The sequence below is a fragment of the Ovis canadensis genome, chromosome 4 (genome assembly GCF_042477335.2).
Source record: "Ovis canadensis isolate MfBH-ARS-UI-01 breed Bighorn chromosome 4, ARS-UI_OviCan_v2, whole genome shotgun sequence".
NCBI lineage: Eukaryota > Metazoa > Chordata > Mammalia > Artiodactyla > Bovidae > Ovis > Ovis canadensis.
This window is the reverse complement of record NC_091248.1, coordinates 108196828-108484964: the sequence shown is the minus strand read 5'-3', so window position 1 is coordinate 108484964 and position 288137 is coordinate 108196828. Positions and strand designations below refer to the sequence as shown.

Here is a 288137-nt window from a genome sequence, read left to right as displayed (position 1 = left end):
GGCTCCTCCATCCGTGGGATTCTCCAGGCAAGAATACAGAGCGGGTTGCCATGCCCTCCTCCAGAGGATCTTCTCTACCCAAGGATTGAACCCTCATCTTTTACATCTCCTGCACTGGCAGGCAGGTTCTTTACCACTGGCGCCACCTGGGAAGCAAAGGAGCCGCCTGTGTCAGGCTTCAAAGCCAGTGACTTTCTGCCCTCTGGGAGATCTCAGGAGATAAAGTAAATGCCAAGGGAAACAGAAGGAGTCAGCCCCAAGAGGGGCTCATGGTCTTTCTCTAGTATCTTTCAGTTTTGCCTGCTGCCAGCCTGGCACTCCTCCCTGTAGATGTGAGCAAATGCGAAGTGAGGCTCATTAATTACCATTCCCCCACGCTCAGCAGCTCTGAGAGGGGGATTCTATCGGTCTGTCTCTCACGCATGAAGGCCACGTCCACGAGAGGCGGCCCAGTCTGCGGCAGGGGAATGTGCAGCTCTGAGACTTCTCAGCTACTCCGCGGGAGGCTCCTTTCGCTTGATTTCAGGTTCCAAATTAGCTGAATTTTTAGATGATGCAAATCCAATTCTTTCCCCGCAGGAGCTGGAGGAAATGACAAGTACTTGACAGAGGGCAAAGAGAGCATCAGCATATCATTAAAATCCAGTTGGGAGAGTGGGGGTTGGGGGAGGAAAGGCTTAAGGAGGACAGGTGAAGGTGGGAAGAATAATTACAATACTAATGCCATCAAACACTTTAATAAAGCATGCTGTGTGCAGACACTCTTCTAAGCACTTTATGTGTATTAATTCATTTAATTCTCATGACCATGCTATGGGGTTATTATGAGTTAGCTAAAGAGTACACAGTTTATAGGCCTCCCCAGGTGGAAAAGAACCCGTCCGCCAATGAAGGAGACATAAGAGATGTGGGTTCAGTCCTTGGGTCAGGAAGATCCCCTGGAGGAGGGCATGGCAACCTACTCCGGTATTCTTGCCTGGAAAATTCCATGGACAGAGGAGACTGGCAGGCTACAGTCCACAGGGTTGCACAGAGTTGGACACGACTGAAGTGACTCAGTATACATGCACAACAGTTTACAAAACATTGAATTATCCTATATGCCAATTTCCACCTAAGAAAGTGCGAGAGGGTGTGGAGAAAAGGGAACCCTCCTACACTGTTGGTGAGAATGCAAACTAGTACAGCCACTATGGAGAACAGTGTGGAGATTCCTTAAAAAATTGCAAATAGAACTACCTTATGACCCAGCAATCCCACTTCTGGGCATACACACCGAGGAAACCAGAATTGAAAGAGACACATGTACCCCAATGTTCATCGCAGCACTGTTTATAATAGCCAGGACATGGAAACAACCTAGATGTCCATCAGCAGATGAATGGATAAGAAAGCTGTGGTACATATACACAATGGAGTATTACTCAGCCGTTAAAAAGAATTCATTTGAATCAGTTCTGATGAGATGGATGAAACTGGAGCCGATTATACAGAGTGAAGTAAGCCAGAAAGAAAAACACCAATACAGTATACTAACACATATATATGGAATTTAGGAAGATGGCAATGATGACCCTGTATGCAAGACAGGGAAAGAGACACAGATGTGTATAATGGACTTTTGGACTCAGAGGGAGAGGGAGAGGGTGGGATGATTTGGGAGAATGACATTCTAACATGTATACTATCATGTGAATTGAATCGCCAGTCTATGTCTGACGCAGGATGCAGCATGCTTGGGGCTGGTGCATGGGGATGACCCAGAAAGATGTTCAGGGGAGGGAGGTGGGAGGGGGGTTCATGTTTGGGAATGCATGTAAGAATTAAAGATTTTAAAATTTAAAAAATAAAAAACTAAAAATTAAAAAAAAAAAAAGAAAGTGCGAGAGTTTTATCTATAATAGGTAAGTATTGATAGGGGGCTTTCCTAGTGGCTGAGATGGTAAAAGTGTTAGTCTGCAAAGCAGGAGACCTGGCTTCAATCCCTGGATCGGGAAGATCCCCTGGAGAAGGAAATGGCTACCCACTCCTGTATTCCTGCCTGGGGAATTCCACGGACAGAGGAGGCTGGTGGCTACAGTCCATAGGGTTGAAAAGAGTTGGACATGACTGAGAGACAACACGCACATATACAGCTATTGACAGAAACTGCCTAAAGGCCTGATAACAGGGAATATTAAAGCCATGGAATTTATGCAGACAGAAAGGATTAATAATAACATTACTTCCTAAGTGCTTGTGATACATACGTTACCTCCTTTCATCTTTAAACAACCCTTTAAGGGAGGTCCTTGTAGGAGTCCATTTTACAGGTATGCAGACAGGCTTGGAAGCCTTAGAAGGTTCACTGGAGAAGATTTGAAACTCAGCCCCATCTGACTTCAGGACTCAAGCTCTTACATATGACATTGTCCTGCCTCTGAAGACTGGAAGGTCGAAAGTGTTGCACAGAACTGCTATTCACCAGGATTACAATCACACAGAACCTGAGACTGTGGGGAAATGCCAGCAGTGATCACAGTATGTGGATTCAGTACGGCAGTCATTTGACTGAAATGAGCAGAAGTTGTGCTCTCTAAATACAGTTGTTAGAGGAATCCCTGAACACGGTATTCTCTTGTCTGCTCTCATGGTTAACAGTCCTCCTTATGTTGTCACCATGCTCTGTGCCACTTTGAGCATCTGGGCCTTCATGTCCTAGGTGCCAAAGCAAGAGAGGTGGCAGGATACAGGACTTTTCCTTTCCCGATCCCCTTGGGACCTCAGACCTGCACTGACAGCTCTATGCTGACGTCACCCCTGCTTGGAGCAGATGACTGTGGCCCAGGTGTCTCTGGGCCACACTTCAGTTGAGTCCCAAGCCTTCTGGGAGCCCAGGACTCCATTTACAAGCCTCCTCTCTGCCATGGGAACCCATGTCCTCATACATACCACCAGTGGCCCAGGGTGTCTCAGGGCTGAAAGCTGGCTCTTCCTTGACTTCCACAGAACAGACCACTCCCCCAGAGCTTCTGTTGGTGTAGCTGAATTTCCTGACAATTTCAGAGAGCAGACCAGAGAGGTTCACATTGAAACCACACGCTGTCATCACCTTTCTCCAAAGTCTTTGCCCTTTCTCACCTGTGCTGGCTTCTGGCCACCTCTCTGGCTCCTCTGCCTGTCTTCTGCCTGCCCCCTCCCTCATCTCTCCTTTCACTAGTGTTCTCCCTGTTCAGCCAGCTTCTCTGATAGCTCAGTTGGTAAAGAATCTGCCTGCAGTGCAGGAGACTCTGGTTCGATCCCTGGGTTCCTAGAGAAGGGAAAGGCTACCCACTCCAGTATTCTGGCCTGAAGAATTAGCAGAGTTGGACACGACTGAGCGACTTTCACTTTCACTTTCTCCCTGTTTAGGAGCAAATCCAGTAATTCCCCCGGCCTCTTGCAAACCACTTCCCCTCCTCTCCCTGCTAACTCCATTCCCACAAGTCACACCAGATCCTTGGGAGACTCAGCAAGGGTCTTTTCCTCAGAAGACACCTCCTTTCTGAAGAGGAGTTTTAATAACAACTATGACGAAAAAATGACGGGTTAAAAAACAAAATAACAACAATAACAACAACAAAAACTGTTACATTTGAGATCATCACAGTGCAGGAAATTTATTGGGATGTGGTCCTGGGAACAACCCCATGAGAAAAGCAAGATTGAACACTGGGAGAAGTTGAGCTTCAGTGCAGTTGCAGTAAGTCCTCTGCCAATCTTGAAGAAAGTTCTGGAACTGGAATATCCCTTTGGAGTTATGGCACTGAGACTAGGGGTCCAGGCCTTTGTGCTCCCATCTCCACATGCATGTTGGCAGTCAGTCACTGTGTCAGACAGTTCCCTCAGCGGAGGACTGGTCTAGATGGGGACACAGCAGACAAATTCCCAGTACCCCAGGGAAAGGAGCTCCCGGCTCTTGAAAGGACCATATGAACGGTGGACATTGCGGTAATAAAAATTTTTTTTAAGTAGAAAACAATCTAAATGCCTGTCTATTGGGAATTTGATAAATCAGTAATGGTACAGTCATACCAAAGAATACTATGCAGTTGTTAAAAACTCAGCCCATTTACTGACATGGAGTGGTAATCTAGATACGTTCTTAGGTGAAAAGGCAAGCTGCAAATTTATCTCATTACTCCATTTTTGTATTTAATTTTGTATTTAATATATTAATATATATTTAATATATTAAAATATAGACATACAATCTAAAAATATCCAGTCCAAACTTTTAATACAGACTGTCTCTGGAGAGGCAATTATACTAAAAAATTAATGTTTCTGGGGAAAAAAAAAGTCCTAGTCAAATGAAACCAGGTAGCCATTGATCAAATTTAAGCCAAGGAAGTGACTTTTCTTGCTGCCGACTTGAATTTCTCTCTCCATCCATTTTCTGTAAGAAACGGCCTTTCTCTCCACTTCCTGCCTTGAATTGCGCAGCAGCCTGAGCAGCTGTTGAACAGCTGTCACGTTCTGTTCCAACACAGAGGTGGCTGTGAGCACCTAATGGGAAGGTTGTCGGCTTGGTGTCCAGTGTGGGAGGGACCGGAAGAGCTGGGGTTGCCCAGATTCCGCGGATTCGTTGCCATGCAACAAGCTCCCAGGCGGCGGCTCCCTCTCAGAGTCCCTCGGAGGCAGGAATAGTGGCAGCTCTCTTCATCCCTCATCCCTGTCGTCATCGTCATCAAAAGAACAATGACCACTTAAGGAGAGTTCACCATGTGCCAAGTGACGTTCCAAACACTTCATACTCACCATCTCATTGCTTTCTCACAATAGTCTGGTGAAGTTATATACAATTATTCTGTTTTACAGACAAGGAACTTCTGTGTCTTCACATTTTTTGTGACTATCCTAAAAGCCATTGAACCGTACTTTTTTGGCATGTGGATGCTTCTTCAATACTTTTGTTTATTATTTATTTATTTAAATGAAAAAATACGGAGGTTTTATTAGATACTTTGCCCAGTCTAGGTATATGAGATCTAGTGATGACCAAAGGGTGCAGAAGTTTATCAAAGTTTATTTTTAAAAAAATATATATTTCTTTGGCTGAACCAGGTCTTAGTTGCCATGTGAGATCTAGTTCCTTTACCAGGGATAGAACCAGGGCCCTGTGCATTGGGAGTGCTGAGTCTTAGCCAGTGGACCACCGGGAAGTCCCTCAAAACTTTTTTTAAAAAGAGAGAACTACAGTATATAGGTTAGATAACGCCCAGGATCACAGAGTTACAAAGTGGCTGGATACAGTCAATAAGTAAGGAGTAGGCGGTGGAGGCTCACAGCGCCTGCTACACTAGAACCTCCTGCCAGCCTGCGCACATGCTGTGGTGCTCAGCGTCCCCGACAGCCTGAGTAGGGGCTCTGGGTTGGGCAAGCTCTCTGGGCAGTCCCAGCTGTGAGCAGCAGCCTCTGGACTCCTCAGAGAGGGGCCCTAGGGGTGTGGGGGTGGGGAGGGAGCTGTAAGAATGGGAGTGAGAAAAACGAGTGACATTTATCACAGGAAGCCCCCTGCCAAAAGTGCTTCCCTGGGTGGAGGGCTTCATCAGTAGCTGCTCTGATTGGGCCATACACGAGGCGGAGAAGGGGCTGGAGGAGGTGCGGCAGCAGGGGGTTTCTGTCGCAGGCGCCCTGGGAACCTGGCATCCCACAGAGTGAATAGAGGGGCTTCCGCAGCCCTAGGCTGGCTTGCCAGTCTCTGTCTTCATCCTTGCTGGAACCTGTCCTTCCGCGCCAGTGTGCACGCCCGGCTGTGGATCCATGCCGGCTATGTGGGTTTTACTCCAAGGACACATGCATGTGCTGCTAAGCAGACTGGCAGCATTGTCTTGAAACAGTGAGTGGGGAAAGTTTGATGGGTTTGAAATCCGTTGCCTTATCACAAGAAATTTCCATAAGAGCTGTTAAACTCTGTAAAGATAATTTTAAATTCTGTAGAACTTTGAAGGATGGTAAAAAGCCTTTCCATTTTTTTATCGCCTGCCTGGGCAAAATTTCTCACTGATGGTGATTGCTAAGGACTTGAATAAATCACCATTCAAAAATCTTCATTGGCAATTATTTATCGCTATTGCAAGCATATCAGAAAGGATAATGGAGGACTTCTCTGGAGGTCCAGTGGGCACAGGTTCAATCCTTGGTCAGAGGGATAAGATCCCGCATGCCACAGGGTGTAGCCAGAAATAGGGAAAAAAGAAAAGAATGTTTGAAAGAGTTATGTTCATGCTATATTTATCATCCTCACCGCAGAGCAGTGCGGTCCAATCAGGAAGCCACATGGGGCCACTGAGCACTTAATTGTGGCTGGCCCAAATGGAGATGTTCTGTAAGTGAAAAATAGACGCTGGATTCAAAGACCTAGTAAGAAAACAAGAATGTAAAATGCCTCATTCATAATTTTTATATTGATGACATGCTGAAATCATAACATTGTGGCCATAAGTTAAACTATGTCATAAATTTTTTAATGTTATGTTCATAGAAGCAAGCTCAAGTTTCTCAGTAAAATTTGAAAATATTTTATTTGGAAAATTTTATATGAATTCAGTATGTAAAATGTTCTCTAGTTACTTTATATTTATTTTTATAATTCTTTAATGTAAAAAAAACATAATTATTTTTTCCATCAAGCCTCGTACAGATGTCCTCAAATCCCCTCCAGTTTACTTGAACAACCCATAAAAACGTGAATGCTTCCTGTGAGGGCAATGACATGACATTATTTAAAAGAAGGCATTTTTGAGCATCTTTCAGGTTTGGAAAGGCATTTTTGAGCGTCTCATAACTCCTGGAGCCATGCTGGATTCTGTGGATACACAGAGCTGTACAGGTGGTATATTGTATTGTATTGGGTTGGACAAAAAGTTCCTTTGAGTGTTTCAACATCTTATGGAAAAACCTGAATGAACTTTTCGGCCAATCCAATATACAGAGTGACAGATACTCAGCTGTACCTATGGTGTATTGTATGCTGTGTGTGTGGCAAGTCATTTCAGTCGTGTCTGACTCTTTGCGACCGCATGGATTGTAGCCCACCAGGCTCTGCTGTCCGTGGGATTCTCCAGGAAAGATTCAAGGGAAATTTTTGTTGTTCCACTAAGGAAAGAACATCTGATAAGAAGCTCCCAGCAACTTGCTCTGTTGGCCACAGAATCCGTGGGCATCTTTGTGAGGCTTGGATCAGCCACAGGGCAGTGGGTCAGGAGGCCTCAGTTTGAATGGAGTGACAAGGAGAAGTGAGGCCTTTTGCATTTTTTGAGTCTTATGTTTAAGTGGAGCCTCTGGCCCAGCTCCATATTACATGTTTTCAGGACATGAGGGCTTCTCTCTTTCCTCCTGTAAACTCCAGAAGCCCTGGCTCAGCTGCCGAGCATCTGTGCGGGTTTCCTATAATTCACACGCCTGAGGCAAGGTGTGTCCAGAAGTCAGAGGCCAGGCTACCCTGGTGACTGTAAACTTGTTTAATTTTTGCATGTGTGGCTTTGGCAAACCATTTAGTCCTCATTATAGGCCAGCTGAATGCCAGGGCTGACTCTGTTTCCAGTTTTGCCCCCCTGGGTGGAATCCTGACTCCATAAAGGGGCTCCGAGGTGCAGGACACCCCTTGTGTACCCCTACTTGTGTAAGTGGAGATGTTAGCATTTTCTCAGCTCCTCTGAGGTGAAGCCCAGGAGACAGTCCATTTAGAAAATCATCAGGGAGCTCTGAATGTGATGGAAATCAGTGTTAGATCCTAGACTTTAGATTCACTTCCTGGAAATGCAGAGAAGCGATAAAGCGTGAGGTCAAATAAATAGTTCCTTCTCAAATTCTGTGTGGCCTTGGGACTGTTCTGTGATATAACCGTCATACTTTCCTCATCTTTGCCCCCGTATGCCTGTTACTTGTGCCTAAAACAATTGATATAGAAGTGTAGGTGGTACATATTACCATAAAAAATGTGTATATGTGTGGATGTACATTGAGGGGGAGGACTTAGTGATAAGTGTTGTATTGAGATGACAAGGGTCCTGGATGTTGTTTATTAAGTTATTTAATATTAAACAAACAGTTAAACTTTAAAAATCTGTCCAGTTAAAGGCAAAAACTAATAAAACCCTTCGAAGAAAACTAAAAGAATTTCAGCCAATTAAATGTCCAACAATAGGGGCGCAGTTAAGTAAACATAGTAATAATGAGTAACGGCTTACTGTACCCTTTACTCTGTGTTAGGAACTAGTCTACGTGTTTTATATGCATTATTTAGGGCTTCCCTGGTGGCTCAGATGGTAAAAGAATCCACCTGAAATGCAGGAGATCTGGGTTTGATCCCTGGGTTGGGAAGATCCCCTGGAAAAGGGAATGGCAGCCCACTCCAGTATTCTTGCCTGGAGAATCCCATGGACAGAGGGGCCTGGTGGGCTACAGTCCATCGGGTCACAAAGAGTTGGTCATGACGAAGAGACTCACATACACACATGTATTATTTACTTTTGCTTAACTGACTCGATGGACGTGAGTCTGAGTGAACTCCAGGAGTCGGTGATGGACAGGGAGACCTGGCGTGCTGCAATTCTTGGGGTTGCAGAGAGTCAGACACGACTGAGCAACTGAACTGAACTGAACTGAAGTGCTCAAAATATCCCAACAGAAGAGGACTATAATTATAGCCATTTTCATTTTCTAGACAAGAAAACTGGGGCATAGAGACATTCAGCCACTCACCAAAGATCACATATCTAGTTAACAGCAGAGGTGCGATCTGAACCCAAGACTGCTGGGTCCTATGACCAACTGTCAACCACTAGGTTACCAGACAACCTACTATCACACAACTATGGTAAGTTTCATAGTCAGGCACACTATATGTGGGGCTACTAACGGTTAGAAGCTTCTAAAAAGAAGGTGATTTTGTGGCATCTATCCAAATGTTAAGCTACACAAACAATTTGTCACACAATTACTACCATCCAAGAGAAACTGCCTAAAGACGGTTGTACAAGTGGTTGGAAACATTGTCAATGTCCATTAACAGGGAAGTAGCAAAATAAATTTTGCCACATTTATAGATGAACCATGTGGCAGCTTTCTTAAAATGCAGTGGATTTTCCTATGTTCTGATACGGAAATGTCTTGAAGACATGAAAAAGCCAGTTGTAGGAACGTTTTTAAAAAGCTGTTTTGCATGAATATATAGGAAGGTCTATAAGGATAAAAACTACACTGTTAGAAGTGGTTTACCTCTGAGGCATGCCAGGGAAAGGAGAAGTGAGGGAACAGTCTTCTTTTTCCTTTTTATATTTCCAAATTGTTTTAATTCTTCACAGTGAGTGTGCATTACTTTTGTAATTAAAAAAATAATATGGAAAATGTCAGTGTTCTCAACCATTTTTTAATGATATGGGAAAACATTGTAACAAGTGAAAAAAATTAGAGCATGAAATTATATATACTGTATGATCTCAGCTACAGAAAAATGCATTTAAAATCCAGGAAGGAAACATATCAAATTGTTAATAGAGACTGCCTCTGGGTGGCAGGATTAGAGGTGGTATATAATATATATATTTCTTTACCTTTCTATACTTTCTAAATATGCTCTAATATTTTTATTGAAAAAAAATTAAGCAGGTCTGCCAAAGGTACATGGCAGGTTGTAAAACACAAGCAGCTGCTACCCACGCTGGGTGGCGTGGTGATCTAAGATTGCCAGCCACCTAAGGAAAACTTCCTAATTGCAAGGGGACGGATAAGCAGAAAAGATGGTTTTTCTCCATTCTGCTTTTCCAATGAAATTTCAAGAGGGAGAAGGAGAAGGAGATACCCAAAGAACGTAGAGTCTCCCAGCAAAGAGGGTGAGCCTCAGAAATAGGGCCAGAATGAGCTTGTGAAGATGAGAGCACCAGATCCCCGAGGGAAGGTTTCTGATCCTGGAAGTCAGTGGCGGTCTCTCCCAGGCATTGGGAGACCACTGTGGCTTTCGTAGTGTCTGCATTCAATAGCTGAGTGGAGGGAAGGCAGGTGCCACAGCAGCTGAGGGAGCTTGTGCGGTTCCCAGAGACTGGCCTGGATGCTGCAGCGACACGGCGTGGAGGTGGGGTGGCAGTGGCTGCCGGGGAGAGCAGCTCTGCCATTTGACCCCTATGACCCAGTGGATCCCCTGCTTCTGGAAGTACAGCTCCTGAAACCCAGCGATCTAAGATTCTGGAGGAAAGGACCTGTCTTTCCACAAGTAATCTCTCTCCTTTTGGTAAAGAGCTCTTGGCTTACGTCCCCGTTCTAGGCCTGTTAGCACTGGATGCCTTTCCCGCTCTTCTTGCACTCCACACCACGCGTAAATCGGGAGGGCTGCCCCATGAAGCTGGTTCCAGGCTTCCTTTTATCAGCTGGATTCTGACTGCTCTTAGCCAGTGGAAGGCGGCAGTGTCATTAGATGGGAAGACAGAAAGCAGAGAGAAGCCGGGGTGTTTCTCCTCTCGCCCTCTACTGGTGATGTCTCTGCCAGCAAATGAGTTTCCTTCATGACAACAGCCAGATACTCTTGGTCTCCAGTGACCCCACTTCCTCTCTTTCCCCCTCAGCATAGGGGCAGAGGTGACTTCCTGTTGTGGCCTCTGGCTTGTTTGAATTCGCATCCCTTGTTTGTCTTCTCAATCCTTCTATCACACGTGTAATCAATTCCCTACTGTTAAATTCTCTCTATTGAAAGTACTTTAAAAGTGGTTTCTGTGGTCCTGCTTAGATCCTGAACTAATACCTTCTTGGTCTAGGTTTGTCCCTGTAAAGAGAATCCTGAGATGAGAAGATTGAAGAAGAGGTTTTATGTGCCATTGGCTTACGTGCTCTGATACCACATCCCTCAGGGGTGCCCGAAGCTTCTCAGCTTTCACTTTACATACATATAACCTGGGGAGCTTGTTAAATGTAGATTTGAAGTCAGTAGGAGTGAGGCAGGGTCTTTATAGGTTAGAATCTGTATTTTAACAAGCTCCCGAGTGATGCCAATGCAGTTGGTGCAGACCTGCCTGAGTAGCAAGACACTATATCAGTGTCCTGAACTATATCAGAGAGGGAAACACCAGCGTCCTTTCATAGCTCAGTGGCCTTCGTCCTCTGTGGCACTACCACTTGCTGAATCTGTGTCTCTTAGAGGCAACACAATTCCACATTTGAATGTACTGTTCTGACATCATTGAGTGAGGGATAGAAGGTGGAAGCCAGCTACCTGGTGGCAGGTTGACTACATTCATGTAGCTGCTAGTGTCTGACATCTTTATCATGACATCTAGAGTTGTTGTGTCTGACTATCTAGCCATGCCATGTGGCACAATCTTAGTTTCCCAACCAGGAATCTAACTTGTGCCCCTTGCAGCGGAAGCACACAGTCCTAATCACTGGACCACCAGGGAATTTCCAGCATTTGTCTATTTAAATATATTTTACTTTTTGTATAGTCAAAGTTCATATAGTCAAAGCTATGGCTTTTCCAGTAGTCATGTAGGATATAAGAGTTGGACCATAATAAAGGCTGATCACCAAAGAATTGATGCTTTCAAGTTGTGGTGCTGGAGAAGACTCTTGAGAGCCCCTTGGACTGCACGGAGGTTCAACCAGTCAATCCTAAAGGAAACCAACTGAATATTCATTGGAAGGACTGATGCTGAAGCTCCAGTATTTTGGCCACCTGATGCTAAGAGCTGACTCATTGGAAAAGACCCTGATGCTAGGGAAGATTGAAGGCAGGAGGAGAAGGGGATGATAGAAGATGAGATGGTTGGATGGCATCATCAACTAACAGACATGAGCTTGAGCAAACTCGGAGATAGTGAAGGACAGGGAAGCCTGGCATGCTGCAGTCCATGGGGTCATGAAGAGTCTGACATGACTTAGTGACTGAACAACAACAACTTTCTTTTTAACAAAATATAGCTTTATTTTCCCTTTATTGCACAGTTAGGAATAATATATATGTATATTCTTAAAAATTCTGGTTATAGTTAGGATATTTTACTTCCAGATTTCATTTTCAGGGTAGTAAAAGGAATGCTACAAAGTATATGCTTTACAAAGAGGCCTTGGGGTGGAAGAAGGTTGAGACCACTGGGTTAGAGGATCTATCCCAGGATGTAGTGGACGGTGGCACCACCCCAAAATCCTGGTCCAGAGGCAGAAGTGGGCACTGACAAGATTCTGGGTTGCTTTCCTTTCTGGGGGATGGGAGGAATGCACACACTCTTGATTAAACAAGGGGTAGTGTCACTGTGTCCGTGCAAAGCATTTTCACTCTTTGAAAATGAAGTGTAAGAATTGGGAGAATGAATTACCTTGCTGCCAAGCAGTCAGAGAAGTGGGTTCTAGTGGGCATATGCCATTCCTCTTGGGCTCCTGAAAACCTTTCCTCTGGGCTGGGCCGGCCATTCCTCATCCTCGGGGTTTCAGAGCCTGCCTGCCAGTGCAGATGCTGCAAGGCCAGATACTTGCTCTCCCGGGCCCCCTGTAGCTGGGTGTGGCCACATGGAACAGATGCACCTGCCCAGAAAAGAGAAGAAACTCGCGTTTTGCACATTCTGGGGCAGGCTCATCTGGCACCTCCCTGAGCATCTGGTCTGGCCACCTCCACCGCTCTGTGGGTGGCCCCAACTTTTCAGTCACTCCTTATGGCAAATGCATGTGTTATTTGCTTTCTCTAGTTGGTCAGTGCCTTCAGTCACATTTTTAATTCTTAATTTTTATCCTGGAAAGTAACGCTAGTTTCATTTTGGGGGAGTTTTGCCTATTCTGCCACGTTCTTCTTGTAGAGTGTGATGTGTGGGAGTAAACCGCCCATCAGTCTTGCACTGAAGAAGCGCAGAGAGGCTGCTGTGTCCAAGGCTTCTTCTCAACGCTGTTCATGTAAATATCACATGCATGGTCCTCAAGAGCCTCTAAGGTCACTGGGGCCTGAGTGTCCCAGGGTTAGAAAGCTGCTTGATCATTCTGCCAGGGCCTGGAGTGCTTAGAAGGCAGTGCGTAATGAGAGATGATTGGATCGCGTCACCAATGCAATGGAGATGAATTCGGGCAAACTCCAGGAGATGGTGGGGGACAGGGAAGCCTGGCGTGCTGCCATCTATGGGGTTGCGAAGAGTAGGACACGACTTGGTGACTGAAAAACAATGACAGCAAAACAGCCTCCCATATCCCTGGCCTCGTCCCTGCCCAGGCAACCCCTTCTCCTGCTGCCTCACACCGAGCCTGCCAAACACACAATGTCAACAGAACCAACTTCACACGGAGGGGTTTTCACACCCTGTGGCCAGAAAACCTTCTGGAGGCAAATGTGTGCCCTCCGACCTGCCCTAGAGCCTGGGGTAGATTCAGCAGGAGCTGGTGTGAGAAAAAAGGAAAATAGGAGAAATAAAGTCAAGGTTGGTCCTGATCGGAGCCCAGCCCGGCTTTTCTCTAAACCCCGACCTGGCCTGTGGGCTTCAGGGGGCGGGGAAGGCAGGAACCAGAGGAAGACCAGAGAGGAGAGGCTGAGGCTGGTCGTAGGAGGATGAATTTTCTCCCCTGAGTGGAGAGTGTCCATGAAGTGTCCCTCTTCTTCCCTCAATTTTAAAATGAACCCAGGATTTTGCTTTTACTCAGTTGTGGTGAGGCTGACAGATCAGGAGACGACCGCCATTGATAAAAGTTTGCTACCCACAGTTCCCAAGAAGAGAGGCACATCGCACTCACGGGCAAGCTGTTCACTGTTTCTAGAATGTTGTTAACCTTGGGAAGGGCAGTCCCCATCCCACCCCAGGTCTACAAGGCCCCAAGATGTCACAGCATTATAAAACACAGAACATAAACAGCAGAATGTCAGGGCCTTCCCTGGGGGTCCAGAGTCTAAGACACTGAGTTCCCAAAGCAGACAGCCTGCATTCGAATCCTAGTAAGGGACCTAGATCCCACAAGTCGCAATTAAGACCTGACAAAGCCAAATAAACAAATATTTTTTAAAAAGCAACGGCTTCCCTGGTGGCTGTGTGCCAGTGCAAGAGATATGCGTTCGGCTCCGGGTCTGGGAAGATCTCACATGTCTTGGAGCAACTAAGTCCATGCAACACAACTGTCAAGGCTGTGCTCCGGAGCCCGTGAACCGAGGGCAACGACTGAGCCCACACGCCACATCTACTGAAGACCCCGCACCCTGGAGCCCGTGTTCCATAACAAGAGAAACCACCGCAATGAGACGCCCACCCACCATAGCTAGAGAGTAGCCCAAGCAGCAATGAAGACCCAGCACAGCCAACACAAAATTACTTTCTTTTTTTAAAGCAGAACGTCAGAACATGCCAGAGCATCTGTGCGTCTTTGCAGGGACTGTACCCTTTCCAAGTTCCCCAGCCAATGAGATAGAGCACGCGAGCCAAGACGGGGATGTGAAAGTAGGGTGTGCCCAGCCAGGTCCTCACATTTAGCCTGAGCTGGGGGAGACCTGCCTTTCCCCCTGTTCTACAGGATGGAGTAGGGGATGGACTAGAGCTTTGGCATCAGACAGACCTGACTTGAGTTAGACCTGGTCCTTAGGTACTGCTGTGTGACCACGGGTAAATTACTTCCCCGCTCTGTGCCCAAGGTATCCTGTTAGAGAAGCTCCTCTGCTTTAGCTTCTGGCTCTGTGTGTTCCACCACCCAGAGACCTCTTCAGCAACAAAACGCAGCTTTCCTGGCTCCACCCAGACCTTCTTATGGCCGGTGCCTGGGCGACGCTCAACATGTGGTACGGAGATGACCAGACCAGAAGTGACTGTGCGAAGGAGACATTTCAGGGAACAGCAGGGAGACACTGAGGCAAAGCCATGTCACTCCAGCTGAGCGGGGACCTGGCCAGACTGGGTGAGCCTCATTGCTTAGGCTGTAAGGGGACTCTGAGGCCCCAGGGCACAGACTGTGAGACGCTCTGCCACAGACAGGAGGCCGGCGCCCCTCGGCTGGGTCCAGAGACTGAAGCCACATATGTTTGCTGAACACAGGACCAGGACCCATGTACAGCTCTGTTAGGCCCAGGATGAGAAATAAAGCCACATTCTCAGAGGAAAAGGGAAATATCACATTCTTCTCAAGTTCATGGTAGCACCTGTACATTCCAAACTGTGGAGAAAGGACCGTTTATTTATTTATTTAAGAATGGACATTTAAAAAAGTAAGCTGATTTTTCCCTGGTTATCTTTTATCAACAAATTCCAAGAAGGCTGAAACTCTAGAGTTCACCTCTAACAGTCCTTAATCCTGCCTGTTCCCCAACACAAGGATATCTTTGTGGGGTTTCTGATGAGAGAGCCGTGTTTCTCTGAGGTGGTTTCACAGAATCCTGAAGTCGACCCTCTCTCATCTCCCATCTCCCAGCTGTGATGGAGCAAACTCAGACTTGGGGCCCCAGGGAACCCCTGCTTTCTGAAACACCTGACTCATCCTACCCAGGCTTTCTTGAAGAAGGTGAAGTGAGATTGTACCCTCCCACACTCCTTTAAAAATGTATACTCTACATTCCAGTTGTCGTAGTAACATCTTCACGCTGCCCGGGGGCCTTTTATATATTTCAGTGCTGATGGACCATTAGTTACCATGAGAACAGGAATGATTTCAAACACAGCCAGTCTTGTGGTGCTTCTATTTGTGACTTGTAAAAGCAAAACCCACGTCCACAGGGACAGCTTCAGCAGAGCTCAGATAGTTGACCAATGGAAGGATGTGGTCCTCAGTCAGCGGATCCTAGAAACCACTAGAGGGTCACTTTATTTGTCCTCTGAATTGTATTTTAAAGAAAAGGTGTATTTTTTTTTTAATGCAGTTGCTCTATTCACTGTCACTCTTTGGTAAGTAGATTAGTTTCAAATGCATGTTCCAACCCTCAGCCTTGAAGACAAATTTGTCACTCCTGCCCCACAATTGTGCTCATGCCCCGAGCCACGCTTCACTCTACTCCTCCAGCCTGACCCAGAGACCCACGGGTGACCAGGCAGTGCTATTTCAGGGGCTAGTTCAGACCCAAGGTCTGTGCATTTATCCTTTCTTTCCTAGTTGAATGTTTGGAAAATGTAAGCCCTCTGAGTTCAAGGACATAACTCTTGAATCTTCAGAACTCTCTGCACAGTCCTATCTGTTAATTGACTTGACTTATAAGCTTTCCATTCTGATGGAATTAAGCTTCAGCTGAGAATTTTAAGTCATTTCAGAGGAACTGTGTGTGGGAACAAACCTGAAGGCAAACACCAGCCCCACAGTCTGAACAGCAGGCTGTGACACATTCTTTAATTAGTCCTATTCCCATAACTAACATATATTGCGTGCTTACCACATGCTGGGCACATGGCGAAACACGTGACATGTATTATTATCTCATTTAATCTTCATAATACACTATGACATACATTGTTTTTAAGGTTTTTAAAATAACATTTATTTCTTATAAGTTAACATGTGCATAATAGGAAACCAAAAAACACAAGAAGCAAAAACCAAAGTCATTCATAACCACAGGCAGTTTACCGTTTGTCCTTCTAGGTCTTTCGTGTATTGTCACAACTAAGACCCATTTTTATGTAAATTGTTTTTAATCTTTCATTTTATGAAAGAGAAAACAGAGCCACAGATATTAGACAATTTGACCCAAGTCACACACTAACTATCCAGTGGAGCTGGAATTTGATTTCAAGTGTCTTGCTCCACTACTCATGCACTTGCTCACCAAGCCAAGTAAACCTGCGCTACAAAGACATCCTCAGACCAAGGCCCGCTGTTCATCTGTGAAAACTCAGCAGCAGATGGCAGCATGGAGACCCTGCAGAAACTGGTCATTCCCTGTGTTGTGGCTTTTCTGCCTTACCACTTTGCCACTCCTGCCCTGGCAGAATTCATTGCTCCGTGTATCAGTTCCTGGTCCTCTGGGAAACAAGCTGGTCCCTAAAACACCAAGGGGCTCCATAAAAGGATTTCAGCTTTTGACCCAATACGCTCATTCATTGGAACCTAGTCTAAGAAAATTATTTAAAATGAACCTAGACACAAAAAGGCATTCATTCAGCATTATATATCATAGCAAAAGCTGGAAGCAACATCAGTGTCCCACTATACTGGATCTTCAGGTAAATTATAGTACATCAGTGAAACATAATATCACACAGCCATTAACAGACAGCTATGAAGATGAAACCACCAGTTAAAATTTTGTAATTTAACACATATACTAAGTTCAGCTGCTGAAAATTAACCTTCACCTAAGGCTATGGCAATGTTTTATCTTTTTTAAATGTTTATGGTTAGTGAAAAGCAGAATATAAAATGTTTTCAATATATTTAAAAATTAAAATATTTTAATATATTTAATAAAATATATTCTGTAATTAAAATTGTGTAAACAATGAATTGACTCTGCAAAGGGCCTGGAAAGATAGGGGAAAATATGCAAAAAGAATAGAGGTCAAGCCTGATTCATCTTGGTATCCCCAGTACCTAGCTGGTGCCTAATACATATGAGCTAATCAATAGTTTTGGTTGAATCTAAACTGCTATATCAGTATGGGAGAATCAGGTTACTAATTTTTCTTCCCTTGTAATTAATGTAATGCTGTTACAATAATGTTAATACAATTTTTAAAAGGCACTGTCCTTAGAGTCTTCTGGGTTGGAGGTTGAGCAGTGTATTAGCCTGCTTGGGGGCCATAAGAAAACAGTGCTTTGGGGACTTCCCTGGTGGTCCAGTGGTTAAGCCGCCTCCTTCTAACACAGGGGACATGAGTTTGATCCCTGGTCAGGGAGCTAAGATCCCACGTGCTGTGCAATGCAGCCAATAAATAAACAAATGGGTGGTTTAAATAACAGAAATTTATTTCTCCCAGTTCTGGAGGCTGGGAAGTCCAAGACAAAGGTGCCAGAAAGGGCAGTGGGCTCACTGGATTGTAGGATAGCTCTATTATTAATTTTTTGAGGAGTCTCCATACTGTTTTCTGGTGTCTCTGTGTTTGTTTGTTTGTTTGTTTTTTTTTTGGCCACCCCATGCAGCTTGTAGGCTCTTAGTTCCCTGACCAAGGATTTAGCCCTGGCCCTGGCAAAGTCCTAATCACTGGACTGCCAGGGAATTCCCTGGTGCCTCTTCTTATAAGGATACCAATCTTATTGTACCAGGACCTCACCTTCATGAACTCACTTAACCCTAATTACTTTGCAAAGTTCCCATATCCAAATACGTTGGGGGTTAGGGCTTCAACATATAAACTGGGGGGCAGGGGACACAGTCAGTCCGTAACAAGCAGTTAATGCCCAAAAGAGTTTTCTGTATCTGATAGCAGCTGGAGACCATTCTGGGCGAGGCTGACCCCAGCAGGGATGGTGGCAAGTCCCATGGAGAGACTGGACAGGCATTTTGGCATCTCTTGTTCATCCATGGAGCCTGCAAGGGACTGAGGTCAACATAGGGGCTCTTGGGAGACACCGGGACCCTCCAGTAGGACCAGTGAGTAGAGGGACCTGCGGAAGAGGCAAAGACCTGGGGCAGTGGGGAGGACAGCCAGACTTCTACCCCACCTGGTGGCTCTGTCGGGGCACTGTGGTAAGCCAGACTCGTTATCCAAGGAAAGGACTAGTCAATAAGCCACTTCATTTGGACCAGAGGCTGAAACCAGCCGGGGAACTTAAGCTGATCCATCAAACAAAGCTGGGCAAAGAGATTCTTCAGCCCACTACTGCCCCATGGTAACTCTTTCCCCTCCTTCCATTGTCTCTCCATTGATTCTCAAGGTCAATAAGCAGCCACACCCTCACACTCCACATCAGATCTGATTAGACAGTGACTTCCATCTATGCCATGTGGTGGTGGTACACAGATACACACACACACACACACACAGCCTGGCTGTACTGCAGCAACAGGCTGCCTTTGTCTCCTTGGTAGGTTCTTGGAGGTTGACTGCAGCAGTGCTGTTGAGCTCAACAGTCTTACAGAACAGAAGCCCACAGGCTGCTGAAGAGGTCAAGGTGGAGGGCACAGGGAGCCCGAGAAGAGATCAAGTGATTCTTGTCCGTTCAGTTCCCACAGTCAAAAGGTGGACCCAGACGGGTGGACGGTGCTGTTTCTAGCTCTCCTGCTGACCTTCCCTGGCAAGTACGATGGTGACTGGTGCCCCGGAAGCCAGAGACCAGGCAGCCCAAGAAGATGCAGTCTGAGGGCACCCCCTCTCCCGTGGAGGCAGTGGCCCTCAGCCTGCACTCTCCTTGCGCTGACACTGCAGCAAGCCTGGCCTCTCATTCACAGCGTCTCTGCCTCGCTTAGCATTACCTCACTTCACGGGCTAAGCAGGGAGAAAAAACACAGGGCTGAAATAACTGGAGGAGGCCGTCCACAGAGCAAGGGGAGGGAGGGGCTGCCGCAGGTGGTGTGGCTCGGGGCCTGGAGGGTGAGCCTGGGGGGAGGACAGAGAGGCACTGTTCTCTCTACAGCGCGGGGAAACACGTGCACTCGGCTGCCGGTGCAGGGGGCGGGAGCCAGGCCAGGGCACGGCCCTGGAGGGGATCATACCTGCTCCTGTCACCCCCAGCTGGAGACAGAAAGCCTTCTGTGGGAGGTCTGCCCTGCATATGCCTTCCCCTCCCACCTCTACCAGAGAGCTACAACAAAACAGGAAAATCCTTCATTTTCTTAAAAATCGTGGTAAAATACATGTATCATTTTAACTGCTGCTAAGTCTACACTTTAGTGGCATAAAATACACTCACGGGAATGCCCTGCCAGTCCAATGGTGAGAACTCCATGCTTCCACTACAGGGGGCACAGGTTCTATCTTTAATCAGTGAACTGAGACACCACGCAGTGTGGCCAAAATAAATTTACGAATAAATACACTCACAATGTTGTACAGCCACCACCACTATCCAATCTTTACCATCCCAAACAGAAACTCCATACCCCCGAGACAACAGCTTCCCATTCTGCCCTCCCCGCAGCCCCTGGTAACCACTACTCGACCTTCCATCAGTATTGTTGCTGTTGTTCAGTCGCTCAGACATGTTCGACTCTTTGTGACCCCATGGGCCACAGCACACCAGGCTTCCCTGTCCTTCACCATCTCCCGGAGATGCTTAAACTCATGTCCATTGAGTCGGTGATGCCATCCAACCATCCCATCCTCTGTCGTCCCCTTCTCCTCCTGCCTTCAGTCTTTCCCAGCATCAGGGTCTTTTCTAATGAGTCGGCTCTTCGAATCAGAGGACCATAGTATTGGCGCTTCAGCTTCAGCATCAGTCCTTCCAATGAATATTCAGGATTGATTTCCTTTAGATTGGCTTGATCTCCTTGCAGTCCAAGGGACTCTCAAGAGTCTTCTCCAGCACCACAATTCAAAACTATCAATTTTTTGGCACTCAGCTTTCTTTATGGTCCGACTCTCACATCCACACTTGACTACTAGAAAAACCATAGCTTTGACTAGATGGACCTTTGTTGGTAAAGTAGTGTCTTTGCTTTTTAATATACTGTCTATTTTGTCATAACTTTTCTTCTAAGGAACAAGTGTCTTTTAAGTTCATGGCTGCAGTCTGCAGTGATTTTGGAGCCCAAGAAAATAAAGTCTGTCACTGTCAGTATAAATTTACCTGTTCTAGATAACTCATGTAAGTGAATCTAGAATATCTGTCCTTTTGTCTCTGGCTTATTGCACTTTGTATAATGTCTTCAACGTTCATCCACATTGTAGCATGTATCAGAATTTCATTCCTTTTCCAGGCTAATATTCCATTGTAGGTATAGACCACTTTTTGTGATCCACTCATCTGTTGATGGACATTTAGATTCTTGCCATCTTTTGGTTATTGTGAATAATGCTATGAACACGGGTGTGCAAGTATCTGTCTGGCCCCCTGCTTTCAGTTCTTTTGGGTATATACCTAGAAGTGGAATTGCTGGATCATATGGGAATTCTATGTTTAACTTTTTGAGGAACTGCCAAACTTTCCCACAGTGACTAAACCATGCCTCAAGCTATTTAAATGGAGGATGAATCTATCCCCAGAGCCTCATGTCTAATGTCCTGGCCTGAAAGGATGATCCAATGTCCAGAAAGGCACAGTCTCACTGTGCTGGGAAATGTGGGTGCTCCACCTTAACAATGGGGACAACGGAGAACTGGTAACAACCAGGAGAGGGTGACCAGGAAAGGTCATGGCAAGTAAAAGTGGTTGACTCCCAAGTGGTTCGGACTCCCAAGTTGTCACCACCAAGGGCATGGGTTCAATCCCTGGTAAGGGAACTAGCTTCCATATGCCACAACTAAAAAAAAAGTTCTGCATGCCACAGCTAAAGATCCTGTCTGCTGCAACTAAGACCTGGTGCATCCTAATAAATAAATATTAAAAAAAAAACACCTGGGTGTATAGATGCAGCATCTTGAGGACACATTTCTTTAACCAGATACCCAGTACCACTTGTCTCTCAGCTTTATTTCCATTTTAATTGTTTTCTGAGTCCTTTCTATTTCTTACAAAAGTAATGCACTAATATAATGGTTACTAGTGCTAATAGTTACTAATAGTGCTGTCCAGCAAATATTTCTGGTTTTCCTCTGGGGCATGTTGGGTATTGTGGTGTCAGACTTTATTTTTTTGGGGGGCTCCAAAATCACTGCAGATGGTGATTGCAGCCATGAAATTAAAAGCCGCTTACTCCTTGGAAGGAAAGTTAGCATGTTGATAGCATGTTGCAAAGCAGAGACATTACTTTGCCAACAAAGGTCCGTCTAGTCAAGGCTATGGTTTGTCCAGTGGTCATGTATGGATGTGAGAGTTGGACTGTGAAGAAAGCTGAGCACCAAAGAATTGATGCTTTTGAACAGTGGTGTTGGAGAAGACTCTTGAGAGTCCCTTGGACTGCAGGAGATCCAACGAGTCCATTCTAAAGATCAGTCCTGGGTGTTCATTGGAAGGACTGATGCTGAAGCTGAAACTCCAATATTTTGACCACTTCATGAGAAGAGTTGACTCATTGGAAAAGACCCTGATGCTGGGAGGGATTAGAGGCAGGAGAAGAAGGGGATGACAGAGGATGAGATGGCTGGATGGCATCACTGATTCAATGAACATGAGTCTGAGTAGACTCTGGGAATTGGTGATGGACAGGGAGACCTGGCGTCCTGTGATTCATGGGGTTGCAAAGAGTCAGACACCACTGAGTGACTGAACTGAGCTGAACTGAGCTGAACTCCTTTAAAGGTAGGTGTGGCCGCTGTGACTTACCGTAACCAATAAAATGAGAGATGCAACCTGGGTCATTCAAGGCGGGAACTCTAAGGGCTGGTGTGCAATTTCCACTTCTTTCTTTCCTTCCTGATGCCTGGGGCAGCCTGTGACATCCCTCGTGGTGGCTGCTGAGTAAACCTGAGTCCCTGAGTGAGGAGGATGGGAATAGGCCCCAAGCTCACCCTCACTGGACACAGAGCCTGAAGGAGAAAGAAAACTTCCAGAGAGTCCTCCATGAACTGCAGCCTCAATAAGCAATAAACCATTGGTTGTTTAAAGCCACTGAGATCTGGAGTTAATTACCATAGCATAGGTGGCTTGTTAGCAAAATCCTGCAACGAGTATTTATGTGCCAAGGTGCTGTCAGTGCGGCTGGGACCAAGAAAGCCATTAATAAGCCACCAAGCCCCTCTTAACAGAGAGCCAACTCCTAACTACTAAATATTAACTATTCCACTGTAAGACATGTGGAGACCCACAGGGCCCTGAAGAGTGTGAACAGCAAATGACCTAGTTTGGTGCGGGTTCAGGGAGCCTTCTTTTGGGAGGCTAGAAGGAGGGGCTCTAGCGGCTAACTGAAGTCACCTGGGTGGAAGAGAGGGCAGTGGTCCAGGCAGAGGGAAATGTGGGAGCAAAATCCCTGAGGAAGAAGGGGGCTTGAGCAGCAGGGATGCTCAGAACAGGGCAGCGAAGTGCTGGGAGGCCAGAGGTAAGGACCCGACCACTCAGGAGCTTTGGGCCATGGTGGGAAGCTTGGTCTTATCCCAAGAGCGATGGGGTAGCTACAAGAATGTTCAAAGCAAAAGAATCGTGTGATAACTGTATTATTTATTTTTTTGGTAAATATTTCTTAAAAATTTTTTTTAATTGAAGGATAATTGCTTTACAGAATTTTGATTGCTGCTGTATTTTTAAAGAGCAGCAGCTAAAACAGTATTTGTGTGGGGTTAAGAAACGTCACGGAGAAGGCAATGGCATCCCACTCCAGTACTCTTGCCTGGAAAATCCCATGGGCGGAGGAGCCTGGTAGGTAGGCTGCAGTCCATGGGGTCGCGAAGAGTCGGACACGACTGAGAGACTTCACTTTCACTTTTCACTTTCATGCATTGGAGAAGGAAATGGCAACCCACTCCAGTATTCTTGCTTGGAGAATCCCAGGGACAGGGAAGCCTGGTAGTATCGGGTCGCATAGAGTCGGACACAACTGAAGCGACTTAGCAGCAGCAGCAGCAGCGGCAAGAAACGTCAGGTGGGGAGAAAATCGATCTCTGGTTGGCCCGGACCCTCAAGACCAAACACAGACGCAGCGTCTAACAGCACGCGGGCTCAGCCTCCGGCAGCCTCAGGCTACACTGAGCGATCCTGTTGCAAGCTGGCGGGGACTCGGGCGGTCGCGGCTCAGGGACACATGCTCCATCCTCCCGCCACCAGGGGGCGACGAGGAGACGCGGGCTACGGCCTGCGGAGCTGGCGCAGACTGGGACTCTGACACCTGCAGGTTTTGGTTTGTGCGCCCACGGAAGCGCCGGTCCCTCCCTTCTACATTTACCCTCATCTCCTGTTTCATAGAGGAGCCTGAGACCAAGAGGACCGCTTGTCCAGCAGATCACGGCCCCTGTTCCCGTTCCCCACCCTCCCTGACATCTCTGTCGCGTGCAGCCCCACAGACTCCCTTTTTTCCAGGTTTCCTCTTCTTCTCCGACTCCGTCTGTGACAGTTCCTCTTCTTACTTCTGCTCCTAAATCTAAGGAGGTTGTCCGCCAGGTTTCAACTTGCTGCCTCTTTCTCATCTCCGCACTATGCTGATAGGCGGTCGGTCCCAAGCCGTGTGCGCTTGCGCCGAAGCTGAGCCTGTCTAAACCTACACACCTGGCGAACAACTCTCTCCTGAGCCCTGGTCCCCAAATCCTGAGTACCTGCAGGGCATCTCCCTGAGTTCCCCGTGCCACCTCAGGGCCCTTAGGGAGAAGGTCTGATTCATCTGGTTCAGGTTTTACAGTTAGGTGGGAGGCAGAAGGTGGAAAGGAGGCGGAAGCGGTAGAGAGCATAGCCAGTGCGGGCGGCAAGGGAAGAATTAGCATAGAAACAGAGTCCACAGAACAAGAAGTGCAGCAGATGTGGAAGTACAGGTGGAGCTAGCGGAGCCAGGAAGGACTGTGACAAGGTCCTGACGGAAGAGTCTTGAGAAGGGAGAGGACAGAAACAGGGCACTCAGTTCAGTACAGTTCAGTCGTGTCCGACTCTTTGCGACCTCATGGACTGCAGCACGCCAGGCCTCCCTGTCCATCGCCAACTCACCCCCGGAGTTTACTCAAACTCATGTCCATTGAGTCCGTGATGCCACCCAACCATCTCATCCTCTGTTGCCCCTTCTTCCCCCGCCTTCAATCTTTCTCAGCATCAGGGTCTTTTCAAATGAGTCAGTTCTTCCCATCAGGTGGCCCAAGTATTGGAGTTCCAGCTTCAGCATCAGTCCTTCCAATGAACACCCAGGACTGATCTCCTTTAGGATGGACTGGTTGGATCTTCTTGCAGTCCAAGGGACTCTCAAGAGTCTTCTCCAACACCACAGTTCAAAAGCATCAATTCTTTGGCACTCAGGTTTCTTTACAGTCCAACTCTCACATCCATACATGACCACAGGAAAAACCATAGCCTTGACTAGATGGACCTTTGTTGGCAAAGTAATGTCTCTGCTTTTTAATATGCTGTCTAGGTTGGTCATAACTTCCCTTCCAAGGAGCAAGTGTCTTTTAATTTCATGGCTGCAATCACCATCTGCAGTGATTTTGGAGTCCCCCAAACTAAAGTCTGACACTGTTTCCACTGTTTCCCCATCTATTTGCCATGAAGTGATGGGACCAGATGCCATGATCATCATTTTCTGAATGTTGAGTTTTAAGCCAACTTTTTCACTCTCCTCTTTCACTTTCATCAAGAGGCTCTTTAGGTCTTCTTCACTTTCTGCCATAAGGGTGGTATCATTTGCATATCTGAGGTTACTGATATTTCTCCCAGCCATCTTGACTCCAACTTGTGCTTCATCCAGTCCAGCATTTCTCATGATGTACTCTGCATATCTTAGTGGTACAGAAAATGATGGTATGGTTTTCAGTCCTTGGAATTTTAGAATTAACAGAACAATGACATTTATCAAGCAATTTCGCTGGAGCAGCGGAGGCAGGAGTCTGACTGTAATAGGTTGAGAAGAGGACATTCCATGAAACAACTAGATCTAGATGCTTGCTCCTTGGAGGAAAATGACAAACCTAGACAGCATATTAAAAAGAGACGTCGCGAAAAGTCAGACACAACTGGATGACTTTACTTTTCACTTTACTGACAAAGGTCCATATAATCAAAGCTATGATTTTTCCATAGTTGAAGGAGATCAAACCAGTCAATCCTAAAGGAAATCAGTCCTGAATATTCATTGGAAGGACTGATGCTGAAACTGAAACTCCAATACTTTGGCCAGCTCATGCAAATAACTGACTCATTGGAAAAGACCCTGATCTTGGGTAAGATTGAAGGTGGGAGGAGAAGGGGACGACAGAGGATGAGATGGTTGGATGGCATTACGGACTCAATGGACATGAGTTTGAACAAGCTTCGGGAGTTGGTGATGGACAGGGAAGCCTGGAGTGCTGCAGTCCATAGGGTCGCAAAAAGTCTGACAGGACTGAGTGACTGAATTGAACTGACTGAGATAAAAAATGTCAACATCAAAGAGTTCCCTGGGTGGCCCTGTGATTAGGATTCTGGGCTTTCACTGCCACCGCCTGGGATTCAGTCTCAGGTTGTGGAATCAGATCCTGAAAGCCGGCGGCACTGTCCCCCACCTCCCCAAAAGAGTAAGTATCACAAATGATTCCCTGCCAAAAAAGGAGGAAACTGTTTTAGATTAACAGAGACCACAGAGACCTGGTAGCTAAACACCATGTGTGATCCTTGAGTAGATCACTGATCCAAAAAATCCAACTAACTGGGATAATTTGGCAAAACTGTTGACAATTAAAACATCCCTGGTGGTTCAGTGGTAAAGAATCTGCCTGCCAATGCAAGAGATGTTGGTTCCATCCCTGGGTCAGAAAGATCCCTGGAGAAGGAAATGGCAACCCACTCCAATATTCTTGCCTGGGAAATTCCATGGACAGAGGAGCCTGGCAGACTATAGTCCATGGGGTCACAAAAGAGTCAGACAGGACTTAGCAAGTAAGCAACAACAACTGGGATAGTTTAAAAAAGCAATACAGATTAATGTTGTTTTGATGTCAATTTCTTGACCATAAAAATCCTACTGTTGTTATAAATGAGAAAGTCCTGTTCTCAGGAGCTAAGTATTTAGGAATGAAGATTAATGATGTATGCAACTTACTTTATAATAGTTCAGGAAAGAAAAATGTGTATATATGTATATAGATGTGTATATATATACCCTTTTACATATTTTAACGTTTTGCTACATTTGCTCTCCATGTATGTAAGACCTACATAGATGTATGTATGTTACATATACATTATATGTATAATATGCATAGAATTTAAAAAATAAATTTATTTATGGTTGCACTGGGTCTTCAATGCTGCATGCTGGTTTTCTCTAGCTGCAGTGAGTGAGGGGCTACTTTTCGTTGTGGTGCACAGGCTTCTCATTGTGATGACTTCTCTTGTTTCAGAGCAGCGCTCAAGGGTACATGACTTAGTTGCCCCACTGCTTGTGGGATCTTCCTGGACCGGGGATCAAACTCATATTCCCTGCGTTGGTGGGCGGATTCTTCACCTCTGGACCACCGGGGAAATCCTGCATATGTTTTATACAGAGATTCACAATTTAATAGCTGCCACTTACTCTGATTGTCAGTATATAAGAAATATATATAGATATACATGTATGTATTTATTATATATATATATTACACGTGTATGTATACATACTTACTCTGATTATGTGTATTTAAGAAATATATGTAGATATACAAATGTTTACATATATATTTGTATTATATGTGTGTAGGTATGCAAATGTGACAAAATGCTAGGTCAATGGTTTCAACTTGGAATGACTTTGCCTCCCAGATATGATGATGTCTTCCTCAGCTGAATTGGTGCTACCAGCATCTGGTAGGTGGAGACCAGGGATTGAAAGGTTGTTGTTGGAGAAGAATTCAATCCGGGGCCAGAGACGAGGCTTGATCGCTCAGAGCTTTTGTGTAATAAAGTTTTATTAAAGTATAAAGGAGATAGAGAAAGCTTCTGACATAGGCATCAGAAGGGGGTAGAAAGAGTGCCCCCTTGCTAGTGGTAACAATGGAGTTATATACTCTCCAGTAAATCAAAAGAATGTCTGGAGGTTGTAAAGTCCTCATCAGACCTACTCCCATAATTTACACTTTAAGATAATTAGCCAGAAGGTTTAATCCAGAGACTGTCCTCAGGCAGAATACATTGTTGTTATATAATCCTAAGGAATGTAGAGAAGGAAAAAAGTTTGTCCTATCTTCCTCCTTGAGAATTCCAGATCCCTCTCTCCTTGGGGACCCCTAGACTTCTTATCAACCTGCCTAGGAAATGACTCTCTCAGGATGATGCTGAATATCCCACAGTGCACAGGACAGACTTTCATGACAACCAGCTATTTAGCCCCAAATGTGAATAGAGCCAAGCTGAGAACTGTGATTTAGGTAAAAGGCCTAGGTGTCATTGCACTTCCTCTTGCTCTCTTGGTAAGCTTGAAAAAAAAAAAAACAAAAAAACAACTCTTATTGTCCTTTTTGTACTGTGTGCAGTGGTTAGTTGCTCAGTCTTTCTGACCCCATGGACTATAGCCTGCCAGGCTCCTCTGTCCATGGGGATTCTCCAGGCAAGAATACTGGAGTGGGTTGCCATGCCCTCCTCCAGGGGATCTTCCCAACCCAAGGATCGAACCCAGGTCTCCTGCTTTGCAGGATTCTTTACTGTCTGAGCCACCAGGGATTTTTAAATTGTCATAAATTTTGCAAGGGGTACTTCCTTTCTAAAAAATGTCCTCTCCAGGGAATTCCCTGGTGATCCAGTGTTTAGGACTTTGAGCTTTCACTGTTGAGGGCCCTCAACAGTGGCAAAAATAAATATACATATCCTCTCTCCACATGCATTGCCACATCTCCCTTCCGCTTCCATGGACATTTCGCATGTTCTTGGAGTTTCTGGCCATGAGCCCTGCCTCTTCCCTCGCACTGGAACAGCGCTTCCTTCACAAAAGGCTCCAGTAGCCTCACAGCAAGGAGGCTTGCCTCCCACAGCCCACGTGTGGCCTGTGTGTGGACTTTCCCGTCACGGCTCCTTTCACAGGCTCCCCTTTGAATTCTCATCCATAGGAAGGATCAGGATCCTGGCTGAGTTGGGTTTAGGAGAAATAAAAACCGCAGGGTTCGAGGACCTATTTTATCATCAGAGGGACCCCAGGTGTCCTATAAAGGCTAGTCTCACCCTCTTCCTAATCAACTGCATAAACCAGACGATGAATGTGCTTTATCCAAGTGGAAATAGAAATGCACCTGCCACCACAATGGAACCTGGGCATCAGCCCCCTTCACCAGGCTGGGAGCACCTGAAGGGTAGGGACCCTGTCTTACCTTCCTAGCAGATACTCAAGAAATTGTCAAAATAAGATAATTTTATTGAAGAAAATTTTAGAGTGTTTCACCAAAAAATATTCTGTTTGAAGTAAAATGTGCCACAACTTTTATATGGCTTGCGTGTGGTAGTTCATGTTATACACCCACTATACCTCCGCCACAGCTATTCAATTCAAAACTCCTAAGGGCTTCTCAGAGCTCCAGCATTGCAATGAGCACAATACTAAATAGCCACTCTGCTAAAACCTGGGTGGAGACTCCAAGTACACAGCGCCCCATCCAATCAAGTCAGTACTTCCTCTGTTCAAATGCTTCTAGTCCCTTCTGCGTGCTTATCATTTAACCATCTCAAAAGAGGAAGGCATTGCCAGCTCCAGATGATCCACTCGGCCCACAGAAGTCTGTGACTGGCACGGCTGTCCTCTCTTCAGCAACGTTCTCCTGCTGTGGAGACCAGAAAGCAGCAACGCAGTTGCCACCTCCCTTATGTTCAGATAAACACAATGGCTCAGACACGAGCTCCTGAACCCCAAGAGAGGCAGAGCAGGGCCTCAGACATCCTACAAGGTCAGAGATCCGTCAGGTCTTTCAGCATCTGGTGAGGCAGCAAGAACTAGAGCCGGGCTTCTCCAAGGGTCCTGCAGCAGCACAACCTGGGAGTTTAGTGGAAACGCAAATTCTTGAACCCCACCCTTCCTGCTGGGTAGGGCCCAGCAACCTGAGCTTTTGGGAGTCTTCTGGTGACCATGGTGCACGCCCAGGTTTGAGAAGGACTGGACTAGAGCTGGTGTGTCCACAGAAACTGCTCGGATACAGCGCCGCAGTGTCAGCAGAGTGGGAAGGTTGCCCTATTTCTCAGGAACAGACAGGGTCCTTTCAGGTTAAGAGGAGCACCATCTTTCACCTGACCTGAGTCAGGGTCCCCTGACAGCCAGCCAAGGGCTCACACGAAGTCCACACAGACAACACAGCCAGACAAGTGTCACCCCCAGCTCACAGCTTCCGAGCAAAATCCCCCTTCTCTGTACAAAGATTCACATACTTGCCTTTTTTCTCTGATATTTACAAAATCTCTGATAGTTATGAGATTCAAAGATGGTGCTTACACTTAAAGGTGCCTTTCCTTTCATGTTACATATTTGGGGCTTTTAGGTCTTTGGGGGCCAAGCACAACCAATTGCGGTTTTCTCTAAGTGTATCCACACAGGCTGGGGAGATCCCAGAATATCAGGAGGAGGCAAAAGGCTCATTTCCAGTAGTGACCCCAAGAGTCAGGGTCAGCCAAAAAGAGAAAGGAGAGGGACGAGGGACGATTTACCTCCTTCTCCCTGTAAATCCCATGGAGAGAGGAGCTGGTAGGCTACAGTCCATGGGGTCAAAGAGTCGGAAATGACTTAGGGACTAAGCATGAGCACCCTGCACCTGGACCACTGACCCTGTCCTTCCTTTGAGTTATTGTCCTCGAGCCCTAGCAAGGTCAGAGCAGGGCTGACCACCCTGGTCTCCATCGGTGTCTGTGGCTAATTCAAGTCAGACAAGAGGCTGCTGAGGAGAAAATGCTAGTAACAAAATATTTATTACTTTTCTAGAAAAAGATGAGGAAAGGAAACTGTGGTCAACAGAGGGACCCATGAGCAAATGCAATGCTTTTTTCATGTCTACTTTAAAAAACAAAACCCCTCTGGGCAAAAGAAAACTCGTGAAAGCTAGAACTGACCTTGGACAGCGAGGTTCAATTCTAACCCAGATTTATACTAACTTTTAAAAGTTTTATCAATTCCACCACATTGCGTGGGAATTACCGCACACTTTCTCCCCCCCCCCACCCCCAACCCCTTAACTTCTGAAAAACCAAACTGGCTCACTCACTCATATCTGGGTTTAGCTGAGGAAGTAAGATGCGTTTATCATTACCACAGAAAAGCACACTCAGTCTGCATCTCAGATTGTCGTCAGTAAAGTCTATTTTGCTTGCAACGGTGGCATAATCCTGCTTTCTCTTCCCCGGGTTCTGTTCTTTGCAGGAGAGGGGGCTGGGAAATGCCCTCGCTTAAGTCTTGCCTTTCCCCTTCTTTGCCTTGGCAGCGCCTGGCCAGCGGAAGCCGCGCAGCTGCAGGCAGTCAGCCACGTTGTGCGCGACGTAGTAGAGGTTCAGCATGGCGGCGGGGCTGAGGATGTCCACTTCCGGCTTCTTCTGCTTCTTCCCACGCGGCTTGCCCCGGCTTTTCTTCTTCCCTTTAGCTGGCTTTCAAAGACAAGTATACACAACGAGGCAAAAGTTAGTTCTTATAACCTTGGAAATACGTTGAAAATATATAATTTTCAACATTTCCCACAGAACTTAAGGGGAAAAAAAGTTCGTACAGGGAAAAAAACCTGTGACAACAAAAAACGTTTATATAAAGCGGTAAGAGAAGTCATATGCAGTCCGATGCAGCGACTGCCTATCAAGCACCGTCTCCCAGAGACTGGGAGAGCAAGGCGGAGAAACTGAGGCACAAGACCTATACATTGCGGGCTGTGTCATTCCACGAGAGGGTGAAGTACAGGGAGATAAACCAGGGCGGGGGAGAGAATGCGAAGGGCCAGAGGGGAGTGCGTGTAGGGGGAGGGGAAGGCTGGCACAAAGAATTCTGTGTTCCAGGCTTCCCCAGCTCTCATGCGCCTGCCCAAAGATGCCCTCCTAAGAAGAGAAGCGGCGTTCTCTTTACTTTCTTTCCAAAACAAAACAAAAAAAACCTCCAAAAACACAAAAAACTAAACTAAAATAAAAGCCCCAACCTATAGCAATTAGTATGTGGGCCTTGTTTGCAATTTGATTAGAACAAGCCATAAAAAGGCATTTAAAACAAAAAAGCAATTGAGAAAATTTGACAATATCAAGTCATTATTCAGTTAGATCTGAGAGTGGCTTTGGGTCATAGAAGAAAATGTTCACACGTTTCAGACATGCATACTAAAATCTGTAGGCATGAAATAAAAGGAAGCCTGAGATTTTCTTTAAAATACTGCACCTTGCCCACCCTAGCCCGACCAATAAAACATAGATGAAGCCAAGGTGGCAAAATGCTCACAATTTCTGAATCTGAGATAACGACTATATAGTGATTCATTTTACTACTCTCTTTTTGTGCATGTTTCAGAACTTTGCTAATAATGATTAAATTAAAATGTATTGGCTAATTAGGATCAAATACATATTTTGGCATGTTATGTGATACTTTCAACCTCTTGAGCAGTCATGAGGATTAAGGGAGACATGAATCTCAGGCACATAGCACGTGTCTGACACTAAGCACTTAATAAAGGACGTTGCCATCACTTTTATCATCTCTAATCCTCATGAGTTTCAAGGGAGGGAGGTATATTCGCATCTTAAAAATGGAAAAGCAGAGGCTCGGCAAGGTCACAGTGCAAACTGGCGTTCACCAGGCTTGGGAGCAGTGCTCTTAGGCCACAATCACGCTGCCTGGTTAAGGCCCTGTGGGGTATCCAAAGGAATGGATACCATCCTAACCTGGGAACAAATGATTCCCGAAGTTTTGCTACAGCCACATGAGGCTGCAAGGAATTCTCTATTCCTATGACCCACCCATACAGAAAATAACAGATGGGAGTATACTACAAAAAAGGTGTCTCTTCTAGGCAAGGGAAAGGAGGAGTGTGTAAGTTATCAAGGATGCCTGCAAGGGCTAAATGTTTGTATAAAATAGACGTCCTCTTCATAGCACCTCACTTTAAAAATGTCCTCAGTTAAACAAAGAGAAACAGTCAATGTGTTAAAAATACTAAAGTACATTTTTGTTAAGTGAAATGGAGGATGTTCCTAGATACGAAACGCAGGAATGAAGACGAGACATTATGTTACAACACAGTGGCCTGGCTTCTGTGAGGAAATCCAAATGAAGAGAAACAATATGGTGCCCCATATGATAACTGCATCTCTGATAAAGCATCCTTGTAGGTGTTGGATGTGCACTGCCATAAGCTCTTAAGGATTCTGAGTCTTGGCTTCCTTTCTGATTTTATACTCTTTTGCATGTCAAACACACTTGACTTACCTGGAATAACTGCCAAAAAAAAAAAAAAAAGTGTGTGTTTTAATCTCTAAAATGGTTTGAGAACTAAGATTCATACAAGAGTTTGACATTTTTATTCAAGGTTCTCATTTTTTTGTAGAAATTGGCAAACATTCTAAAATTCATATGGAAATGCAAAGGATATAAGACAGAGGTTTGACATTTTTATTCAAAGTTCTCATCTCTTTGTGGAAGATTCTGAAGTTCATAGGGAAATGCTAAGGGCTTTGAAAAAGAAGAACAAAGTTCAAGGACTAATACTACCTTATTTCTAGAATTATAAAGCTATAGTAGTCAGATGGTATTGGTGTTAAGATAGACAAACAGATTAATAAAGCGCAAACTAGACCCACATGTATATTTGGATAACTGATTCAAATAACTGATTCAACTGATTTTCAACAGAAGTGCCAAAGCAGTTCAGTGGAACAAGGATAGGATAATCATTTCTATAAATGGTGCTGGAACAATGGATATCCATGTGCAAAACAATGAACTTCAATCCATATATGTTCCATATGCAAAAATTAACTCAGAATGGTTCACAGACCTACATGGCTCAAAGTTATAAAACTTACAGAAGAAAATACAGAGAAAAGCCTTTGTGACCTCGGATTAGGCAAAAATTTCCTAGATATGATATCCAATTTGATGTCTGTAAAAGAACAAATGGGTAAATTCACCATCAAAATGAAAACTTAAGCTCTTCAAAAGATTCTGAAAGGAGAATGAAAAGCAAAGCCACAGATTGGGAGGAAATATTTGCAAATCATATGTCTTGAATGTGGTGATGGCTTAATGTCTGTACACCTATGCCAAACTTATCAAACTGTATATTTTATATATGTACAATCTATTGTGTATCAACTCTAGCTCAATAAGTCTGTTAGAAAATTACTATAAAGGAATGAAATTTTTCAGTTCTGAGCTGGTTGGGTTGGTTGACTACAACCCCATGGCTCTTGGCTATTTCTGGTCTCAGAACACAGAGCTCTCGACTTAAAACTCTCCCAAATCCTTAATGAAGACCATTTCAGCTTCAAGCCACACTTGTCTTCCTTCTAGTACCCAAATGCGCCAAGCTCCTCTCTGCTCCCTCCTCTTCCTGCAGATCTCCACAGCGGGCCTAATTTGTTTCTTATATTTGTGCTAGCCTCTGCTCAAATATTACCTCTTGAGAAAAACCTCCCAGACACCATTCCTGTGTTTTTTCTACTACTAAGGTGACCATATAATTCAATGCCCAAACCAATACACTTCAACAAGCATTAACTGGGACTGTCCCAGGCAAAGAGGGAGGAAGTACAGATGGCCTCCCATTAACCCTCCCAGCACTGTCACCTCCTATCTCCTTGCCCCAAGCACTCTTTACTATTTAATAATACTTTTTGTTTATGTATTTATTGTATGTTTCCCTACCCAGACGTTTTATCTATGAGTTCACTTAATTCCCCAGGACCTAGAACAATGTCTGGAACATTGCAGGGATGAATAAAATATGCTGAGTGAATAAAATGCAACTCAGATGCAAGGCAAACAGCTGAGAAAAGAAGAGAAGGAAAGGCAAAGGAGAAAGGGACCAGTACAGCCAACTGAACGTAGAATTCCAGAGAACAGCAAGGAGAGATAAGAAGTTGTCTTAAATGAACAATGCAAAGGCACAGAGGAAAACAACAGAATGGGAAAGACTAGAGAGCTCTTCAAGCAAACTGAAGATACCAAGGGAGCATTTCATGCAAGGATGGCACAATAAAGGACGGAAATGGCAAGGACCTAACAGAAGCAGAAGAGATTAAGAAGAGGTGGCAAGAATCCAGAAGAGTGATACAAAAAAGTCTTAATGACCTGGATATACGTAATGGTGTGGTCACTCACCTAGAGCCAGACATCCTGGAGTGCGAAGTCAAGTGGGCCTTTGGGAGCATGAGTATGAATAAAGCTAGTGGAGGTGATGGGATTCCAGCTGAGTTTTTTCAAATCCTAAAAGAGGATGCTGTTCAAGTGCTGCACTCAATATGCCAACAAATTTGGAAGACTCATCAATGGCCACAGGACTGGAAAAGGTCAATTTTCATTCCAATCTTAAAGAAGGGCAATGCCAAAAAATGTTCAAATTACCGTACAATTGCACTCATTTTATATGCCAGCAAGGTAACGCTCAAAATCTTTCAAGCTAGGCTTCAACAGTAAATAAATCAAGAACTTCTAGATGTACAAGCTGGATTTAGAAAAGGCAGAGGTACCAGAGATCAGATAGCTAACATCTGCTGGATCATAGAAAAACCAGGGGAATTCCAGAAAAACATCTGCTTCATTGACTATGCTAAAGCCTTTGACTGTGTGGATCACAAGAAACTGTGGAAAGTTCTTAAAGAGACGGGAATACCAGATCACCTTACCTGCCTCCTGAAAAATCTGTATGCAGGTCAAGAAGCAATAATTAGAACCTTACATGGAACAAAAGACTGGTTCCAAATAGGGAAAGGAGTACATCAAGGCTGTATATTGTCACCCGGCTTACCGTATATGCAGAGAACATCATGTGAAATGCCAGGCTGGATGAAGCACAAGCTGGAATCAAGACTGCCAGGAGAAATATCAACAACCTCAGATATGCAGATATTACCACCGTAATGGCAGAAAGTGAAGAGGAACTAAAGAGCCTCTTAATGAGGATGAAAGAGAAGAGTGAAAAATCTGGCTTAAAATTCAACATTCAAAAGACTAAGATCATGGCATCCGGTCCCATCACTTCATAGCAAATAGATGGGAGAAAAGTGGAAACAGTGACAGACTTTATTTCCTCCAAAATCACTGTGGATGGTGACTACAGCCACGAAATTAAAAGACTCCTGCTCCTAGGAAGAAAAGCTATGATAAACCTAGACAGCATATTAAAAAGCAGTCACTTTTTAACTTGGTCAACAAAGGTCTGTATAGTCAAAGCTGATTTTTCCAGTATTCATGTAGGGTTAAAGAAGGCTGAGGGCTGAAGAATTTACGTTTTTGAACTGTGGTGCTGGAGAAGACTTTTGAGAGTCCCTTGGACAGCAAGAAGATCAAGCCAGTAAATCCTAAAAGAAATCAACCCTCAATATTCACTGGAAGGTATTGATGCTGAAGTGAAGCTCCAATACTCTGGCCATCTGATGTGAAGAGCCCACAAACCGGAAAATACCTTGATGCTGAGAAAGACTGAGGGCAGGAGAAGAACGGGGAGAAGGGGGCGACAGAGGATGAGACGGTTGGATGGCATCATGGACTCAATGGACATGAGTTTGAGCTAACTCCAGGAGATAGCCAAGGAGACGGAAGTCTGGTGTGCTGCAATCCATGGGGGTCGCAAGATTAGACACGGCTAAGGGACTGAACAATAACAACATCCACAGAAAGAATCCCACTTGGGACCCTAGACGGGGCAGCAGAAGCCAGGTGCCTGACTAGTCGCTCTTGGTATGTACTGGAGCCCTGGGCATTTTCTGGGTGTGAAAGTTGCTCCACAGAACCAAAGGACTTCAACCAACCAACTCACAGAAAGAGGGCCTGATTCTGTGGTTACAGTCCCCTTTGGCAGGCGCAGACCACCAAGAAAACCCCTCTCCCCCTTCATCTTTACCCAGAGCACTCAGATCACTGGGCTGGACAATGCCACCCCACGACCCTTGGAGATGAAGGCGCCAATCTCTTGGCGCCGGCAACAAAGCTTAGTAAAGCGTGCCTCTACGAGACAAACGGTACTAAACCAATTTAAAAAGTGCCTCGGAACCTCTTAGACGTAAGTAGCGTGTATTACCATGGTAATGCGTTCTCAGTTGAGCAGGTGAGTGTGGCAAGGGTTCCCAATCCTGAAAGAAAGACAGAGACCCGAGTTCTCCGCATCGCCTCGGGGCGGCGCCCCCGCGCCCATTCCTGCCGCTCACCGGGCTGCCGCCTCGGCACTCGCCAGCGAACCGCTGCCGGTCCCGGGACCTCGCCGCGTTTGTCTGGGACCGGCTCCCGCGGCGCGGCGCAAGGAGGCCGAGGCGCTCAGGGGAGCCCGGCGGGCCAAGGAGGCCGTCAGCCACCGAGCGGCCGCCACGCCGGACTGCGCACCCGCCGCACGGATGTTCCGGGATGCTCGTCTGCGGCGAGTGCGCCTCGCGGGCGCGGGAGAGCCGCGCGCACAAACGTCGGGAGGCGCGCGCAGCGGGGGCGGGGCCGCGCAGTGTTTACCTGTTGCCTGGACACCCGGGCCTGGCGCCCGGCCGTTGGCAGAGTCCGACCCGCCCACCCCGTCCGCGGAGCCCTCCCCCGCGTTCCTGACAGTCGCCGCCAGCCCTCCCGGGTGCGCCGCGTTGGCCGGACCACTGTCCCTCGCGCGACTCTGGCTAAGGTTGCGCGCTCGTGGAACCCAGGCTCGGCGCAGCGGCGGCTGGCTCCGGGCCACACCCGGCCGGGCGGGGCGGGGGTACCGTCTTGGCCTTGGAGTGGGCGGATTCAGCTGTGAGTGTGAGTTCTGCCACTCACTGACCTTGGAGAAGTTAGCCAAGACTCCAGTACTTTTTTGGAAAATGAGATAAAAGCCTTTGAGGGTTGAAGTGAAAACAACATGCGGAAATGTCTTAAAAGAGCCTGTAATAATAGAAACGTTACAAAATTTACAAAATTTCTCATGATTTATCTTGGCTGTGCTGTGCGCAGGCTTTCTCTAGCTGTGGCAAGTGGGGGCTTCTCTCTAGTTGCAGGGCACAGGCTTCCCGTTGCGGTGGCTTCTCTCGTTGCAGGGCACAGGCTCTAGGCGCTTGGGCTTCAGTAGTCGTGGCACACCGGCGTAATTGCCCCACTGAGAGGTGGAATCTTCCTGGACCAGGGATGGAATCCGTGTCCCCTGCATTGGCAGGCGGATTCTTAACCGTTGGAGGAGCAGGGAGGTCCTACAAAATGGTTTTTAAAAGAGCCTGGAAAAAGTTCTTATACTGGTTGTGGGATAAAGCAAGAAAGGACCCAGTAGCAGCAGTTCTGCTTCCAACCGTCAGCTCATCCTGACATCCCCCCTGCAAAGGGAGAATACGGTTTAGTACCAGGCACCTCATTCATTTTAATGAGTCATCTCCCTTCTTTTTATTCAAGTTCAGTTCAGTTCAGTTCAGTTCAGTCACTCAGTCGTGTCCGACTCTTTGCGACCCCATGAATCGCAGCACGCCAGGCCTCCTTGTCCATCACCAACTCCCAGAGTTCACTCAGACTCATGTCCATCGAGTCAGTGATGCCATCTAGCCATCTCATCCTCTGTCGTCCCCTTCTCCTCCTGCCACCAATCCCTCCCAGCATCAGAGTCTTTTCCAATGAGTCAACTCTTCACATGAGGTGGCCAAAGTACTGGAGTTTCAGCTTTAGCATCATTCCTTCCAAGGAAATCCCAGGGCTGATCTTCAGAATGGACTGGTTGGATCTCCTCGCAGTCCAAGGGACTCTCAAGAGTCTTCTCCAACACCATAGTTCAAAAGCATCAATTCTTCAGCGCTCAGCCTCCTTCACAGTCCAACCCTCACATCCATACATGACCACAGAAAAAACCATAGCCTTGACTAGACGGACCTTAGTCGGCAAAGTAATGTCTCTGCTTTTCAATATGCTGTCTAGGTTGGTCATAACTTTTCTTCCGAGGAGTAAGCGTCTTTTAATTTCATGGCTGCAGTCACCATCTGCAGTGATTTTGGAGCCCCAAAAAATAAAGTCTGACACTGTTTCCACTGTTCAGGCATCTATCATGTGCCTGACACTCAATTTTGGGCCCAGGAATTCAGCCGTAAATGCAACAAAGTTCTTTTTTTCTTTGGGCGGGGGGGAATCGTGGGGGGCTTGGCAGACATAAAAATGATAGGTGCAACAGGATGTATTACATTGAGTTTATTAAATTGATGTGATGATGGCTGACAATTCTTAGACTGGTGGATGGGGAAGGTCTCTCTGAGGTTTAGCTGAAATTTGGAGGATGAGTCAGCTATGTCAAGGTCAGGGGAAAGGACATTGCAGGCCCAGGGCAGGAGGAGGAGACTGGACCCAGAAGCAGGGGCAGGGTCCTGAAAGGCTCTGTAACCAAGGTCAGTTGTGTTTTTGTTTTCCTTCATATGTTTGATGAACTGGCTTCCAAAGCGGGGGTATTTGTGTACCAAGTTCTCATATATTTCCTTTCTCTAATCCTTCATCAGCAAAGCAAACCAAAGTTCCAGCTGCTTTTAGAGAAGACCTGTGCTTTCTCCTCTGCTGGTCCCTCTGTTAATCCCTGGGTTGGGGCAGCTCATACTCTTTGCTTACAGTCAGTGGGGTCATCACAACTTTCTCAGGTTAATGTCTACCTGGCTTAGTTTCAGATCTGTTCTAGTCCTGCTTTTCCTGAGTTCCAGATTGGAGGTCTGAAAAAAAAAAACATATAAAGCACAAGAAAGCATGAAAGTGGACAGGTGGAACATAAAATGGATGGTCTAGTGACAACCGGTACAACTTCAAAGGCAGCACCATTTTCCACTGACCGAAAGAGTCATCAGTCTTTGCACTGGAGAAAGCCTTAGCACTGACCTGCAGGAGGTGAGGAGGGCTGCTGAGGTGTGGGGCTGAAAAGCAGACTTCCTTACAACAAAGAGCACAGGTTGCAGAGTCAAAGGAAACTGTCATCGACAACATAAGCATTTTTCTTAAATACCAGTCCACTCAAGAATCACTTAATGTTCAGGACTTAAGATCCATTTGTTCTACAAGAACTGAACAAATCTTCCTGTGTAAACTGGAAGATGATGTTAAATTTAGATAACTATTCAAACTCACATTAGAAAAGCACTAATTTTATCTGTTTATGAGTACACATCCTTATGTCTTCTTTATAAATAGTAACATTAACTGTGCTGTTCTTAAAAAAAATTGCCAGAAATAAAGTGTGCATTCTTAGAGTATTCAAACTTAGAATATTCTGTCACTATCTTTCTTAGAAGTTATATTTAAAAATTCCTATTTCTTCCTTTCTACTCTGGTGGTTTCTTCCTTCCGCCCTCCCTCCTTCCCTTCCTTCCTTTTCTTTTCATCTCATTAAGTTCAACAGTATAGCACTGCATTCACTTCATCCAATGTAGCCTGAGTTTTGAAGAGGAAGTTGTAGAAAAAATAAAATTCTTCATAGATAATCTCAAGCACTAGGGTCCCAACAGTGAGAACCTTGGAGTGCAGTAAGACCAGGTGGGGCAGACTGAGGAAATTATCTAGGGCAGGGGTTGGCAAACTCAGAAAGTAAATGTTTTAGGCTTTTCAGGCCTTGTATCCTCTTTTTCCAACTACTTAACTCTGCTGATGTGGAATGAAAGCATTTATAGACAACACATGAACAAATGAGCGTGACTGTGTTCCAATACAATTATTATGGAAACTAAAATTTAATGTCCCAGAATTTTCATGTGACATATTTTTCTTCTATGGATCCCTCCCCCCCAGCACCTAAGCATTTAAGAATGTAAAAACTATTCTTAGCTCACAGGTTGTATAAAACTGCTGGTGGGCCAAATCTGGGCTATAGTTTGCTAACCCCTGAGCTAGAGAATTTAAACTTAAATGCTATTCCTGGTGGAGGATTCTTTAATAGGGTGGGAATAACCAGCAGTTATTGAATACTCATGTTTAACAAGCATTATTTTAAGCACCACTATATTGATACATTTAATCCTTATAAAGGAAAGTTATAACCAACCTAGACAGCATATTAAAAAGCAAAGACATTACTTTGCTGACAAAGGTCCATTTAGTCAAGGCTATGGTTTTTCCAGTAGTCATGTATGGATGTGAGAGTTGGACTATAAAGAAAGCTGAGCACCAAAGAATTGATGCTTTTGAACTGTGGTGTTGGAGCAGACTCTTGAGAGTCCCTTGGACTGCAAGGAGATCCAACAAGTCCATCCTAAAGGAGATCAGTCCTGGGTGTTCATTGGAAGGGCTGATGTTGAAGCTGAAACTCCTGATGCAAAGAGCTGACTCACTTGCAAAGACTCTGATGCTGGGAAAGATTGAGGGCAGGAGGAGAAGGGGACGACAGAGGATGAGATGGTTGGATGGCATCACGGACTCAATGGACATGAGTTTGGGTGGGCTCCAGGAGGTGTTGGACAGGGAGGCCTGGCGTGCTGCAGTTCGTGAGGTCGCTAAGTGTCGAACATGACTGAGTGACAACTGAATCCTTGTAATTCTGGTGAAAGTGGGTAGTATTATTACCCCCATTTATAGATGGGGAATCGGAGGCATTGGAGAAGGAAATGGCAGTCCACTTCAGTATTCTTGCTTGGAGAACTCCGTGGACAGAGGAGCCTGGCACACTACTGTCCATGGGGTCACAAAGAGTCGGACATGACTGAGTGACTAACACTACTACTAATCTGAGGCATAGAGAGACGAAATAACTTGTCACTTACCACACAGCTCATGGAGGCAGAGCCTGGATATTCCAACTCACCAAGTTGGGTGCTGCACCGTCAATCTGAGCTCTTATGGTGTATGGCCTTTCTGGGTAAATTATCTCACATCTTGCAGCAAAGACATATTTTCACAGGCATCCACATGGAGGATCTTTGTCCTGCTAGCTCCATGAAGCATTTGAACAAAAAGTTACAGAATATTCAAAGTAATGTTTCCATTTGGAGGCAAGGGGACAGATGGTGCTGTCTTATTTAGTAAGAAAGTCACTGTCACCAAAGGTTTTTGGGCAGAGGTAGGATGACTTTTGTACTCTTGCAGTTCCTTTGAAAGGCTTTGGTTATTTTCTTTTACATAAAATAAAAAAAAAATTTAAATCTTGCTTATTGAAATTTAAGTCTGACTAACTACTAAAGGAGCAAACAGGCTACACATCCCCCACAGCCCACTTAGACACAATCTCATTCAGCTTACAGGAGCTGAGAGTCTGAATGGCCGAAACTGCTGGTAGGAAATTGTATTTCAGCTAGCTTTGGCCTATTGCTGTGAGAACTGAGTGAATCTCTTAACCTCATCCCCACCACAACATACACACATGCACACAGCCTGACCTTCCTGTCTATACCTTTTCTTCTAACATTTCTTTTTAAAGTTAACCTCTTTTCTTTTTGGCTGTACCACATATGGGATCTTAGGGACCAGAGGTTGAACCTGTGTTCCCTGTAATGCAAGCATGGAGTCTTAAGCACTGGCCCTAACATTTCTCAGCTGGAAAATGCCGGGAAGCAGAGTTAAGGAAGAATTATTTAATTATTTGATATATTAAATTTAACCATACAAGAGAATACTGATATAGAAAAATAGATCTCCAGGATAAATAAGAGAAAGAACAGTACCTTGTACTCCTATCTGTAAAAAAAAAAAAAAATGTCGATGACAAAGAGATGGATATGAAATTTTCTGAAAGAATAAAATATAGAAAAAAATACAGTGATTAATTCTGGGGAACTAGATGAGATCTGGGTTGGGAGATTACATTTTTCACTGTGTACTCTGAAAATTATTTGAATTTTTTACATGTACCTTCTTAATAAAAATACCAACACATAAATGTATTCTTCAGTTTTACACATGTTCCCTCATGTCATATCCTCTACCCAAGGCTAAAATTTTCTTTACTTGAATCTCTTTTGACACCATCAATAGCTGCAAGTAACTTCCCTGGATCTTGCATTATACCTCTAATACTGATAGAGTAAATGAACCAATATTGCTATTTGTTAGTGTCTGATGAGTTTCAGTGGGTTGAATGGTGACCCTCTAAAAGGTATGTCCATGTCTTCATTCCTGGAACCTGTGAATATGACAAAGATGTAAGTAAGGATATTTAGGTGGCTACAGAGCTCAGCTATAGCATCCAATGAGAGCAAAGTCATGAGTTTGATTGTTGTATAAACCAGTGTCATTTTTGTCCCCAAATCACAGATGCATTCTTTTTTTTTTTTTGGCTGTGCCATGTATCTTGTGGGATCTTAGTTCCCTGACCAGGGATTGAACCCAGGCCCTGGCAGTGAAAGCATCAGGTCTTAACCAGTGGACTGCCAGGGAATTTGTCACAAGGACATTCTTAATCTCAGCTATTTTCATTGTAAATATGGGTCATCTCAAGAAGGACTAAAGGAAAAAGAATTCTACTTGGAGGGAAAACAGAAAGCACAGAACACTGGTCTTTATATGACAACGATTAATACTTTTCAAGTGGAAGAGCTGGGGATCTATGGAGAAAGAAGGTCGAGAAAGCTACACTGAACATATCAGCAAAAAACACTGAAATAAGTGGTTTAAAATATTCACTGGAAAGCTGTGAATATTTCAAACCACTCATTACAGTGTTCCAGGGAACTCCCTAGAGAAGAATCTCTAGGGAGTTCACTGGTTGCCTAGTGGTTACAACTCCTGGCTTTCACATCCATGGCCTGGGTTCAGTCCCTGGTTGGGGAACTGAGATCCTGCAAGACAAACAGCGCAGTCATTAAAAAAAAAAAAAAAAAAAATCTCAGAAAGTCCCACCACCATTCTCAAGGGCAACCTGGGAAGCTGCTGTGACTCACTGTCTACCCGTATATCTGGTTGCAACTGCCTCCCTATAGGTAGTATGCTTCTCTGGTCCAATGTTAGGCTCATCCACGTCAATTGCTTTTTGCCAGTAGAGTATGAGCAATTTGGGCTTCTCTGGTGGTTCAGATAGTAAAGAATCTGCCTGCCATGCAGGAAACCCGGGTTTGATCCCTGGGTTGGATGACCCATATTTACAATGAAAATAGCTGAGATTAAGAATGTCCTTGTGACAAATTCCCTGGCAGTCCACTGGTTAAGACCTGATGCTTTCACTGCCAGGGCCTGGGTTCAATCCCTGGTCAGGGAACTAAGATCCCACAAGATACATGGCACAGCCAAAAAAAAAAAAAAGAATGCATCTGTGATTTGGGGACAAAAATGACACTGGTTTATACAACAATCAATGGGGGAGGAATGGCAACCCACTCCAGTATTCTTGCTTGGAGATTCCATGGACAGAGGAGACTGGTGAGCTACAGTCCATGGGGTTGCAGAGAATCAGACTCGACTGAACGACTAACACTTTCACTACGAGCAATTTGACCTGTGCCACACCCAAGCAGGAGCTTTAAATGTGCTTGCATGGTATGGTTCGGTCTTTTGCTCCTGCCCTTTACTATGAGAACAGCATGTTCCAGGTAGGGCCTATTCCATCAGCCTAGTGCCAGAGTAAGACAGCATCTGCAATAGAGCTAATCCAGAAATTTAACCTGAGTTGAGCAGAGTAGCAGCTACCGGCCAGAACCAATAACAAGAGAAAAAGGTTTGTCAGAAATCCCTGAGCTTTTGCAGTTGTTTATATTAGTCTACCCCCCTTGTGCCTGGAAAATCCCATGGATGGAGGAATCTGGTAGGCTGCAGTCCGTGGGGTTGCTAGGAGTCGAACACGACTGAGCGACTTCACTTTCACTTTTCACTTTCATGCACTGGAGAAGGAAATGGCAACCCACTCCAGTGTTCTTGCCTGGAGAATCCCAGGGATGGTGGGAGCCTGGTGGGCTGCCGTCTATGGGGTCACACAGAGTCGGACGTGACTGAAGTGACTTAGTAGTAGTAGTAGGCATCCCTTTAATTTTAACTTTCCTTTCTAGACCTAATGTCTTTGGACTGCGCAGGCACAGGAGGGCCTAGAGGAGCTATCCCACGTTGAAGGTCAGAAACGGCGGCAGTAAGGAGATACCCCTCGTCCAAGGTGAGGAGCAGCAGCTGTGCTTTGCTGGAGCAGCCGTGAAGCCCAAGGTAAGAGAAACCCAAGTAAGATGGTAGGTGTTGGAAGAGGGCATCAGAGGGCAGACACACTGAAACCATACTCACAGAAAACTAGTCAATCTAATCACACTAGGACCACAGCCTTGTCTAACTCAATGAAACCAAGCCATGCCTGGGGGGCAACCCAAGACGGGTGGGTCATGGTGGAGAGGTCTGACAGAGCGTGGTCCACTGGAGAAGGGAATGGCAAGCCATTTCAGTATTCTTGCCTTGAGAACCCCATGAACAGTATGAAAAGGCAAAATGATAGGATACCAAAAGAGGAACTTCCCAGGTCATTAGGTGCCCAATATGCTACTGGAGATCAGTGGAGAAATAACTCCAGAAAGAATGAAGGGATGGAGCCAAAGCAAAAACAATACCCAGTTGTGGAAGGAATGATGCTAAAGCTGAAACTCCAGTACTTTGGCCACCTCATGAGAAGGGTTGACTCATTGGAAAAGACTCTGATGCTGGGAGGGATTGGGGGCAGGAGGACAAGGGGACGACAGAGGATGAGATGGCATCACCAACTCGATGGATGTGAGTCTGAGTGAACTCCGGAAGATGGTGATGAACAGGGAGGCCTGGCGTGCTGCAATTCATGGGGTTGCAAAGAATCGGACATGACTGAGCGACTGAACTGAACTGAATGTCTTTAAGATTCTCTTGTGTTGAAGAAGTCAAAGACCAATTTCTAATTCCAGTTCAATTCTCTTTTTATTAAAGTGCTTCAGTAGATATATAGTGTTATGAACAATCAACACAAACTTCACTGAAACATTCACAAATAAAAATCTTCTACTTTATAAATCACTGAAATAATGTTCTTCCATGTTGTAACAGTAATCATCATTGATTGCTCTGAATTTATTCCTAACCACACACATGTATTCTCAAATTGGGAGATTCAAATCAATTACTGTAACGTATGGGACTGGCTTTCAGTACCTGAATGCTAATCCCAGAAAGTCAGTAGAAAAATGATGTGATTTGAAACTAATCACACATCCTTGGTGCCTCAGTTTTCCCATCTGCACTGAGAATTAATCTTCCCTTAGAGACAATTTATTTAAAGAGAGTATGAAATGTTAAAGTTTAGTATACATCTATGCCTTAGAAAGCATTCATGTGCTTATTTTAAAGAGTAACCTCTGTTCTTGATTAAATTAAATACTATATACTGTGTATTCAAAATAAATAGCTTGATAATTGCTCTTTCCTTAAAAGTTGTCTTTTCACTTAAATCACATTAAAATCATAAAACAGAGTTTAATAATGATATACTCAGTAAATTTTAATTGCAATGAGGACTGCTGTGCTACTCAGGCAAAATTTACAGACTATTGTAAGTTTCATCCATTACATACTTAACATTCTTCATGATCTCACCAGAAAAAAAAAACAAAAAGAAATCCTGCTACTCTACAGCATAAGGAGGTAAAATCCAAGCTATGATTAGAGTTTTGGTTTAGTTTTTTTGGAAATTATTAGCAACTCTAACATGACTTCAGGGAGAGACTGTGGTTGACAAAGGGTGGAGTAAATAAGCTGATTTTGACTAGACCTCCTGGCACCATAAAAGAGGCCTGGTGCTATCACAAAAAAGATTCAGTAGTGTCCTTGCTGCAGGGAGGCGGCATTTAAAGTAAAAAAGCTTGAAACTACAGATGCCATAACTTTGAGGACAGAAGAGAAATAAGATGATCCTGACTGAATCAGAAACTTTCCTAAAAACTGTTTCAGTTGGGAAGCATGTGATTCTGCTGTAAGAGAGAGAAGTTTAAAGAGGTTGGTACATGAACCCTTACACTTTCAAAGAAATGTGTAATATAGAAACAGAATTGCTAAATATCCACAGGACACTTTGAAAAGGGGGGTACAAAATCACTAATCAACATAGGAGAAAAAGAAAAATGGTAAGCTGTGATGCTCTTGGTGTTCTATTTCATTAAAAAATAAATCAATCATGAGCACTAATGGACATGTCATCTCAATAAATAAAACCTCCTGTAAATCGATCATGAGCACTAATGGACATGTCATCTCAATAAATAAAACCTCCTATAGTTAACTTATCATTTAAAAATGAACTGGGTGAAAAGGATAATTTTCTGCAATGTACTCAGTCATTTTAAGACTGAAGTGGTTTCAGAAACACATGAAACATCCTTGGAGGAGGCCTGACTGTTTCATATTGGTTTGTGGCAGATCACTCCATGCCGTACATAGAGTACACAAAGAAATTTCACTTTGAACATAGATCTCTTAAGGAATAAAGAAAAAACACTTTAAATGATATACTTTTCTCTAACATGCAGTATTTATGTAACAGTAAACCATCATCCTTCACAGAGAAGATGCAGGTGCTCTAAAAATCATCTTAGAGCGAATTTTAGAAAGAGGTGTCAAAATGTTAACTTTTAAAATACAGACTTAATTTTAATGTTAGGTTTGCAAACCCTCTGGTAATCCAGGGTGAGCAAGAAGAAAACGTCCTCTCTATTATGACCTGCAGTTCCTATTACCTATGATGAATGCTATAAGTCAAATGCCATAATAAACTTATTCCCACTCTTGGGGCCAGTAGAGGCTAGCCTGGTTCTAGGCAAGACTAAAGGAGGGAGCGGTCCCACATAAGAGCCTGGCCAGGACTGATCCAGTAGGAGATTTCAAGGGCACCCAAGTGACCTCAGGGCAAGGAAATCAGTTTTTTTTTTAAATCACCCAAGATCCCAGCCTTCTACTATCTCCAGGCCTAACTGTCCCCAGATCAGTCCTGAACCACGCTGGGTGTCCTAAGGCTAGGCCAGCTCTACCCTGAACAAGCACTCCCAGGGCTGGAAACAAAGGCTGAGTTGGCAGGGTTGGCAGAGCACCATTTATTGGAGCCAACCCCCACCTATCAGATGCTTGTTGATAAGAGCTCAGTCAGTGATTCTGGAGCAGCTCCTCCCAACAGATGGGCTGTGAAAACACCTCTCTCTCCAGCCAGAGCTCATAGGAATAGTGGAAATCCTCAGGCAGATCCAACCTCTGCCCCAGCACACTCTGCAAGCAGTTATCCACAGGTGAAAACTCAGAGTCCTGGGGTCTGTCATACCGGCGGCTGTTAAAAGCTTCAATGTTGGCCCTCAAGGTGCATTCTTCCGCTTGGAAGTCCCATGGCCTGGCATCAATGTCTGTGTTGGGAAGATTAGAAAGAAAAAGATGTATACAACTCAGGACACTCCTCATCTTAGCACAGAGCATGGTCTATGGGACACCAACAATGGAACAGCTGAGGTCTCTTTTTTGCAAAGAGCAATGTACAAAGTCAGTACATAACATGCTGCCGGTCAGGTTTAAAAAATACATGCCCATGTACATATGCTTATACATGTAGAGACTATTTTTGGAAGCATCTAGAAACTGGCTAACAGTGATAACCACTGAGAGGGAAATGAGGGCCCTGAGGGAAATAAACCTCTTTTTATTGTATTTCCTTTTCATTATTTCACTCTGTTACTAATTATATATGTTATATTTTCCCAAAATAGTAACTCAGTTCCCTCTATTGAACTTTCCTTGGGAATGGAAGTTACCCATTTGAAAGAAATCACATTTTTCAAGGAATGGTAAGAGGCAGGAAAGGGCACAAGGAGAATCAGCATGGACTAACTACTAAAGACTTTCCTGACTCCCTGGATCCACCTCCCCCTCACACTGCGCATGATAAATCCATATGCAGCTTATGTTAATATTATGAGGTGAAGTCTTCCAAGAAAGTTAAAACAGAAAACAATCTGCTTTGCTTCTCTTTACCCCATTTAGACACTTATTTTAGGGCCAGAGGTATGTATTTCCCAGATTTTTTAACGTCTCACACTCAACAGGTGCAGCTTGGGTTTGGGCTCATGATGGCAGCAGTGACAGATTGCCATTTGCAAGATAAAACATGCCCATGTTTTAAAAACCTAGAAGAACTTAGGCGTTAGGCTTCCCTGGGTAGAGTCTTCCTGCAATGCAATCCCTGGGTTGGGAAGATCTCTTGGAGAAGGAAATGGCAACCCACTCCAGTATTCCTGCCTGCAGGATCCCTATGGACAGCAGAACCTGGCAGGCTACAGTCCATGGGGTCTCAAAGAGTCAGACACGACTGAGCGACTTCACTTTTACTTTCTTTCACCTCACAAGAACTGGAACAGTTAACTGTGCTTTAGGTCTTAGAGAAGCTGCACACTGGCTTACTATCTACCAGTCACATGTTCCCTTAGTTCTCTGCACTCTATTCACTGCAGCCTCCTCTATATTCAAAAGAAAGGGAAGCTGCTCAGTCGTGTCCGACTCTTTGCGACCCCATGGACTGTAGCCTACCAGGGTCCTCCATCCATGGAATTTTCCAGGCAAGAATACTGGAGTGGGTTGCCATTTCCTTCTCCAGGGGATCTTCCTGACTCAGGGATCAAACCTGGTCTCCCACAATGCAGGCAGACGCTTTACCATCTAAGCCACTGGGAAGCCCCATCCTCTATCTTCAGGCAGGTGACAAATCCCAGCAAAGACAAATCATCAGTCATCTAACCAATAACTCTTAAACACAATTATGCAAATGATGGCCAAATCCCACTACAGCTCTTCAAAATAAATTCTTCCAACTCTGGTGAGCCTGTAATATCTTGGTAGGTCAATCAGAAATATAATGTCTCCTGACACAATATGTGATATGTGATACAATATGCAGTTCACAATAGTATAACACATTACCTAGACTAGCTAAAAAGATTTAAGTTGAATTAATCAAATCTTTAGATCTACCTTTTAGTCTACAGATAGTGCCAGAGACAGAGAAACAAGGTAAATGAAACCACAAAGAAGCAAGCAGACAAGTCCAGAAGGTGGATATTCTGTAGAAGAGCTGGTCTAGTTCTTCAATTTTGTCAGTGTTATGGAAATAAAAGAACCCTGCTAGATTCACAACAAATAAATGGACATAACAATCAGATGAAACTTGTGGTCCTGGGCTAGATTATGACTTGGAAAAAAAAAGGCTTTAAAGAACATTTTGGGGCAACTGGGAAATTCTGAACATGGACTTGATTATTAGATAAAATGAACATATATTGATATGGAAAGGTAGAAATAATGTTAACTAAAAAGAGAAGATTATAAAATAGCATATACAATTTGCTTTCATTTAAATAAAACCTATACATATATGTAGAAGAAAAAAATCTGTAAGAATATATTATAAGATTTCTATTTCATTCTTTGGGTGGTACAAATGTGGCATAAATATGATAATACATAAAGTGTTTGCTTCCTTGTATTTTCTAACTGCTTTGCAATAATTCAAGGTTATTTTAATTTTATGGCTTTCCTGGTGGCTCAGACATGCAACGCAGGAGACCCACATTCAATCCCTGGGTCAGGAAGAGCCCCGGGAGAAGAAAATGGCAATGCATTCCAGTATTCTTGCCTGGAGAATTCCATGGATAGAGGAACCTGGTGGGCTATAGTCCATGGAGTCGCAAAGAGTTTTTTAATCTTAAAAACCTCTCAGAGAAACCTGTCACTCAAAGGAACGTTTTGAAAAGGAGTAATTATCCCTCAAGTGACTTGTTTTATAATAATGAATTACCATAGCTTATATGGAATAGGGTACATGGCAGTGCCTTACTGTTTGTTATAGCAGCACCTGACTATAGTCACATATTTTCTCATCTAAAATATGTTAACAGTTCATACAAAAAGAGTAGAGAGGTCTAATTAGCTTTGTTTAAACCCCAGGCCACTCCCAGAGGCCAAAAGCTCTGAGAATACTCACCGTTCCCGTAAGCCCAGTCATCATTCATGCGGTGGCGTACTTTCTGATAAATGGCTGACATGGTTTTCATGTTGCTTTTCCTCCACTGGCGCCCCAGGTACTTGGTCTGTATTTTCAGCAGCTTCAGCACATAAAGTTGCAGCATGGCCTGTTTGACCTTGAGGGCCCGCTTTAAGATTGGAGCAGATTTAAATACTACCAGCATCTGTCCATTTAAAGAGGGGTAAGGATGAAGAAGATAGATAAGGATCTAATGTTTCCTGGAATTTCCAACTCACAGATAAATTAAGCTGAACCTGGCTAACCTCAGACTACCGTGGGGAGCTTTGGGAAATCTATAGTCCAGGCTCCATTTAGACTTACTCTTGAAGAAAAGAAAGGAAGCACTCAATTTACATTTCACAATTCAAAATATCTAATATTCAAAGGGTCAAAAAATTTTGTCAGCCACACATGCCATTTCTACAGTTACCAGTGTATCTTCTGGAGGTGATTGTATATATGGGTGCATTACTTATATTAACAAAAATGATAGCAAAGACATACCCTCTCACACTGTTCCATACCTTGATTTTTACTTAACAATATAACTTGAAAATTATTCCAAAGCAGTATAGAACTGTCTCATTCTTTTTAATGGTTGTATTTACATTCTCCTATAACGACGTACCATGAATTATTTAAACAGTTGGTATTAATGAACATTTATGTTGCTTCCAATCTTTGATGATTACAAATAATGCTGCAGTGAGTAATCTTAGATGTATCATGACTATAACGCGTGACTATAATCCAAAAAACAATGCTAACTTCCTTACCAGAGCTGCCCTGAGGGAGGGTCCATATTCGGTTCCCCGAAAAGAAATGGATTGGGAAATAATTACAAAATAAGTGCCTAGAATTAGGAGGTTCCAAGTCTTACGGAGCATTCAGTGTCTGTCTATAGAGCTCACAAAGCAGGAAATCCATATTTATTAAAAATTTAAAAAATCCAGTTAGTGGACACCATGATCTGAAGTCCTACTCACCATGGTTCTCGAATGCTTCCATTTGGTCAGTTTATTGAGCAGCCTCAGGAGATTGATGCAGGAAAAGAGGTTTCTCCAGCAGAATTGGTTGTTGTCTCCAGCTTCCTGTAATAAGGCATGTCCATCATTATCTCATGGGGCTTCCCTGGTGGCTCAGATGGTAAAGAATCTGCCTGCAATGCAGGAGATCCAGGTTCACTCCCTGGGTTGGGAAGATCCCCTCGAGAAGGGTATGGCAACCCACTCCAGTATTCTTGCCTGGAGAATTCATGGACAGACGAGCCTGGCAGGCTACAGTTCATGGGATTGCAAAGTCAAACACAACTGAACAACTAACACTGAGAAAGCATTATCTCAACCCTTTACGGATCATAGCCTTGTTGTGGTGAAGGGGCTTGCATAACTCAATGAAGCTATGAGCCATGCCCATGCAGGGCCACCCAAGACAAACGGGTCACATTGGAAAGTTCTGACAAAACGTGGTCCAATGGAGAAGGGAATGGCAAGCCACTCCAGTATTCTTGTGGTGAGAATCCCATGAACAGTATGAAAAGGCAAAAAGATATGAGACCTGGGAAGATGAGACCCCCAGGTTAGGTGTCCAACATGGTAAGGGGAAGAGCAGAGGGCAATTATTACTAATAGCTCCAGAAAGAATGAAGCATCTGGGCCAAAGTGGAAATGACCCTTAGTTGTGGATGTGTCTGGTGGCGAAAGAAAAGTCTGATGCTATAAAGAACAATATGCATAGGAACATGGAATGTTAGGTCCATGAATCAAGGTAAATTGGATATGGTCAAGCAGGAGACAGCGAGAGTGAACATTGACATTTTAGGAATCAGTGAACTAAAATGGACAGGAATGGACGAATTTAATTTGGATGACCACTACATCTACTACTGTGGGCGAGAATCCCTTAAAAGAAATAGAGTAGTCCTCATAGTCGACAAGAGAATCCAAAATGCAGTACTTGGGTGCAATCTCAAAAATGACAGAATGATCTTGGTTCGTTTCTAAGGTAAACCATTCAACATCACAGTAATCTAAATCTATGCCACAACCACTAATGCTGAAGAAACTGAAGTTGAATGGTTCTGTGAAGACCTACAAGACCTTCTAGAACTAATACCAAAAAAAGATGTCCTTTTCATCATAGGGGATTGGAATACAAAAGTAGGAAGTCAAGCAGTATCTGGACTAATAGGCAAGCTTTTGGCCTTGGAGTACAAAATGAAGCAGGGGAAAGGCTAACACAGTTTTGTCAAGAGAACACACTGGCCATAGCAAATATCCTCTTCCAACAACACAAGAGATGACTCTACACAGGGACATCACCAGATGGTCAACACAGAAATCAGGTTGATTATATTCTTCGCAGCTGAAGATGGAGAAGCTCTATACAGTGAGCAAAAACAAGACCCTGAGCTGACTGTGGCTCAGATCATCAGCTCCTTTCTGCAAAATTCAGGCTTAAATTGAAGAAAGTAGGGAAAAACCAATGGACCATTCAGGTATGATCTAAATCAAATCCCTTGTGATTATACAGTAGAGGTGATGAATAGATTTAGGGGTTGGATCTGGTAGAAAAAGTGCCTGAAGAACTATAGACAGAGGTTTGTAACATTGTACAGGAGGCAGTGACCAAAACTGTCTCAAAGAAAAAGAAATTCAAGAAGGCAAAGTGGTTGTCTGAGGAGGCTTTACAAATAGCTGAAGAAAGAAGAGAAGTGAAAAGCAAGGGAGAAAGGGAAAGATATACCTATCTGAATGCAGAGTTCCAGAGATTAGCAAGGAGAGATAAGAAGACCTTCTTAAATGACTAATGCAAAGACGTAGAGGAAAACAACAGAATGGGAAAGACTAGAGAGCTCTTCAAGAAAATTTGAGCTATCAAGGGAACATTTCATGTAAGGATGAGCACGATAAAAGGAAATAAATGGTAAGGACCTAACAGAAGCAAAAGGAATTAAGAAGAGGTGGTCAAAAAACACAGAAGAACTACACAAAAAAGGTCTTAATTACCTGGATAACCACAATGGTGTGCCTAGAGCCAGACATCCTGGAGTGTAAAGTCAAGTGGGCCTTAGGAAGCATTAGTACGAACAAAGTAAGTGGAAGTGACAGAATTCCACCTGAGCTATTTCAAATCCTAAAGATTTGCAGCACTGTTAAAGTGCTGCACTCAATATGTCAGCAAATTTGGAAAACTCATCAATGGTCACAAGACTGGAAAAGGTCAGTTTTCATTCCAATCCTAAAGAAGGGCAATGCCAAAAAATGTTCAAACTATCGTACAATTGCTTTCATTTTGAATGCTAGTAAGGTTATGCTCAAAATCCTTCAAGCTAGGCTTCAGCAGTATGTGAACCAGAACGTCTAGATGTACAAACTGGGTTTAGAAAAGGCAGAGATACCAGAGCTCAAACTGCGAACATCCACTGCAACATAGAAAAAGCAAGGGAATTCCAGAAAAACCTCTACTTCTGCTTCATTGACTATGCTAAATCCTTTGACTGTGTGGATCACAACAAATTGTGGAAAGTTCTTAAAAAGATGGGAATACCAAACCACCTTACCTGTCTTCTGAGAAACCTGTATGAAGATCAAGAAGGAACAGTTAGAAGCATACATGGAACAACTGACTAGTTGAAAACTGGGGAAAGAGTATGACAAGGCTGGATATTGTCATCTCTTTTATTTAATTTATATGAACAGTACATCATGTGAAATGCTGGGCTGGATGAATCATAGGCTGGAATCAAGACTGCCAGGATGAATCACAGGCTGGTATCATCAGATACACAGATGATACCACTCTAATGGCAGAAAGTGAAGAGGAACTAAAGTGCCTCTTGATGAGGGTGAAAGAGGAGGATGAAAAGCTGGCTTGAAACTCAATATTCAAAAAACTAAGATCATGGCATCCAGTCCCATCACTTCTTGACAAATAGAAGGGGGAAAAGTGGAAACAGTGTCAGACTTTATTTTCTTGGGCTCCAAAATCACTGTTGACAGTGACTGAGGCCATGAAATTGAAAGATGCTTGCTCCTTGGAATAAAAGCTATGACAAACTTAGCATATTAAAGAAGCAGAGATATCACTTTGCCAACAAAGATCCATATAGTTAAAGCTAAGGTTTTTCCCATAGTCATGTACAGATGTGAGGACTGGACCATTAAGAAGGCTGAGTGCCAAAAAACTGATGGTATTGAATTGTGGTGCCAGAGAAGACTCTTGAGAGTCCATTGGATGGCAAGGAGATCAAACCAGTCAATCCTAAAGGAAATCAACCACGAATATTCACTGGAAAGACTGATGTTGAAGCTGAAGCTCTAGACAGCCAACACTGGTAAGGATATTAGGCTCTCCTAAAAACAAATAATACTGAGGATCAAGAAGTTGCAGGGAAACTTTTCAGAAATATTGTTTAGAAATAATGTTCTCCCAGGATGTTCCCTGGTGGTCCAGTGGTTAGGACTTGGCATGTTTACTACAGGGGCCCAGGTTCGAGCTTGGGTCAGGGAACCAAGATCAGGCAAGCCACATGCAGCGGTCAAAATAATAATAACAAACAATCTCTTTCCTCTAGTAAATGTTCAATATTGTGTTTAGAACTGGTCCCATAAAAACCACCTGTTTTGTTCTAAAAGAAACTTCTGTGGGAGTTTTCACTCAGGTGCATTAGCTAATCTGGCTTGCCCAAAAACCAGATCAGGTTTTATAGATGTCACATCTTGTGTGGCTAACAGAGGAGACAGACTTTTATATGTTTATTTTTTAAAATAAGAAGCAGTGAAACAAAAAACATATGGGAGAGGTAAGTATATTTCCATGGTGAGCTTCCTTTATCCTGACTTCTAATATGCATAAAAGACTTGCATTCCTTATGGAGTACGGAAATAGCGGCCTGGTCTTGTAGAAGCAGCCCTGGAATAGGCACCAGGACACCTGGGTCATGGCTTTGACCCTGGCTGTATCATCTCAGGTAAGTAATTTCCCTATAAGAGGTTGAACTAAGATAACCTTTAAGATCATTTTAGCTCTGATCATTCAATAATTCTGTGGCTTATCTTCTCCAGCTGGCTTAAAAGTTTAAAAGTTTTGAGTGACAGAATGTTGATTGTAGCTGCCTTTTCCTGAGAGCTGAGTCTCAAGAGTCCTAAGAGCTGCCCTAGTTCCCCCTTGAAGGCAGTCTCACCTGCCCAGGGCCTTGCTCTCCTTTCGTTCTAATGATGCTTCCCTGATGTCTGTAAGTAGTCCCACTTCTGGCATCATGGAGCGGGCATCGAAAGCACACATACTGGTCAGTGGCTCACCCAGGCTTGTCTGTTTTGTCAGAGCCTTGCCCAAGCCTTCTCCCTTCTTCCAACCCAACAAATTATTTTTTCCAGAAAGCCTTTAGGTCTGTGAATACCTATTTGGATTTGCCAGTCTGTCTGTCCTTTTTTTTTTTTTTTTTTTTTAAGTTGTGTTATTCTATTTATTTTCTGGCTGCACAGATGCACAGAGTGGCATGTGGGGTCTTACTTTCCTGACCAAGGATCAAACCCACACCCCCTGCAGTGTAAGGGCAAAGTCTTAACCACTGGACCAGCAGGGAAATCTCTAGATTTGCTGGTCTTGAAGATTTTTTAATGTTCATTTAAGGCAGGTCACCTTTCTTTCTTTTTTTAAGAACTCAGCATATTAAGTAAGATGCAAACTTCTGTGGGGGGATATATTTTGTGAACAGCAGCACTTGGCTGGCTATATTCTCTCGTTCCTGGTACTTAACAGTATTCAAAGCAAGAACTTAACTCACTTCCAGCCAGCTAAAATTAAAAAAGAAAGTATTTGCCCATGTTCCACTCTCACAGATAAAATATTTGTTTGCATACACCGTTGGTCTAAAGATTCAGTTCAGCAATCACATCCTACCCTTTCAGAGCATTTCTAAGGCACAAGGGTTCTGTTCTCAAAGATCCATCCACAGCTCTGCTGAGTGAGCCAAGCCAAACAAAAACCCAGGCTTATGCCAATTAAGTGGATAATTAACTCATGAGGAAAGGAAGAACAGAGTGTTTCTTCCCTTCGTACTGAGATCAGATTGGTAAGAATCTGAGCACTGAAAGAGACTTGACTGTTCTAGTCCGATTCTGTTATCCATAAAAGCAAAACCTGGGACTCAGAAAGAGGAAGGTGGTTTGGCTAAGGTCACATGGTAAGCACCCCAAGCAGGGCTTAAACCTAGATTTCCAGTACTCACTGAATTCTAACACTCTTTAGTTACTGTTCATCTTCTGATCGCACTTAAGGAATTCCAGACATAATTACTAAAAGAAAGTATGGTTTGACCTCTTACTTTCTCAGATTCCCTCAGACCTAGTGGTAGAGAAGCTCTTTCTTATGTCCTACTGTAATTCTTACTTCAAGTAAGCAAAACCAACAACAACAAAACATTGAGGTTTCCTACCTTAAAGGGGAGTGACTGAGCCTTTAAAGAAATGCTGCAAAGTGTTAAATATAATCTAACTTAAACCTTCTCAACAGGTTTTTTTTTTTTTTCTCTTAAAAATATTTATGTATTTGGTTCTGCTGGGTCTAGTTGCAGCACTTAGGATCTTTAGTTGCAGTATGTGGGATCTAGTTCCCTGACCAGGGATCAAACCCAGGCCCCCTGCATTGGGAGTCTTAGCCACTGGACCACCAGGGAAGATCCTTAACAGCTTATTAAAGTCCCAAAGTAATGACACTACTTTCAAATTGAAAACCAGCTCTTCACTGAGAAACTGAAATTGTTTATTTTTTTAAAGAGTAAAAAAGTTTACTGAAAGGAAAAGTACATGTGGAAAGGCTCATGGGTGAGTTCAGAGAAAGAGTGTTGCACCTTTGGGAAATTTAAATCCTTTATAAAGGGGCAGTTCTCTGTGTCTTTGTCTTCCCTCAGGCAAGAAATTGAAATTATTAATAGTAACTTATCTGTTTTATAATGAATCTAGAATTCTATAGCCTAAGGAAAGCTGATGCTCATCTAATTCTAACCTCTCTTTCTTTTATAGATGAAACTCCTACAGCCTACAGGAAACTTGCTCAAGATCACTTAAAGCTGTAGTGGCAAAGCCCAGTCTGTCTGCCTTTTCTATATTACAAACTCGGGTTTTTCATACCATGTCAGTCCTGCAGTTATTTGAACCTATTTGCAAAAATATTTGTGAAGTTATAATACTTAGTGATTGAAAATTCACAATAATAGTCATTTCTTGGTAAATGATTCTTTTAATTTCTTTATTATGGTTCACATAACTGAAAATGAAATCCTATTATTAGCTTACATCTTCTTTTCCCACATTGTTTTAGAATAACTTTATCATATGAATTTCCAACAATTAAGTTCCTGCTAGATTAAGGACCTAAATCTAGGTATAATAAGAGTTATTATTCTTAAAAGTGATGTGAGGAGGTATGGAGGAAAAGAAAAGAAAATTTCAAAGTCATCTGGGAAGCTTTAGCAAACTATTTGTGCTTTGAGGAGGAATCTAGGAATGTGAGTTTAAAAAAAGAAAAGTCACCTAGCACTCATTACAGAAAGGGTGACAACCAGGAAAATTGAAAAAAATGCAAAAACAAAACAAACAAAAAAACAACCCACCATTTATCCATGGTCCTTCTTTTGTATAACTACCTCATGGAAAATGGATGTATACCTTATGATACGTTCACATTTGATCTAAAATAGAGAAACAATAATGCTAATTGCTTTGCTGGTTTTAAATAGTGACAGTGAATGTAAAAACAAAGACTTTTTTAAGGAGGTCATAAATCACTGGCTAAATAATGCCTAAAAGGAATTCTAGAGACCTTAATACCTCAACATAAATGAAAACAAAAATGAAAACAATAACACAAAAATCTTCTGGAATATCTGTAAATATCTAGGTTAGAAACTAATACAGAAAAAGAGAGAAAATAATAGAGATAGATGAAAGGATCAAGCATATAAATTTAAGTGATATGAACATATTTGTATAGGTATTTCTGAATATAAATCAAACCCAAATTTGAGGAATTTTGCGATGAAGTACCTTTTAAGAATTAACTTAGGCCTTCCTTGGTGGTCCAGTGGTTAAGAAATTGCCTGCCAATGCAGGGGACACAGGTTTAATCCCTGGTCTGGAAAGATCCCACATGCCAGGGGACAATTAAGCCTGTGCATCACAATTACTGAGCCTGTGTTCTAGAGCTTGGGAGCTATAACTACTGAGCCAAAGGTCTAGAGCCTGCGCTCTGCAACTAGAGAAGCCACTGCAACGAGAAGCCTGCACACCGCAACTAGAGAGCAGCTCCAACTCGCCAAGACTAAAGAAAGCCCGAGCGCAGCAACAAAGACCCAGTGCAGCCTAAAATAAATAACTTTTTTTCAAAAGAACTTAATAATTTCACTTGCTTGATCTAAAAGGAAACGTCAATTATTTCTTTGCAAATGGCCAGGTCATGTAAATTCTGACCCTCTGCTTTAGATAACACTTCACCACTCCACCTGTTTCTTTATGAGCAGAGGGTAAGACTGGGCAAAATACTAAGAAACTTCTAGCTCTGATACTCATTGACTTCAAAATACAATGTATGTTTATTTAGAAATTATAAATGTATTGTTGTAATAACATGATATGTTATAAAGTACACATAAAGTTTAAAGGATATTAATAAATATAAAAGATCTAATATATTTCACTCCTAAGCATCATGTTACATACCTATTTTTCATATCATTGCTCAAAACAACCACCCAGATGCTGAACATCCTACAATACTTGTTGAGGCCATACCCCCTGCCTTCGCTAGCAACCTCCTTCCAAAGATCACAGCGAACTTCCATACAGTCATATGTTCATCATCCTTCTCTTATATTTGGGATTTAATTTTAATTTTTTCCTAGTTTAGTGGATTGAATCTGAACATACACTTTTGGAAATTTAGAAACTGTAAGCCTTCCTGTGCCAGGGGGTGAGGAAACTGTTCATTACACAGGTAAAGATGGCCTATTGCAGAGCTAGATATTTTTACAAAATGAGAATTTAGAAATTAATGTGCCACTAACTTTGCCTTTATTTCATGTCTATTATATATGTAGTTTGGAGAAGGAAATGGCAACCCGCTCCAGTGTTCTTGCCTGGAGAATCCCAGGGACGGCGGAGCTTGGTGGGCTGCCATCTATGGGGTCAGAGTTAGACACGACTGAAGTGACTTAGCAGCAGCATATACGTAGTTAGAGTTCCAAATGAGGTTGAACTCAGTTCAAACTCAGAAAACTGAAAAAATATGAATCAAGACTACCTTAGCCAAGTAACTCCACTTCTAGGAATCTACCTTAAGGAAGTAATCAGAGATAAGGTCAAAGATTCATGAGCAAGGATATTCATTTTGGAGTTATAGGAAGAACACTGTAATAAATGCCCAATAATATGAAACAATCATTTTTTAAAAAAAATTAAGTAGTGCAATATTATGTGCAGCTATGTGAATGGAAACATGTAAAGTCCTTATTTTCTTAAATATGTGTGCGTATGAGTGAATATATATATATGAAAGTGAAAGTGAAGTCGCTCAGTAGTGCCCCGACTCTTTGCGACCCTATGGACTGTAGCCTACCAGGCTTCTCAGTCCATGGGATTTTCCAGGCAAGATTACTGGAGTGGGTGGGTTGCCATTTCCTCCTCCAGGGGATCTTCCTGACCCAGGGATCGAACCCGGGTCTCCCACATTGTAGGCAGACGCTTTACCCTCTGATACATGGTTAACTGCAACCAAATATTAACATTGGTTATATACAAGTAGTTTGGGCTTCCCAGGCGGTGCTGGTGGTAAAGAACCCACCTGCCAATGCAGGAGATGTAAGCGCCATGGGTTCAATCCCTGGCTCAGGAAAATTCCCTGGAGGAGGGCATGGCAATCCACTCCAGTATTCTTGCCTGGGGAATCCCATGGACAGAGGAGCCTGCTCGGCTACGGTCCATAGGGTTGCAAAGAGTCGGACACGACTGAGCAAATGAGCATGAGCACAAGCACGCACAGATGCAAGTAGTTTTATAAGGGTATTTTTATTTTCTTTCCTGTATTTTTCTGTATTTCCTCAATTTTCTTCAATATATATCAATTTTAAAGTCATGGCGGGGGGGGGGGAGGGACTTGAGATGTTATTTAAAGAAAATACTATGTACTTAAAATGCGAGTATGCCGTGCTTACAATTAATTCACTGAGCCTGAAAAAAAGATATAAATCACATAAATACTAGTCCTCTCTGAGGACAGAAGCCATTAGTTTAGATAAACAAACCACTGTATTGAGGATCTATGTGAAGTAAACTAGCTAGTTAAGTCCATGACTGGGCTCAGGGAAGTATTTCTAAAAAATAAAAAATCTGCGGTTACCAAATGAAACCACCAGGTGCCACTGTAGCTTCACAGAAAGGAAAAGAACACCTAGCATGAATCTGTTTTTCATTATGAAAAGGTATGTGCTTTCACCCCCTCTTAGATAACAACAGTCTTCTCAGAGGCATAACAATTATTTCAATAATTTTATGTTCATATCCCAAAAGGTCAATCGGAAGATATATAAAAGTATTCTGCTGCTAAGTCGCTTCAGTCGTGTCTGACTCTGTGTGACCCCATAGACAGCAGTCCACCAGGCTCCCCTGTCCCTGGGATTCTCCAGGCAAGAACACTGGAATGGGTTGCCATTTCCTTCTCCAATGCATGAAAGTGAAAAGTGAAAGGGAAGTCGCTCAGTCGTGTCCGACTCTTTGCCACCCCATGGACTGCAGCCCACCAGGCTCCTCCATCCATGGGATTTTCCAGGCAAGAATACTGGAGTGGGGTGCCATTGCCTTCTCCAATATGAAAGTATAGTTTCCATCAATCCCTAGTTATGGGATTTAGAAGATGACTGTGTTTTGAAATACCCTATTCACAGTAGAGTTTTAATGCTATCCGTGCACCACTGTTTCTGTTCGGAAGGGCAGTCCTCATTTCAGTCTGAATGGTGGGGCTGCATGTCTCCACCCTGGCTCCTTACTTTCAATTACTTTTAACTTCTCCACCTATAAAGCGCTGATAACAACCTCATACAGTTGTTTTAAAGATTGAATAACATCATAAACAGGATTAGACAACTCGTTACCTCTCACTGCAGAGGTAAGGAGCTCCCAGCTTGCTTGTCTGCTGAGGCCATATCTAAAAAAGACAGGGAATCTCTGCTCTGGTGCTTAAAAAGGTGCTAGACTTGGTGTCTTGGGACATGGTTCTTTGTCTCATTCAAGGTCTGTCGGCTATGAGGAGTGGACCTGACAAGTCACTTCATCCCTCAGGTTTCTCATCTTTGAAATATGGGGTTGGGCCAAATGCTTCTCAGGTCCCCTCCAGTCACAAACCTTATGGTTCTGTAAAACCTGTGCCACACAAGGTACCACTGTACTTTTTGCACAATGAAGTTTTCTGATGTGACATTGTGCAGGTATTAAAAGTTGGGGACGGGGTTGGGGCACACACAGGTGCCATCATCTGATCATTTACTAAGCTCCTTTCATGTACTGAACATGGCGCTAGATTCTGGGGTTATAAAAGAAGGATGCAACTATCTCTTCCTTCAAGGAGTTTTCAGTCAAATGGAAAAACAGATACAGATAAACAATTCCAGTGCAACAGGGTACAGGGATGGGCTGAGGTACACCGAAGGAGCTGCAGCAATAATACATGAGGAGGCAGATACTTGATTTCAACATGCTACCTATCAGTCAGTTTCATGGGATTCAGAAGGACTGAGGGACTTTTCTGATTTGCCTGGAACTGCTTCTGGCATGAGGAACTTTCTGGGTCATCCTTCTGTGGCCATACTGAATTTTGCCTCAGAAAGACCCAGGCAAGTATTTTCTGAAGTACACACCCCAGGGTTTATATAACCTTATGAAAATGAGACAAGCCTGTGACACAGAAGAAAGACAATTAGGCTAGAGCAGCAGAGATGCACCTGCCATTCAGCACAGCTGTTCACACTGTTTCAGCCCCATTATCTTCCTAAATTCCCTCTCCTCCTCAGTGTTTTTCACTGACCCTTTTCTCTACAAAATGCTATGTTCAGCTTTTCCAAATCTTTCTTGACTGGGTCAGCAGATCTAAGCCCCCACTACCTCTGTGCTCTTGCCAATATGCTTTTATTCATCTAAGACTCCCAAACCAGGGCATGAGGGGGCTAGAGAAGAAAAGGAAGAGCAAATGCCAACCTCTGCCACCTGGCAATTTCAATGGCTACCAAATCCCCATTCGCTTACCAGGCTCTCTGTAGTAAGCTCCGGCAAATCCTGGATGGTACAGCATGGGTAATCCAGGACCGAGATGCTGCAAGATGCAGAGATAAGAACAGGCTTTAGGTAAATGGCAAAGGCAGCAAATGGCTACATCCGAAAGGGCAGACAGTTATTTCTCTTCAGCTAGCCCCATCTATTTCCAGAATTGCTTAGTGACTTCAGCTGAAATTGAGGGTTCTGGTGCCAGGCACCTCCAGATCCAGTCTCCTCTCCTCATAGTCATGAGAAGGACTGACAGAGTTCTTTCAGAGGCAAGAGAAAGCAGAGAAGGCACCTTGGTATAGCCACCTTTCTTTCCCGTTCCTTAAAGAAATACGTAAGCTCGTATGCATTTGTGTTTCTGTGTTTAAGTGTATATTTGTGTGTATGTAACTGTGTGCCCAAAGATGTTGCCCAAACTCATCCCACTTTACACATTATTGACTGAAGGATTTTTGCAGAAACTAATGCCTGTGGCTGGCGATTTGTTATGAAGGTGAAGTGAAACGCCTCCAGTCAGTAACGTTAAGGTAACAGAAAGATGTATTAATATGTCTCTGGTCAGTAAGTTAATAACAAGCTGTGAGAATGAAGACCTCTCCTATGTCTTACCAGATGTTTTTGAAAGCCAGGACCTCTGGGGATAAACCACAGAAGCCAATCCAAGAGGAAGCCTGAGACAGAGGCAGCTTCCTGCATCTGGGCCCATCTAGTAGCTCAAGGATGGTAACCGCATCTGCTCCCAAGAGACACTGGGGGACCGCAAGGGAGCTGGAGGCTCTGTGGTGAGCCCAGGGAGACAGGCATGAGTCAGCAGGGGAAGGAACCACCGCATGATGATGACGGGGCCCCGGCCACTCCAACTGACAGTTCTTTCTTTCCTCCTCCCTTTTTCGTGGGTACAATGCAGCATTTAGACTAGCTAATCTAATCTTTAATGCTCTTTCTGCTTCTGACATTCCATGAGGTTTGTCTTTAAAAAAAAACAAACTTTTTTGGCCAGGCTGAGGGGCATGTGGGATCTTAGTTCCCCGACCCAGGGATCAAACCTGTGCCCCCTGCAGTGGAAGCGTGGAGTCCTAACCACTGAACCACCAGGGAAGTTCCTTTTTTTTTTCTCCCATGAGGTTTTTTATTTTTATTAATTTTAATTGAAGGGTAATTACTTTACTCCCATGAGGTTTTAAACACCAATCCACTCCAGTTAGAATAACTGGACATGGATAAACGATGTTGACAAAACATAGGATATAAAGAGGAATATGGGGCTCCTTGGACCTCTTCTATATTTCAAAGTCAAAATTTCTATCCAAGCAAAAGGCAACAATTTATTTGACTAGAAATGTTGACCTTTGTCCAAGAAACCCCCAAAGATAACCTAAGGGAATCAGGGTAGGAGAGGAAAGGGCCGTGGATGTACCTACTAGGTTCTCCCAGGGTTGCCAGTTTCACACTGCTCCGTTAGGATAAAGATTCCTGGCTGGCTACTCTACTTATCTACCCACTTTCTACTGACAAAGCCCTATGGCAAAGTAGGTACTGGCAACTGGGAAATGAGGGTGGGGAATCCAAGATGGATTTGTTTCAATCTCATTGTATTAAATTCATCAAAACCCAAATTCTACCCTAAGGGGGCATAAAGTTCTAAGTTTCTAGTATATCTAGATTGTAAGAGCTATGAGGAAACTGCAGTAGCAAGCTGAAGGTGCTCAAGTTCTTGAGATTATGCAATAGTAAAGCTCATAAGTAACACATAAGAGGAACCCTGTACCCAGGCTGATCTCAGCAAACAGTGCAGTTTGGTACTACCACTCTTCCAGCTCCAAATGGAACCCGAAGGACACCTATTGGATTGTCTGCCCCCTACTTCTAGGCCCACAGTGTGGGGGCACCAAGTTCCTGAACCCCACTCCTCAGCCACAGTTATTGATCCAAGGGTGGACCTCTAACCCTGGGCATGTGGAACAGGGATCAAGAGCCAGTTCAGTCTCTGAAATGGCACAGGAGCATGTACAGCTCAGGTGAGCATATTTTCACTAAGTGGCTTAGACATATTTCACTTAGTTGCTCAGTTGTGTCTGACTCCTCTGTGACCCCATGGACTGTAGGTGGCTTGCCAGGCTCCTCTGTCCATGGGATTTTCCAGGCAAAAATACTAGAGTGGGGCCATTCCCTTCTCCAGGGCATCGTCCCGACCCAGGCAGGGATTGAACCTGGGTCTCCTGAATTGCAGGCAAATTCTGGCTTAGGAAGCAGACAAAACTATTTGTCAGTGAGAAAGGAAAAGTTGGAGCGGAGGTGCAGAGGCCGAGTGGCCACAGATTGGAGGCACATGGTCCCCTGGGTTCTGGATGCTACAGACTGACCTTGAGGCCCAGAGCTGCACCTGGGGTGTCCGAGGTTCTTCAAGATGATAAACCACCCATTTCCTCCTAACAAATCCCCGTTCTGTGTGAGCTGACACACACAGGTGCCTTCATGAAGCTGTGGCTCTTCCCCAGCCTCACCGACACTTTCAGTTTCCCCTGGTGAGCAACTAGCACATCTTAAGTGCCATTTTTAAGGGGCAGAAGTCTCTTTGTAGTGAGGATAAACCCATTCTCTAGTGCTTCCTCCAAACAGGAAAAGTAAAGCATTCTCATTTATGTTTATCCTAACTAACGCTTATAAAAGTTTATGATAGAGTCAGAGTAGATATTATTCTCACTTTAAAGATGAAGATACTGTGGCTCAGAGAAACAGTCTTACACTTGAGATGACACAGCTAGCAAGTGGCAGATCCAGGTCAGGAATCCAGGTCCTGTGACTTTGGGCTCTATGTGTGTTTTAAGCTACACAGAAGTAGGCTGTCTCTCCAGGGTGGAGTTTCTGGCAGTGCTGACAGACTGTGGGGCCAACATCTCCTAGCCCCTCTCCAGCCAACTCAAGTGTCACGTCAGCCTTCTTCTATTCTAGGAAACTTGCCTCTGGTAAAGCACTTCTGGTCAATTCTACTGATTAACATGCTTCCGGTTTTTGTGTAAGCAGCAAACTGAGGAACAAGGACCTACTCTGTTAACCCCCCAAGTCCCCACTTGGCTGGAGCAAGCCATAGCAACTGTGATTTAACCCTGCCTCTTCTTACTTAAAGGGTCTCTCTGGTGTGCTATCCTTAAGTACCTAACCTTTCTGAATTTGTTTCCTAACTGATGAAATGGGAATAAAACTTGTGATATGTCTTAGCACTGATGAGAAGATTAAATGAAGTAATGGACGTGAAAATACTGCAGTTTTTAAATTACAAATTGATCTATCGAAGTAAGGGTCTACTGTTTACCTTAAATTACAAATTCTGCATAACCCTTTACAAAATTAATTCAATTTATGATTTATACTAAAATCAGGGCTGGCCAGACAGGCCAGCTGCTTCACAAAATAACATTTTTGGATCCTTCTGCCACAGGGCTGAAATTTATCGGTGCAGCTTCTTTTGAGTTATGGCATTACAGTTTTCAAAACTATTAAGTTACAAATATCTTTGTGAAGAGGCCAAATCATACAGCCCACCAGTAATACCTCAAGAAAACTACACTTGACAGTGACAGTTCTAAGACAGAAAGGACCAGGGAGAATGGAAAGGTGGCTCAGAGACAAAATAATTTCTCAATCCCCAAACAGCCTTTTGAAATAAACCTGTCCAGAGTCCTTACCCGTTTTTGGCAGTGATGTAGGACAAGATATTTTGATTGAAGAACTTCAGGATCAATGGGATGCAGTTGGCAAATACCAAATGTTGTGATACATATTCAAACTGAATTAAAAAATCAAAGCAGAAAGGAAGCTTATTTGGGGGAGAATAGAAGGTCTGTATGAAAAATAAAGAGGCAAGTACAATTCTGACAGCCATTCCTAAGAATATCCACTGTCCACTTGTGTTAACAATCTTCCTGTCTGGGACGTGGGAAGAGCCATCTTCAGCCAGCCTAGCCTACATAGAAGGGAACAGTCTGCAGTGTGTGTATGTTGCAAGCGCCTGACCAAAAGCACAAAATGTACACAAGCCAGAAAGAAAATCCCACTCCAGATAAACAGAAAGAATAGCTGTGAGATTTGTTCCTAAGCTCTACAGGAAAAGGATGGCTCCCCAAGGGAGTTGCCTTCCATACCAAAGCTCTGGCTCACAGGGTTTCAACTGTGATGGATATGCCAGGAACAGGTGCAGCGCAGCAACTGTTGGCATCAGTCAGGATGGATACGGTGCGTGGTAATCAAATGAACCACTGGAGTGTGGGCTCCAGGGTGGGTCTGGTTCACTGGACTAGCCCCTATACTTAGAATATCAGTATTTTAATGAATCAACAAGAGTCCTTCAGTCAACAGATAATGCACTAAGAATAAGTCCAAGATCTTTTTGATAGGTGAAACAATAGAACACAGCACTCCACTTTGCTCTCTTGAATTTGGATAGGGTTTGCTTCCAGGAAGACCTACTGGGGCAGTGTCATGCAGCTGTGTCATCTGGCTTTTGCCCATGATACACTGAAGAGCATCACACACAGTTTGTCTCCAGAATCTAAACTACTCTAAGTGTAGAAACTGGTTGAAAAAGCACAGAACTGCAGTGTTTTAATTCCTTTAGCTCTTACTGATTCCTGATCACCAAAAAATAGCCATGGCAGCACACTTAGCTGCCCTCTCCCAAGGTGTATGGCTAGAGGTGAGGAGTCAGCTTGTGTTGCCCAGTTCTCTCTTCTGCTCAAATATCTTCTCCCTGGCAGCTGACCCAGAGTATTTTGCAAAGCCTCAGGTGCAGGAGCCAATACAAACCTACTGTCAAGTGATGGGAAACATCTTTCAGTTTGAGACACGTCTGTAGCCTTGTCAGGACACACTGACATGTACTGGCAAGGCCCATCAAGCCACCCACCTGTCTGGCTGTTGATCCACATACTGCCCACCAAGAGAAGCAGACAGAAGCACACATAGGCAGATCTCTTTCTACTAGGAACACTATTTCTCACTCATCCCTCCCTACTCCTCCCAGCCCTGCTGCTGCTCTGCAAACACTGGTAGAGGTGTGCGTCCTCGGGGTACCCTAACACACTACAAGATGTCTCTGAATGCACTGAAGTGGATACATATCCAGGTTGTACAGATGCACCTGCCATGGACACAGACTCTGCAGGGCCTCCCTGCACGGAGCTCCTGCTGTTTTAGCAGCAAGCTCGGTTCTGACTTCTCAGGAGGAATGGGGCAGAGCCTCTGTGCAAGAGTGAGAAGCTCCACCTCCTCTCCATGTCTCACCGCAGAGAACACTCACTCACTGCCCTCATCTTCTCCTGTGTCTTGGCAACACCCACAGCACCAAGTCCAAACTCCGTGGCATGGCAAACATTGCTCTTATGGCAGGTTCTTAACCTCTTTTAGCCTCAGTGGAATAAAGTAAGACCCACCTCGCAGGGTTGAGAGACTTTGATGAGATCCCAGATGAACCTCTCGGAGAGCTGGCCACAGTGTAATTACTCCCTAACCGTGCGCTGGCACAGGTTTCGCTTTCTACTCCCCACCACCCTCTCCAGCTTTGCGTTACCACCAGAGCTCCCCGTCTCCCTCTACCTCATGCAGATCTCCAGAAACGTTTGATTAGTTTCCAAAGGTACTTTGCCCTCTCCCCTCAGGAGTTTCACAAACCAGCTTTTCTGCTTTAAATGCTTCCTGCCATCATTCCCTGACAACTCCTGCACCCTGGCTAACAAGTTTTCTGTAGGACTCAGGTTAGGAGTCACAGCTTCTCCACCTCAGGCTGGATTAGGTGTTTCCAAGGCAGCCAATGCTTACCTGTAACACAGCACTTATCACTCCATAATTGCCTACTTTACATCTGTATCCTTTATAAAACTTCAAAGCCCTTACGAGCTAGAGGATGCCTTATATAGGAGTCTATCTCAAATGTTAGAACAGTGCTTCACATACAGAAAAGTATGCTCGACACTCCCCACCCCCTCTTTTGGTGGCATGCTTGAGTCCTGTCTTCCATTGCTTCAAAGCTGGCTGGGCATATTCCCAAGAAGCTAGGGATTCCTACCCACGACCCCTGGATAATGTTCAAAGGACACAGACATTTGCAACTTTCTAGGACAATTCCCCACCTTGTGCCCCAAGCTTGTGCAACACGTATCTGAATTCCGTAAGACAAAGAACGATGCTCTGCTGGACTCCAAGGCCCTTGTGTTCTTCCTTTGGACGGCAGGACCTGGAGGACACCTGAGGGGTGTGGAGAAGTGCTCTGAGCTGCTCACCTGGTAGATGTGGTTCAGTTTGAAGTGTTTGAGGAGCAGCAGGAGCAGGGCAGAGATGCTCTTTACAATGATCTCCTTGTGCCTGTTCACATCGATGCCCAGCTTCATGCTTTGGAGAACAGTGATGCTACAACAGGGAAAGGAAGAGTCAGTGCAGAGGGTGGCCTTAGAGAGAGGCCTACGGGGACACATACAATACACACCAGTAAGCCAGAACCTGAGACACCTGAGCTGTGCTAGGAAACCTCCAGAGTTCCCACTTGTGAGTCTGTCTGGAGAAAAAAGTTCCTCTGATACCTTTGTGTCTCTCTCGCCTTTGGCAAGCTTGTCTCTTAGCAATGTCCACCCACATACACATGCAGCCAGTGATGTGGCCCTCCAGACCCTCAGTTCTGGGCTCAAAAGAGCACAGAGAGAGCACTGCAGTGGAAAGGGGCTACTGGTGGCAGAGAGATCTCCTTGGAGACAATCCCTGTAAGTGTTAACAAGGTGAGGCAGGGATGAGAGAGACTCTGCAGACAAGAGAGTGAGTATTACCAGCTGCCCCCACTGAAGCACTTACGGCATCTCCTCAGGCAGGACGTCTGCCAGGATATTGATAGAGTCTGTCTTAGCCTTGGAGGTGGGGGCTGCAGCCAGTAGAATCTTAAGCAGAGCAATCTGGGAAGCAGAAAACGAGGAAATCTACCCCATTCAACAAGGCTATCCTTCCACAACTCAACAGCTCCAAGAGAAGTGTTTGAAATCCTTGCTCCAAGTCCTTCACTCAATAACCAAAGCTCCCTACCTCCAGAAGGGCAAACTGGTGCCCAGTCCTGACAGGCCTGCCTGGGAGGCTAAAGAGCCTGAAGAGATGTGCTTACAGACTGTTCTGCATCAAGACTGCTCTTTCCAAAGAGGATGAGAGAAGGAGCAGAGAGAGTGGGGGCAATGCCTAGAGATTAGGTCGGAGGGAAAGGCAAGATCCACCCCTCCCCCACCCTCTTCCTTCCTCTCCCTCAGACCATCAGCATCCTCCCCTGGGAGACTGAGGCCAATTAGGACACCGGAAGCCACCTCGGAGGGACTAAGGCACTTACTCAGGAGAGGCCCCTGGTGCATCCTGCATGGAGCCTACCCCATTCCCTACCTCTCCCAAACAAGGACTTGGAGGTAGAGACAAGTCCTCCTTCCTCTGGGAGGAGCCCCAAGGGGAGATCAGAATTCTGAAGTGTCAGAGAACACCACCCGGTGGGTGAAGGCTCAGGAAGCAAACTCAAGTGACAGAGGGCTCAGCTTAAAAGGGCTCTCTGCCATCTCTCCCTCGCAGCTGAGAAGCTCTCACAGCCCGGACCTGGCTGTCTCCTTACCATGTACTGGGGGAGGCTATACAGCATGCCCTGGTAGAGGATTTCGCATGGTGTCTCTGGTACCACCTCTTCCCCCTGCAGCAAGAAAATACACGGTTTGCCCAGATCATTTTCCAGTTAACCAAAATCTATCTTTCCTTGGCTGTGGAGGATGGCAGGACAAGAGCTTCATACCCGAGCTGCGTTCATGAGTCACTGCAGGACCTTGGGTCAGTTACTTTCCCTCTCCGAGACCTAATCTCCTCTTTCAAGGATCAGAGAGCTGGTCTGGATGACCTCAGAGCGCTCTTCCAGCCCTGAGAACCTATGATTTTAGTTGCCCCGTTATCTGGAATCCATCCAGAGTTCTTTCTATATCGCTTTCCAGGTCAGAGTCAGAACTCCCACTGAGGATTTGGTTCATACCACTGCTTTGCTGTACATAATGGGCTTAACTCAGGCCACAGATATGCCTGGGACACTGGAACTGACACCCCACACAGAGGCACTTCCTATGGCATCAATCTGAGGCCATCTGAAAGCTTGGGGAGGCTCTGAAGCCAGGGAGGAGAGGTGGATGACTGCACAGAAAGGGTTAATAAAGGCCTGCAGAAGCAGTGAGCAGGAAGAGTTTAGGAGGACGCTACTTTCTTTGCTTCTCCATTATCCTCTACGACAGCCCTGCTTTCGGACCAGCCCCTTACGCACAACTCTGTCCTTGTGGTGACCCCATTTAAGTCCTTTATCAGAGTGGGGAGACAGGGGCCTCTAGTGCTCAAGAGGCTACTCAGGCCACTGTCACCTTTGGCCAATGCAGTCCGTCTTCCCCCAGGTCACCCTGTGACATGACAAGGGTCACCGCCATGAGACCCTGAGGTAGGGAGGGATAGCCAGACCCCTTCTATCCCACACAACGCTGCTGCTGCTTAAATGTACACAAGTCTTAACATCCTGGCGACCCTGCATGTTTATATTCTGCTTTCTAAAAGGCCTATTTCATACATTCTCCCCTCTCTTCAAACCAACACCCTCAACCCACAGCCCCTCAACAGTTGCTGACCCTACTTCTCAGTTAACAGACAAAACAGAAGCAATCAGACAGGCACGGCCTCATCTTCTCAACACCAAATCTACCAGAGTCTCTACCTTCCCATGTGAAATGAAGGATGAACTGGGTACTCCTATCAAAGGCCATCTGCCACTGGTGCTCACATCCTTTTGTTTTGTTGAGTGCTTCGGTTCTGTAATTATCTTTCTCCTGGATCATCCCTCTTAGGACATAAACATACTCCAGTATCTCCTTTAATAACACTATAAAACATTCCCTTGACCCCACATTCTCCTTCAGCTACCACCCCATTTCTACCTTCCTTTTCATAACAAAATTTCTCTGTGGTTTGTCTATGTTGACTAAGCTGATCTCCTTTCTTTACATTCCTTTTCCAATACACTCCAACGAGGCTTCCAGTCCCACCACTTCCCTTGAGATTGCTCTTATTAAGGTCACCAGTCATTTCCACGTTGCCAAAGCCAATGGGTACCTCAAGTCTTATCAAGCTCCATTTGTCAGCAGCATTTGACACAGCTGATCACCTCCTCCTTCTTGAAAGGCTTTCTTTTCTTAGCTTCTATGGCATCATACTCTCCTGGATTTCCTACCCTCTCACTGGGTGTTTTTCTTACTCCTCTTTCCTGGCTCATTTCCTGGCCCATCCCATCCTCAACATACTGGTGTGCCCCAGAGCTTGGTGCTGGGTCCCATCCTCTTCTCTCTCTCCTTCCTCCTCAGGTTACCTCAGCAAGTTCCATGGCTTTTAACACTGTCCATGAGCAAACAGTTTCCAAATTTATTTCTCTTAGTCAGTCCTCTCTCCTAGAACTCTAGGCCCATATATCTAATTGCTTGGCTGCTCTACATGGGTAGACAGCTAAAACTCAGTACAACCCAAATAGAACCGTTGATAAAACAGAACTCCTGGGAATTCCCTGGCAACCCAGAGGTTAGTACTCTTGTACTTTCACTGCTATGGGCCTGGGTTCAATCCTTGGTTGGGGAACCAAGATCCCAAAACCTGTGCAGTATTGAAAAAAAAAGAAAAATAGGGGAAAACACATTTTTAAAAAGGAAACAGAACTCCTCATCTTGACAAACTGTATTACTCTTTATTTTTTTTGGATGCACTGAGGCAACATGCAGAACTTCCCCAACTGGGATCGAACCTGTGCCCTCTGCAGTGGAAGCATGGAGTCTTCACCACTGGACCACCAGAGAAGTCCAAACTGTACTTATTCTTGATTGCCCTTTATGTCTCTGTATCCACATCCAACAGAACTGCAACTCTTGTCAGCTATACCTCCAAAATACAACCCCAGTTCATCCCCTTCTATCTCCACAATTTTTTCTTGTTCAGTCGTTAAGCTGCGTCAGACTCTTTGCAACCCCATGGACTGCAGCATGCACCACAATTACTACCTTGGTCTAAACACCATCATCTCTCATCTTGATCATTTTTAGTTTCCCAGCCTCCCTGCTTCAACTCTTTCCTCATCAACCCTTTACAAAGCAGCAACAGGTTTTTTAAAAAGATAAATCAGATCATGTCACTCCCATTTAAAATCTCCAAAGGCTTCCCTTCGTTAAGTCAATCAACTTCAAGCTCCCTATCTTTGCTTAAATGTCCTGTGTAAAGTGGCCCCAGACCACCTCTCTGACTCCGTCTCATACAACCCTCATTCCCGTGCTCCAGCCATAACAGTCTTCATTCACTACTTCTAACACTCAGCTTGCTCTCACCTTGTTAATAAGGCTGTTCTCTCTGCTTGGAATGCTTTTGGCCTTGACGTTCTTATGGCCAGCTCCTTCTTGTACCTTAGATCTTGGTTAGCTGTCACTTCTCAGAGGTCGACATACCCTGACTGCCCAAGCTAAAGTAGTCTACTACATGGTATGTGACTCTATTTCAATTTTCTTAACTGTATCTACCATTCTCTGAAAATCTTTGTTTCTTAATTACTATTGTTTTTCTCCAACTTTATTGTGAAAGTAGAGACTGTGCTTGCCTAGCGTGCAGTAAGAGTCCCACAGCAAGCATACAAGTTCTCTGACAGCACTGCAGAGACTTCCCCCTGTGCAGGCTTTCCCTGGACTCACCAAAGACATGGGGCACTTCTCCAGCTCCTCCTCATTCTTGATCTGAACATCTGCGATGGAGACGTACTTGTGCTGGGAACACAAGATGTCAACAAGGGGCTGAGGGCCTTGATCACATGTGTACCAGCCTCTTGCTTAACCTCCCCAATGACGAGGAAGTGCCCTATTTATGGGTCTGTCACCTCAAATAAACCATGTACTCTTTGAAGGCAGGAGTCTTACTCACCTCTGCATTATGAACATCAGCAAAGTTCTCTAATACAGTATTTTCATTTATTTCATATTTCCACATTGGCTAGGCAGCAAATACCTTAGCATCTACCTTCAACCAAAGTGCAAGGGGAAGAAAAGATGAAGCCCAGGCCTAGGGCCACTGCTCTGAGAGCTCTGCTGCAGATACCTGTATGTGTGTGCATGTGTGAACGGAGTGATGACGACAAGGTGAGGCTGGGCTCAAGCAGGGAATAGACTACTCTTACTCATCCTCACACACTCTCTGGATACAAAGCAGACTGCTACTTGATCCTGGGCCTGCGGAAGCTACTGAGCCTCTAAGGAGTGAGAAGTGAGAGGAAAGGAAGTGATAAGTGGGAAGAGGGAGAGGAGGGTGGGAGGAGGGAAAAGCAATGAGAGAAGAAGGGATAACTTTTTCATCCATCTAAATGTAGGACACTGGATAGGTAGGTAGAGACCTGACTTTTTAAAATCTGTTTGGCCAAAACCCTTGCAGAGGAAATACAGAATAACAGGTTTAGAACATGGCTAGTGGAAAAGCCCCACCCAGGACCCAGGACCCTACTGGGGGTCATTCAATTTGTATTGATGGGTCCCTATCTCTGAAGACTGACAGCCCAACCTACTTACCTGCTTGAGGGTCTTCACACTCTCGTGGATGGGCCTGGGTAATCCAACCAAAGTATCTGTATCCCTGTGAACACAAGATACATAAAGGTCAGAAGTACAGAGAACTACCGATACTCCTGGAGTCATGTGGACCAGGCCACTTTCACCATCTGGTCGCCTGGATCTTTCTCTGCAAGTTATCAGGTCCCTCATTGCTTCAGGACACAAAAAGAACAACAGTACAGAGAAGAGCCTCTGTAACTTAGGATTTCTGTATAGTCTAGTGGGGACTCACTTTGTCTGGGAGTAGGTTCCTATTTTAAAGGACACGTTGCCCAACAACACTTTTGACAGCAAAACAGCAGGAAGAATAGCTTCTGAGGTTTTGCAGTGACCGGTGGGGATTCACAAGGGTAGGGAAATGGGGAAAGACTGGATCTGTTCCCACCATGTTGCTTCTTCACAGAATTCTCTAGGAAAAGAGCCTGTAGGGATCATCTCATAACACTCTGATGAGGAAACTGATTCCCATAGGGAAATGACTTGATCAACATCCTATATCCTACACCTGGCTGAGAACATAAAAGTTCTAGGAAACTGGAAGGAAAAAACTAGATGGCAAGAACCCAAAGCAGTCACTGGCAGCTGCCCAAGGCTCTGGGTTGTATCACCATGATTAGGCAACATCTCTCATTCCAAGCCACCCACTCCTCTGCCCCCCAAGAACCCCTCTATATAGCCAATTCTGACCATCCAGTCACTTACTGCCCCAGAGTGAATCCGATGAACTTGTTCCTACTCATCTCCAAGAAGTGCTCAATGTCCTTCTGTCTGAGAGGATGGTGGACAGACAAATCCCAGAGAAGGGAAGAATAGCAAACCTTGAGAGAGAGAACCTTACTGGGCTCCCACCCCTCCAGATGGAAAACTGGAACAGCAAGGGAAGCCAATAAAGGGAACTCCCCACCCAGGAGTTCCAACTCACAGCCCAGCTTACTGAGCCTTGAATACACAGACCACTCCACCCTCAGCCTCCAGTGACTGGAACCCCAAAGCCCAGGGTTCTGGTGTTATCAAGCCTACCTGACCTTTGGGGTCCAAGGTAGGCCCTTGGGAAAGGCCACGCGCTCAGCAGAGAGGGGTGCCTGTGAGGGTGGAGGGGGTACTAGAGGGTCCTGCTCTAGCAGGTCTAACTCTCCATCCAAAGTGCGTTCTCCATCGCTGGCAGATTCCTCTTCCTCCTCTGTGGCTGGTTCTTCAGTCTTAAAGAGATCTCTTTCATTGTAGATGTCCAAGCTGTCCTGCTTAGTAAGGAGTTGCTGGGGGGCGAGGAGGGTGGGTAGAAGGAGAGAGGGAAGGTGTCCAGAAATCTCAGTCTGGGCATCCTTGTCTGAGACTACCCACTACCCCCAGGCTGCTGACTTCAGGGAACATGGAGTAAGAACCCACCCCTAGTGAGAACTTTTTCTTCCCATCTCAACCCTACTGTCCCCACCAGGCCCAATTCCAGGACAAGCAGCTCTCTCAAGCAACCACATCTATGGCTGGGAGACAGAGCACAGATAATCCCAAAGTCACACTTAGGTTTCAGAAAACACTGATGCTTTTTTTTTGCCTGCACTTTCCTTCCTAATTATGCTCCACTTAGGTGAACATTCAATTAATTTGCCTTCTGTGAGCATACACCAGCTGGCTGACTGAGGAAGAGGAGAACGGGAGCTTGCTGCTAGGCAGAGGGAATCGAGTTTGGAATTTTAAATCTTGTCACAGAAAGACAAAAAAGACTGGGCAGAAATAGGCCAAAAAGTTAACAGTGACTGCTTCTGGTTGTTAAGATTGTGGGTGACTTTTTTTTCTCTCCCTTTCCACATTTTTATATTTGTTCTAAATTTTCTATAATGAGTAAGCATTATTTTGTCAAACAAAAAATAAAGGTTAAAAAAATATCACACTGCAGATAATGTAGACTAGATTACTGAGTGTGACTGTCCGGACCCGTCACCTGTAGTTGGTGACGTCAGTTATATCAGGCAGGCGAGTTCTTGGGAGTATAGTCAGGTCTCAGCGCAAGTTGTACCTGTGACCTTTCTAGGGACGCAGACTATCTAGACCCCTAACCAGTCATCTTTAAATGTAAGCCTCTCGTTTCACGGCCAGAGAAGAGCACGGCGGGCTCAGAGTAAAACTTCTTACTGAGAAGAAAATGACAAAGTGCCTCTACCAGGTACCTATGGCCAAGATTTTACCCCAACTGTTGTTTGGCACACTAGGGAACTCCAGGCACTGAGGTCTAGGTCAATGATCCTTAGTAAGACGTGGATCTATGAAGTGATATCACAGTATGACATCTTGACAGCCAGGACCCCATCAGGGCTTGGGGACAGAAGCCAAAGTATAGTCTCCAAGATTTCAGGTTGGTCACAGGGCTGGTCAGGGGTAGGACAGCAGAGTCATTTGCTGTTCTTTCCTAACATATCCAGAGCTGCTTAGAATCTCGATTTTTGGCCAGCTGGTGTCACAACACCACTGTCTGCTTTAGTCCATACCCTTCGAGAACCACGGCGGCCTCGCAGTTTGGAGGGTGGAGGTGCCAGCTGAGACTCCCCCAGGTCGAGGGTGTAGGAGGGCGGGGAGGCAGCCCGCATGCTCTTCACCACCTGGATACTGTCCTCCGCCAGTGGAGGCAGGCCCAGTTCCGCCCGCTTCTGTACTTTGAGAGCCTGCAGATGCTCAAATCCACCGAGGGTAAACTGAGATTTGAACAGGAAAGGGGCAGAAAAGAGAGGAAGAAGTCAGAAGGCAAGGTCAGGGAAGTGTGGATGGAGAGAATAGTCACAACCTCCAGTCCCCGAGACCCCCTCCTTAATTAGGAAGTAATACAACAGAAGGCAAAAAGAATGTGGTAACTGGGCCCAGTCTCAGAGGTGGCCACTATCCCTTAGAGCTGAAGGGTCAGGATAAAGTACTATTTACTGACCCAGGGCTGGATCCCCAGAAATTAGGAAAGGGACTACTGAAGGCCTTCACTGGGGGATAAAAACAGGAAAATGTACCCTCTTTCAAGGAATACATTTAGATACTATACACCCCTAAAGTCACTCAAGGCCTGCCCTAGGGGGTAGGTTGTTCAGCCAGTTCTGTGGGGAGGGAGCCAAAGAGGAAGAATCGGGTTGAATAATTAGTAACAAAACTGCAACCATACACTTACAAGGACTTTGTTTTATGAAAGCAAATCCTCTATCTGAACAGAGAGCAGGCAATAAACCCTCTATTTTACAGCTAGAGAAACCGAGACACAGAGCATCGCCCAAGGTTCCTCAGTATCAACAGAGGTCAGATCTCCCACCTCTCAGCCAGTGTCCTTTCCACGAAACATTAGCTCTATCAGGAAGAGGTGCAATAACACCCTACCTCAAAAAGTGGCATCTCCCATCAGTCCAAAAGAAAAAGGTGACCTGCCCTGAAACAGAACCTCTGATTTCTCCAGGACAGCCCTATTGCCTGTCCACTGGCTAACAGCTGTCCTGTTATTTTGCTTAGCTCCAGCCTCCTGGAATCAGACCAGAAAAAACTGTGGTGGCAGAAGGCACTGCCTATCTGATGAGACGGGAGAGGGAGAGAATCAGCCACTCACCATGACTACTTTCCAGAGCAGAAGCAGGACCTTCTTTATGGGGAAGTGGGGAGCCAGGCCACTGCAGAACTTGGTGACCATAGAGAAAAGCAGAAGGGCAAAAGGCTCCTGATTGTGCGTGGAGAAGCCTGGGAGGTATGGAGAGAGGCAAGCGAGAAAATGAAGATGAAGCCGCTGAAACCCAGTTCCTGTAACTCTGCTTCTGGACACACTGAGGAAGGCACTCACCTCCTTGCAAAGAATTTGAGGACTTGGTTCTTAGAAGGAGGCTTAGAGAGCCTCTTTGGGGAACCCCCCCCGCCCCCGCAGCCACACCAAGGGCAGGATAAGAGAGGTCATGGAGGTAAAATGTCTGGGGGTGGATGTCAAACTAGAAGTTAACAGTAATAAAGATGCTTTCTGGCTGAGGAACTCAAACATTTTGTAGGTCACAATTCACTTTCCCACATCAACAAATGTATTTTTAAAAATCTCAAAGGCCTTCATATCTCATCCCTGACTGAGGGCAACACCAACTTATATTTTCAAGGTAAGGCACCTCATTTTTTCATGTGGGATTTGTGATGGAAGGGGAGAGGGATGACTTCCCACTTATAGGAATAAAGAAAACCAAAATACAGAGAAGATACATGAGTCGGCCTAGCTCACAGAGGGGCATTCATGCCAGGCCGTCATGCCTGCCACATAGAATCTCTGTCCTAAAAGAGGGGATGTTAATTCTTAAAAGAAGAAGACGACAAAAGAAAACTTGTCTGTCCCTCTTGAGCAGATGCTATGCTTCCCGTCCGCCCTAGGCTCCTTGTGTGCCACTTCTTACTCAATTCGGTGCGGAAGGTCTCCCGGGCTGTCCTCCACCCACAGGAGTCTGTCTCTCGCTCCAGGCGGATATTTTCCACCATTAGGTACAGGACATTCAGCAGCACCCTGAGGTTACAGAAGGGTCACAAGAGGTTCCCATGGCAGTTACCAATCTGTGGTCTGAGACCTCAGGCGTGGTTTCTGTGGGGGCCCAGTCCAGCAGAATTAGGAACGTCTAGCAGTCTGGGAGCATCTGAAATCTGGGCAAAGGTTACTCATTGCTAATGACCCCTGTTCCAATCCCGTGGGCAGCCCTACTCACCTGAGTTCTGTGCTGTCAGCAATGGAGATGGCTGGCTTCCGAAGAGCACTACTACAGGCCTGGCTGTTGCTGCCACAGGGACGAGGGAGAAAACAGGAACTCATTAGGCCTCTTTACTCCCTGTATTCTACTCTTACCACATGCACAAACATGAGTACCTGCCATTCCCTGTCCATGTAGCTAAAGAAATTGGTTTAAGGTAGAGGAGCCCATAGAATTCTTCCTGCTATCTCAGCAAATCCTTATCTACAGTGAAGACAAGAAAGGGTAGGGTCTATGATATTCACTTGTCTTAAAATCCCCACCGTGTCTAGCACTGTGCTACACACAAAACAATGCTTGGTGAATAATAAACAGAATTAACACCATCTAAAACATCTGAGTGATAGGGTGAGACAATATGAAGTCTTAGTGGCTCAGTCATGTCTGACTCTACGACCCAATGGACTGTAGACCACCAGACTCCTCTGTCCATGAGATTTCCCAGGCAAGAATACTGGAGTGGGTTGCCATTTCTTTTTCAGGGGATCTTCCTGACCCAAGGATCTAACCTGGGTCTCCTGCATTGTGTAGGTGGATTTTTTTTTTTTTTAACTGTCTGAGCCACCAGGGAGTCAACATGAGGGGGTCACTAGAGCAGGAGCAGTAGATAAGGCCACCTTTGAAGCTATAACCATGGGGGAAAAGAACTGGGCACAGCCATGGGAACTGGTCCCATCCCTCTGTGTCATGTTCTCAGGGAGAACAGTTTTCTTCATGGATTCCAGAGGGAGGCTGAGCTGAGGTGTCTGAATGAAAAAGCAACACAGGACAGGCCCCTGAAGCCCAGCGCTGAAGCTGTACATGGGGTAGAAGCTGCTGCTGAGCCCAACCTCAGGGAGGAGGACAGACTATCAGAGGGCAGGGCTGGTGGAGGGGAACTATCAGTGGGCTCTGGACTGAAATGTGAAAAAAGGCTCTACAGTGAGGGAACCAGCTGAGGACATGGGGCAACCTTCAAGGAAGGGGGTGGCCAGCCCTCCCTGAAGGCTTCTCACTCGATTTCCATGTGGAGTAGCTCCAGGAAGGCTGAGAAGGTCCCCATCTGATAGAGCAGGAAGCAGTTGTACCTGGACCAGTGGAGCACATCGACCTCTGAGTCACATTCCCCAAAAGTGCCTAAAGGACCAGACAGGGCCACAGAGGTTGAGGGGGAAGGGGTTATCCTGGTTCTTTCCACCTTGCCCCATGATCTTAAGACTATCTTCTATCACTCTACCCAACAACTAGGTGGACAAAGGTAGGGCAGGAGCTGCCCAGAACTTCCCAGAATGAGGCAGGTGAGAGGAGAAGCAGTCTGCAGGGTGAGGTCCAATGTGCTCATAGGTGGGCAGTCTTAAGTGAGTTCCATGAGAAGGAAGTCCAGAGACAAGGATTCAAGTGCAAGTAGTTTATTTGGGAGTTGATCCCAGGAGTTATCAGTAGAGAAGTGGGGAAGTGACATAGGGAAGAGAAGGCAGCCAAGAACTCAATTCCAAGTGAGGAGAAGCTCTGGAGAACAGTATAAAACAAACAACTTGGAATTATCCCACCCAAGAGGGCTGAGGCAGTTCACCCACTAACTCCTGGCAGGTGCTGAGGAATGCACTGTATAAGGGGAGCACATGAGTCCCCCAGTACTTCTGTGGGCTGCATAGAAAGCCCTCAAGCAAAAAGATGAAGGGACTGGCAGCTGGAACTTGGCCAAGGCACCAGACCCAAGAGACAGGGCTGGGCACTGCCTTGTTTGCTACAGTTTTTCCTTCCCCAGATACCTTTCTTTCCTCTCCATTTATGATTTTTTTTAGTTTTTTTTTTTTTAAGCTTCTAACTAATTGGTTCTGCCAGCAGCCCTGTTATTTATGATCTCAGGGCTTTCTTTTACTACTTCAGCTAAGCTATTTCATTTCTCTTTCCAGCACCTGGCTCACAGGTGCCTTCTGGGACGCTTTCATCAGTTAATCTCACCGAGCTCTGATCATCTCAGTGACAAATCACTCACAGCATCCTCTCCTGTTGTGTTGGCTTGGACCATGTAAATGCCAGTGAGAAACAATGTAAATTGGTGGCATCCCCCCTTGCATCCCCTGTCAGAGCCAGGCCAAACCTGGAGAAAGAAAGCTCAGCTAGTGGTGGTACACTGTCAGCTCTGGTCACAGTGACCCTCTCTATAAACAATTACAGCCCAGGTTAAGGAAAAAAAGAACCCTGTAAGAAATCCTGGCACTCCTGGAAAGATAAAGGTTGATTCCGAGGGATCCAGAGCAGGATCTACCACTATCTCCCCTTCACGTAAGTACAAGGCTACTCCTAGTACACGACACGATTGTCCTTGAAAGGCAGGGACCTGGCTTTCCCAGCATGACTTGCGTCATCCTAGCCCTGATAACACCATCTCTCTCCCCAGTCTCCACCCCTCTCAAGTTGGCAAAGGTGGCTGCTCACCTTGGGCCAGGTAGAGAACAGCTCGGGCCACCTTCAGTCTCCGTTCCCTACTGACCACCTCCAGCCGGTCTAGGAGTCCCATCACATAGGCCTTCTGGGCATCTTCCTCCAACTCCAGCCACTCCTCACCCTGCACTGGGGACAGGAGGACATAGAGATGCAGTGTCAGCTGTTGCCTCCCCTTCTTGGAAAGGCTTCTGAGAATGTATGCACCTCTGATGCCAGCCCCCACCAACAAATTCTTCTCTTCAAAAGCTTTACTGAGCTGACAAAGAATAAGGAATGGGAAAAGTAAGCAACCAAATGTTCTGCCTGAACCCACTCTATAGCCTCGTCTTCCTCCACACCCCCTCTATCTTTCTGTCTTTCCTCAGGGACTTCCCTCTGTCTCCCTACATATCCAATTCCTATACATCGTTACAAGTTCAGTACAAAATCACCTCTTTTCCACTAATGCTCCAGCCAGAAGCTTTGCCCATGATACTTTTTACTTCTCTAATGACACTACTCATTTTCCTCTTGGCCTCAGCTAGTTTCATGACGTACACATTTCCCCTCGGCTATCTAACTATAATTTCTTTGAAGATACTGTAAATTTACCTCTACCCTTGCCTCCTGCATCTCTGGCACAAACTGGATACTCACCACACATGTGCTGAGCTGAACACTGAATTGACACTGACCAAGTAAGGAAATGGAGGTCTGAGTGGGTCACAGTGTGGGCACTGAAATTGTTACTCCTGATGGTATCGGGAGTGAGGCAGAGTGGAGATGGGTTGAACAGTAAGGTCAAAGGCCAGGCCGGGCACAGGGTTACTAGGTAACAGGACAGCAGTCCAGCAACATCTCCTCACTCCTTTGACATCAGGAAAGGCCCCAGATCAGGCTTCTCTTACTTCCACTCTGTGACTTCTCTACTTGATACAGAAAACCCATATGCAAGAAGGAATAGAGAAATTACGTGGCTGTGAAGAGGAGGAAGGATCATACTTTATTTTAGGCTTTTTCTAGATCAGCCTGGGATATCACAGAAAAAGCAGATCTCAATGAATAAGGATCTGGGATCACCTTGGGTCTTGAAATCCTCTTCAAAGCACCTCCTGTTAGTGGTAAATTCTGGGTTTTCGGTGTAGCTGTACAATTCTGTGGCAGGAAAGAGAGGACAGAATCATAAACATTTAGCAGATCTTCACAGAAGGGGCCTGGGATGGAGACAGTGGCATGAAAGAGCTAAAGCTTCCAACACGTTCCTGTGTCCAATTCAATCCAGAGCCAACTTCCTCCTTTTCGGAGGTTAAAAATAGCCACTTGTGTCCCTGGGTGATTAAAGCATCAAACCTGTCCTCCTCCTGCCAGCTGGCTGCTACGGCAGAGAAGGCAGCCTTCGACATTTGTTGAGGGCCAGGAGGAGGGCTGGGACAGAGAAGGTTTAATGTCATCATTCCTGTTTCTTAGGGCTGCATCCTTTTCTGCTTGTCAAGCTAGACTGGAACTATCTTGTCTCTAGGGAAAAAGCGGACAATACAACTCCTGAAATTTAGATGCCAGATCCTTGTGCCATTCAAGGAGCCAGGGTGAGGGCTGGAGAGGATGTAAATATTAGAGGGCTCTTTGGGGTTGGAGCCAGTTCATTCTCTCCCTGCGGAGCTTCCTCGAAAGGTATAGAAGTTTACATTCCCGCCCACGGCCACCTGGGCAGAAACAGCATCAAACCATGTACAAGCAGCTTTGATTGTCAAAGGGCCGCCTGTGCCCAGGAAAATCTAGTGAAAATCTTTGCTGGCAATAGCCTCTCAATACAAAATACAGAGAGCTTTTGAGAAAAAAAAACACCCTTTCACACCTATACATGCTCACATCAGAATACTTCATCAGTACTCTTGTCTTACAGGGGATGAAGAAGTAGTCAGTAGGTCAAGAGATGCTTCCTCAAAACTGTTCCCTAAGATCCTGGCTAGAAATTTAACTAGGTCACAGATAATTCACAAAGCAAGAGATATTCACTTATGTTCCAGCCGGCTGTCTTACTGGTCAAGAAATACCTTGTCTGGGAGCCAGGGCTTTTGCATTCTGAGTTCCAGAGTCCTAGAGTGACCAGAAGCAAATCTCAGCTCTGATTGTGAAATTCTTCAGTCATTAGTGAGTAGTGTAGATTTATATTTTTTAAGAGTAGGGCACAAACCAACTCAAAAAAGGGAGAAAGGCTCTTAGGTGCTGACCTTTGCTTTTGTCTTATTTTTAAATTTTAGATCATGAACTTTGATACTCTACAGGTAAATATAGAATGCATAAAAGACACTGTGTTTATCTCTTCAGATTAAACAAGTGTTAAAACTTGTCATATCTGTTTCAGACATCTAAAGCCCCTTCTTCCTCCCTGGTCTTATTTCCCTCTCTAGAGATAACCACTATGATGAAACTGGTGTGTATGCTTCACATGCCTATTTTTATACTTTTAGTATATGTGTACATGCCTGTCAATCACACATGATATTATTCTTTTTTTAAAGTTTTTATCCAAATGGTATCATATTGTATGAATTATTTTTACTTAGGAGTGTTTTTATTTTTCCTTAGGAGCATTTTTTATTAAGTTTTTCAAGATTTTACATGAAAAGCAGTGTGATGAACAGATCCATTCATTTAACTGACACGGTTCTCAATCAAGTGTGCAAGCAGACATCTAGAAACATCTTTAGACTTGTGTGTTTAAGCAGTTTTTTCCCCCTTGTTTCTAGTTTTTACTCTCATAACAATGCTTTAAGTTAGAGGATAATTACTTTACAATATTGTGATGGTTTTTGCCATATATCAACATGAATCAGCATTAGGTATTTAAGCAGTTTTCTGGATGCATGTATAAATTATTTTGTCACTGTTTCTTCTACCCCTCAACATATTTCTAATATTTATTGACACTGAAGCATACTAATACAGATCAATTATTTTAATGACTATACAGTAGCTAATATATTGATATACTACAGTTTATCTATTCCCCTAAGTTTTTTTCAGTTGTTCCCAATGATGACAATAAACATCTTTGTAAGTGTTTTCTTGGACTTAAGAGTTTCTTTTAAAGTGTACCAGAGTTGTTGGGTCATAATATGTATGAATTCAACTTTGCTAGATATGACCAAAACTGCTTTCCAATTTTATACTCTGTTCCTGCATGCCAAGCAATGTATAAAATGTATAAAAAGTACTCACTTCTCTGCACCCTCACCATCCCCAGACTTTTAAATTTTGCAACTGATTTTTTTTTTTTTTTTTTTTGCCGTGCCAAGTCTTAGCTGTGGCATGTGGGATCTAATTCCCTGACCAGGGAGTAAACCTGGGTCCCCTGCATTGGGAACTCAGAGTCTTAGTCACTGGACCAGCAGGGAATCACCAGGGAAGTCCCTGATGATTGCTGAATAATACCTCATCATTTTGCTTCTCCCTATTTCCTAACAATTAATTGAATATCTTTTCATATATTTATTGACCATATGGTTTTCTATTCTGTGAATTCCTATTCATATTCTTTGACCATTTATCTATTGTCTCTATTGGATTTCTCTCTCTGTGTATTCATATTCTGGATTCTAATCCTTTGATGTTGGTTATTAAACTTAGCTCTCTATTTCTGTCACTCATCACAAAATTTGTTCCCTATTCTTATTCACAAGAACTTTTTGTAAGTGTCTCTTTTCTCTGAAAAAGCATGTCTTAAAGTGTCACTTCCATGTGACAGAATATTTAACATTCACACCATTTCTACCCAAAGCTTGTTTATTAATCACTGGCATGTATAGCACATGTAACATGGAGGCCCTTACTGCAGGGAGAGCATGTTTAGCTTAAGCTAAAAATCCAGGCAGAAAGAAGCAGCCCAGCATTGAAAGAAGAATGTGATCACTTAACTCCAGCTCAGAAACATTGAAACAGAACTCCACTGTGATGGATACAGGTGATATGTCCAGCCTTGCTCAGCTGGCCAGTTGTCTATAGAGATTTTCTTTAGACATTGCTGAGACCTTAGTAAGAGGCAGGTATTAGAGGAAGGGGGCAAGATGGAGGTAGAAAAGGACAAAGAGATGGAATGGGAAAGAAATGGAGAGGGTGGCAGAAAGAAGGGGGCACACAAAGATGGGGTGAACACAGGAAGACAAAGAAAGGAGCAATGTGGAGACAGTGGAGAGAAAACAGATTTGAAAGTGCACCCAAACAAAATAAAGAAGGATGAGCGAAAAAGAGTGATAGAATGAAGAATGCAGGATACCATACACAGCCAAGAAGCATTCACAGGAAGAAATGTGAAAGCAAACAAAGAGAGATTTACCACTGGAGGCTGGAGAGAAATGGGAATGTGGAGAACAGACTTTGTTCCACAGTCACTTGCTGAGAACAGACAAGCTGCCAAGGGACGTCACAGGCATCTTTGCTCTCCTCCTGGCCACCCCTCCACTCTACAGAGACCCATCTACCTCCTACCTGACAACTCTGCTGCGTGCCCATCTGCGTCTCCATACTCAAATTCCAGGGTGGGGCAGTCCACAGAGCCCTGTAATGGAGAAATCTTTGCGGTAACTTGGGAAAAGGGTTGACCAAAAGGAGCTTATACCCTCATTTCATCTTCTTCCTCTCTTGGAGGTCAAGGTTAGATCAAGAAGACAACTAGAAGAGTTCCATCTGGGCCTTTCAGCCAGGAAATACCACCCCCCCACCTCAAGCCAAAGCTAGAAGCTCAGTGCAGGGTTGGGCTGAAGATTCCTATACAGAATCAGAAACTCTGGGCAAAGGCCCAGGATCATGAACAAATATGAAAGCTACAATCTGTGCAGTATCTGATCTACATAAACAGAACTGAAGAACATCTAGCTGATCTCTAGAAAGACAAGACAGATGAAAACCAAAGAGGTAAACTGGATTCTGACTTCAGCTCTCTGTCATTAACCCACTGTATGATTTTGAGATCATTCTATGGATCACAGTTCCTCATCTATAAAAAGAGGTACTTCAGCTCCAATATTCTGCGGTTTTAGGATTCTCAAATAAGGTAGCATTTCTACTTCAAACTGTATTAAAGGCTAGATTGCCTATGACGTATGTATAAATCTATAATCCCATTTAAAAAGTATTTTTAATATAATTCTCCCTCCTAATCTCAGTAAACATTTCAGGGTATTGCCTACCAATATATTAACAAACATGAATTTTTAAAATGTTGAATTTCACCTCTTGTCACATACTCTGTTATACATTATGTGATCTTGAACAAGTTACTTAAGCTCTTTGTGCCTCAGTGCGGTATAAAAGATATCCTTGATCTTTGCCCCCTCACCCTACTCCCTGGTACAGAGCTCCTAAAACCTTTGGAATTTTCTGAGTGATGGGAGTGTCTATTATTCATCCCTGTCAACCACACTTGAGTTTATACTAACAAGGTGACTCGCAGTGAGAGTTTCAAAAAAGGGGCTCCAAAGAGGGGAAAAGACTGGAGACTGAGTTTCATCAAGTGGCCAATGGCTTAACTAACCAGGGCTAGGTAACCAAACTCCATATAAAACCCTGAAACAATGTGGTTTGGGCACACCAGTGTGCTAGGAGGGTAATGCACCAGAGAGGGCATGGAAATTCCGTACCACTCCACCACACCTTGTCCTATGCCTCTCTTCATTACGTTGTTCCTGAGTTGTACCCTTTATAATACAATTGGAGGCATAAACACAGCACTTTTCTGAGTTCTGTGAGCTGCTTTAGCAACCCGAGAGGGACAGTCACGGTGACACCTGAATTTGTAGTTGGCCAAGCAGAAGTGCAGGTAGTTTGGGGATCCCACTGTGGCTAGCATCTGACCCTTAACTTGTGGGCTCTATGCCAACTACAGGTACTGTCAGAACTGAATTGGTATCAGGCAATTGTTGGAAAATGACATTCCGTTTTCTCATCTGTAAAACAAGGATAATTCATAGTGTCATTGTAAGAACTAAAATGAATTAATACAGGAAAAGCATTTAGCACACCAGCCAGCACTTGGTAGCACTATATAGATGGTTACTCTACTTAGAATTTTACTTATTCTGCTTACAATTTTAATATTATAAAGGCATTTTTCTCATATTATTATAATTTTCCCTTTAAACAGCAAAGTGAGGAGTTCCCTGATAGCCTAGTGGTTAGGATTCAGCACTTTCATTGTCATCATCCAGGTTCAATTCCTGGTCAGGGAACTGAGATCCTGCAAGCCACATGGCATGGCTAAAAATAAAAAAGAATTAAAAATAAATAATAAGCAGTTAAGTGCACAAATGTCTACTGGCTTAATCAATTCTCTATTGTTGAACATTTGTTTTTATTTTTTCTTTACATGTGGCTGTAATACATGTATACATTTTTTCATATTTATGATCTTCTCTAAGGATAGATTCTTATAAAGGGAATTAATGCATCACACCGTCTTAATATTTATATGGTTCTTTGTACATGTCAAGTTGTTTTCCAAAACCGCTTTGTCAACTTACACTTCCAACAAGGCGATTTGTGTTTAAATCTGCTATAGCAAAGAGTTCCAAACTTCTGTATTATAGAGACCAATAAGAAAAAAAATGGTAGACAGTGGGGAATGACATAAGATTTTGATGTTTTATTTTGCTAAGCAGAAACTTTAAAAAATCTCTTAAAATACACATACGTATTTTTTAAAAAACTGTTTAATACCCCCCAAATGGAAAGGTCAAAATATCAGCATGAGTCATTAAAAGCAGTGTTTTTCAAGCTTTTTTGACTGTAAGTCAAAGCATAAGTAAATTTTACATCATGTCTCAACACACACAAAACTGGAACAAAAGATTAACAAAATATTTACCACTACTATATGTGATACATTACTATTTCCTATTTATCTATTTCCTAAAAAAAAAAATTGGTCTCAATTCACAGGTTATTCCCTACAGTTTGGAAAAAACATCATTTTAAATTACACACATCTTTAAATTTAATGTATTGAATTACATTTTATGGAAAACTTACTTCAGTGTCTTGAATTTTCCTCATTTTGCTACAAATCAGTTAAACTTTGTCAAGGTCTTTGGGACCCAATTAAACCAAGGAATCTGGTTGTAAAAGGCCTGAAGTGAACCCTTTGGTTAGGTTAAGAATCTTTTTATGAAGCAAACAATCATTCTCTAGCTTCCTTTTAAGGTTAGGATATCTATACACTAAGCCACTGGGACAGGGTAGGTCAACAGTGCCCCTATAAACACAGTGATGTACGAGGCTCTCTTGTGCCAACAGTAATTCTCTTCAGGTAATTCTTAAAGCTCTAGAGAGGAAAGAAAATCATCTCCCCCAAAACTGTCTTCCACAGATATGAGAAAGGAGGGAAGGAAGGAGAAGCAGATGGTCATCTTTCTGAGAGTCAAGCAGAGTGTGGTACCCAGGTTTTGTAGCGACAGGGGATATACTGACAGGTAAGTGCGGCTCTCCTGCTACAGCGAGAGGTGAAGGAAAGCTCATATTTCCAGCCAGCCTTTGGGCAGGCAATGAGCTAGGAGGGAGAGGATCACTACAGTTATTGACCGCCACATGAAAAGTGCACCTGCAGACAATCAGGAGGTAAACGGCAGTGCAGGTGGAAAGCTGAGGCTCTGGAAACGGAACTCCCCGGCAAAAGTACCATCAGAGCCTTTTCCAGAAGGAAGACTTGATCAGTAGGGAAGGGCCTCCTGGTTCAAGAGGAGTTTTAATTCACCATAGAACACATCATTCTGAAATTGTTTTACTCACTCCCACATTGTCTGTCTCTCTACCTCCACAAGAAATGTTAGCTCCAAAGGGCAAAGACTGTCTTGTATACTGCTGTACCCCTAGCACCTAAAATGGTGTTGAGCATATAGAGAGGAGGACTCAATAATTGTTGAATAAAAGACTCACTTCCCCATGCCTCACCTCACCTCCAAAAAGCCATTTGAACAAGAACAACGTCTCTGTAGCGGAAGGAGGCACAGGGTGCCCTAAAGACCAGATTCATACTGAGGCAGGGAGGGAGACGACACGATGCATAAAACCTTGATCTAGTATGGCAGGATGGCTGAGCTCTGCCTCTGAAAGGTGGTGTCACTTCAGGCCAGTCTTTCTACCAATTCCACTTCTCTCTCCTAAAAAATGGATGCTTGTCAGTATCGAAATAGAAAGCATTTGTGAAATCCCGTTGGAACTGAAATATAATTCAAATGGTAAACCGTGGACTGGGATGCCTAAGACCTGGCTTCTAGTACCAGTTCTGTCCCTTGATGATGAAAACAGCACTAAGGGCAACTATGTGCTAACCCACTACATGCACTGCGCCTGCACTAATTAAACATTTCACATCAATTTATCTCATTTTGACTTTATCACAACCTTCAGAGGTAGGTAGTATTAACCTCATTTTACAGACGAGGAAACTGGAGCTCAGAGGTTGGCAAATTGACAGAAGTCAAATGGAGAGTAGATGGCAGGGCTGGGATTCAAAACCTCAAAAACCTGGTCTGACTGACCCCAAAGCCTGGTACTCCTGGCCACTGTGCCGGATGCATGATCTTGGGCAAGCTACTACTGTCTCCCACTTCTGTAAAAGCAGGGCTGAAACCAGGTGATCTCTACAGACCCTTTCACGTCTGACATCTTGCGGTCTGTTCTGATTCCCGGCTCAGATCCAGTTCTACTCTTGGCTACTTGATGGAAACTGGCTGGATGAAGGGGGTTGGAGAGGTGATGTTAATTCACTCCTTTCATCCTCCTAGTTAGGATTTAAGAACAGAGAACATTTACACTCCTATCTGTGGGTCTGTATCCTGGGGTAGGTCCACCCACTCGCTCTGGAACTGGCCCGCCTGACTCCTGTCTCATTATAACCCTTTCGGGGGAGGGGTCCTGATCCCATGGAAAGCGCTCCCTCCAGGGCCAGCCAGCACACGGGGGTAACGGGAAGGGCCGAAGTCCCACGGCTCCTCTGATCGGCGCGGGGAGCCTCGGAGTGGGAAGGCGGCGCCCCTCCGCCTGGACGCCGGCCCCTCTTCACTGCGGCGGGGATCGGGCCTCCCACCCCTCAGGCCAGTCCCTTCACCACTCCGCGCCTGCTTCCTCCGCTATAAACCAGCCTCACGAATTCCCACTTCAGGGGGCTACAGCGATGAAGCGAGTAAATATCTGAAAGTATCTGGGACACTGGATATCACGCTCTATCTTCGCGCCCCCAAAGGGGAGGCTAGAGGGCCGGGAAGCCCCCGACCCGCAGCAGGAGACGGACGGAGAGGGTCAGGGGCTGCAAAGCCGGGAGTTCAGGCTGCGGTTGGCCCCGCAGGTGCCTGCTTTGAGGAGCGGCTCAGGGCGCGCCGGGGGCTCCGGACGGCGGAGGGGGACGCGGCCGAAGCACCTCAGCCACCGCTTCCCGCCCCGGGTGTCTCCCGGCCCTAACTGAAAGCCCTCCGGGCTCCTCACCTCCGACTCCCGCCGTTGGCTTCTGAATGCTTCCCGGCCCTTAGGCGCCGCCGGCTTCCCTTTCCCGCCGCCGTTGCCGTTGCCATTGGTTGGCGGGCTCCCAGCCCCGGGCGCCGCGGGGTCCTCCATGCCGCTCCAGTCAGCAGTCCCCCTTTGCCTCTCTGCGCTCTCTGCCCCGGGCGACCCCGCCGCCGCCGCGCGCTGGAAGCCCGGCCCCGCCCCCTCCACAACGATTGGCTGCGACCGTCATCCGCAGCCCCGCCCCACAGGGCGATTGGCTATTACACCTCGCCGAGCGGGACTTGGAGGTGGTGGGGGGCTCATTCAAGGGATTTTTCTCCCCCTCACCTTTTTTCCTCAGTCCTGCGGCGTTACTGGTAAGCCTGACACTCCTGTGTCTGTTCCCAGCTCCACCTCCCAAATCCTGGGCCTTGAGTTTTAGCAGGTTAGCTCTACTTCTCACTTGGTGTCCCTCAGCCCCCACCCACTCCCAAATAGGTATCTTTTCGGGGAGCTGTAGTCTCCGCCTCCTGCTCCACTGCAGTGTCAGTTTCCCTAGTATGACAGACCTCTGCCCCCCTAAATCCTGGCTCCTGAATACGTCCCAAATCCCGCTTCAGTCTAAGGGGAGGGATGGCACCAATGGCTGGTCAAGGATACTGCAGGAAACCAGGGACTCTCAGGCAAACTCATTCCACTTGGAGTGAGGGCTTGACTGGAAGATTGGGGGTTGAGGGATGGGGTTGGGCGTTTTCACTTTACTGAAATTTCTGGTGCCTTACCGAGTTGTTCCGGGCCATCTGCCTTTCTCAGCTGAAGGCGAGTATCTTTCTCCGGGTGTGAGCTAGGGAGTAAATGTTGATTGGAGAGCAAGCCCCTACCCTAACCTGTTCCCCAGTCCTTTCCTTCATTCTAGGATCCTTCTAAGGGCTGTTACCTGGGGCAGATGAGGCTGTGTGGTTTGCCCACTTTAGAATTTACCTAAAAAGCATCTAATTGTAAATATGTATGCAATCTGGGATGGTGATAGAAGCCCCAAATGAGCAGCCAGAGGGGAATAGGTGGAATTGGGGGAGGGGGGTTGTTGAACTGCCACTATGTTCCGGACATCGCACTTGACTCTTTGCAGATCATCTCTCTCTGACAGGTTTTCATTAATCCAATACTACTGATAAAGAAACAAGGACTCTCAGAGACTTAATGACTCCTTGCTTGCAGCTCGCAAGCTCAGCTGCGAACTGAGCTTGTAAAGAATCCACCTGCAATGCAGGAGACCCTGGTTCGATCTATGGGTCGGGAAGATCCCGTGGAGAAGGGATAGGCTACCCACTCCAGTATTCTCAGGCTTCCCTGGTGGCTCAGATGGTAAAGAATCCACCTGCAATGCAGGAGACCTGGGTTTCATCCTTGGGTTGGGAAGATGCCCTGGAGGAGGGCATGGCAACCCACTCCAGTATTCTTGCCTGGAGAATCCCCATGGACACAGGAGCCTGGTGGGCTATAGTCCATGGGGTCACGAGTTGGACACGACTAAGAGACTAAGCACAATGCAGTTCCCAAGGTATCATATTCTATCTTGTTTCAGTGTCTCTCACTGGCGGAAACTCTGCTCTTCTCTTGGCTAACTTTTTCCTTTAAAATTCCATTTAGTCATCACCTCCTCTTCCAGAGAGTCTGTCTTTTAACCCTCAACCCACGCAGGCTGTGCTAGTGTCAGTCAAGTCTGGCTGGATCCACAATCCTCATATTTTCTACTATTTCCCCAAAGTAAGGGGCCAAAAGGAATTATCCCCCTTCTTCGATCATTTCTCTTCTTCACACTTTCTTCTGCTAATTAGTAAGTGACAGATCCAGGCAGAGTTGAGAGAGAGCACTCCTTGGAGCTTTCTGAGTTCCTTTCTCTCCCTCGTCTCCAATATCTCTTTACTCTTCCCACTCATAATTTTCCTTTCCTCTCCCCACCTCCCTCCCACCCACCTCAACCTGGATATAAGCTCTTTGAGAGTAGCTTTTGTTCATCCATGTTTGCTTGTTTCTGTGTTGAACACAGGCTTTCCTCTGTACTATCGACTGAACAATGTCTTGTGGGGGGCTGTCCTGTGCGTTGTAGAATGCTTAGCACAATCCCTGGCCTCTCTTCACAAGATGCCAGCAGAATCCTCCCCCTACTTGTGACAACCAAAAATGTCTCCAGATACTGCAAGATGTCCCCTAAGGGGCAAAATCTGTGGTTGAGACCCACTGGTTTAAACAGAATTGAATTGATATGAATTTCCAAGAAAGTCTCTGGCTCAAGGCCTAAACTACTTGATTTTGGAATTTTTTTTTTCCAGGGTAAAATTTTGTTAAGCTCTTAAAGATTCATACTCTGCTTTAAAATTCACAACCCACGCCTAGCTCATCACTGCTTCAGCGTGGTAGGCCTGCCACAGCACAGCCCATTGGGGCTTCTTAATGAAAGAATTAATTTTTCTACCTTCCCTCTTCCCTGTACCTCTCCTCCTAAGCAGTCAGAGCTCTAGGATTGATAAGCCCAGAACTTCATATTCTTTTGAGTCTAGTCAATCAGCAGGATCCCCAACAGTGATGGCAGACAGGAGTGGCCCCTTTGGAGTCTTTGTTCCTTTTCCAACCTATCTTGAGGGCGAAGGGAGCAGAGTCATCTTCAACTGGGAGTAGAATTGAGGACAGCAGTCAGGTCCCCTCTGGCCTTTCTGTAAAGCCATTTGCTGAGCCTAGAGCTCCATCTGGCTTCACTTTGGGAGATGGGGTTTTAAAAAGTGGTGCTATGGAAATTACAAAGAATCAACATGGGGAGAGACCTCACTCCAGTATCTTTTCCACACTGCAGTCGAATGGGAGACAGTGAAGATCAGACATCTATCTGATCATTAGAGGTCCAGACTTTTAGAGCTTATTATAAGGAGGAAGATATCTGGAAACAACTACTGGAAGAAGTAACAAGGAACCACAGATTAACTTAAAACTGAAACTGTAGGCCATGGAATTGGCACACACTCTATTTCTTTTAGCTTATTTGTCAACAAAAGAGTGGTAGCCATCAACATCACTGATCACAGAGGTGCCCATAAATATACCTTGGAGCTAATTAGGGGCTGGTGTACCTCTTGCAGAGATGGCTCCTGTGCTAAGTTATTTTTAAAACTACATTACCACTTTCCCTGTCCCAAAACTGAGGTATTGTGAGGCTGCTGGCGGAGGGCTAGAAAGAGGTATAAACAGGTATAGTTACAAGGACCAAACATGCCCATTTCCCCCATAAGCACTCCACTTTAATCCAGAGGTCAGATTTGTGATTAAATAGATAACAGTAATGAAAAAGCTTAAAAATAAGATTGCAGGAAATCTTAAAATACCTAGCTTTGAAGATACTGGGCAGTCAGGATAAAATAGTAGGAAAAGGATAGAATACCCTCCTTGCTCCATCAAGAACACATGTGGCTGTAATGCAATTGGGGCTGTAGGGCCCTAGACTGAGATAAGGAATTGGTATTTATACCAACTAAGTGTCTGAGTGTCTGCTGGGTCTTTAAGCAGTATCTTAAAAATGAAATCAGGTCATTAAATCTTTAGGAGATAAACATTATCCATTTGACAGACAAGAAAACTGAGGCTCTGAGTGGTCAAATAAATTGGCTGAGTCACACAACTTGTAAATGGTAGAGTTGGTCAAGTCAGCCTGACCCCAAGCTCTTTCCACAATACTACAAGATAGAGAAACTGCACTGCAGTGGGTAGCCTAAAAGGACCCTGTGAACCTGAAACTAAGACCGAGGCTCTCAAGTTTCCATCTTTCACAAGAGTCAAACCTTGCTGTAGCGAAGCAAACCCTATCGCTGGCTCACAGGTTCCATTGCTAGCTGCTGCATCTGCTTTGAGAAAGGGCCAGCTTTGAGCCATTACCAATTACCTTACTACTACATCTAGCCAAGGAGAAGAAAGGAATGTGGCAGAGAATTGTCTCTAAGGCAGGTTTTACCTGACTAAATCATAACACGGGGATGAATCCAACTGCTTGTTCTTTCTCAACTCCCAGTAGAGTAGCAAGATGGTTTATCCAGCCCCATGGCCCTTAGTTTAGATACAGAGGTCACAGAGGTGTGAGATTCTGACAAGGAAGAAACCATCTTGCATACAAGATGTAGAACTAGTTTAGGTTGTTAAGTAAAGAAAATGGCTATCTTTAGTGGCGATTTCTCAAAATGAGAAAGAACAAGTAACTGGACTGATCCTCTGGTTATGATTTAGTCAGGCAAAACCTGACTTGGAGACAATTTTCTGCTAGATTCCTTTCTTCTCTTTGGTTAGAGGTAGTAGTCAGATCCTCTAGTCAGGGTCTTTTGGGCCCATACCATAGGATGCTCCCTTTCTGTGCTCTCCAGCTAACGGCAGCACAGAGAGGGCTTGGGGAGCCAAGAACCAGGCTTTATTTAGTTTCTCTGCCTTAAGCCTATATGTCTCAACTCCCCAGAGGGGTGGCCCCAAGAAAGCAGGCTCTTTATACAAATAACAGGGTGGGCAGTGGGGGGAGGGAGACATTTATGACTGGAGTGATCCACCACGGGATAAGGGACTCAAGGCTAAGGCTGCCTATTGGTAAGTGCTTCAGCTTTTCATATCCTTGCACTACAGTGGGCTCTCTAGCTCGTTGTCCAGAAACCTCTCTCATCTCTGAATTCCTAGTTTACTGAAGCAAGGAATACTCTCAGTACCAGAATCCATTTTAAGAATATTTTATTTATCTTTTGAGATTACATATTCATTATTGCTGATCTAATACAATCACTTAGACATAAAGATTTCCAAGAGCCTTTCAGAAATGGCAATCATTAGAGGTTTTATTTCCTTTCAGTAAGATGATGATGATAACTAGATGATTATTTATATATATATGTATGTATATATAGTTTAGAACTTGTCCACATATAATTTGCTGGTGTTGCCTATTTTTTTCTGTAATTTTCCTTTATTAAAAAAGCTTAATGCAACAATGCATTTTGATTTTTTTTTTTAAACCATGACAAAGTTAATTTGGCGAAAACCACAGGAGCAGCAATTTCAGATCTGTTCAGAAAAAGCCAAGCAGCAGAAAAGCTTCGTAGGAGCATGTGGCCATGGGGAGCCGTGCTCATATAGGAGGGAAGGATTAGGAGCCAGGAGGGCAGAGGGAAGGTAGACCAGATACCACATTTTTTTTTTTTTGGAATGAGAAAAAGAAAATATTTCTATTAAGAAGGCAAAAAAAAAAAAAAATCCTTGAAAATAAGCACAATTCATTGCAGAGAAAATGGTAAGACCTCATAGGCCAGGGCCACATATAAAGAGATCATTGGTCTTCTTTCCCAGGCTTCCAGATACCTAGAAATGCATTTAAGGTGACAGCTTAAGATGCATCCAGATACTTAGGATGCATCTAAGTGAGGAAAGAAGACACTTTTGTTCTGATTACCTGGGCAGAAAGAATAATGACCAAATTCCACCACCAATGTAGAACCCAAATACTCAGGAGGCCTGGACCTCCTCCTCACTAATGGTTATGATACAGAGTCCCCAGAAAGAAAGGACGAGTGGTCACCTGAAACTCAGAGGCAAATACCTCACCGTGGGCAGCAACACAGCAACCTAATCTAGAAGCCCAGTGTGGCTCCTTTTCCATGTGGAGTGGCCTCTTCACTGTGGCAAGGCAGAGTGTGCGCTGACAGGGCCAGCACATGCTTGTGGGCTCCACAGGCAGCTGCCAGGTTTTGCTGAGAAACAACAGGTTATGACTTTTGGCTTAGGAGCATAATAGGCTAGGGTCCAGATACCTGCCTAATAGAATCATCTCTGGATATAAGATGAGATACAAATCTCATCTTTTGAATCTTCTGCAATTTCTCCAGTTAATTAATACAAAAGCCAGTTAATTAATACTGGGTAGGCAAAAGGAAGAACTGAATGGCCTGGTGGAATTGTCAACATTTATGATCTTCTCCATGAAAAAATAAAGCCACATATGTGGCATTTTTCCAGTACTTGCTAAGATATATGGCCTCTGAGGAACCAGATTCTATGGGTTGAGACTTTACTATTTAATGAGGCAAATTTAGCCATTTACCTAAGGTCTACCTTCCTGCCTCCAAAAGGTCATTTCCAGACTAGCTCTGTGGGTATATGTGAAGAGCAGGAGAAGTTAGAGAAGGTAGAAATCAGAGGGCAGAATTAGGTTGGGAAGGTTATGGTGATCCTGGGTGGTCTGGAGACTTTACCTCTTGGAACCAATCTGGTCCCCATGGAACCCTTGAGACTAACAGGTCAGTCTCCAAAAGGAATTCAGTTCTTAGGTGGGACACAACATTTCAGGCTGCTCATATTACATTTTTTTTGTAATTTCGGAGTTTACTTAAGAAACTACCTCCAAAACACAGAATCCCAAGATAGAAAAGGGCAGAACATAAAGCGATATCCCAGCAGAGAAGAAAGAGCACAGACCAAACTGCAGAGACATTAGATCTCAGTTTCATCAATGGCAATGGCCAAAGGGATGAATATTTGATGAGGTTCAAATTAGTCAACCTAGCTGTGATCACATGGATTCAGTTTACAGTGTCTTCCCTGTATAGCTTTGCCAGTTAAGCGTCAAAGCCGTTCCCAGAAGACAAATAACTATATTCTGCTTCTGTAGGGTGCTGAGCTGTGGGCTGCATTTCTGAAGCCCTGATCTCCCAGGTCCCTTGGAAAGTAAGCCACTTCCTGCTCAGCTTTAGAAGGAGTTTTAGGCAACTGAAGGAAGTTTCGGGAAGCAGTGTTTCACAACAAGCTTCCTTTTTTCTGAGATAGTGCCAATCTGGAGGGGGCCTCCTGGGAAACTATCCAGTTAAATGACAAGGAAGTAAAATTATGGGCCCCAGTGGGGCTGGCCCTCACTTCCTGAGCAGAGGCTACATGGGTTAGAAAGACGCCAAAACAAATGTCTGACAAACATCAGAGCTGCTGAGGAAATAGTAGAGGCACACTCCTCTTGGAACCTGAAAGTGTTAAAATGGACATAAATATTCAAGGGGAAAAAAAGGAGTCCTGGGTAAGAAAGGAGACTCCCAGGAAGCAGAGGCACAGCTGAGATCTTGGTGCAGTTTGCCAAAGACACAACACTCCTTCCTTCCCAGCCATTTTATAAAGAAGGCAGTGATAGCAAGGGTCGAGGCTGGGAACCCAAGCCGTGTTAACTCAATGGCTTCCAAAAGGCCTCACCTGGGGAAGGGCCAAAGCTGAGAAAGGCAGCTGCTAAAAATTTATTCCAGAAAACCCCAGAAAACAAGGAGTCTGGAATCCACAGACGAACTCCTGAGCCTGGACTAGAGAATGATGACCAGTGCTGAGGATTCTGAGTCAGTGGGGAATGATGCAGAAGATGCACCGGGAACCCCGTTTCTTTCCTTCCTCAGCCTGTCCCCTGTGGCTCTCACAGCCCTTGGGACAGCAACCACACTCTGGGCCGAGGAGACAGGCACAGGACTCTAGATTTTAATAAATAAATAATCTAACATAGAGGGTGAGCACGGCGGGCAGCTTATTGGAGAAGCAGTTTGCTGGGTTCTTTCCTGCATAGGAGTGGAGAAAAGACTTGGAGTTCTATTCCTTAAAACTTCTGGCTTGAGTTACAGGAACTTAATACCTATAGGGAAAAAGAAAGATGAGACTGTGATGTTATCAGCTTGTTGGTATGCTGGGACACGAAGAGACTGCCTAAAGGTGTAACGAGGAGGCAGGCACTTTTCTGGAGTGTGTGGTGAGGGTAGATAAATGGAGTGCTTTTTCATATCAATGACAAAGGCCAGATTTTCTCTAGACAGGGATAAATGTCATATCAAGAAGATGAAATGACAAATCAAGAAAGGGAACACTATTTAATGTTTGGACATGGCTTCAAAGAATCCTTTGGGGTGGCAGTGGGGAGAGTGGGTTTATTTTTCTGAGTTCATGGAAATATGGTGATGGATGCCAAGACCAATTCTAGTGCAGGAAGCTCATGATTACCCAGGCTTCCCCATTTCTAGGGAGTTCAAGGTACCTGTAGTAATTGGGCTTGAAGGGCCCATTCTTGTTGAGCCCCAGATACTTGGCCTGTTCATCTGTCAGCTCAGTCAAGTGGGCATCAAAGGTGGGCAGGTGTAGGCTGGCCACATACTCATCTGAAACAGATCACACAAGACCCAGTATAAACATTCATGCTTCTTGTCTGGCTGTCCTCTACAGCCTTAAAAAGTGGAAAGTGTCAGTCGCTCAGTTGTGTCTGGCTCTTTGTGACCCCATGGACTATAGCCCGTCAGGCCCCTCTGTCCAGGGGATTCTCCAGGCAAGAACACTGGAGTGGATTGTCATTTCCTTCTCCAGGAGATCTTCCCAACCCAGGGACTGAATCCGGGCCTCCTGCACTGCAGGCAGATTCTTTACCATCTGAGCCAGAGAATGTCCCAAGACACCTTCTAATTCTTGGAGCTTAACTTTTGCTCACTGGACCCCAATTCTAAGGAATGGTTGCTTGAGCTTAAGCCCAGTGCTTTTCAAAGGCATAACACTTCTTCCTTATAAGCTATTTCTGCCTGGAACCTTTCCTTCTCCACAGAAAAGTGAGAGGGAGATGAAAGCAGCAAATCAGCCTGAGAATGCAAAAGAAAGGATGGGAGAGTGGAGGGACTAAAAAACAGGAAGCTCCTATGTTAGTTCTGCCCTGAACTTGATACTCTGGGTCACTCAGGAAAACTAACACCTGTGGAGCTCTGAAAAGAGTGACTGAGGAGTATCCTACACTATTGGCTTTGTTTTCAGTCCCCCTAGTTCTTAGCGGTTTCTATTTATATTCTTTTACCTAAATACTTATTACTTTTTCAGAATTTTGTGTCACTTCCTATGTATTGGTTTGGTCTCCCTAACTTCATTATATATTCAGCTATGGATTATTAGACTTTTTTACAGTCATCTAAAGTGTCTGTTAAAGGAGAATATATCAACTGCTCACAGCTGCTGTGCATCTGATGCTGAAGCAAAACAAAACCAGAAGCTGATTTACTCCCCCAATTTTTGGTTTGGGAGTTTATAAACATACTCTCAGTTCAGGCGCTTACAGCAGTATTCTTTAAAAACTTAAGGCAGTTTAATGTTTCTCTTATACGAAAGAGCCACATAATTAAACTCTTAATAGAAGCTGTTCAGAGTCTTTCCTTTGGCCTGATATAACAGGGTCAGAGTTAGGAGGTGGGAGTAGGAAAGTTTGGTAGGGGCCATTCAGCAGCCTAGAACTGGAGTAAGTCAGATGTCCCAAGGTTTTCCTCTCTCTTGAGGGGAAGATTTTTTTTTTTTTTCCTTTGAGATTCTCTTCTTGTATAATAGATACTTTGGGAAAGTCCTGAGAATTCATAGACAGGTAAACTAAATCACAGCAAAATGTCCTGACTTCATCAGGGCAACCTATTTGGAAAATGTGGTATATCAACTGGGGATAGAGTCTAGGAAGTCTAGATCCTACTTTACAAGATGAAAATATCCCTTTTTTATTCCTAAGAAATATCATGTCCCCCAACTCCACTTAGTCTCTGACTCTGGGCTACTCGGTAAGAAAGAGGAGAAAAGCTCATGCTTACCCATTTTCTTGGGCAACAGGTAGACATCTTGCTTATAGCGACCCTCGGGAGCATTGTAGAGCTCTATCAAGGCTAGAGCCTAGAAAAGCAGAGATGGATGCTGAAAGGCCACTCATAGCAACCTACCCCATATCAAGTGAAACCCTCATAGGCTAGTGCCCCTCTCCAGCCCACTGCTTCCCCACTCTGGAGGCCTTACCTGAGTTGTAGCAGTGATTGAGAGCACAAATGTAGGCACTGTGGAGCAGCTTAGGTTCAGCAGACGGCCCTAGAGTGCAAGGGTTAACACACATAGGGGTTGGTTAGACAGAGTCTCTGACTTGGTGCAATGTGAGAAGAACATGATTGCCATTTTCCAAACAATTCTCAACTAACATGCTGGACAAAAAGCAGTTGTTCAATCAACGGAAATGAACTGATTGACCTTTGAGTGAAATGTTAAAAAGTTCTGGAAGACCTGATGAAGATAACAAGATAAAAGATCTCTAGGTTTATGTAAAAAAGAATAGAAAAAAAAAAATAGAGGTGGTCACTTGACACAGAGGCTTATGCCAAGGAAGGCTATATTTCCCTTGAATTTTTACTTTCTATTACAGAATATCTTCCTTCTGGGCCATTGGTATTCCTTTGAAAAAATGTCCTAAACAATGATCTGGTCAAATTCAAGGGCAATCTCTCTAGGTTGTGATGGGAGATATTTTTTGCTTTAGGAGGCTGCGATAGTTTCTGTGCTTCTTCTTCAGCTTGCTTCTCCTGAATTCAAGAGCAGTCATGTATTTCCAGTACATGATTCAGAGAGTCAGAAGGACTAGAACCTTACCCCAATGCCATCCTTTACTACTTTATTTCCTAGGAAGCTTGACCATAGTTTTTGCTCAACCATAGTAGCAAAAAACAACTGTGGTGCTAGCTTTTGTCACCAAAATTACTAGCTGGAACCTCTCAGGGCAACTAGAAATAAGTCACCAGACAGTGGGCTGACTTTAAAGCAGTCAGTGAATATTTAACAATCTGCCCATCCTCTCCCTGTACATACTCTATACATATGTTATAGATGCCCTACAGTATTTGAGAAGGTGAGAAAAGGTGAATAGGCAGAATACACCAAAATTTAAAAGTCCTTAGGTGAATACAGCGTATGTTTTACATTTTTATATTGTTTCTTTAATTAAGAAATAAGACTGAAGATCAAAACTAAGGAAAGTATTAGTATTCTCCTTGTAACCTTGGTATCTTTCCCTGAAGAAGAGAAAAGTGTCAAGGTAAAAACAGGGGGCACTGTTACAGCTGTCAGAAATCTAGGATAGGGAATAGACGCTGTCAGGAAAGGGAAAGTGGCCAAACACTGACATGGAAGTCTAAGTGGAATGAAAAGGCAGATTTCCCTGGTGGCGCAACGGTTAAGACTACACTTCCAATGCAAGGGTTGCAGGTTTGATCCCTGGTTGGGGAACTAAGATCCCATAGGCCATGAGGTGTGGCCAGAAAGAAAAATGGAATCGAAGTCAAGAGGAAGGCTGAACTAGAAGTCATGAACGTGAAAGTGAAAGTCATTCAGTCATGTCCAGAATACTGGAGTAGGTAGCCTTTCCCTTCTCCAGGTGATCTTCCCAACCCAGGGATCAAACCCAGGTCTCCCACATTGTGGGTAGATTCTTTACCAGCTGAATCACCAGGGAAGCCCAAAAGAAGTCATAGGGAACTATCAGTCACACAACCAATACATAACTGGCTGGCTCAACTTAGGGGAACGGACACTCAGAAACAAGGAATCTATAAGCAAAGACAGGACCTTCCCAGAGTTTGCCTAAGACTGTCTTAGTTACAGTCAGGAATATCTACTTTGTGCCTACGGATTAAACCTTCCCACAAATGACATTATCTCTTTGTAAGCATCACTCAAAGTGTCAATGGTTCTACTCGTTAATTCCTTCTACAGTAATGTCATTGTCTGACTCAACCTGCAGAGTGACACGGAGAGACAGGATAATTGGTGAAAAGTGGGGAACCAAAATAGTTTCCTTAATTGCTGAATGAAAAGACCTTTCACAATTAGATATAAAATCCATTTGGTAAAGTAGTTAAGCCTCTTCTTAAGAGGAGTTGAAAGCATGAGAGAACGTGAGGGGCAGGAGACCTGGGTACTGCAGTTTCTCCTGCCAGGGGTGAATCTCTCTACCAGCCACAGATCTTACCTCTGCCAACAATACTATCCTCTTGCCGTCAGGCCATATTACATGGTCAACTTGGGATCTCACTCGCTCCCACGTCAGTTCTGGTGTCCGCAGACTCGCCTGGAACACATATGGCAAGCACATCATCAGCTGTGCCAAGTCCCACTTTTTGGATGGAAAGATGTTGAAGGGAGCCATTTCAAATAGCAAGTTGAAAGAAGCAACCAACATGCCAGATGGAGAATACCTGTCCTGGGTTGGTTAGGACTGTTCCATTTCAGGGGATTTAATCTTAGGCCCAGCCAGGGGAGGGGTCACTCAGGATGTCATTCCACAACATATATTGTGCGCCCACTCTCTGCTGAGCACAGTAAAAGGTGCTATGGGAAATACAAAAGAAACCAAAGACATGGTTTCTGCCTTCGGGACACAAAACAATACATTTGTGAGGGGATAAAAGCCTTTAATACTTATGAAGCAGCACGCAAACAGTGCAAATTAATACAGTGCAAACTGAACACGTAAGTGCTGAAGAGACACAGGAAAAGGAGGGTCAGAGCTGGGTGAGATTAGTTAGAGAAGGCTGAATGCCCTACAAAGAGCATGCAGGGGCCCAGGGTTTTGCCCTCATGTTCCAATGTCCCAGGTTCCACCTTCTCAACGAGGGTGGTTCACCCTAAGGTTACAGAAGCTTTGTGACCTAGGTGCAAATGTGAGGTAGCCTTTAGAGCAATGCTTCATGGTAGAGTAAAGCTCCCAATGGCTCACCCTCCTTCCATTTCTGTATAGTGTATATTCCGAGAACAAGAGAAGAAATGTTAAGTTTATTAACGGCAGCAATCAAATAACAGTCACAGGGTTTAGACTTAAGACCACAACTTCCCTTCTTCCAAGAGGCAATGCCTAAAATAGAAAGGGAGTCTGTATTCTAAAACTCATTGGCTCAAGTTGGTAACACTGAGAAGTTCTGCCAAATAGCAGTTTTCAGACAAAGAAAGAGAAACACTTTAGTTATACAACAATCATTTACTAGAGTATATACTATAGTCTAGGCATTTTAGCAAAGAACACTATTATAGATAAGACTGTGGACTCCCCTACTGGACTATGAGCTGTTTATTGACAGAGACTGTATCTTTCTTTATTAATCTAGTGGGAAAGAAAGACATATAATTATATTCATTACATTTAGGACTTTATCAACGGTCTGGACCATTTCTTTATTAGGTAAATGGGAAATATAAAATCTGTTGAGATGTCAAGTTTCATAAATTAGTTCAACTTTTCTAGAGGGCAATTTGGCAGTAGCTAACAAAATTATTTATTTACCTAATCAAATCACTTTGCCCAATCAAATTTACTTTTAGGGCTCTATCTTATAGAAATACTTGTTCAAGTTCACAAATATAAGTGCCCAAGAATGTTTAGCCCAGCATTACTTATAATAGCAAAAAGTGTATATCAACATGGGAATGGCTAAGTAAATCAGGATAATTCCATACAATGGAATATAATGTAATTCTTAAACTATACATTATTGTTAAGTGAAAAAAACTAGAGTAGAAATAATATACTATAATCTCAATTTTGTAAATTTTTTACTTCTTTAAAATATATTTATCAATATATTGCTTGAATTTTAAATTAAGCAAGCATTACTTTAAAATTAGAATTTTAAAGAGAAATTTTATAAAGAAACACTGTAAATAGAATTTTAAAAGAATTTGAACAAATAGGCCATTTTGGGAAGTTAAGGATATACAAAGTAATTCCTTAGTTTCCAGATATATTACCATGGAGGACAACAACCATGTAGAGACAAGAGATACTCCTTGGTAACACTAGCAACTTTTCCATTGAGATAATGAGACTTAAAGTATTTCAAGTTCTTAGTGTTTTATATTCCTCATCTTCCACGGGACAAGCAATCCTTGTGATTGGAGGTAAGGAGTTGACACGATGACAATAAGAGTCTCTTGTTTTAGGAAGTATTCCCTGAAAAAAAAGATCTAGTGGAATCAAGAAAAGGGAACTTCTTAGGAACATCATAAGATAGTCAATGTTTAGTAGAGGCGACTTATGACAGAACTGGGATGGCTATGATGCAAGCCAAAGACCTGAGGGTTTCAAATGGGGTTTGAAAGGAAACTTGGTTAAGTGACCCCTGGCACTGCCCAGGCGACCCCAATAATCTACTGAAGTCTATTTGCCATTCACACTCCTTGAGAGAAGCATTTCCTATGGCTAGCAATTTTACAAGAATTTCGCCTAGAGACATCCAATGCCTTTTCTGTGAATTTGTAGTCACTAAGCAATCTACAAGGAAAAAGATTCCCTATGCTCACTCCCTTCCCAAACTAGGTGTATATCCCACTGTAAAGCCGAGAACAACTGTGGTTCTAGTCCTGTGAAGCATGGAGTTGGTAGCAAGTCTCAGGTGGTAATTCTTTGGTTGGCAAAAACTTTCAAAGAATGTGCACATAATGGTTTAGCTACTTGAACTGTGAAGCTTACAATCATATAGGCCGTCTGTGTGACACATATGTGTAAGCCGGTCTCTTTTCAGGAGAAAGGAAGTATGTGAAAGAAAGACTTGGACGAAAGGCAGCTGAGAGCACAGTCTCTATCACAGGTTCCCTGAGTATTCATGGTCTTATTTTTCAGAAAATAACATAGGTTTCCAACTCTTTCCATGAGCGATTCCATCTTAAAAATGCAGCAGTCAACATTTCAAGGTCAGGTTAACTGTAAATTCTTTCACAAAGAAAAGACCCTTACACTTTTTTTTTTTCTTTAATTCTTACATGTGTTCCCAAACATGAACCCCCCTCCCGCCTCCCTCCCCTACACTTTTTATCACTAAAAAATCTGGATAAAAATTTACCAAACCATTCTCCTTTGCAGTTTTGCTGAGTTAACTTATAGTGATTCTCCTCTCTTTTTATCACACTCTGCATCCAGTCCATGTAGCAAATCCCATTGCTACACAATATATCACTTCTTGACAATATACTGCTACCTTCACATCACTTCTAACCACCTCCACTGTTTATCCATCCATCTAACCCAAGCTACTACTTTCTGTTGCTGGAAATACTGAAAAGAGTTTTCTATCGTCCCTATCACTACTCAAGCTCCGTAAGTATTTTTGTCATATAACAGCCAGGGCACTCTTTTAAAACATAAGTCAGATTTCATCAGTCATCTGCTCAAAACCTTCCAATGGCCTCTCTTGTACAAAGAATAAAATCTAAAGTTCAAGCCATGGCCTAAAAGCACTACATAACCTCCTACCTCCTTGCTGCCTGCCTCTTATCCTCATCCCCTTATCCATTCTGTCCTTGCCACAGTGGCATCTTTTCTGTTCCTCAAACACACCAAACACTCTTTTCTGTTCCTCAAACACATCAAGCATGTTTCTACCTCCTCTCTGAATTCAAGCTTTGTGCAAATGTTACCTCCTCAAAGAGCCTTCTTTGATTGCCCTAATTAAACAGCATCCTCAATGCACTCATCTTTCTGTTTTACTGCAGTATTAGGTACTAACTGACATAACTGTCTGTCCAGTCAGTTTTCCACACTAGGATACAAGCTCCGAGAAAGCGGGCATACTGTCCACTGCTGCTTCTTTAGCCAGTTAGGACTAAGCACAGAGCAGAGCAAGAACTCAACACATATTTGCTAAGGAGTGAATGAACATTCTGGAATCCATGATTACTTCAGTTTGTTATTTCCTTAAATTTCATTTATGTGCCCTGTGACACTACCGTTGAAGACAGAGCAAACTTTTCCAAAGTGATTCAACCATAGGCTGGACAGTTTAGAAACATTAATATCTTTGACCACTTAATAAAGGCACAGTATCACACAAAAGTAAAACTTAACCAAAAATAAAAAAAACCCCAAACCAAAAAAAACCCCCCACAAACCTCAAAAATAAAAACTAAACAAATTACTCATTATAAAGAAAATATCATGGTAAGACAAAGTAATGGAGTCACGCCACTCAAAAACCTCAAGGGTAGAAAGAGGCTCTGGTAGGTTGTTTCTTTCCCAGCTATTTTTAATAACAGAAGAATAGAACATAGAGTTAAAAAGAGATACCATTTAAAATAGATGTCCAACAAGCTCCCAGTATATCCACTGATCCTCACCTGGCAATGCTGAAGCTCAATCAGAGCAGCCCTCAGTGGAGATGAAAGCATGCTTTGCTTGAGCCATTTACCCAGAGAGAAATATAGCTGTGCCAGAAAAGTGCCAGAAAAATTTAAAACCAGAGGCAAAGTCACACTGAGAGATACTTTGGTAAGTCTAATAAATAGCACTTCTATTAACTATTACTTGGGCAAGTTGGTAGGACCAAGTGTTCTGTTGGATCAGAAGATTTCTGATGACTATAATAAAGTTAGAGAATCAAGGTGATAGATTTTCCAGGTTTGAGGAACACATGCTACTGAACTGATTGTGACACCTGGAGATCCAATACTATAGTTTGGAAAATACATTAAGGGAAGAGTTAGCACCATGAAAGAGGGAGAGAAAAAAAAGAAACCACAATATTTGATAGACACAGTCAATCTTAAGCAGTGTTCTCATTCCAGCCTATAGATTTCTCTGCCTGGACTTGTTTCCTTAGATCAACCTACTTGTCTCACTTTTATAGCAAATTCAAATATCCCCCAAATACTGACTAGCATACTGATTCACATAAGTATATCCTTTTTTGCTCTTAATCCTAAACACAAAGATGAGATGGCTTACAGTACAAGTAAGCATCAAGCTTAGGTGGAAAAACACTCATTTGAAATGATTAAGTTGAGATGAAGAAGCTTTGTAGAAGCCATACACAAAGGCCCAAAGGCTAGTGAGTGAACAGACTGTGAACAGCTCTGCCGGCACAGTCATGTTTAGGATGGCTGGTGACCCTGCTGCTTCTTCTAGTTTATGTTTCTTGGGAAAGAGAGAAAAAATAAAAGCCCCCAGTGATGAGTCACTTGATCTTACCACATCAATCTCCGTGTTGGAATGTCCCATGTTACAGACGATGCAGCTATTCTTCATACGATCTAAATGCTCTCTGGTTACCACATTCTTATTACCTTAAAAACAGAAGAGATATCCACATGAAAAGGAATGAAGTTCGACTCTTTCTCATACTATGTGTAAACTGAACTTAAAATGGGTCAGAGACCAAAATGTAAGAATTAAAACTATAACACTCTAAGCAAAGCATGGGAATAAATCTTTGTGACCTGGGTTACACAATGATTTCTTAGATAATAATACCTAAAGCACAAGCAACCAAAGGAAAAAAATAAACTGATTACACTGAAATTAAAAACTATGTGCTGCAAATGATACCAATAAGAAAATGAATTGACAACCTACACAAAGGGACAAAATACTTGCAAATCATAATATGATAAAAACTCTTACCGAACAATAATAAAATTTCTACAGAACTCTTACAACTCAAAAATAAAACGACAACTCATTTCTTAAAGAAAGTTTTTGGCCGCACCATGCGGCATGCAGGATCTTAGTTCCCCAACCAGGGCTCAAACCCTGCCTGTGCTGGGAGCTCCCCTGCACTGGGAGCACAGAATCTTCAACACTGGACCATTGGGGAAGTCCCAAAGACAACTTATTTAAAAAATGAGTAAAGGATCTGAATAAACATTTTCAAAAGAAGATGTACAAAAATGTGTTGACACGCACATGCAAAGATGCAAATCAATACCACAATGACACAGTACTTCACACATACTAGGATGGCTATAATCTAAAAATCAGAAAGTAACAAGTGTTGACAAGGATGTGGAGAAACTGTAACTCATGCATTGTTGGCTGGATGTAAAATAATGTAGTTACTTTGGAAGGTTTGGCATTTCCTCAAAATGTTAAAAGTAGAGTTATCATATGATCCACTTGTAGGTATACATCTAAAAGAACTAAAGACATGTTCACAAAAAACTTGCATACAGTGTTCACAGCAGCATTGTTCATAATAGCCAAAAAGTAAAAACAACCCAAGTGTCCATCAACTGAAGAATGGACATCACTGAAATGTGAAATAATCTTAAAATGGAACGTTATTCAGCAATCAAAAGGAATGAAATACTGATACATGCTACAACAATCATGAAAGATGAAAATATTATGGTAGGTAAAAAATGCCAGTCACAAAAGAAAAACATATTGTATGGTTGTTTATATTAAATATCCAGAATCGGCAAATCTATAGAGACCCAAAACTTAATGGTAGCCTAGGCTACCATTTGGCATTTGGGGAAAAGTGGAGGTAGAAAGAGGAGTGACTACTAATGATGTAAGATTTCTTTTGGGGATGATAAAAAATGTTGTGGAATTAGATAATGGGATGTTGTACAACTTTAGTAAAAATCACTGAACTATATACTTTAAAAGGTGATTTTTACAGTATGTAAATTACATCTCAATAAAAAAATTAGATTCTGATGTTTGTATGACCCTGTGAATTTGCTAGAAAACATTGAATTGTACACTTAGAGTGGGTGAAATGTATGGTAAATGAATTACACGTCAATAAAATTACTTACAAAGAAAAGAGATTGAGGGGTTGATGTGAAACAAGAACAGTTTCTTATGGTCCCTTTTTGCCCCCAGCTCCCCCTTTAGGCTATAAATAATAGTTTTGTTCTTAAATATTCTGATTTTCCTCCTTTAAAATAGAGTTATAAAAGAAATGCAATATTCCAATGGAAAGATAATAGTATGTATCTCAGTATAAGGAAAGTAGCCATGTCTCATATTACTCTCTCAAACTCAAAACCTACCTCCTTGGGAATTTAACACAGCTACCTTGCCCACTTTCTCCAACCAAGAGAAATTTTGCTCTAGCCTTGCTTTAGTTCTAGGGACTAGAAAGAAATACACATCACTTTTGGAAGTAAAATTTTTTTTTTTTAATGTACAAATTTAAGATCTGGCTTCCCAAATAAAACTCATTGGTAGCCATCTGCTAGGTAGCTGAGGATGGATAGAGATATAAAGCAGTTAAAAAGGCTAGAGAGAAACTTTCCTCTAGGAATGGCCTAATGGTACACTTTTGGTCAGAGCTCTGAAGAGGTGGGAAGAACAGGAAAGATTGGTTTTGTGGACTACTATCTCTGGCTTTCAGAGTTTGGTTTTGTTCAGAGCATTTCCAGTCATTTTTCACTTGTTCCATGCAAGTGTTCCCAAATGCCATCCCATTGTCTGTGTCACAATCATACCTGTACAGGTAATAACAATATCCACTTGTCGGATGACCTCATTTAATTTCACCAGTCGAAATCCATCCATACTGTAGAAATAAAGTATGATCAGTTACTGCCTTCTGCCACATAATCTTGAAAGCTAGTACCCAAGTTGCTTTGGTACCAACATCACTTTTTGATATGGCTGGACTATTCTTAGCAGTGAAAAATTCAAACTGCTTCCTTAGTTCACACAGGACAGAAATAAAAGGTTCTTTCTACCACTGGGACCTAATTCTTCCTGATAATAGAGAGACAGAGTTAACTGTGAAACCCCAATCAATTTCCTAGAAAGTGTCATTTAACCTGAACCTACTACCCCACTGAAACTGCTCTCCCCAAGATCATCAATGATCTCCTGGATGCCAAAAGCAAATTTTTCTTAAAGACTCTAATATTACTTGATTTCTTCTGTTACATTAAACATTATTTGCCTTCTTAAAACTCTATTGTCCTGGAGTCCATGATGCTGTTTTCTCTTGGTGTTCCTACTTTTCTGATTGCTCCTTCTTGATCTCAGTCAATCCTTAAATGTTGGTACTCTGTGGGGTGCTCTTTTCCTCTCTTCTTTCAGCACTTATCCATTCCTGCCCCTTGGATACAAATGATGCCTCACAAGTGGCTTATTTTCACATTGATGTCTTTAGCTTAGATCTCTCCAAATCGTCAGAGCTACAGATCAAATTATCCACTGGATAGCTCCTCCTCATGTCCCACAAGGACCTCAAACTTATTATCTTCCCCACACCACCATGCCTATCTGTCTCTTCTATGTTTTCCACCAACCCTATCTATCTCTTCTTCTATATTTTCTGTCTTAAGCAACAGCATTGCTGTTTACCCAACTCTAAGAGCCAAACTATAATGTCCTAGCCTACTGCCTCTCCCTAGTTAAAACTGTCACCAAATTCAGTTGATTCTTTTTCCTTAATTCCTTAAAACCTCTTTAATCTATACTGACTCAATAGACATGAGTTTGAACAAACTCCAGGAAATAGTGAAGGACAGGGAAGCCTAGTGCACTGCAGTCCATGAGGTCACAAAGTGTCAGAAATGACTTAGTGACTAAACAACAATCTATTCTCTCTTCTCTATATATGTAGGCCTGACATTCAGACTGTATTATTCCTTGCTATGGTAGACTCTGGCCCAATCTCGTTGCCTCTAAGTTTATGTCTAATTCATTTTACAGAGCGATTTCCTGAAATGCAGTCTGGATCATGTCACTTGCCTGCTTAAGATATTAATATATTAGGATAAGACAGGAAGACTTAAGTTGATATATGTGGGCAGCTCCATTAAGATACTTCCAGCTTCTTAAATATAAACATGTCATGCTCTCTCCTTCCTAGGTGACCCTTGAAAATGTTCCCTGTACCTGGAACTTACTTTCAAACTAAGAAGTCATTTAAACAAGTTTCAAGACTCAGCTCTATTGACACCTCTTTCTACCCTGCCCTGCCTTGCTCAATCTTTTATTTATTTTTAATGGTCATTTTTTTTTTAATTGGGAGTTTTTAAATCTCCCGCTCTTTAGTTAGATATTCCTCCTTTGTGCCCCTACAGAAGCATGTGCTGTTTATCTCTATCATTGCCCTTATTACACTGAATGGTGGTTATTTGTCTGTGTGCTTCTAAAAGCAGGAATTTGTTTCATTCTTCTACTCATCCTATTCATCCTCACCACAGAGCAGAGTACCTAACATAGAGTGAAGTCGCTCAGTCGTGTCCGACTCTGCGACCCCATAGACTGTAGCCCACCAGGCTCCTCTGTCCATGGGATTCTCCAGGCAAGAATACTGGAGTGGGTTGCCATTTCCTTCTCAGTGCTCAATTCATGTTTATAAGGTAGTTTGAATCAGTATCTCAATCAGTATTAAAGCATGTTTAGGTTTCTCTGCTCAACATTCAGAAAACAAAGATCATGGCATCCGGTCCCATCACTTCACGGGAAATAGATGGGGAGACAGTGGAACAGTGTGAGACTTTATTTTTTGGGGCTCCAAAATCACTGCAGATGGTGATTCCAGCCATGAAATCAAAAGATGCTTACTCCTTGGAAGAAAAGTTATGACCAACCTAGATAGCATATTCAAAAGCAGAGACATTACTTTGCCAACTAAGGTCCATCTGGTCAAGGCTATGGTTTTTCCTGTGGTCATGTATGGCTGTGAGAGTTGGACTGTGAAGAAGGCTGAGCGCCGAAGAATTGATGCGTTTGAACTGTGGTGTTGGAGAAGACTCTTGAGAGTCCCTTGGACTGCAAGGAGATCCAACCAATCCATTCTGAAGGAGATCAGCCCTGGGATTTCTTTGGAAGGAATTATGCTAAAGCTGAAACTCCAGTACTTTGGCCACCTCATGCGAACAGTTGACTCATTGGAAAAGACCCTGATGCTGGGAGGGACTGGGGGCAGGAGGAGAAGGGGACGACAGAGGATGAGATGGCTGGATGGCATCACGGACTCAATGGATGTGAGTCTGAGTGAACTTCAGGAGTTGTTGATGGACAGGGAGGCCTGGCGTGCTGCGATTCATAGGGTCGCAAAGAGTCGGACACGACTGAGCGACTGAACTGAACTGAACTGAATAAACCCTGAAAGTGCTAGAATGGTGACAGTTCCCCTTGTGTGCTGGAGCCTTGACTTAGACAAAGTCAACAACTCTGTTGGGGAAAACTGTGGGTTGATGGCTAGCGTGTGTGAGGAGTGGTAGGTTAGAGGAAATGTCATGCCTCATCTATTGTGCGTGCCTTCCTCGGGCGGGTTAATGGTAAAGACTGGGTGGGTTATTCAGGCTACAGACATGGGGACTATGCAGTTGTTTTCAGGGACAGTGGTACTAAGTTGGCCAAAAAGTTCATTTCATTTTTCTGTAAGATTTTACCCAATATTTCTATCCTGTTGAGGGTAGCAGGAGACAATTTTAATAAGTTACCACTTAGTGGGCATTTATTATGTGACAGCCCCTCTACACTTTGCATAGTTATATATTTATTATATAATGTATGTGTTAGTCATTCAGTAATGTTCGACTCTTTGCGACACCATGGACTGTAGCCCACCAGGCTCCTCTGTCCATGGGATTCTCCAGGTAAGAATACTGAAGTGGGTAGCTATTTCCTTCTCCAGGGGATCTTCTCGACCCAGGGATTGAACCTGGTCTCCTGCACTGCAGGCAGATTCTTTACCATCTGAGCCACCAGCAAAGCATTACCATATGTAATAATTATATAATTATTTTCTGAACTTTCATAATTGAGGTAGATAAGATTACACACAATTTACAGATGAGAGAGGAACTATTTTTTTTTTATTTTAACTTTGGAATCATTTCAAGCTTAAGAATTATAAGCACAGTACAAACAACTCTTATGTATCCTTCAATCAGAGTTAGTAGATTTTACCCTTCACTTGATTTGTCTGACATTTCTTCCTGATCACACCGAGGTGATGCATCTGGGGGAGGCATGTGACAGAAGTGCTCTTTTAGGTGCATCACTTTGGAAAGGATCTGACGCCAGCCTATTTCTTTTTTGATCATTGTTTTCAAAGGGAGAGGGATGGCATGTGGAGCTGGGAAGGGGCTACCTATTTTCTGACTCAAGGCTTCCCCTGTTACTGCTTCCACAAGAGTTCCAAATTCTAGCTTCCCTGATAATCTCTGTTTTCCCAGAGCAGAGCTCCTAGATTTTTGAAAGACGGGTGCTTATAGTTAATACCAGCCTCTCAGGATCCAGGCCCCTCCGAGAGAAAATGCTGCGTTAACTAGGCCATTCTTTGGAGGCAGTTACAAGATCACGTTAGACAGTGCTGCAAAGGAAAAAGCAGATCTCCTTGTGCATGCTTACCAGGCCTGAAGAGCACAGATGGGGTCGATCTCAGTCACATACACAATGGAGCCCATAGCTTTCAAGGCAGCACAGCACCCCTTCCCGACCTGGAGAGAGGAGAAAGAAAGCATGAGAAGGAAAGTCACGAAGAAAACAGCTCCTCAAAGCTTCTGGTGAAGTGTACCCCCCTTTCCGCCCCCAAAGGGAATTTCACTGAATAGATTCATGCTTGGGGGAAAACAGGAAAAAAATAAATGAATGCATTTCATAAACAAACTCCTCAGCCCTGCTTAGCACATGCATTTGCACAAGTACACCCACACTCACGATTTATAATCAAAACACAAGCTAAAAGAACATCGCAAACAGCGCACTGGAACAGTCAGAAAATCAACTTAAGGAAAAAATAGCAAAAATGCAAAGAGAAAAAGAAAGATTGTACTTTAACCAGAGGCTTCTGAAATTACTTTTTTCCCATTTAAAATGGTAAATGAATGTAGTTTGATGTCCACAGAAGTGAAAAATTCTAGTATATTTTTGCAAAATACATTTTAAATTCCTAATAACTGAAAGACTAAACCTTACCTCTCCATAGCCACAGACTACCACCTGCTTCCCACCAAACATCATGTCTGTTGTTCTTTTAAGTCTACGGGGGAAGAAAAATTGAATCAGAAAAATCTCTAGTTTCTCCCTTAAGAATAGATTGAGTCCCTTTGTTTTCATGGGTTGTTTTGTTTTTTTTTTGGTTTTGTTTTGAATGTTGAAAGTAAGCCTGGTTTCTATTCTAAAGAAACTATTTAATGACTAGAAAGAAAAGTTCAATAAAATATGCATTTTCTTACTCCATGCTATCCAATCAATTCCATCTATATGTGAGGGTTTTTTTTTCTTTTTTTCCCCTTGTCCTGGGAGTGGTGCAAAAGGGAAGAAGCAATAGACCACAAAGTAACTTTTAAACATAAAAGCAATATATATTTACTATATAACATTTAGAATATATAATATTTGGAAATAAAGATAAAAAGTAAATAAAAATAATGTAATTTTATTTAGCAGGTGACAAAGCTCTGGCTTAATGTAAACTTTCTAGCTTACTGAATGAGACACATAAAATAGAACGCTGATAAATGAGTCCTATATTTAGTAATATCAGAATGGCCGATAGGTCCCACATTAATTCAGGTAGGGTAACAGGCAACAAGGTGGAGAAGAGCCATGAAATATGCCAACACTGACTGCATAAGCAGTGAGTTTTCTGGGCCGAGTCCTTTTCAGACGTGTTCTTCTTTGTCCCTGAGTCTCTATGAAGCTAGAATAAAGGTCCTTATTGTTTTCAGGCTCTCTTAGAAGAAGCTGTAGGAGCAGTTTCTGGTTTCTCTTTAGGTCTGGTTGATCTCCCTTCTCTAGGAAGCCCTAGTTAGGCAGAAGAAACTTTTCAACTAAAATCTGCCATTCTGAGACAGTTCTGACAAATATCTGTGGGTCTTTCTCCTCATCTATCTGGTTAACCTCTCCTGTTGAAAAGAGTCTAAAAATGCCCCAAGGGAAAATAGAAATCTATCTTTTTAATGACTTGACAACTCCACTCACTAGGAACTAGTGTAACTCCATGAACCCCGATGAGACTCAGTAACTATCAGTTAAGTGCAGAGGCAATTTCTGTTGAGTGATGAGGCTAAGTGTGGCTTGGCGACAACCATATTCAAAAGTCATGGCTTAGAATGGTCCTGGACTGGCCCAGCACCAACAAGGAAATCACTAGTGCTTGTGGTGTTCCAAACTGCCTGATGTTCAGACTAGTAATGTGGCCCCCAGGCCCTTTCTTCCATTAACTTTTCCATTAACCTGTATATGATGGAAACCATTTGGTTTGGCAGTATTCTAAACCAACGTAATGCTTTCATACAGGGAATTATTGAGTCATCTTAGCAAGAAAGAAGAAATGTCAGGACACAAGTGTAGACAGCAACTGGGTTCTGGAAGAACAGAGTTTTTGGTATATTATATCTAAGTAGATTTTTTTTCAGACTTGTAGTCCTCACAGATGTGAAAAACTACAAATGCCTCTGGGAAACGACCCTTTGCTCACCATGATTTTCCAGATGGCCAAAGAATTGTTATGATGGTTATAACTTAAGTTACATGACAACATGACCTGGAAGAGAAACACCAGGAACCTTTTCCTAAATCAACAAAGATACTTATACTAACTGACTTCCAGGCCTGATAGGATCACAAAGTAAAAACTGTCACCAAAAGACAGGAGCTGGTCTGATTTTTTAAGTAAAATAGATTCACTTGCAATAGCGACAGCAATGGTAACTCTACGTCATAAAATATTGAGTCTGGCGTATGATGTCATAGTGATAGCAAAGGTATCTTTGGGTTATAAAATATTGAGTATGATATATGTTATAAAATATTGTGTCTGAGATACAACTAGTTTCATCCTATAAGGTATATATATAGAAACAAAGAATAAATTTTCAGAGTCTGTATACAGTTTAGAGGTGCTACACAAATCATTTCCAGAAACAACCAAAACCAAAAAATTTAGAACCTCAATTCAACAACTGAAGTTCACTACAAAGATAATCCATTACCCATCAAGAATTGATTCACGGCAACAGTAGAGGTTGTCAAATTTCTGTTTCGTGACTGAGTCATTGACATTCATGGCTGGAACACACAGCTTTCCAGCCTTGGATAGCTGGTAGAGCCTAAGGATAAAGGAAATAAAAAGAACATCCATCAGTTTCATATCAAATTTTACAAATAAGTTAATTGAGTAGGCATGACAGCCTGAGACACAACTAGTTTCATCCTATAAATTGTATATAGAGAAATAGAGAATACCTTTTCCAGAGTCTATATACAGCTTAGAAATAAAGATCTTAATCAAAAGGCACATGGGGAAAATCTTTGACCCATCTCTAAATTTTAAGGATTAAAATGTAAAACTTTACATTGATTATTAATTTTATTTCTCTTTTTAACTATAAGAGAAAATTTTAAGTACTGTTTTAATCCCACTACTCTAAAGCAACAATTTTAACTTTCAAATAGTCTTAATTTTATAATTTCAGTATACATACCTATAAATATGTATATCTACATGCGTACTAAGTTGCTTCAGTCATGTCTGACTCTGTGCAACCCTATGGACTGTAGCCCACCAGGCTCTTCTGTCCATGGGATTCTCCAGGCAAGAATACTGGAGTGGATTGCCATTCCCTTCTCCAGAGGATCTTTCTGACCCAGGGATCAAATCCATGCCTCTTACATCTCCTTCATTGGTGGGTGGGTTCTTTACCACTAGCACCACCTTTGAAGTCCATATATCTATATATAAGGGTTATTTATTTTTTTTAATTCAGTCAACTAAAAATTAGACACAGATGTTTTATTCAAAACTCACCCCTTTCTAAAAGTTTGAAAACTTGGGACAATTCATAGTTTTATACATTCAAAAAGATCACAATATAAAAAAGCAGTGATAGTGGCTTATTCAGAATTTATTTCCCTAAAACTTTCTTACTTTAGCTCTTTCTGGGTAAATAACAGGAAACAGAAATGGTTACAATTGTACTCAGGGAATTAAGACTCATTTGAGAAACAGAACCCTAAATACTTGCTCTCTGTGTATGAATGTAAGCTCTCTGAGGGACCAGGATTTTTTTCCCCCACTGCGAGATCCCTAGCATGGTTTTTAGAGCAGTTATTGGTTCAATGCAGAAGTTCAATAATTGAATTTGTCCCAAAAAGACAAGCAGTCATTGTATTACAATGCTAGAAAACATGAGGCCCACACTGTTCCCCTATCCACTCCTCATTATTTTAAGTTTGTTATTTGTGTTGTTAATTTAAAACACAAGTATGCAGATTCAGATCTCATCATTTCAGAGCATCATTTTAATTTTTAACATAATGTAGTCTATAAGTGGGCTTCCCTGGTGGCTCAGTGGTAAAGAATCCACCTGCCAATGCAGGAGACTTGGGTTTGATCCCTGTGTCGGGAAGATCCCCTAGAGAAGGAAATGGCAACCCACTTCACTGTTCTTCCTGGGAAAACACCATGGACAGAGAAGCCTGGTGGACTACCGTCCATGGACTTGCAAAGAGTTGAACATGACTTAGCAAATAAACAGCAACAACAATTCTGTAAGTATGTGATTACATGAACATATGTCCAGGCTGCATAAAGCCAGCATGCCTATGTCAAATCTTACCTATGGACTCCGGTAACACTCTCCTCCACGATGCCCTTGATTTTCTTAAACATGTTGGGATACTTCTTATAAATCCAGTGAGTAAGATCCCCTCCATCATCCAAGATCTAGAATAATAAGCATCAATAATGTCATATTTAAAATTTTGTAAATGGTTAAACAAAGTAATTTACAGTGGTCATTATACAGAAGAAAACGACAGTGAGATGAAAGGTCAACTGTAATTCTCACAGCCAAGTGAACTTCCCAAATGACATACCTACTAGGATCAAACTTATAGCAATGCAATGAGGATTTTCTTATGGACTAATAGCTTAAGTGATTATCTAGACCACTAGCTCCTGACTGTACTATAGATAGTCAGAAAGCTTAAACCTAATAGCATATTTATATTAGTTAAATTCAGGACTTTGAATATAATCAGTGAAAGCTTAGTAAAACCAGATAATTAGTCTCTCTCCAGAACAATGGCTTATAAAACTGTATTTGTTAATCCTTTACTTGTCCCAAAGTACAGGCATTCTCCTACCCAAAATGCTCAGGCAGCACAGTAGGGTTTTGCCTAGCACAACCTCACACTCTCTATAAACCAAATTAAAAATAACTAGGGAACTGTGCAGCATGTAGGTGTGCAAGCATGCCTCTGAACAGCTCATCACTATTTCAGGTTGGGATTAAAGACAAACACAAAGCTGTGCCCACTGGAGCTTTCATCAGCGGAGGAAAGTTTCTGAATTATAAATAAGCTAAAGAAAGATTAGCTTAGAATACGATTAGGCAGTAGGCTGTGGCATTTCAGCCCTTTACCTAGCTGTCAGAAATGCTTGGCAAGACTTTCCAAATTGTCACATACACTCTCCCAGAAAGACCCACAGGACTGAGCTGCCCTCTGCTGGCACATGCCCATTTTGCAGTGCCATCAGTGAACTCCACTACAAGTGTCAAAGGCACCATCCTGGATCCCTGCCTACACACAATCTCCAACCTTGTGTCTAATACCTGACCTCTTTTTTGCTTCTGCCCTTGTTTTTTTGTTTTGGGCAGCACCACTTAGCTTGTGGAATCCTAGTTCCCTGATCAGGGACTGAACTCAGGCCCTTGGCAGTGAGAACATGGAGTCCTAACCACTGGACCACCAGGGAATTCCCAATTCTGCTCCTGCTGTTGATCTAATTTCTCTGATTCCACCAAACCTTATTTGAGAGTAGAGATCCAAGGCTGGACTCACTCTTACACTTGCTCCATACTGTAAGTCAGTGCTCCATTTTTCTTGTGGTATAAACCCTCAGAACAGAGTCCCTAAGGAACAGAAAGGGTCCTCTGCATTTCTCTCTCCCTTTTTACACATATGAAATCCCTCATGGCGTTTTTCCTTGCAGCCTCTGATCCCTAGCATACAAAATATGCTATACAGGAAAGACTGTATCTTAGAATAACTATTCTCATCCACTTCTTCCTTTTAACAAAGATTTTGAATACAGGCAGGTGGTTGCTATCCCTAATATTTATTTATTGAATAAAGCCTATAATTATTAGCCTGTCATTCTACTGCAGAAGATTCTTGTCACCCAGGAATCTTCCTGAGGTTAGCGAGCAAGTAAAAGTACTAGATCTTTACAGGATCCAAAAAAGATTATGAGTACTGTTTTCTGGGGTCACAGTTCTTATCCTTGTCTTACTTTGTCAACCTTTCCAGCAGTTTATGCTGACCTACAGTCTGTAAATGCTTGCTATGTACAATGCCCTGTCCTCCCTATGTTCGTAACTATACAATTAATATTTTATTCCCAGAAGAACCTCTGTCAGTCACACTCCGTTCTGGCACTGTTAAACTCTGCTGGAATGAGCTGACTCATTGTGCAGCCAACTCCTCCCTCCCTTTGAGGATACAAAGGTTTTAACCCAGCTTTCCTCAAATCAACCCTTGGTGCATTGTGACCTGCATCACAGAATCTAGAAAGACAGGCCGCTTCTCCCTCTGTCTCCCAGGTAAAGCCTGCTCTGCAGTCTTTAGCAGCAAGTAATAGTAGGACTAGCGCTTCAAGGATTCTTGTTTTTAGTTGATTTCCTTAATTTCTCCTCTCACTCCTATCCAGAAAGGTTTGCAAAGTAGGAGTGCATCGTACTTGTGCAGCTCTGTGCTCCCCTTTATGAATCTAATATGCTACCAGCCTTCAAGCACTTAAAAAAAAAGTGAAACAAAAATAAAAACTAAGCAAAAATTAAAAGCCCCAACTTCCTAAGGTGAGAAATGAATAAAGAAGAAATTTGAACTTTGAATCCCTTCAGGTTTACTATAAATTTGGCATGTGATTTTAGAGAGAAAGCTATGTACCACAGGAGCGGTGTGTGTTGGGGGAAGTGCTGGTAAGCAGTGTTAGGAGATAGTAACTCATTCATCTTACTTTTTAACTAGTCATGTGTGAACCCGGAGCAGTATTTTAACACTGCTGATGAATATGAGCACTTCTAAGATCAGCACTGACAATTATAAGCACTTTGAGGCTATAAAGAGGTTTAATATTCTTGGGATGTCCTAAGCATAAGAATCTAGTTCTGCTGGAAGCCCAAGTACATCAGATGAAAAAGGAAACATCTTCCTTCCTTCCTTCCTGTTGGGAAACCCTCTCCCAGGCCACATCCTCCCTCCCTGTACCCCCACGTCCCAGTGAACTGTGCTAACAGAAACCTAACACACCATGTTTGGCTGCCAGCCCTCCACATTCACACATCTGTCAATGCACCACCAGAAGTCATCTTCTGACTCTCCTTTCCAGGCAAACACAGGAAATCCTGAGAAAAAAGAACAAAGAGAAACCATTGAAGCTTGAAAAAAGTGCTGACCCTCAGTTTTGGCAAGAAGATTAGATGCTAGTTTTCCCCAGTTCCAAACTTGTTTTGCTGTTCTTCTTAGGCTGACTGATTAAATATTGTCTTCAGCCCCCTTTATCCATTCCTTCCTCTTTGGTGGTCATTTTATTCTTGTTAGACCAAAGAGGACAAACAAAAGGCCCAAGAGTATGAGGGATGCTAAAAATATGACTAAAGGCAAAAAAGAGGAAACTAGAAATATGTACTTTTTCATCTAGTCCAACTGGAATTCCCACCATTTCCCAATTACATTTTGATCTTTCTTTGCTTCTCTACCTTAGTCCTTCCACCTCCTTCATCAGGAAAACCCTTACACTCTTCTCCCTCTGTCCAAATGTTGCTACACTTCACTGGCCAATAAGTGGCATGTTCCTAATGAAGACTTATTAACTCAGCTGTAAGTGATCTCTCATGGAATCTGATCTTTTACTAGCCCCTTGCTGGTACACTGAATGTGGGTTTATGATCTGTTGTGGCATTATCATATATGTCCTTGTACTATCATTGTTTGTGTATGTGTCTTTTCTCCTCAACTACAATATAAGGTTCTGAGTGCAAAGACTCTCTTATTTGCCCTTAGAGTCAGTCAATCAGCATTTGTTGGGAAAATAAAAAGAAATGAATGTATATGTACAATTAATTGAACTACATATTTATATATGTGTACTTTCTATACATAATTTATACATTAATAAAAATTTTACGAATGAATGAATGTAAATGAAAGAACAAATAAAATGTTGACGGTGTTTGCAAAAGGAAAGATATACATGCACTATAGAACTTTCCCAGAATTTCTCAAGGGATCTGAAGCAAATTTTTTGTACCCTGATCTGTGTTGTGCTGTCAGAGAGGGAGCGCAAGAAACCGGCAGAGTACAAAGTACAAATTTCTCTATTTCTTTTTTTCTAACACAGTCATTTATTTTTCTTGCCATTGCCAAACATTTCCCAAATCTTACTCACCAGAAATTAACAGAGCTTCTCCATTTTCCTCCCTGACCATCCTTATGAATGGAAAGGGCTTTAAGGGAGCAACTGCCAATGACAATGTCAAGTGGATCGACCATGTCCTTCCTTTCTTTCAAAACTACCTATTCTGGCAGTATTCCAGCCAGGTTTCAATGCTCCTGTGTTTCAAAGTGGTCTTCACAAAAGCCCACATTTTAAGGCTATATGGAGCAGCACAGAGAACAGTTAATAGTGGTAATAGCCTTTTAGATTTTGAAAAGGCAGTACTGGTCCACATCAGGGTTAAGGGTCTCTGACTTTTAATGTGGTGTAAGCCACAAAAATTGGCAATAATATAGAAGACCAATATTTATGGAAAAGGGGAAGAGAATTCAGAAATACAACAACAGAGCTGCTCTAATCAATGCTCCAAGAAAAAGCCATCCTGAAGGAGAAACAGCCTAACAGATACTATTGGCTAGGCGAGAGGTTCAGAAAAAGGACTCTTCTTTCCAACTCCAGATAAATATCTACACCTCGTGTCAAAGTGTCAGGTTATAAAGAGGACAAAACACAATGTCTAAAAAAGAGGGTAGAGGACAACATTCTTAGAAAATTCAGAGAGACAGACCTTGGCTAAAGGGAGATACAAGAACTTGAGAGTGCAGACTAACGATCAGGTCAAGTCCAGGGGAGAAGGAATGTACACCTTGGCTACCAATCTTCATGGCAGTACCAGCAATATTAGGGTTCTGTGTCAAATACCAGAGGCAAAAGGGTATTACTCGTCAATCCTCAAAACCACAGGAACAAGATAAACTGCAGGAAAGTTGATCTGAGGTGGTATTGATTTGTGCTGCTTTCCTCTTTCCAGTCATTTTATATGAGACTCATTTCTCCTAAGGCTGCATATCATGCCTGTGTGTCTGGTTACTTACTGCCACCTGGGACAAAGTATTTCCCAGGAAAACTTGTGTCCAGCGGGCCTAGCTTTTTTATTCTAAGTATTTTCTCACTTTAAATCCTAAAACCATAATGAGACAACAGCCTCCATAAATTCTGTCACCCAGGCAGACAGGGGAACCTTATTAAAGGAGTGACAACAGTTCTAGGTTCTAGGCTTGTTATATCACAAATACAAAATCATCAATTGGTGTGGTTTTGAAAAGTTAGTTTGTGGAGAAGGGAATGGCAATCCACTCCAGTATTCTTGCCTGGAGAAGCCCATGGACAGAGGAGCCTGGCAGACTACAGTCCATGGGGTCGCAAAGAGTCGGACAGGACTGAGCGACCAACACTACTTAAAGTCTAGCTGACACCACACTCAAAGCTGAGCAGTTGCTTAGGTTCTTTGGTCTGTGGGCTGAGGGATGGATCTGTTCACATGTGGAGATGTACTGGGTTTAAAATCAGCTTTGTAAAACCATTCTGGAATAAAGCTCAACTGGAGAAATGAGGGAAAAAAAAAGTTAGTTTGGAATCATTTTAAAAGATAGATGATGGAGTAACTACGGAATCAATGGCACTTCCAAGAACATTCTATACCCCAGTATGGAAAGGATAATCGAACAGGTTTCTTAATCTTGTACAGGGCAAGAGGGCCTACAGTGGACCTTATGGGGGAGCTCTTTGGGCAAGAGGAGAGAAAATAGGGCGACTCCAATGAGAATATCAGGAAAATCTACCAAAAAGAAGATGGGGGTGGGGGTGGTGGAGGGTTCACAAGAATCAGTAGAAGAAACAGTGAAATTTACACAGGAGGAAGGAGCTGAGAGTGTCACAGCCTTACACAAACAGCTGAAATAGTAAATTTCTCTTTACTCAGCTCCCGTGACTCAGGCCTCTCCACACAGGTCCCTGTGACAAGAGCCTTCCACCCACTCTCCCAGGAGTGCTTTCACACTGACCGCCTATTTCTTTCCTCGTTTATGACTCGCCTCTAGGGACTTGACTTTCTGGAACTATGTTGGCACCGGCTCCTGCTCTGGTTTTCTACAGTATGTACATCTCTACAGGTGTCACCACTAGCAGTACCTCATGATTCCTCCTCTGATCCTTCCCTACTCTAAGACTCGGCTCTGTCTCAGGAAGCTCAATGCCGGGCTGCTACCGCCACCTTAGAAACCATCGGGTCCTGGGCTACCACCTCCACTTCTCTTCTTCTTGCTGTCGCTGTTTTATCTTCACCAGCTTCTCAAAGCTTTCGGTTGTTGTCGGGTTGACAACAAACCAATTCTCAGAGTGGACAGAGTCGATGTGATACCTGACACCATTCTCTGACACAAATTCTTTCTGACAGAGAAGACACTTGTATTTTCCAGCCACAAACGTTCCCAGTGTACAAGAGCCCAGGTGAGCTTTAAGACCAGATACACTACTGTAGACAGCCTTACAACCCTGGTTAGGACACTGAATGCGATGATACTTTTTGATATCTGATTTCTATTTGTGTAGTACTTCTCGGCTGAAGGTCAGTAGCCCAGGACGAGTATATTTTAACTTCCGATCATCAGGTACCAGATCCTGAAGCACCTTTCTCTTAGGCCATTCCTTGGCCAATTCAGCAGAAGCCAGTTCCTGCAGGTGGAATACAGCTATCTGCCTCTGAACTCGGCCTCCACCCTTTGACTCCAAGCTCATGTCCTTCAAGCACTCTGGCTGACCTGACTCTGGAAAGAACAACATAGGACTCTGCTCTTATATACAAGTGATATACAAGTCCAGTCTTCAATCTATACGGCTTTCCACAGTGGTGACATTGCAGGGTCATCTTCTCCAGCTCAGCAGCCCCTTTGCCACATTTTCTCACATGGTACAGATATCCCATGATGCTGGTGAAGCTACTAGAGCAACTCTGATGCACGCATCTCAGCTTTCCCAGTTTCTTGAGAACTGTTCAGGGACGTTCCCTCTCACTTGGCTCATCTATTTCATCTCTAGCCTTTAAAATGGGGAAGCTATTATGATTTGCCATGACATGATACTTCATCCCTGCTAGTGAACGAAGCTGTTCCCCACAATGCTGACAGGTAAACATTTCCTGTTTGCAGTTTCCCCGTGTTTCTTTAAGCCCTCTATGGTCTTTCTCCCCACTGCCTGGCAGGTAGGACAGGAGATAGTGCCTTTATCCACAATTTCTAAGTACCACTGCTCCTCTAAACTGCCTGCTGCATAAGCTGGTGGTTCCTTCCAAATATGGTGAGTCTGGGCTTTGGGATTAGGCTGAGCTTTAGGCTGCTGCTTCCTCCCATAAAGCTTATGCTTCTTCTGAGAAAATTCTCTGATAGTCTTCATCTCCTTCCTGCCTGGGTTTCCTTTTTTCTTTGGTTGATATTCCATCTGACCCTTCTACATGGGAAGCAGTAGCTGACTTGATCCTTCTCATCTTCATCCAGTAGGTAGATTTTTGGAAAGATGCTAGAAAATCACTCACTGGTTCACGAAGCAGATGATGAGCCATTTAAGGAATCATCATGAGGGATAGTGGACTGGAAACTATTATCCTTTATGGAGCATTGGGTTCTGCTATTCTTAGCTTCCATGATCCTTGTGTGTCTCTGCTGCTTAAAGGGTGTGGGTCCCGGGGTGGCAGGCACTGCACGGAGTCTGGAAGACATCACTCCCTCTCCTCACCTAACAAATTCACCCAAGGGCTCCAGACAGACAATGCCACTTCCGCTCTCCTCTCTACTCCCAGATGTGGAGTCGGGGCCCGAGCCCTCTCTGTTTCTTTTGTCCTTTAAGTGTCAGTGGCTGTTGTGTTCAAATATTAGTCTGCCAGGTCAAGTCCTGTTTAGTGCTAAAGCAGAAGTATCAAACATTAAATCAGAGCACACTGCCGAAAAACCAGCAGGACCACAAAATTATATCTGAAGCATTTTCTTTTCTAATCCATATGACCTTGAAAGTGAAAATGAAAGTCGCTCAGTTGTGTCTGAGTCTTTGCAACCCCATGGACTATATAGTCCATAGAATTTTCCAGGCCAGAATACTAGAATGGGTAGCCGTTCCTTTCTCCAGGGGATCTTCCCAGCCCAGGGATCGAACCCAGGTCTCCTGCATTGCAGGCAGATACTTTACCAGCTGAGCCACAAAGGAAACCCCATATGACCTTAGACAGTGAATGTGTTCACTGGTGTTCTAATAATAGGAAGACAAGGCAAAGCATTAACTAATAATGGAATACAGACATAAGAAGATATTTGTGACTCTAAAGCAACATGGTTACCTTGATCATATTTAACAAAAAGAAGTTCAGAAAGAGAGAAACCTCATCAAGAATAGGGACCCACCAAAATATGGAAACAGCCTAAGTGTTCATCAACAGAGGAATGGATAAAGAAGATGTGGTGTATATATGTGTATATATATATATATATATATATGTATAAAAGAATATTACTGAGCCTTGAAAAAAGAATGAAATAATGCCATTTGCAGCAACATGGATATGGACCTTGAGATTATCATACTATGTAAATTAAGTCAGAGAAAGACAAATATTAATGATCACTTATATGTGGAATCTAAAAATCAGTATACATGAACTTATTTACAAAATGGAAAGACTCACAGACATAGAACACAACTTATGGCTACCAAAGGGGAAGGTGCAAGACAGACAAATTAGGAGTATGGGATTAACAGATACACACTACCATATATATATTAGATAAACAACAAGGATTTACTATATAGCATAAGAAAATACATTCAATGTCTCATAATAACCTATAGTGAAAAAGAACTGAAAAACAATATATATGTGTGCGTATGTGTGTACGCACACTTTACTGTATACCTGAAATTAATACAATATTGTAAATCAACTATACTTCATTTAAAAAAAAAAAGAATATTTCTTCCAAGACAACTTTAAACGTCAACTTTCCTTACAGATTTACATCAAAACAATGGAAGTTTTTGGAACCTTTAGCCAGAGACAAAGAGAATGTGCAAAAGGTCTTACCACTTTCTGCTAGAGCAGCAGCCACTTCATTGAGGGTGGAATAGATGTTGCAGGCAGCCCATCGGCACTGTGCTCCCAGAGCTCCCAGAGTTTCCATAAGCACCTGTGTTAAAGAGAAAGCAGATGAGCAAGCATGGGCCAAACAGCTGGTCAAGGAATTAAGTTTATATATTTGACAATGAGAAAGTACATTAGGAAGAACTAACACCAATGATTTTCAACTTGTGCTTTGCAGAAACTTCAGCACTTTGAGAATGGGGCAGGGGTTGAGGGCAGGCATGAGGAAGGCTCCCACTGAGCTGTATGCTTTTACTCATTTAACCTACTGGTCCTCCCTATAAGAGTCAATTAAACCAAGGATTTCAGAGCCACACATCTTTTTAAAAACCACCAACTGATAATTCTGCTTCTCTTTAGGATGTAGAAAGCCGAAAGAGAAGCTTCCACTCTAAAAACAAGAAAAAGCTGTATAGTCTACAAAACCGTAACTCTTCTTGAGCCTATCAAAGAGCCGAGGTCATAATGCAACCAAGGAACTCCAGAGAGCGGCAAATCCCTTTAGGGAGAGAGGGAACACAGTTTCATCCTTGTCAGAGTGCAGGAGGAAGAGGTGGCTGTCATACAACAGAGTAAGAAAAAATTAACTAAAATTTTAATGAATTAGTAAAGACTGAGTGTGGGAAAGTACCAATATGTCAGTTTGGAACTTCTGGTGGCCTGAGCCACAATGAGATTTCATACTCACGTGAAAGCTCTTTTCTAGGGGTTTCCAACCAGAGCTCATAAAAGATACAGGGATCAGCAGGGAGCTGATTGCTTGTGCTCAACAATAAGCATGAAATCTGGGCTCTCCCAGTCTTCTCTCAGAGGAAGCAAAAGTCCTAAACTGTAGCAAGAAGCAGGAATTATGCCTGCCATGAGGGACAAGACAAAGACCCACTGCTTCTGGGGGAGGGTAGAAGCAAAAACTCTCTGCTCCTTGGGGAGTAGCTGAAAAACCCTCTTGGGCCCAGGACCCTATGCTGATACAAAGTAAAAATCCACTGCCTCTCCAGAGGGACAGGAAAATATCTCTGCTCAAGACCTACCACAGGAGAACATTGGAACCCACCAAAAAAAGATACCCCACGTCCAAGGACAAAGGAGAAGCCACAACGAGACAGTAGGAAGGGCACAATCACATTAAAATCAAATCCCATGACCTGGAGGGGTGGTATGGGGAGGGAGGTGGGAGGGGGGTTCAGGATGGGAACACGTGTACACCCGTGGCAGATTCATGTTGATGTATGGCAAAACCAATACAATACTGTAAAGTAATTAGCCTCCAATTAAAATAAATAAATTTATATTAAAAAATAATAAAATCCCATAACCACCAGGTGGGTGACCCACAAACTGGAGAACAATAGTACCAAGAAGTTCTCACACTGTTATAAAGGTTTTAGGTGCCACACCAGATTTCCCAGTGTGGGGATTCGGCAAAGGGACTGGTAATCTCCAGGGAATCTGACTTTGAAGGACAGTGGTATTTGATTATAGATCTACCACAGATACAAGGGAAAATTTGGCTGTTACAGACAGGAGTGGCGGGAACACTGAAAAAGTCCTATCTTCACAGAGACCAGCCTAAGACTGAGATTGGACCAGAAAAATTTAAGAATTCCAATTGCTCTCACTATGAACCTAGCTCCAGAAAACAAGGAGCAGCAGCCTTCTGCTGCAGGGGGGATATGCACTTGAAGAGAGAGCCCCCCTGTGGCAAGCATGTGCAGAAGTAGTTGACAGCCTGAGGGTGGAGCAGAAATACCAAGAGCCCTCTGGCTTGGAGGAATTTGTAGCCTTCGGTACAGAACAGAATTGAAATCCAGACCAGATCATGACAATAATGGAAACTAACATACTATCATTCAATATAAAAGTTCAAGACACACCAAAAAAGTAAAAAAACCCAACCCACAGTCAGGAAAGAAAATATTCAACAGAACCAGACTGAGATAAGCTAATGTTTAATCAGACAGGAACTTTAAATATGATTATTATATTTATATTGAAGCAGTCGAGTGAAACAGATGGACATACATGAACAGAGAATTTCAGCAAAGAGATGGAAACTATAAAAAACAAGTCAAATAGAAATGTTAGAATTTTTTTAAGGTATCAGATTTAAGAATTCTTTCATTAGACTTATCATCAGACTGGGTATATCTAAGGATAGAATCAGTGAGCTTGAAGATAGATCGATAGAAATCGCCAAACTGAAATAGAGAAAGAAAAAAAGAGTCGGAGAAAAATCAGAAGAGAGTATCTAAGATCTATGGGATACCATCAATGGTCTAATTTACATGTAACTGGAGTTCTGGAAGGAGGAGAGAACAGGGCAAAAGATACATACGAAGAGTTAGGAATCAAACTGCCAAAATCCATTGGATCACTAAAAAAGCAAGAGAGTTCCAGAAAACATTTATTTCTGCTTTATTGACTATGCCAAAGCCTTTGACTGTGTGGATCACAATAAACTGTGGAGAATTCTGAAAGAGATGGGAATACCAGACCATCTGACCTGCCTCTTGAGAAACCTATATGCAGGTCAGGAAGCACCAGTTAGAACTGGACATGAGACAACAGACTGGTTCCAAATAGGAAAAAGAGGACGTCAAGGCTGTATATTGCCATCCTGCTTATTTAACTTATATTCAGAGTACATTACATCATGAGAAACGCTGGGCTGGGAGAAGCACAAGCTGGAATCAAGATTGCCGGGAGAAATATCAATAACCTCAGATATGCACATGACACCACCCTTATGGCAGAAAGTGAAGAAGAACTAAAGGGCCTCTTGATGAAAGGGAAAGACGAGAGTAAAAAAGTTGGCTTAAAGCTCAACATTCAGAAAACGAAGATCATGGCATCTGGTCCCATCACTTCATGGGAAATAGATGGGGAAACAGTGGAAAGAGTGTCAGACTTTAGTTTGGGGGGCTCCAAAATCAGTGCAGATTGTGATTGCAGCCATGAAATTAAAAGACGCTTACTCTTTGGAAGGAAAATTATGACCAACCTAGAGAGCATATTAAAAAGCAGAGATATTACTTTGCCAACAAAGGTCCATCTAGTCAAGGCTATGGTTTTTCCAGTGGTCATGCATCGATGTGAGAGTTGGACTGTGAAGAAAGCTGAGCGCCGAAGAAGGGATGCTTTTGAACAATTGATGCTTTTGAACTGTGGTTCTGGAGAAGACTCTTGCGAGTCCCTTGGACTGCAAGGAGATCCAACCAGTCCATCCTAAAGGAGATGAGTCCTGGGTGTTCAGTGGAAGGACTGATGCTGAGGCTGAAACTCCAATAGTTTGGCCACCTCATGTGAAGAGTTGACTCACTGGAAAAGACCCTGATGCTGGGAGGGATTGGGGACAGGAGGAGAAGGGGATGACAGAGGATGAGATGGCTGGATGGCATCACCAACTCGATGTACATGGGTTTGGGTGGACTCCAGGAGTTGGTGATGGACAGGGAGGCCTGGTGTGCTATGATTCATGGGGTTGCAAAGAGCTGGACATGATTGAGCGACTGAACTGAACTGAACTGAATGGGCAATTATTTTTGAAAATTAATGAAAGAGGATCCAGGAACAATACTATTAACACTCCAGTAGCAAAGAGTACACTAGTGTACAGATCCACTAAAGGAAAAGGAACCAGCGCTCCATGGAGAAGAGGCTTATTCCAGGGATAGGACAGGGAAAGTACAAGATGAGCTTAGAGCCTCTTGTACCAGAAGCAAGGAAGTACTCAAAGAATGAAAGGGAAATGTCAAAAGGCAAGGCACAGAAGCAAGATTTAAGGGGTTCCTTCTGGCCAAAATTTCAATAATTTTTATCATAATAAATAATGATAGTAATGGATTATAATCCATTAAGTGAAACAACAAACAATGACTCCATACAAAAAAAAAAAAAACAAAACCGAATGAATAAATGGAAAGTTTGATGAAGAATGGGATATTCACACAGTTTCTTATATCTACCTCACAAAATACTTATTAATTACAAAGTGGGAAAAATAACATTTACAATAGAAAAGTCTGACAGACACCACCTCCATTAAGGGATCAAATGAACATCAGCTATGGTACAAAATGAGATCAAGTGCCAACTGATAGGATTAAATGGAAAAAAAAAAAGGCAGCATCATTTCCTACCAAAGGTACATAACCTGAATCTAATAATGAGGAAGCATCATAACAGTCTGAATTAAGGACATACTGCAGAATAACTTGTCTATAATCTTCAAAGTGTTAAGGTCATGAAAGTCAAACAAATCAACTGTCTAGCACTGAAGAAGACTAAAGAGAGATGACAATTAAACGAAATACATAACTAGGGACCGGATCCTTGGGTTATAAAAAGTATTTGGACAATTAGTGAAGCTCAAATGGGACCTGAGGATTAGACAGCAATTATGAATCAGTGTTAATTTCCTAATTTTGAATGGTTGTATTTGTTGTATAGGAGAATGTCCTTGTTTATAGAAAATACACACTAAAGTCTTTGTGGAAGCACCATCAGGTTGGCAACTTACTCTCAAATGGTTCAGAAAATTAAAAGTTATCTGGTACAGTATTTGCAACTTTTCTATAAGTATGTTTATTTCCAATTAAAACAATTATTATAATAAGTTTAATCCACTGATTTAGTCCTGACTTACCTTCACTTCAATCTGTAAGATGGAGACAGGCAGACAGGCTTCTTTTTAAGAAGGGAGTGTACCACACCACTGCTTTGATTAAGAGTTGTTTCAACAAGGACAAAGCTTTGGTGAAAAAGTTTTAAAATTTCCTGATGGTAGTTAACTTTGGGTATTGATAATTTTCATTTTTAAAAATTTGTATTTTCTGATGTTTATATACTAAATTAAAACTCTAATTAGAAACATGCTCTACTTCAAAAAGAACACTTGCAAACAGCTCCACTAATGTAGGCGAACATCCTCACATAATTTATCTAAGGTCATATAGTAAGTTAACAGCAGAACTACTCTAATGTCTTAATTTCCTTACCTTTCAATATCTGATCCCATTTTTTTCTCTCCTGTTTTGCTTTTCACCTTAAAGAATTTCTGAATTCCTATAACTAGGATTTCTGAGTGTGTTAAACAAAAGAATCATACTGAAACATACCTACAAAGCAATATAAATTAACTAGAAAAGTGATTGGGACCAAGAATACAAGAACTATTTAAAGAACTATGAGTCAAGACTGCTTGCTGGCTATCAGGGCTCAAGCAGAAGTGCAAGCAGGTGGAAGTGAGAGGGGGACAGAGGTTAGAAGCTGGTGTAACTTGATTTTAAATCATTACTGTTTAGAAAGAGTAGCTAAGAAATCTGATTGGAAAAGAACTATGGAAACACACCTAAAAAATATAAGGAGATCCAAGTCTTAATGAAACATGGACAGGAAACTGTTAACTATGATAGTTATTTCTGGAGCATAGGATTATAGGAGACTGTCTTTCTACATTATAGATTTGGTAATGCTTGAATGGGCTTCCCCAGTGGCTCAGTGGTAAAGAATCCACCTGTAATGCAGGGTGGGGAAGATCCCCTGGAGAAAGGCATGGCAACCCACTCCAGTATTCTCGCCTGGAGAATCCCCATGGATGAGGAGCCTGGTGGGCAACAGTCCATAGGGTCACGAAGATTTGGATATGACTGAAGCGACTTAACACACACACAATGCTTGAGCATTGTAAAATGAACATGAACTACCTTAGTAATCAGAAAAAATAAAGAGATTAGAAATAAAATAAAGCAAAATTCCTTTGTAATTGTTTTTTAAAGGATAAAGAAAAATGTGGTGAGGGAACAAGAAAATAATAAAATTGGTAAACTAATTTTCACTACTACATTCAGGAAAAAAAAACAAAAAAAACCTTGAGGAGTGGTAATATTCAGTGAGCCAGGGGATAAAAAAGAAACTGGTTGTAATTTAGCAACATGAGATAGGACAGAAGCACTTACTATTTTAAGTTACTACACTGAAGTCTCATGTCCCTGACCGGGGAAGCCCAAAAAAGGTTCCAAGATGGTTTCTGCCTTCATTTATCAGTCTACAGTTCCAAAAAGAGTAGCTTTTCAATTTATTATACTAATTTTGGGTCGCCAAGGTACTCTTCCTCAGAGAACATGTAACCCAGAAAAGTCTCATGGGGAAGATGCTAACAGCAGCTGTCTATGTCTTGAGGAATCTCTGCTGTTCTTAATAAGCAATGTGAATATGTAAGTGTTGCACTTAGGAGACAATCTTTCGGAAGTTAATCTAGCCATACAAGTGATCTGGATCTTATAAATCCTATAAAAGATTCCAGACAACTTCTCAATACACTAATTTCCTGTAGTGGTCTCATAGGGTAGGCAACTTAATATGTATTATTACAGCTTTGATGATGACTCCATCAGTGGTTCTCAACAAAGCAACTTTGGTAGACTGTGGGGGCATTTTTAGTTGCCACAATAATTGGTAGAGGAGTGTTACTGGCATTTAGTGGGTATGGCCAAGGATCTTGACATTCTGAAAGTGTAGAACAGGGACTTCCCTGGTGGTCCAGTGTCTAAGACTCCATGCTCTTGATGCAGGTGGCCAGGGTTCGATCCCTGGTCAAGGAACTAGATTCCACATGCTACAACTAAAGATCCCACGTGCCATAACTAAGACCCCTTGCAATCAAATAAATAAATAAATATTTTTTAAAAAAGAAAAGAAAGTATAGGACAGTCTCCTAGAGCAAAAAAAAAAAAAAATCCATGCCATATCTGGTACAACTTCCAAATGTGCCAATGAAAAGTTCACACGAGTGAGAAACCTATTTATAATGATCTGAGTTTAGAACTTTATTCCACTTCACATATTAACAAAAGTATGGCTGTAGTTTTAATATAAGAATGCAAGAGTTTTCCCAAGAATGCAACAAATATATAAATCAAGAGAAAACACATACTTTTTATTGTTGTTGTTATTCAGAAATTTTACAAAAAGTTGTTTATAATTTCATAAAATTATATAATCTGGAAATATGGCTCTGATAGTCTGGAACCAGTAACACATTTCTATTATATACATTTATATCACTCATTCAAACAATGCTATAAGTACAAATATCTGACTATACTTGTACCCAAGCACTTACATACTAAAATATGTTATCTTATTATAAGTTACTTTCCTTTTATTCTTCTTTCATATTTCAGTAAGGTTTTACATTTATTTTTTAATATTACACGTACTTACCTATGTTATGTGTGAATTTCATTTCGAGAAATATGGGGGCACTGCAAGCTATTTTTTAATGAAAAGGGGTTCATTTAATCTGATAAAGGTAAAAATTATGGATCTAAACCCATCATGGTAACCACAGTTCCCTGCCAGGACTGGTGAGGCATGAGCATGTGACCCAGTTCTGCTCAATGACATGACAGAGTGTTCTGGAGGACCTCTGGGAGAAGTTTCCTTGCTCTTGGGAGAGAGGAAGAAATGGTCCTTCTTCCTCTTCATGTCCATCTGGGATGGCTTGAAGAGCTGTCACCATCTTGCTATCAGCCTGAGGATAAAGTGAGCACAGAGAGAAGGCAGCTCCAGAAGAATCACAGACAGGTGAAACTGGAGCCCTGAGAGCCTTCCCCTGAAGCCCACCTTGCCACTGGACTTCTAGCTATGTAATGTCATGCATTCTTTTATGCATAATCCAGGTTGAATCAGGTTTTCTCTTATTTGCAGCTGAAAGGAGCCTACACAGAGATGCTGGCTAGAAATGACACTGGAAGGGAAGGCAGGGACAAGCAGTAGAGAACAGTGGAGAAAGAATAAGTTTGGGAATCAGATATGTTAAAGTTTAAATCTTGATTCTGTGGTTTACTAGCTGTATAACATTGGACAAATTACTTCAACTCCCTGAGCCTCAGCTTCTTCATTTATAAAATGGAAACAGGAATATGTGCTTTTAGAAGGCCATTATGAGGGTTAATGAACTAACACTCATTAAGCTTTTAACCTAATGCTTGGCATGGTGCAAGCCCTCAATAGCCGGTGGCTATTATTAACTATTGTTAGGTGGAGAAAGGAAAAGGACTCACAGCAGTCTGAGCAGTGATGTGTGTGCAACCCACAATCTTGGCACCGGCCAAAGGTTTCTCTCCTTGAGCTCTCTTCCGCAAAGCCATCAGTGCTGGCATTTCTGAAAAGACCCAATACATACAGAGCAATATTAGAGAGGGGGGATGAGAGTCAAAGAATAAACAGAAAAACAGGTACTCTCTTAAGATAAGACCCTTCCCGATCAGGTTCTCTGTCATACTAGTTTTAGGTTTTTCAAAGGATCAAGATGCTGATTTTTCTGTTATAAATCCTCTGGGATTTTCAGAGGTAAATACTTCAGTGTTTGATCATGTGTCAGTCCCCTCATCTAGTCTCTCTCCCCTCTTCTTTGTACGGGGGTTCCTTCTAGACCCACTATAGTTTACTCCCTCTCTACAGTGTTTTCTGGACTCGTATCTCTTTTGTTATAAGTTTCCTTCAAAATCACACTGACATTTCACAAACTACTAGACCCCAGGATGTAAAAGGGAATTAACATAGACAAAAAGACACAGGCAACTCAAGAAGAAAAAGGTGGTTGCTTTCATTACCTTGCTCAGCAATTTCAATTTCTCTTCGTCCAAACTCTGCCTGTTTGATGTTCTTGACACAGAAGTCACTGTTCCCCTTAGAGTTCTTTTGCTGTTTGTCTCTAGGAGAGGTCTCATCATCAGAGCTATCTGTATATGAAGCCGCTGGAAAGACAGAATAAAATACCTTCAGGGGAAAAAATGGCTTCCTCCCTAACCCCAAACCATGGAGTGAACTGAGGCTCTTTAGCAATCAGCACCTTGTAAATGTATGTGTTTAGGAAGCAGTTAAGTGGCACTGAGGAACTGTCTCAGTCATCACCTATCCACAGTCATCACCTGTAGAAAGTGCTATCCACAGGTCAGAAAAGGAAGCTGAGAGAGGTTGCCAAAGATATTCCTCCTGGGTAGCATTAACTTAAATTCTAGGGCTATCTTCAGAACATGCACAGGTTCTTGAAAATGAAGAAAGAGGCTATTCCACGGTAGCAACAGGTTCAAAGTCTTAATTCAAGATGATGGTGATTAACCTATGGGTTTATGGGATCCTAGCTACCCTTCTCTGTTTGCTGCCTAAACACTGATGTAATTTGTGTTTTAGTACAGTAGCTGAACAGATAAGACCTAGAAAACAAGGAACCCATGAGAAAATAATTAAGAACCACATCAAAAGTGCTTGTCTGACAAAACAGAGCCTTCTTTTTCAAGACTGGCTCTGATGAGGCTGAACTATGCCTGTAGACCCAATTAGACATTGACAATGAAGTATTCAGTGTGTTCTCCCTTCTTGCTGGCCTTAGTAGGTCCAGCATTAGGCATTTGAGATTCCCAAAGAAGCAGATAAATCCTCCTTCAGTATAATTAAATGCTCTAGTGACTAAGCCATTTAGCAATATACACTAGAGGGTGGAAGGTCTAAGACTTCTGACTGTGGCTAACAGGCAGCTGTTCCTCTTCCCACGTTTGAGGTCTTTTTAGTCTTCACAGAATTCTGTAGTTACTGATCACTGGCTGGATGATTTGAAGTAATTTCTTTCTTTGATTTACATTTAAGTTCCTGAGGATTGTTTCTTTCTAAGTAGTCCTCAAGGTTTTGGGGTGGGGGTACATAAAGCACTGTCTATATAATATAAAGCATTACACATTTCTCGATGAGATAAGAAGTACTTCTTTCACTTTTATGGGGAGAAAGTGGCAAAAGTTCAGAGCTCCTAGGGTTGCCTGATCTGCTTATATCCAGAGAATTACGGCATTTCTGGGATTTCTAAGCAAAGGGTCTATCTCTGGGAGGGCTGGAAAAGGCAAGTCTGACCTTGCCCAGTTAATCAAGCATGGTGCTACATAATGTCTGGGCAGCAGGGACCCAAGTGTCTCTCTTGGAGCTGGAAAACTGCCCTAGAGCAAAGTCCTAACACAAAGCAGCAAGAATGAACATGGGCACCAGGGGAGGTGAGAGAATCAGTAAATCCCTAAAGGGATTTTTGTTCTTAAAAGGAGCTAATCTGTACAAAAAGTCTATGGTTCTCCCTCCTAGGGAGTAAGAGCTCAAAGTACCTTTGGCAACAGAGCCCAGAAACAGTTTCCTGGGCAGTCATCTGTTTCACCAATCAATACTCAGAAATGGCTTATGAGTTAGAAGCTTAAGGGAACCAGGCTTCTGCCCCCTGAGAGAAGAAAGATAAATACAGCCATCCTAATCCTGATCTAAGTGTATAGGAAAGTTGCTTTTGAAAGAAACTGTTCACATTCACAATATCCTGAAATGTCAAATCCTTTTCCAGAGCCATGATGATTTTTATGCTCTTTATTTGTTCTGGAGTCAGAGAAGCTTTGCTCTGGTTCTGGGTATACAAAGCAGAGGTGATAACAGAATGTGGTGGCTAATTCATTCATGTATTCAGTCTTGCACTCAATCAATTTTTATTGTGCATCTACTGTGTCTCCACAGTCTAAGCGCTGGAGATACAAGATGGATATGGATTGTCTTTGCCTTCACAGGGTTTGCAGTCTAGTAGGTGAGTCAGACATGAAATAACTCATTACAGAATTAATTATTTAGAGTTCTTCTTTCCACATGGTTGCAATATGTGCTCTGAAAAAGACTATATAATAGGCAGACATGATTTGTCAGAGTCATGTTGTTGAGAAGATTAAATAAAATAACATAAGTAAAGTGCCTACTGCAATACTTGGCATAAAGTAATTCAGCATGCAGTCAATGATACTTGATATTATTATTGGGTTTTGTACATATTTTTAAAGCACTAGTTTTCCAGTGCGTGCATGATCAGTTGTGTCTGACTCTTTGCAATCCCATGGACTGCAAAGGCCTGCCAGGCTCTTCTGTCCATGGAATTTTCCAGGCAAGAATACTGAGTGGGTTGCCATTTCCTACTCCAGGGATCTTCCTGAGCCAGAGATCAAACTCGCATCTCTTGTGTCTCCTGCACTGGCAGGTGGCTTCTTTATGCTTTTACTCACTAACAAATATAAAATCTTTCAGGGTTCTTACTTAGCTTTAGGATTTTGAATGGGAAAGGAATGACGTACATACAATACTATTTAGCAGTTTCTTTTTTTCTACCTCCGTCATCTATCAATTTACCCAAGTAGCAGGTGGTTGGCTGGCAGTGATGATAAAGGTTGAGAGTGAGGTCCTACTCTATCTAGAATAGCTCTCCTCTCCTATGCCTCTTCGGCTTTTAAGGATGAGCCAGGTGGGAAAAGTCAACCAAACAGCAACAAAACCTCCAAAATTCTCCTTTTAGAGAAGTACTCAAACTTTTTCCAACTCAAAGAAAAAAATTATTATACCATTTCCCTTTTCTAAAAGAAAAAAAAAAGGTATTTTCTTTTCTTAACAGTTGTCAACCAGTTATAGTTCAACCACTGTTTTTCTTTGAGCCAAAATGGATTTGTTTTCAAAGAGCCCTTCACACAGATCTTTGTTGTCTAGACTGTACTAATATGTGAAAGCAAAATGGCCAACAGACCTGGACTTAGAGAGGGTTATTTTTGCAAACACAGTGGAAAGATTATTCCTGAACTAGCATAACATTTATTTTTTGAATTTATAACTCATTTCTGCCAGTATATTTAAAGTAGCATATTCATGAAAATAGTTGAGATAGCATTCAAAATCCTTCCTAGGAAAATTTAGAGAAATTCAACACACATGTACACATATGCTTAAACAGTTTCTAAAGCATTTGTAATTGTCAGCACACTCTGAAGCCCAGGGTCATAATTTAATTAAAAATGAACAACTGATAAGAAAATAACCTAAGTGAAGTACAGATCTGAGACCTAAGCTTTTACTTCACTTCTGATTGGCTAAGTGACCAATTTTCAATTTATCCAACCGCAAAATAGGAGGTATAACACATCCTCTCTCTCCCATGCTCTCCCTTTCTCCTAATTCCCATCAGAAGACTCTTATGAATAAATGAGATAATCACAAAAGAAGGGTTCAGTTTCTAGGTGGAAAAGTAATACAAAGTACAAAATAACTTTATCATGAGATGTTTTGTTTCATGATATCTCAGGACCAAAACATAACTTGGTGAATCACTTATCCACAACTGACCCCATGGAACATGCATATATATGTTCTGTGGCTTAGACTGATTAAGCCTTTCCTCCCAGCAGCTGTGATATTGTCGGTTATTGCCAAGAGAAGAAGAGACTCCTGGTCAAATTGGTCCTATTAGATTATTTTAAATCAGGTAGTTCCTCCTGGGCCCAGTCTAGTCACTTGGTAACTGAATAATAGTAATGACCTGTGTGTCAACGTGCTGCAGATTTCACTGATGAATAACTTTAGAAATATTTGAAAAGCCAGGTTAGCAACCAAAATACAGAGCAACAAAACTCTGTTATTTGGAAAAAATCTGAAAATATTTCAAGCTTTAGAAGAACCAGTTACTGTGAACTAAGGGACTTTAGTCCTCTTTCCTTATCCTTAACCAATTAACTCACTGCAAAGACAGCTTTTTCAGAAATATATCACCGAGAATCATTTGACTTTCCAGAAAAGTCGCTTCTATTCATTTTTTTACAAGGGTTTTGCACTTACAGAAAGTTTTTAGAAGTCGTTTTTTAATAAAATAATTTCAAGGACTAATATAGCCCTTTTCAACATGGGTTCCACTAGAATTAAGCCCTACTGTCTTGAAGCATCCATTGAATATATGAATAAACTTCTCTCCTATACTTCTAGAAGGGAACTAGTTATGAACCATCCTTTTCTATGTTCTGCACTTCACAGGAGGAACCCAGTTGAAAAGGCTGGAAGGCATTCCTAAATAAAAACTTAATATTAGGATCATTAGGAAAGGAGAGTGGGCCACAACCTTAGTAAGACTCTAAGTATCTTCAGCAAAATAAGCACTTTGGATAGGAAGGTACCCTTTTTTGAAATGTCATAAACCTTCTTCTAACTTTTCACATACATAGAGTTTACCAGAGGTCTATTTCCTTTACAGGGATGTCAAGTAGTATAATAAGAATGTCTCTGGACACCCTTCCCCAGTGTTTATTTGTTGATCACCTCTCATGTATCAAACACAGTTCTAAGTGGTGGGAAGAGAACAACACAAAAGAGATAAAAATCTCTGCCCTCGTGGATCTCATATTCAAGTAAGGGAAGAAAGACACAATAAATTATATGTTATATGATAATAAGTGCTATGGAGAAAAACAGAGAAGGAAAATTTGATGACAGGGAGTATTGGGTGGGGTGACTCTACAATTTTAAAAGAGTAGTCAGGATAGGCCTCAATGAAAAGATGATCTTTGATTAAGAACTGAAGGAGGCAAGATACACAGTGAGGGTATTTTAGAGCATTCCAGGCAGAGAAAATAGTAAGTGCAAAGGACTTAAGGCAGGAGAGTGCCCAACATAACAAAGTAACAGTTTCAAAATAACAGAAGGACAGCACAACTGGGGTGAAAAAATAGCTGAGGGAGGAGGGAAATTTGGAAAATTAGAGATGTGATTAGAAATATAACATGAGGGTCGATGGTATAAGGCCTTGTAGGCCACTGTAAGAATTTCAGCCCTTAAGAGTGAGACTGGAAAGCCATTGGAAAGTTTTGAGCTAAGAACTGATACGACCTGGCTTATTTTTAAAAAAATGAATCTGGCTGCAGCATTGAGAACAGACTGAAGAGGGGCAAGGCTGGAACTCAGCAATTCAGTTTTTAGGACATGGGAGGGTTGAGATACCTGTAAAACATCCAAGTGAAAGGACTGAACAGGCATTTGAGTATCTGGGGCTAGTGTGCAGAGAAGAGATTTGCGCTAGAGATAAAATTTGGGAATCAAACACCAATACGTGGTATTTAAAACTATGAGTCTGAATGAGTTCACCTGAGAAGAGATAAACAGAGAAGGGAAGAAGTCTAGTCAATCCATCTTTGGGGCTTTAATAATGTTAGTTTCTATAGTCAATTAAATTATAACATAGGCTGAAAATGGGTTCCAAGTTCTTATTGACATGCACTTGCATATCTTCTCATATTTAGAAAGCTGTGAGTAATTCTGTTATTCCTGGCTTTTTGTCTGATGAGTATGAAGCTTTTTCTGTATCACCTCATTTAACTTTCCCATTGCCTCTGCTACAAGCATTGTAGGCGTCAAGAGTTTTCCCGGATCACACAACAAATCACACATTGATCAAAGCCTAGAAACTAGGTCTGTCCTAACTTCCAGTCCAAGGCTCAAGGCAATAGGCAGCCCCATCCATAGTTTGTTTAAAAGGGTTTGACAGTTGCTCATGTGGAAACAAGACAAGGTAACAGTGTGTGTGTGTGACACAGCTGCAAAAAAAAAGGAAACATAATCTTAGGTTTCATTCTAAAAGCACTGAGTTTATGGAAACAACACCTATTATAGATTATTTTGGACTATACCTAGAATATTATATTCATAGGCATATATTTTTAAAAGGACACTTAGTCTGGAATATAACCAGATGAGGTTAACCAGGACAGTGGGATGCCCCCCAACTCAGGCAACCAAAAATGAGGATTTTTATTTCTAAGCAAAATCTTTAAATCTCAGAGGTTGTATAAGAACTTATTGGGAGCAAAACTATTAGATTAAGCAAGGGTCACCCTATGATCTAAAATGCTCCCAAAGAGGCCGGATAGCCATTTGTCAGTGACACCACCAAGGCAATTCCCGCATTCAGTGGGAAGTGAATAACTGATCTTTATTTTCCAAGTTCCAGGATGGTTTGATTCCATGCTCCTGAACTTAGTATCCTTAAAGGAATACATAAGGTTTTACTACAGAAATGGCAATGTCACATAGTTCAACCTAAAAGGTCTGACTTTTCCAGGCTGACATGAGCCAGTACCACTCACCAATGAGCAATACCAGGCAAATATATGTTCACTTAGAAACTAAGGGCATCAAACTCACTCTTCCCTATGTACATCAGTTCAGTTCAGTTGCTCAGTTGTGTCTGACTCTTTGCGACCCCATGGACTGCAGCACGCCAGGCCTCCCTGTCCATCACCAACTCCTGCAGTCTACCCAAACTCATGTCCATTGAGTCAGTGGTGCCATCCAACCATCTCATCCTCTGTCATCCCCTTCTCCTGCCTTCAATCTTTCCCAGCATCAGGTTCTTTTCAAATGAGTCAGCTCTTCACATCAGGTGGCCAAAGTATTGGAGTTTCAGCTTCAACTGAAACTACCTACCTATCCCTACATACATAGATACTTTGTAATTATCTTCCCTGCATATGGGGGTTCGGTGGGAAGGTTTTCTCTGCAGGAGCATAGATGGAAATACCCATCCAGTATGTAGGGAAGAGATTGAGATGGAGTTAAAATGGAGTACTGTTACTGTTTAATTTCAATTTTTAGATAACATGCACAAACTCAAGTGTTTAACTTGTACATACTTTTTTACAATTTACATTTTCACAATTATTACAATTTCCAGAGTTTTATTACCTGGTTCATGAATCTTCAACAGCTATTAAAAATTATTTATTTAATTATTTATCATTCTGCTGGTTCTTTCAGCAGAATAAGATAGTTACAAAATTCAGTAATCCCTAGGGATTTACATTCTGTGCTTTATATTATTCAGTTATGTGGGTAAAAACACAAAAAAAGAAATGCTAATATTAAGAGTGTAAATAACAATTTATTCAACCTAAAAGTTGCAGTGTCTCAAACAAGCTTTCTTCAACTTTACAAATACCACTTTCCTATTTGTGTGAAAAACAAAAGTTTAGGTCACGATTAAAATTTTCTAATGAATATTACTATTTATAATGTAAGAGGTAATTAGGGCAAACATTCAGCTTCCTACCACATTCCTACTTAAGAGCAAAACAAAATGGCTCCAGATTAGATCAGACACATACTAGGCACTGCTGCATCAATGGTTACCGGTGACAAGGGATTCACAAATTCATACTCATCTGACAGTAAATGGTAACTCAGGCCTAGGATCCGTGTATTGGACTTAACTCACTGCCAAGGAAGGAAGGAGTAACAAACAATACAATGTCACAGCTCAGAAGAGAAAGTGAAGGGCTCTTCACCAGCTACAGTGATTTCACCGTTTCTCAGGGCATTTAAGATTTCCCAGTCGGAAGGATGAAGAAGCCCTCTTTCATTTTCAAAGAGTAGAAAAAACACAAGCGTTCACACATGCTGCTCAGTGAAGGCCAAGGGTGAGCAACATATCCTCACCCTCTGTATAAATCAGACTCAGTTTCCTTAATCACCTTCTTTTGTCTTAACTGGAAGAGCATGCCTCTATTAAGCTCCACTCTGAATCCCCAAGAGAAACCTAAAGATTACACCTAGAATTTTGGTCTAAATTTCAATTGAGAATGAACATGTTTATGCCAGAGCACAGGCTTTGATTGCGCCTAATTAGCCTTAGATAGACAGGAGGGTCCATTGATCATACTTAATTAGCCTCCACAGGTGGGTCCAGAGCAGTTCAATCCTCACCTGAGCTGTAGCTGTCAGTCGATGACTGGGAAATCGAACGAGACAGAGAGCGACGTCCAATTTTGGTGGGACGTTTATTGAATTCTTGCTTCTGGTCAGCAAATTGGATCTGCTAAGAAAAAGAACTCTAGTTACATAAAGGAAAAGAACATCCATTTTGAGATACCAAATCAATGCTTGCATTATAGGATCTTACCTTCCCTCACAGATGATCTATTTGTATTGACCCACATATGGAATCTTAAGAGACTCGTTGGAGAAAATGATTTTTCATTCTTCTCTGTTTCTATCAAATTTAAATCCTTGAACCACTCTCTATCTGTCTTTTACGATAAAAGGGAGAATGGGATATTCTGATTAAAATAAACGATTAGAAAGTTGAGTCATACTCAGCAATCCTTTCTATAGTTTCACTGAAAATTAAAGCTGGAAAGAATCATTGAGACTATCTATTCCAATCTTCAGGCTTTCCAGGTGGCTCAGCAGATAGAATCCACCTGCCAAGCAGGAGATGCCATAGACTTGGGTTCAATCCCTGGGTAGGGAAGATCCCCTAGAGTAGGAAATGGCAATCCACTCCAGTATTCTTGCCTGGAGAACTCCATGGACACAGGAGCCTGGCGGACTACAGTCCATGGGCTGCAGAGTTGGACTCAACTGAAGCTACCGAGCACGGACATACACATTCCAACCTTTTAAGATACGAAACTATAAGATTAAGAAAGGCAGAGTGACCTGCCTTAAGATACTCAGGAAACAGTATGGTATAACGAAAAAAAAAAAGCTTTCTATTCATACAGACCTTTCTGGAACTGCATTCAAACCCTGGTTATGCCACTCATTAGCTGTATGATGTTCATCAAGATATTTTGTGACCCCCATTCTTCTCACAAATACAACAAAGATGAAAGTATTTCCAAAGTTTTAGAGAGGGTTATACAAACAAGGCATGTAAACTGTGAAACTCAGCAGGAGATTCAGTTCATCCCTGGCTCCCCAACTCCCACCACTACAAATTTTCTGTTCTCGTAACTCTTGCAGGTAGTCACTTGAGCTTTTCAAAGGCTTTCTAAAATGCATCAACCAGCTTTTCAGTACTAATAAGTAAACAATAATTTATTATTTTTAATGTTTGGTATCACAATAAACTAAAAGCTACAAGGTTGATAACTTATTAACTATAACAGATGTAGGAGTAGATAACTAGACTGAATATGTATAAACCTCAATACTCTGGAGGCTACATTTTGGACAATGTCTAATAATGACTTTCTTGAAATTTTATCTCTTTCTCCTACTGTTGGAAGTTCCAGCTGATACTTTATAACACTTTATAAGTCAAAGTTTGTATCATTAAGCAAATATCTTTTCTTTTTCTACTTCTCTAATTGAATGTTTGCATAACTGCTTAGATTATTCTGGATCCAACTGGCATGGAGGTAGGGAAAACCAAAGATCTGCCAACTGATTCTGCCTTTCCTGATAAAAAAGATGGTTGCAACAACTATTGGCTACATTTCCTGCAGTTAGAGGTAACTATCAGACCGAGGCCAAATCAATTAGCATGCCTTTTAGGGGAACTCATAGCATTGTCACAGCTACTGTTGTTCAGGGCTGTTTGACTCTTTGGATTGCAGCACGCCAGGCTCCCCTGCCCCTCATCATCTCCCGAAGCTGTTCATAGCTTTAACAACCATTAAAGCCTGCATACTACTTTAGAGTTTGCAAATTGCTTACAGCAACAGGAAAATTCACTAGGTTAGAAGCATTTCCCAAAATGAAAAATAGTGAAATTTATTATTTTACTAAAATAGCAACTTATTCCAAAAAGAGAAAGTGCTCTTTCTGTGCACTCCCATGGAATGTACATGAACTCCCATGTACTTCTATCATTGTACAAACTAGGCTCCATAAAGGCAGGAGCTATGTATATTACTTACCTTATATCCTCAGATACAAACCCCTGACATAACAGTCAACCTTGCATCAAAACAATGAACCTTACCCTATCTTCACAGTCTGTACTTGACTGAATATTAAGTAACCATAAATCAAGTCTAAAGTTAAAAAAATTAGGAGGAAAACAAAAGTCAAGAAGGGGAGGAACGTGAGTAAGAAGATGAGGAGGGGAGTATCACTCAAGCTCAAAACCTCGGCTTCCATTTCACCAACCTTGTTCAAGACAATGATATATCTTTATTCCTTTTTAGAAGCCCATCAAGGAAAATGAGTCTTCATTGACTTTCCAAAGGCCACGATAAGTCCTTAATTTCAGCAGAGCCTACTTTTAAAAAAGTGGGACAGACAGACCAGACCCTGCCTTAGATATATACCACCCCCTCCCACCCACACACCACTAGTGGGGGCCACTCTACTTCTCTAGATTTGTAGGATTGGAGACGGTGGGCACAAATCCATCTGTTGTTTAGTCACTAAGTAATGTCCAACTCTTTGTGACCCTGTGGACTGTAGCCTGCCAGACTCCTCTGTCCATGGGATTTCCCAGGCAAGAATACTGGAGTAGATTGCCATTTCCTATTCCAGGGGATCTTCCTGACCCGGGGATTGAACCCCAGTCTCTTGTGTCTCGAGCACTGGCAGGCAGAGTCTTTACCACAGAGCCTTCAGAGAAGCCACATACTCATTTACCCCAACAACATAGCCATACAGCTGTACCATCATCTTAAACCAGTTTCCTTAAACTGAGTTCTCTCCTCTATTAAGCTCCTCACTATTAACAAGTACTTCCTCCCACCTAGGTCACGTTGTTTTTTTTTTTTTTTGGCCATACCTTGCATGGGATCTTAATTCCCTGATCAGTGATGGAAACTGTGCCCTCTGAAATGGAAGTGCAGGGCTCTAATCCCTGGCCCCCACTAGCCCACCAGAGAATTCTTGAGTTCAGGCTATTTTGGGGCACTAAACATTAGGCTGTGTAGGCTTTCTCCACTCAGAGACATAGGGGTCTAAAGCTTGTTACTTGTCAGACACTACCTCAAGTTTCTTTAAGACAGAAGAACATTAGAAAGAGGCTAACCACTTATATAGAATAAGCTATATAATTTCCCCAAGAAATAAATGTTTATCTTTTATTGACAACCCGTCATCCCTGGTGCCCACCTCCCATCAATAGTTTAAGTGCCGTTACACTTTTCACTCTTACTTATAATACAGTAATCTCCCTACCCCAGTTGGGGTACCCTGGTAGATTCTACCCCTAACTCTTCTACCTTAACTGAAATCAAAAAGTCCTTTACGGGACCCCTCCTCGTCTGTTTCAGAGAAGACTGACTCATTCCAACAGGCTTCAAGGCAAGGAAGGGAGAGAGATTGTAGAGGAGCAGCTCACCTTATGCCAGAAGAAGGGGCGAAAGCAGGAAAGAAGGGGAAAAGCAACTGGCTTTTTATAATAGTGGCTATAGCGGCAGCAAGACTGGTAAATAAGAACTTAGCCTCACCTGGGCTTTAATCCCAGAGTTGCCATTGACAATGTATTTCTTCTTGCTGCTCAGCATAATGACATTACCAGCCCTACAGCCACCTCTCCAGTCCAGGGACCCTTGTGGCTAGGCCTTTAAACTTTCCTCATCAGCAATTCTGTTGGCTCTGGTTCCAGCTAGTTTTGTGTGTGCATGCGTGGTGGTGGTGGTGGTGAGGGGGGGGTTTGCCTTCCCTGGAAACCCTGAAGCAGCTCCAGCAACCCCTCCAGCAGTAGAGCCCAATTAAATAAAGCATTTCTGTTAGTGGTTCATCAGCCATTCCTAATTCTGGTGGCTGTTTTGCTTTTATTATTTTTTTTCCCCTAAACACCTAATTACACGGATCCTCTGACCTCTAAACCTTAACAAGTCCCTTGACAAGGCCCAACTTGCACGCGCATAACAATAGCTTATTTATATAACTGGTGCACTTTTTTTTTGCCTGCTATAATTAACTTGCTAATTAGGTTCCTTTTTAACCTTACCTCCTCCTTTTCCAAGTCAGATGACTGCAGTTAACCTAGTCTCATTAGAAAAAAATTAACTACAGAGGCACTAAAGCAGTGAGGAATTTATAAAAATGGTAAGAAAAGAAAAAGGAGCCAAGTACTCATGCAGGCCCTAACCTACACTCTGTGGCCTTGTGTTGGTCAGACTGGGGACACTGGTCTCAGGCCTGTTACCAGGAAACTCAGCTTCCTCAGACCAGTGCTCTATTCTTAACTGTGCACCTTTTCATGCAGGTTTTGACATCTGGTTTCTAGTCCCATCTGAGGAGCGTTGCTGATTAAGTGTCCAGTGATCTGCCTGCCTTTTTCAAAAACTGTTTCATGGAAGGTGCAACTACAATAGGGAATTTCCTATTTCCTCGGAGCCCCCAGGGTCATAGCGACCTTGTTACATATCAAATAGTCAAATGAAGGGGTGGTCCTTCTAGGTACACAGAGCGATATACACAGAGGAAAAGGAAACCGGGAACTGCCAGGAGCCCAGGATGACAAAGAACCAAGTACACGTATACAGGGAGTTAGAAGTGGTGGGCATGTAGTTGAAGAAAATACAAGAGCTAGTTGGTGGAGACTTTTATGCCACGATAAATCCGATAACTTTACAATTCATAAAAATAATCCACAGAAGATATAAAGCAAAACCGCGCACAAAAGTGACTCCCAATTAGTCATGAAAAGATGCTATGGGCTAATGCAGTGAGTGACCAGTGCGCAGACAGGAGCTGGAGAAGTATAGTCCCGGGAAGGCAGATGGACCAGATGAGAAGGGTAGGAGAACAAACCACGGACCAGCTATCTAATAAACAATAATGCACCATGCATTTCTCCAGAGACCATTTCAGTTTATCTGCTTGTTACTTTTAGTAATTTAATATCGTTGCTCACCTCCAAGATATGGGAGATTGACCCGAGAGAGAACCAGTAATTTATTTTTGAATTAGAATAGATGATTAAGAAAGGGGGTTAGTGATGCTGACATCTGCATGCCACCAGATGTGTCAGCAAATGGAGGGGAGGTTCATCATTGGAACCTGACCCTTGGAACTGTCATATCGACAGCGCCACAGAAAATCACCACTGCATGGACCAGGAGTGAGGCAATCTGATTGGGTTAGTTAGATCCCAGCAAAAGTCAAAGATCCTTCCATGTCTAGTTTAATTCATTCTCTGCTTATTTCCTCTGGTTTTCATAATAGATTGTTATCTAATACATACTGATCTCCCCGTTAGAAGACAAGTCCTCTGAACCAGGCCTCGGTTGTGAATCATTTCTGTATTCCCCCCAATGTCTTCCAGATGAAAGTGAAGTGTTTGCTCAGTCATGACTGACTCTACAACCCCATGGACTGCAGTCCACCAGACTCCTCTGTCCATGGAATTCTCCACATAAAAATACTGGAGTGGGCTGCCATTTCCTTCTCCAGGGGTCTTCCATATAAATGCTGTTAAGATGATAGCTTTGGAAATTATTTGGAATTGTTCACATTCTTTGTAGTTATACCATTTTAAATTTCCTAACTATACCACTCTAGCATTCTTGCCTGGAGAGTTCCATGAACAGAGTAGCCTGGTGGGCTACAGTCCATGGGGTCACAAAGAGTTGGATGTGACTGAGCTACTAACACTTTCTTTTTCACAAAATTCCAGATGTGATTTAAAAAATATGAGTGCTCTCTGAGCACAAGAAAGAACATAAAATGATAGATTCTTTTTTTTAGGATAATCTTTATTTTGAGAGAAAAGGTCCCTGGAAGAACAGAATAAGGGGAAGGAATTAAAATTTATTGAGCCTACCATGCAATGGCCTGTGTATCTGTTATTTCTATTAAACCGTATAATAGTCTCAAAAACTTGGCATCATTATCCCCATTGACAAATTAGGAAACCACAAATGTATGGAGAGAACAAATGATTTGCCTGAAGTCTCATAGCAAGCAAGGGGGACTAGAAAGTGAGTCTGTGTTTATGTCAGAGCCGAAGCTCTTTCTACTACACCAAACCTTGTGATACTGATCTGAAGATCAAAAACTTCCCTGGTCCTAATTCAGGGTGTACTCAGCCCCACCTCATCCCTCTTAATTTATCTTGCTGTGTTGTGCTTAGTCGCTCAGTTGTGTCCGACTCTGCAAATCCATGGACTGTAGCCTGCCAGGCTCCTCTGTCCGTGGGGACCCTCCAGGCAACAATAATGGAATGGGTTGCCATGTCCTCCTCCAGGGGATCTTTCCAATGCAGGGATCGAACCGAGGACTCCCACATTGCAGGCAGATTCTTTACCAGCTGAGCCACCAAGGAAGCCCTAATTTATCTTAAATTTATTTAATTTAAAATTACTCCTTAAATTTACTTTCTTATTGGATTAGGTTTCAAAAAGGATATCATCGCAGATTATCTTGAAGCTCTGATCAAACCACAATTCTGAAATGGCTAAATCATATAAGAAACTGAAATCTAGCAGCCTTTTAATTAGCAACTTTGTCCAATGTCACTGCCAAAAATTGAAATGGAAATTAACTGAACAGATACAGCTATTCAGATGAGTGAATAGATACAGCTATTCACTGTCATCCATGACAATCTTGGTGTCTTATTCACAGTTTCAGGAAATGAGACACACCAGTATTTTTCTGCTTGCTTGATGAGTCTCTAATCTGCTCCTCCTAACCAAGAATATGCACCCTAGTATACTCAGCTGGTTCCTCACTCAGATGAAAAGGAACTCCTGGTCTAATGCCTTGAGTTTCTGGGCCTGAGCAAAGGGAGCTGCAGATCTATACCAAACACAACCAGAAGACATTTTAGATTACTATTCCTGGAAAAAAGCCTTACCACTTAACAAGTTTATCTACCAAAGTAATTCTCAAAGTTTAGATACATCAAAATCACCCAGAGGGTTTATTAAAACTCATTGCTAGGCCCTGCTCCAGAGGTTCTGATTTACTGAATCTGGGTGGGGCCCAAGATTTTGTATTTCTAACAAGTTTCCAGGTGATGCTGATGCTACTGGCCTGGGGACCACACTTTAAGAACCACTGCTGGAACACTCCAAGCATGATTAAAGTCACCGTAATTCTTTTTTTTTTTTTTTTAATTTGCCAGATATTCTTTTAATGAGAATTATTTTTTTTTTTTCACCGTAATTCTTAACTCTCTCCTTAACCAACCATGTTATCCTACCTATGGCTGTAACCATGGAGCATATTCATAGGCAAAAAAAGTTATTTCAAAGATCAGAGAAAGGAATGAGGTGATCCTTTCTTTATACACAACATAGGACATAAAGAGAACTGGATCTAATTCTGATTTCCACAAATTAAGGCTAAGAATAGATGATTAATGCATTAAAAAAAATCAGGACTCATGGGGAGGATAGAAGATCTATTTACCCTACACAGGAGCACATCAAGAGGAACAAATTAATTCCTTTTCAAATATATAAAGTAGTACTACAAAGAATGGTGATCAGTGGTTCTCTCTCTGTATCTCCATTTCTTAACATTTCCAGGGTTACTGAACATCTATAACCCTGATTTGTAAAATAAGAACAATAATACCTACTTTGTCTGTCTCAAGTGTGTGCTGTGAAAATAACGCATGTGAAAAGGTTTTGGAGGTGAAACACTGGTACACAAATATAACATATTAACATTTCTATTTTTTTAGATCCAAATTCTTCACCTAGAGTCCATGGATGTCCAGATGCTCTAAAACAGAATGCAAAAAGTTTGTGTATCTATTTTCCTGGGGAGTGGGTCCACAGTTTTCATCAGTTTCTCAAGTGGGTCTCTGCTTTAAGTGTCAATTCTGATCCAGAGTTATAGTGAAACTAACTCTACTACCATTTAGCAGATACCTTAAAGGTTTTCGTCCCACTTCCAAGTAGATATGGTTCAAGCATTCTTAGAGACATTGCTCCCTTCCAAGCCAAATGAGCTGCTGGAACCAATTCTTCAACTATAAAAGGGATTACTTCTAGGCAAAAGAAAACCAGGTAACCGGCTGGCTGCGTACTCAATCAAGAAAGTGAATCAGATTTCCTACGGAAAAGTACTAGGTACTACAAAGAGCTTAAGTGGGAGGAGGAAATATTAAGATGTAGAAACTTAAAAAAAGGTTACTGCGGATCTCCATGCTCATAAGAGAGGAGGTATTTTCACCTACCACTAGGGACTAAAAATTTCTCAGGGGAAGTGAAAATATATTAATAAGGACAATCTTTAAAAGGATGAGTTTCCCAATCTTTTAGCAGTAAAACTGCCTGAACAAGCTATACGAAAATAGCTGGGGAGCAGAGGCTTTAGCAGAAGTTTTCCAGTGACTGATGGAATAGTAACTCGAAGGTCTACTTGTCAAGTCTCAAGACTGTTCTTCAGATTTCCTCCTGGCTTATTTCCCTACTAGGAGTCAGAGATGTGAGTACTGTCAGCTGCTGTTTGTGCTCTTGAGTCCTATCTTCTGAGGGATATGCCAGTCCCTTTTTGTTACAGATCATTTATAAGAAGGGAGGTATTATAATCCACCTTTTCTGCTAAATTTTCCCCCTGAAAGAAAGTTTGAGAGCCTTGTCATATTTCCTTTGGGGGCAAGGATAGTTCTCAGCGGAAAGTTCATTATGTTAATATGTAAACTGGAACAGGAGTCATCTGTTAAAAGCTTTCTTTGATCGAAATTTTGACCCAATGTGATAACTGGCGCCAGGGTTTCCTCTTGGAGATTAAAGGGTACTCCAACATGTCACAGGTAAGGTCTGGAAATCTATAGGCAGTACGCTAGAGAATGCTCAGTGGCTCATTTTGGTGGCTAAGTGGATACTGGTGGCAGCCTAAAGAAGCACTTCCAGACCAGGTCAGAAATGAACAACTGTGATATCTGAAAGCAAGCCTCAAGAGGTTAATCTCTGGCAAAGGAATAATTCAGAGGATAAAACTGAGTTATTGAGGCCAAGCACCTCCCTACTTTGCCTCATCATTGCTAAAAAAAAAAAATCTACTGATCAAAGATATTTTCCTGATTTTTGAAAGACAGAGACCAGGAAATTGCTAAATAAAAGAGGTGCCATGTTGAAAACAAAGCAGAGCTGTGCTTTATTAAAGAATATTTTCTAAAAGCTGAGAAGTCTTAGGTCATATGTCTTGAGCAGTAGTCACACTAACTCCTTTAGGACTGTTATCCTGTTCAGGTAAACAAAGAAAAGGTAAACAGGTAAAAGTCCAGTAGGCGCTCCTCTTGAGAAGATGTGCTTGGCAGGTAAGACAGTGAGGTGTATTATTTATGAGAATAAGTATTACTGTAAAACTTGTGTTGACTGAGTTGACATACTAGTGTTCTGTGAAATTCTGTAATATTCTCTTATAGAAGTAACAAAGGTTAATATCTTCATGTGGGCTCTCACTTAAGAAAACCAGAATCCTATTTCCCCTTCTTGGTATCAGTGAAGGGCTGGAAATTCAAAAACAAAAATCCAACTAGAGGGACTTCCCTGGTGGTCCAGTGGCTAGGACTCTGTGCCAACAATGCAGGGGGCCTGGGTTCAATCCCTGCATAGGGAACTAGATCCCACACAGCACAACTAAAGACCCAGAATAGCCAAATAAATAAAAATAAATATTTATAAAGAAATCCAGCTAGAATTATTATTTGATTTTTTTCCTGTTATTCTAAAACACTATACTATTTGAAATAAGCTTGCGGATAAGTAGGATTTCTTTAGATCAAATGTTTTAAAACTGAGTACAAGGTTCTGGAACAACACTAAGAACAACAACAGGAATAACCCTAACAGAAATAATAATAGTTGGTATGTGAATCGAAATGTGGGCTCATCAGTTGGGCCTCGGTTAGGTCTACTATATACTCAGACTCATTACTGGTGGTCACTTCTTTAAGTCCATAATTCCATAAACACTGAAAAGAACTTGGAATGTGTTGTACATAGTCTAAGTAGTTTTCAATAGGGAAATACATATACATTATACATATTTTATGGGGCTTCCCAGGTGGCGCTAGTGGTAAAGAATCCACCTGCCAATGCAGGAGATGCAAGAGATGTGGGTTTAATCCCTGGGTTGGGAAGATTCCCTGGAGGAGGGCATGGTAACCCACTCCAGTATTCTTGCCCGGAGAATCCCATGGACAGAGGAGGCTGGCGGGCTAAAGTCCATGGGGTCACAAAGAGTTGGATACGACTGAAGCAACTTAGCATGCACACATACATATTATATATACATATATATACACACATACATATATATATATAAACCACAAATTGGTATATAGACTGTAAGAAATCAGGCTAAACCTGGAAGAAAGCAGTTAGGAACATACGGGTGGTTGCTATTTTTATATAAAAAACTAAAGTTGGATCGAAAATACTAGGTTTTATGTGCTGGTTCTTATCAACAAATAACTTACTAAAAACATTCATCAAGCAGATAAAGTATTTTAAAGAACAGTACCAAAAGAGCTATATAGGGACTTCCCAGCAGTCCAGTTGTTAAGACTCCGTGCATCCACTGCAGGGGCATGGGTTTGATCCCTGGTTGAGGAACTAAGATCCCACGTGCCCAGCACAGCCAAAAAATAAATTAATTTAAAGAGAGTTTTATAGTTCCTCCTTTTAGAAAGACGTGTACAAGACTACTTGGGAAAATGTTTTGACTGGCAGGAGAAAACTAGGCAGATAGGGGATAAACTACTTAAATCTTTTCAGACCTGAGAGAGAGAAAGCACACCATTTCCACAAGTTGTTTTTTTTTCCCCCACTCTCTATTCTTTTTCTTTACCCCCATGAGAAATAAACTAAGTATCTGCTTGTAAACAGAATGCAATGCAATCACAGTGTAACACAATCCATGCAGTACACCAGGAGCAGTGGGGAAGCTCCAGTCCAGTCCAGACAACCAGGCAACAGGCCCTTCCAGCTCACTCATAATTTACAATTAATTTTAAAAAAAGAAAAAGCAAAGAAAGCAGCAGGAGTGACCCAGGAATTAATCAGAAATTACAGTAATAACTGTTTCCCCAATCACAGCTCTTGGGAGGGACTTCTCACAATGATCCCTATTTTTGTCATTATCAAGAAACAGAGGGAAAAGCAAAGTGACCAAAGAACTCACCATCCACTCAGGCACGTGAAAAGCTGAGGCGCCAGTCTCCATAGTGCAGGCTTGGGTAATCTATGTCCTGAAGCAAAAGGGAAAGCTGGCTTGGAAGTGCCCGAGTTTTCTGAGTGTCCAAAAAGCAGAGCCAAATCTAGTGATTCAGGAGTTCACAGTAACTAGCAGAAGCTGCACCCCCTTTAAAAGTCTTCCTATTAAAATCAAGATCATTAGTCAACTGCCTGACAAGCCCCTTGACTGGCCAGCTGCAAACCTTCTGCTTCTGATTCAAAATGAGAGCAGATACAAGGTTCTACACCCAGGCACTGAACTTTCCATGGAGCACTCACTATTTAATGCTACCCAAGCAGTATCCCCTCCTCCCCAGTGGGGACTTTCTGCAGCAGCAGTCAGGCTTCCTCTTTTTCCCTGTGTATAAGGCACTTGTTAACTTTCTCCCGCCCCTCAGGATGCGTCACTAGAGGTGCTGATACCAAGATCAATAAGGATCGAGGTCAAGAAGGCACACCCATTTCTGGAGAGTTGCTTGATTTGGATCTGCACGGTAAACAGGCGTTTCCTTGAAATCGAGTTCCTTATGGCTTTCAAGTTTAAACAGTTATGCAGAAGCTCCCCATCTGCTCACACCAGGGGTCTGGCACCAAACCCAGGCATATCTCAAGTTAAATTCTTACTGCACAGGAGATTCAGATGGAGTTGGAGAGGATCTCAGTCAAAACCAAAACTTAGAAGCTCAAAAGAAAGTTCTAGGACCACAGCTCCCTCTGCTGGATTGCTGTGCTATGCACACGAAAGTCTAAGGGCCTTCAGCTACAGAGATAAAGATGCTCACTAGAAATCACCTGAGGCTAGTCAGGAGCTACTACAGAGTAGGCAGGTTTAGGGGAAACCAGCACTTCCAAGTCAGACTAGTGCTGTCTCTTTATTTTACGCACAGGAGTTTATGCCTCCAAATCCCCTATCCCTCTTTCTATTTCCTCACTGGTAATCAGTCCCATCACTTCACGGCAAATAGATGGGGAAACAGTGGAAACAGTGGCTGACTTTATTTTTTGGGGCTCCAAAATCACTGCAGATGGTGATTGCAGTCATGAAATTAAAAGATGCTTACTCCTAAGGAAAGTTATGACCAACCTAGACAGCATATTAAAAAGCAGAGACATTACTTTGCCAACAGAGGTCCGTCTAGTCAAGGCTATGGTTTTTCCAGTGGTCATGTATGGATGTGAGAGTTGGACTGTGAAGAAAGCTGAGCATCAAAGAATTGATGCTTTTGAACTGTGGTGTTGGAGAAGACTCTTGAGAGTCCCTTGGATTGCAAGGAGATCCAACCAGTCCATCCTAAAGGAGATCAGTCCTGGGTGTTCATTGGAAGGTCTGATGTTGAAGCTGAAACTCCAGTCCTTTGGCCACCTGATGTGAAGAGCTGACTCATTGGAAAAAACCCTGATGCTGGGAAAGGAGGATTGAAGGCAGGAGGAGAAGGGGACAACAGAGGATGAGATGGTTGGATGGTATCCCCGACTCAATGGACATGAGTTTGGGTGGGTTCCGGGAGTTGGTGATGGGCAGGGAGGCCTGGCGTGCTGCAGCTCATGGGGTTACAAAGAGTCAGATACGACTGAGTGACTGAACTGAACTGAACTGAACTGCTACAGGGACTTCCCAGGTGGTGCTAGTGGTAAAAAAATCCACCTGCCAATACAGGAGCTGCAGGAGATGTGAGTTTGATCCCTGGGTCAGGAAGATCCTCTGGAGAAGAAAATGGTAACCCACTCCAATATTCTTGCCTGGGAAATCCCATGGACAGAGGAGTCTGGCGGGCTACAGTCCATGGGATCTCACAAAGCTGGACATGACTGAGCACACATACACCACACATACAGGAATATAGCCAACACTGTAAAACAACTTTCAGTGGAGTATAATCTATAAAAATATTGCATCACTATATTGTACACCTGAAACTAATATAATTTTGTAAATCAACGACACTTCTTTTTTTTTTGCCCTACCACGTGACTTGTGAGATCCTAGTTCCCTGACCAGGGCCCTTGGCAGTGACAGCAGGAGCTCTAGCCACTGAGCCACCAGAGAACGCCCTATATTTCCATTTCTAACAAAGATGAGCGCCACTCTAAGCCCCTATTCAATGCTGTTTTTATCCCCAGGTCTGGTTTCTGAAACAGGATGCCAACACAGTAGTCTTTAGGACCTCAGAAGCTGCTTCCTCCTTATGACCCCATACTAGTTCCCTCCTCCCTACACACTTCATAAATTTGGAAATAAGACAAAACTAGAAAAAAGGTGACCTAATCTTTTTTCTGTGTGTGGTCAGTCATATCCGACTCTTTGCGACCCCATGGACTGTAACACACCAGGCTCCTCTGTCCATGGGGTTCTCCGGGCAAGAATACTGGAGTGGGTTGCCATGCCCTTCTCAGGGGATCTTCCTGACCCAGGGACCAAATCTGCATCTCTATGTCTCTAGCACTGGCAGGTGGATTCTTTACCACTGTGCTACCTGGTAAGTCTCTTCTATTTTACCTTCTTAATTAATTCCTAAAGTATATTATCCAATGAAAGTACCACAGATTTCATTTGGTCCCCTTTCGACTCTTTACAGTGTTAAGTCCCACTGCAGAGATAATTTCTCTAGAGTTGACAGTCATAATATTGTGATTAGGATTATAGATTCATTGCCCTTTAAGGTCTTTCCTAGTTAGGAGAATGGTCCTTTAGGTACAGAATGAAGGAGAGGAAGGAAACTTCTATGGAAGAGATGTCAGAAAGGACAGAATTCAAATGACCGACCTGGAGGTCCAGACTAGAGAAAAGGCAACTGAAAACAGGAGGGGACCACTGGACTAGGTGAATGCAGAGGTGTCAAAGGACTAGAGATCACAAGGCAGGTGGAGAGCAGGTGCAATAAGAAGAAGAGAAAATAGCAAGGGTGGAAGTAAAGGCAGTTGTGGTCACGGAGGAGCTATGGAGTGAAGCAATGAATGACAGCAAGATAAAGAAAGTCAATGAAGTGAAGGTATGATCTGAGGTCAGGGTTTCAGTTTTGATAAGGCCATCTGTGATCAGAGTGTCAGATTTGATAAAGTGGATTAAAAGGAAGACCATTCTTTTAGTGTAAGGTTTTAACTAAAATAGACTTCATTTGAAAACTGCAACCTTCTTATACCTTATACTTATTACCTTCTTTCTGTAATGACTCAAACAAAAATAAAACAGTACCTATTACAATTGAGAACTGAAAGTCTATTAACTGAGTGGGACTGTATAAGGCACAGTGTATAGGTTTAGGTACTATGAATAGTTATAAAGTTGTTTTCATTCTAATTTAATTTTACTAAAGTGCCTTAAAAGATATACCTATAGCTAGAGCAGGAGTGAGACCCCTGCATGTGATTATCTATAATAACCAGCCTTAACATTTAGCAGTTTGCAACTTCAAAAGGATACACAAACTGCACCTGCTCCTGTGGTCTTCAAGTCTTACAGAAACTGACTGTCAACAGCTCCAAGGAATCTCATTTTCATTTTAAGAAGATCAACCTGAAGTTCTATGTGCCAGTGGTGTTCCTACCTTGACACTAGTATCATCATGAAATTAATCAGACAACTTGCTGGAGAGAGTATATGCTTGAGGCTGGAGAGGAAAGGACAAAAAATTAATATGTCCAGGGCCCAAAGTCAAAAAGAACCAGAAGTAACTACAATGTGGTGAAGAAGCAACTACGATGGCAGAAGAGTTTTAGACAGGGGGCAATAAATCTGAAGCCCAGAGAGTCATAAGGCACAGGGCAAAGAATACAGGAATGTGACCCTGTCCTCTATTCCTGGCTTGTCACTAACAGTTTTATTAGGTTTTGGCAAGTCACCTACTCTCTTCTTCAGTTTCCTTATTACAAAATAAGAGGGAGGTAGGTAAGAGGGCACCGTGGAAGGTGAGAACTGGTTCCTTCCAGTTCTGACATTCAGTATTTCTAATCCATCTGGTTTCTCAAGGTCATAAGAAAAAGCAATAACTAATCCTTAGTCACCTAAGTTACAGCTTACTGTAGACGCTGAGGTTCCTAACCATCAGAGTCCAAAGTTCCATCTGGTCAATTATGAGGCTGGCTGAAATTGCTAGACTTTAAATCTCCTTTGCCCCTTCAAACTTGAAATGCCCATGTAACCTGAGCAACTGGAGTTGTTAAGTCCTCACACCCCCAACTTAAATGTCAGACATTCCACCTCTCGGTTCCTCAGTGATCTTAAGGCTCATATCCCACAGGTATTTTTATATTCCAGACGTGGTCTTAAAGACCACAGGCTTTAAGAGTTGGATCGTTGTTGTTGTTCAGTCGCCAAGTCATGTCTGACTTTTACAACTCCATAGACTGCAGTACGCCAGACTTCCCAGTCCTTCACTATCTCCCAGAGTTTACTCAAACCCATGTCCATTGAGTCAGTGATGCTATCCAACCGTCTCATCCTCTGTCAACCCTTGGGTTTAAACATTGGCTCCACTACTTAAAAGCAGTGTGTCTGTCTTTGGTAACCTGTATGACTTTTTGAGCCTTTGCTTCCTCATCCATAAAACAGGTAATAAAACTCTCCTCACATTGATGTTCAGTTCAGTTCAGTTACTCAGTCGTGTCCGACTCTTTGCGACCCTCCCCCCCCCCAAGGACTGAAGCAAGCCAGGCCTCCTTGTCCATCACCAACTCCTAGAGTTTACTCAAACTCATGTCCTTTGAGTCCGTGATGCCATCCAACTATCTCATCCTCTGTCGTCCCCTTCTCCTCCCTTCAGTCTTTCCCAGCATCAGGGTCTTTTCCATTGAGTTAGTTCTTCCTATCAGGTGGCCAAAGTATTGGAGTTTCAGCTTCAGCATCAGTCCTTCCAATGAATATTCAGGACTGACTTCCTTCAGGATGGACTGGTTGGATCTCCTTGCAGTCCAAGGGACTCTCAAGAGTCTTCTCCAACACCACAGTTCAAAAGCATCAATTCTTCGGCGCTCAGCTTTCTTTATAGTCCAACTCTCACATCCATACATGACTACTGGAAAAACCATAGCTTTGACTAGACGGACCTTTGTTGGCAAAGTAATGTCTCTGCTTTTTAATATGCTGTCTAGGTTGGTCATAATTTTTCTTTCAAGGAGCAAGCATCTTTTAATTTCATGACTGCAGTCACCATTTGCAGCGATTTTGGAGCCTCCAAAAATAAAGTCAGCCACTGTTTCCCCATCTATTTGCCATGAAGTGATGGGACCAGATGCCATGATCTTAGTTTTCTCAATGTTGAGCTTTAAGCCAACTTTTTCACTCTCTTTCACTTTCATCAAAGACTCTTTAGTTCTTCTTCACTTTCTGCCATAAGAGCAGTGTCATCTGCACATTGATGTTATATAGATTAAATAATACATGTAATGGGCTTTCCAGGTGGCATCAGTGGTAAAGAACCCACCCGCTAATGCTGGAAATATGAGACGTGGGTTCAATCCCTAGGTTGAGAAGATTCCCCTGGGGGAGGATGTGGCAGCTTCCCGCTCCAGTGTTTGTTCCTGGTGAATCCCATGGACAGAGGAGCCTGGTGGGCCATGGTCCATAAAGTCGCAAAGGACATGACTGAAGCGATTTAGCACACACCTATGCAATACATATAATACACAGCACTCAGCATACTGCCAGGGAACTATTTTGTCTAAAACTAGGCATAGCAGAGTAGTACCAGGTGAATTTCGATCTTGATTCATCAGTTACCAACTGTGTAACCTTAGGCATATTACTTATGCCTTGTGCCTCTGTTTTCTCTTTAAAATGGGGACATTAAGAATCTCTTCTTATAGGATTGCTGATAATATCAAATAAATTAACATATATAAAACACATAGAACAGTGCCTGGAACTCATCAGTGCTATTTAACATTTACTTTTACTATTAATAAATATAACACATACGTTCCCCCAACACACTCAAATACATATTTTCTTCTTATACACAGTAAAATCTTTCAACGGAACCACAAGTATTTACTGGGTGCCTGTCATGCACCAAGCAGCATAGAAAGACAGTCCTTGCCTTCATGGTTCAGGAGAGAGATAGGCAATTAAATAATTACCAAAAATAAAGTGTGAAAAGGGATAAAGTAAAATTGTTACGGGAGAATATGGCAAGGGTACCAATTATGCCTACTGGGAGTGTCACATCAGAGAAGCTCTGTTTAAGGTGAAAGGTAATGGATGAGGAGGGGTACCTGGTGTGCCTTTGGTGCGGAGGGTGAGTGCAATTCCCCATAGAAGAGCATATTCTCCACATACTCCCCTGCAGTCTGACCTGTTGTCTTCATACCAGCTGTCTAAAGCCTGACCATCATCCTATCCATCTAAATCAGTGCTTCTTAAACTTGAACGTGCCTACAAATTGTTTGGAGATCTTGTTAAAAATGCCGATTCTGATGTAGTCAATCTGGAATAAGTCCCAAGCTTCTACATTTTTAACAGTTCTCAGATGATGCCAACACTGCTGGGACTACCCAACAGGGCCTAGGTAACTCCATTCCTGTAACACTCTACTTCAATTTATTAAATTAACTTACTCATCCATGATTATCATCAGCACAATTATTTTAAAGTCTGATCACATAATTCCTCATTCATAATGCCCCAATAGATCCCCACTATCTTCCAAATACAATCCAAACTCCTTAGCATGATATACAAGACCCTCATGATTTAGCCTCTGTAAATCCCTGAGCCTCAGCCCCCAGCTCTCTGAATTCCCTTGATCCCTACTCTGAACACACACACTCCAACTTCCTTTAGCATGTATTACCAGCTCCAGGTCTAGGTTAAGAATCAATTATAGGGAATTCCCTGGTGGTCAGTGGTTAGGACTCTGTACTCTCACTGCTGGGGGTCTGGGTTCAATTTCTGGTTGGGGAATTAATATTCCACAAACTGCATGACATGACCATAAAAAAAAAAAAAGAATCAATTCAATGAGTTATTGAGCAGTCACCCAAACTGATCTTGATTATAGCACATATCAGTGCTAATACTATAACTAAACATTTATCTATTTCCACACTAGAACTGTAATTTGAAGGAAGAGATTATGTGTCTCATTTCTGTATTCCAAGCACAGCAAATACCAGTGAATATGTGCTGAATTTTTTTTAAAAATGAACTTACTCAAAGAACAGCTAGCCTAGAGTAAAGCTCCAGATGAATAAAACATATGACAGTCATCTGAAGGGTCAAAGGAAGGAAAAGGGATGTAGGTGTAAGAATGGACAAAGCCATAAACAACATCATAACAAAATTAGGCCTAAGTACTCCAAAATGAATCTCCTTACCGCTGACTAACCCAGTCGCTGTTACAATTAAGCAATTCAGAGACTGCAGTACACTAAATGGTGCATGCTGTCTTTCCCACTCCCTGTTAAGTCCTCTACAATCTGGCAGTGGAGTGTGGACTTAAATCTTCAACCTCTATGACACAGCTCCTAGGGTGCCACTTAGGTCAGAGTTCAGTTTGCAGCATGGTTAGCACCTTGAGCTAAAACTGTCCTCAAAAAGTCAAGCTTAAACTTGAAAGCTTCTTAAACATGAAAACAAGGAGAATCAGAGCAGACAGGGATGTGAACTCAGGGCTCTGAATTCAGGGTAGGAAAGGTGTGAGTGAGTGAGTGAATGAGTGAACTCCCTCAGTCGTGTCCGACTCTTTGCGACCCCATGGATTGTAGCCTGCCAGGCTCCTCTGTCCATGGGATTTTCCAGGCAATAGTACTGGAGTGGATTGCCATTTCCTTCTCCAGGGGATCTTCCCCACCTAGGGATCAAACCCAGGTCTCCCGAATTGTAGACAGACGCTTTACCGTCTGAGCTACCAGGAAGTCGTAGGATAAACTAATGAAGCACAATGCCATTAAATAAATGTGGAATCTAGACCTCTCACTACATTATTTTTTACAAAATTTTTTCTTACTACATTATTTTTTAAAGATACTTTAAATTGAGGCATAACACCTACAGAAAAAGTACATAGGTCAAAAGTTACAGTTTGATAAAATTTCAAAAGTCAACACAGCTCTGTAACCACTATTCAGATAAGGAAACAGAACATTACCAGCACCCTAGAGTCTTCTGCCTGTCCCCTCTCAGTCATCACTCCTCCCTAAAGATAATCTGATTCCTATCACCACATATCAATTTTGCCTATATTTGAACCTGATATAAATACCATAAAAGATGCACTTTTTTTCCTGCTCAATATATTTCTAAGAGTTATCTAAGTCTGTTGATTTAGCAAGAGTTCATTTATTTGTGAAGTGAAAAAGTGAGTGTTAGTTGCTCAGTCTCGTCTGACTCTTTGAGACCCCGTGGACTGTAGCCTGCCAGGCTCCTCTGTCCATGAAATTCTCCAGGGAAGAATACTGGAGTGGAAAGTATTTCCTTCTCCAGGGGATCTTCCCAACCCAGAGATCGAACCCTGGTCTCCTGCACTGCAGGCAGATTCTTTACCAATGAGCCACCAGGGAAGCCTAAAATACACCCATTGCATGAATATTTTTAATTTATTGAATCCATTCTCCTGTTGAAAGTTGGTTTCAGTTTGAGGACCTTAAAAATAATGTTGCTGTGACTGTTCTCGTATATGTCATGTGGTACTCACATGAAAATATTTCTGTCGGACACAGGTATGTATGTAGGAGAGGAACTGCTTAGGTTATAGGGTATGCATATGTCCAGCTAGGTAGATAATATCAAGCAACTTTCCAAAGTACCAGTACTATTTTGTAGTCCTACCAGCAGGATATCCGTGCTCCAGTTGCTTCATATCCTTGCCAGTGCTTAGTATGGTCGATCTTCTACATTTTAGGCATTCTAAGTAATGGTGTCACTCCGTGATTTTTCATCTGCATCTTATGACCAGCACTACCATCACGACCACAACTGAGCACATTTTTTTATGGCCTTTATTTTGTTGAGTTACATTTCTGCTAAGCCCATTTCACTGAGAGTTTTTATCATGAATGGATGTTGAATTTTGCCAAATGCTTTTTCTACATCTATTGAGATGATTGCCTTTGTATTGTTAGTGTGGGGTATCACATTGATTGATTTGCAGATCCTGAACCATCCTTGCATCTCTGGGATAAATCTCACCTGATGATGGTGTTAAGACCCTTTTAATGACTTGTTAAACTTGACTTGCTAGTATTTTATTGAGGATTTCTGCATCTATACTGATTAGGAATACAGGCCTGAAACACTGTTTGCGTGTATCTGTGCATGTGGTAAATGGCAAATCTTATAAGATTTTAAAGTGGATAGTTCAGTGGCAGCGAGGACAATCACACTGTGAGCACCCATCACCACCAGCCATCCTGAGGAATTTTTCATTATCCCAAACCGAACTCTGTACCCATTAAACAAGCACTCCTCATTTCCCTTTTCCCCCAGCCCCTGGTAACCACTATTCTACCTTTTTTTCTCTCGGAATCTGAGTAGGTACATCATATAAGGGAAATCATACAGTATCTGTCCTTTTGTCTGGTTTATTTCATTTAGTATGTTTTTAAAGTCCATCCGTATTGCAGCATGTATCAGAATTTCATTCTTTGTAGGGCTCAACAATATTCCATTGTATGTACACAAGACATTTTGTTTATCTATTATTCATCCATTGATGGACATTTGGGTTGTCTGCACCTTTGGGTTATTGTGAATACTGCCGCTACAAACATAGGTGGACAAATACCTGTTAAGAGACCCTACTTTCAGTTCTTTTGGGTATACACCCAGGAGTGGAATTGATGATGCATATGGAAATTTCTGTTTCATTTTTTTAGAACCTATCATATTGTATTTTATAGAACCTGCATCATTTTACATTCCCATCAGCAATGCACAAGGGTTCCAACCTGGAGAAACTGGAACTCTCATGTACTGCCAAGCATATCTTTATGCTTATTGGCCATTTGGATATCCTCTTATATGAAGAGGCCTTTCAAGTATTCTGCCTATTTTAACGGATTGTGGATCTTTCCCTTGTTAATCTGTATAAGTCATTTACAGATTCTGATTCTGAGTCCTTTGCAAACATCTTCCACTCTGTGGCTTATACTCCTTATGCTGTCTTTTAAAAAAAATTTTTGTTTTGTTTTGAAATAATTATGGACTTAGAAAAACAATTTGTAAAAATAGTGCAAGAGCTTTTCTTCATATACACTTCACCCACATTCCTTATACACTTCACCCACATTCCGTATATACTTACCCACATCCCTCTAACTGATGTTAACTGATAAAACCACAGTAATTATCAAAACTAATGAATTAACATTGGTACAATACTATTAACTAAATTACAGGCTTTATTTGGATTTCAAAAGTTCTCCAAATGGCCTTTTTCAATTCCAGGATCCACATCACATTCAGTTGTCCTGTCTCCATAGTCTCTTCCAAACTATGACAGTTTCTCAGTCTTTCATGACCCTGACAATAGCAGTTGGCTAAATCCTGAAATAAAGCTATGGATTGACTGGATTTAAAACAAAACAACAGTTCAATATTTTTGATTAAATTTTTAGTCCCCTCCCCAATTTTACTGAGATAGGGGCTTCCCAGTGGCACTGCTGCTGCTGCTGCTGCTGCTATTAAGTCGCTTCAGTCGTGTCCAACTCTGTGTGACCCCATAGACGGCAGCCCACCAGGCTCCCCCGTCCCTGGGATTCTCCAGGCGAGAACACTGGAGTGGGTTGCCATTTCCTTCTCCAATGCATGAAAGTGAAAAGTGAAAGGGAAGTCACTCAGTCATGTCCGACTCTTCGAGACTCAATGGACTGCAGCCTACCAGGCTCCTCTGCCCATGGGATTTTCCAGGCAAGAGTACTGGAGTGCGTTGCTATTGCCTTCTCCTCCCAGTGGCACTAATGGTAAAGAAAGTGCCAATGGAGGAGGCGTGAGAGATGTGGGTTCAATTCCTGGGTTGGGAAGATCCCCTGGAGGGAGGACATGGCAAACCACCCAAATATTCTTGCCTGGAGAATCCCATGGACAGAGGAGCCTGGTGGGCTACGGTCCATAGGGTCACAAAGAGTCAGACTTAGTGACCAAACAACAAAAGCCCAATATAATCAAAAGCTTCCTTATACTTGGAAGAAGGAAGCAGAAGAACAAGAGCCAGAGAGAGACTTAAAGATGCTACAATGCTGGCTTTGAGGATGGAAGAAGGGGCCAAGGAATCCTGGCTGCTTCTAGAAGCTGGAAAATGCAAGGAAGTAGATTCTACTCTAGATGGAATACGGCCCTGTTGACATTTTGATTTTAGTCCACTGTGACTCCAAGAATTATAATTAAATACACTTGTATTATTTTAAGCTAGAGAAAATTAACACATAAGGGCTCTGAAATTTTAAAGGGGAGAGGGAGAGATTAGCTGTTCGGTCTTAAATACTTCATTTGCAACTAACTACTCATGAATGCTCAGTTTGGCTGGCAATATTTTCAGAAATGTTAAAATTCTGCACATTACAGTGACTAATATTTTAAAAAGTGCTTGGGAATAGGATTCCATTTTTACCAAATCTTATTTGTATAAGAACACCGTCAATGAGAGAGAGGGTTAAATGTGACTGGAGAGGTAGACAGGGCTTGACTGACCATGTAGGGTTTACAGGTCACAAAACAGTTTTAATTTTACTCAAAGAATAATAGGAAGCCACTAGAGGTTTATGTTTTTAAAAGACCACCATGGCTCCATAAAAAGAGAAAAACTAAACAACCATGAATGGAAATGAGAAGAATAGTTAGGAGGTCATTAAAACATATGATAGATGATGGTAGCCTCAATAACAATGACAGCAATAAATGGATTTAGGACAAATATGCCGGTGGTTGCCTCAGCTGGACCTAGTTAACAGACAATGTGAAGAGTAAGGAAGATGTCAAGAATGACCATCACTGGGGACTTCCCTGGTGGTCCTGTGGTTAGGAATCCACCTCGCAATGCAGGGGATGCAGGTTTGAACCCTAGCCAAGGAACTAAGATTTCACATGACATGGAGCAACTCAGCCTGTGTGCCACAATTAGAGAGTCCGTATGCCACAACCAAGACCTGACAGAGCCAAATAAGTAATTTTTTTTTTTAAGTAATGACCATCGTTTTTCTCACTTTAGCAACTGGTTAAATAGGGGTGTCACTGGTTAAAATGTGGAAGAACAGAGGGAAAATAGATGTGGGAAGAATACCAAGACTTCAATTTTGACCATGTTAAGTTTGAAATGTCTATAAGATATGCTAATGCAATCAAAATAGCAACTGAATACAGTCTGGAGCTCAGAGGAAAGCCTAGGCTGAAATAAAAGAGTTAAGATTTCATCCATCTCTGTAATTTAAATCCCATGTATACACAGATACAAAAATTCTTGGGATGGATAAAAATTGCCTAGAGAGCAGAAAAAAAGCAAACAAACAAACAGAATTCAAGTCTGAGCCCTGATCCATGATCTACCACACAGGGCAGAAGAAGAAGAAAAACCAGCAACTGAAATTTAAGAAGCAGCCACCAGAAAAGTAAGAGGAAAAATCCAAAGAAATCAAGAAAGGAGATTCCTTCGAGAAGGAAAGAGTGGTCAGCTATTACTGACCACTAAATATTCAGCTATTACTCACTAAATACTCACTAAATACTGACCAGATAAATACTGCTGAGAAGTTTAACAAAATGACAGCTGAAAATAGTTTGTAGGATTTGGCAACATGGAAGTTTTGATGACTTGAGGGAGTAATGTGGGTAAAACAGGACTAGGGGAAACTGAGGGATGACTGAGAGGTTAAGAAGTAGAAACAGTTTGAACAGACAAGTCTTTTGAAAAACTGGTCTGAGATATGGAAATAACTAAAGAGGGATTACAAGCCAAAGGGACTTTGTGTGTGTGTGTGTGAGAGAGAGACAGAGAGAGAGAGAATGCCTTTGGACTTGTGTGTGTGTGTGTGTGTGTATGTGTGTGTGTGTGTGTGTGTGTGTGTGTGTGTGAGAGAGAGAGAGAGAGAGAGAGAGAGAGAGAATGCCTTTGTTCACAAGACGGTTACTAAATCTTAACTGAACTCTGAAAGAAATAGAGGGTGGAAGATAAAAATGTGTGCATCTGTGTGTATGTATGTGAATGTGTGTGCGTTTAGAAGTGTAAATAAAGAGAGGGGTACACAGGGTTGCCAGATAAAATTTAGGACACCCAGTTATTTTTGAATTTCAGATACACAACACATAATTTTTCAGCATAAATGTGTCCCAAATATTGCATGGGACATGCTTATACTAAAAACTATTTGTAGTTATCCAAATTTCAAATTTAATTGTGCATTGCGTTGCTGTTTTTGCCAAGTTTAACAACCTTGGGGGCAAATCAAGAAGAAAAGTCTCAGAAGATAAGAGAGAATGGGATCCAGGGCATGAGTGGAGAAGCTATGTTTGGTTAGGATTAGGATTACTTCTTTCTGTGTTACAGAAAGAAAAAAAGAAGAAATGTAGCAAATATACAGATGAAGGTAGTAAGAATGAGGGAATTCACATCTAAAAGGTTCTTCCTACCTCCCCCCAATGAATTATGACATGACATCAATTAAGGTTAAATAGGAAGAGGGAGTTACCTGCTGGTCTAGTGGTTAGGATTCCACACTCACTGCCATGGCCCAAGTTCAGGGAATGGAGATACTGCCATCCTTGCAGCATGACCAAAATTTAAAAAAATAAATAAAAGGCAGGCAGGGAGGAAGGGCTATAGGAGAACTGAGAAGCATTGAGAGACAATTGTTTAGTTGTATTTGACTCTTTGCAACCCAATGGACTGTAGCCTGGCAGGCTCCTCTATCCACAGGATTTCCCAGGCAAGAAGACGTCTGAGAAAGTAATTTCCTTCTCCAGGTGATCTTTCTGACCCAGGGATCAAACCCGCATCTCCTGCATGGCAGGTAGATTCTTACCACTGAACCACCTGGGAAACCCAAAAGACAACTGGTTTATAATAATTTAAAAACAGACAACTAGCAGCCACTGAAAGTTTCTAAGTAGGGCAGTGACATCTCTGCAGAATGACATGATAAAAATACGCTAAAGTAAGATGCATTCAAGGGAGAATGTGGCTGAAAGAAATGAGAACAACTTTAAGGTCAGCCTTGAAGATGGTTAAAGTTTGGATTTCCAGATTACTACTATGTGAATGAAAAATAAAGGACAAATTTGAGAAATTACATAAAACAAGAACTAGCAAGATGCTGACAAAGATCTGGATGCAGAACTGAAGGAGAGAGATGTTCCTATTATATACATAAAAATGTATCTATAGAAAGCCATTTTCAACACAGTACATTCAAAAACCATGCACTCAGCAACTTACACCATTACTGCTTTTATGTTTATGATAATAACCACTATGATTATTTTTCCTCACCTGCCAATTCTCTGTCAAAAAGTTCTAATTGCCTTCCAAAATTCTTTCTCTTCTCACCTTTCCTCATGAAAGTCAAACAGGAAATATTTTGATGAGTTTTGAAGCAAATCAATCACTTTAAGGAAACAGCTCTTTTTACATCCAATAGCAAGATATATTTAAGAGACTCCTTACAAGAAACCAAAATTGTCCTAGAATCTGAACACTAAAGAAAACCTGATAAGTGGATTGCTCCCCCTCAACATCTTCCATATAACAAATAAATTACTGTCTAGCAGCGATTTTTAAAAGTTGTGTTGATGACTGGGCTAATGTCTTTAAGATACTCTAAAGTTTTTGAAGGAAAGAATATGTAAAATACAGCAGATTCTCACTATTCATGGTCAACCCTGAATCTTCATTGTAAGGACTGATGTGAAGCTGAAGCTCCAATACTCTGACTACCTGATGCAAAGAGCTGACTCATTAAAAAAGACTCTGATCCTGGGAAAGACTGAAGGCAGGAGGAGAAGGGGGCGGCAAAGGATGAGATGGTTGGAGAGCATCACTGACTCAATGGACACAAGTTTGAGCAAACTCCAGATGATAGTGGAGGACAGGAAAGCCTGTCATGCTGCAGTCCACGGGGTTGCAAAGAGTCAGGCACAACTTAGTAAACTGAACAATAATATTCTAATAAAGTCACAATGAACACTGACTTAATCAACACTGAAGCTCTGGTCCTATGGAAAACACAGGGATAGACTTCCATGAGTCTCTTCATCTCATTTTTGTCAAATGCTCAACAGATAACCCTATTTTATATGTTCTGTTTAGACACATTATTTAACATGTATTTTTGATTCAAGAACACAGAACTCAAAGCCAACAAACAGCATTACAACTCATGGCTAAATGAAGCTAATTTAACATACATTTTTCTTTATAAAGCACAACACAGCCATTTTTGTGCTTAGGAACACTACATAGCACTTTGCTAAGTTGCTTCAGTTGTGTCCAACTCTTTAAAGGAAACCCCATGGACTGTAGCCCACAGGCTCCTCTGTTCATGGGATTCTCCAGGCAAGGATACTGGAGTGGGTTGCCGTGCCCTCCTCTAGGGATCTTTCCAACCAGGCACTTTAGTGCTACATTTAGGAGACATTTTAAATAGTGAACTCAACAAGAAAAAAGTACAAAAATGCAAAAATGTGGCACTAAGTAGACCATGTAAAGGACACCTGGATGAAAGCATGAGAGCTTTAATAAGGAGGCAGAGCATTGCCTTGTTTGACCTCAACTGGGAACATACATGTTAGGTGACTCAAATTTTTGCCACTCTGTGTACATACATGAATGATAACTGAAAGGACCATGAGTATTGATTTCGTGGGGTTACAAATAAATTTTACCAAGTAGGCAAATTTGCAAATACAGAATCCGAAAATAATGGGCATCAACTATGCTGATGTGTTCGCTTGATTCCAAGGCAGGTTTGCTTGGATGGGTTTATTGTCCTTCTAAAAAGAAGAAACACTAGAAAGCACTCTCTATATACAGCACACAGAGTTACGGTAATGTGAGGACCAGGGAGAAAGCAGCCATCTATAAACCAGAAAGAGAGGCCTCACCGGAAACCAACCCCAACTTCCAGCCTCCAGAATCATGAGAAAATAACGGTGTTGTTGAAAGCCACCCAGTTGGTGGTATTTTGTTACGGTAGTCTGAGTAGACTATTACACCACCTAAATATAATCCCTCCAGGGACTGCCCTGGCAGTCCAGTGGCCAGCGCTTAGAGCTTTCACTGCCATGCGGCTGGTCAGGGAGCTAAGATCGGCCAAAAATCAATCAATCAATCAATCACTCTAATCCCTCTAACCATCTGGATCAAGTTCTCTGTTCCCTCTTAGGGACTGCTCTCTGTCAATTAGCCCCTCTCACACACGGTTCTTTAATGTTCACTTTCCACTGACTTCTTCCCACCAGGACAGAGTATGTTCAGGTTTCTCCTATTCCCCAAATGAATAAATCTTTCATCTTCTTCTTTTAGCTACTGCTCTCTGTACTTAATTTCAGAGCAAAACTTCTTGCTTCCTATGCTTGCTATATCCCCAATTTTTCACTTTTTATTCACTCCTCAATTTACTACAGTTGGGCTCCGGCCAGTCCACTGAAACTCTTTGTTCCCAACAGCTTTCTGTTGCTAAACCTAATGAGACTTTTCAGCTTGCTTTACTTCGCATGATTGTGACACTGTTAATACCTTTTCCTTGAAAGACTCTCTCCCCTTGGTTTTTCTAATATTATACCTATCTTTTCTTTGATCTCCAAGATAACTTCCTTCTCAATTTCCTTTGTAGCTTTTTTTTTTAACTTCTGGTCCTTTAAATATAGGAGTTCTTAAAGATTCTAATCTCTGTTGTGATCTTCACTCAAAACATTCTTTATCCATATTCATGGCTTTATGTACTTTTAAAATACAGGTAACTTCTAAAACTCTAACACCTCTTTGAGCTTTAGTTCTGTGTGGACAATGACCTATTGGGTCTATTTAGTCTGATGCACCCATAGGCATATCCAACTCAACATATCTAAAATTATTCATTTACTTCTTCTAAGGGAAATAAAAAATAAATAGATAAAACAGTTAAATTTATGGTAAGTGAAAGGAAATGAGAAAGAGCCTAAAATATAAAAGGAAGAAACTATCTTCAACAGAATAGTCAAGAAAGGCCTTGTATAGGTGGTAACACTTAAGCTAAGACCAGAATGATGAGAGAAAGCTTGCCCTTCGAACAGAAGCAAATAGTAATTTTAAGAGAGCAAAATTGTAAAACAGAAGCAAATTGTAAAACCTTGGTATGTTTAAGGAATAGAAAGAAAGACAATCTGTACAGCAGGAATTTCATGAATGATAGGAAGAATGAGGTCCTAAAGAAAGGCAAAGGCCCAATCACAAAGGGTTTTATAAACCAAGGTAAAGATTTTAGATTTTATTCTAAGTATACTGGATGTCACTAAAGGATTTTAAGCAATATAATGACATGAACCAATTCATATTTACATTTGGTGCTGTACAGAACATGGATTATGGGCAGGCAAGAAGGGGAGAGTAATTAGAAAGTTGAAGTAGTAGGTCAAATGAAAGACACTGGTAAGCTGGAGTAGGCTGATAGCAATAAACATGAAGAAAAGCAGACAGACTTGAAGTAATTTCAAAGGCAGAACTAATAAGACTTGCTAATGGAGAGGCAGGAGGTGAGAAAAAAGAAATAAAGAATAACTCCCAATTCTAGTTTGAACAACTGGGTTGAAGGTGATTTATCAAGATGAGAAAAACCTGGGTGGTGTAAAAGAGATAAAGTTTTATGGAAGAAATCAATGTCCACTGTGGATAGGTTAAGTAGAACATCTGTGAAACATTTACATAGATACATAAAGCAGTAAGTAGATATGAGAATCTGGAGCTCAGTTAAGAGGTCTACACTGGAGGCAGCTTGACTGGAAGCCGGCAAGCTTATGGGAACAGATTTGAATTTTCTGAAATTCTAATTTTCATTTGAAAGCTTCAGTGTTATCATTGAAACAAATAGTCTATTTTCCTTGAAATGACAGATCCACTCTGTTCATTTTCCCAAAAATATCCAGTGTCTGAATAACTATGGTTTGTCTGTCAGTTGGTTCTTTCAAGCAAAAGTGGTATGCCACAAAAGAAGAAAAAGCTAGTTCAGCTTGCAACTCAGAATATGAGTGCTTTAGCTCAAGACAACCATCACACTTCGGCATGCAGCAGAAGTGCTTTAGGTATACTCCCCATTTCATTAAAAAAAAAATAAGAGAGAGAGAACTGTACTCTAAGGTTTATATTTAATAAAATAAAAACTTCAATTGCTTCAAGAACATTCTTAACTGAAGCTAGAAAGAAACTTTTAAATTACAAGTGTATGGCAATGAAACATACAATGACAACTTATAGTTTGGTACCACTGTCTTGACTCATGGTAAGGCACTAGCAGTTTGATCAACCATTGCTAATGTGCCATTAGTGCAAATATCCAACACAATGAAAACGGTAAATAACATGCTAATATTATTATGAAAATAGTTTTGACCTCACGGACCCTGTGAAAGTATAGCAGGGACCCCCAGAAATCCACAGACCATATTTTCAGAACCACTGCATAAGAGGTGCTGGGAGACCAGTGGGAGATGAACAAAGGCTTATTGTAAGATGACAACATAAATTTTTTTTTTACCTGCCAAGGGTGCCTCAGAAAAGTCTTTTTCTTACAAACTTCCATAACCTCTACCATTAACAGTGGGGATTTTCTTCTTTTTACCTCCTGCCTATTTTATTCAAAGGGCCTTCAGAATCAAAAGTATTCTCATAATACTACTAAAATGGTATTTGTCCTTTTCACTTTTGTCTGTATGATGTCTTGTCATCACTGTGCTGTCTAAGAAAATGTGTGCTTCTGTATTTTTGTCTTTTCTAAAATTTACCAAGGAGTTTGGTTTAGGGTATACATAAATTGTTTTCAACTCATTGCTTCTACTGTGCTCCTACTGTCTATCTTCAGTTACACTGGCTATAATCTCTGCAATTTCATTATCACCCAATAAATTTTTAACAATAGTCTGAAATGGAGGGAAAGTATTTATAAAGATTTTTATACTCAAGTATGAATTGTTTGGGGCTTCCCTGGTGGCTCAGTGGTAAAGAATCTGCCTGCCAATGCAAGAGATGCAGGTTCAGTCCCTGGGTTGGGAAGATCTGGAGAAGGCTATGGCAACCCACTCCAGTATTCTTGTCTGGGAAATCCCATGGACAGAGGAGCCTAGTGGGCTACAGTCTATGGGGTCGAAAAAGAGTCCTCACACAACTTAGTGACTAAACAATAACAACAACATGAATTGTTTGCTTTAAAAAAGGAGATTAGAAAACTTCTTGTTTTCAACCCATAGATGTGAAAGTCAAAGTGTTAGCTGCCCAGTCATATCCAACTCTTTGTGACCTCATGGAGTGTAGCCTCCCAGGCTCCTCTCCTGGAATTCTTCAGGCAAAAATACTGGAGTGAGTAGCCATTCCCTTCTCCAGGAGATCTTTCTGACCCAGGGATTGAACCTGGGTCTCCTGCATTGCAGGCAGATTCTAAAATAATTAATATATGTAATACTGAAAAAGATGAAACTAACATATCAGAGTTCTCTGACTCATGAAAGAGAAGAATCCACCCTCAAAGAACTTGAGGAATTTTGGAAATAAAAATACAATGAAACCTGTATTTCTCTCAGATTTGTTGATAATAAGTTACTTTATTTTGCTTTATCCAACAGAATATTTTTGAATAGCATTATGCTGCCAGTTAAAGAGATGGGAATACCAGACCACCTTGCCTGTCTCCTGAGAAACCTGTATGCAGGTCAAGAAGCAACAGTTAGAACTGGACATGGAACAAGAGACTGGTACAAAATAGGTCAAGATTGTATATTGTCCCCCTGCTTATTTAACTTCTTTGCAGAGTAGATCATGTGAAATGCCAGGCTGGATGAAGCATAAGCTGAAGTCAAGACTGCTGGGAGAAATATCAACAACCTCAGATATGCAGATGACGCCACCCTTATGGCAGAAAGCGAAGAGGAACTAAAGAGCCTTTTGATGAAAGTGAAAGAGGAGAGTGAAAAAGTCGGCTTAAAACTCAACATTCAAAAAACTAAGATCATGGCATCCGGTCCCATCACTTCATGGCAAATAGATGGGAAACAATGGAAATAGTGACAGACTTTATTTTCTTGGGTTCCAAAATCACTGCAGATGGTGACTGCAGCCATGAAATTAAAAGACGTTTGCTCCTTGGAAGAAAAGCTATGACAAACCTAGACAGCATATTAAAAAGCAGAAGTATTAATTTGCCAACAAAGGTCTGTATAGTCAAAATTATGGTTTTTCTAGTAGTCATGTATGGATGTGAGAGTTGGACCATAAAAAAGGCTGAATGACAAAGAATTGATGCTTTTGAATTGTGGTGTTGGAGAAAGCTCTGGAGAGTCCCTGGACTGCATGGAGATCAAACCAGTCAATCCTAAAGGAAATCAATCCTGAATATTCATTAGAAGGACTGATGCTGAAGCTGAAGCGCCAGTACTTTGGCCAGCTATGCAAAGAACTGACTCATTAGAAAAGACCCTGATGATGAAGGGAAAGATTGAAGGCAGGGGGAGAAGGGGATAACAGAGAATGAGATGGTTAGATGGCCTCACTGACAATGGACATGAGTTTAAGCAAGCTCTGGGAGATGCCGAAGGACAGGGAAGCCTGGTGTGCTGGCGTCCACGGGGTCACAGAGTCATACACGACTTAGCAACTGAACAATAATAACAATGGTGCCAATTAAGTTACAGCATTATTTTGAGAACAATCATTTATAGTTTGAAAAAAAAAAAGGAATTAAATATTTTCAGTGGAAATAAGATGAGCTCTTTGTGTCACACAGCATAAAGACTGACTCAATGCAAAGATAAGATGACCCCAAATCACCACTTAAATGACAGTCATCTTGAACTCTTCCAGAAAAACCACAGATGAAAAACCTGAATAAAACAGAAAGATAAACCTACAGGATTAGAGGTAGAGTCTACTTAGGAGTTACACGTTTTGTAACTAATTAGTAGAAATAATTAGTAGACAGTAATGGGGTATGCTGCTCTTCTAAAATAAGAATTTCCTTTAATTCTGATTCAGCTAGGTACCTGACAAGAAGAGAAAGAAAAAAAATTTACCTGACCTTCGTGGTGGAAATCCCAGAACCACTGCAGTCTGAAAGCCCAGAGATCCAATGACTGAATCCTGATTCTGAGCTGCTCTGCCTTTTTTTTTCCCTCTTTTCTGGGGGGTCAAGAAAACAATAGAGGCCTGGGCATTCAGAAACAGATCCTTGCTAAAGGATTTATGCAACAAAGTCATATTAGGAGAGAACTGGTTCTTAATTCTGATAGTTAACAATTCTATTTGACTACTTATCTGTAGCCTGCCACATTGCTCTCTCCATGGAATTCTCCAAGCCAGAATACTGGAGTGGGTAGCCATTCGCTTCTCCAGGGGATCTTCTCAACCCATGATTTGAACCCAGGTCTCCAACCAGGTCTCCCATATTACAGGTGGATTCTTTACCACCTGAGCCACTAGGGAGGCCCACATATTTACTTGTTCCACAGCTCAATGTGGAATCCAGGGAACTTAGTTTGCTTATAGAAAAATGTACTCTGACCCACCCATCTAATGAGACCCTTTAATTCAAGAAACTGAATCCTGCCTCTCTGACTAACCAGTACAGCAAGGGCTATTTCTTGAGGTAGTCATTAACATTATCAAGGATATTCTGACTGTGGGATAATAAGATCATGTTAGCTCTCAAAAGAAGAGTGGTGTGAGGTCATCACTGTACCACCAAACAGAGGGCAAACAGACAGCATGACATTTTCCAGCTGCAACCTAACTTTGGGGGGACTAGATTCTCTACAGTAAAAGTTTCTACTTTTGTCAAAATACCTGGGAAATCTCTGAACTGACTATTGTTTAGAACTCTCAGATAATCTATTATCATGACTAACATATTCCTAGTACTTACAATGAGGCTTGCTTCAAACATACCACTTCTGAGAGAGTGAAATGAAGAAATGCACAGCACATATACCCAAGAGGAATGTCTAGGGATGGTAATATTTTGTTTATAAAATCCTGGGTATCAAATTAAAACATCAACAAAGAATTAAATTCTCCCTAGGTTCAAAAAAGTCAGTTCAAAAGCTCACTCTTAAGGGGAGAGGGAGGGAAAGCAGAAGAGCTATTCTTGCAGCTGTAAGTATAGAATGTGAGTGTAAACTAAATTCAGCAATTACCAGTCTAAGGTAACCTGAAGACACAATCAAGACTCTAAGTGGATGGAGTTGTATAAACTATTTTATACATAATCCAAGTTCATCTTTCAGGTCTCAACTCAAATGTCGTCTCTTCAAGGCCTTCCCTGCTCATCCTATCTGGCCCTGCTCCCAGGCCCTGCCTCTGAACCACCACCTTATTACCACTATCTTTCTTTGTTTTCTCTTTCTGGAATTTAATATATGGCCTCCACCTTAAAGGTAAGTGCAGTAGCAAGAGAGAAGACAATAACAACCAAAGAGCTGCAGGAACACAGTTCAATACCAGTGAGATCTAGTAAGGCCTCACTGGGGAAATAATATTAGATTCGGGACTTGATGAAATAATACCTAACTCTGTAAGTTTCCAAATTGTCACATTGCTTTACATCTTCATGTTTTTTATAGCAACAGCATGAAAAAAGGAGATGGGTTATTAACATAAAGAGAAATGACAGCAGAGTATTTTTTGGTGTTAATATAAAATAGCAAAATGGCTTAGATTAATGTGTCTTAATTCTTTTAGGGCCATGAGACCCTCCTTGGAAAATATGATGAATGTCACAGACCCTCTCTAGAATCTAGAGTTTGGTGTCTGCTTATACAAAATTTGAAACAATTTCAAGGAGTTCATAGATCTAGTCAGACTGATAATCTGAATTCACTTAAGTCTAGGTGAGGCAATAAATCCTACAAAGAGTAATTATGCAATTGGAAGGGAAAAAAACAAGAACAAAGGTGATCATTCATATTTACTATATGCCAGGCAGTACTGCAAGAGATTATATAAGTCTAAGTCTAAGTCTAAGTGAAGTCGCTCAGTCGTGTCCGACTCTTGCAACCCCATGGACTGTAGCCCACCAGGCTCCTCTGTCCATGAGATTCTCCAGGCAAGAATACTGGAGTGGGTTGCCATTTCCTTCTCCAGGGGATCTTCCCAACCCAGGGATCAAACCCAGGTCTCCTGCATTGGAGGCAGATGCTTTAACCTCTGAGCCACCAGGGAACATTATATAAATGATTATATACATTTAATCCTCAGGACAACCCTAAAAATAGGCTTTTAAAATCTGGATTTTATTTTTTTTTATTTGTTCTTTTGTTTTAAACTAGGTAACAAAGGTTCATGGCACAAAGTTCAAGAGACATAAAAAGTAAAAGGTAAGTCTCTCTTTCTGCCCATTTCCTTCCACACCAGATTATCCTCTCTACAAGGAAAATTCCAGTTCTTGCACATTCTTCTAGAGATATCTTTTGCATATAAGCAAATAGGTGAAGTAACTGGCTCAAGACTATAATAAATATTCATCTACATAGGGTATTTCATACATGTGTGAGAACACCTATCAGATAAATGTCTGGAAGTAGTAATTATTCTCTTTTATGGAAAAAAACAAAAGACTTTTGCCATTCCACCCATTCCCAAACTCTGGATGCAATAAGAAAGGAGGGGAGTGTGTCTACCAGCCAGAAACTAGCCAATTACTTCACCTTAGTTTTACAGGCTTCCCTGTACACATGAACTCAATAATACCCCTTTCACACTTTTGCAGAAATTGTTTTGGAACTCACAGAGAGAAGCAGGCCCTGGTACTCATAGAAGATTAATGTGTAGTATCTATCTGAAAAGATTTCAAGCAGGAAACAATACTTAGATGTAAAAATCCAGACACTAATATCTATACGTTCATTAGGCTAGATCTTTTCAAGGGGTGTTAATTTTATTCACTACCACTGTAAAAAAGCTTGATAGAAGTGGTGAAGTTGAGGAAGGGAAGCAAAACCCTCCCCTTAAGCAAACAACTAAAAATAAAGACTAAGGGATCCTACAGTATTTACCAAGTGATTTGAAGTTCAGACCAGTAGTCCTGAGTTAGACAGACTTTATTTTTTAGAGCAATTTCAGGTTCACAGAAAAACTGAATGCACAGACAGTTCTCATGGAACCCCTCCCCTCTAGCATACACAGCCTCCTCTACTATCAGCATCTAGCCCCAGAGTGGTACATTTGTTACCGTGGATGAACCAATGCTGACACATCATTATCACCCAAAGTCCAAACTTTACATTAGGGTTCATTCTTGGGGTTATGTATTTTATGGATTTGACAAATGCATAATAACATGTATTTACCATCATTATATTTCATTTTCTTGAGCTCCAAAATCAATGCGGACAGTGATGGCAGCCATGAAATTAAAAAAGACACTTGGCTCCTTAGAAGAAAAGCTATGACAAACCTAGACAGCTATTAAAAAGCAGGGATATCATTTTACCGACAAGGTTAGTATAGTCAAAGCTGTATCAAAGCTAATTAATTCCAGTAATTATGTGTGGATGTGAGAGCTGGACCATAAAGTAGGCTGAGTGCCAAAGAATTGATGCTTTTGAACTATGCTGTTGGAGAAGACTCTTGACAGTCCCTTGGACAGCAAGGAGATCAAACTAGTCAATTCTAAAGGAAACCAACCCTGAATATTCATTGGAAGGACTGATGCTGAAGCTGAAACTCTAATACTTTGGCCAGCTGATGCAAAGAGCCAACTCATGATGCTGGGAAAGGTTGAGGGCAAGAGGAGAAGGGGACAAGAGAGGATGAGATAATTGGATGGCATCATCAATTCAACTGACATGAGTTTGAGCAAACTCAGGGAGATAGCAAAGGACAGAGAAGCTTGGCATGCGGTCACAACTGAACAATAGCAACAAATACTATCATACAGAATATTTTCACTGGCCTAAAAATCTTCTGTGCTCTGCCTATTCATCTCTTCCGCCCTCCACTCCTAGCAACCACTGCTTTTAAGTATCTCCATAGTTTTGCCTTTTACGGAATATCATACAGTTAGAATCAAAAAGTATGTACAGCCTTTTCAGATTGGCTTCTTTCACTTGGTAATATTCACTTAAGGTTCTTCTGTGTCTTTTCATGGCTGGATGACTCATTTCTTCTTAGTGCTGAATAATATTCCACTGTCTAGATGTATATTCCACTGCCTAGATGTATATTCCACTGTCTAGATGTATATTCCACTGTTTAGATCGCAATTCCACTATAATTTATCCATTCACTTATTGAAGGACATCATGGTTGCTTCCAAGTTTTTGCAATTATGAATAAAGCTTCTACAAACATCAGTGAGTGGACATAAGTTTTCAAATCATTTGGATAAATACCAAGGAGCACAACTGCTGGATTATATGGTATGTTTAGTTTTGTAACAAATTGCTAAACTGTCTTCCAAACTGGCTGTCCCATTTTGCATTCCTGCCAGCAATGAATGAGAGCTCCTATATTTGTTCTATATTCTTAGCATCTGGTATTGTCAGCGTTCTTGATTTTGGCCATTCTAATAGGTGTGTAGTGGCATTTCATTGTTTTAATTTGCATTTCCCTGATACATATGATGTGGGACATCTTTTTATATGCTTATTTGCCATCCATATTATCTTCTTTGGGCTTCACTTGTGGCTCAGCTGGTAAAGAATCTGCCCACAGTGTGGGAGACCTGGGTTCAATCCCTGGATTGGGAAGATCCCCTGGAGAAGGGAAAGGCTACCCACTCCAGTATTCTGGCCTGGAGAATTCCATGGACTGTATAGTGTATGGGGTCACAAAGAGTCAGACACGACTGAGTGACTTTCACTTTATTTTCTTTGGTAAGGTTTTGTTAAGGTTATTTTTGTCCATTTTTTAATTGGGTTGTTTGTCTTCTCCTTGTTGAGTCCTAAGAGTTCTTTGCATATTTTGAGTAACAGTCCTTTATCAGATAGGTCTTTTGCAAACATTCTTTTCCAGTCTGTGGTTTGTCTTCTTATTCTCTTGATACAGTTATTTTCAACAAACCAGAAAATTGAGGCTCAGACATTTACCTGCTGAAGGCGTACAGTAGGAAGGCAAGGCCAGGCCCTAAATCCTGCTCTTATCACCATTCTACGTTTGCTAGGGCTGACTTGGAAAAGGAGACAGAATGAAAGGAAAACAAAACAAAACACCAGCCACCACCACAACCATCCTGGTTGTGAAAAAAGGAAACCGCACACTCCCTCCCTTTCTCTTCCCAAACTCCCCCTGATAATCTCTTCTATCACCATGTTTCAGTTATCATCTACAGGCTAACAACTCCTAAGTCTCTATTTATTTATTTATTTCATTTTTGGACGCACCACATGGCATTCAGGGTCTTAGTTCCCCAATCAGGGATTGAACCTGTGCCCCTACCTTGGGAGCGTGGAGTCTTAAACACTGGACAGCCAAGGAAGTCCCCTAAATTTTTATTTAAAGCCTAGATCTCTCAGATTTGTATATCCAAATGCCTTTGGACATCTCCACTCATACACTCCATAGTTCCTCAAACATAGCCTGTTCAAAACTGAACTAACCGAACCTGTACTTCCTCCCAAATTCGTTCAATAAATTGACTTCTATTTCAGAAACCTCAAAGTCAACCTCAGATCACTTCCTTTTAACCAGCCATTTCATGCAGAAGTAGTCCCAATTCATAAAATTCTGTCCTTTTTCCAATGACATCATTTTCTCACAATCTGTCAACCCCTTTTTTAGTTACTTCCCTCTTTGTCTAGTCTAGATTTCCTGGTCCATCTTGAAAATAACTCATGAATAACTTCATTCCCTCTTCCCTTTCATTCAAAACCTCAATCCTGATGACTCGTACTAATCTATCTACTTCATCTTTGGGCCCAAGCTGCTAAATTTTGCAAGAGATAAACCACATGACCAAGCTGACAGGTTTCACTTTAAATTCATCTCTCCAAAACTCAAATGAGTATCAACAGTGCCTCAGTCATTTTACAGTTTCTTTAGTGGTACACACTCCCTCTGTCCCCTCCCAGGAAGAATAGTTCATGTTCGTCCCCTCAAACTTACACCCTTACTTTCAAGTGACAGCCTTACCGCACAGAAATAAAAGAGATTAAATAGAAGGGGAAAATATCTGATATAAACTTATATTCCCAGCACCAGGCCTACTTCACTTGCCACACTTCACCTTCTTCCCCCCTTTTACTGAAATAAGGGTCTCACTTTGTGCTTACCATCCATTCCATCTCAATTGAGGACTTAATTCTTTCCACATGATCTAACCCTTATCTCTCCAACTCCATCTCCCATCATTTACCCTCTGCTTAAAAATACTCCACAGAAAACCAACCTTCTTTTCCAATTCAAGGCCTTTGTACATGCTTACTATGCCTTCTTTGCTTCATAATTTGCATTTTTTTTTGTTAACTCAGTTGCTTATTTTGTCTACTTCTGTGCAGTTGACTCACCACCCCGATGGCCTGAGGCAACCACTGATCTGCTTCTTGTTACTCTAGAGAGACTCGCCTTTTACAGAATGTCATATAAATGGAACCGTAAAAAATACACTCTTTTGTGTCTAGTTTATTTCACTTAGCATATTTGAGACCTTCATCCATATGAATCATTCTTTTTTATTCCTAAGTAGCACTCTTTTATATAGGTGTACTTTATCCATTTAATTGTTGATGGATTTTGGGTGTTTTTCCAGTTTGGAGCCATTATAAATTAAACTGCTATCAACATCAGCATACTAGGTTTTGTGAACACAGGATTTCATTTTCTAGGGTAAAGACAAAAGTACGGGTGGAACTGCTGAGTCATATATTAAATTCATAACAATAAACTGGAAAACTGTTACCAGTAATGTATGACCATCCCAACTGATCCATATCCACATCAATATTAGGTATTGTCAGTCTTTTAAATTTTAGCCATTTTGGTGGGCTTAATTGTGGTTTTAATTCACATTTCCTTAATGACTCATCATGTTGAGCAACTTATGTGCTTACTGGCATTTGCATAGTATCTATTGAGGCATGTCTGTTCAAATCATTTCTCCATTTAAAAAACTGAACTGTGTATATCATTACTCAGTTGTAAGAGTTCTTAATGTATTCTAGATAGCAGTCCTTTGTTTGGTATATGTATTGTGAGTATTCTCTCTGATTCTGTGGCTTGCCTTTTTATTTATTTAACTATGTGTTTTGAAATTGGAAATTTTTGCTTGCCCCAAGGTTATGAAGATTTTTTTTCCTTTGATTTCTTCTACAGTCAATGATCCATTTTGAATTAAATCTTATATATGAAAGGAAATAAAGAGAGAAGTGATATTCCAGCATCATTTGATTTTTCAAAAAAAAGTCCTTTCCCCACTGATTTACTCTGGCTTCTTTGTCAAGACTTAATTCACTGTCTATCTGTGTGTCTATTTCTGGGCTCCCTCTTCTGTTGCATTGACCTACATGTATGTACCCATCCTTTTCCCTTTAGTGTCAGTACCTTTTGTGGAGTGAGAAAAGGCAATAATTGGAGTCCAAAAAGTTCCAAATTCTTTCCCATCTCTCCAAGTTCTCCTTTTCTTTTTCTTCTTTAAGCATTTCGCACAAAATACTCTTCCAAGTCAAAACTGCTAGCACAAATGGTACTATGCGTGAGTGTGTGCTCAGTTGCGTCCAACTCTCTGTGACCCCATGGACTAGCCCTCCAGGCTCCTCTGTCCATGGAATCCTCCAGGCAAGAATACTGGAGTGCCATTTCCTAATCCAGGGGATCTTCCCGACCCAGGGATCGAACCCACATCTCCATTGGAAGTTGGATTCTTTACCACTGAGCCACCTGGGAAGCCCCAAAAGGTATACATCTAACATAGATCGACCTCAGAATGATGATTTTATGCATATCAAATACAGAAAAATACATAAATTTTAATTCTAAATTCACTATAAACAGTCCACTAAAAACAAACAATATTCTGGTGCCCTCTAGTGGGGAGAAACTGGAAGGATATAACAAACAAATGTTATAGAAATGGTAAAATAAAACACTATTCAGAGGAATACCGCATACCGACAAATGTGATTACTATTTCATTTATTCTCCTTGCTGCTGCTGTTAAGTCGCTTCAGTCGTGTCCGACTCTGTGCGACCCCATAAACGGCAGCCCACCAGGCTCCCCCGTCCCTGGGATTCTCCAGGCAAGAACACTGGAGTGGGTTGCCATTTCCTTCTCCAATGCATGAAGGTGAAAAGTCAAAGTGAAGTCGCTCAGACTCTTAGCGACTCCATGGACTGGAGTCTAACAGGCTCCTCTGTCCATGGGTTTTCCAGGCAAGAGTACTGGAGTGGGGTGCCATTGCCTTCTCCGTTATTCTCCTTACTCCCTCCAAAACAAAAAAAAACTTTTACGTAAAAAGGGAAATGTTTTGCTATTTTAATCCAATGTGCGTGCAGTGAAATAAAAAACTGGTTCGAATAAACAAAATGGATGTTTGAAATTTGTATTCTCACAGTATACTTTCCTACACAAAGAAAATGGGGACCAGAGGTTAGAAGAAAAAAGAAGAGTTTACATAATTGAGCAAGGACGTAAACTAAACAGTTTCAAGATATGTAGTTTAAATATACTGTCATGATATATGCTAATGTATACTTGAGTGAACTCTAGGAGTTGGTGATGGACAGGGAGTCCTGGCCTGCTGCAATTCATGGGGTGGCAAAGAGTCTGACAGAACTGAACTGACTGATACTTGTATACAATGTAACATAATATTGTTTTCTGGAAGGAGTACAAGAAGTACAGGAACTGGGGGGAGCAAGGAGAAAAGGAGGATTGATACATTTATATATTTTAAATACACTTTTTAAAATGTTGGTCAATCATTTTGAAACATTGAAACAGAATTCTACATACTTATACAGGAGCCCCTCCAAATAGGTGGCAAGAGATACTTTGTGTTGAGAATAGTTCTAGCAGTTGGTTATAATTAACCAACTCTTGTTAGGTCCCACAGGGTACCATAGCTACATTAACCTCCAATATTCTCAAACATGCAAAAGTAGAGAAACAATAAATTAAAAGTACTTTTCAATATCAATTTTGCCCAAGAATTTAATCCTTTAAATATTTCCATTTCCTCACAAAGTCTCCAGGATCTGAAGGAGGAAATCCAAAATATCTGCTCTCTGCCTAATTCATTCTTGGGCAGATTCTTGTGCTCCTATTAGCTCTAAAGTCATTTTTCCAGATAGTATATCTTAGTTTCCCATTAGGTCTTGAAGAATTTCCAGCTGAGCCTCAAAGTCTTTTGCTAATTCTACATATACCTCCACCTCTGAGGAACCGCAGCCTCACTTAGCCAGTGAGCCTTATATTTAATCAAAATTTTTGGTATGTTCACCTAGTTTTTTCTCCTTCCATCCTGTTTTAAAGAAAAAAGGTCTCTCTCCTCATCTCTCTTTTCAAAATACCTCCCTATTGTCACTTTTACGTTTTTAATCTGTTAAAAATTTTTTAAAATCACTATTATTAGTCATGTAGGTCAAAAGTTGAGTCTACTCTCCCTCTCCTCTTCTTGATATTACCTTTGAGTGAACGTAACAGGGAGAAGATTCTCAGGTTTCTGCCACTCTACCAGCTGAGAGATGGAAACAACAAGGACCAGAAATACCTATAAGGCCCTCCTGGTACCTTTGTAATTTCCTCAGTCTAAGACGCCTTCTGTTTCCTTTCTATATACTCTATTTACTTCCTGTCCTCCTTCCCTACTTTTCTTTTAATGCCAAAGTGAATGTGCTTTTTATCTGAAGCTCTACCTTTATATATCCTTGGAGATGATTTTTTCTTCTAAATTTCTGTTGTAATTATAGCCCATACTACTTAACTGGCTTGTAACACATGGCTCCTTTGCATTGACATTTTTCCCTTTAAGTACTTGCCAAAGCCTTCCAACTGTTAAATTCTCAAGCTAATAAACAGATTTCATACTTCTTACTTCCACTATCTTGCCCAAATATATATTTAAATGATACTCATGTATGTGCCATCCCACCTAGAATTTCATAGAATTCTATATACTCAGTCCTCCACTTCCTCCCCAGGGGGGCCCCACCACCCTCCCCCACAACTGCTACCTCCCTTCCTTCCTGTGGCTCTTCTCTCTCTTTCTCTGGTAAATGGTACTAAAGAATTATATGCTATGCTTTCGGTTAATTCTTTCTAAAAGTGAAAGTGAACATGTTAGTCAGTCAGTCATGTCTGACTCTTTGTGACCCCATGGACTGTAGCCTACCAGGCTCCTCTGTCCATGGAATTCTCCAGGGAAGAATACTGGGGTGGGCTCCCATGCCCTTCTCCAGGAGATCTTCCCAACCCAGGGATTGAATCCAGGTCTCTTGCATTGCAGGCAGATTCTTTACTGTCTGAGCCACCTGGGAAACCCCCCTTTCTATAAGGGTAACTTGGAAAAGTGACTTGTATTTCCAAGAGTATGAAGTACTGGAAAAGGTCTGTTTTTATTTCAATCCCAAAGAAGGGCAACGCCAAAGAATGTTCAAACTACTGCACGATTGCACTCATATCTCTTGCTAGCAAGGTAATGCTCAAAATCCTCCAAACTGGGCTTCAACAGTACATGAAGAGAGAACTTCCAGATGTACAAGCTGGATTTGGAAAAGGCAGAGGAACCAGAGATCAAATTGCCAACATCTGTTGGATCATAGAAAAAGCAAGAGAATTCCAGAAAAACATCTACTTCTGCTTCATTGACTGCTCGAAAGCCTTTGACTCTGTAGCTCACAACAAACTATGGAAAATTCTTAAAGAGATGGGAATACCAGACCATCTTACCTGCCTTCTGAGAAACCTGTATGCAGGTCAAAAAGCAACAGTTAGAACCAGACATGGAAAAATGAAAAAAAATGAACTGTTTCAAAGTTGGGAAAGGAGTCAGACAAGGCTGTATATCATCTGATATACAGAAGAAGCACCCTGCTTCTTTAACTTCCATGCAGAGTACATCATGCAAAAATGCCGGGCTGGATGAAGCACAAGCTGGAATCAAGCTTGGTGGGAGAAATATCAACAACATCAGATATGCAGATGACACTAATCTACTGGCAGAAAGTGAAGAGGAACTAAAGAGCCTCTTGATAAAGGTGAAAGAGGAGAGTGAAAAAGCTGGCTTGAAACTCAACATTTAAAAAACTAAGATGATGGCATTGGGTCCCATCACTTCATGGCAAATATAGGGGGAAAAAACGGAAACAGTGACAGATTTTATTTTCTTGGACTCCAAAATCACTGCAAATGGTGACTGCAGCCATCAAGTTAAAAGACGCTTGCTCCTTGGAAGAGAAGCTATGACAAACCTAGACAGGGTATTAAAAAAGCAGAGATATCACTTTGCTGACAAATGTCCATATAGTCAAAGCTATGGTTTTTCTAGTAGTCATGTATAGATGTGAGTAAAAAGGAAAAGTCACTCAGTAGTGTCTGACTCTTTGCAACCCCATGGACTATACAGTCCACGGAATTCTCCAGGCCAGAACACTGGAGTGGGTAGCCATTCCCTTCTCCAAGGGATCTTCCCAACCCAGGGATCACACCCATGTCTCCCAAACTGCAGGCGGATTCTTTACCAGCTGAGCCACCAGGGAAGCCCACAGATGTGAGAGTTGGACCATAAAGAAGGCTGTGCCCTGAAGAATTGATGTTTTTGAATTGTGGTGCTGGGGAAGACTCTTGAGAGTCTCTTGGACATCAAGGAGATCAAAGAAGTCAATCCTAAAGGAAATCAATTTTGAATACTCATTGGAAGCACTGGTGCTGAAACTGAAGCTCCAATACTTTGGCCACCTGATAGGAAGAGCCGACTCACTAGAAATGACCCTGATGCTGGGGAAAAGGGCAGAAGGAGAAAGGGGTGACAGAGGATAAGATGGTTGGATGATGTCATCTACTCAATGGATACAAGTTTCAGCAAACTCCAGGAGATAGTGAAGGACAGGAAAGCCTGGAGTGCTGCAGTCTGCAGGGTCACAAAGAGTTGGACACGACTCAGCAACTGAACGCAATATGAAGTACTAAATAAACAGAATTATCCTCCCACTGGAAACAACTAAATATAAAGTACAAACACCTACTTAAATAAATTGCTTGGTTGGCAAAAAAGTTATGAACTGGCAGTGCTAAGAAAGAGACTCCCAAGTGCAAACAGTCCAGTTGAGCAATTTACATAGTCCCGACCCACAAAACTATCAGCAAACCATTTATTTCAAACCTCCAAATTCTGGCAGCAATTTGTTATGCAACAGTACTATGATATCACACAGTACAATAGTAGACAAGCTCTCTATATTATTTGAAGTCAATATAGAATCTTGAAGACATTCTGCTTCACTTCTTTTTATTTATTTTCTATTTTTTCTCGCCTTAGAACTTCAGAGATATTTTTGTTAAAATTCCAAACCACTCATAGGTAAGAAAACTTAGGCCCAAAGAAGTGAAATCACAGAACAAATTATAGATCAAATTAGTAGTAGAACATAGATCAAAATCCATGCTTCTTAATCTTCAATACAGTGTTTTTTGTTCGTAACCAAAATGTTTTTGTACCTTGTCTTTCTTTTCTTTATTCCACTCTTTTTCCTCGTGGCAGGTCAGCCAAAATAATGTCAATCAACCAGCTTTTTATGCTTCCCTCCAAAAAGCCCAGACCTATTTCCAATTTGAAGATTTAAATAGCATTTCCCAACTAACACATTTTAAATCAACTATATCCCAATAAAAATTTAAAAAGAAAAGAACATTTCCCAGTTCTGCCTGTCTCTAATCTTGTTGAGCCCCTAGCAATGTATGGTGCCAGCTTCCTGGACCAGTTGATAAATCTGTATGGATTATCACCAACAGAATGCAAACTTGCTACTTAGTGTGCCTGGGTAACAAGGGAACAATGACAGAAGGGCATTATCTGGGTAATAAGACTTACAAAACTTCCAGCAAAGTAACACACAGAGAATCTCAACCTCACCTGGCGTGAGAATGCTATCTTTTGGCAACTGTAAAATGTGAAAGTTACCTGCAAATCTGACAATTTCCTAACAAAGGTCTAAGTAGCGAAGTAGAGAAGTTGGCATATTAGATAGATCAGGAAGGAACCAAGAAAAGAAAATTTTAAAACAGAAAATAAACTAATCGGCGCCAGAAAAACAGATGATAATAAAGAAAGAAAAACAAAGTAGGGTGAGGTTGCATGAAGGGAATAAAACTATGAAGCTATGCAGACATCTTCACCTAGCCCAGATCAGAACTAGAGCTAGATTTGCAGTTTTTCATTTATAGTCAACTGGTTTCTATGTATTAATTTTTGTAGCCTGGTCTCGAAGTAAGATTGCTAATAAATTGAACTTTTATTAAAATTTACTAAATTTATTTACTAAAAATTTCAGCTTAAAACTATTTGAAACCACTCAAATGTCTATTAGTCGAATTTTGATTACACAAACTAAGGTACACTCAAACAATAGAATGTTATGTATCTGTTTAAAAAGAAGCTTTTTTGTACTTATATAGAAGATTCTTATTATGTGACCCTTGGTGTAAGAAAGGCAGGGAAGAATGAATAAATGTATTACTTATATTTGCATAAGGAAACAATAAGAAATGATGACTAGACCATGAAAAAAAGATTTTGGCTATTTACATGTAAGTTCATTAGCAACCTTGCTGCCTAGATAGAGACTTAGATCAAAATAACGACACTTCTTATGTAACTTTTGCTCTTTCTAACTTAAGGATGAACCGGATGAGAATGTTTAACTTTAGGCACAATAAGACCTGATGCAGATCGATTTCCAGTCTCCTCAGAGTACATAAAACACAACTTTTCCCCCATATCTGGATTAAATGGATAACTGCTACATTCATTCTTTCCCTTTCCACAATAATGTATCACCCTGTGTTCACCTCCACTAACCCTTAATCAATATTCATAGTTTATTATTAACATCTTATTATCTAAGTTCTTACCTAATTTCTGGGCCAAGTGTTTTGCGCTTCAGCTGTTACTGTCCCTCCAATTGTAACTGTAAATGCTTATAAGTTACTGACCAGCTAGCTACATGTATCTTTGCATAGTGCCTCCAGTGCATGTTTTATTAGACACCCTGGAACTATGTTTTTATGCCAGTTCCCCAAATATAACTCTGTATAGCCCAAAATACTAAACATTATGTCATGCCAAAAACTTTTTCCTAGGTTTTGCATTTCTGAAAGACAGCAACAGTGACAGTTTCCAACGTACAAACAGAGAAAAAGATACTAGCTACATCTCTCAGCCTCTGGAAAACATGATTAAAGGCCAATACAAATAGCTATAGGGAGCATATTCTAATCTTAGAGACAAAGGAAGAATCAAGAAGAATGTAAACACAATAACTCTCTTTCCTCAGTTTCTACCCTTCCTTCAAGTCCTTCCCAATTACCTTCCCCACCCTTTCTGTTCCTCTAGGGAGGGAGGCTCAGGCAGCAGCTGGTTTATTCACAGCTAGCTCAGTGGCACCCCACTCCAGTACTCTCGCCTGGAAAACCCATAGACGGAGGAGCCGGTGGGCTGCAGTCCATGGGGTTGCGAAGAGTTGGACACGACTGAGCGACTTCACTTTCCCTTTTCACTTTCATGCATTGGAGAAGAAAATGGCAACCCATTCCAGTGTTCTTGCCTGGAGAATCCCAGGAACAGGGGAGCCTGGTGGGAGGCCGTCTATGGGGTCGCACAGAGTCGGACACAACTGAAGCGACTTAGCAGCAGCAGCCGCAGCTCCTTGGTGGCTCAGACAGTAAAAAATCTGCCTGTAATAGGGGAGACCTGGGTTCGATCCCTGGGTTGTGAAGATTCCCTGGAGGAGGGCATGGCAACCCATTCCAGTGTTGTTGCCTGGAGAATCCCCATGGACAAAGGAGCAAAGAGTTGGACACAACTGAGGAGCTAAGTCAGTTGAGCCACTGAGCACAACTTTATTTGATTTATTGATACATGGCAACAGAAACACACACAAGTCAGGCCCAAAAGAGAGCTACTCATTTTTGATTGGTTAAAATCCTTTCCAACCAGGCAAAAAGACCCATACTTTGGCCATCTCATGCGAAGAGTTGACTCATTGGAAAAGACTCTGATGCTGGGAGGGATTGGGGGCAGGAGGAGAAGGGGACGACCGAGGATGAGATGGCTGGATGGCATCACAGACTCGATGGACCTGAGTCTGAGTGAACTCCGGGAGATGGTGATGGACAGGGAGGCCTGGTGTGCTGCGATTCATGGGGTCGCAAAGAATCACACACGACTGAGCCACTGAACTGAACTAAAAAAGACCCATAAACTAACAACAACAAAAACTGTGAGAAAGGAGAAGTGAAGAATTTTTCTGGTAAAAAGTTAAAGACATGGGTCTGGGGAATTACTAACGTGTAAACTTCTAGGCATTGTACTTATGGTTTCTGAATCCTGTTTCTAATGGCCACGGTCCCAGATCTAGGGATCAAACTGAGCAATGGTTACAATGTTATTATTTAAAGACCTTTCATCTGTTCACATTTTGTGGATCTCAGAATAACATTGCCCTTGCAACCTTCTAGTTTTTATAAACTAGAGCCAAGAGAAAATTACAGGCAACATCAAATGTGGATATACCCAAACTCAGAAATATATCTCTTCAGAGACAGAAGGGAAGAGGGGACGATTATTTTTTCAACCCACCCCACCGCTAAGCCATGAAATGAATATCGTTTTAAAAGCTTCAATTATAAAAGTTATTTATATTCATAGTGGAAAACAATAGCAAGAGACAAAAATCAATCATAGTTCAACACTCGACTATTATCATTGCTGACATGTTAAAATGCATCCTTCTGGTAAATTTTTGTAAGCAAAAAATGAGATGTTATAACTTCTTTTCATGCAATATATTATTATGTATTTATGTCTATAAAATCATTAAATACTATAACTGAGAGAGTGGATTTTGAAGTCAGACAAATAACTGGGTCCCACCTCTCTTACCTACTGTGTGATTTCATATAAGTTATAGAAACTGTTTATACCTCACAGGTTTATCCTATGTAAAATTTTTTATCTATTATTAAATAATAATAGATAAGAGAAAGAATAAGTCTAGTACATAGTAAGCACTCAGCAACATAATATATGATGCATACATTTTGTACTTTTACAACATTCTATTAAATGTATCCTAGCTTATTAAGAATCCCCTATTGTCAAAATATGTGAAAGTCACTCAGTCGTGTCCGACTCTTTGCAACCCCAGGGACTAAACAGTCCATGGAATTCTCCAGGCCAGAATACTGGCATGAGGAGCCTTTTCCTTCTCCAGGTGATCCTCCCAACCCAGGGATTGAACCCAGATTTCCCACATTGCAAGCGGATTCTTTACCAGCTGAGCCACAAGGAAAGCCTGAGAATACTGGAGTGGGTAGCCTATGCCTTCTCCAGTGGATCTTCCTGACCCAGGAATCAAACAGGGGTCTCCTGTACTGCAAGTGGATTCTTTACCAACTGAGCTATCAGGGAAGCATTGTCCAAATGAAGTTGTTTCTAAATATATAATATTATAAATAACAATGCAACAAACACTAAATCTTTACGTCTTATGATTTTTTTTCTTTAAATTCCTAGAAGTAAAATTATAAATCAAAGGGAATAACATGTTCTTTATTACCAAAGTGCCTCCAGAGAAGTTGTACTGCTTTATAATTCCATCTGCATATATTAAAGTTTATACTCCTCCATCCAGAGAGATTTTAAAATATTTTTAAAATACCATGCATATCTTTTTATAATCTGCTCTTACAAATTCTAGGGCTTCCCTGATAGCTCATTAAAAAATTCAAATAATATATAAATATGAAGAATGAAAAGCGAAATTCACCCTCACTCTTTCCCAGAAGTGACTGTGATTATTAAAGTTCATCCTTTAACAATCACAGATCTTTACCTGTGAATTTATAAGCAGATAAATTCACAGTTTATTTTTGTTTAATATAAATATGGTCATATATCATCATACTACAAAAACTGGTTTGCTGACTTTTTTTTTTTCAAGTTACTTGAGTACCCTGGAGGGCTTTCTATGACTGAATATATAGATCAACATCATTCTTTTTAAACACTGGATAATATTCCCTTGAATCAGGGTACTACTCTCACTTAATCATTCCTCTATCACTCTGTTTCCAGTTTTTCCCTATTGCAAACAATGCTGCAGTAAAAAAAATTCTTATACCAGTGCCCTTGTGGATTATGTGAGTATTTCTCTAGGAAAAATACTAAAGAACACAATTGGTGAATCACAGAATCAGTTCAGTTCAGCTCAGTTCAGTCAGTTGTGTCCGACTCTTTGCGACCCCATAGACTGCAGCACACCAGGCTTCTGTATCCTTCACCAACTTCCAGAGCTTGCTCAAATTCATGTCCATTGAGTCGGTGATGTCATCCAACCATCTCATCCTTTGTCATCCCCTTCTCCTCCTCCCTTCAAATACCTGACATCAGGGTCTTTTCAAATGAGTCAGCTCTTCACATCAGGTGGCCAAAGTATTGGAGCTTCAGCTTCAGCATCAGTCCTTCCAATGAATATTCAGGACTGATTTCCTTTATGACTGACTGGTTTGATCTTCTTGCAGTCCAAGGGATTCTCAAGAGTCTTCTCCAATACCACAGTTCAAAAGCATCAATTCTTTAGCACTCACCTTTCTTTATGGTCCAACTCTCACATCCATACATGACTACTGGAACAACCATAGCTTGGACTAGATGGACCCTGTCAGTAAAGTAATGTCTCTGCTTTCAAATATGCTGTCTAGTTTGTCACAGCTTTTCTTCCAAGGAGCAAGTGTCTTTTAATTTCATGGCTGCAGTCACCATCTGCAGTGATTTTGGAGCCCAAGAAAATAAAGCCTGTTATTGTTTCCATCGTTTCCCCATCTATTTGTCATGAAGTGATGGGACCAGATGCCATGATCTTAGTTTTTGAATGCTGAGTTTTAAGCCAGCTTTTTCACTCTCCTCTTCCACTTTCATCAAAAGGCTCTTTAGTTCCTCTTTGCCTTCTGCCATAAGAGTGGTGTCATCTGAGTATATGAGCTTATTGATACTTCTCCTGGCAATCTTGATTCCAATCTCTTGAGTCAGAGAATGAGCATTTCTAATAGCTACTACCAAAGTGCCTTCCAAAGAGGGTGTAGAAATTCTTCTGGCACCCCTGCACAGGGAGTGTGGAGTCTTCACTGGGCCACCAGGGAAGTCCCTCTCCTGTCTTCTTGATGACAGCCATTCTAACAGATGTAAGGTGATATTTCATTGTGCTCTTGATTTCCATTTCCCTGATGATTAGTGTTGTTGAGCATCTTTTCATACACGCTGGCCATTTGGATGTCTTCTTTGGAAAAATGTTGCTTGAGTTCCTCTGTGCTCTGTGCTCAGTCACTAAGTTGTGTCTAATTCTTTCTGACCCCATGGACTGTAGTCTGCCCGGCTCCTGTGTCCATGAGATTTCCCAGGCAAGAATACTGCAGTGGGTTGCCATTTCCTTTGCCAGGGGATATTCCTGACCCAGGGATTGAACTCGAGTTTCCTGCATTGGCAATGGGTTCTATATGGCTGAGCCACCAGGATGCCCATTTAGTTCCTCTGCCCATTTTAATGTCAAATAATTTGGTTTTCCTTTTTGTTATTGAGTGTATGACTTTATATTGGCTATTAACCACATATCCAATATACAATTTGCAAATATTTTCTCCCATTCTGTAAGATGCCTTTTCATTTTGTTGACTGTTTCTTTTTTAAAAATATTTATCTATTTATTTATTTGGCTGTGCTGGGTCTTAGTTGTGGCCTGTAGGAGTTTCACTTGTGGCATGTGGGATCTAGTTCCCTGACCAGGGATCAAACCCAGGTCCCCTGGCATTGGGAACACAGGGTCTTAACCACTGGACCACCAGGGAAGTCCCTGCTTGTTTCTTTTGCTGTCAAAAGCTTTTAAGTTTTATATAGTCCCACTTGTCGAGCTTTGCTTTCACTGTCTGTGCTTTTGGTGTCATAGCTAAAAGCTCATCACCAAGATCTATGCTGAGGAGATCCGTCCCTATGTTTTCTTCTAGGATTTTTATGGCATTGCTGCTGCTAAGTCGCTTCAGTCATGTCCGACTCTGTGAGACCCCACAGATGGCAGCCCACCAGGCTCCCCCATCCCTGGGATTCTATGGTATTAGGTCTATGTTTAAGTCTTCAGTCCATTTTGAGTTAACTTCTGTGAATCCTGTAAGAATATAATTTCTTTTCTCTCCATGTCTTTATGCAGTTTGCTCAGAACCATTTGCTGAAGAGTACTATTGAAAAGTACAATCTTTTCTCCACTGGTGTTCTTGGCTTCCTTGTTGAGTATTCGTTGATGGTATATGAAAGGGCTTATTCTGGGCTCTCTATTCTGTCTCACTGGCCTATACATCTATTTTTATGGAAGTATCATTCAGTTTTAATTACTATGCCTTTGCTCTACAGTTTGAAATCAGGAAGTGTGATGCCTCTGGCTCTGTTCTTCTTTCTCATGACTGCTTTGACTATTTAGGGTCTTTTGTAGTTCTATACAGATTTTAGAATTTTTAATTTTATTTATTTTGTCTTGGCTATGCTAGGTCTTCATTGCTGTGCACGGGCTTTCTCTAGTTGCAGTGAGCAGGAGCTAATCTCTAGCTGCGGTGCATAGGCTTCTCATTGTGGGGGCTTCTTCTGTGGAGCACAGGTTCGAGGGTGGTGGGCTTCAGTAGTTTCAGCTCGTGGGCTCTACGGTTGCAGCTACTAGGCTCTAGAGCACAGACTCAGTAGTTGTGGCCCACACTTAGTTGCCCCACGGCATGTGGGATCTTCCTGTACCAGGGATCAAACTTGTGTCCCCTGAACTGACAAGTAGATTCTTTACCACTGAGCCACCAGGGAAGCACAAGAATTTTTTTATTTCTGTGGAAAATACCATTGGAATTTTGATAGAGATTGTGTTGAATCTATAGATGAATTAGAGTAGAATGGACATTTCAACAGCATGCATTCTTTCTGACCCATGAATATGGGATATCTTTCCATCTGTTTGTGTCTTCTTTGTTTCAACAAACTCTTGTACACTATTGGTGGGAATATAAATTGGTTCAGCCAATATGGAAAACAAGATGGAGGTTCCTCAAAAAATGAAAAATAGAGCTATATATGATCTAGTAATTCCACTTTTGAGAATATACCAAAGGAACTGAAAAAGGGTATCAGTAAGATATATGCAATCCCACATAAATAATCCAGCATTATTCACAATAGCCAAGATAATTGAAAAAACTTAAGTGTCCATCAACAAATGAATGGATAATAAAGATGTGATATATATGTATATACAATAGTATATTATCTAGCCACGAGAAAGAAGGAAATCCCACCATTTGTGACAACATGAATGAAACTTGAGGACATTATGCTAAGTGAGGTAAGTGAGACAAAAAAAAAACAAATACTGTACGATGTATCTTATATGCAGAATCTTAACAAGCCAAACTCATTGAATCAGAGAGTAAATAGTGGCTCCTAGGGGCTGGGGGGTAGGAGAATATGACAGAGGTTGTTTAATGGTATAAGATTATAACTAGTGAAAAAAGAAGATTATAACTAGTAGAAAAATAAGACCTTGGAGACCTAATATACAACACACTGATTATAAGTAATAACATTATATTATAAACATTACACTTGCTAAGAGGCTAGATCTTAATTTTTTCCACCACACAAAAAAAAGACAATTACTTGACATGATTCAGTTCAGCTCAGTTCAGTCACTTGTTGTGTCTGACTCTTTGAGACCCCATGGACTGCATTACGCCAGGCCTCCCTGTCCATCACCAACTCCTGGAGTTTACTCAAATTCATCTCTATTGAGTTGGTGAAGCCATCCAACCATCTCATCCTCTGTCATCCCCTTCTCCTCCTGCCTTCAATCTTTCCCAGCATCAGGGTCTTTTCAAATGAGTCAGCTCTTCGCATCAGGTGTCCAAAGGACTGGAGTTTCAGCTTCAGCATCAGTCCTTCCAATGAACACTCAGGACTGATTTCTTTTAGGATGGACTGGTTGAATCTTGAAGTATAAGGGACTCTCAAGAGTTTTCTCCAACCACAGTTCAAAAGCATCAATTCTTCAGCACTCAGCTTTCTTTATAGTCCAACTCTACATTCATACATGACTACTGGAAAAACCATACCTTTGACTAGACGGTCCTTTGTTGGCATAGTAATGTCTTTGCTTTTTAATATGCTATCTAGGTTGGCCATAACTTTCCTTTCAGGGAGTAAGTGTCTTTTAATTTCATGGTTGCAATCACCATCTGCAGTGACTTTGGAGCCCTCAAAAATAAAGTCAGCTACTGTTTCTACTGTTTCCCCATCTATTTGCCCTGAAGTGATGGGACCATGGAAAAGAAATGCAAAAAAAGCAAAATGGCTGTCTGGGAGGCCTTACAAAGAGCTGTGAAAAGAAGAGAGGTAAAAAGCAAAGGAGAAAAGGAAAGACATAAGCATTTGAATGCACAGTTTCAGAGAAAAGCAAGAAGACATAAGAAAGCCTTCTTCAGCGATCAATGCAAAGAAATAGAGGAAAAGAACACAATGGGAAAGACTAGAGATCTCTTTAAGAAAATTAGAGATACCAAGGGAACATTTCATGCAAAGATGGGCTCGATAAAGGACAGAAATGGTATGGACCTAAAAGAAGTAGAAGATATTAAGAACAGGTGGCAAGAATACATAGAGGAATTGTACAAAAAAGATCTTCACGACCCAGGTAATCATGATGGTGTGATCTCTAATCTAGAGCCAGACATCCTGGAATGTGAAGTCAAGTGGGCCTTAGAAAGCATCACTACGAACAAAGCTAGTGGAGGTGATGGAATTCCAGTTGAGCTGTTTCAAATCCTGAAAGATGATGCTGTGAAAGTGCTGCACTCAATATGCCAACAAATTTGGAAAACTCAACAGTGGCCACAGGACCGGAAAAAGTCAGTTTTCATTCCAATCCCAAAGAAAGGCAATGCCAAAGAATCCTCAAAGTACCGCACAACTGCACTCATCTCACCTGCTAGAAAAGTAGTGTTCAAAATTCTCCAAGCCAGGCTTCAGCAATACGTGAACCGTGAACTCCCTGATGTTCAAGCTGGTTTTAGAAAAGGCAGAGGAACCAGAGATCAAATTGCCAACATCTGCTGGATCATGGAAAAAGCAAGAGAGTTCCAGAAGAACATCTATTTCTGCTTTACTGACTATGCCAAAGCCTTTGACTGTGTGGATCACAATAAACTGTGGAAAATTGTGAAAGAGATGGGAATACCAGACCACCTGACCTGCCTCTTGAGAAACCTGTATGCAGGTCAGGAAGCAACACTTAGAACTGGACATAGAACAACAGACTGGTTCCAAATAGGAAAAGGAGTACGTCAAGGCTGTATATTGTCACCCTGCTTATTTAACTTTTATGCAGAGCACATCATGAGAAACGCTGGGCTGGAAGAAGCACAGGATGGAATCAAGATTGCTGGGAGAAATATCAATACCCTCAGATATGCAGATGATACCACCCTTATGGCAGAAAGTGAAGAGGAACTAAAGAGCCTCTTAATGAAGGTGAAAGAGGAGAGTGAAAAAGTTGGCTTAAAGCTCAACATTCAGAAAACAAAGATCATGGCATCCAGTCCCATCACTTCATGGCAAACAGATGGGGAAACAATGTCAGACTTTATTTTGGGGGGCTCCAAAATCACTGCAGATGATGATTGCAGTCATGACATTAAAAGATGCTTACTCCTTGGAAGGAAAGTTATGACTAACCTAGATAGCCTACTGAAAAGCAGAGACATTACTTTGCCAACTAAGGTCCGTCTAGTCAAGGCTATGGTTTTTCCTGTGGTCATGTATGGATGTGAGAGTTGGACTGTGAAGAAGGCTGAGCGCCAAAGAATTGATGTTTTGAACTGTGGTGTTGGAGAAGACTCTTGAGAGTCCCTTGGACTGCAAGGAGATCCAACCAGTCCATTCTGAAGGAGATCAGCCCTGGGTGCTCTTTGGAAGGAATGATGCTACAGCTGAAACTCCAGTACTTTGGCCACCTAATGCGAAGAGTTGACTCCTAGGAAAAGACTCTGATGCTGGGAGGGATTGGGGGCAGGAGGAGAAGGGGACGACAGAGGATGAGATGGCTGGATGGCATCACTGACTTGATGGACATGAGTCTGAGTGAACTTCGGGAGTTGGTGATGGACAGGGAGGCCTGGCTTGCTGCGATTCATGTGGTCGTAAAGAGTCGGACATGACTGAGCAACTGAACTGAACTGAACTGATGGGACCAGATGCCATGATCTTAGTTTTCTGAGTGTTGAGCTTTAACCCAACTTTTTCACTCTCCTCTTTCACCTTCATCAAGAAGTTCTTTAGTTCTTCACTTTCTGCCATAAAGTGTGGTGTCATCTGCATATCTGAGGTTATTGATATTTCTCCCAGCAATCTTGATTCCAGCTTGTGCTTCACCCCACCCAGTGTTCCTCATGAGGTACTCTGCATATAAGTTAAATAAGCATGGTGACAATTCACAGTCTTGATGTACTCCTTTCCCTATTTGGAACCAGTCTGTTGTTCCATGTCCAGTTCTAAGTGTTGCTTCCTGACCTGCATACAGGTTTCTCAAGAGGCAGGTCAGGTGGTCTGGTATTCCCATCTCTTTCACAATTTTCCATAGTTTATTGTGATCCACACAGTCAAAGGCTTTGGCATAGTCAATAAAGCAGAAATAGATGTTTTTCTGGAACTCTCTTCCTTTTTCCATGATCATGATAGAGGATCTAATATTAGAATGGCAATCACATTGCAATATGTAAATGTATCAAATTGACATGTCACATACCTTAAGTTTACATAATGTCATATATCAAACACATAGCAATTAAAAAAGAAATTTAATAAAGGTGCTTCTAAGAAAAAAGTTTATAACAAATAAGTTAATTAAAAGGTACTGTTGAGTTATATGCAGAAATATAAAGGATGGGTAAGGAGATATAGGAGCATACTATTATAAGATTAAAACTCTATGTCAGTGGTCCCCAACCTCCAGGACCTAATGCCTTATAATCTGAGATGAAGCTGATGTACTAACAATAGAAATAAAGTGCATAATAAATATAATGCACTTGAATCATCCTGAAACCTTCCTCTCTCCCTCCCCTGGTCTGTGGAAAAGCTGCCTTCCGTGAAACTGGTCCCTGTTGCCAAAAATGTTGGGGACCGCTGCTATATGTGAAAGTCTCATTACATCAGACAAATGCAATCTCTAATAAGTTAAAAATGTGCCCAAAACAACCACTAAAGAAGAGAAAAGAAAGAATTATAGCTAATAAACCAGCTGGGTGATAAAACTAAATTAATTACTACAAAAGAAATAGAAGGGGAACAAAGGGTAAATGGGAAAAACAAAACATATAGCATGATTGCAGATTTACACTCAACCACTTTAACAATTCCCTGATGGCTCAGGTGGTAAAGAAATTGCCTGCAATGTGGGAGACCTGGGTTCAATCCCTGGGTAGGGAAGATCCGCTGGAGGAGGTATGACAATCCACTCCAGTATTCTTGCCTGCAGAATCCCCATGGACAGAGTAGCCTGGTGGGTTATAATTCATGGGGTCATAAAGAGTTGGACACAACTGAGTGACTATGCACACACACATATTAACAATCCAGGTGGTGCTAGTGGTATAGAACCTGCTTGCCAATGCAGGAGATGTAAGAGGCACGAGTTTGATCCCCGGGCTGGTAAGGTACCCTAGAAGAGGGCATAGCAACCCACTCTAGTAGTTTTGCCTGGAGAATCCCATGGACAGAGGAGCCTGGCGGGCTACAGTCCGTAGGGTCGCAGAGTCGGACACGACTTAGCATGCATCCATATTAACAATCACATCAAAGGTCAATAATCTAAGCCTCTAATTGAAAGGCAGAGATGGACAGACTGGATAAAAACAAGATCGATCTATGTGCTGCCTACAAGAAATACAAATAAATATAAGGATACAAACACACTAAAAGAAAAAGAGTAGAAAAAATATATATGCTAATACTAACAAAAAGAAAGCTGAAATGACTACCTTTTATACACATTCTTCAGTGATTTCAAACCTGATTGTGTGATGATGAGACACTCAATATTTACCAGCTTCCATTTTACTAATCATACCTAATTCATTTCTGAGGATTAAAGGTCTGAGTCATTAAAAATTATATGCCCCATTTAAGCAGATTTTCTGCATACTTTACTCAGGGGAAAATGTTGAATGCATTTTCCCCTATATAAATAATATACTTTGTTTACGGTTTACCAACATTTAAATCTACCATGTAAATGGATGCCTCTCAGTCTCACATGCTAGTGTTGCATAATTCCTGAAAACAGCAAACTTAAGCAAAAAAAAAAAATCCATGCACTGTGTCCCCCACTGTCTTCAGGCAATTATTCTTGGGGGTAAATATCTCAGAGCTGTAAATTCTTTTTATAAGCCTATATATTTTAACCTTCTTTCATGAAATACAGAAACTAGAACTCCCTCAGTAAATTGAACCAAATGATTATTTCAAACTACAATCTTGTGACTTTTTTTTTTTAATCTTGTGACTTTTAAGTGTTGCATATTTTTTTAATTAAAATATAGTTTAAAAAAAAAAGCTGAAAAGGCTATGTTCCTATCAAGTAAAGTATATGTCAGAGCAAAGACTATTACCAGGAACAAAGGATATCATTTCTTAATCATAAAGTGGTCAGTTCATCAAGAGGACATTATTCAAAGTGGTTCGGTATCTGATAACTAAGGTTCAAGATACATGAGACAAACACTGATAGAATGCCAAGAGAAACAGACAGATCCACAATTCTAGCCAGAGATTTCAATACCCTTTCCTTAATTGATAGAACAGCTGACCAGGAAGGATTATAAAGACTTAACACTCTCTCAACCAACTTAACCTAACTGACATTTGTCACTCAACACAAGAACAGCAGAAAACACATTCTTTTCAAGTGCACACAGAACATTTTACAAGGTAAAACTCATTGTGGGTTTTAAGACAACTTTTAGGACAAGTTTAAATAAATTTAAAAGAATTCAAGCCAACAATGTACATTTTCTGACAACAATAAAATTAACCTAGAAAACAGTAACAGAAAGATATCTGGTAAATCCTCTAAACATTTGAAAATTAAAAGAAAAAAATGAGGAAATTAAAATATATTTTAAGCTGACTGAAAACACAGCATATCAAAATTTGCAGGATACAACTAAGCAGCACTTAGAAATACATAGCACTAAACACTGTTATTACAAAAAAACCCAGAAAAGATCTCAAGTCAAAAACCTCAGTTTCTGCCTAAAGAAACTGGAAACAAAAAAGCTAATAAAATCCAAAATAAACAGAAGAAAGGAATAATAAAGATCAGAATATAAATCAATAAAATACAGACTAGTAATACAAAATAGAGATCATTGAAACCAAAAGCGAGTATTTGAGACGAATGAAACAGATAAACCTTTAATCAGTTTGATGAGAGAAAAAAAAAAGAGACAGAAGGTCCAAATTAACAATATTAGGAATGATACAGGTGACATCATTACAAAGACAATGTTAAAATATTATGAAAAAAAATATTATGAGTAAATTTTTTTCTAACAAAATCAATCAATTTCTTGAAAGATACTAAGCCCACTCAAGAAGAAACAAATAAATCTGAATAGACCTATATCTATTAGAAACAAATGAATTTGTGGTTAAAAACCTTCCTCCTCATATACAAAAAAACAGGCTCAGATGACCTAACTGGTAAATTTCACCAAATATTTAAAGAAAAAGTAATATAAATTCTAAACAAACTCTACAAAGGCATAGTAAGGGAAAACAACTAGAAACTAATTTTTCTAACACAGATTCAAATATTCTTTTTTTTACTCAATTTATTTTTTAGTTGAAAGATAACTGCTTTATAGAATTTTGTTGTTTTCTGTCAAACATCAACATAGATTCAAATATTCTTAACAAATTTACAGAAAATCAGTTCCAACAACATACAAAAATAATAATACATCGTAACCAAGTGGAGTTTATCCCATGATAGAAGGTTGGTTTGGCATATGAAAATCAATTGATGTAATTTATAATAATAAACTAAAAAAACTTCATAAATCAATAGGTACAAGAAAGCATTACATACAAGTCTTTATATGTACATATGCTTCCATTTTTCTTGGGTGTAGAATAATCTGGAGTATAATTCCTCCCCATATAGAATTGCCCTAATAGGCAACTTTTGCTGGGGGATTCCACATCTGCCTGACTGAGATTTTTCTCAACTGTGCTGTGGTCTGAAGTTCTTCCCACCCAATCTTTCCTTCCCTGTCTTCCTTCACAAGCTGTTAGACCTGGATCACATTCTGAGAGCTCTCCCTGACTCTCCTGGCTCCCTTCCCTCTCTAGTTCACAGGTGTTTCCTCCAAGAAATCCTGTACCTCTAAACTGTCCTGACATCTGCATCATGGAAGAGCCAGACTGATGATATAGGGAATATAAGATAATTTAATGGGTCCTAACTCCACATTCTTCATACCCAACGTTATGTTTAAAATTGCAACATGGATGGCTTCTCTAGATAAGCAGTTAAAAGCCATGGAGCCCAAAGATGAGGAAAGAGAAACAAGCTCTTTTGAATCTCAGTATACTGCGGGTTCTTTTAACTATTTCAACTGGACACTCAAATACATCTGCCTCTGGAAACAAGGTATCTCTAAATGAATCACCACATTTTTCCCTGTCCTGTCTTGAACTTAGAAATAACTCAGAGATCTGGCCAGCACAAAACAGAACTGCACCACTCTCTGGCATTTAAGAAGTTATGAACAACAAATATGTTATCATCCCCATCCCTAAGGAAATTCTCAAATCTCACCCCAAGGACACATATTATGCCATCTTGTGACAGAGCACTCGTTCAAATAGGATTTCATATGTGTTTCTTTCTTTTTTTTGATGTTTACATTAGGCTTACTTCTACCATCATTCAGTTCCAAAGGGATAGTCTTAATTAAATCTGCCAAAGTTTCTAAATTATTGAAACAAATTGAGAATGTATAAAGGCTATAACAACCAGTGGTTTTACTTTAGAACCTCAAGAATCATGTCGCCTTATTGTGTATAGTTCTTGATATACGAGGCATGACTAATAAACGCTAAACCAGTCCTCTGTAATCTGCCTCATAGGACAAAACTCTCTTTAATCATAAGATCAAAATATTTCATAGCAATTTCTCAAGGGAAAAAGCTTCTTAACTCTTACATTTTGGCCTTATAGCTTCATACTATAAAAAGTTCTGAGGGATGAAGGTGACACCATTACCCCAAAACTATATCAGGACATTACTTTTAGAAACATAGACATTCTCCTGCCCTTAGTATCACCTTCTTACAAAGTTTCCTAGTCCAGGCTAAATAATTCCTCTCTTGCTCTAATGTTAATAACCTTCAGATCTTTGGGAGTGTATCTCTCCTGGATCTCACAGCTGCCAGATTTTAGTCAACTCTCCATGCTTAAATTTTTAAATGATCTTTGTAAATTCATCTATGCACTACAGTTGCTCTCACAACTCACCACTTTCTGCTTCTATCATGCTGACACTGTGCTAAATGTAATACTCCCAGTGGGCTCTTGCCAATTCCCTGTGCTGTGGCGCAATTCTTCTTTGTCTACTGCCTAGAATAGCATGAGTTTTCCTTTGACTGCCAGATCACATTTCAAGCCCAAACCAAGTTTGTTATCTGCCATTACTGTCAAGACTCTCTTGCTCTCTGGGTTTTCTTTCTCTCTTTTTTTACCCCTGTTAGATCACTTGTATCTCCTCTTCAGCTTCTGAAACAAGAGTAGAACTGTGCCCTAATGCTAATTTCTCAAGTGACTATTATCCATATTTTGGCCTATTGGTACTAGAAACTACTTATTGATAATGTTCATAACAGCTTTCCTCCCTGTTGGATTCCCACTAAAGATCTTCCTTTATTAAATCTTCATTCAAATCTACACCCAGACTGTATATTCTCCACAGTTCATTTAATTCAATACACTTTTACTAAGCACCTAGTAGATGCAGATGTTGTGAATAAGGATGAATATATCACTTTTGCCCTCAAACAGTTCACAGTCTTATTTGAAAGACATATATATCTATATTTATAAAACAGCATAACACAATAATGGAAGATTATACAAACTAAAGAGCCTCTTGAAAGTGAAAGAAGAGAGTAAAAAAAGTTGGCTTAAAGCTCAACATTCAGAAAACTAAGATCATGGCATTCGGTCCCATAACTTCATGGCAAATAGATGGGGAAACAGTGGCAGACTTTATTTGTTGGCGGGGGTGGGGGGGTGGGGTGGGGCTCCAAAATCACTGCAGATGGTGACTGCAGCCATGAAATTAAAAGACACTTGCTCCTTGGAAGAAAAGTTATGACCAACCTAGACAGCATATTAAAAAGCAGAGAATTACTTTGCCAACAAAGGACTGTCTAGTCAAAGCTATGGTTTTTCCAGTAGTCAAGTATGAATGTGAGAGTTGGACTATAGCTAAGTGCCAAAGAATTGATGCTTTTGAACTGTGATGTTGGAGAAGATTCTTGAGAGTCCCTTGGGCTGCAAGGAAATCAAATCAGTCCATCCTAAAGGAAATCAGTCCTGAATATTCATTGGAAGGACTGATGCTGAAGCTGAAACTCCAATCCTCTGGCCACCTGATGCAAAGAACTGACTCAGTGGAAAAGACCTTGATGCTGGGAAAGACTGAAAGCAGGAGGAGAAGAGGGACGACAGAGGATGAGATGGTTGGATGGCATCATCGACTGAATGGACATGAGTTTGAATAAACTCCGGGAGTTGGCGATGGCCTTCTGGACAGGAAGGCCTGGTGTACTGCAGTCCATGGGGTCGCAAAGAATGGGACACGACTGAGTGACTGAACTGAACTGACTGATACAAACTATAAAGGTCAGGAAAAGTGATAACTTTAAAATGAATAGGAATCCATCAGACCCAAAAGAAGAGGACACTCCAGTTAGAAATTCCAAAACAAAGGCAAAGAATGTTGAATAGTGTGTAATGCTTGGGAAACAAGTAACATGGTGTTACACTGGAGCATGAAGGATAGGCAAGGGGAAAATGACAGGAGACACAAAAGAGGGGAATTAGAAGAGGCGCCCTGAAGCACCTTGAAGCTCAAGCTAAGGAGTTTGGACTTAACAACGCAAGCAATGAGCAGAGTCTAAAGAAATATTAAAAAAAGGAGGATACATGACCAATGTTTTAGAAGAATCTCAAGTGCAGAGAAGAGAATGGAAGGAGTGGGTACAGAGGCAAGAAAATCTGTCAACTGTTAACTACAATAGTCCAGGTGAGATGAACAGGCTTTAAATCGGAAAATTTTCAGAAAGAAAAAAATCAAGATGGTTATTATCAGCTTAACACTTCAGTTCAGTTTACTCGCTCAGTCGTGTCCAACTCTTTGTGACCCCATGAACGCAGCATGCCAGGCCTCCCTGTCCATCACCAACTCCCAGAGTTTACCCAAACCTATGTCCATTGAGTCGGTGATCCCATCCAACCATCTCATCCTCTCGTCCCCTTCTCCTCCTGCCTTCAATCTTACCCAGCATCATGGTCTTTTCAAATGAGTCAGCTCTTCGCATCAGGTGGCCAAAGGATTGGAGTTTCAGCTTCAACATCAGTCCTTCCAATGAATATTCAGGACTGATCTCCTTTAGGATGGACTGGGTGGATCTTCTTGACACTTACTGAACATCAATTGAGTGGAAAGTGCCGTATTATAAGATTCTGGTGTTTTATCCCATTTAATGGTTACCACAACACTGTTAGGTAGATACTAGCATCTTTATCCAACATATAAGGGACCTGAGATTCACAGAAAACAATGTTCAAAAATGCAACAAATAAACCAAATATCAAAGAGAGTCAAATTTAATAAAATGTCCTCTGTATGGTCAACATGGCTTCTAGAACACTATTTCAGAGCATAACCTTAATCTGGTCACAGACAGCCTTATTTTCTCAATTTTAATTCATTTACTAACCAAATAAAAACTAGTACGTAGAATGTGTTAGCACAACATCATACTACAATGAGTTTACAACCAGATAGGAGTGAGACATATAATCACATAATAACATCGAGAAACTACTAAAGAATCATAAAAAGGTATAGGATACTTTGAGACAGTGTAAGTTGCTGTTGTTTAGACACTAAGTCATGTCTGACTCTTTTTCAACCCCATGGACTGTAGCCCACCAGGCTCCTCTGTCCATGGGATTTCCCAGGCAAGACTACTGCAGTAGGTTGCCATTCCTTCTCCAGGGGATCTTCTCCATTGAGGGATCGAACCTGCATCTCCTGCATTGGCAGGCAGATTCTTCACCGCTGAGTCACCATGGAAGCCCATGAGACAGCATAAGAGGGGGACTTTTTTTAGACTTGAGAGAAGGAGATATAAAGGAAGGTCGACAGCAACTCCTGAGAAAGCGGCATTTGAGGCCTAAAGGAAGACGGACTGAAGAGAATGGCCTGAAGGTGAGGTTGTTATCCTCTACCTTTCCCCGTGCCGTTGCTTCCAGTCACTGCGTCTCAACGCTGGGAATTCTCACAACCAACGCATGACTCTGGGTCTTCAAAATCCGTGGCACAATGTATCTAATCAGAGGCTTCACCTCTGATTCCTTTTTATCTTCTCCAACAGCCAGACTCTAATAAACCTGTCAGTACCTGTAATTTCTACATGTTTGGAATCATAAATTTAAATACCACATTTCATCAAATCTAAGATGCTTATCAACTGGAAGACTCATTATTTTACAAAGCAGTAAGAAAAAGCACGGCCAATTAAAGTGACATCTCAACTTCAGAAATAAGATGAAAAAATAATAATCCTAAAATCAATTAATTATGGTATCTTAACTCTGATGGCACCTGCTAGTCTTTTACCAGTCTCTCACTCTTATGTTTTCCATATATCTCTTTGACCTCAACTACACCTCTGGAAATTTGACCTTTTCTTACTATCACAATCTGTTAGCTTTTGCCAGTTAGCAAAGACAGAGACTGGAATTTAGAGACATGAAATTAGAGAGGCAGCAATTCCATCTATAACTTCATAGCACCAGTTGTATAAGCACAGGAAGGAACAGAGAAAGCAAACTACATACAGGAATTTGTGGACTGGTAGAGGATAAAAGTAAAGCGACTTGAAGGTATTTACAGGTGACTAACTGAAATGTATAATTCAATGCTCTAAAATACTTACCTCCCAAAATGTAACGTCAGTGGTGTTCCACACTACTAGCCTGCCCACATCATGTGGTCCATGTGCTCTGGCACCAATACAGCATGCCCCTTACCACAGCAAATTATTCCTCATTATAATAATGATTTTTTAAATCACTTTAGAATAATTTCATTACATGAATGTTTCACACTTTTAAACTCACATAAAGAATCTTCTATATACACAATTACATGCTAAAACATCCTTCAGGAAAACCTTTCTGATGTTTTGGATTTAAATTATCGTAACTGCAGAAATACAATAAAACCAGAACAGATCAGACCCCATACTTGTGGACAAACAATCATCTTCTATGTATACAAAATTGTGAACCTCTGTGTTGTATGGTGAACAGGTACAACATTCACCTGGTGAGTCATAAGAGCATGAAAATACTCCTTAAAGTTGGGAAATTCTCATCTAGATGATAACCTCCACGGGATGCGAGAACTTACTAGTGGATTTTTTAAAAATGTGTTTGAATATAAAGCAGGGGTCCGCAAACTATGGCCCACAGAACAGATTTGGCACACTGCCTATACAGCTCACTAAGAATGGTTCTACATTCTGAAATAATCTTTTAAAACCTAAGACAAATCATATACCATGGCACATGGAAATTACATGAAATTCAAACTTCAGTTTCCAGAAAGGAAGTTTTTTTGGAACATAGTCATGCTCATGTGTTTACACGTTGTCCACGGCTGCTTTTGTGCTACAACAGAAGAGCTAACTAGTTGCAGCAACAATGTGCGGCCTGAGAAGTCTAAAATCCCAGTATCTGACACCTTACAAAAAAAGTTTGCTGACATATAACCTGCCTCCCCTCTCAAAAAGCCTTATTTTATTATATAATTTGGTGATGACAATGACAATTATTTCCAGATGAGCACAAAAGCTTAAACCAACAGCAATCTGGAAAATGATAATCTTAGTCGATTAGAATTAACAAAGATTAAATAGTTTAATAAGTAAATTAGTCCTAATTAAGTTGGTAGAATGACAGCTATCTAACATACTATTGCAACTGTGCCACTTACAAGAATTAATCTCTTCAGTTTAGTTCTCATAAGCTGTTCTCCTGTTTCTCTTCAATTATTCCCCTTCAGTTATTCACCTTTTATAGGGTCTCCAAATCTCCTCTAGGAATCTAAGGGAAAGCCACATATAGTATTTTGTCACTGCAACTCTACCTAGGTAACTTACATAGCTGTTGTACTTCCATATGTTTCAGGAAAACAAAACAAAACAGTGTGTCATCATTAAATGTCAAGTGAATTATGGCCAGTAGATGGAGACAGTTTTTAACCAAACTAGAGTAGCAAAATTTGATATCAAGTCGTAGTGGAAATTTAAACTACTATCTTTAGATTGTTACCTTGAAATATTTAGTTAACTAGATAGGACAAAGTGATTTTTTTTCCTAGTTCAGCAGGAAAACCAAGCAACCTCCTATTTCTTAAGTCAGATTTCACTAAGGGATCAGAAGTAGAAAGACTGGATGTTGAACACTGCATTCCCTGTAGAATATGAATCTACTCTAATCAGCTAGAATCCAATTTTTTTTCTCTTGCCAATAAAAAAGGAACATTTTCCAATCATTACTCTAATCAGGTTAGCATCTTTCCTCTCAAATCAAACTTCAGGCCTCCTTTTGTACTACTCTCAAGCTACTTGTTTACATAAACTGAGAATAACTGGCTATGCAACAGGTAACAATTTTGATAAGCGCTCTAAATCATCTTATCAAATACTATTCACCTTCACTAACAAAAAAAAGTCTTCTCAAAGATTTCTCTCAGTTTATCAGCAAAGAAAAGTTTCATCTGTATACTAAAAGGAAAGGAACAGAACTGTGATTCTAATTATTGGGCCACTAGTGCAGAGCCATATGGCTTCCCTTGTAGCTCAGCTGGTAAAGATATGCCTGCAATGCAGTAGACTTGCGTTTGATCCTTGGGTTGGGAAGATCCCCTGGAGGAGGGCATGGCAACCCACACCAGTATCCTTGCCTGGAGAATCCCCAAGGACAGAGGAGCCTGGCGGACTGCAGTCCATGGGGCTGCAAAGAGTCAGACATGACTGAGTGACTAATCATACCACAGCACAGTCCAGAGCCACAAGGCAATATTTCTAGCAGCAGGCAGAAGAAGGAGGCTGTTTCTATCAGGCCCCAGGCAAAAGCATTCTAACCCCAGGCACTCAGTACCTAGTATCAGCTCTAAACTACCTAGTACCAGAAGGTTCTGAAATTTTTATTTTACCTTTCAGGTTATGTGAAATATAGGTTGCTGTTGTTGTTCAGTTGCTAAGTAGTGTCCAACTCTTTGTGACCCCATGGACTGCAGCACGCCAGTCTTCCCTGTCCTTCACTGTCTCCTAGAATTTGCTCAAATTCATGTTTAATGAGTTGGTGATGCTATCTAATCATCTCCTCCTCTGCCACCCTCTTCTCCTTTTGCCTTTAATCTTTCCCAGCTATGGAGAAGGCAATGGCACCCCACTGCAGTACTCTTGCTTGGAAAATCCCATGGACGGAGGAGCCTGGTGGGCTGCAGTCCATGGGGTCATGAAGAGTCGGATACGCTGGAGCGACTTCACTTTCACTTTTTGCTTTCATGCACTGGAGAAGGAAATGGTAACCCACTCCAGTAACTCTTTCCTGGAGAATCCCGGGGACAGGGGAGCCTGGTGGGAGGCCGTCTATGGGGTCACACAGAGTCGGACACGACTGACGCGACTTAGCAGCAGCTGCAGCAGTTTCCCAGCTACAGGGTCTTTTCCAGTGGCTCATCCCATCAGGTGGCCAAAGTACTGGAGTTTCTGTTTCAGCATCAGTCCTTCCAGTGAATATTCAGGGTTGATTTCCTTTAGGAGTGACTAGATTGATCTCCCTGTAGTCCAAGTGACTCTCAAGCACCTTAACTTTTCCATTTTAACAAACCCCAGGCATTTGCTCTCCATCAATTTCATGTATCACCCTGGGAACCCAAAATGTTTAAATCCAATATGTAAAAGGCAACATGGCACCTGAAAATCATTTTGTCTTTCTTCCATAGATGTTTCCGATCTTTTGACCAAGTATCTAATTGGAAGGAAAGCTGGGGTTGACGGTATTAAGGGGTTCAATGGTTCTTATTGTGTCCTTTATATAGACTCTCCTCTACTCCTCCTATTAGTTCCTTGTTTAAAGCAAATATCTATTTTGAGTATCTTAAATGATTCCCCTAAAATGAGAATCTTGTAGCCACATTTCCGGGCGGCTGCGACGGCACACAGAGTGCAGCTGAGAGGAGCTACCCTACGTCAGAGGTCAGGGGCAGAAGCCGGGAGGACCCCATGCCCGAGGGGTGGCGGCCAAGAGGAGCTACCCCAAGTCCGAGGTCAGGGGAAGCAGCCGAGAGTGCCAGGCTGCAACAGCGCAGGGGCAGCAGAGAGGAGCTATCCTGCGCCCGAGGCCAGGGGCGGCGGACGGGAGGAGTCATCCCACGCCTGAGGCCAGGGGCGGCAGCCGGAAGGAGCAACCCCACATCCAAGGAGCGGTGGCTGTGTACAGGCGCAGGAGGGCCTAGAGGAGCTATTCCACGTTCAAGGTCAGGAGGGGCCGCAATGAGGAGATACCCCTCGTTCAAGGTAAGGAGCAGCGACTGCGCTTTGCTGGAGCAGCCGTGAAGAGATACCCCGCGTCCAAGGTAAGAGAAACCCAAGTAAGCCGGTAGGTGTTGCAAGAGGGCATCAGAGGGCAGACACATTGAAACCATAATCACAGAAAACTAGTCAATCTAATCACACTAGGACCACAGCCTTGTCTAACTCAATAAAACTAAGCCATGCCCATGGGGCCACCCGAGATGGGCAGGTCATGGTGGAGCAGTCTGACAGAATGTGGTCCACTGGAGAAGGGAATGGCAAACCACTTCAGTATTCTTGCCTTGAGGACCCCATGAACAGTATGAAAAGGTAAAATGATAGGATACTGAAAGAGGAACTCCCCAGGTGGGTAGGTGCCCAATATGCTACTGGAGAGATTAGTGGAGGAATAACTCCAGAAAGAATGAAGGGATGGAACCAAAGCAAAAACAATACCCAGCTGTGGATGTGACTGGTGATAGAAGCAAGGTCCGATGCTGTAAAGAGCAGCAATATTGCATAGGAACCTGAATGTCAGGTCCATGAATCAAGACAAATTGGAAGTGGTCAAACAAGAGATGGCAAGAGTGAACATCGACATTCTAGGAATCAGTGAACTAAAATGGACTGGTATGGGTGAACTTAACTCAGATGACCATTATATCTACTACTGCGGGCAGGAATCCCTTAGAAGAAATAGAGTAGCCATCATGGTCAACAAAAGAGTCCGAAATGCAGTACTTGGATGCAATCTCAAAAACGACAGAATGATTTCTGTTCATTTCCAAGGCAAATCATTCAGCACCACAGTAATTCAAGTCTATGCCCCAACCAGTAACACTGAAGAAGCTGAAGTTGAACGGTTCTATGAAGACCTACAAGACCTTTTAGAACTAACACCCAAAAAAGATATCCTTTTCATTATAGGGGACTGGAATGCAAAAGTAGGAAGTCAAGAAACACCTGGAGTAATGGGCAAATTTGGCCTTGGAATACAGAATGAAGCAGGGCAAAGACTAATAGAGTTTTGCCAAGAAAATGCACTGGTCATAGCAAACACCCTCTTCCAACAAACAAGAGAAGACTCTACACATGGACATCACCAGATGGTTAACACTGAAATCAGACTGATTATATTCTTTGCAGCCAAAGATGGAGAAACTCTATACAGTCAACAAAAACAAGACCAGGAGCTGACTGTGGCTCAGATCATGAACTCCTTATTGCCAAATTCAGACTGAAATTGGAGAACGTAGGGAAAACCACTAGACCATTCAGGTACAACCTAAATCAAATCCCTTATGATTATACAGTGGAAGTGAGAAATAGATTTAAGGGACTAGATCTGATAGATAGAGTGCCTAATGAATTATGGACGGAGGTTCATGACACTGTACAGGAGACACGGATCAAGACCATCCCCATGGAAAAGAAATGCAAAAAAGCAAAATGGCTCTCTGGGGAGGCCTACAAATAGCTGTGAAAAGAAGAGAAGTGAAAAGCAAAGGAGAAAAGGAAAGATATAAGCATCTGAATGCAGAGTTCCAAAGAATAGCAAGAAGAGATAAGAAAGCCTTCCTCAGCGATCAATGCAAAGAAATAGAGGCAAACAACAAAATGGGAAAGACTAGAGATCTCTTCAAGAAAATTAGAGATACCAAGGGAACATTTCATGCAAAGATGGACTCGATAACGGACAGAAATGGTATGGACCTAACAGAAGCAAACAATATTAAGAAAAGGTGGCAAGAATACACAGAAGAACTGTACAAAAAAGATCTTCAAGACCCAGATAATCACGATGGTGTGATCACTCACCTAGAGCCAGACATCCTGGAATGTGAAGTCAAGTGGGCCTTAGGAAGCATCACTACGAACAAAGCTAGTGGAGGTGATGGAATTCCAGCTGAGTTATTTCAAATCCTGAAAGATGATGCTGTGAAAGTGCTGCACTCAATATGCCATCAAATTTGGAAAACTCAGCAGTGGCCACAGGACTGGAAAAGGTCCGTTTTCATTCCAAACCCAAAGAAAGGCAATGCCAAAGAATGCTCAAACTACCACACAATTGCACTCATCTCACACACTAGTAAAGTAATGCTCAAAATTCTCCAAGCCAGGCTTCAGCAATACGTGTACTGTGAACTTCCAGATAAGCTGGTTTTAGAAAAGGCAGAGGAACCAGAGATCAAATTGCCAACATCCGCTGGATCATGGAAAAAGCAAGAGAGTTCCAGAAGAACATCTATTTCTGCTTTATTGACTATGCCAAAGCCTTTGACTGTGTGGATCACAATATAAACTGTGAAATTTTCTGAAAGGTGAATACCAGACCACTGACCTGCCTGTTGAGAAATCTGTATGCAGGTCAAGAAGCAACAGTTAGAAGTAGACATGGAACAACAGATTGGTTCCAAATAGGAAAAGGAATACATCAAGGCTGAATTTTGTCACCATGCTTGTTTAACTTATATGCAGAGTACATCATGAGAAATGCTGGGCTGGATGAAGCACAAGCTGGAATCAAGATTGCCAGGAGAAATATGAATAACCTCGGATATGCAGATGACACCACCCTTATGGCAGAAAGTGAAGAAGAACTAAAGAGCCTCTTGATGAAGGTGGAAGAGGAGAGTAAAAAAGTAGGCTTAAAAACTCAACATTCAGAAAACTAAGATCATGGCATCTGGTCCCTTCATGGCAAATACATGGGGAAACAGTGGCTGACATGATTTTTTTGGGCTCCAAAATCACTGCAGATGGTGACTGCAGCCATGAAATTAAAAGACACTTACTCCTTGGAAGAAAAGTTATGACCAACCTAGACAGCATATTAAAAAGCAGAGACATTACTTTGCCAACAATGGACCGTCTAGTCAAAGGTATGGTTTTTCCATCATGTATGAATGTGAGAGTTGGACTATAAAGAAAGGTGAGCACTGAAGAATTGATGCTTTTGAACTGTGGTGTTGGATAAGACTCTTGAGAGTCCCTTGGACTGCAAGTAGATCCAACCAGTCCATCCTAAAGGAAATCAGTCCTGAATGTTCATTGGAGGGACTGATGCTGAAGCTGAAACTCCAATCCTTTGGCCACCTGATGTGAAGAGCTGACTCATTTGAAAAGACCCTGATGCTGGGAAAGATTGAAGGCAGGAGGAGAAGGAGACAACAGAAGATGAGATGGTTGGATGGCATCAGTGACTCAACGGATTTGAGTTTGAGTAAACTCCAGGAGTTGGTGATGGACAGGGAAGCCTGCCATGCTGTGGTCCACGGGGTCGTGAAAGGTTGAGCCCAACTGAGTGACTGAACTGATCCTGACTTTGACCAAATTACCCAAACCAATGGCTTTGACTCCATATATGTTCATATACATCCCCAGTAATGCCAGAAACTGCTGAAAGAATGAAAGATTGAGCAACCTTCCAGGGATGCCTGTCGTTTCTGGAATGCACGGCCATTCACTGACCTCATTTTAGGATAATAATTGAGCATAATTCTATAATTGGTTTTATGAAAACATTCAAGCATTTACTTACTATGTGCTTACTATGTGTTATTGTTGTGTTTTAATTTTCTTATCTATATAATGGAAAAGTCCATGAATCAGCTTACTAACAAAGGTCTGGAGAAATACCAAATAACACTTAGATGGGTACTCAATTCACTAGTGCCTACAATTGGGCCCCCTACTGTCTATTCTTCTGCTTTCAAAATCTAGGCTTATTTTCAGTATGCTATTGAGGACTGTTCCCTAAACTTAAACTAGCTTCAGTTTACTGTTCTCAACCTAGGGACACAGACTAATTCATATGTAACATTTTTAAAGCTGCTGCTCTATGGTGGACATCCTTCATAAAACCTTAATCACAATAAATTTGGTTAAATCCTTTAAAACCAGATTGCTCTAGCTTCACAGAAAGTCTGGCTGCCAGATTCAATTCCCTAGAGAGAAGGGACAGGCTCTACTCTATTATGAAACCAGCTTGCCTAATCAAATTCCTTTTCAGAGAAAGAGGTCAAGGAGAATAACTGCTGTGCTATTTTCAATTCTTCCTTCCAAGAAATGACTGTGATTGACAGATGCTATTTCTTTGAGTTCCAATGGCCTACTGCCAAGATCAACTAATTGTTCCTTAGTTAAAAGAATGATACCAATCCACCAAGCTACACAACTCCCCATTATCATAATACGTAATACTTTACATTTGTAAAAGTTTTACAATTTTCAAAGCTTATACACACACGCACATACACACAAACACACATTTTCTCTTTCTTCACACCCTCCTAGGAATGTAGAACAGATATTATCCTCATTTTAAACACTGGGAAAATGAAACAAAGACAATATATCACTTGTCCAATGTTAGGTGTTGATCAAGTATGTCATTTTCCTAGAGTCCTGTGATTTCGTACACATTATGTATCTTTGCAATCTCTTTAGTATGCCTTATTAATTTTATTATCTGCTCCAACTTATTGAAACATTTACCAACAGAAGACAGCATGCTCAGTCATGTTAGTACATATAGACTCGTGTCATGCAGTAGAAAAAGTGGTTTTTGGAAACTAAGATAGGTTCAAAGTCTTAGCACTTCAGGTGTAAGATTTAGAGTAAATTGGTAGCTAGCCTTAATTTCTTTACCTGTAAAATCAGCATACCATCTACTTCACAAAACTCTAAGAATTAAATGAGTTAACACATGTTAAGTGCCTGATACATAAAAAGCACTTAAATGTTAATTCCTTTCCTTGTAACAGTTCTAAACAGATCACTGGCCCTTGAGAGAGTCTAACTCACTGGATTTCAGCAACCTCTAAAAATTAAGGGATGGGGATTAGGGAAATTGGAATGTTAACACTTTCCTGGCAGTTCCCTCAGACATGTGGGGTTTTTTGGCTGTCAGTCTAATGAACAGCTTTTAGAGATGTAGTCAAACCAATTAAGAAAATAATAGGAAAAGGCAAATGTGTCAAATAAATAACATTTATCATGGGTACACAAAGTAATTGTTCTACCAACTAAAAATATACTTGAATGGCAGCTAGAATACATCATTCAGCCATCCAATACAAAAGAGCTGAATTAATGTCACTTCAACTACAACCAACTGGTTGCTGCTGCTGCTGCTGCTGCTAAGTCGCTTCAGTCATGTCCGACTCTGTGCGACCCCAGAGACAGCAGCCCACCAGGCTCCCCCGTCCCTGGGATTCTCCAGGCAAGAACACTGGAGTGGGTTGCCATTTCCCTCTCCAATACATGAAAGTGAAAAGTGAAAGTGAAGTCGCTCAGTCGTGTCCGACTCCTAGTGATCCCATGGACTGCAGCCTACCAGGCTCCTTCGCCCATGGAATTTGCCAGGCAAGAGTATTGGAGTGGGGTGGCATTGCCTTCAACTGGTTCAGTTCAGCTCAGTTGCTCAGTCGTGTCCGACTCTTTGAGACCCCGTGAACAGCAGCACACCAGGCCTCCCTACCCATCACCAACTCCCGGAGTTCACTCAGACTCTCATCCATCGAGTCAGTGATGCCATCCAGCCATCTCATCCTCTGTCGTCCCCTTCTCCTCCTGCCCCCAATCCCTCCCAGCATCAGAGTCTTTTCCAATGAGTCAACTCTTCGCATCAGGTGGCCAAAGTACTGGAGTTTTAGCTTTAGCATCATTCCTTCCAAAGAAATCCCAGGGTTGATCTCCTTCAGAATGGACTGGTTGGATCTCCTTGCAGTCCAAGGGACTCTCAAGAGTCTTCTCCAACACCACAGTTCAAAAGCATCAATTCTTCGGCACTCAGCCTTCTTCACAGTCCAACTCTCACATCCATACATGACCACAGGAAAAACCATAGCCTTGACTAAATGGACCTTAATCGGCAAAGTAATGTCTCGGCTTTTGAATATACTATCTAGGTTGGTCATAACTTTTCTTCCAAGGAGTAAGCGTCTTTTAATTTCATGGCTGCAATCAACATCTGCAGTGATTTTGGAGCCCCCCAAAATAAAGTCTGACACTGTTTCTACTGTCTCCCCATCCATTTGCCATGAAGTGATGGGACTGGATGCCATGATCTTCATTTTCTGAATGTTGAGCTTTAGGCCAACTTTTTCACCCTCCACTTTCACTTTGATCAATAGGCTTTTTAGCTCCTCTTCACTTTCTGCCATAAGGGTGGTGTCATCTGCATATCTGAGGTTATTGATATTTCTCCCGGCAATCTTGATTCCAGCTTGTGTTTCTTCCAGTCCAGCGTTTCTCATGATGTACTCTGCATATAAGTTAAATAAGCAGGGTGACAATATACAGCCTTAATGTACTCCTTTTCCTATTTGGAAGCAATCTGTTGTTTCATGTCCAGTTCTAACTGTTGCTTCCTGACCTGCATACAGGTTTCTCAAGAGGCAGGTCAGGTGGTCTGGTATTCCCATCTCTTTCACAATTTTCCACAGTTTATTGTGATCCACACAGTCAAAGGCTTTGGCATAGTCAATAAAGCAGAAATAGATGTTCTTCTGGAACTCTCTTGCTTTTTCCATGATCCAGCGGATGTTGGCAATTTGATCTCTGGTTCCTCTGCCTTTTCTAAAACCAGCTTGAACATCAGGAAGGTTAGATCCATACAAAAAGATATAATATGAATAATTTAAATAATTCTTCTCCACTATGACCAAATAAGCCAAAGAGGATGAAACACTGTTCACAACCAATAACTGAATAATCACATTGACTATGCAATAAGTTCCTAAAAGTGAATTAACAGTCTCTCAAATGAATTTCTTAGTTTAGGATAAATCACATCTGAGTCTTACTCTCAATAACTCTCATAGTAAGCCATTTCTCTCCCTGGATTACTATATTTGGAAAAACAGTTAAACTATCACAACACTGTTAATCAGCTATATTCTAATAATAAAATAAAAAGTTAAAACAAATAAAAATAAAGGTTAAAAAAAAAACTCCAACAAATATTTCAGTGACTTCAACATGTTAAGTCCCTCACACATAAAAGCTAATATTTGTTGTTATTATCCTCATTATTTTTGTTTGAAGAAAGTTGGATATGTGTTGGGTTCCCTCAGATGAATTTTATTTTGTGGTCGTAATCAATTCATGATTTCAACTAGAACATTTTCAAGGCTATTTTCAGGCACTGATATTAGTTGAAGCGCATACATATATTTGTAAATAACTTTTATATGCTGCAGAATATTTTTCATCTTTCAGACATGGGACATAAGTAACATATTACTTATTAAAATAAATTTAGCATTTTATTTCTTGGTTTCCTTTTCTAAAATGTCCTTTTCCTCAACCATTAAAACTGAGCTTCCCCAAAACAAAAGTTTCAAAAACAGAAAGAAAAGAATGCTACTAGAGGTCTCTGCTATATCAGTTTGAAGAAAAGTGGTTAAGCAGTATGCTTCACGGGTAATGATTCTCCAACACATCAGATCAGATGGGCTTAATAGATATACATAGAACATTCCATCCAAAAATGGCAGAATACAGAGTACACACAGAACACTCACCAGGACAGATCCCATGCTAAGCCCCAAAGCAAGTCTCAGCAAATCTAAGAAGACTGAAATGTCAAGCATCCTTCTGATGCTCTGAGACTACAAATCAAATGCAAAAAAAAGCTTCAGAAAACACAGGTAATGTGGAGACTAAACAATATGCTACTAAACAAACCAGTTGGTCATTGGAGAAATCAAAGGAAAAATTAAAAAACAAAAAAACAAAAACCTAGAGGCAAATGAAAACTATTCAAAATCTATAAGACTCAGAAAAATAAGTTCTAAGAGGGAAGTTTATAGCAATAAAAACCTACCTCAGGAAACAAGAAAAATCTCAAATAAAAAAACCTTAACTTTCCACCTAAAAGAACTAGAGGAAGAAAAATAGTGGTGGTCTAGTGGTTAGGATTCCAGACTTTCACTGATATGGCACTAGGTCCAATCCCTAATCGGGGAAACAGATCCTATAAACCATATGGAAGAGAAAAAGAAACAAAACCCAAAGTTAGTAGAAGGAAAGAAGTACAAAAGTCTGAGCTGAAATAAACGAAATGAAAAGATCAGTAAACCTAAGAGTTGGTTCTTGAAAAGATAAACAAACTGATAAACCTTTAGTTAGACTGACCAAGAAAAATAGAAAGTCCAAATAAAGCCTGAAATGAAAAAGAAGTTACAACCAACACACAGAAATACAAAAGACCATGAGGGATTACTATGAATAATTATACACCAATAAAATGGACAACCTAGAAGAAATGGACAAATTTCTAGAAACATACAATCTCTCAAAACTGAATCAAGGAAGAAATAGAAAATATGAACAAACTAATTACAAGTAATGACACTGAACTGATAATTAAAAAGAAAACAAATTCACAACTAACAAAAATCCAGGACCAGACCACTTCATAGGTAAATTCTACTAAACATTTAGAAATAGTTAACACTATCCTTCTCAAATTATTCCCAATAATTGTAGAGCAAAGAATGCTTCTGAACTCCTACAATAGCATACCTTGATACCAAAACCAAAAATATCACACACAAAACATAAAATCACAGGCCAATATCACTGATGAGCATAGATATAAAAATCCTCAACAAAATATTAGCAAACCAAATTCAACAACACATTAAAAGGGTCATACAGTATGAAAAAACAAGGTAATGTTTCTCAATCTAGAAGTCAAGTTGTAAAGCTGTGTCCCAGACAACCTATTCATAATAATACTTAATCTTTTTATAAATAAATTAAAGTCAAAATTTTCTCTATTAATGGCACTTTCATTCTTATATTACATTCAATTTTACTGAGAAGGAGAGAAAGGTGTAACATATAGCCAGTCAATAAGGAATTTTGCACAACCAACAGACTCTATTATATATATTATAGCCTTAGTTATAAAACTGCTAATTATTATAGTCCCTTTGAGTTATCTTCTCTTTCTCATGTATAAATTCATATTAATAGTATGACAGAAGCAAAGAGAGATGAAGAAACTAAGACAATTGCCTCTTCAGGGCTCAGGTAGAATGCTATGAACTTGTAAGTAACAAAACAAGTTATAATTACCTGAGCAAATGGAAAGTGAGGGCAAACAAATGTTATAAGTACTGTTACTCCTAAAAATGTTTAAGATTTCCAAATTCCATAAATCTGGCTTCTTACAAATAGAGAATAATAAAAACTTGTTCATGTTTATTTGCTTTAATATAAAGTAAATGAAATGATGACTTGGGGAAAAAAATTAAGACTGACTTTGCTCAGTTAGTAAAGACTCTGCCTACAATGCACGAGACCCCAGTTTGATTCCTGGATCAGGAAGATCTGTTGGAGAAGGGATAGGCTACCCATTCCAGTATTCCTGGGCTTTCCTTGTGGCTCAGCTGGTAAAGAATCTGCCTGCAATGTGGGAGATGTGAGTTTGATCCCTGGGTTAGGAAGATCCTCTGGAGAAGGGAAAGGCTACCCACTCTAGTATTCTGGCCTGAAGAATTCCATGGAATACAAAGTCCATGGGGTCACAAAGAGTAGGCCACGACTGAATGACTTTCACTTTCACTTTCTAAGACTAAAGTTACGTTAAAAAAAAAAAAACTGGTTTAGCCATAATTATTTACCATAAAATGAGAGATTTGTGACAATAATTTTACCATATAACCATAAAATTCTTTTATGAACATCCTCCCATTCTGCAATAGTCTGCAGTTAAGTCACTAGAGGGAATTGAACAGCCCAAGCTCTGGAGAAAGAATACACAATTTGAATCCTGGCTCTAATATTCACTAGTTGTATAACCCTGGGCAAGTTACTTAATTTCTATTCTTCAATTACTTCATCTAAAAATAGAGAAGATGATAATAATCCTATCTACTTAATATGGTTTTGGTAAGAACAGTGAAGGCCAGAGAAGCCTCACATGCTGCAGTCCTTGGAGTTGCAAAGAGTCGGACACAACTTAGCGACTGTACAACAACAAGAATAAATTATACATATTCTATGCAAAAATGCTCAAACAAGTGCCTAGCAAATGGTCGGTACTTAGTTTTGCATTACTGTCCAGAAATATTTTTTTTAGAGTTTTGTAAAATAAAAGGATAAACCAAGGGGGAATGTGTGCTTGATGACGATGTAAATCTTTGCCATTTATATTAAGGGAGGAAAGAATGGATGGGGCAGGGGTGGGGAGGGTGCTTTTTAAATGTTATTTACCTTATAGCAAGAGAGTGAAAGATTATGATTTATTCCTTTGAGCAAAAACTCAATGAAAAGACTCACTGGAAATAATGGAGTAAACAATTCAATGTCTTCTAACAATCAGAAATTAAATAGCATTTACTTTTTTAAAATGCCTTTTTCTTTTACATTCACCCAGAATATTTTTCACTGTTATATTAGCTTTTCTCAGATCAAGCAGAGAAACCATATTTGACATTGTCCCCAGTCATATCTCTAAAATGAACTCCTATTTTAAAATGCTGCTCAGAGCATTCATTCATTCATTTAAACATTTATTGAAAGCCATGTGCTAGGTACCACAGTCACAAGGATAACTAAGAAATGCCCTCATCTTCAACTTTAGTCTATTTAGCAAATATGAAAAATTACTAGAAAAGGAATAATGTGTAATTATGACAGCAATGGATTGAAACACATTTTTAAAAAGTTTAAATCCAGGCATTCATGATACCAAAACCAAACCAAACCAAACCAAACCAAAACTAACTGGTCACATCTGGCAAATGCTAGTGAACCAATTTCTTATTGTGAAAATAGATGAATAAAAGAAAGAATCAAGCATTCATCCTGACTTTCTTACATGAACTATATAGACCACTGGGTAATCAAATAGTAGATAAGGGAAAGTTTCTTGTTCTAGAAGTATTCCATCTAATACAGAATAATAGATTAGAGAATGTCACCATTCGCTATTAATGATTTAATGGGATCTAAGCAAAGATCATTAATAGCTACTGACATCACAAAAAGAGAGAACCTGCTGATGGAAGTACTTAACCACTCATGAACAAGTCTGAGCAAAGTTCTAAATTTAAGCACCAATTTACAGGAAATGCAGAGGGGAAAGGAACACGCTAAAAGTACCACAGAGATGCAATCAGCAAAATTCAGACTCAAGGAATCTACAAGACATATGACTCAGAAAGCTCTTGTTTTTCAACAAGTAAAAATTATGAAAGAAAAGAGAAACAGACTTAAAAAGTCTTAAAACAATCTTAAAAAGATGAACCAACTACTGTACTGTACAAATTTATTTGTATCTCAGTTCAAACACACTGGGGATACAATCATGGAAATGCAAAACACTCACTGGGTTCCGATGCTATTAAAGAAATACTATTAAATGTTTAAGTGTGATAATGGAATTATGGTTATTTATTCAAAGCCTTTATCTTTTAGAAGTATATATATGTGGAAATGTTCATAGATGATATTATACAATGTCTAGAATTGCATCCAATAACCTAGGTAGGAGAGTAGAGTGGGTAGAGACAGTACTGAGTGAGTGATACGGTACATAGTATACATTGTCCACTATAAAAAAAAATTTAAAGAAACAGTAAAGGTCAAAATAACAAGAGAGAGAAACTGTATATAAAGCACTTGGTCTGAACATTACAAGTACTACTTGTAATTATTACAATGCTCAAGGATTGGATTAGATGACCTCTTGGGTACTTTTCAATTCTGAAAGTTTAAAATCCTATGACTAGATTATTTTCAAAGGTCATTCTTATCTCTCAAATTCTTCCATGCATCCCCAGGGATATGGCTCAATTTTCTTCTCCCATTGGTTAACAATAGCACACAAAAACACTGAACAATAACTACTTTTAAAAAGCACATGAACTGGGACTGATTCCCAATTCAGTGCTTGGGGGTTTTGGCTATACCACCCACTTAAGTTCTAGAGTCTGGATGTTATACCGCTTAATTAGTAGGTTAAACAGCCAGTTCTGATTCAAAACATGGAAATTTTTGTTTTATCCAATGGTGATAACTTCTGTGCTTCTTTTTTCCTACGAACTGTCTGGTAACAGTGGTTTGGAACCTGCTGGAGATAGCAAGGCACTTTCAGGAGATGCCTGAGACCAAAAGTATTTTGGTGATAATACTAAGATGATATTTCCCTTTTTTACTCTCATCATCTCATAGGTGTTTAGTGGAATTTTCCAGATGATACACAACATGTGGAAACACACCAGATCAAATCTAAAAGCAGATATGCAATTCAAGTTATTTTTAATGAAGTCAGATATCAAAGAGATTTGCAAAAATATTAAACAGTACCTTTCTTCCCACTAAATGTTTGCATGTTTTGGAAAATATAGTCATTTTGCATGAAAATGTTATTTATGCTAACATGTAATGGACTGATTATTTCTAAAATATATAAAAGTGTTTAAATTTCTCAGTTTTAAATATATAGTAACATGATATATTTATTATTATTATATTAAATAAATAAAATAAATTTAAATTCTCAGTTTTAATTCCTAACACAGTACACACTGATAGATATAAAAACTTACACAAAAGCTCTTTGGGATCCTCATGTTTTTGGTCCTGAGACCAAGAAGTTTGAGAACTACTGCACTAGAACACACAGAACTCTGATCATGTCTACAACTATACCATCTTCCATTACATGTTCAGTTCAGTTCAGTCACTCAGTCATGTCCGACTTTTTGTGACCCCATGGACTGCAGCACACCAGGCTTCCTTGTCTTTCACCAACTCCCAGAGCTTGCTCAAACTCATGTCCATAGAGTTGGTGATGCCATCCAATCACCTCATCTTCTGTCATCCCCTTCTCCTCTCGCTTTCAATCTTTCCCAGCATCAGGATCTTTTCAAAGGAGTCAGCTCTTCGCATCAAGTGGCCAAAGGATTGGAGTTTCAGCTTCAGTATCAGTCCTTCCAATGAATATTTAGGACTGATTTCCTTTACGATGGATTGGCTGGATCTCCTTGCAGTTCAAGGGACTCTCAAGAGTCTTCTCCAACACCACAGTTCAAAAGCATCAATTCTTCAGCACTCAGCTTTCTTTATAGTCCAACTCTCACATCCATACATGACTACTGGAAAAACCATAGCTTTGACTAGACGCACCTTTGTTGGCAAAGTAATGTCTCTGCTTTTTAATATGTGGTCTAGGATGGTCAACTTTTCTTCCAAGGAGCAAGTGTCTTTTAATTTCATGGCTGCAGTCACCATCTCCAGTGACTTTGGAGCCCAAGAAAATTAAGTCTATCATTGCTTCCACTGTTTCCCCTTGTATTTGCCATGAAGTGATGGGACCGGATGCCATGATCTTAGTTTTTTGAATGTTGAGTTTTAAGCCAACTTCTTCACTCTCCTCTTTCACCTACATCAAGAGGTTCTGTAGTTCCTCTTCACTTTCTGCCATAAGGGTGGTATCATCTGCGTATCTGAGGTTATTGATATTTCTCCCGGCAATCTTGATTCCAGCTTGTGCTTCATCCAGCCCAGCATTTCGCATGATGTACTCTACATATAAATTAAATAAGCAGGGTGACAACATGCAGCCTTGACGTAATCCTTTTCCAATTTGGAACCAGTCTGTTGTTCCATGTCCAGTTCTAACTGTTGCTTCTTGACCTGCATACAGATTTCTCAGGAGGCAGGTAAGATGGTCTGTTATTCCCATCTCTTGAAGAATTTTCCACTTTGTTGTGATCTACACAGTCAAAGGCTTTGGTGTAATCAATAAAGCAGAAGTAGATGTTTTTCTCGAATTCTCTTGCTTTTTTCTATGATCCAGCAGATGTTGGCAATTTGATCCTCTGCCTTTTCTAAATCCAGCTAGAACATCTGGAAGTTCACAGTTCAACATTTCATGTTGTATAACCTCAATTCTTTCATTTTTACTGTAAAAGAACACTGCTCTAAAATTAGTTGGTTTAATATACCTAAAATTTAAAATTCATGGGAGGGGGTGTCCTAGTTTAAAGAGAGAGGATTACTGCTCACAATTATAAAAAGAAATGAAGAATTTTAATCACATGGACTCTACAAGGTCAGGAAGAACATTTCCCTTTGGAGAGAGATTAGCACTTAGTCCAAGGACCTAAATTCTTTCCTTTGTAATTTTTTTTCCTTTTCATTAAGACTTGCCAAAGTTAGAGTCCTCAATCCCAGTTCCCTGACACCATGGGAAGACTTTGGCAAAATAATCCTTCCTGGTCAGGGTAGAAAAGCTGGTCATCACAGGACACAGAGAACTGTTCATTTCTTTACCCAGTGAATTCTCCATTAGGCATCTCTAAGCAGTGAACTCTGCCTTATTCTAACAAAGTTTAATTCAGTTAAACAAACCTGGGTGCGCTCTTGAAGGAATGACTCAAAGAAACCGCAGATGGGAGAGAAAGAAAAGAATGCAACCTTAAACACAGCTGATGCTAGCTGTAAATGTATACATATACACTTATAATTCAGTTCAGTTCAGTTCAGTCGCTCAGTCGTGTCCGACTCTTTGTGACCCCATGAATCGCAGCACACCAGGCCTCCCTGTTCATCACCATCTCCCGGAGTTCACTCAGACTCACGTCCATACATCATAAGAAAGGCTGTGTACATAAATATATCAAGGAGGACACAGACAGGAAAGAAAGGGAAGACTATAGCCCGAAACAGCTAATGCTGACTATAAATACATATGTACAAATGTACATATAAATGCAAACACCTAGAGCTGGCTGTCTCACCCTCTCATTCACCCTTAAGTAGCACTGGACTCCTCGATATCATGTCTTCTAATCTTTGATACTCCTAGGCATTTTAACTGAATTTCACCTTTACAAAAATACTGTGGGGCTTCCCTGTTATCCTCAGTGGTAAAGAGTTTGCCTGCCAAAGCAGGAGACATGGTTTCGATCCCTGATCTGGGAAGATCCCACATGCCATGGAGCAACTAAGCTCCTGCACCACAACTACTGAGCGTGTACGTTAGAGCCCGGGAGCCACACTGCTGAGGCCATGTGCCACAGCTATGGAAGGCTGTGTGCCCTAGAGCCTGTGCTGCACAATGAGAAGCCCACACATCACAACTAGAGAGCAACTGCCACAATAGAGAAGAGCCTGTGAAGCAACAAAGACCCAGCACAGCTAAAAAAATAAAAAATTGTGAAGAAACAAGAAATTTGCCTACCTTCCTAGAGCTTCCCTGGTGGCTCACAGGGTAAAGCGTCTGCCTGCAATGCAGGAGACCTGGGTTTGATCCCTGGGTCAGGAAGAACCTCTGGAGAAGGAAATGGCAACCCACTCCAGTATTCTTGCCTGGAGAATCCTATGGACAGAGGCTACAGTCCACAGGGTCGCAAAGAGTCAGACACGACTGAGCGACTTCACTTTCACTTTCCTAGAGCTGTAATTCTATAAATTGATACAATAAAAACTGCACTACTCCTGTTTGAAAAAAAAAAAAAAACCTTCAGAAACTAATGATGTGGTTTGGGAACGCATGTGAGAATTAAAGACTTTAAAATTAAAAAAATAAAAAAAAAGAAACTAATGATGTGAATTTTCTTTTTTTTTTTTTTTGTCCATGCCACACAGCTTCTTGTGGGATCTTAGTCCCTCGACAAGAGACTGAACCCAGGCCCTCAGCAGTAAAAGCACCAAGGCCTAATCACTGGACTGCTAGGGAATTCCCTGAAATGTCTATTTCTTGATATACTTTACTGCTATGGCAAAAATTTATTTTTAAAAAAATTTCCATTCCTACTCCTTGTCAATTAATCAACAATTGCATATGCAATATGGGGTGTAGGGGGAGGCAACAGTTAAAGTGGTAACCTAGAAGAGAATTCCTCATCCCCAGAAAGGTGAGAATCACACTGCTCCAGAACAACCACCCAAAGAGACATTCTAAGCTTTTTCTATCCCAACTAGAAGCTGAATTTTCCTATTTCTCACTTTTGTCAGATGACCCTACTTCCTCTCTAAGAAGACTGGCCAGCTCTCTCATCTCAACTTCAGAATCAGCCCCTGTTTTTCTTTCTTTTATTAGGTCCACCAACAGAATTTACATCCTTATCAATTCCCTTAAACTATTCAGCTAGAACACAGGAAATCTTGAAAATAAATTATTCACAGTAAAACAATAATCCAAATTAAATAATTCATTAACCAGGCTGAATTATTCCATTGTAGAAAAGTTTAAAGATATTTAAACAGCTTTAATATTTGGATCTCCATTTTGTTTTTTAAAGCCTCAGGATGTCTTTTTATTCTATTCCTGGGAGGTTTCTTTTCTAAGGTCACAAGATCAAATCAGACCAGATTAGTAAACTGGTTTCAAAGTAAAAAATGACCACCTCATGCTATTTGGAAGCTAATATGAAACAAGATAGTGATGTGAGTTCAGGCCTCAGGGCCTGTAGTGCAAGAAGTACTGCTCTATTCATAAAATCATAGAACATAATAAATCTCTTTGTTTTAAAAATAACCAGTGAATGCTAGTAGAATCAAAGCAAAAGGAATTACCTGAAGAACACCCAAAATATAAAGCTTTAGCCTCCTGAAATGTTTGATAAATTAAAGTTTAACCCAAGTCTGGTAGTTTCTAATCACTACCTTACCTTCGCAAAAATATACTTGTTTAGCTTATATATTTATCACAAAACATTTTAAGTATATTAAGAGGTATAAAAAATAGGGGACTTCTATTTCCTGCCAATATGGGGTAACATGTAAAGGACTGACCTATCTGCCTCAAAGAACAAACAAAAGAACAAAAATATACCACGAAATGTTTTGAAGACACTGCTCATCGCACAATGAACAAAGGACAGTGATGCCTGAGAGACAAGCAAGGTGAGATCTAGGAATGCCTCAACTTACTTCCTTGAGACTTATTTTCAGGTCATAGTCAGGGAGCCCAGCAGACTAACTTAGTTGAGGAGATGAAGTTGAGACTTGGCAGGACAGAGTGCTGGAAAATAGAGGGCTGTAGAGAGACAATACTCTGGAGACAAGTGTTCAGAATCTCCTTAAGTATTCAGATGAGTGAAAACCCCATAATGTATAGAGTACTGGGTAGAGAATAATTACCCTAGAGGGAAAACTGCTCTGGCTCTACCTAATAAATCTTAAAAGCAAGACCAGAAAGGATCAAACTATTAATAACTTAACTGTGATACAAAACAAAGATAAAGACTCAGTACTCAACAAGGTAAAATTCCCACATTTGGAACATAAGAAGGGGCTTCCCAGTGGAGCCAGTGGTAAAGAAAAGAATCTGCCTGCCAATGGAGGAGACACAAGAGACTTGGGTTTGAAACCTGGGCTGGGAAGATCCCCGGAAGAGAAAACGGCAACCCACTCCAGTATTCTTGCTGGGAAAATCCCAGGGACAGAGGCTACAGCCCATGGGGTCACAAAAAGTCAGACACAACTGAGCACAGCATAGTGGAACCTGAGCAAGTTTGGTGGTGGTGGTAGTTTAGTTGCTAAGTCACATCTAACTCTTGCAATCCCATACTATAACCCGCCAGACTCCTCTGTCTATGGGATTTCCCAGGCAATACTGGAGTGGGCTGCCATTTCCTTCTCCAGGGCTAAGTAAGCTTACCAGACATGTAAAGAATCAGGAAGATATGACCTATACAATGAGAAAAATTGGGATTTACTTGGCAGTTCAATGGTTAAGACTCTGCATTTCCACTGCAGGGAGCATGAGTTCAATCCCTGGTCTAGGAACTAAGATTCCTGCATGCAAAAAAAAAAAAAGGAGGGGGAGAAAAATCAATCAGCTGAAACCAGCACAGAAGTGACACAAATGTTAGAATTACTAATACCAGACAAGGGGATTAAAACAGTTATTATACCTGTATTCTATACTCAAAAAAACTACTGTAGAAACATAAGAGAGATTTTTTAAAGGTCTACATCAAACTTCCCTGGTGGCTCAGAGGATAAAACGTCTGCCTGCAATGCAGGAGACCCAGGTTCGATCCCTGGGTTGGGAAGATCCCCTGGAGAAGGAAATGGCAACCCACTCCAGTATTCTTCCCTGGAGAATCCCATGGACAGAGGAGCCTGGCGGGCTACAGTCCATGGGGTCACATGACTGAATTACTTAACTTTCACTTTCACATCAAACTTCCAGTGATAGAAACTATGAGATGAAAAACTCACTGGATAGAATTAACAGAAGATGTGACAAAACCAAATTAAGAGATGCATGAACTTGAAGACACAACAAAAGAAACTATCCAAATGAACCAGAGAGGAAAAAAGGGTGAAAAAGACCATCAGTGAGTGTAACCCTTTAAGCAGCTTACTATACATGTAATTTGAACTCCCTGAAGGAGATGGAAAAAGGACAGAAAAATATTTTAAAAACAATAACGGCCAAAATTTTCAAATTTGATAAAAACAATATATCTATAGGTCCAAGATGCTGAATGGACCCCAAGAATGAGAACACAAGGACAACTAAATCAGAAACATATTAATGAAATTGTCCAAACCACTGGTAAAAAACCAATCTTAAAAAGCAGTCAGAAAAAAAGAGAAACAAAGATAAGGACGGCAAAAGATTTCTCATCAGAAACAGTGCAAGTCAATAGTGAAGAAACAGCTTTAAAGGAAAAAAATTGTCAACCTTCAATTCCATAGTCAGCAAAAAAGATATTTCAAAAATGAAGGTGAAATAAAAACATTTTCTGATACACAAAAGAATTATTTAACACTAGGGCACACTAGAAGAAATGTTAAAATACACCCTTTAAGTAGAAAGACTATACCAGATGAAAATTTCAATCTGCACAAAGAAATGAAGGATATCAGAAAGAATAACAAAAAAAAAAAAAAGAAAGAAAGAAAGAAAGAATAACACATGGATATTTTACGAAATTTTTTTCTTATTATTTAGATCTCTTTCTAAGATAGTTTATTATTGATATAAAAATAAATCATAAGAAGGATAGGGTTCATAAGGAGAAAATCTATGACAAAAACTGCATAAAGGCTGAGAGGGAAGAAAGGGGAGTTTATCTTCTATTGTATAAGAACCATTGTAAACTTTAACTTTTTTAGTTTGTTGTAAACTTTTTATACTATAAGGGAAAACACAAGGAAAACATCATTTAAAGACAAACTGTGATAAGATGAAGACGTATACTATAAGTCAAATTTTAAACAACTATTACAACAAAAAAAGAATGATGAAAATAATTAATCAATGCAAAATATGACAGAAAGAAAAAATGGAACTAGAACAGATGAGACATATAGAAAACAAACAGCAAGATAGTAGATTTAAATCTAACCTTATCAAAAATGAGTTTAAACATAAGTGATTCAAAAAAATCAACCGAAAAACAGACTGTCTGGATAAATGTATATGGCCAGCTGAGTCCCTTTGTTGCTCACCTGAAACTATCACAACATTGTTAATCAGCTGTACCCCAGTACAAAATAAAAAGTTAAAAAAAAAAGCCAAAAAAACATTGTCAAATGAATTAAAGCAAATCCAACTATACGCTATGTACACTTACTGTGCTTCAGTTCAGTTCAGTTCAGTCGCTCAGTCGTGTCCAACTCTTTGAGACCCCATGAATCGCAGCACGCCAGGCCTCCCTATCCATCACCAACTCCTAGAGTTCACTCAGACTCACGTCCATCGAGTCCGTGATGCCATCCAGCCATCTCATCCTCTGTCGTCCCCTTCTCCTCCTGCCCCCAATCCCTCCCAGCATCAGAGTCTTTTCCGATGAGTCAACTCTTCGCATCAGGTGGCCAAAGTACTGGAGTTTCAGCCTTAGCATCATTCCTTCCAAAGAAATCCCAGGGTTGATCTCCTTCAGAATGGACTGGTTGGATCTCCTTGCAATCCAAAGGACTCTCAAGAGTCTTCTCCAACACCACAGTTCAAAAGCATCAATTCTTCGGCACTCAGCCTTCTTCACAGTCCAACTCTCACATCCATACATGTGACCATAGCCTTGACTAGACAGACCTTAGTCGGCAAAGTAATGTCTCTGCTTTTTAATATGCTATCTAGGTTGGTCATAACTTTTCTTCCAAGGAGTAAGCGTCTTTTAATTTCATGGCTGCAGTCACCATCTGCAGTGATTTTGGAGCCCAAAAAAATGAAGTCTGACACTGTTTCCACTGTTTCCCCATCTATTTCCCATGAAGTGATGGGACCAGATGCCATGATCTTAGTTTTCTGAATGTTGAGCTTTAAGCCAAATTTTTCACTCTCCACTTTCACTTTCATCAAGAGGTTTTTCAGTTCTTCTTCACTTTCTGCCATAAGGTTGGTGTCATCTGCATATCTGAGGTTATTGCTATTTCTCCCGGCAATCTTCATTCCAGCTTGTGTTTCTTCCAGTCCAGCGTTTCTCATGATGTACTCTGCATAGAAATTAAATAAGCAGGGTGACAATATACAGCCTTAACGCACTCCTTTTCCTATTTGGAACCAGTCTGTTGTTCCATGTGTCCAGTTCTAACTGTTGCTTCCTGACCTGCATACAGATTTCTCAAGAGGCAGGTCAGTGGTCTGGTATTCACATCTCTTTCAGAATTTTCCACAGTTTATTGTGATCCACACAGTCAAAGGCTTTGGCATAGTCAATAAAGCAGAAATAGATGTTTTTCTGGAACTCTCTTGCTTTTTCCATGACCCAGTGGATGTTGGCAATTTGATCTCTGGTTCCTCCGCCTTTTCTAAAACCAGCTTGAACATCAGGAAGTTCATGGTTCACGTATTGCTGAAGCCTGGCTTGGAGAATTTTGAGCATTACTTTACTAGCAGTTGAGATGAGTGCAATTGTACGGTAGTTTGAGCATTCTTTGGCATTGCCTTTCTTTGGGATTGGAATGAAAACGGACATTTTCCAGTCCTGTGGCCACTGCTGAGTTTTCCAAATTTGATGGCATATTGAGTGCAGCACTTTCACAGCATCATCTTTCAGGATTTGAAACAGCTCAACTAGAATTCCATCACCTCCATTAGCTTTGTTTGTAGTGATGCTTTCTAAGGTCCACTTGACTTCACATTCCAGGATGTCTGGCTCTAGATTAGAGATCACACCATCATGATTATCTGGGTTGTAAAGATCTTTTTTGTATAGTTCTTCTGTGTATTCTTGCCACCTCTTCTTAATATCTTCTGCTTCTGTTAGGTCCAGACCATTTCTGTCCTTTATCGAGCCCATCTTTGCATGAAATGTTCCCTTGGTATCTCAAATTTTCTTGAAGAGATGTCTAGTCTTTCCCATTCTGTTCTTTTCCTCTATTTCTTTGCATTGATCACTGAAGAAGGCTTAGTCACTTGGAACTCTCCAACTCTTTGCGACCCCGTGGACTGTAGCCTGCCAAGCTACTTTCTCCATGGGGATTCTCCAGGCAAGAATACTGGAATGGAAAGTCTATCCCTTCTCCAGGGGATCTTCTGACCCAGGAATCAAGCTGGGGTCTCCTGCATTGCAGGTGAGCTATCAGGGAAGCCCCATATACAGTTAGAATGGCTAAAAATAAAGATTTCTGATACCAAATGTTGACAAGGATGTGGAGGAACTCAAACCACTGCCAATAAGACTATAAAATGGCAAAGCCACTTTGCAGTTTCTTAAACATACACTAATATGATCCAACTATTCCACTCCTAGATATTTAACAAAGAGGAATGAAAGCATATGTCTACAAACACTTCTACACAGATGTTCACAGAAGCATTATTTATAATCACCCCAAGCTGGAAATATCCCAAATGTCTGTCAACAAGTGAAAAACAAAGCTAAAGCTTTTCTAGCCATACAATGGAATACTACTAAGCAATAAAAAGGAACGAGCCTCTGACCACTAACAATATGAATAAATCTCAAAATAATAATGCTAAGTGAATGAAGTATAATATCCCCCACCTTCACAAAAGAGTATATATTGTATGGTTACATTTAATAAAATTCTAGAAAATGCAGACTTATCTATTATAAAGCAGATCACTGATTGCCTAGGTGAGGTAGTAGGAAGGAGCAGAAGACTTGAGAAGTGATATATTCTTTAACTTAATATATATTCTTTAACTTAATTGTGATAATAGTTTCATGGTTGAATACCAATGTCAAAACTTTCCAAGCTGTATAGTTTTTAAATATGTTCAGTTTATTGTTTGTCAATTATACTTCTATAAAACTATAAAAAATTTCATATGTGTCTCTTTTCTAGTAGGTAGATATTTATTTATAGTTCAATATGTCTAATGAATATAGATTTATTCAGGTTTTTATTTCTTCCAGAGTCAGTTTTGATAAGTTAGTTTTATTTCTAATGTCTATTATTATTTCTTCTTTGATATGAGTTATTCAAGGCATGCATTTAAGTTTCCAGATAAAGTTACTTTGATCATCTTTTGGTTTAATTTCGATAGCAACTGGAGTAAGAGAACATAGTCTCCATAATACCATTCACTGGTTTTGTTGAGACTTACTTTACAAATTCAGTATGTGTTCAGTTTTTTTTAAGTTACTTAAAAAGAAAGTATATTCTCAAGTATTAGCTGCAGGGCTCTGTAGAGGCCCACCAAATCTAACTTGTTGCTTTTCAACTCTTCTCAAATTTGTCAGTTTGACCAATTATTGAAAAAGATGTTCTTTATAGCTCCATATTTTTCTTATAATTTCTTCCTGTATTCATTCTTTCTATATATTTAATATTCTATCTATATTCTACCTATATAAAATTTGAGGCCATACTATTGAATGCATACTGATTTGGAGTTAGAATAGCCTCCTTATAATATTTTATGATGATTTTTAACTATAATAATAATTGTTACCTTCAAGTTAACTTTGCCTACTATTATCCTGCTGTACTAGCTTTCTTTTAGAAAATGTTTTTCCATACCTTTCTTCCAATCTCTCTGATTCCTTATATTTTATTAAGTATGCCTGCTATAAACTGCATAGAGATGGATTATTTCTACTTATTCTGACAATGTTTCAATCATCTATTACTGCATTAAAAAGAGAAAAAGAAAACTACTCCCAAACAATGGTAAATGATGATTATTTATTATGATTCTGTAGGCCAGAAATTCTAATAGGGCACAGCAGAGACAAAGTGTCTCTGATCCACAATGTCTGGAACCTCAGATGGGATGGATGACTTGAATGGATGAAGATGGCTGGGACGTCTCAAGAGGAGCTATTTGGCTGGGGCAATGGCACCCCACTCCAGTACTCTTGCCTGGAAAATCCCATGGACGGAGGAGCCCGGTAGGCTGCAGTCCATGGGGTCGCAAAGAGTCGGACATGACTGAGCAACTTCACTTCACTTCGGTTCTCTCCAGGTGATGTTTGCTAGGGCTGGACTGTCCAATATGATTCCTTCACACATTCACATGACTGACAGTTGATGCTGGTTGTTTGGTGGTAGCTCACTGGGGCTATCAACCACCGCCTACACATGTCCTCTCCATTTGACCTGGGCTTCTCATAGCATGGTGGCTGGTTCTGAGAGCAAGTATTCCAAGAGGCATACAAAGGCAGAAGCTGCTCGCCTTCTTATGACCTAGTCTTGGAAGTCCCATTCAATTGTCACACAAGCCACTATGCAATCCCAGATTCAAAAGGAGGAGAGAAATAGACTTCACCTCTGAATGGCAAGAAGGGAAGAGATTGATGACAGCCACTTTGGAGACAAAGTTACCACAAACCACCCTCTGGCCCCAACAAATCCCTCCCACATGCAAAATACACTCACCCTCTCCTAAGACCTCCAAAAGTCTCATCTGATTATGGCATCAGCTTGATGTCCAGAATCTTGATATCTAATTCAGGTCCAGGTGTGATTGAGGTTCCTCAGATGCAGTTCCTCAGGTACAGCTACTGGAGTATTATTCCTCTTGATCTGAATAAAGAGACAAATTATCTGCTCCCACACACCCAACATATAATCGCACAATAGTAAGACTGACTTAGTAAAACCACCACAGACACTTTCATTCAAAATATGAAGAAGGAACAGGAGATATATAGCAGTTATTTTTTTTCCACAGCAATTGTGAAATTTAATCAAATATCACCAGTTTCTTGGTTACAGCCTAGCCTTATTTCCTGAGAGTGATTCTTCAAAATTTGGCTCCACCCTGAGTCATCCTTCTTTTTACATAAGAGATGCTTAATATCTGCAGTGGAGTAGCCTTCTTAGCCTGCTTCCTGCCTGTAGATGGTTGGGAAGTTCAAAGGCCTATTTTCATTTTTTATTGTCTCTGCTCCTTTTACTTCATGCTGACGTTGCTATAATCAGTACATACAGTCTATTAAAAACTCTTGCACATTTCCTATGACTCTTATAGGGAGTTCACTTCAATAGACAGAGCTATACTCATTTTCTCTATTTTAATTTTTATGTGAGGCTACTGTAAGAAAATACCCTTAAAATTCTTAGAAGCCCTATTGTCTAATAAAGAGAATCTAGGATATATTCCCTTTAGATCTTTAGACTTTTTTTTTTTGTAGCTGAAAAGTTCTACAAGGCACTGCCTTAAATCTTTCAGAAGTCTTATTAACAAAGGGATTTCTAGTTGCATCCTTGAGATCTTTACTTTGAGGTGATGTTTTATTGGCATTATGTTTAACTTAATCTTTGCTCTGAAGCCATTTCTTTAGAAATCATTGGCTATCTGGAGCAACTAGGGATGAGGAAAAGTTTTTCATTTCCTAACCTAACAACAGAGCTTGGGTTAGAAATATTTTCCCTCTAAGTTCTGCTTGAAAACTGAATAGTTCATTTTTTAGCTCATTCATCTCTGTATTTTCACCTTATCATGAGAAGTTAGGTAACACTTTTCAACCTTCTGTCTAGAAAACTTCTTAGATAAAATGAATATATTAAATACATTTTCTATCTTTCATGTGCCCACACGTGTCAATATTAATAAACCTTGTACCATCATCACCACATAACAAAGTTTCCTTTTTATCCAGCCTCTAGTAATACTTTTTCGTTTTTCAAAACTTCACCAACAGTCTCCTCAAGGTCCCTCCAGCCTCTGTCCACTGCCAAGTCCCAAAGCCAATCTATATTTTAGATTATAACAGCACTTCACTTCTAGGTACCAAATTCTGTTTCATTTATCTATTGTTATAAACAAACTACCTCAAAATCTACTGGCATAGAACTACAACCATTTTATTATGCTCATAATTCCAAGGGCCAGGAACTCAGACAAGGCACAGAAGGAAAGGCTTACGTCTGCCCTGTGACCTCTGGGACCTCAGGTGGGGTGACTCTAACGGCTGCTGCTGATGACTAGACTAGGTCCATGTGCTTGATATCTGGGTTTTTCTCCATATGATGTCTGCTGGGTCTAGAATATCCAAGATGATTCCTTAACTCACTTACATGGGTAGCAGTTGATGCTGGCAGTTGGCTGGGAACTCATTTGTGCCTCTCCATCTGGCTTGGGCTTCTCACAGCATGACAGCTAGGTCCCCAGAATGAATATTCCATGGGAGAACACTCAAAAAAGGAATGTTCAAAAAGGCTAGATAGAAGCAGCAAAGTTTCTCATGTCCCAGCCCTGAAAGTCCCAGGATGTCACTTCTGGCACATTCTATTGCTTAAGCAAGTCACAAAAGCCAGCCCAGATTCAAGGTGAATGGAGGAAAAAACTCTACCTGTAGGTGGGAGGATGGTACACATGTCAACCATCTTGGAAACATGATAGAACAGACACTCTGTCTTTCAATTGGTAAGTGTAATTCATACACTTTAGTATGATTACTGATGCATTTGAACTTATTTCTACCACCTTTTACTATGCTTTTAATTCATCCTATCTTTTCTATGATATTTATCACATTTTTGATTCCTGCTTTCTTTTATATTGAACAAGTATACAAATCATAAGCTCAATAAATTATCACAAGTGAGACAATCATGTAACAACCACCAAGGTCAAAAAATGTAATGTTATTGGCACTCCAGAAATCTCTCTCTTGCCCCCTCCCTAATCACTAACCCCTCCCTCTTCCTCAAAGATTGAGTCATGACTTCTAATATACGTTAGAGTTTTTAGCTGTATATAGATAAAATCATATAGTAATACTCTTTCTCTGGCTTCCTGCATTCAGCATTATCATTATTCAAACATGATCTTATACATGCCAGCAGTTTATTCATTTCCATTGCTTTACAGTATTCCATTGCATGAATATACAATCTATCCATTCTACCATTGACACTGTCCACTGAGTTTTAAATTTCAACAACTATATTTTTTAAAGTTCCACTTTTCAAAAAAAAAAAATCTGTAGGACACCTTTAGCTGTGGGAATCCTGTGTGGCTTACACTGAAGATATTCCTATAGAGAAGTTTTACATTTGCTTCATCCTGATATCATGGGACCATCACTAATTTAGGACTACTTTATCCATTAATTTCTCGGCTTTGGGTTCCTCAAACTGTAGAGAAAAAGGGACACTCTAAACCAAGGTTACAACAGAAGTTCATGGTAACAAATTCTCAGAACTCACACAGTGTGGATGAACTTCCTTGACATCTATATCACTGGAAAAGATTTTTTTTTTTCATATCAACTTTTCAACAATATGGCAAACTTTTGAGGAACTAGCTTTACGGAGGGAAGTAGCAAAGTCCCTGTTTCCTGTATGGCCGTTAAAACTGAAACCTTTTATTTACCTAGGGCAGCCATAACTTTAGCGTATGTACCTACAACTTTGGTTTTAAATACCCTCTTCACTTTTCCCACTGAGGATTTTCTTTCTTTTTTTTTTTTCACAAGCTCAGCTACTGGATTTAAAATAACATTTATTAAATTCTATCTGGCACTTGACTAGTGTTCTTTTTGTCTTCTGTCACATGTAAAACATATGACAGGGAAAACAAAAACAAAGGCAACAGGAAGCAAAATTCAGAAAGATAAAAAAAGAAAAAAAAACCCTGCCTTTTATCACAAACAGGACAGAGCATTCACAGATCCAAGGTTATCTGCACTAAGAAGATTCTAACTAAAGGAATATATGAAAAAAAAATAATAAATAAATAAACTAAAGGAACGCATGTACACACTATCCTATCCAAATCTCTTTGTGCTCTAGTGGTTAATGGAAGAGGTATACCTACCATTCAGGCAGGTATACCAAGGTAGTTCTAGACCCAACTGACATTACATTTGGAAGGCAGAATCCTTTAATCAGGGTAATCCAGATTATACACTGAGGAAAGGTCTAAGGGAAATGAAATATGAACTGTTAAGCTATACCCAGCAGTCTCCTAATGAGCTTCATCTGCTTTTCAGTAAATCATTGACTTCTACCAAGTACTGAATAATTTATTCTGCAGGAATAAAGAGGACCTGAGTAAAGTACTTTTCATCAGTAGTGTAAGTAAAGACACTATTCAGCTAGAAAGTGAGTAGTCAGGGGAGAAAATGGAAATAAGCAACAGTAAATGAAATTCAGACACTAGGACAATTATCCACAAAATATATCTTTTAATATCCATAAAAAATCCATGTAATCTACAAATGATTTATTTGCTATATATAATGTACAAAGCATTGTATTAAATGACAGAGTACAAATATAATTAAGAATCAAGCAATTTATCACATAAGATAGAGCTATAAATATCATAAACTTTAAAGTGACCTCTAATATGGGACACAAAAGAAATCATTTAGGAAGGGAAAAACTTTAAAAATTAAGAAGCCTACTTATATTGTAAGTATACTACATATTGTAAGTATTTCACTTGTATGAAGTGTCCAGAACTGGAAAATCTATAGACATAGAAAATAGATTAATGGTTGCCTGGAGAGGCATGGTGGTGTAGTGGGAGGAGTAGGGAATAACTACTCTGAGGTTTCTTTTGGGGATACAGAAAATGTTCTAAAAGTAGACTATGGTGATTGGTCACATAACTCTGTAAATACACAAAAGCACTCAACTGTATACCTTAAGTGAATGAACTTCATATTATAAAATTTTACTTCAATAAAGTTATTAAAAAGGAGGGGTCTATTTATATCCCCAAAGCTAGAACATCCTACTAAAAGAGAAACTCAGAACATGAAGCAATATTCAAGATCCTTTTTATGTTTGTTCTATTTAAACAAATGAAAGACTCTAATGTTGTCTTAATGTTGTCTCTAAAGAAGCATAAATTCTACCAAAACTCCCTAATGCCTCCTTCAAAATTATACCATTTTCCCTCCTTTAGCATGAAGAACTTCCCAGACCAGGGATGGAACCTGAGCCTATGCAGTGGAAGCACAGAATCTTATCCACTGGACTGCCTGGGAAGTCCCTAAAGTTATAGTTTTTTTAATATATAGATCTTTCTATCTGGTTATATTATAAATACTCTGGTCAAGCTGAATTTCTTTAGGGTCAAGCTGATGAAAACAAGATCCTCAAGATAGCATAGAGATTTAAAAATCATCCCACAACTGCCAAAATTTATACTTGGAAATTACCAATTTAAATTAGAACTTAGAATAAAAGGGGAGTAGACTGGAACAGCAAATTTGCTAAAAAGTCTTCAAAAGAAATTATCTCATTTTCACTCTCTCTAGACATTTCCCTCATCAATTTTTTCTTAAAACAGGTAATTTGATACTTTCAGTGCTTATTCTCTTATGTTTAAAGGACTGTGAAATAAATAGAAAGTGTTACTACCATTTATTCAATTACACAAGACTAAAAAACTTATCATCCTCTCATAACACAGAGCATCCACCTCAATACACAAATGTCACCAAATTCCATCATTTCTGTCATCTTACTATTTCTCTTATTGTGGTTCCTCTTCTCTATCTCCTGTCTTAGGTAAGGCCCTTATCCTCTCTTACTTAGATAACCACAACAGCCTGACTATTCTCTTTGTCTTTAATACTGGCCTCACCCCACCTCCAATGTATTATCTACTACCATTCCAGTCTAATAAGGCTAAAGTGAACCAAACTGGAGGGCAAACACACATACACACACACACTCTCTCTCTCCATCCCTCCTTCCCTCCCTCTAAACTAAACTGATATTTTAAATTAAATTGATATTTTCTGTTCAAGTTACTTTATAACCCATTTTTTTCCCACTTAAAACTTAATGACCACTTCCCTTTCTTATTAAGTAAACTTGTGCACATAGTTTCTGTTGGCTGAATATTATTACATAGGCTCAGATGGTAAAGAATCTGCCTGCAATGCAGGAGGCTTGGATTCGATACCTGGGTTGGGAAGATCCTCTGGAAAAAGGAATGGCTACCCACTCCAGTATTCTTGTCTGGAGAACCCCATGGACAGAGAAGTGTAGCAGGCTACATTCCATGGGGTCTCAAAGAGTAAGACATGACTAAGCAACTAAGCACATACCATATTTTACCATATCTTCACAACATAAATAATATATTCATGCTGTGCATGTTGCATGCTCAGTCACTTCAGTCATGTCCAACTCTATGCAACCCACGGACAGTAGCCCACCAGGCTCCTCTGTCCATGGGATTCTCCAGGCAAGAACACTGGAGTGGGCTGCCATGCCCTTCTCCAAGGGATCTGCCTGACCCAGGAATCAAACTGGTGTTTCCTGCATCTCCTGAATGGTGGGTGGATTCTTTACCCACTGAGATACCTGTGAAACCACCTAGATAACATAATGGACATATTTTTTATTAGGGTAACTCTATCTAGATATATCACTCATTATCACTGAGTAAATGATACATTCTACTTCTGAACAGAAGCTTTCAGAGAAATGCATGGTTCTATCAAGTCTCATTTTCCTCCACCACAAGGGCAACATCTCAGATAAGAGCTGCATCTCTAGCCTTGGTTCTGGAACAGAGCCACATGACAGATATGCAGTGAGCGCAAATAATAATCTCTTGCTATTATAAGCCACTGAGTGGGGAATTATTTGTTACCACAACCTAACCTAGCCTAAACTGATTTATATAGTATACTATATTATATACTGTATCACAAGGAAGGACTCTGACCTGGTTTTGAAGATATACTGTGCTTAAAACCCTTTGAGGACACTCATGTGCCTACCGGAGTCAAAATTCCAGCATAGTTATCAAGGCCCTTTCTGATATGGTCCTGCTTGTTTCTCCAGTCTCATTTCCTGAGACTCCCCTTTATATTCCATATTCTGATCATAATGGCCTATTTTAAGATTTCTCGACACATGATGTTGGCCTTTAACTTATCCCACCCCAATCAACCCAAAACTGTACTTCCTTTAAAAATCCACTTAAACAGAATTTCCTCTGTGAAGGCTCACATCAACATGCCTCCATTAAACACAACTGGTTGCTCTTTCCTGAGTACCACCACAGGATTCTGAACATCCTCCAGCAGACCTTACTTTCCTATTCTGTAAAAATTTATATTTATCTTTCCAACTACACTGTGACTTCCTTGAAAGAAAAGACTTCGTTTTATTCATCTTTGGAGTCCAGATCTAATGCAGTGTTTGGCACATAATAGAGGATCAATATAAGTTTATGAAAAGTGCTAACACACAGTCTTTTTCCAGCGAAGCTGTATACAAAAAGATGAGACAGGCTCTTTCCCCATGCTAAAAGATAAATACCTGACCTATTCTACTCTTATTTTGTTTCCACTTTCTTTATTAAGAATAATCTTCCAGATTGGGAAGGACAGTATACATATGGTTAAGTGAAAATTGAAGCCTGAGACAGAAGAAAAGATAATAAGAGAGCATCCAGTAGCTCAAGTTTTTGTACAGAGAGGAAACTATCGATAGAACAGAAAGACCACCTATTGAATGAGAGAAGATATGTGCAAAAAAATATATCTGATAAGGGAGGAATATCCGAAATACATAAAGAACTCATACAAGTCATTAGCAAAAAAGGAAAAAAAAACACCAAATTAAAATTCAGGCAAAGGACGTGAAAGACATTTTTACAAAGATAACATACAGATAGCTAACAGGTACATGAAAAGATGCTCAACACCACCAACCGTGAGGGAAATGCAAATCTAAACCACAATGAGACACCATCTCACACCTGTTAGAAGGACAACACGAAGACAAATAATATGTGCTGGTGAGGATGTAGAGAAAAGAGAACCTTCTGCACTGTGGGAAAGTAAATTGGTGCAACCATTATGAAAAACAGTATGGAGATACCTCACAAAATTAAAAACATAACTACCATATGATCTATAGATTGCATACCTGTGTATTTATCCAAAGAAAACAAAACACTAGTTCAAAAACATACATGTACCCCTATGTTCACTGCAACATTATTTACAATAGCCAAGATATGGGAGAAACCTAATTGTCTCAACAGATGAATGGAAAAGAAGATATATATATACACACATATATATATGTATATATATACACAAACAAACAATGAAATATTTTTTATCCATAAGAGAGAAAGAAATCTTGCCATCTATGACAACACAGATGGATCTAGAAAGAACTACACTAAGTGAAACAAGTCAGAGAAACACAAATATTGCATTTCACTTTTATGTGAAATCGAAAAAACAAAACAAGTAAACACAAACAACTAAACAAAAATAGTCATAGATACAGAGAACAACCAGAGCACAGGCGATGGGGGAAAGAGAGAAATTAGGTGAGGGAGATTAAGAGAGACAGATTTTCAGTAACAAAATAAATGAGTCAAATGTATTTGTGTGGGGAATACAGTCAATAATCATGTTTTATCTTTGTATGATGAGGACAGACAGTAACTAGACTTGACATGATGATCACTTTGAAATGTATAAAAATAACAAATCATTACAAGATTGAGAGATCAGAGAAATAACATAGAGTAGGTCAAATACATCTCATTGAGATCAAAGTAAAGTTTCTTATGTTCATTAGGTGACAGATTGAGAATAAGCTGAACCATCTCAGATTATTCATAAATGGTTGATATTGAGAAATGGAGTAATTTCCTGCCATATCAGAAAACAAGGATGTCACAGTCACAAGCAATTGCAGCCACCAAGGGTGGTCAAACTAGTGAGCCCTGAGGGAACTCAGGAAGGAAAGAATATATGTCATCTAGCAGCCATCAGACTGCAGCCACTCCCCATGACCCCTGAGGGAACTTAGGGCGTGAAAACACAGAACACTGTCCCCAGATAGGAAGATGCATATCAAAAAAATGATTCCAGAGAGGCCAGACTCCTGTATTTTCCCATACACAGGAAAGCGCTAAATTCCTTACCTTGACATTTCTGGTTTACCAGTAATCTTGTGACTTTCCAGATTACCTGCCCTTCTTAGCAAAACTCCTACATATCCTAGCTCCTCCCCTCACCCCTTGGAGCACTTTCTCAGAGCTATCTGAAACCTGTCTGCAGTCCTCATTTGACCCAGATAAAACTTAATTCCCAAGTCTCATATTGTACAAATTTTTTTCAACAGTATCAGTCTGGATGGAAGGCTCTCAGGTTATCTCAGGGCTCTGTATTTGACCTTACTTTTTTCAGTGTTTATCAACACCTTGAAGTTTCAAGTGGTAGCTTATAAATTTTCCTAGTGATATAAAACCTGGGAAGATTAGGTAATACCATGAAAGTCATAATCGAAAATCAAAACTATCTGAACAGATAGATTGAAACAATGGGCTGCAAATGCAAAATGGAATTTATCAAGGACACATGTAAATGCATTTATCTAAACAAAAGTATGTGACTAGCAAGAAATCAATTTTAAAAAATTTATTGCAAGTTACATAAGTAATTTAAAATATTCTAGTATTTTCATTTTTTTGGCTGCACCGAGTGGCTTGTGCAGTCTTAGCTTCATGACCAGGGATCAAACTCAGGCCCTTGGCAGTGAGCCTGCAAAGCCTTAACCACTGTATCACAAGAGAATTCCCAAGGAATCAATTTTAATATTAGTTGATAATTAGTTGAGAGTTTATTTGACCATAAGCTAAAGATGAAGCTTTGATGTGTACTGCCAGCTTAAAAACTTTACACAAATTTAGTTAATAAAATAACAGTCTAGTGACTGATGGGAGAAGGAAATGGCAACCCACTCTAGTATTCTTGCCTGGAGAATCCCATGGACAGAGGAGCCTGGCAGGCTACACATAGTCCATGGGATCACAAGAGTCGGACATGACTTAATGACTAAACTACCACCACTAGTGACTGAACAGAGAAGAAAATCAGTACAGGTTAGGCAGCTTTCTGAGAATTGTAATTAGAATGTAACCTCTTAAAAGTGGTAACTCACTAACAATGAAAAATAAGAAAGAGAAGTTAAGGAATCAATCCCATTCACCATTGCAACAAAAATAATTAAATATCTAAGAATAAACTTACCTAAGGAGACAAAAGAAGTGTACACAGAAAATTATAAGACATTAATGAAAGAAATCAAAGATGACATAAACAGATGGAGAGATATTCCATGTTTCTGGGTAGGAAGAATCAGTATTGTGAAACACACTCTACAGATTCAGTGTGATCCCTCTCAAATTACCAATGGCATTTTTCACGGAACTGGGACAAAAAATTTCACAATTCATATGGAAACACAAAAGACCCGGAATAGCCAAAGCAGTCTTGAGAAAGAAGGATGGAGCTGGAGGAATCAAGCTTCCTGACTTCAGATTATTCTACAAAGCTACAGTCATCAAGACAGTATCGTACTGACACAAAAACAGAATTATAAACCAATGGAACAAGATAAAAAGCCCAGAAATAAACTCATGTACATATGGGTATCTTATTTTTGACAAAGGAAGCAAGAATATACAATGTGGCAAAGACACCCTCTTCAGTAAATGATGCTGGGAAAAGTGGACAGCTACATGTAAAAGAATGAAATTAGGACATTTCCTAACACCATACACAAAGATAAACTCAAAATGGATTAAAAACCTAAATGTAAGCCCAGAAACTATAAAACTCTTAGAGAAAAACATAGGCAACACTCGATGACATAAATCAAAGCGAGATCTTCTATAACCCACCTCCTAGAACAATGAAAAGAAACAAAAAAAGTAAACAAGTAGGACCTGATTAAACTTAAAAGCTTTCGCACAGCAAAGGAAACACTAAGCAAGGTGAAAAGACAACCCTCAGAATGGGAGAAAATAATAGTAAATGAAACAACTGACAAAGGATTAATTTCCAAAATACACAAGCAGCTCATGCAATTCAATACCAGAAAAACAAACAACCCGATCAAAAAGTGGGGGAAAGACCTAAACAGACATTTCTCCAAAGAAGACATACAGATGGCTAACAAACACATGAAAATATGCTCAACATCACTCACTATTACAGAAACGCAAATCAAAACCACAATGAGATATCACCTCACACCGGTCAGAATGGCCATCATCAAAAAGCCTACAAACAATAAATGCTAGAGAAGGGGTGGAGAAAAGGGAATGCTCTTGCACTGTTGGTAGGAATGTAAACTGATACAGCCACTATGGAAGACAGTACAGAGATTCCTTAAAAAACTAGGAATAAAACCACCATATGACCCAGCAATCCAATCCTAGGCATATACACCAAAATTGAAAAAGACAAAACTGGGAAAAAAACCACCATATGACCCAGCAATCCAATCCTAGGCATATACACCAAAATTGAAAAAGACAAATGTATCCCACTGTTCACTGCAGCACTATTTACAATAGCTAGAACATGGAAGCAACCTAGATGTCCATCGACAGATAAAAGGATAAAGAAGTTGCGGTACATAGACACAATGGAATATTACTCAGCCTTAAAAAGGAACACCTTTGAATCAGTTCTAATGAGGTGGATGAACCTAGAACCTATTATACAGAGTGAAGTAATAAATACCATATTCTAATGCATATATACAAAATCTAGAAAAATGGTACTGAACAATTTATTTTCAGGGCAGCAATGGAGAAACAGATATTGAAAACAGACTTGTGGCCATGGGGAGAGGCGAGGAGAGGGTGAGATGTATGGAAAGAGTAACATGGAAACTTAGCGTATGTAAAATAGATAGCAAACAGGAATTTGCTGTATGGCTAAGGAAACTCAAACAGGGGCTCTGTATCAACCTAGAGGGGTGGGATGGGGAAGGAGACGGGAGGGAAGTTCAAAAGGGAGGGGATATATGTATACCTGTGGCTGATTCACGTTGAAGTTTGACACAAAACAACAAAATTCTGTAAAGCAATTATCCTTCAATAAAAAAGAAATTAATTAAAAAATAAAAGTGATAACTCACCACTTATAACACATTCAGAAGAGGATAACCAGGATGGTAGTACTGGGGCTGGCAAACTAAACCAAATGAAAGACCTGAGAGAATCAGGAATGATATCCACAGAGATGAGAAGATCTGAGATAGTAAAAGTAACATCAGAGCTGTTTCCCAGTTCTTTGAATGACTGTTATATTGAATGGCACAAATTGTGTTTTATAAATTTTGTACTTATTTCCCATGCACACAGTTACAAACGTGTGTGCGTGTGAGTGCATGCTCAGCCGTGCCCAACTCTTTGCAACCCCATGGACTGCGGCCTGTCCATACATCTCTGCCCATGGGATTCTCCAGACATGAACACTGGAGCAGGTTGCTATTTCCTTCTCCAGGGGATCTTCCTGACCCAGGGATCGAACCCACATCTCCTGCACTGGCAGGCAGATTCTTTACCACTGCACCACCTGGGAAGCCCTAACTTGACATGTAATAAATGCTCAAGAATTCAAAGCTTAAAAATCAACTCAGCTATTGATGGCTAAGCCAACAAAGAGTTGTTACACAGGAGTAACTAATGTGATCTCAATGACACCTCAACAAAAGGATAAAGCTGGATGAAAAAACTTAAAAACCAAAGTAGAAAGCCTTAACTGAAGCAAGTACACAAGCTATGTAAGGAAGGAATATTACCCTGAAAGTTAGAATTTCTGTCTTCTATCAGATGATGTTCTTGATCAGTCGTGTCCGACTTTTGCAACCCCATAAATCGCAGCATGCCAGGCCTCCCGGTCCATCACCAACTCCCAGAGTTTACTCAAACCCATGTCCAACGAGTCGGTGATGCCACCCAGCCATCTCATCCTCTGTCGTCCCCTTCTCCTCCTGCCCCGAATCCCTCCCAGCATCAGGGTCTTTTCCAATGAGTCAACTCTTCGCATCAGGTGGCCAAAGTATTGGAGTTTCAGCTTTAGCATCAGTCCTTCCAAAGAACACCCAGGACTGATCTCCTTTAGGATGGACTGGTTGGATCTCCTTGCAATCCAAGGGACTCTCAAGAGTCTTTTCCAGCACCACAGTTCAAAAACATCAATTCTTCAGCGCTCAGCTTTCTTCACAGTCCAACTCTCACATCCATACATGACCACAGGAAAAACCATAGCCTTGACTAGACGCACCTTTGTTGGCAAAGTAATGTCTCTGCTTTTTAATATGCTGTCTAGGTTGGTCATAACTTTCCTTCCAAGGAGTAAGAATCTTTTAATTTCATGGCTGCAGTCACCATCTGCAGTGATATTGGAGCCAAAAAAAATAAAGTCTGACACTGTTTCCACTGTTTCCCCATCTACTTCCCATGAAGTGATGAGACGAGATGCCATGGTCTTCATTTTCTAAATGTTGAGCTTTGAGCCAACTTTTTCACTCTCCTCTTTCACTTTCATCAAGAGGCTTTTTAGATCCTCTTCACTTTCTGCCATAAGGGTGGTGTCATCTGCATATCCGCAGTTATTGATATTTCTCCCGGCAATCTTGATTCCAGCTTGTGCTTCCTCCAGCCCAGCATTCTTATGATGTGCTCTGCATATAAGTTAAATAAGCAGGGTGACAATATGCAGCCTCGACATACTCCTTTTCCTATTTGGAACCAGTCTGTTGTTCCATGTCCAGTTCTAACTGTTGCTTCCTGACCTGTATACAGGTTTCTCAAGAGGTAGGTCTTACCACTACTTACATTTCAGTTCCTCTTGTATTAATAAATATTTCTATAATACAAAGTCATTTTTTCATTCTTCTTTTACAAACAGAAAGCTGAGGTTGAGAGAAGCTATTTACTTGGCAGCAAACCACATGACAATGGTTAAACTTGAATTAGAACTCTAAGCTTTTTACTCACAACCTCTTTGTTAAAACTGCTAGACTCGTTAGAAGGTGAAAGTGAAAGTTGCTCAGTCTCGGCCTTGCAACCCCATGGACTGTGTAGTCCATGGAATTCTCCAGGCCAAAATACTGGAGTAGTGGGTAGCCTTTCCCTTCTCTACAGGATCTTCCCAACCCAGGGATTGAACCCAGGTCTCCCACATTGCAGTGAATTCTTTCCCAGCTGAGCCATAAGGGAAGCCCACTATACTCATTAGGGACACAGTAAACAAGTATAGTATTACACTTATCAACCCAACTCTAATTTGGTAATACTCTGGCTTCATTTTTATTACTTCCTCCAGCCATCCAATGCAGAAGGCAATAGCATCCCACTCCACTACTCTTGCCTGAAGAGTCCCAGGGACAGTGGAGCCTGGTGGGCTGCTGTCTATGGGGTCGCACAGAGTCAGACACGACTGAAGCAACTTAGCAGCAGCAGCAGAAGCAGCCAGCCATCCAATCTCTAAATCCACAAAGTAAGCCTGCATTAAAACCATGCAACATTTAGAAATTTTTATTTCTTAAAGCTTAAATGCTAAAACAAAAAAGTAATGAGATTTGAAACCAAAGATTTGTCTCTTTCATGTTGCTTAAGGAGTAGCCATGGCACCATCGGTTCGACCATAAGCAAATCTTGGCCAACAGGGTCTGCTAAGCACACACCACATTGTTTTTCTGGAAACCTAAGTGGCTTCCTTTGGGTACTACAGACCTGCAGCAAAGTTAGTAACAGAAGACAGTGAGAAAAATTTTAACTTCAGTAGAGGAAAAAGAAGTGTTCATGTGTATGAAGAAGATAAGCACATGAAAGATTCACTGTGTTTTCTATACATGGGGCTAGCTTGTCAAAAAGCTATTAAAGAAAGCTGGAGATGCACAGGACTTGATAGTGTTCAAGGAGGAGTTACAATGGGTTTTTGATAGCAAACTGGTGGTCAGCTCTCCTAGTAAAATCTCTAAAGGAACGCCCTAACAAGTGCCCACACTCTCAATTTCCTTCCCAAGGAAACTTATTTACATTATAATGGTTGCTACGGTTACTTTAATTGCATCACAGCTCCTTTCTCCAGTTGCTAAACTGGAGCTCCAGCTTGGGTGGTACCCTTCACAATCAAAAACCTCAACTGAAGCAAACTCAAAATTCAGGATACTCAAAAGTTCATGACCTACAGGAGAGTTCTATTAAAAATTGCCAAAAGGCAGGGCTCTTTGTTTCCTGTATTTTTTCTACTCAAGATCTTACTGCTACCTCAGGGAACTCTCTAGGAGTCAATATTTTTACTGGCCCTAACCAGATATTCTTAAAGGAAAAGCAAGACAAATAACATGAATTTCATAAAGAGTAATGGATCAAAGCTGTGATTCCTATATTACCAGTATCTCTCCCCTTTGCTTTAATCAAAAAAAGACCATTATCTAAAAGGACATTGAAAAGTCTCTCACATGACTCATCATTATTTTTCTTTAAAAAAAAAAAAAATTTATTTACTTGGCTGCACCAGGTGTTAGTTGCGGCATATAGGATCTTCGACCTTCACTGTGGCATGTGGGATCTTTAGTTGCAGTGTATGGGATTTTATTTTTAGTTGCACCAGGTGAAACCTAGTTCCCAGATCAGGGATTGAACCCATGCCCCCTGCACTGGGAGCGTGGCGTCTTAGTCACTGAACCAACCAGCAGGGATGTCCTACTAACTACTATCTTCTAAGAATAACAACGTATAGTACTGGCTATACAAGCAGACCTAAACCAGATATAAACAATGAGGTCTGTATATTCTGTATTAAAGCAATAACCAAACAGAACATTACAGTAACAGAAAAAGGAAAGAAAGAGGAAGTGAAGAACAAAAAAAGAGCAAGATTTCAGAACCACGAACTCCAAATAATCACTTTAAGTACAGTTAATTTAACAACAACAAAAATGTTCCAATGATAATGAGAAACATTACTCTCCAAGACAGCAATAATGAAAGATACATAGGTAGTGGTCTGTAGATACCCACCTAGTCAGCCATCAGAGGCTTCAAAGACCACCCACAGGAAAAGCAAAGTTTCACATTTCTATATTTTTATTGTTTATTCTTGTATCCCCATTCTCATCATCCTCTCAACTTAAGCAATCACTGTAATCTACTTAACGTGTTTAGGTGTTTTCTAGTAAACTGTGTAATGTGTTTTCCTTACATACCTTTAAAAAATTTATATAGATGCTTTTGTTACATATCTCAATCTGTTTCTGTTTTTAATTACCACCAGGCCAGGCTTCAGCAATACATGAAATATGAACCCCCTGATGTTCAAGCTGGTTTTAGAAAAGGCAGAGGAACCAGAGATCAAATTGCCAACATCCACTGGATCATGGAAAAAGCAAGAGAGTTCCAGAAAAACATCTATTTCTGCTTTACTGGCTATGCCAAAGTCTTGGACTGTGTGGATCACAATAAACTGTGGAAAATTCTGAAAGAGATGGGAATACCAGACCACCTGACCTGCCCTATATGTAGGTCAGGAAGCAACAGTTAGAACTGGACATGGAACAACAGACTGGTTCCAAATAGGAAAAGGAGACGTCAAGGCTGTATATTGTCACCCTGATTATTTAACTTCTATGCAGAATACATCATGAGAAACACTAGGCTGGAGGAAGCACAAGCTGGAATCAAGATTGCCAGGAGAAATATCAATAACCTCAGATATGCAGGTGACACCACCCTTATGGCAGAAAGTGAAGAGGAACTAAAAAGCCTCTTGATGAAAGTGAAAGAAGAGAGTGAGAAAGTTGGCTTAAAGCTCAACATTCAGAAAACGAAGATCATGGCATCTAGTCCCTTCACTTCATGGCAAATAGATGGGGAAACAGTGGGAACAGTGTCAGACTTTATTTTGGGGGGCTCCAAAATCACTGCAGATGGTTATTGCAGCCATGAAATTAAAAGATGCTTACTCCTTGGAAGGAAAGTTATGACCAACCTAGATAGCATATTAAAAAGCAGAGACATTACTTTGCCAACAAAGGTGCGTCTAGTCAAGGCTATGGTTTTTCCAGTAGTCATGTATGGATGTGAGAGTTGGACTGTGAAGAAAGCTGAGCGCTGAAGAATTGATGCTTTTGAACTGTGGTGTTGGAGAAGACTCTTGAGAGTCCTTTGGACTGCAAGGAGATCCAACCAGTCCATCCTAAAGGAGATCAGTCCTGGGTGTTCACTGAAAGGACTGATGCTAAAGCTGAAACTCCAATACTTTGGCCACCTGATGCGAAGAGTTGACTCATTGGAAAAGACCCTGATGCTGGGAGGGATTCGGGGCAGGAGGAGAAGCGGATGACAGAGGATGAGATGGCTGGATGGCATCACCAACTCGATGGACATGAGTCTGAGTGAACTCCGGGAGTTGGTGATGGACAGGGAGGCCTGGCGTGCTGCAATTCATGGGGTCGCAAAGAGTTGGACACGACTGAGTGACTGAATTGAACTGAACTGAACTGATGCTTTTAAGAGGGCTTCCCATGTGGTGCTAGTGGTAAAGAACCGGCCTGCTAATGCAGGAGACATAAGAGACACAGGTTCGATGCCTGGGTTGGGAAGATCCCCTGGCAGAGGGCACGGCAACCCATTCCTGTATTCTTGCCTGGAGAACATTATGGACAGAGGAACTTGGTGGGCTGCAGTCCTTAGGGCTGCACAGAGTCAGACATGACTGAAGTGACTTGGCATGCACACATACTTTTAAGGTCCATAATGTTTCCATGCATACATCTAGTTCACTGCTTCAAACTGCTAGATAGTACCCTGTGGAATAAACCTATCATAATTTACTCAACATTGGGCAAAGAGTATGGACAATAAGATTGTTTTCCATAAGCACAAATAATAAGCAGTGAATGACCAACCACTTATGGACCTCTGTGAGAATTTCTTTCAGGTATACAGCTACGAAAAGAACTGTTAGATCACAATGTATCTGGTAAGTACCGCCCTTCAAAATAGTTAGACAAGTCTACACTTCTATGAAGGGTCTCTTGATGAAAGTGAAAGGGGAAAGTGAAAAATTCGGCTTAAAACTCAACATTCAGAAAACGAAGATCATGGCATCTGGTCCCATCACTTCATGGGAAATAGATGGGGAAACAGTGGAAACAGTGACAGAGTTTATTTTTTTAGGCTCCATAGTCACTGCAGATGGTAATGGCAGCCATGAAATTCAAAGACGCTTACTCCCTGGAAGGAAAGTTATGACCAACCTAGACAGCATATTAAAAAGCAGAGACATTACTTTGCCAACAAACAGAAGTCTGTCTAGTCAAAGCTATAGTTTTTCCAGTAGTCATGCATGGATGTGAGAGTTGGAGCATAGAGAAAGCTGAGCGCTGAAGAATTGATGCTTTTGAACTGTGGTGTTGGAGAGGACTCTTGAGAGTCCCTTGGACTGCAAGGAGATCCAGCCAATCCATCCTAAAGGAGATCGGTCCTGAATATTCATTGAAGGACTGATGCTGAAGCTGGAACTGCAATACCTGGGCCATCTGATGCGAAGAACTGACTCATTGGAAAAGACCTTGATGCTGGGAAAGACTGAAGGCGGGATGAGAAGGGGACAACAGAGGATGAGATGGCTGGATGGCATCACCGACTCAACAGACATGAGTTTGAGTAAACTCTGGGAGTTGGTGATGGACAGGAAGGCCTGGAGTGCTGTAGTCCATGGGGTCACAAATGAGTCGGATAGGAATGAACAACTGAACGGACACTTCTACCAACAAGGAACTAGGGTACCTGTGCAGCCACTGCTTACCAAGCACTGGGTGAGACACTCCAGATCCTTTTTCTACTATAAACTTCATCCTCTTCAGCTAGTCTTTGCCCCTTTGCTTTTCATTGCCCCTTTGCTTTTCACATCAGCAGTCACCACATCAGAACTATGAATGTAAGGGTTTCTTTCCTTGCTTCTTCCTGACCATCAAGTTCCCTGTTCTACTCCTGATGCCCTGGGCTGCCAAGGCTTTCACTAACCATGAAACTTACGAAACAAAATCAAACAGCCAATGTTATTTTAACAAGTTTAACTCTAAAAAAGTCATTAATTGAAGTTTGCCCATTATACTGAACACCAAGAAATTTCTTTGTTTACATTTTAGACCATTCTATAGTCCATTTTCTTTCCCTTTTCAGGGAGTACTTGGAGAAATAGCACCATTTATTTGGAACTCTTCATACATAAAATAAGGGGAGAGCTGGATTACAATCAGTGTTTTCAATCTAAACTCTGGAACTGAGGACTCAAGATCATGTCAAGATAAAACAGGGTTACCTATGCCTCTTCAATTAGAACAGCACAATAAAAATTTTTTTTAACCTATAAATTTTGTTCCTTCCTTAGATTCAGTCTGGAAAATTGGTTCAATAAGAAAAAGATTTATTCACACATAACTAGTTGGGAGTATTAACTGGCATAATTTTTACTGTATTCAGCAATATTCACAAAATAAAAAATAAATATATTCTTTTGAATTAGAAATTTCACTTGTAAGAATTTTTCTATAGACATTCACATATCTGTCCACATACATACAAGTATATTCATTATATCTTCATTTGTCAAGGCAAAATATGTTGAAAACAGCTCCTGAAGGACACTTAAGAAACTCAACATTCTGGCTGCCTCTAAAAAGGGCAATCAAGTGGCTAGAGGACAACTGCTTTACTTTTGCTATATAATCTTTTTATATCTTTTGAATTTTATACCATTACATGTATGAAAAGTGAAAGTGAAAGTCACTCAGTCATGTCCAACTCTTTGTGACCCCAGGGACTATACAGTCCATGGAATTCTCCAGGCCAGAATACTGGAGTGGGTAGCCTTTCCCTTCTCCAGGGCCTCTTCCCAACCCAGGGATTGAACCCAGGTCTCCTGCATTGCAGGTGGATTCCTTACCAGCTGAGCCATCAGAGAAGCCCATTACATGTATAATCTATTAAAATTTTTAATTTATCACTCGAACAACCTATGTTATCTTCTAAAGATTCTTCAAGCCCTCACATTCTGATTTTAACATCTGACTTCCAGTCAAATAGTTGTTTCTCACAAATAATGAGAGAAATAAAGCAACTGAAGGGTATCAAGAAGCCGGCTTTCATTAGACAAGGTGCATGTGTCTATATAGTATAAGAGTATTAAATTTAGTCTTGGCACTGCCATCTCCTTTAGAAGTTCCTTCTAACTGGATCTCACCTTATTTTTTATTCATATCAACTTTCCTTGAGTTCATCAAGACAAGTCTATCAAATGAATTGCCCTGTCCCTAAGAACTGCTAGAAAGAAATAATATGTCCATATAGATAACAGATAATGGTGTCTATGAAGCTCAAAATGTATTTCCTTTTTTTGTCATTTGGCCAAGTCACACTGCCTTCAGGATCTTAGTTCCCCAGCCAGGGACTGAACCCAAGCCCTCAGGCAGTAAAAACACTGACTCCTAACCACTGGACTGCCAGGGAATCCCCTCAAAATGTATTTACTTTCAGTTACTTAAGAATTGTGTTGTTCAATAGTGACTAGCCATATGACGTTAGTGAACACATGAAATGTGGCCAGTCCAAATTTAAATGTGCTGTCAAAACATAATACATACCAGATATCAGACTTAATATGAAAGAGTAAAATATCTCAATTTTAATATGGATTACATGCTGAAATTGTAACATATGGATTTATAAGATTAAATACAATATATTATTAAAAATCACTTTTGTTTCTTTTTACTTTTATTGATGTAGCTACCAGAAAATTTAATGCGACTATACTTTGAATTTCAGATTAATGTAGTAAATTAATACTGCTACATTTCAGATGAATTCACTTGCCCATATTCCACAAAAAAAGTATTTTGAAATTTCACCATTTTAGTCAAACTTAGTCCTTTTCCTTCTCCATTCCTCAGCCTATCACTGAGCCTCAGAAAAAAATAGAAGGACAGCTATAGTCTTGCATCTTCTTTGAAATAAAGTTTCCAGATAGTATTGTTTTGATCAGGTTAAATAAAAAGTGACTCAAGGGCTTAATGAACACTGATAGTTTTATAGCAGTACAGTACAACAAAGAGGCTGAGGTGGAAAATTAAGACTCCTGGGCTCTAGTTTCAATAAAACAAAAGATATTTCTTTGAAAAAATAGTAACAATATACCAATCAAGTACGAAACAATTCAATGTAAAATATCTAGTTTTAATCATAGCTTTTAGAAAAAAAAATAACTTCCCTGAAATTAGCATGTTATATTATTTCAAACTTTTAGTATCAAGTAAAATTATGGATTTAGCTGGATTAAAAGGTATAAGAAACTATATAAAGGTTACTGTAGTATAAATTTTGCCAATACTACTATTTCTTGTTCATTTAATAGTGCTTTGTACCTAAGGTTCTCTCATTAGCCATCTTTTATCCTCCCTACAATCCTTCTACATATAGCTAACAATATGATAAGGACCTTTATGGTAACTTTCAAAACTATCTTTTTGACTCTCTTCCTCCTATTTCCACTCTGAATCCAGTTCTAGCTATCTATAAGACATTTTCATTTGGAGCTTATACTAATATTTCAAACACAAAATAAAAAGCTGAACTCAAGTTTTTATTCTGTAGTGCTTTAACTAAATACTCATAATTTAGTTAAATAAGCATTTGGTTGAAGTATCATAGAATACATTTTTTAATATTGTATTTGACTTAACTAAATCATAATATTTAAGCAGAAAAGATACAACTATAAGTTTGTTTCTTGTTTTTCTGACTTTTTAACCCTCTGAAAATTAATGAAACATAAAAACCTAAACAACTGTGTTCTGAAACATTCTAATTTCTGCTCAAGAATATTTATTATCTTATAACTGGAATTATTTATATTTACAGATATATTAATAGAAACAGATTCTATCTTGGCAAAATGCAGCATTTGTTTTTTGCATTTATAGCTGTCTGCTCTGGAGCCTTGGACAAGCACTAAGTAGAGTGCTTAATGGCATTTAACATTTATCTTATTTTATTTGGCCTTCCAATTAGTAAATGATAATTGCTTACCACAGAGCTATTATAAAAACTAATTCATATTTATAAGTGCTTTAAAGAAAGTATTCTTTGATACTCTGCTACATCTTAGCAAGGACCCAAACTTTCTAGGGTGCTCTTCCTTTTCTTCCCAAGACTGGGTTGTGGGGGGATTCAGGGGTCTAACTGTGAGTCCCCAAATATCCATTATCTTTGCTTTCTTTAAGCTGACAGACCTCCTGCTGAGTCCCTCACTCTTCAAGTGGAAATACATATCCACCATGATCTTTGCTACATATTTAAAAAACAGTTTTGCAGAAAAAGAGTAGATAAAATGTGAGATCTGAAAAGCAGGTTTTAAGCCAAAGGAGTCTTTAACTGGTTTAATATGATGCTCCTGAATAAAACCAGTGTTGCTTTAGAATCATTAAGTATCATCATGTCCATGTATACTATATACTGTTTTTTTTATCATCTAGCCAGAGAGTCTGAAGAAACTTGGGCTCTTCATAAAGGGTTAATTATCAGTGCCATCTGACAGAGAATCTAACCAAGAATACTACACAGATGAGCTGAAAAGTCAATACTGAACTTTTCACATGTATGACTGTGTGTGGGGTTAAATTCATTTAAGGGACACACTACACAGCTAATGAACTGTAAGGGGAGAAAAGTTATGTTATAAATCAATACTTCATGACTGGGGCTCAGCTCGACAATCACAAACATTTATAAAGTACCTATTATATGTCAGAAGGTGAAACTAGCACTATCCAAGTGGGGCTAGTGGTAAAGAACCCACCTGCCAACGCAGGAGACTTAGGAGAGGTGGGTTCGATCCCTGGATCGGGAAGATCCCCTGAAGGAGGGCATCACAACCCACTCCAGTATTCTGGCCTGGAGAATCCCATGGACAGAGGAGCCTGGAAGGCTACAGTCCATAGGGTCACACAGAGTCGGGCATGACTGAAGCAACAGCATGGCACATATGTTAGCATTAAATTGTGAAAAACTGACCAACAGCAAGACAAATACTAATGAACAAAAAGTAGATCAATTAAAACTAACACAACATTGTAAAGCAACTATATTCCAATAAAAATGTTTCTCTCTCACATAAAGAGAGACCATATGGTCTTTGGACCATAAAGAAAGATGAGCACTGAAGAACTGATGCTTTTGAACTGTGGTGTTGGAGAAGACTCTTGAGAGTCCCTTGGACTGCAAGGAGATCCAACCAGTCCATCCTAAAGGAAATCAGTCCTGAATATTCATTAGAAGGCTGATGCTGAAGCTGAAGCTCCAATACTTTGGCCACTTGATGCAAAGAACTGACTCATTGTTAAAGACCCTGATGCTAGGAAAAATTGAAGGCAGGAGGATAAGGGGACGACAGAGGATGAGGTTGCTGGAAGGCATCACTGACTCAATGGACTTCAGTTTGAGCAAGCTCCAGGAGTTGGTGATGGACAGGGAAGCCTGGCGTGCTGAAGTCCATGGGGCTACAAAGAGTCGGACACGACTGAGCAACTGAACTGAACTGATGATAACTCAAAAGACAGTGGCAGAAAAAGAATTTAGGATTAGCTAGATTAATTAACGGGTATGTTCAAATAATGGAAATAATTATTTTTGGATATCACCATTGTCAAGCTATGCGAGTTATCATTACTGATGGGGTTCAGAACATGTTACCTCAAAATATGGCACCTTGAATATTGAGGGTCTTGCTAACTTTCCCCTAGTTTTCTACCGTTAGCTCCTATCCTGTTCTGCTTTCTTCATCAAAACTAGTATTAAAACATTCAAGTTTAACCACTTCTTGGGCTTTTCATTTTCTAATGATGGCTCTTGTCTCATGTAAAACATACTAAATAGCTTCATATGCTTTTCTCTTGTTAACCTGTCTAAGATCATAAAGGGAGGGCCAGGACACCCCACTCACCACAGAGGATATAGCTAAAAACCTGGGACAGCTGACAAAAGGTTAAGAATTCTTAACCAAAATCAGCCTCCCAGATTTCCATCCACAGTGTTGGTCAAAAGAAGGTAAACTTCTCCTTGTCAGATTAGCAGGAGAAAAGCATTTCTAAGAATTCTTTGGATTGTAACTCTTGTGAATTTGGATTTGCATACTCATTGGTTATAGGTCCCAGAAACAGTCATTGTTTTCCCATGTCTCTGTCTTTTGTCTTTCCCATGTCTCCTTTGTCATAGGAGGTTCTTCATCCCACCCGCAACTATAACAAGTCTACTCTTCTAGACTATCTTCTGGATCTTGGGGTGTGGGAGAGAAGGGGTATGCATCTTTTGCACCCTCTTTCAGCTTAGTTCAGTTGCTCAGTCATGCCCACCTCTTTGTGACCCCATGGACTACAGCACACCAGGCCTCCCTGTCCATCACCAACTCCCGGAGTTTACTCAAACTCATCTCCATCGAGTCGGTGATGCCACCCAACTATCTCATCCTCTGTCATCTCCTTCTTCTGCCTTCAATCTTTCCCAGCATCAGGGTCTTTTCAAATGAGTCAGTTCTTCGCATCAGGGGACCAAAGTATTGGAGTTTCAGCTTCAGCATCAGTCCTTCCAATGAACACCCAGGACTGATTTCCTTTAGGATGGACTGGGTGGATCTCCTGGCAGTTCAAGGGACTCTCAAGAGTCTTCTCCAACACCACAGTTCAAAAGCATCAATTCTTCAGCACTCAGCTTTCTTTATGGTCTAGCTCTCACATCCAAACATGACTACTGGAAAAACCATAACTTTGACTAGATGGACCTTTGTTGGCTAAGTAATGTTTCTGCTTTTTAATACGCTGTCTAGGTCTGTCATAGCTTTTCTTGCAAGGAGCAAGTGTGTTTTAATTTTATGGCTGCAGTCACCACCTGCAGTGATTTTGGAGCCCAAGAAAATAAAGTCTGTCACTGTTTCCATTGTTTCCCCTTCACTTCATCTATTTGCCATGAAATGATGGGACCGGATGCCATGATATTAGTTTTCTGAATGTTGAGTTTTAAGCCAGCTTTTTCACTCTCCTTTTTCATCTTCATTAAAAGCCTCTTTAGTTCCTCTTCTCTTTCTGCCAAATAACTAATGATTATTTAACCAAATAACTAATGATTACTTAACCATTAGTAAAAGGTTACTAATGATTAAAAACTATAATGAATATGCAGAAATGAGACTACTAGGTTGAAGAGTTTTAAAAAACTCTGTATGTAAGACATGTAAGGAAAGTAAGATGTGTTTTTGATATAGAAAGGTATGAAAGATGTGTTTTTATTAGGGAAAAAGAGAGTTTTGTCTCAAACTAGAACAACTGGTTGTTCCAGAATAAGAAAGATGAACCAAAAAACTAAACAGACATTTTAAAATGTAAACATGCCCTTTATCACATGCAGAACATTTGTGGAAAAGAAATTTCCGTGCTCAAACTGCTAAGATTGAAAGGATTTATTCATCAGTTTAAAAAAAAAAAAATGAGCCTTGCAATCAAAAGTGTATTAATGCAAAACTAGAATGACAACGTTTTAATGGATTACTGACTGCTCTTATTAAAGAACTGTATGGTCTTTCTTTACTTTTTAAGCAATCTGCTAGAAACAAAAGTTTTACATCTTATCAAAATAGTATCCTGTATTTCATGTCATCTTTATCATGTTTTTGATCACTTAAAAAAAGTCTCCACAATACTGAACAAGTTAAAGTTTTTTTTTCTTTTCTTTTACAGATATATTACTTCTCATATTTGCCTTTAAAATCTTTTATTATCACTTTGGTTAAAAGGACAACTAAGTATTCTTTTACAGTGACCTGACCCTATATAATCAAATGTTCAAGGTTTTCAAGATTTGTGACAAACTTCCCAAAATCAAATTCTAAATGAAGTCTTTTCTCTCTTTTGGCCACAACATGCGGCATATGGAACTTCTCTGGCCAGGGACTGAACCTGTGTCCCCTGCAGTGGACACCTGGAGGGCTACTAGAAAAAAAAAAACTGTTCTTTTACCTTGTAAAAAGAAATCTTAAAAAAATAATAATTTCCTTTATTTGATACATTAAGTTGCATACAAAATGCTGTCAAATAAAAAGGGATGCTTCAGCTTCCCTAAGTTACATTTGTATGGGTAACCATGAACAGAGGAGCCTGGCAGGCTACATATAGCCCATGCTCTCACAAAGAGATAGCCATGACTGAGTGACCGAGCATGCACACAGGTTAATAATGTAGGTGTTCCAGAAACTGCATGGAGTTCATAGAAATCTGTCAATACCTTCATTGTCTTATTCTTATGCCAAAATGTTGTATGCTATAGAAATATCCAAATTTCCTTATCAAATGAACTCTCATCAAATCCTAACCTCAAGATGTTTTGTTATACAGATAGTTTTTGTTTTACTCAGATTCTTCTCCAAAAATGTTTGAAACTGCTAATCCAAGATCAAGCAGAACAAGCATAAATCACATGGGACTGAAGGAACTGATGAAGAACTATGACTTTTTATGGACTTCTTGTTTGAAATTTTGTTGGATCTTTAATGTTCTGCTCTTCAGACATAAGGAACTCCTTTCCCTTTTCTCTTAAGCTATCTATAAGAGAAGCTTAATAATTATACCTTGGCAAACAAAAATGTAACAGTTGTATTTTCTCCTACGTGATTCCTCCAGAATTTGGAACACTTTTAAGTGTTCTTATTTTCATGGCAATATAGCTATTTGTGGGCTTCCCAGGTAGTGCCAGTGATAAAGAATCCACCGATACAGGAGACATTAGAGACACAGGTTCCTCCTGGAGGAGGGCATGGCAACCCACTCCAGTATTCTTGCCTGGAGAATCCCATGGACAGAGAAGCCTGGGGGCTACGGTCCATAGGGTCTCAAAGTGTTGGATACGACTGAAGCGACTTAGCACATAGTTGTTTTAATACATTAAATAAGAACCTGTTCTCCTTGTAACAGGTCATAAGATGCATAGTATCAGATACAGTTAGACAGTTTTATGGAACTAAGGTTGACTTTTTGGTGCCAATACTCACAAAGCTTTCTTGGAAAAACCAGCCTGTACCTGGCAAACAGAGTTTCCAGGCTCACAGGTAAATAAGGAAGATCACTTCCAGCCAGACCCTTGTGAATGAAAAATGTTGCCTGCCAAATCAGTAAACAAAGGAGGTCGCAGCACCCCACAGTGAGCCCTGAGGGAACTCCAGTGCTTCCCTGGTGGCTCAGCTGGTTAAGAGTCTGCCTGCAATGCAGGAGACCCAGGTTCTATCCCTGGGTTGGAAAGAACCCCTGCAGAAGGGAATGGCAACCTACTCCAGTATTCTTGCCTGGAAAATTCCAAGGACAGAGGAGCCTGCTGGACTACAGTTCATGGGTGGCAAAGAGCAAGACATGACTTGAGGGACTCACTCTTTCTTTCCAAGCCTTTAGCCACCAAAGCCACCCGCTATGGTGCATCCTGAAGGGGCTCAGGATGAGAAAGAACAAGATGCTGGGCCTAGATAGCTAAGGGGCATATCAAAGGAATGATTTCAATGAGCCCAGACTCTTGTGTCTGTCTACCTATAAGTAGAAAACTGCTAAATTCATTAACTTGAGATAACTGGCTTTCTTTAATTGACAGCAATTTTTTGATGTTTCACTACCTGGTCTTTGTTGCAAAAACTCCTAATACAGTAAGCCCCCTAAAACTTTCAAATGTGTGAACATGCATTCCATCAACATGAGGCCTGAGTGAATTTGCAGCTTCTCCTCAGTCTGATATAGCTGAGGATCCGTCAGCTCTTCCTCCTTCAGTCGCTAACTCTTCTTGCCTGTTCGCTCGATGCCAGCCCCTGTATGCCAGCTGCTATACTCTCCTATTGCACTTTTCAAGGTACTATACTGTAAGATTAAAAATGTTTCCTTTATTTTTGTGTTTGTTTTTTATGTATTATTTGTGTAAAAAGTATTATAAACCTATTACAGTACAATATATAACCAACTGTGTAAGTTAGGTACCTAGGCTAACTTTCTTGGACTTACAAACTGGATTTAAAAATGCATTCTGAGAACAGAATTTGTTCATATGTAGGGGATTTACTGTGTAATCTGGCTTCTCCCTTACCTCTTCTTCAGAGCAATCCCTCAGAGCTATCTGAGGGACTGTCTTCTGGGCAAATCATCCTCATAAAATCTTTAACTATTAGGTCGTGCAATTTTTCTTAGTCAACCCAAGAACCTACCAACTACCAGCTAACATCACACTTAATAGTAAAAAGCTAAATGTTGTCATCCTGCTGTGCTCAGTCACTCAGTTGTGCCCAGCTCTTTGCAATTCCATGGATTATATAGCCCACCATGCTCCTCCATCCATGAGATTTTCCTGGTAAGAATACTGGAGTGGGTTGCCATTTCCTACTTTAGGGGACCTTCCCAAGCAAGGGAGCAAACCAGTGTCTCCTATGTCTCCTGTATTGGCAGGCGGGTTCTTTACCACTAGGGCCACTTGTTATTGTTCAGTCCCTCAGTCATGTCCGACTCTCTGCAACCCCATGGACTGCACCACGCCAGGTTTCCCTGTCCTTCACCATCTCCTGGAGCTTGCTCAAACTAATGTCCATTGAGTAAGTGATGCCATCCAACCATCTCATCCTGTTTTCCCTTTCTCCTCTTCCCTTCAATCTTTCCCAGCATCAGGGTCTTTTCCAATGAGTCAGTTCTTCACATCAGGTGGCCAAGTATTGGAGCTTCAGCTTCAACATCAGTCCTTCCAATGAATATTCAGGGTTGATTTTCTTTAGGATTGACTGGTTTGATCTCCTTTCTGTCCAAGGGCCTCCCAAGAGTCTTCTCCAACACCACAGTTCAAAAGCATCAAATCTTCGGTGCTCAGCTTTCTTTATAGTCCAACTCTTGCATCCATACATGACTACTGGAAAAACCATAGCTTTGACTAGATGGACCTGTGTTGGTTAAGTAATGTTTCTGCTTTTTAATAAATACACTGTCTAGGTTTGTCATTGCTTTTCTTCCAAGGAGCAGCATCTTTTAATTTCATGGCTGCAGCCACTGTCCACAATGATTTTGGAGCCCAAGAAAATAAAGTCTGTCACTGTTTCCACTGTTTCCCCATCCATTTGCCATGAAGTAATGGGACATGATATTAGTTTTCTGAATATTGAGTTTCCAGCCAGCTTTTTCACTCTCCCTCTCCTCTTTCAGCTTCATCAAGAGGCTCTTTAGTTTCTCTTTACTCTCTGCCATAAGGGTGACGTCATCTGCATCTGAGGTTATTGATATTTCTCTTGGCAATCTTGATACCATCATCCAGCCTGGCATTTCACATGATGTACTTTGCATATAAGTTAAATAAGCAGGATGACAGTATTCAGCCTTGACGTACTCCTTTCCTAATTCTGAAACAGTCCATTGTTCCACGTCCAGTTCTAATTACTGCTTCTTGACCTGCATACAGGTTTCTCAGGAGACAGGTAAGGTGATCTGGTATTCCCACCTCTTTAAGAATTTTCCAGTTTAGGGACTTCCCTGCTGGTCCTGTGGTTAAGACTCTCAGCTCCCAATGCAGGGGGCCCAGGTTCATTCCCTGGTCAGGGAACTAGATCCCACATGCTGCAACTAAGACCTGGTGCAGCCAAATAAATGAATAAATATTTAAAAAAAAAAAAAAGAATTTTCCAGTTTATTGTGATCTACACAGTCAAAGGCTTTAGCGTAGTCAATGAAGCAGAAGTAAATGTTTTTCTGGAACTTTCTTGCTTTTTCTATGACCCACTGGATGTTGGCATTGATCTCTGGTTCCTCTGCCTTTTCTAAATCCAGCTTGTACATCTAGAAGTTCTTGGTTCACGTACTGTTGAAACCTAGATTGAAGGATTTTGAGCATTACTTTGCTACCATGTGAAATGAGTGCAATTGTGCGGTAGTTTGAACATTCTTTGGCATTGCCCTTCTTTGGGATTAGAATCAAAACTGACCTATACAAAAAAAATCTCAATGACCTGGATAACCACGATGGTGTGATCACTCACCTACAGCCAGACATCCTGGAGTGTGAAGTCAAGCAGGCTTTAGGAAGCGTCACTACAAAGCTAGTGGAGGTGATGGACCACTAGGGAAGCCCGAAAGAATAAATACTTTTCCTTTAAGACTAGGAACAAGGCAAATATGTCAGCTGTCACCATTTCTATTTCAACACTGCACAGGAGGCTCTAGGAAGTGTAATTTGGCAAGAACAAGAAATAAAAGGTATTAACATTAGAAAACAAGAAATAAAGAAGTCATTTGTAGATGACAGAAGTCTGTACGTAGAAAATTTTTAAAAATCTAGTTGAGTAATATGAGTAGTAGTAAAACAAACAGAGTAATAAACAAGTTTAGCAAAGTACAAAATTCAATTAAATATATATCAAATTGAAAACAGGGATTCAAATAGATATTTATATACCCATGTTCATAGCAGTATTATAACAGTCAAAGGGGAGAAACACCACAAATGCCCATCAACAGAGGAAAGGCTAAAAAAAAAAAAGTATATAGATACAATGGAATATTATTTAGCATTAAAAAAGAACAAAGGTAATTCTCTGGTTGTCCAGTGGTTAGGACTCTGTGCTTTCACTGCCAAGGGCAGGTGTCCCATTCCTGTTCTAGGAACTAAGATACTGCAAGCCACATGGTGCAGCAAAAATTTTTTTTTACTTTTCGAAAAAAAGAATGACAATGTTAAAAAAAAAGAAAAGGAATGAAATCTAGATATATGCTAAAACATGGATGGATCTGAAAATCATTATACTAAGTAAAATAAGTTACATACAAAAGGATAAATATTGTATGATTCTACTTATATGAGGTATCCAAAGGCAAACTGATAGAGACAGGAACTAGGAAGAGGAGTGAAAGGGGAGTTATTGTTTAATGGGGTACAGAATTTTTGTTGGGAATGGAAAAGTTTGGGGTATAGATAGTGATAATAGTTCTAGAACATTGTGACTGTACTTAGTGTCAATGAGCTGCATACTTTAAAATTGTTATGGCAGTCCAGTGATTAGGTCCTGGTTCTTTCATTGCCACATTTGGGTTCAACTCTTGGTCAGGGAACTATAATCCCACAAGCCCCTCTGTGTACCCAAAAATAAACAAACAAATAAAAATTTTAAATAAACTGGTCAAAATGATATACTTTACCGCAGTAAAAAAAAATCAATTATATTTTTATATACTAGTATAAAAAAATCTGAAAATAAAATTAAGAAAACAATTCCACTCATAATAGCACCCCAAAAAAATTAAACTTAGAAAAAAATTTAATAAAAGTAGTACCAAGCTTGTACACTATTAAGTACAAAACACTGCCAAGAGCAATTAGTGAACAGCTGCTAAAAAAATGGAGAGTTGTTTCACATTCATGGGTTGGAAGTCACAATATCATTATAATGGGAATTCTCCAAAAATGACCTATAGGTTAAACACAATCCCTATCGAAATTCTGGCAAGCTTTTTCACAGAAAGTGACAAGCTTATCCTAAATTTATACGAAAATTTAAAGGACCTACAAAAACCAAAAAAATGTCGAAAAAGATGAACAAAATAGTACCCAATTCCAGTACTTGCTATAAAGCTACAGTAATCAAGAAAGTATAGTATTGGCATCAACATAAATAAATAAATCATTGGAACAGAGTCTGGAATCCAGAAATAAACCCACACATCTACAAACAACTAATTTTCAACAATGGTGTCAAGACAATTCAACAGGGAAAGAATAGTCTTTTCAACAAATGGCACTGAGACAACTGTATATCCATATGAAGGAAAAAAGATCAGGCCCATAACTCACCCCATACAATAAAGTCAATTCAGAATGGGTCACAGTTCAGTTCAGTTCAGTTGCTCAATCATGTCTGACTCTTTGTGACCCCATGGACTGCAGCACGCCACAGGCTTCCCTGTACATCACCAACTCCCAGAGCTTATTCAGACTCATGTCCATTGAGTCGGTGATGCCATCCAAACACCTCATCCCCTGTCATCCCCTTCTCCTCCCACCTTCAATCTTTCCCAGCATCAGGGTTTTTTCAAGTGAGTCAGTTCTTCGCATCAGAATTGGTCACAGAACTAAATAAAAAATCTAAACCTACAAAACTACTAGAAGGAAACAATATTTTTGTGATCCTGAGTTACTAATTTCTTAGCTATAACACCAAAAGCATAATGTCTTTTAAAAGTATTACACTGGACTTCATCAATATTTAAAATATTAGGTCTTCAAAATACAGCATTAGGAAAATGAAAAGACCACTCACAACCTAGGAGGAAATATTTGCAAACCATGTACCTGATAAAGGACTTATATTCAGAATACTGAAAGAATTCTTACAGCTTATTACAACTTAATAAGAAAACAAACCAATTTAAAAATGGACAGGACTTCCCTGGTGGTCCAGCAGTTAAGACTCCACGTTTCCACCGCAGGGGGCATGGGTTTGATCTCTGGTGGGGGAACTAAGATCCCACATGCATGTGGTGTAGCCAGAAAGTTAAAAAAAAAAAAAAAGTTAAGCGATCTGAATAGACATTTCATCAATGAGGACATGAAAAGATGCTCAGTGTCACTAGTCATGGGGAAATGCAAACTCAAACCATAACAAAATAGCACTACACAACCACTAAAACGGTTACAATGAAAAAAGACTGATAATGCCATGTGTTAGGATGCAGAACAAGGTTGTATTCAGGTCATATTCCCTGTGCTATACATATCCCTGTACAGCACAGGGAACTATATTCAATATAGTGACTTAATCAGCAAACAGGGCTGGGACAACTGGCTATCCATATGGGAAAATAAAATGAAATAGATCAGTATCTCACACTATAAACAAAAAATAAATTCCAGATAGACTAAATCATGAAAAATTAAAACTAAACATATTAGAACACTTAGAGAAGAGTATGTGAAATATGGAGAAGTTTTTAAAACAAAACTCAAAAACGACAAACTTCACAGAGGGAAAAAAAAAGTTGGTCAACTTTACATTAAAAAATTTAACTTCTGTATAAAAGTCCTAAGTTAAAGAAAAAAAAAGACAGACACAGACTGGAAGATATCTGCAACACATATATCTGATAAAATAAAGGATTAGAATGAATACATATAAAAACTTTTATGAATCAATAATAAAAGCCAAAGAGAATTCAAAAAAAAAATCAGAAAATATACAAATACAGACCATAACTTACAAAAAAGGAAATCCAAATGGACTATAAACATATTAAAAGATGCCAATCTCATTTATATCCAAGAAATGCAAATTAAAACAAACAGAGATTCCATTTCACAACTACCAGACATTAGTAGATCAACTGAACAGAAGAAGTTCAGTTCAGTTCAGTTGCTCAGTCGTGTCTGACTCTTTGCGACCCCATGAATCGCAGCACACCAGGCCTCCCTGTCCATCACCATCTCCGGGAGTTCACTCAGACTCACATCCATCGAGTCCGTGATGCCATCCAGCCATCTCATCCTGAGTCGTCCCCTTCTCCTCCTGCCCCCAATCTCTCCCAGCATCAGAGTCTTTTCCAACAAAACAGAAGTTCAGTGTTTGATAATTGTACTTATTAGTAAGGATTCAGAAAAGAGGAATTAATAAAACTAATTTAGAAAGCAATTTAAGATATACCTTAAGCAATTTTGCATATAGCGAAACACCCTAGAGAAATGCTGATAAAGAAGTGTGCATAACACAATTACAAATGCTCAAACCTCAGCAAGAAGAAAAAGGGAACACTAAAGAGGAATGGGTAAAAAGTGGTATTCTCATACAGTAAAGTACTATACAGTAGTTAAAATTAATCACCTGGAAAATCTACATGTTCCAGACTAGTTAAAAGTCAAAGCTGAGAGAAAAAAAGTAGGTTACAGAAAAATATCTGATCTACATTAAATATATAGACACACAAAACAATGCTATATATCCTTTATTGATACACAATTTATACTAATAAACAAAATGAAGCAAAAGTATTAAAATGTGTTATAAACAGCAAAGTCTGAACAGCAGTTACCTCTGAGTTGGGAGAAAAGAAGGAAAGAAGGGAAGGAACAGAGAAGAGGTACAAGGGGGTTTTTCATTTTATCTACAATGTTTTACATCTTTAAAAGAACATCTACAGAAAATTTTGCAAAATGCTAACATTTGTTAAATTGGGCAGTGACTACAATTTTCTCAGTATTCTTCCATATGCTTGGGGAAAAAAAAATGAAGAGTTTTTTGGTCAAATGAATATATACACATGTATCAGGCAGCAGGGAAAAAGTATCTCCCTTTGGAACCCACATTTGTAAAACTGTTCTACTAATGTCTCTCTGGTGCTTTACTGTTTCAGTGTGATAGAAACTTTTAAGTGTTTAGGCATAAACACATTGTACTACTGAATCTCTTTTTACCTAACAAGATGCTACCCAAGCCAAATCCCTGGCGACGTGGATAACAATGATCTATCAACCAACAGTGTGCAAACTCCAGCCCACATCTGTACAGTTTTAAAACCTTTTAACTTACAACTGACGCTAAAGCTGAAGCTCCAATACTTTGGCCACATGATGTGAAGAGCTGACTCACTGGAAAAGACACTGATGCTGGGAAAGATTGAGGGCAGGAGGAGAAGGGGGCAACAGAGGATGAGATGGTTGGATGGCATCACTAACTCATTGGACATGAGTTTGAGCAAACTCCAGGGGAAACGGTGGACAGGGAAACCTGGTGTGCTGCAGTCCATGGGGTCACAAAGAGTTGGACAAGATTTAGTGACTGAACAACTTACAACTAAATTATTCCCCTGAGTCATTCTTGTCATTAGGTTTTATCACAGATCTTTATGCAAACCTATACCATGAATGATCCAACAGGTTATAAACTCCCAAATGATACTTCTTTCTAGTTTTAACATAATCTTCCCTCTCCACCCTACATTCTGCAGTCCCACACACCCACAGAGACTCACAGCCTTCTACATAGGTGCGGTGTTTCTGGATCTTCCCATCCTGGGCAGACTTAGGTGACTCAGATAGCATCCAGGGCACGGAGCACGAAACCCTGCTCAACCAGCAATCTAGCATGCAAGCTCCTGAGGGAAACAGAATGACTTTCCATCCAAGCATGGTAAGTACATCAGGCTGCAAATGATGCCCAGGAACAAGCAGTTCCAAAAACAAGAATCCAAATAAAACTGGCTTTAGCACCCACTGTTCTGTAGACCCAGTGGCAGCCAATCTATTTTTGCTTTATTTTTCTGGCTCAGCTAAAAGTACCTTAAAGAGTATACTCATCCCATCTCTTCAAAATAACTATGGAGAATACTACTTAAGTCCTTCAAAAATCTGAGTTTCACACATTACCTTTTGGGAGTGTGTGCATCTCTCTCTGTGCTGGGGCAGGGTTCAGGGTATCTCTGTGGGTCTAAGTTTGGAACTTTATGTAGTCCCTCGTGTGTGTGTGTGTGTGTGTGTGTGTGTGTGTGTGTGTGTCTGGGAAGGGGTGTCTGAGTGGAAGGGTCTTGAGGGGTTCTATGTATGTAGGGGAAGTTCTGTGTGTGTCTGTCTTTGTGTTATCAGTGCCCATCTAAGCTTCTGTCTCTGTTTCTTAAATATTGCAAGTCTTACAATGTTTCATTATAAATTTCCACCCTACCACAAAAGTCAAAAATGATTTTCTTGCCTCTCTACTCTGAGACTGCATAAAAGAGAAAAAGAAACAAGCCAACTGCTAAATCAGTCTTATTCAACAATGAGTAAAAAAACTAAGGTTCTGGTGGGTACACACTAACATGAACCAAACTGCCTGAGACTGCATTTCTCACAACTCCTAAGTGATGTCAATGATTCTGGTCATAGATGGGTTTGAGTAGCAAGGACCTAAAAGATTCCAAACTTAATAAACTGCCTTTAACTATGGTTAGACTTCCCATGTAGATGTTCCAGAGTCTCCTATAATTGACATGTATTTCAGATTAGCTTGAATGCTATCTTTCTGACTAAAAATTAGATGTTATTTTGTTTTAAATGAGTCTCTGGTGAGTGTGGTTTAATGAACCAGTCCTAAGAAGTGAATGAATCAGTCCGAAGAAGTGAAGTGTACTTAAAATATGAATTTCTAAATTTGTAAAGCTGGAACACGGAAACCTCACAAAGGTTTTGCTACATTGTGAAGCTTCCTGGGTGGACAACCAACTCCTTTTCTAACGTGATAGACCTCAGTTTCAATGCTGACCTCTGCAAACTGCAAACATTCCTGCTTCTAATAGTGCTCATACTAAACTAGACTGTATTTATTTTCCTATTTACATTCCCTACCCTCTCCTTGAGGCCAAGAATAGTATCTTGACTTAGTAACCCTACTGCTTAGCAGTGGTTAGAACATAACATATAGGTGGTTTTTGCACAAAAGATGCTCAGAATGTACTGGGGAAGATTATTAGACAAATATCCAAAAGCAGTACAATTGCTTCTCTAATTCTACAATACAGTAGAAGGCCCTAAAAAGGAACTGGCATTAGACCAGCCACTTTTTCTCTTTCACAGAAACAATAGACATGCATGTAGTAAAAATTTCTGTTCTACTTGCCTCCCAAAGCAGAGTGATCCAAGAGTAGAATCAGTCAAGCTTTACCCAACAAAAGCTTTGTTGAAGAAGACATTTTATAATGTCAGGAAAAGAAGTCTTTCTGTAACCTGAAGCAGGTAATGTCAACTTTGAAAGGCAGATGCACACAAGTATATACTGAGGAAAAAAAAAATGCTCTTCCTACAGTTACATTCACTTCAGTCGCTCAGTCGTGTCCGACTCTTTGCAACCCCATGAATCACAGCACGCCACGCCTCCCTGTCCATCACCAACTCCCGGAGTTCACTCAGACTCACGTCCATCGAGTCCGTGATGCCATCCAGCCATCTCATCCTCTGTCGTCCCCTTCTCCTCCTGCCCCCAATCTCTCCCAGCATCAGAGTCTTTTCCAATCAGTCAACTCTTCTCATCAGGTGGCCAAAGTACTGGAGTTTCAGCTTTAGCATCATTCCTTCCAAGGAAATCCCAGGGTTGATCTTCAGAATGGACTGGTTTGATCTCTTTGCAGTCCAAGGGACTCTCAAGAGTCTTCTCCAACACCACAGTTCAAAAGCATCAATTCTTCGGCACTCAGCCTTCTTCACAGTCCAACTCTCACATCCATACATGACCATCGGAAAAACCATACCCTTGACTAAACGGACCTTAGTCAGCAAAGTAATGTCTCTGCTTTTGAATATACTATCTAGGTCGGTCATAACTTTTCTTCCAAGGAGTAAGCGTCTTTTAATTTCATGGCTGCAGTCACTATCTGCAGTGATTTTGGAGCCCCAAAAAATAAAGTCTGACACTGTTTCTACTGTTTCCCCATCTATTTCCCATGAAGTGATGGGACTGGATGCCATGATCTTCGTTTTCTGAATGTTGAGCTTTAATACAACTTTTTCACTCTCATCTTTCACTTTCATCAAGAGGCTTTTTAGATCCTCTTCACTTTCTGCCATAAGGGTGGTGTCATCTGCATATCTGAGGTTATTGATATTTCTCCTGGCCATCTTGATTCCAGCTTGTGTTTCTTCCAGTCCAGCATTTCTCATGATGTACTCTGCATATAAGTTAAATAAGCAGGGTGACAATATACAGCCTTGACGTACTCCTTTTCCTATTTGGAACCAGTTTGTTGTTCCATGCCCAGTTCTAACTGTTGCTTCCTGACCTGCATACAGATTTCTCAAAAGGCAGGTCAGGTGGTCTGGTATTCCCATCTCTTTCAGAATTTTCCACAGTTTATTGTGATCCACACAGTCAAAGGCTTTGGCATAGTCAATAAAGCAGAAATAGATGTTTTTCTGGAACTCTCTTGCTTTTTCCATGATCCATTTACATTACACATACTCAATTCCTGGCAATGCCTTAAAAAAAATCAGGTGTCATTTTGGAAAAGCTGGTACTACCAGGACGGCAATTTTAGTGTCTGTCATTCTTGAGTTAAAAAGAGTTTTCACTTAAAAAGTTACTTCTACACTTCTTGCTAAATGTTAAGAAAAACTGTTAGGAAGGACAAGTTAAAAGGGGGCAAAAAAAGGAGGGAGAACAAACCCGAGTAAGTAAAATATTAAATTTTATTTGGGGGAAAAAAATAAATAAATTTTATTTGGGGACAAATACAGCGATCTTACACTCAGATGGTAAAGTATCTGCCTACAGTGCAGGAAACCCAGGTTCAGTTCCTGGGTTGGGAGGATTCCCTGGAGAAGGAAATGGCAACCCACTCCAGTACTCTTGCCTGGAAAACCCCATGGACGGAGGATCCTGGTAGGCTACAGTCGATGGGGTCGCAAAGAGTCAGACATGACTGAGCGATATAACTTTCACTGTCACCTTTTACACTCCAAATAGTCCCTACCTTACATTACAAACAAAAATAAATTCTAGATGGACTGAAGACCAAAATATAATAATAAACACAACCATGAAAACAGCTTTAGAAAATATAAAATAACTTGTTAATAAATCTGGGGTAGGACAGGCCATTCTAAGACACAAATATGTAAGCCATTAAAGAAAAAATGGGGGTTGGAGGACTGGCAGAGAGTGGATGCATGTATATACATATGGCAGAATCCCTTCACTGTCACCTGAAACTGCCATGACACTGTTAATCAACTATGCTGCTGCTGCTGCTGCTAAGTCCCTTCAGTCGTTTCTGACTCTGTGCGACCCCATAGACAGCAGCCCACCAGGCTCCTCTGTCCCTGGGATTCTCCAGGCAAGAGTACTGAAGTGGGGTGCCATTGCCTTCTCCGGTTAATCAGCTATACTCCAATACAAAATTAAAAGTTTAAAGTCTGAAAAAAAAACTCACCAATCTGACTACATGAAAATATTTAATATAAACAAAGTTACAAGTCAACAAGAAACAGAGTAGGAAAAAATATTTGCAACATATATATAAAGAATTAATATCCAGGGACTTCCCTGGCCACCCAGCCCTTAAGACTTGGTTAAGACTCCATGCTTCCACTGCGGCAGGTGCGGATTAGATCCCTAGTGAGGGGAACTAAGATCCTACACATTGTGAGGCCAGAAAAAATATATTCCGAAAATGTAAAGATTCCTATACGCCAACATGAAAAAGACAAGTTCATAGGACAGAAATCTTTATCTATTTTGCTGAATCCCCAGTACTTGGCACACAGTAGTCCTCAATAAATATGTTAACAAATTAATATGAATAGACAATTATAAGAAAAAAATATAAATTACCAATATATTCATGAAAATATTTTCAGCCTCACTGTAAGCAGAAAAATACTAATAAAAACAAGGGTAAAAGACTTTTCTCATAAAAACTTTCCTGTTGGGCTTCCCTGATAGCTCAGTTGGTAAAGAATTCGCCTGTAATGCAGGAGACCCCGGTTGGAAGATCCATTGGAGAAGGGATAGACTTCTCACTCCAGTATTCTTGGGCTTCCCTGGTGGCTCAGCTGGTAAAGAATCCGCCTGCAATGAGGGAGACCTGGATTTGATCCCTGGGTTTGGAAGATCCCCTGGAGAAGGGAACAGTTAACCACTCCAAGCAGGCACTCTAGAACCTGTGCTCCACAACCAGCGAAGCCACTGCACCGAGAACAGAGAGAACACGCACTGCAACAAAAAGCAGCACCCGCTTGTCCCAAAGAGAGAAAGTCTGTGAGCAGAAATGAAGACAGCACAGCCCACCCTCCAAAAAACTAATTTTTAAAAAGTCTTCGGAAAGGAAAAAAGTGTATCTAGCATACACTGAAAACTTCTTTAAGAAACTCAGCTGGGTAACAGAATAGAAAGATAGGTCAGTAACAGAAAGCAGATACAGGGGTCAAAGGACAGGGTTTTCAAAATGGGCGAGATTATAGCAAGGAAATCTGTAGGAAAGGCTCTGGTGGAAAGAGGAAATAACCACAAGAAGTTCTTTAAGAAGACCGAAGAATGTGATTAGAGCTCTTGACAAAATGAAAGACATGTCTTCCACTATCATAACATGAGAGGAGAAAAAGATGAACCCCAAATGCAGGCAGGTTTGCAGATTTGGGAGGTACAAAGATGAAGGGATTCTCTTTTGGTGGCTTCTGTTTTTATAACAAGTAGAGGGTATATCACTGTTTTTAAAACACTTGAAATTAGAAGCAAATAGATACCATATTAAATAATTATTTGCAGTGAGGCTTAAAGTGAACTTACTAGAGAATGTATGATGTTACTAGGCAACGCTGATCAAGCATATGAGGCTGATGATTATGAATTTATAGTGACATCGATCTGCCTGGTTCTGATTTTCTCTAGCAAACACTCAGCTCCATAGATGCAGACAGCTAAAAAGGCAGATGGTTAGGTTCAACCAGTATACCTCTCAGAGTTCCATAAAGAGCAGAAGTCAACTCTGGCTGAACTGGACAGAAAAAAAATGTATAGGAAGGACATGAAGTAGCTTTCAGAGCAGAGAACCTGCTCCAGGGCAACACAGCTAAAAACACCATCACAGAATGGGCTTAGGCCAAGCAGGAGCTGCTGCAGCTTGGGCTGCACAATTATAGTTCAGGGTACCAGGTGCCACTTTTGCCCCTGTAACTTGATCCTGTTGCTAAAGGCTGATGCTACAAGAAGATATGCTGATAATAGATGGGCAAGTTGTTCAGAACATAGTGGAAAGGTTCGGGAAGACTGGACTGGCTGAGAGGATGAAGGGAGTGGTAAGGGAATGACTATTAGGAAGACAGTGGCTGGCTGACTGGGCATCAGGTAGTGACTGAGGTGGGCATCAGGTAGTAACTAAAGAAAACAGGGAATGAGACTTCCCCTTGGAAAAGGATAGATCCTGGAGTCCAGATGGTTGCAGAGTAATCTCAGCAGCCCAGGTGGAGTAACTTAAGCAGGTTTCACCGGGAGTTTAATCAGAAAAGTAAGGGGCTGGCAGAGTGGTAAAGCCTCCCACTACTGCTGTGGGCAGTGATTCATCTCACTAATCCCAAAGGCATCAAGGACTGGCAAAGCCCTGGGCAAGTTAATCACTCTCTTTGAGCCTGCATTTTCTAATCTGTAGAATAATAATATTGTTTTCTAATAATATTCATCTGATGGTCATTATGAGGATTAAATGAGATGAGATAGATACCTAGAAGAGAGTAAATATTCAGTAAATGGTAGCTGTAAACGAGTTATAACTGAAGCTGATAAAAGTTTCCAAGAAAAGGTAGTCAACAATATCAAATCAAATCTTTTAGAATGAATAGAAGGATACACATTGGAGCACAGTAGGAGATAAATCTATAGGGAAGATGAAGCCAGTTTAAGTGTCAGCGTACTTAACTTTCAGTGAAAGCTTTGTAGTATTCAGAATGGCTTTAAGGAAAAGAGAAACTCAACTAGCCAATCAAGGACCTTTATATACTCCCTTATTTTAAGTTTATACCCTTCCATAATTTAAGTTATAAACTAAGAAGAACCAGGTGCTCCAAACCAATCCATTTCTACTGATAGACTCCTGTCAAGGGGAAAGAAATAAAGAATAGGAAATCACCAGCTATTAACGCAGTATCCAAGAGGGAAAATGGCTAACTGAACTGTGGCAGAATACAGTTCCAGAAGTGTATGACTGAAAATCATACACGTCATTTGGCTTCAGTGATTTAATTTAATCAAAGTAGTTTTACTTACAACTATTATAGAAGTCCACTGCCTTCTCCTCTGCTCAGCTCTCATCAAATCTGGGGCCATAGGTCATTCAGACTGTAAAAAGCTCCTACAAATTCCATAGAAACCTGATCAAGCTAACTAAACCTCTTATTGGGGGAGTGGAATCTTAGCTCCTGTAATTCTGCATACCACCTGAACACAGTGGTGGGGGGTGGACTGGGGCAGATGCCAAGATACACTATTCTCCCATCCACGTCAGTTGTCCCTCTCTGAATTATTTAAACAAGGACTACCTAGGACTACCAAGAAAGAACAAACTCTGAATGAAAATGCCAACAAATCTCTTCCTATTTTTTTTTTCCTTTTACTGTGGGGAAGGGAACACTTTCAAGGAAATGACAAAGACTAACTCCCTTTTCAAGGAACTCTCCATTTCTTCTATTAACTGGACACTAGGACCTAAGTCATCTTCCTCAAGACATTAAATACACAACTGCAACTTCAGCTCTGAACAACCTCCTGAAACAGCTCTTAATATTCAATCTTTCCCAGGAAAAGTAGACTTCAGAAATTACACTAATACAAAATATAGGCTGCCTTGTCAGAAAATTCATAAATGTTGACATAGATATATGGTAGATCATTAAACAAACTCAGTAAATAAAAAGAAATGGCCTGTTGGTGAAATAACAGAAAATTCACAAAAATATACAATTAACTAAGATTTAAAAGTGCAGTCTAAGCTTTAAACAGAGAAACACTTCAACTGAAAAGCAATGGAATTTGGGCATGAGAGTCAAACAGATTAGAGTTCTGTTGGCTCATATCAGTTACTAAATGTATAACTTTGACACAAAATCTCTTCAACTCTCAGTTTCCTTAGTAAAACAAGGATAATACAACCTATTTCTGACAGCTCTTAAATAAAATAGTATGTGTAAAGCTCTAATACAATGCCTGGGACACAGCAGGAATATATAACAGTATGCTTCCCCTTTTAATTTTCAGAATGTTTCATTACAGATCAATTCATAAAGAAGGTGAGTCTTAAAGAACAAGGAAAATGTTAGCTGGACAGGAAAGAGGAGCATAGTCCTCTAGCACTCCTGATTTACTCATAACTTTAGGAATACATCTCTGTAATTATCACTCAATTACTAATGTGAAAACACATCATTGATCTTGAAACACTTTTTTATACACACATATAAGATCCTCTTCTCCCACTCTCATAATTTTATAATTGTTTGAGATTCTACATTTGTACAATTTTTTCCCATCCTCTTCCTAAAGCCCTGACTCAGGTCCTCTTTACTTTGGTTTTACTCTTTACTTAGGATGATCTAAGCCAGGTTTCAGCAATACATGAACTGTGAACTTCCAGATGTTCAAGCTGGTTTTAGAAAAGGCAGAGGAACCAGAGATCAAATTGCCAGCATCCGCTGGATCATGGAAAAAGCAAGAGAGTTCCAGAAAAACATCTATTTCTGCTTTATTGACTATGCCAAAGCCCTTGACTGTGTGGGTCACAATAAACTGTGGAAAATTCTGAAAGAGATGGGAATACCAGACCACCTGACCTACCTCTTGAGAAACCCATATGCAGGTCAAGAAGCAACAGTTAGAACTGGACATGGAACAACAAACTGGTTCCAAATAGGAAAAGGAGTACGTCAAGGCTGCATGTTGTCACCCTGCTTATTTAACTTATATGCAGAGTACATCATGAGAAACACTGGGCTGGAGGAAGCACAAGCTGGAATCAAGATGGCCGGGAGAAATATCAATAACCTCAGATATGCAGATGACACCACCCTTATGGCAGAAAGTAAAGAGGAGCTAAAAAGCCTCTTGATGAAAGTGAAAGAGGAGAGTGAAAAAGTTGGCTCAAAGCTCAACATTCAGAAAACTAAGATCATGGCATCTGGTCCCATCATTTCGTGGGAAATAGATGGGGAGACAGTGGAAACAGTGTCAGTCTTTATTTTGGGGGGCTCCAAAATCACTGCAGATGGTGATTTCAGCCATGAAATTAAAAGATGCTTACTCCTTGGAAGGAAAGTTATGACCAACCTAGACAGCATATGAAAGAGCAGGGACATTATTTTGCCAACAAAGGTCCATCTCGTCAAGGCTATGGTTTTTCCAGTGGTCATGTATGGATGTGAGAGTTGGACTGTGAAGAAAGCTGAGACCCGAAGAATTGATGCTTTTGAACTGTGGTGCTGGAGAAGACTGTTGAGAGTCCCTTGGACTGCAGGGAGATCCAACCAGTCCATCCTAAAGGAGATCAGTCCTGGATGTTCACTGGAAGGACTGAAGGCTGAAACTCCAATACTTTGGCCGCCTCATGTGAAGAGTTGACTCATTGGAAAAGACCCTGATGCTGGGAGGGATTGGGGGCAGGAGGAGAAGGGGACAACCAAGGATGAGATGGCTGGATGGCATCACTGACTCAATGGACATGAGTTTGAGTGAACTCTGAGAGTTGGTGATGGACAGGGAGGCCTGGTGTGCTGCGATTCATGGGGTTGCAAAGAGTCGGACATGACTGAGCGACTGAACTGAACTGAACTGAAAGTCTTAAATCAGAGAGACATACCTTAGAGTTCACTGAGTATTTTGAAAGACTTCCGAGAGAAAGCCAAAACTCAGCAACTAAGAAGTTAGAGTCAGTGTGGCATAATAAAAAGAAATGGGCTTTGGAAACAAAGGCTTAAAACAGGGATTTCAAGTCCTACCTCTGCCCCCCTCTAGATGTATAACCTTGATCAAGGCACTTTGCCTTCTCTGGACCTCATTTCCTTATCTGTGAAATGGAGATAATGCCACTTATATCTCATTGTGTAGCTGTCAGGATTAGAAAAATGCTGATAACAATTCCTGGCATAGAAAGGGCCAATTAGAAAAAAAAAAAAGAAAGGGCCAATTAATGGTAACTGTTACTAGGGTCAATCTGCCAACTGCCTTACTGAACATTCTGCAAGGCTGTATTTTCCTAACTGGCAAAAGGAACAAAACTGCTCTTGCATTCCCATGACTATATCCAAAAGGTTCCATTTTAGTAATCCATAATTAACCAAATAAAGAGCTTAAAGAATTCAGGACAAGAAGGTGCTAGCATGGCTGAACTCATTCTCTGCTAACAGCAACAAAGCCAGCACAAGATGGATTCCCTTGCCAAAAAAAAAAGAATCTGCTTGAACATGGTCATTACTGATATTGATGTAAGCACAAACTAGTTGCGGTTCTTAAGCTCACAGATTTATCATCAGAAAGTTTTACCTTTTTTGAAATAAACTCTCTCCCACATTGCTTTCTCTACTGTGGTATGACATTCCTATTACCCCATTTTCAAGAACAAGGGAAAGACATCCTCTCAAATATTTCTATTGCATTGACGGTGGACCGTATCATCCTATTTCACAGATCACTTCTTACAGAGATGTTTGGTTTGTTGAGTTCACTTACAAAGAAAGACATTATATACAAATATATGACAGCCACGGTGACAAGATCTGTCCCTAGAGCACCACAAGTTACAGGATTGAGGTAGATGCCAAAGATAAGACAGGACTGAGTAACCTGCACACCATATGTTCACTCTTACTAAATGCTGCACTTGGGAATTCTGACTCTTATAAAAAAGTTTATTTCCCTCCTGTGACTGAACAGAGTAATGGCACTAAGAAAACTAATGACAGATACGCAAATAGAGTAAGAGAAACCATCAGTGGAGGGAAATAAGCTTAAGATAAATAAGCTTGTATGTGACAGGTAAAAAATGAGAGCAACAGTCATCAATTACATGGTCAAAGGCAGCTGTTTCAATCCTTAGTACCTCCAGTCCCTCCCCACACTAAATAAAAGCAAAAGGGAGTGAAGGTCAGAATGATTATTTAAATAAACTAAAAAAACAATCAAGAAAGGTTCAACAAATTAAAATCACACTGCAGTCCCTTGGAGAGGGTGACTTTCAGCTTTAAGAAAGGTCAGTCTCGTGCACTTGTTTTAGCTGAGCTACTTCAATGTCAAGAAAGTTAAAGGTTCTACCCCCAAAAGCCGCTCATAAATGCCTGCAGTTGTGTCACAAGGCTGCACCCTCGCCCAGAGTTTCGCCTGTTTAACTTCCAGTGCAGGAGCTGTTTTTTGGTTGCAATTAACATTGTAAGGCAAGCTCAGCCCTGTCTCTCACAGCCTTGAGGCTGCTGAGTAAATCTAGAATCATGGGACCCACATTTTAATGCTGGAAAAACAGGAAGAAGGTGGTTCAGCAACAAGGAAAATGGTCAAGAAACACATCTAGCATTAGGAAAAACAGGCTGATATGCTGGCCTGTCGTGTTGTTCACTGCTTTACATAGAAGCCATTGAATTGTATATATCTTTTAAAGGAAGCCATGGTGGTGCACTTAAACCATGATTGGAGGAAGAAAAAATAAAATCAACTCTTATCAATGGCAATAATTTAAGCCCTTATTATATGTGCCAAGTTCAACAGTAAGTCCTCTACAAATATTTCTAAGCTTCAACCTCATTTTGTAAAAGAGACAACTAAGACTCAGAGAATTTAGAAATTACCCAAAAGCTAGCTCATAGGGGTACTAGGATTCAAACCCAGGTCTGCTGGACGGTAAATCCCATGTTCTAGAGGCCATTTGTTGGGGAACTCCTTGACAGTCCAGTGGTTAGAACTCTGAGCTTTCACTGCTAGGACCCAGCATTCAATTCCTGGTAAACTAAAGATCTCACAAGCTGCATGGCAAGGTCAAATAAATAAAGGCAATTTGTTGAACACTATTATACTCGAGACTTAATCTGTACATTTTACACAAAAAGACCCTTAATCACAGAATTTGGCCAAAGTTATAAAGCAACTCAACTATTACAAATGTTTCAGATTTCCAGACTCATATCTAGGTACTACCAGCTTTGGTGCTCATGTGTGTTTGAATGTATTAAAGTCACTCAGTTATGTCCATCTCTTTGCGACCCCATGGACTGTATAGTCCATGGAATTCTCCAGGCCAAGATACTGGGGTGGGTAGCTGTTTTCTTCTCTGGGGGATCTTCCCAGCCCAGGGATTGAACCCAAGTCTTCCGCATCACAGGTGTATTCTTTACCGGCTGAGCCACCAGGGACGCCCAAGAATACTGGAGTGGGAAGCCTATCCCTTCTCCATGGTATCTTCCCGACCCAGGAATTGTATCAGGGTCTCCCGCATTACAGGCAGATTCTTTACCAGCTGAGCCACAAGGGAAGCCATGGTGCCCATGCTACGTCTCTTTCCCCCAATAATTCTGCCCAGAGGAGTTTCATTATGCAAACAAGAAAGACACTGTCCTAAAGCATCATTAAACAAATTCCTTTAGTCTTGCTTCTGACCTTATCACTATATTTTAGTAATTAGAATGCAAGAGTTTTCTGATTTACACCTTAATAAGGAGGCTATTACAATCAAAGTTAGGCTGGATACAAGGTTTCAACTCAGCTGAGTCCTGCACAATGCAGATTTCACATCACTTTCTTGCTTTTCTGATAAATCATTCACAAAACGAAAAACCCAGTATATCACTATGTTCGCATACTACCTCAGAAATTATAGCGATAATCCACAACTTGTTTTTGCAATATTTGCCATTTTTCTCTGTACTGATTTGCTTTCTGAGAGGACAGACACCACAGACAGCCATTGCAAGGATAATACTGAGAATATCAAACATTCAGGCACATCTATCTACTCCTTGGTGTTCTGAGACTACTGCCTCTTCAAAACTATCTGAAAGAAGCTGGCAGCTTAGCAAAATCTGACAGTGATCGCCTTTCCCAAAAGTAGAAGCATTTCTTCCTAATACTTACGGACCATAATAAAAGAACCAATAAAAACAATCATTCTCTTTATACACAGTCGAACAATCCTGGTGATCAACTACTGAGCTGAGAGGACAAACCTCAAAGAGAAGAGTGGAGTGAATCTCTCCATTACCCTATTACCCTTCTACTTTCAGAGAAAACCTAAGGATCTTGCAGTATGTGGAATGAAGGGCACGGCATCAGTACTGCTAGATGGAAGCACCTGGCCACAGAAAGGCAAAGAGTCATCTTCTGTACAGAAACCAGACAACTGAGGATCTCAACGCGAGGTAACTACTCCTTACAGAAAAGATGTCCAAACGGAAAAGCTCTTTCAACCCTTATTACTGGGTGAACTCTAAGAAGCAGTAAAGCTTTTCTACACCATCGGGGTCTTCTCCCCGACAGTCTGGAAAATACACACGGGAGTAGGTTAGGAGTACAGAAAGGTGTAATACGAGGTGCCTCTCCTCTCCCAGCCTATTCCAAGTAGTAAGGAAGGGCGCTACCTCCATGTTATTCCCAGCGAAGTACGGCCGTACCACCTGGAGTCTTCGCCCCCCAGCACTGGGACCCGGGTGGGGGCATCTCTGAGAGAGCGGGTTTAAGGGGAAAAGAGATGTCTCTACTTCCAGCATCAGAAGGGAGGGCGTGGAGAGTGGTGCCGCCGCGCCGAGAGGATCTGCGGTTCCCCACCTCCCTCCCTCTCCGAAAGAGGCAGCCCGGCCCCAATACCTTCTTGACTGTGCGCGGCGCCTCGGTGACGGTGCCGTCGGGGCTGACCAGGGCTTCGCCGCCGTCGCGGTGCCTCTGATGCTGGTGATGAGGGTCGCTCCGCTTCATGGCCGACGCCTGAGGCACTTTCCCAGCGGCCGGGCTGAGAGCCGCTGCGGGCCCGGATCCCGGACCGGGGGCCGGGGGCCGCTCCGCGGCCGGAGCTGGAGCTTCAGGGTCCCCGCCGCCCGCTGGGGGGGCCATGGCGCTCCCGGCCGCTGTGCTCAGTCCCAGCTGCGGCTCCGCCTCGGAGGGGCTCAGGTCCTTCAGCTCCACCTCAGGCACCTTCGCGGCAGCAGCTGCTGACACGACCTGCACCGACATCACCGCCTCCACTGCAACCGCCGGCTCAGACTCTAGCTCCGGCTCGGCCCCGCCTCCCGCCTCCCTTCCCCTTCCCTCCCCCATTCCCCCACTCCTCCCCTCCATCGCCTCCGCTCCCACCCCCTTCCTCTGCCCGCCCGCCAACTCTCCAGCCAGCCCGGCCTCCTCCTCCCCACCCCGCCCCGCCCCGCCCCGCCCCGCGCAACCCGACCCGCCCCGCCGGACCCGGCTAGCTACCGCGCGTGGTGCCACGGAACCTGTAGTGCGCTTGTTCAGGGCCGCACGCGGCGAAAACACCGTGGGACCTCAGCCCCCGACCAGCGCTGCGCGCTGCCGAGGGCGGGGCCGTGATGCCCCCTGGGAATTGTAGTCCCTGTCGCCTTCCGGCTAGCGGGATTCTGTAGTACTAGTGGAGCTCTAGTCCAGGCGACTAACGGAAAGGCGTGAGAACGGGTGACACGACAAAGGACATGAGAAAGAGTCTCCAGAGGAACTGGGGCTTCCGAGGAGACAACGCTAGAAACCCTCCGCCTGCGAAGGTGGGGGAAGAAAGGGCTCTCTACCCTGACAGTGTACATTTCCTCCCCGTGTGCTAGTCTAAGATCACGTAAGCAGGCGTTTAAAGGAAAAGCGGCATCACGTGGGGAGAGCGCAGGCCTCAGGCTGAAAGTGACTTGATTTTTCTGCCTCAGTGAAAGGGAACCCTAACACCTTTCTGAACTTTAATGGCTTTGTTTTTAGAAAGAATAAAATAAGATCTTATGTGCTGTGGTGATTTCTAGAACATTCTGGGCTTAGAGTTTACTATCAGTCCAAAAAAACAGAAGTTCGATATTACTATGTAGGAAATTTTTAGGCTAAAGAGTCAGACACCACTTAACGACTAAACAACAACGACAAAAGAATTACACGTTGCCTTAAGCTTAATTCTTTTGCCCTGTTAATTCTCTTTTTCTTTCTTCTCCTTTTTCTCTTTGCCCCTCCATTCAGCTTGTAGGATCTTAGTTCAGGAATTGAACCCGGGGCCTTCAGCAGTGAAAGTAGTGAGTCCTAACCACCCAACCACCAGGGAATTTCCATTCTGTGAATTCTCATAGATGTCCAACCTAAGTTTGCATGCCAGTGGCACAAAGAGGTAAAATAAACCAAAATGTCAGAGTTGGGAGCACAGAAAGGTTTATTACAGAGTGCCAGGCACAAGAGGGAGCTAGTGCTCAAGAAAACCCAAACCCAGATGTCAAACAAAATTTGGGGTGAGGGCTGCCAATGTGTGACTGTTCTGATTGGTTGGATGATGTCTGGATGTCTGGGGAATCTCAACCTTCTGGTTCCAAGGTGTCTAGGGTACACATACTTGTGGTCACATGTATGCGGTCACCATCATCTGCCTGGGTAGGGGGTTTTAGGTTCTGTAGAGGAGCTCAGAGATAAGTATCAGATTATTATCTATATCTCTTCAGAAGGAACTGTGAGTCCTGTGACTCTATTGTCCTATTAAATGCTTGAGCCTGCTGTTTGGAATTTGGGGAATACCTAAAAGATTAAAGTCTTCTTTTTTTTTTTTTTAAATTACAAACAAAAAACAGAGGACTCAGAAGAGCGTTTGTCCCGAAGAGGGTCCCACAGAGTCTTGCTCGGTTTCAGGGATATAATGTAAAATTCAGATAAGTATATCAGCAAAGGGGAATACTAACTAAAATACGAATAGTGATTTCCTTAAGTGATGGGATTTGGGGTGAGTTTTTTGGTTTTTTTTACTTTGTATTTTTCTGTATTATTTTTAAATTTAAAATTTATTTTAAAAGGTGTAAACCTAAAGGCATTTATGACAAGGTATCTGAAACTAAAGTCCAACAATAGGGGAATGGTTGTTGTTTAGTTGCTAAGTCATGTCCCAACTGTTTTGCGACCCTATGGATTGTAGGCCATCATGTTCCTCTGTCCATGGGATTTCCTAGGCAAGAATAGTGGAGTGGGTTGCCATTTCCTACTCCAGGGGATATTCCTAACCCAGGGCTTGCACCTGTATCTCCTACCTTGACAGGCAGATTCTTTACCACTGAGCTACCAGGGAGGGAGCCCAGGGGAATGGCTACAACCTTTAAAAAATTAAGTTGGCCAAGAACTTTTTTTTAAAATGATAAAGGGAAATAATGCTTGTGATAAAATAAGTTAAAAAGCAGGAGACAAATTGCACGTTCTATTAGATTTTAACTATGTAAAGAATACTTGAAAAAAATAATATATTAAAATACAGTTGACTCTGACAGATTATAGGGTAGGTCATTTCTTCTCTGTTCTCAGAGAAACTGAAGCAAAGGGGATCTTATGGTTTATGGTTGTTTAGAGAGTAAGTGATAGCCCTGACAACCCCAGAAGGCCATTGGACATCTAGATTTGGAGTGATTATTTTTTCCCTGACAAAAAGGAGAGGGAGAAATCACCTGCCCTGATCTCCTTCCCAGTGCTATTGCTATCTTGGAAATATGTTCATTTGTGGAGTTGTCCTACCCTGAATTGAATCTTTTGTATCCTGGCCTTCAAACTTTGTATGTAACACTGAGTTAGAAGGCATCTGAGCACTGCCATTTCCACAAAGCCGACAAGTCCACCAGACACAACGGCTTCTTAAGCTTTCTCATCACACTCTGGCTTTCAGAATTTCCTTCCTGTTATAAAGAACCAGCTCAGAGCTTCATCCCCCAGCTGTCGGAGAAGAGATTAGCAGCTCTGTAACTGATTTCTTTCTTCCCCCTAATGCACAAGGGAGCTGTGGTGCAGCCACCTGGCGTGTGTTGAAGCTCTTAGGCAGCAGCTGCCTACCTGGAGGGCCACTAGACTTGATTACTGAGGGAATGAACTAATTTTTCAATGGGATGTGGTTACAAAACATAAGAAGTTGGAGCACTGGAAAGAAACTGATATTCATCCTTTCTTTATCCAGGCACAATCCTCTGCTTGAGGCCACGCATAAGGGCACATTCCTCACCCATTCTCAACTTCGTCCTACACAGTTGCTTCCTCCATCTTATTACTGAGGGACACTAGGCACAGATGAAGGTGGAAATACTATAATGAAAACAGATGACTAAGCGCAGGTTTATGAACTATTTAGTTTATGGTAGAGTACACCAAAGCTGTATATTGGCACCCTGCTTATTTAACTTATATACAGAGTACATCATGCGAAATGCCGGGTTGGATGAAGCACAAGCTGGAATCAAGATTGCTGGGAGAAATATAAAAAACCTCAGATATGCAGATGACACCACCCTTATGGCAGGAAGCAAAGACAAACTAAAGAGCCTCTTGAAACTGAAAGAGGAGAGTGAAAAAGTTGGCTTAAAACTCAACATTCAAAAAACTAAGATCATGGCATCTGGTCCCATCACTTCTAGATGGGGAAACAATGGAAACAGTGAGACTTTATTTGGGGGGGGGGCTCGAAAATCACTGCAGATGGTGACTGTACCCATGAAATTAAAGACACTTGCTCCTTAGAAGAAAAGCTATGACCAACCTAATCAGCATATTACAAAGCAGAGACATTACTTTGCCAATAGTGGTCCATCTAGTCAAAGCTATGGTTTTTCCAGTACTCATGTAGTCCAGATGTGAAAGCTGGACTATAAAGAAAGCTGAGCGCTGAAGAATTGATGTTTTTGAACTGTGGTGTTGGAGAAGACTCTTGAGGACCCCTTGGACTGCAAGGAGATCCAACCAGTCCATCCTAAAGGAAATCAGTCCTGAATATTCACTGGAAGGACTGATGTTGAAGCTGAAACTCCAGTACTTTGGCCACCTGATGGGAAGAACCGACTCATTGGAGAAGACCCTGATGCTAGGAAAGATTAAAGGCAGGAGGAGAAGGGGACCACAGAGGATGAGATGGTTGGATGGCATCACCAACTCAATGGACATGAGTTTGAGCAAGCTTCAGGAGTTGGTGATGGACAGAGAAGCCTGGCGAGCTGCACTCCATGGGGTCGCAAAGAGTTGGACATGACTGAGCGACTGAACTGACCTGAACTAATTAGACTACAGA

At 41.3% G+C, this 288137-nt stretch overlaps 3 protein-coding genes and 1 pseudogene across 20 annotated transcripts; all 4 read right to left on the bottom strand.

Moving 5' to 3' along the window:
* Positions 1-30431: 30431 nt before the first annotated feature.
* SMKR1 (small lysine rich protein 1) lies at positions 30432-36837 on the bottom strand. Its single transcript, XM_069586949.1, has 2 exons — positions 36747-36837; positions 30432-31119 (listed from the first exon to the last, which is right to left on the bottom strand). The coding sequence occupies exons 1-2, from the start codon at positions 36747-36749 to the stop codon at positions 30925-30927; spliced, it is 198 nt and encodes a 65-aa protein (XP_069443050.1). The 5' UTR covers positions 36750-36837; the 3' UTR covers positions 30432-30924.
* An 8613-nt stretch (positions 36838-45450) lies between these two features.
* On the bottom strand, positions 45451-91409 carry STRIP2 (striatin interacting protein 2). Of its 2 annotated transcripts, none has more exons than XM_069586947.1 (21): positions 91188-91409; positions 86199-86268; positions 82791-82865; positions 81723-81857; positions 80297-80417; positions 79260-79328; positions 78957-79063; positions 78140-78267; positions 77052-77255; positions 75589-75824; positions 75271-75336; positions 74527-74590; positions 73663-73734; positions 70533-70607; positions 69746-69843; positions 69184-69310; positions 66595-66695; positions 62891-62957; positions 51584-51688; positions 50556-50760; positions 45451-47931 (listed from the first exon to the last, which is right to left on the bottom strand). In XM_069586947.1, exons 1-21 carry the CDS (start codon positions 91314-91316, stop codon positions 47681-47683), a joined length of 2505 nt encoding a protein of 834 aa, XP_069443048.1. In that variant the 5' UTR covers positions 91317-91409; the 3' UTR covers positions 45451-47680. The 2 variants fall into 2 exon arrangements, with proteins under 2 accessions (XP_069443048.1, XP_069443049.1); XM_069586948.1 differs by having other exon boundaries at positions 78957-79068; positions 79265-79328.
* A 4516-nt stretch (positions 91410-95925) lies between these two features.
* On the bottom strand, positions 95926-284414 carry AHCYL2 (adenosylhomocysteinase like 2). 17 transcript variants are annotated; one of them, XM_069588355.1, is made up of 18 exons: positions 284350-284414; positions 283730-284080; positions 143772-143880; positions 135809-135952; positions 135257-135357; positions 127134-127236; positions 121042-121136; positions 118344-118450; positions 116718-116834; positions 114697-114760; positions 114130-114218; positions 110256-110326; positions 108007-108101; positions 103024-103122; positions 101028-101096; positions 100829-100907; positions 99259-99379; positions 95926-98862 (listed from the first exon to the last, which is right to left on the bottom strand). In XM_069588355.1, the coding sequence occupies exons 2-18, from the start codon at positions 283970-283972 to the stop codon at positions 98856-98858; spliced, it is 1713 nt and encodes a 570-aa protein (XP_069444456.1). In that variant the 5' UTR covers positions 283973-284080; positions 284350-284414; the 3' UTR covers positions 95926-98855. The 17 variants fall into 17 exon arrangements, with proteins under 17 accessions (XP_069444456.1, XP_069444466.1, XP_069444464.1 ...); XM_069588365.1 differs by lacking the exon at positions 284350-284414 and adding an exon at positions 235968-236114 and having other exon boundaries at positions 283730-284125; XM_069588363.1 differs by lacking the exons at positions 283730-284080; positions 284350-284414 and adding exons at positions 154875-154941; positions 155386-155536.
* Positions 124075-125781, bottom strand: LOC138439494 (zinc finger protein 512-like; annotated as a pseudogene).
* Positions 284415-288137: the final 3723 nt, after the last annotated feature.

Excerpts from the sequence above, each read along its gene's own strand:
- AHCYL2 (XM_069588353.1), bottom strand. The coding sequence starts at position 284,092 with ATGTCGGTGCAGGTCGTGTCAGCAGCTGCTGCCGCGAAGGTGCCTGAG. Across the intron at positions 116,835-118,343 it reads AGTGTTACCGGAGTCCATAG|GCTCTACCAGCTATCCAAGG; the intron begins GTAAGATTTGAC and ends CTTTATCCTTAG. Across the intron at positions 110,327-114,129 it reads ATCTGTGCTCTTCAGGCCTG|TATGGATGGATTTCGACTGG; the intron begins GTAAGCATGCAC and ends TTATTTCTACAG.
- STRIP2 (XM_069586947.1), bottom strand. The coding sequence starts at position 91,316 with ATGGAGGACCCCGCGGCGCCCGGGGCTGGGAGCCCGCCAACCAATGGC. Across the intron at positions 77,256-78,139 it reads TGCTCTGGAAAGTAGTCATG|TTTACCCTCGGTGGATTTGA; the intron begins GTGAGTGGCTGA and ends TTCAAATCTCAG. Across the intron at positions 70,608-73,662 it reads AGAAGTGCCCCATGTCTTTG|GGGGAAGAGGTGGTACCAGA; the intron begins GTGAGTCCAGGG and ends TTCTTGCTGCAG.